Source organism: Rhopilema esculentum, chromosome 14 (assembly GCF_057945365.1).
Source record: "Rhopilema esculentum isolate cy_ngs chromosome 14, ASM5794536v1, whole genome shotgun sequence".
NCBI lineage: Eukaryota > Metazoa > Cnidaria > Scyphozoa > Rhizostomeae > Rhizostomatidae > Rhopilema > Rhopilema esculentum.
Genome location: NC_142828.1, coordinates 2,843,831 through 3,061,560, shown reverse-complemented (window position 1 = coordinate 3,061,560; position 217,730 = coordinate 2,843,831). Strand labels below are relative to the sequence as shown.

General features: G+C 36.3%; 14 protein-coding genes, 3 long non-coding RNA genes and 2 pseudogenes across 26 annotated transcripts; 10 read left to right on the top strand and 9 right to left on the bottom strand.

The window, feature by feature from the left end:
• The first annotated feature begins 15,794 nt into the window (after window positions 1-15,794).
• LOC135696105 (D(1) dopamine receptor) lies at window positions 15,795-22,218 on the top strand. Its single transcript, XM_089112400.1, has one exon. The coding sequence runs from the start codon at window positions 15,795-15,797 to the stop codon at window positions 17,238-17,240; it is 1,446 nt and encodes a 481-aa protein (XP_088968526.1). The 3' UTR covers window positions 17,241-22,218.
• LOC135696104 (uncharacterized) lies at window positions 20,827-27,274 on the bottom strand. The gene is made up of 5 exons (XM_065215383.2): window positions 26,539-27,274; window positions 24,752-24,821; window positions 24,359-24,519; window positions 23,074-23,152; window positions 20,827-22,217 (listed from the first exon to the last, which is right to left on the bottom strand). Exons 1-5 carry the CDS (start codon window positions 26,980-26,982, stop codon window positions 20,827-20,829), a joined length of 2,145 nt encoding a protein of 714 aa, XP_065071455.2. The 5' UTR covers window positions 26,983-27,274.
• Window positions 27,275-46,597: 19,323 nt separating this feature from the next.
• On the top strand, window positions 46,598-61,667 carry LOC135696530 (uncharacterized). Of its 2 annotated transcripts, none has more exons than XM_065215950.2 (8): window positions 46,598-46,754; window positions 51,308-51,402; window positions 54,064-54,212; window positions 55,434-55,737; window positions 56,584-56,715; window positions 57,640-57,953; window positions 58,570-58,672; window positions 59,843-61,667. In XM_065215950.2, exons 2-8 carry the CDS (start codon window positions 51,322-51,324, stop codon window positions 59,891-59,893), a joined length of 1,134 nt encoding a protein of 377 aa, XP_065072022.1. In that variant the 5' UTR covers window positions 46,598-46,754; window positions 51,308-51,321; the 3' UTR covers window positions 59,894-61,667. The 2 variants fall into 2 exon arrangements, with proteins under 2 accessions (XP_065072022.1, XP_065072023.1); XM_065215951.2 differs by having other exon boundaries at window positions 46,602-46,754; window positions 51,311-51,402.
• Window positions 61,668-64,077: 2,410 nt separating this feature from the next.
• LOC135696529 (uncharacterized) lies at window positions 64,078-110,755 on the top strand. Of its 2 annotated transcripts, XM_089112505.1 has the most exons (29): window positions 64,078-64,324; window positions 65,792-66,136; window positions 67,244-67,291; window positions 69,000-69,078; window positions 70,531-70,558; window positions 71,533-71,588; window positions 71,975-72,084; window positions 74,150-74,315; window positions 75,586-75,827; window positions 76,619-76,792; window positions 77,412-77,514; window positions 78,317-78,532; window positions 79,394-79,551; window positions 80,229-80,414; window positions 81,223-82,786; window positions 83,523-83,621; window positions 84,858-84,954; window positions 85,560-85,639; window positions 86,221-86,344; window positions 87,001-87,068; window positions 87,867-88,061; window positions 88,995-89,078; window positions 89,532-89,591; window positions 89,858-89,938; window positions 90,437-90,623; window positions 92,105-92,245; window positions 93,004-96,790; window positions 101,683-104,507; window positions 108,546-110,755. In XM_089112505.1, the coding sequence occupies exons 2-27, from the start codon at window positions 65,796-65,798 to the stop codon at window positions 93,297-93,299; spliced, it is 4,983 nt and encodes a 1,660-aa protein (XP_088968631.1). In that variant the 5' UTR covers window positions 64,078-64,324; window positions 65,792-65,795; the 3' UTR covers window positions 93,300-96,790; window positions 101,683-104,507; window positions 108,546-110,755. The 2 variants fall into 2 exon arrangements, with proteins under 2 accessions (XP_088968631.1, XP_065072021.2); XM_065215949.2 differs by lacking the exon at window positions 64,078-64,324 and having other exon boundaries at window positions 65,654-66,136.
• On the bottom strand, window positions 97,874-98,693 carry LOC135696348 (myosin-2 essential light chain). Its single transcript, XM_065215720.2, has one exon. It carries the CDS (start codon window positions 98,455-98,457, stop codon window positions 97,963-97,965), a length of 495 nt encoding a protein of 164 aa, XP_065071792.2. The 5' UTR covers window positions 98,458-98,693; the 3' UTR covers window positions 97,874-97,962.
• Window positions 99,861-103,861, bottom strand: LOC135696347 (myosin, essential light chain). Of its 2 annotated transcripts, none has more exons than XM_065215718.2 (2): window positions 103,721-103,861; window positions 99,861-100,380 (listed from the first exon to the last, which is right to left on the bottom strand). In XM_065215718.2, exon 2 carries the CDS (start codon window positions 100,376-100,378, stop codon window positions 99,932-99,934), a length of 447 nt encoding a protein of 148 aa, XP_065071790.1. In that variant the 5' UTR covers window positions 100,379-100,380; window positions 103,721-103,861; the 3' UTR covers window positions 99,861-99,931. The 2 variants fall into 2 exon arrangements, with proteins under 2 accessions (XP_065071790.1, XP_088968632.1); XM_089112506.1 differs by lacking the exon at window positions 103,721-103,861 and adding an exon at window positions 103,570-103,711.
• On the bottom strand, window positions 105,584-107,981 carry LOC135696533 (myosin, essential light chain pseudogene; annotated as a pseudogene). Of its 2 annotated transcripts, none has more exons than XR_010517364.2 (2): window positions 107,824-107,981; window positions 105,584-106,165 (listed from the first exon to the last, which is right to left on the bottom strand). The product of XR_010517364.2 is annotated as a myosin, essential light chain pseudogene, transcript variant X1 (transcript). The 2 variants fall into 2 exon arrangements; XR_016144602.1 differs by having other exon boundaries at window positions 107,734-107,857.
• Window positions 110,241-110,687, bottom strand: LOC148958515 (myosin, essential light chain pseudogene; annotated as a pseudogene).
• Window positions 110,756-118,948: 8,193 nt separating the features above from the next.
• On the top strand, window positions 118,949-120,928 carry LOC135696531 (zinc finger matrin-type protein 2). Its single transcript, XM_065215952.2, has 2 exons — window positions 118,949-119,990; window positions 120,594-120,928. Exons 1-2 carry the CDS (start codon window positions 119,508-119,510, stop codon window positions 120,729-120,731), a joined length of 621 nt encoding a protein of 206 aa, XP_065072024.2. The 5' UTR covers window positions 118,949-119,507; the 3' UTR covers window positions 120,732-120,928.
• A 1,869-nt stretch (window positions 120,929-122,797) lies between these two features.
• On the bottom strand, window positions 122,798-125,221 carry LOC135696346 (uncharacterized). The gene is made up of 3 exons (XM_065215717.2): window positions 124,782-125,221; window positions 123,793-123,916; window positions 122,798-123,218 (listed from the first exon to the last, which is right to left on the bottom strand). The coding sequence occupies exons 1-3, from the start codon at window positions 125,213-125,215 to the stop codon at window positions 122,877-122,879; spliced, it is 900 nt and encodes a 299-aa protein (XP_065071789.2). The 5' UTR covers window positions 125,216-125,221; the 3' UTR covers window positions 122,798-122,876.
• LOC148958514 (uncharacterized) lies at window positions 125,207-130,483 on the top strand. Its single transcript, XR_016144603.1, has 5 exons — window positions 125,207-126,539; window positions 127,435-127,578; window positions 128,494-128,577; window positions 129,022-129,212; window positions 130,001-130,483. It is a non-coding gene; the product is annotated as an uncharacterized LOC148958514 (long non-coding RNA).
• A 901-nt stretch (window positions 130,484-131,384) lies between these two features.
• On the top strand, window positions 131,385-170,835 carry LOC148958513 (uncharacterized). Of its 2 annotated transcripts, XR_016144598.1 has the most exons (6): window positions 131,385-131,501; window positions 147,529-147,810; window positions 148,261-148,379; window positions 161,417-165,756; window positions 166,207-166,283; window positions 170,773-170,835. It is a non-coding gene; the product is annotated as an uncharacterized LOC148958513 (long non-coding RNA). The 2 variants fall into 2 exon arrangements; XR_016144597.1 differs by lacking the exon at window positions 170,773-170,835 and having other exon boundaries at window positions 166,207-167,323.
• LOC135696253 (E3 ubiquitin-protein ligase TRIM71) lies at window positions 135,342-139,458 on the top strand. Its single transcript, XM_065215584.2, has 4 exons — window positions 135,342-135,484; window positions 135,903-136,174; window positions 136,623-136,939; window positions 137,670-139,458. Exons 2-4 carry the CDS (start codon window positions 135,937-135,939, stop codon window positions 138,138-138,140), a joined length of 1,026 nt encoding a protein of 341 aa, XP_065071656.2. The 5' UTR covers window positions 135,342-135,484; window positions 135,903-135,936; the 3' UTR covers window positions 138,141-139,458.
• Window positions 139,971-142,799, top strand: LOC135696252 (gamma-glutamyl hydrolase). Its single transcript, XM_065215583.2, has 2 exons — window positions 139,971-140,787; window positions 142,374-142,799. Exons 1-2 carry the CDS (start codon window positions 139,986-139,988, stop codon window positions 142,655-142,657), a joined length of 1,086 nt encoding a protein of 361 aa, XP_065071655.1. The 5' UTR covers window positions 139,971-139,985; the 3' UTR covers window positions 142,658-142,799.
• LOC135696258 (uncharacterized) lies at window positions 144,431-146,805 on the bottom strand. Its single transcript, XR_010517355.2, has 3 exons — window positions 145,734-146,805; window positions 145,514-145,567; window positions 144,431-145,079 (listed from the first exon to the last, which is right to left on the bottom strand). It is a non-coding gene; the product is annotated as an uncharacterized LOC135696258 (long non-coding RNA).
• On the bottom strand, window positions 147,249-153,844 carry LOC135696254 (gamma-glutamyl hydrolase-like). Of its 3 annotated transcripts, none has more exons than XM_065215586.2 (3): window positions 153,772-153,844; window positions 150,260-150,673; window positions 147,249-147,693 (listed from the first exon to the last, which is right to left on the bottom strand). In XM_065215586.2, exons 1-3 carry the CDS (start codon window positions 153,827-153,829, stop codon window positions 147,410-147,412), a joined length of 756 nt encoding a protein of 251 aa, XP_065071658.2. In that variant the 5' UTR covers window positions 153,830-153,844; the 3' UTR covers window positions 147,249-147,409. The 3 variants fall into 3 exon arrangements, with proteins under 3 accessions (XP_065071658.2, XP_065071659.2, XP_065071657.2); XM_065215587.2 differs by lacking the exon at window positions 153,772-153,844 and adding an exon at window positions 153,592-153,764; XM_065215585.2 differs by lacking the exon at window positions 153,772-153,844 and having other exon boundaries at window positions 150,260-151,297.
• LOC135696248 (uncharacterized) lies at window positions 161,492-170,743 on the bottom strand. Of its 2 annotated transcripts, none has more exons than XM_065215577.2 (10): window positions 170,440-170,743; window positions 169,360-169,562; window positions 168,769-168,835; window positions 168,248-168,376; window positions 167,687-167,757; window positions 167,317-167,414; window positions 166,497-166,566; window positions 165,631-165,731; window positions 164,825-164,902; window positions 161,492-164,546 (listed from the first exon to the last, which is right to left on the bottom strand). In XM_065215577.2, the coding sequence occupies exons 1-10, from the start codon at window positions 170,741-170,743 to the stop codon at window positions 163,202-163,204; spliced, it is 2,466 nt and encodes an 821-aa protein (XP_065071649.2). In that variant the 3' UTR covers window positions 161,492-163,201. The 2 variants fall into 2 exon arrangements, with proteins under 2 accessions (XP_065071649.2, XP_065071650.2); XM_065215578.2 differs by having other exon boundaries at window positions 169,360-169,559.
• Window positions 170,836-170,855: 20 nt separating the features above from the next.
• LOC135696247 (mediator of RNA polymerase II transcription subunit 24) lies at window positions 170,856-216,494 on the top strand. Its single transcript, XM_089112484.1, has 29 exons — window positions 170,856-171,042; window positions 171,513-171,592; window positions 172,758-172,796; window positions 173,516-173,589; window positions 174,424-174,529; window positions 175,014-175,152; window positions 175,593-175,722; window positions 177,073-177,166; window positions 177,704-177,772; window positions 178,495-178,608; window positions 179,099-179,226; window positions 179,937-180,097; window positions 180,859-180,884; window positions 181,378-181,520; window positions 181,956-182,002; window positions 182,967-183,049; window positions 183,204-183,355; window positions 184,640-184,739; window positions 186,587-186,699; window positions 188,316-188,360; window positions 188,842-188,924; window positions 203,890-203,945; window positions 207,931-208,050; window positions 208,765-208,807; window positions 209,043-209,164; window positions 210,199-210,284; window positions 210,915-210,988; window positions 213,030-213,169; window positions 216,252-216,494. The coding sequence occupies exons 1-29, from the start codon at window positions 170,901-170,903 to the stop codon at window positions 216,378-216,380; spliced, it is 2,838 nt and encodes a 945-aa protein (XP_088968610.1). The 5' UTR covers window positions 170,856-170,900; the 3' UTR covers window positions 216,381-216,494.
• Window positions 188,959-196,489, top strand: LOC135696250 (degenerin del-1). The gene has a single exon (XM_065215581.2). The coding sequence runs from the start codon at window positions 193,533-193,535 to the stop codon at window positions 194,973-194,975; it is 1,443 nt and encodes a 480-aa protein (XP_065071653.2). The 5' UTR covers window positions 188,959-193,532; the 3' UTR covers window positions 194,976-196,489.
• Window positions 216,495-217,730: the final 1,236 nt, after the last annotated feature.

The window sequence follows — 217,730 nt, the reverse complement described above, 5'->3', positions numbered from 1 at the left end:
AACAATGTTGCTGGGGGGCCTCTAAAGATTGGGGACCTTTTGTTCTCAACTCAAGGCAACTTTGGGCCATTTCTCCGCTGAGTTTTATCTGTTTAACTATGATACTTGAACATCAGAATATTAACAAAAGAACTGTACTCAAAAAAATAAAAGGCTAAAAAGCTTTATAAAGTTGCTTGGTAAAATTTCCCATAATAGTTATGTCTTATATCCAACCTCGATGAGATCAAGCAAATAATTCTGTTACATACAATTTTAAGTCGTAGAATTTCAATATGCAATTGTAGATTGTGAAGGTATACTGGGATGGTATTGGTATTTCCCTACGCTGTGTCCCAGAGCGAAATGGTTTTCAATGGGACGCGGAGAAGTTTGCTTTGGACTCACCCTGCGCAACCTACCGGCAGGGTCCCTAGCTTGTTAATTAACAAAGGCAATTAAGAATCACACTGAGCGAAATAGAAAAGAGCAACCCTTAGAAGGTCAAAAAACGATTGAACAGCTATGGAAGAAAACATCAAATTTTTGATAGTAACTTTTGTAAAAACGAGGGGACCAGGCAAGGGACCAAGAAAATGCTTCTCCGGGCTCCCTGCCCCTCTCCCCCCGTAGAAACGCCACTGAATTTAATTTGCTGAAAGTAAAGCCCTTGATTTGAAGCTTGTGACAATAAAAAAATGTCCACCGCACTCTCTTGCTAATTTTCTGTTTCTGAAAACTATGGGTGCTAGAGCCTTAAGATACCCAATAGAACCAAGCAAAGAAAGATTTAGGCTCTGGTACCCAGGGTATTTTCTGTATAGGTGATGTGTGCATTTGAGCATAAAGGGTAGTTTATAAGCAATCGCGAATGCTGTCCAAATATAGGAAAGTCTGACTGCACAGCTTAAGCAGAGAATGTTTATTTGAATGCAGAGAAGTTCCACAAAGCCAAAAAGTAACCACCAACTACACAATTTAACAGTCCTCGCAAGACAATAGGTATTAATATGATTGATAGCCCATAGACATAGCTTTGATGGCAGACAGGCCCTTAAAAGAGACAGACCCAGAAAAATAGTTCGAGGGATATTTTCCGCCTCGTGGAGAACAGGCTTAAATTAAAAAACTTACAATAAAACAGGCTTGCAAAATTCAAATTATTCATGAAATTTTCAGGCTGAAAATTTGCACCTTTCTAGGAAAATGCTGAGCATAGATGAATCGATTAGGTGACACTGTGGCACAGCATAGGAATTCTCATTATGACTGTGAGGCCCACAAACGAACTCGAGGCTTCTCATACAGAAGCGAGGTCATGCAAATACACTGTGACATCAAACACTCCGATGAGCCATCAGAATCAAACAATTATTTCCCTGTTACTCAACTCAGTGGTCTAAATGCACTTGTGGCTCAAAAATTACGAAAAACCTTTTTAAAAAACTTAAAAAACTCGCGATTAAGAGGTAAACTCCATTAGATTAGCTGAAAAAGACTGCAAATTTTGCTTGGAAAAGCCCTACACAGTTCAAGAGTTACAAATGAATTTTAACTTGCAGAGGACGTTAGTTTATAGGCTCAAACTGTGAAATAGTGCTATCTGTCTTTGTCCCAAATTTGTGTCTTTTCCCCCTCCCTTTAACTAGGTATTCCCAATGTCCCTCTGCAGTGCAGATGTAAATTGAACTGGACTGAGGTTGTCTTTGTCGTGTTTTCAACAGCAAATATTGCCTAATTTGATTTTCTTAAGTTAAAACTGGCAAGCCCACGCACTGGCTTAAACGCCTACAAGAATAATTTGCAGATTTGCAGTAGCAATATTTATTCAAATTGGCAAAAAAAAAACCAACACAAAACTTCAAAGTGTTGCATTTAAAGTTTACAGTATTGGTAGGGTCAACGAGAGCGAATTCAGAATCCCGGATGAAAATTTGAGATGATACTAAAAACGATACAGTAGACTGTTTAGGAATCAGTAAGAAACTTCGTAACTGCGGGTGTTCGTTTTATAAAAAGAAATTTTGTTGACGAATTCTCAGAAATTTTAGTACAGAACTCTCAGAATTTTCAGAACATTTTAGGACTCTCCCTTTGAACCCCCCTAAATTATTTAGGGATGTTGGTGAAATGTATTTTTTACAAAACTGATATTTGACAATCCTTGCTGCTCTGATAGTTAGCGAGCAGAAAGTAAACCCTATAAAAATTTCCTTGCATCAGTTTTTGATGATAAAACTAAACAAAGAATTATTGATATCATATCAATGATTGGACAGCAGTCAGATATTTCTGAAAATCAGTTTTATGTTTAACTCTTCTTGCTCGTGGATTTTTACCACACAGTCCCGAGAAAGGATTTTTTGTCGCACTGCAGCCCCTCCTTCTCCGTAACCAGAAAAGAGAAGAGACTTCCTAATTTGTAATACATCCAACATTGCTCTCTATGAGCGATTTTTTTATATTTTGTTTTACTCTCTCCTCCTTTTTTCTGCTGCATTTGTAATAATTTTAATGTTATTGTTACCTTTTTGTTGTAAGAAGATTAGAGGCCCTCTTTCCCTTGATATCTTTTTATAAAAAAGATATTTAATACCTTGGGCAGGATATCTTTGCCTTCAAATTAAATTGCTTTAATTTACTAACTCGGGAATACCAATCCAACATAAAGGGCATAAAGCTCTCTCAGAAAAACTGCCATAGACATCAGAAAAGTCAGTCATGAGGCTACGTTCCCACATCATCGAGAGCGAGTTGGGCCGTTGGTGCATCGGCGCCAATCGCTCAACCTACCATATAGGGGTTACTAAGGGAAGTTACACAATAACCCCCAAATATGGTTGATAATTGGGAGGGAATGGACAGGAAAAGCTTCTTTTCCCCACTAATAGCCGATGCACCAGTCCTACCTAATGGCATCAGAAAACTCTAAGAAGCATAAAAGATGCCTAAAGGTATGAGAGGTTTTAACGATGCCATAAAAGAAACTCAACACGCAAAGTTATACTGAAAAGGAATTTAACATAAAGAAACAAAATGAGGGAGGGAGGGCTGGGAAAATACGATGAAACAGCCTAGTTGTATTGTGGCTTCACCAAGCAAGATGAGACCCACGCTATGCCAAAATCTTAAATACCCCTAGATTAACCAAGGGAATGAAAACGCCACGAAACACACATCTTACCCTAGTTATACAAATCAAATTCACAAGAGGCAGAAAGACTTTCTGCATTGCCTATAAACTAGTAGAGCAGATACAAGCAAAACGCGAGGAAGCGTGGCACAAGAAAACATAACGAAATAGTAATAACAACAATCTCATGCAATTTAGTTAACGCTCAAAAGCCCCTCCTGAAATTAACTCTGATTAAATTTCATTTAATCATCATTCAAAAATGAGCAATGTATCATCATTGTCTTGAATCATTCTAGTGGCAGTATCTAGAAAACATTACGGTTCCAACTCCATGGCTGTGGGTCGGAGTTACCCTGGGTACCAGAGCCTCAAAAGACGACGATATGGTACTTATTTTTGAGAGTCTGGAACCTAGAATAAGCTGGAGGAACGTCATCCAACGATGCAGTAGTTTGGGGAAGGTCATTACACAACTTGACACAACATGATACATAAGTGAAAGATGCTTATCGTTGTGCTTGAACTTTCTTTTCTCCTAACAAATCAAAAGACCAAACCACATAGATAACTTTCAGGTTATCTTCGAGAGCATTTGTGGCAAAGGAACCAAAAATATGGTTCTTGACTGTAAGAGTTCGTTATTTTCAGGACATGTTTGTTATACAGAGAGTATTTACAATAGAATTTACTGTAAATGTCAGAACCCATGAGTCTCAACTAGACTTACACAATGAGGCTTTGTTTCCCTATGTAATAGCAGGAAGATCGTAATAAAAAACTAGAAACTAGTGACCGTAATACAGGCACCGTGGAGCGGAGGGGGGCTGCCAGGCTCACTTTATTGAGTCTGGTACCCAGGGTGGGGAACTGGGAGGGCTTAAGCCCCCACTTTTTGCAAAAAATGCGACATATTAAGCAATGAACCACCAGTAAAGCATCTTTTTATTCGGTTTTGGTTTCCCCCACTTGTTCTAGGCCCCCCAATTTTCTCAACTTTCCGCGGTGCCTGTAATATCATGTATAATTTCAAAATGAAATGAAAGAACAGCTTTGTCGGACAAGGTCACACCCTCTATTGTTTGTTCATTTATTATTTGTATTGTCTAAAAAAAATTATCCTTTTAGGAGCCAAGCTTCTATCGTGCAGTTTGTTAGAGTATAATTAAAAGCTGAATTTCAATAGATTCTAATAATATGGAAAGAAAGTAGCTATGTGTAATGACTATGTCATTAAATCGGCGTCTGTATTCTTTACATGGAGTAATAAAAACAAGAAAATGGGGCAAGTAGGAATAATAATGCATAGAAATCACATTGCTGTACGCTTTTTTGTAAAGAAACATATCTTACCAAAAGTGCAATAAAAACCATTTACAAAACAATTAATTTTCATTAATGGAAAAAGACTTGCAATTTTTCGCAAGCTAATATAAAGGACTAATAAGAGAACGGAAATAGCAGTAGTCAATATCACGATGCTTCGTCATATGCCAAGCAACGTAAGTTTGAACCGCAGCACAAATAGTGGCATCAGAAGCAAGTGGCCTATGTTTTTACATACAGAGAAAAGTGAGTATGCTATTGATTTTGCCTTTGACAACGCTACGAATCGGCCTAAATTTCTGACGTCGCCCTTATTGGTTATGGCGTCTGTATGGAAAAATTAGCACTCGCAAACACAAAATTTGAAATAAAACAAGAAATATCACTTGCATAGCAAGATCCTAAAAAATGGTATATTGTACATTCTGGAGTTTGTATCAATCTCTAGCAAGGGTCATATGATTTTTCATCGCTTGCCCAAAGTACAGGACTTTTGCCAAAAAATTGCAGTTGTTTTGGTTTTGTTTGAAAGGAATGCGAAAGACATCCTTAACAGAGACAGGCATTATAGGGGTACTCGAAGACAAACTTAGGAAAAACTTTAATACATCTCCCTCTGCAGCTAAAAGAGCAGGACTGTGCCATTTACGCAAAGTACAATACTAAATTCGCCACTACGAGAAAAGATCAGGCAGAATCTTTTATTCACAATAAACAGTATAAGACACATACTTTGATTTTTTCAGGTCATTCAATCTCCAATCCAAAACTTTTTTCTTCAGTCGAGTAATCATTTTATAAAGGTTTGTTTATTTCATGAAAATAGCGTAAGCAGGTGCTTTCCCGCTCTTTTTGTCGCAGCCTAGCCCCAGCCTCCTAGATGTTTAGATATCTATTCCAATTTCCTAATAGTTTGAAATGGTGTTATAAACCCTTTTTCCCGCTGGCCAACCAAGGTAAGGCTTCTCTGCAAAAAATACACTCCTTTTTTTATAAAAAAACAAAGGTCGATGTTGAGTACTCCGCGTCTCTATGCTTAATTATGATGTCATGAATGATGTTATGAAATGTTCGTGATATTTTTTATCAAGCGATTCGCTTCCGTTCTGATGCTGTATTTAGATGTGGGAAGAATATTTTTATATTTCCCTTGTGTCTTAAGTTCTAGGCCAATCATGTTCTTGGATCGTACAAAATTTCGTTGTTCTCAGTTCTATCACGATTTAATAGTTTTTTAATTTGTTTGCTTCGAGTACTGAAGTTTCTAATTTTTTTCTGACTGTCCAGTATTCGTTTCTTACAACCAGTTTCTTATAAAAAAATGAGTGTACCTCAAAAACGAAAGCTTTTTCTGTGCTCATTAGCGGCCTAACAAATGTCAGTTTCCAGGAACGTCTTTGGCCTACAAAGCTCAACAATTTAACAACGTCAGGCATTCAATCAGTTTTCTTTGCTGGCTTTTTCTTTCACGCTTTCGTTCGTTCGTTCGTTCGTTCGTTCGTTTGTTCGTTCGTTTGTTCGTTCGTTCGTTCGTTCGTTCGTTCGTTCGTTCGTTCGTTCGTTCGTTCGTTCGTTCGTTCGTTTGTTCGTTCGTTCGTTCGTTCGTTCGTTCGTTCGTTCGTTTGTTCGTTCGTTCGTTCGTTCGTTCGTTCGTTCGTTCGTTCGTTCGTTCGTTCGTTCGTTCGTTCGTTCGTTCGTTCGTTCGTTCGTTCGTTCGTTCGTTCGTTCGTTCGTTCGTTCGTTCGTTCGTTCGTTCGTTCGTTCGTTCGTTCGTTCGTTCGTTCGTTCGTTCGTTCGTTCGTTCATTCGTTGGTTCGTTGGTTCGTTAGTTCGTTCACTGGTTCTTTCGCTAAATTTTTTTCCCATCGATGTTTCAACATTTGGCGCTGTTTTTATACCGAAAGGTCGCCGGTTCACACATGTTCTTTTGTTAAATCGTTCGTTCCTTCGTCCGTTTGTTCTCATGCGCATGTTTCTTCCTGCGTTCGCTCGCTTGTCCTTTCGTTCGTATATTTGTCCTACAACTGATTATCGGAATAAGCAGCATAATGTGCATAATTTTGCAGCGTATACTAATGATAAAACCGCATCATTATGAACACTAATACATAAAATACATTAATCTAATATTGGTTTGTTTGATAATCAAGTTTGTTTGTGTGAGGCAATACCCAAAAAAGTCTTTTTACAACAACTTCTTCTCGGACTGAATTTACGTTTGGGTTGCAGAACCTAAAAGCTGCTAGAAAATGGAACCTGGCTAAATAAATCCAAAAAAATCTAAAAAATTTATTTATGTAAAGGAAACAAAATTTATCTGAATGCCAGATGATGTGAAAATAAAATAGAGTAGAACTTACCGATAAAGAAGGTAACCATTATCTAACGCCGGGAACTGGTGACTGCTGAGTGTAATATTGTACACTGTTCAGAGGCTTGGGTAGGGGTGAATTTCCAAACTTATAAAAATGGCTTTTCCTCGTATATTTTATATGTTAAAATCGTCAGAATTTCGCGGTAAATATTCCCATTCATATCAAATAAGGGTGCATTTTCCACCCCTACTATTTATAATATCTACCATTGTTCCTAACTATACTTCCTCCGGGGGCCAGTGCCACGACATATTCCAAAGGAATAAATGAAGAATAGATCATTGGTTTGAAGGGAATGAAAGTAGGAGGCTTCTCTATACCCCCCCCCCTCTCTCCTCCGCTTTCTGCTCCTTTCCTCACTCAACTGCACATCTTTTTTTTCGTCGTATGAGGCTGTTGTATCCAGGGTGGATAATCCATTTATTTGTGTGGTACTTCCGTTTACACTGAAACATTTACTTTGGGCCAGGGCCGTAAATCTGTCATGTCAATTGGATGAGGGGGGTGGGGGTGTCAGCAGAGTGGATGAATTGAAAGTGTGCAGTGGGTCATGGCACCACCAAGAAATTTATTATATGTGTTATGGAAACAGTTTGAGGGGAAAACGACTTAGAAAGCAAAAATCAAGATTATGGATTTACTAAGAATTTTTCCGCTCTATTGAAGGTACTTACAGTTATTCATTAGGCGTAACTTTCATATAATTTGATGGATAGCATTTTCAGAGACGGCGACACGAAATTGAACCCGGGGTGTTTAGGGTGAAGTTTAATGACGTAGGAGAACCCACCATGGTTGGGTCTGACGCGAATGAAAAGTTATGAAATAATACCTTCTAGAATGGCTAAAAAAGCATCTCCTAGACCAAGTTTAACAAAATTCTATACCGCTCAGGATAGACAATTCCAGATTTCTCAGAAGAATGAATATTCTTGTTTCTTGGGAGAGTTTGGGTAGGGGAAAAGTTATGCTAAACCTCTAGTGACGGACGTTGGGGGAGGAAAGAAAGGGGGATCTTTGGCTCAGAAAACAAATTTTCAGTAGTTGCTTTTTCCGCAATGTTGACTACATGTATAAGATATTTGAGGCGGTTTGCCTTTTGGGCACAGTCATCAAAACTAGACAACTCGCACTTGACACTGTGACGTAGTGGCTGAGGTTTGTTGCAATAACACAAGAAAACTAAGCTTAGTTCTAGCCCAGCTACCATGGATTCCTTTCTTTAAAAAAAATAACGATAATTTCTGAAAAAAATCATTTGCTCCAGATTTTTTTTTGGGGGGGGGGGGGTCCAGTCCCCCGCTCCTCCCGGGATTTACGGCCCTGCTTTGCACTAATAAAATGAATGCAATTTTTAAGACTTTGGGGGGTTTTAAGACAATTTTTAAGACATCTTTTTATATAAACGCCTGAAAAAAGAAAAGTATTTTTAACTGACGTTTTTCAATCATGTCAAAGATGTGAATTCAGCTGAACTTTAGAGCTGGCACGGGAGCCTGTGTGGAGAAGTGAGATAAGATGCATTTTCTATAAGCCCTTTATAGATTTTCTGAAATTCTGGGAGAGGACCGAGCAATCAAACCAATGTAACTTGACAATGAAACTGTTGGTATTTTGGGCAAAACCAGTACCGTCGGAACGAAATTAATTTTGGGAGGGCTGCCCATTGTTTCCATTCTCGTTCAGTACACTGTTATAAAAGAAACATACTACAGTTTGATAATTATTGAGGAGCTCCAGCCCCCCAGCCCCCTCTCCCCCTCCCGGTTCTGACAGGCCTGAAAACGACAGATGCATTCCACAGAGCGCATTTAGTAGGGGCAAGGTGGAATTCTGCAGAACAGGAAGTTGCCAAGAACAACCAAGCAATGAGACACAGTGATTGTGTGTTTTTTGGAGCCATTTACCTTGGGAATTCGGCAGGATGGTGGGAATTCGGCAAAATGGTGGGATTTTGATTTGTTTGGATAATGTCAAACTGGAGGTATTGATATAGGATCTGGCGTTCCAGCTAATGCATTGCATCAATTGCTAAGTGGGTTAGGAAATAGAGAACTTCCGTTTGCTTTATTACAGCAACTTAACATTTGAGGAGTGCCTGATGCCACGATATTTCTCTTGAATTCGCTAAAATGTTGTCAAGCAACGTCTGAGTTTGGTTGTTCTTGCATAGTGAGTAAAGAGGTACGTTTTATTATATCTACTTGAAGTGTTTGGAGTGAATGCATTCAATGCCAAAATTAAATGCTTTTAAATCATGCAGTCATTTGCAAGTATATTCATACCATGAAGAAGATGCAGATAGCACACGACATCCTGGTACTTCATAAAAGTATGAACTCAGTCTACAACATTTTGTCTTAATTTTTGTTCAAAGGAGTGTTGTGAAAGCAGAGATCGAGAGATGAGGACTCCACAAATCTAAACTTGTCCACGAAGATTTGATGGAAGCAGATGGCGTTTTTTGTCAGTTAACAATAACAGATTGTTTCCCTAAAGGGTGTGTTCACTGCCTTACGGTTATTGGTCAAGAGAACTCTTCAGTGTTTGGCTAATGCTATACTTAGCCTGGCAGGAGCCCAGGGCATTTTTTAAGAATTTTCCACTGGTGGGGCATTTGAGAAAAGGGCATATAGATAAAGGAAGAATTTACAGATAAACAGGCTTTTAAAAATAGACTTTGTGAATTAGAAGGAGAATCACATATAGAAGCAGTAGTTCCAGGGAAAAATGAATTGAGATTTGAAACCTGTTCAATAAAGATTTCATCCACAAATTTCTCAAATGAAGTAAAAAGTGAAAAAGTCACCGAATCATAAGGGCACTTAAGTGGTGGGGCAAACATATTCCACTGGTGGGGCAATGAAAGGGGCTGGTGGGGGTATTTCCCCACTACTTTATATGTTAAAAATGTCCTGCAGGAGCCACGCCTTAAGGGCCAGAAGAAGATAGACTATCGACGCCCTTTCACCCCATTCTATGCAGGTCTTTTCTCGCAGTCATGACAAGTTGTTTATGCAAAATTGAGCCAGCAACTTTTATGAAGACATGTATGAATCCAAACTCACGCTTTTGGTTCTAGAGCAGGATGGTTCTGGGTTGCGAAGTACTTCGAGTTTCACTGGCAACTGGGAATTCACTCTTATTCGATTCTCGAGAGATCACTGGGGGCAAAAAGATTTGGGGGTGACCTATAACCAGAAACTATGACATTGGTTTTAAAAATAGACTTTGTGAATTAGAAGGAGAATCACATATAGAAGCAGTAGTTCCAGGGAAAAATGAATTGAGATTTGAAACCTGTTCAATAAAGATTTCATCCACAAATTTCTCAAATGAAGTAAAAAGTGAAAAAGTCACCGAATCATAAGGGCACTTAAGTGGTGGGGCAAACATATTCCACTGGTGGGGCAATGAAAGGGGCTGGTGGGGGTATTTCCCCACTACTTTATATGTTAAAAATGTCCTGCAGGAGCCACGCCTTAAGGGCCAGAAGAAGATAGACTATCGACGCCCTTTCACCCCATTCTATGCAGGTCTTTTCTCGCAGTCATGACAAGTTGTTTATGCAAAATTGAGCCAGCAACTTTTATGAAGACATGTATGAATCCAAACTCACGCTTTTGGTTCTAGAGCAGGATGGTTCTGGGTTGCGAAGTACTTCGAGTTTCACTGGCAACTGGGAATTCACTCTTATTCGATTCTCGAGAGATCACTGGGGGCAAAAAGATTTGGGGGTGACCTATAACCAGAAACTATGACATTGGTTTCACCAAAAATGTAAGCTAATAAAAAGAGAAGGAATTCTTTTCAACAAGTTGAAGTTGCCGACGGTGACGGTACGAAATTGTACCTGCACAGTGTAAATGGGGTCTCAAGGAAGCTGTATTTTTGGCCTGCATGGAATGACTAAGAAGGATAATGTTTTTCTATAAAATTGGTAATATAAACTGGAAGATTGCCGTGAAATACTTCAAAACGTGCATAACCAGTTAGATATGTCACAACACACTCTTTTTTTATAAGAACCAGTAGATTTAAGTTCAGGCTGGATTGTTCTTAATTTGTTCTTAAATTAAGAGGGTGTGACCAGTGCGATTGCCAGCTTTTTCGCTCTAAGGAGGTGTTCAGGCCTCATTTGCCAACAAAGTGAGTGAGACAGCTTTAATTTGCTGACAAATTTGAATATTCACCGAAAAAGCAGCGTAATATTCACCGAAATAGTTTTATCAACAATCTGTTGCAGCTGAACTTCTTTTATTCACACATCATCGCTAAAATCCTCGATTTTGAGAAAAAACGTTGTTCAAAATTTCATTTTGCAGAAGCTCAGCCTCAGCTTGTTCTTACTTTGTTTTTAACTTTTGACCAATTTTGAGGCTCGTGTTCTTATAAAATTGTTCTAATAAAATAAGTGTAATTTGGCTTAGATATGGCATACCGTTCGAAGCCCTTTCCAGATCTTGTTTGGCCTTATTTACCGAACAATCTTAATATTTAACTTATTTTACACTTTAAAAGATATTTTTTCAGGCCTTGAGGTCAAAAGTTAAAAAATTGTAAAAATGTGCTTTGATGACGTCACACAAGACCTCTATTGTCTTTTAAGTTGTATCTATTGTTGAATCATGGTCGATTGTTGTTATCTGTTGACAATCGGTAAAACTCATGTGCGAAGGAAGAGTGTAAGATCTGCATGGCAAGAATTCTGACGGCATTCTGCCTGGTCAAGTTGACCTCCTATCTACACCTTTCCTTTAATTCTTCACAGTTTCACTAGCATAATCCACTAAATATCACAAGCAGAAGCTAATACAACGGACACTATCTCTCCAATTGAATGGGAACGCACCACTAAACTGCCTTACGTAAATCTGGTTATGAAGCCAAAAGCAAATATTTTATCTTGATTAAGGTTCAATTAAGATATTTGCTTTGAAAGTTTATCTAAGAAAAGTCAAAACACTGTTTTGAATTGAGTGAATATCATTCGATTGTAGATCGATGGTGTGAACACGCTCAGACAAGCCGCCCCTTCGAGTAAAGGTGAGTTTTTATGTTTGTTTTTCTAACAAACATCGCAATGTCAAGACGATCAACTCAAGGTCTTCAACACACCAACTTACAATATAAGGCTTGCGTTAGTCACTATTAAACACATGTTAAAATCTTATTTGCTGAACAAAAGTGGTACAGGCTACAGATAAAATACTAAAACTTAGTGCAAAGATAAAAATCTAAGAACTGGAAAAGAAATATGAATTCAAGTTTTGCCTTACTAAACGCTTGTATTCAACACAGAAGACAACGCTAAAACGAAATTTTCTTACTTTTATTCAAAACCGATTTGGAAACAGCAACCTAACCATTTGCTTAGTCAGTTGAACCTTGGTTTAACACAACATTGTCAAACTGCAACAAAACGAAAAAGCATACCGAATCAATAAAATTTTACAGGGTTATGTGAATCCTACGCCCCCCCCCCCCGACACACAGACTTCTTGGGGTGAAGGGGCAAGGGGCGAATGGTCTCGTGCTCTAGGTTGAGCGGGGTTCTCAAGTTAGGCATAGATTTTATGCTTTGCTCTTTCCTTCTGTTGCAAGTTTGATAGTCGTTAAGGGCAGAGAGAGGTAAAAGAGAAAATTAAAAACTCAGAACAGAACACTTGATATTTGGCTCTGCAAAATGAGATTTAGCTTTGAAAAAGAAACAGTGACAAAAAATTGAACTTTCTTCTTAAGAATGATTTAAGAATAACTTTAGGCTCAGAATCACATTTTTAAGAACATTGAGGCTCAACAAAAATTAAGGTTTTTTTTAAAAATATGCCTAAACAACAAAGCTGTTGACCTATTTTCAGGCCCGCTCGCGTTGTTATAAAATTGTTCCTAATAAAAAAGTGTATTCGGTAGGATAATGAAAGAATGCACTTTCTGGAAAATGGACGATCAGCCAAATGCTTTAAAGGGAATTTGAAAAAGGTCATAGTTCCATCCATACTCACTTTGGTTTAAAATGTGAAAAGAAAATTTTCATAAAGTGAAATGTTCTGAAAAGGAACCCCACCCCCGTTTACACTTAATTTTGATCGATAATGGCACATCTAGAAAAAATACGAATTACTTTCAGTCCAAGCTGTGTTTTACGATTGTCATAATCCCATGCGATTATCATGCGTTTTTATTATCATTTTCCAATTATCATAATCTCAGAGATTCCAATTTTCAGAAATGGGCAGGTCAAATCAAGATAACGTTGATGCCGTTATAAATCTGATGTGTGCATACCATGGTGCATACATAGTCATGATGTGTAAAGATCGTTTGCACGTGTATAAATGGTATTCGTGAACAAAACCATCTTTTAGAAAGAATTTCCGCCAACTTTGAACAAAAATTAACAGCAAACAAAATCACAATACACAATAAGTGCTTGTCTGATTATCTTTGAATTTGATTATGATGTTTTGTTTTTCTTTTATCTTAGTGTTTAATGTAGTAAGGCACCATACTTCAAAGGTTATATCACTTTTCTGTGAGTTGAACTCGATGTGACCAACATGCAGAGGCGTAGCTAATGGAGGCGTAACTACTGGGGTGTGTGTGTGGGGGGGAGGGGTGTCACACATTCGGGCATTGGAAAAGTTTTTTTCATTCCTTAAAATTCAACTTAAGAGCACACATGAATAACTAAATAGAGAAAATGATTTATACATGATTAATTGAGATAAAATATGTTACAGTAAGTATTTCATGTTTTTCATTGAAATCCTCATTTATTGAATTTTCGGGAAATTTATGATAAAAGGGAAAATTCCCTTGTTCCCCAAAATCGTTCCCCTGTTATGAGCCATTATCCTCAAATAGGCTCTCACCTTAAACTATGCCTTCACATGCAAATTTATAAAATACATTTTCTATTTTCAACATCAATTTGTAGAATGTTTTGTTCCCAAAATTGAACTTGTAAAAAAACGAAAAAGCTTTGAAAATGATAAAGAATTTTTAGTGTAACTTTGAGATAATTTTTGTAAAGCTCCCGCCTTTCGTCCTTGCCCATACCCTCGAATCCACCCACATCTAAAACATCTCAGCGGGCTAATTCGAGGATTTATTTGAGTATCGTAATCAGCCATTAACTCAATGCTACCCTGGGTACCAGAGTCCTCACAATTACGTCACAGAAATACTACCTAAATCTAGCCTCATGTGCCCTCCTCCCTCCCGCATCAGTTTATAATACAGAGAATCATCGTCGGTTTCTTAGGGCTCTTGTGCCGCAAAATGTGCTTGTACCTAAAGTAGAGCGATTCCATTTCGATTTCATGCCACATCAATCAGTATCTGTGAGTAAACGGAAGGCCAATACATCAATTTGTTACATTAAAATTAAGATGAGTTACATTAAGGATGAATTTTTGATTTCCGAGCCATATCGATAAGGGGAAACTGGTTCCCAAGCCCCGCGTAAATTCCCATTATTGGTTCTGCAACTTCCAAATGCCACCCACTCAAATGTATTTTACAAGCTTTTTACAAGCCACGTGGATCTTGGTCGTACTTCTAAACCGACTCCTTTTTAACGATATTAACAGTTTTTGGTGGACAGAAGACTGGCGGCCGTTATCAAGCATTAAGCAGAATGACTCCGCTTTAGAGCAAATCAGGCATAAACACTGATAAGGAGATAAACCTAACCACGCGCTGATGTCTGCTCCAAAATCATGGTGATAACATTTAAGACTGCGTTGCCAGTAGATCTACCTTGCATTCCTGAACACAACAATTTCCATAGCAGAATTCATTTTGGCTCTTTTTGTAGAAAATATGTCCTTATCATCAAAAACATAACAGCATTCCATATGACAACGATAACTAAAATGGTGTTTCATTTAATTTCGCTTTGGTTTCTTGTATCGTTAGGCCACAAAGAACTTTAAAAAATGTCGATAAAGTCATTGTTTGTGTGCAACCTCTTCTTCCAGGTGGTCCAAATTTCTAGCAGCAAAATTTGTCAAATGAATAAAAATTGATCGTGGCGACTGCATTTTTAAACCTGTTTCGAAACATGATGCTTGAGATATTATGTTCTTGAATCCACAGCTGATGACGTCATATAGGGCGACTCGCATTCTACTGTAACGAACAAAGCCAAATTTAAAACGTAAAATAAAAGCGACCGCTACTGGAAAGCAGTCACGTATTATTTCAACGTCCACGGCAGTAAGCTTAGTCAAGATCCTTTGACTTTCTCATCCATCAATCTCATTAACTAACATTAGCAAATGGGAAATCTTCATTAATGTAACTTCCACGAAAAACAGCTAATCACAGTAAATAGCAGTGGACCAAAAAAGAGCCTTGAAGGAACTCTAATATAATAATAATAATAATATATCTCGCCCAATCTCCGTTTCGGAGCAGTTACTATAGCACAAACACAGAATTGCCAGGAAAGACGTCATGTGCGGTATAGTACCACAGGCTAATTTTCACTTTGGTTTGAAAAAGTTCAACCAATCTCGCGATTTCTATCAGGCCTTTTGCGTTGCTTTTTAGAATTTGCTCCATTCCTGGAAGGTGTCTTTTGAATTTTTCGCATTGCCATAATATTCTAAATTTTCTTCATGTAATCCACACCTTCTGCAACTGATATTATCATATTTTCCTTTGAAATATGATACTCTGCTATCGAAGGCCTAAGCAAAAATTGAGACTATATCTTGGCATTTAGGAGGTCATTCATTGATGTGAATCATGAAATACGACATTATCACACAGTAAATCATGAAATATGACATATGAATATGATGTCATTGAAGCTTTGTAAGGCTGAGTCTGCCATGCTACGTAATGTCACACGATGGCACTGTCATGGACTTTCTGTACGTCATTTCGAACATTTTCTTGCAATCCATTTTTTTCCTTTTAGAGACACTTTGCAAAACTCTATCTGGTGTTGTACAGTGCACTCAAAAGCCATGGCTTTCAACCTCTTTGTGAATAAGACAAATTCCACACTTTTCTACTGTGAACTGAATCCTGAAGATCCTGACTGCTGGGCTGATTACGAGCATATTCCTTTCAATCTAACAACTGGCAAAATTATCTCCGCCATCGCAATGTCTCTGCTGATAATTGTGGCTTTGGGAGGAAACATTCTAGTATGCACAGCCTTTTTTGTTTATCGACGATTACGTAAGACAACGAACTTCTTCATAATCTCCCTGGCAATTAGTGATATCCTTGTTGCTACCGTAGCCATGCCGATGTGGTTATCATACGAAGTGACCGCCTGGCAGAACTTACCTGCTTGGATAGACTTTACGACGTTGCTGCAATTCTGGAATTGGTTCGACATCCTCGCTGGGGTCTCGTCCATTACAAACCTGACAGCCATAAGCATTGACCGTTGCTTCAGTATTATGCAACCACTTTTACATCGCACTCGCATGACCAGCTCCATTGCAATAGTGATGGTTATAGCTGCATGGCTATACAGCATCATTGTTGCCTCCCTGAGCCTTGCAAGCCTCCAGAATTACACTGCGATTGTTTCTGCGGTTGGATTTTTCATTCCATTGCTGGTGATCCTCATTGCCTACTTTCTAATATACATCCGCGTTAAGACTGGTGGCTATGGTGCGCATCAAGAGAAAGACTGGAATCTAGAGAGAACACTGATAATCGTCATCAGTTTCTTCGTCGTCTGCTGGTTGCCGTTCTTTGCCTTCAGTCTGTTCTATCACTATTGCTTTTCCTGCCAGTTCAAACAAGAAACACTTGCCTACCTGATCAGCTTCACAAAATGGATGCATTACTTGAATTCGTGCTGCAACCCATTCATTTATGGCCTATTCAACATGAACTTCAAGAATGCATTTCGCGCCCTGTTCCGCACTTGCTTTTCTTCCTCCCCAGCAGAGAGCGATTACACGAGCCCAGCTACAGATGGCAACGAAACATCACTGAAGCGCCAGATCAAAAACTTGAGAAGGAAACTGCGACCGAAGAAACATGATAAAGACAGTTTTCTGCTGAATGATCCAGAAACTGCATCTGTATGTGTTACAACAGTGCCGGCAAGTTCAAATCGCAACAGCAGCGCCTCTCAAGCAGCATCCTCTGATAACAACATCGCACCATATGACGTAGAGTCACTACTACCTGACGGAGGTGATTCTGTTCATTCGCAGAAGGGCCATCTAAAGGACAGCAAGTATCCACGAGCAAGCACAAACAACAATGCTCAACAAAAGGAATTCTCTTTTGCTATTCAAGATCCCCGGTTTTCTCTTGCGGGGTCCTCCGCATCTGAAAATGACAACGCCGATATTGCCGCGTTTCTGGAACAGCACAGTTCCACAAGCTCCGTTGCTGATGCACAAAAAATGAGCTTGCTTGACTCACAAGAATCTTGTGTATAGGTGTTCCTGATAAATAAGATCTCGTTGATTTGGTTGAGCAAGGAAAGTATTAAAACAGACCTGCGTAACATTATGAATTTAGTCGAGTCGTTCGATATGGTAAAATTTTGATTGAACCATTGGTTTGATTGCGGACAAACTTTTAGTGGTTCTACAAGACTGGTGGTTGCTCTCTAAAGTCATTGGTTTAAAATGGTTCAATGGAGAGAAAGAACTCTTATTTGTACAAAATGCACGCGATGAATTCTTTCGTACGTTTTTTATTTAGACTGCAGAAACATATATGCACGACACATTGCTGCCGCTTTTGGATAATTGTATACATATTTTTGCGAATTTTTATTTTTCTTTCAAAGAAGGAACAATTATCAGCTATCCAAGGTAGATTCCTAGATCTATATACTTCAACTTTATCGCAGAACAAAGTTTCATTCCCGAAGTCTGGCAGTTTACACTTTGCTCATACAGTTCATATTGAAGCTAATGTTAATTCAGAGAAGTGGAATGTAAATCCATGCCAAGTAAAGGTCTGTTGTATTAATGTAGTTTTGTATCTAAGCATCGATGCTTAATGTTCAAAGGCTGTATGGGGCCAGCCAAAACAATTCTAACTGTTCTCTAAAAGACTTAAATAAGTTCATTGCTTAAGTACACTGCCATTAGATGCAATCCAATCCAGACGGACTTTGGAAAAATTTGAACCGTTCTGGGGAAATCGACTTCGGTCTAGAATTTTGCAGTTTATGGCGAACTTGTATTTAAAGTAATATTCTACCTACAGAATGTCATTTTAAACATTTGCAACAGTAATTTTTTGTAATTTCTATGCTTGTTATAATGCAGTCTTCCTATTACATAAATCAGTGTTTTCAACATTTTCATCCATGGCACACTTTCACATAGAAGAAATCACATGGAACACCACCAACAGAAAATGTTAAAAAGTGAATTTTATTATCCCTGGTGTTTTATTATATTCAAGCTAATTTTATCTATTTTATAGTTATTGATATCTTCTCTGAATCAGACTGTTTAGAGAAAACATTGCAAATAAACATGTATTTTCTAAAAGGCGCATTTCACGGCATCCTAAAGGCCATGGCCTCAAAACAATTTTAGTCATGCTCTTTACAGGCCACCCCCCTTTTAGACTGGTGCGCGGTGCCTGTCTGTTTCGATGAACACAGGGTTGATATCCTGGCAGGAATTGAAGAAAGATGCGATTTTTTCAATTTTTAGACCAATTAGGTGAAATTGGAGAATGTTCACGGTACCCAAGAGGGTATCTCATGGCCCCTTGACTCTAAAAAAGGACTCTAGGTTTTTTATTGATTTATGTTAACGATATGTCACTTTTATTCAATAAATTGCATCGTACTTGCTGCTGTCATTTTATCTTTGTAAATAAAATATAATTTTCAGATATAACTTTCTTTAATGAATGTATCGTGTTTTAGATGAAGCGTAGCATGCATGCAAAGAACAGGTCATGCAGTTTGTAAAAAACAGTATAGCAGTTTATGATATCCACAAACCGTACATTTTTGTTTTCCAGTCCTATTTGTTAAACAATCACACTGCTGGCTCTGGTCAAAGGCAGGGTACCGTGGAAGGAGGCTCGAGCCAAAAAAGGACGTAGAAAGCCAATAAAATAACCTGTATTATGCCAATGGATTTTCATGAACGAGTAATGTCGATTAGCCTATTAGGGTGAACAGTTTTAATGATTTTTAAGAGTTTGTAGGGCGTGGTTTTGGATGCGATCTTGGGTGTGGCTTTTATATGCTTCCCACAGAGCAGCCCCACTTCCTAACTGCACAGGTCGGCACCCCTGGTCAAAGGGACATCCAGAAATAGAACCATAGCAAAAATGGGACACACGTTCTTAGCTCTATTATAAAAACATTTGAATGAGATTTCAAATTTACAGCTTAAGCTTCTTTTAAAGAAGCTGTGCACAACGAACCACAATAAGAATAAATCAAAACTGAAACATAACGCTATATTTACAAAATAGAACAAGACGTTATTGGTTACTTGTGTAGTGTGTTCGATACAATATAAAACGGGGTAACCAAAATAAATGACGGGCGATACCAACGGCAAGTCAATCAAACGCTACAAGAGTTCTTATATAAGAAAGACATATATTTTTATAACGTGAAATCTTTCGATATTAATACGGAAATCTATGTTTATGTTGATTTATGAAAATATTATATCATATAAATACAACCAGAGTCGTCTTTCAAAATAACGTCACACATTATTCAGAACATAAAATCTTCGCAAGTACCTCCAGAATAAGAATATCGTTGGTAATACGATATTCCAGCCTTTGTCGCTATCTATTGTCAGATCCCCTACGAAACATCGCGTTTGTTGAATGGGCGAAAATAAAACTCAATGGAAACTTTACTTAAAAATTATGAACAGCAAGAATAGATTTGACGATTTCAATATTTACATCACAAAATATACGGCTCATATTTGTGGTTTTTACAGTAGTTGAGCTATATGGCACTATTTGTCACGGTGTGTAAATAACAGCGTGACGAAGAAAGCAATATATGAATTATTCGCCCTGTTACCTCTATAAAAATTATTGCCCAACTGATATCAAAACTTTTAACGGCAAACTATTAACTGTAACATCTAAACTAAATTATTTGTTTAAAAACAAACCCTTTGTGGTTGCAAAAAACAGTAAAACAGGGGACGCACCAAGGGAGTGGGGGAGGGGGGGGGTAATAGTTACCGCACTTTTCAGCAGGATGCATTGGGAGTAACGGATAGAGAAAATTTTTCTACTCTTTTGCCCCCCCCGCCACTGCAAAGTTCAAGGTGCAGCCCCTGTAACAACAAAGTACCACAAAAGATTCATATATATGTATTGAAAAATGCATAAATGTAAACTTTCTAGACAGTTTAAAACTGCGAATCATAGCTACTCTTTGGGATACCGCAAGGGATCGAATAATACACCTCTCTCTCTCTCTCTCTCTCTCTCTCTCTCTCTCTCTCTCTCTCTCTCTCTCTCTCTCTCTCTCTCTCTCTCTCTCTCTCTCTCTCTCTCTCTCTCTCGAATAAGCCCAAGTGGCTGAGATACAGCAATAGGTACATCCCAAAGTATCTGCATCTTAATAAACTGACCAGGATAAAATAGATCAACAACATTTGCCCTGGTAATATTTTTGGCTGATGCTAAATAAGCCCTCACCTTCAAATCAAGCCTCCCCGAAAAGACCGTCATCAAAATATTTCTGCGAAATAAGCCCTAGGAGGTTCATTATTGGACTCATGATATGCTAAATTGCGCTTGTTCATCTCTGTCTATTTATCTAATATTTTCTACATATGCATATTTGTCGAAGTCTAAAACTTCTCAACTCTGTCATCAGAATCTCAAATAGTTTTGAAACAAAAGTATCATAAATCTGGCCTTAGTCACAACATTTTCAAAGAAATGGTTTTTCTGGAAACGTATACACTATTCATAATTAGATCATATTGCATGGGTTTAAATCCTAAAAAATATTCGCATGCGTTCTAAAAGCTGGCAAGCACAGCAATAGTTAGAATCAAACTAAGTACCTTCCCGGATGGCCGACGCTTCATTATATTCACATGCATCGTTCAGTAATCGGGACAACAAGGCCAAATACATTTTTGTTGGACTTTCGAGCTTTGTATGACCAACATAGCCAATGAGTCGGTCTTCCAGTAAGGATAACTGTTCATTTATAGTTAGCAGAGTTTCTCGATCTGGCAGTGGTAGCTGGTGCCCTGCGTGGTCCATTTCATGCGGGTTTAGTATTGAAAGCTTTGACATTGAATCATGTGCACCACAATTAAGTGCAAGATAAGATCGTACTAGCAGATACAAGAGAAAAACAAACTCTTCGATTTCTTCTTGTGAGCAGTAACTTTCAGTTTGTTCACATTTACGCGGAGGAACTTTGTAGAAGAAACAGAAAACAATTGACTCAAGTGATAGGCGTTTGATTTCGTTTTCAGCTGACCTTTCACTATCTTCACAAATCGTAGAAAGTATCAATTCCACGGCCTTTCTTTGTACCATTGCGTTCTCTATAGATTGCAATAGCTCTTTCCGCAGCTTTATGAGTCGGATTTCGAAGAAGCAGTTTAAGTACATTTCTGCAATTGGCTGAGAAAAGTCTTCAGGATTCCTATTGGACAGAAATATAAGACTGACCAATCGCTGCAAGGCTTTTGTGACATACAGAGAAGAGAAGAGTCTTGTTCTATTTTCAACACTGACTCCGTCCATTTCTTCAATGATACTGAACATGGCAGTAAACCACTGGCTCACGGTTCGCAAGCGAGCACTTCCGTACACATTGGGAGACACGAGTTTCCAAACGATAGTATTTCTAATATTCTTAGCAAACCTTTTGAAGTCTTGCTCCAGCAAATTAAGGATATGGAGAAACATTTGAGAACAATTAGCATATAGAGGCTTGTTTGAAAGGTTGCCAGACCGAAGGCTGTCAGTGAAGATTTTAGCTTCGCTAACAAGCCTATCAAACAAATCACACATAAAATCCCAAGTTAAAGGGAAGTTTCGATTACTCAGTATTCTGATCGAAAAAAGGTGGTTCAGGATAGTGATGGCTTTCCGCGATATCCTCTCATTCTTACTGACGGCAATATTCGATAAAATATGCTGGATAACTTGCTGTGGCGGAGCAATAGTACTTGAGGAGAAGGACAGCACAGTGTCTAAGTAAGCTTTGTCGACTATCGAATCGTCAGCAAGGCTTTCAAGAAAATCCAGTTGATTATTGCTGAAGTATTTCGGCTGCAAGGAGCTGCTTCTCGGCATATTCAAGCTAACTTTCAAAGGGGCACTCACGCCAATCCTTACAGAGTAATCCTCTTCGAATGTTTTGCTTCTTTGGGCATAAAAAGCCCTGGCTATGGGGGAATCGCTGAGGTCCAGTTTCGGTGAAACAGCTGAAGGAAGGAAAGGGGGACTAAACTGGGTTGCTGACAGATATGATCAGTTACGTGAAGAAAGAAAAAAGCAGCTTGAATAAGAAATAGTTACAGAAAATAGCATTTTCATTTTGAAAAAATCACATTACAAGAAATACCTGACTAAAACCAGTTTGCAACGTACTGTTTGCAAATTTAGACAAAATGTCGTGGAACTTTGTAAATTTGTGGGGAAGAATGTGACAATTTCTGGTACTTTGGATGGTTAACAAATCGAATAATGTATAAAACCCTGAGCTAAAGAAAACGGACACAACGCCTGGTCAAAAGAATGAGAAGGATCAACAAAACTCACAGACTAAAAGCCAGAATCTTTCTTTGATCCGAGTTAAAACAAAAACAACTAGCGCAAACAACCAGACATTTCCCCTAGCGACTGTCCTCAATCATCACAGCTTCTACGCTGTTTGCTTGAAACAGTTATAAAAATATTGGTTTGATTATCATTTAAAGACTGGTTATCATTTTGCTTAGGATTAAGAAATTAAGTATTATATGTTTGAGCTCATCTGTTTTCTTCAAAAACTGGTTTTTCATTATCAATTTCCTCCACAATTGTGATAAAACTTTCGTAACTGCTACTTGAAAGCAAGGCATAATAGGTTCAGCTATGATCCCGGCGTTACTTAGCTATGCACAGAAGTCAAGCTAGCCTAGGCAAGGTAGGTTCTTTAAAGGGACCATCCTTTCCGAAAGGTAATAAGCAATTGGTGCCTGCTAGCTATACCCTATGCAGCATCTAATACCGTTTTGCAGTATCTTGCATGCATTTTTACATGAGAATATTTTCTAAAATTACTAAAAGTGCACTCACCACAAAACCTTTTTGCGCTTACATCAGAATGATTCTCTGTTGCTGGTCTTTTTGGGAATGGCGAAGGACACGACTGGATCTAGAAAAAGCAAATGTGAAACTTAGTCTAAAAGAGGTGAGCAAATATAGATACCTAGGAGATATAAAAAAAGCAGAGGAACAGTAGAGGAATGCATTAATAGCAGGAAAAATTCAGCAAAGGCAATCATTAATGAAATAACATTCTTAATCAGCCAACCAGCATTAAAAAAACAAAGCATGGATATAAGCATAAAACTGATTGAAAGTGCACTTATCCCTAAAATCTTATATGGGTGTGAAACATGGACTAATATGAACAAAAAAATCTTAAAAATCCTTGGAAATGTACAAAAACCCTAACCACCTCAATACCTAAATCAACACCCTATCAAGGCTTTCTATATGAATGTGGACTTATGCCAATGGTTTATTGAATAAAACTTAGAAGACTTTTGTACCTACATAAACTAATAAACATGAAAGAAACACATTTAACAAAACAAGTATACCAAGAACAAAAGCCCATTAACTTAAGAAATTGTTGGTATGATGAAAAAATGAATGACTTGATTGAAGTAAATATACAATACTCAGAAAAACAAATTTAAGATCTATCAAGGAAAAAATTGGAAAAAAATAATAAAAAGCAAAATCATAAAGAGGATAAAGCAGCAAGTTAAGAATAGCATTAAAACAAAGATGAGGTTCATTAAAAAAGGAAATTTTGGAGTAAAATAATATATAAAACATAAAAAGGGACCCAAGTTACTAAAATTGAAACTAAACATAACCGATTTAAAAGCTAATTACAAAGGAAAATATGATAATATAAGTTGCAGAAGGTGTGGATTACATGAAGAAAAACTTAGAACATTTATGGCAATGTGAAAAATTTAAAGGCACCTTCCAAGAATGGAGCAAATTCTAAAAAGCAACACAAAAGGCCTGATAGAAATCGAGAGATTGGTTGAACTTTTTCAAACCTAAGTGAAAATTAGCCTGTGGTACTACACTGCACATGATGTCTTTCCTGGCAATTCTGTGTTTGTGCTATAGTAACTGCTCCGAAACGGAGATTTGGTGAGATATATTACTATCATTATTATCATTATTATTAAGAAAATAGAAATGCAGGCGTTTTTGCTGCCATAAATTGAAAGTGGATTTAGCATTCTGAATGTTTAACTTTATCAAATCAAAATCAGGGTCTTCAACATTCACTCTGTCCATAATATCTTAAGATTGATTATTTCATAGAACCTACTTTTCCCTGGTTGCTTGGTGGTGGAATGGATACTTTCAATGTCTCTTTATCTGCATTCTTTATCTCTAATTTAATGGGGGAGTCGAAGACCTCAACAAAATTGGCTTGGCTTTTTCCATCATAAGGCTCTTTAGCAAAGCCAGGTTCATAAGGTTCTGTACCTGCAAAACATATAAAATATTTTAATTATTTGAAATCATGTTAAAAACACCAGCACTAAAGATCTACATTCATCTGTTTCAGCCTAAGAATAGAAGTTCATTCACAGGAATACAAAATAACTCAATAAATTGATAACTAGCAACCAAACTTATCAAAGGTATAACAGAAATATAATAAAATTGACTGAAATAAGATGTTTTCTTTTGGGAAGACATTATTGAGACTACATACCATTTGAAACAATTCTGTTGAGCTTTTTTTTAAATTCATGAATCTCACTCTGATCACTGGATGTGCTCGACTAAAAATAAAACAAAGAAAATTTAAGATGAACTCAGAGATACCTACTTTTGTGCTTGGGTGGCTAAAACTGATAAACTTTCTCACTGATATTAATATCAGTGATATTAATACCAAAAATTGTTGATCAAAGCATTTAGTCCATTCTCTAATTAGAGAATAGAGAATACAAACCAGTATTTCAAAAGACAGGAAATATAAGTAAACTGAATTAGCCACATCTCAAAGGAAAAATGCATTTGAAAATCAATTCCACTGCAAATGTTTAGGGATACTATAGACACTTAGTATTTGAAATACAAAAGCCAACATCTAGGCAGTTAAAGTATTTTTTAAAAAAGGTTTGGGACAACATTTTGCGATCATCTGGCAACAAGGTTTATATGGCCTGTGTGGTGTACAAAAAGTTTGTAAACAAAGCATTTTTATATTGGGTATTTAATTTTTCTTTGATATTTCCTAAACAAAAGGGTACCTTAAAACAGGATTTTTTCATAAATATTATGGACGCTTTTAGCATTGGTCATTATTATTATTATTTTAAGAGCAATTGCTCGCACAAGAGAAATCACTCAAGTGCATGGGCTATTTCTTATGAAAAGGCCTGCCTAGATCAAGGACTAAAGTAGTAAAAAATTTATTTACTTTGCACAGGCTATAGAATATGCCCGGGCAGGCCATATCTGGACACCCCTGTTGTAAATGGTGACCACAAGGTGACTTTAGATACTAAGACAATGTAAATGACTGGGATAAAATGAAGAACATGATGTGGGTTGATTATGGTCACTACAAATGATCCCTGTTATATGATGTGGTCTTTTTGGTTTTTAATTTAAAGCTTGAAAATCTTTTGAATTCATTGAAAACATTTTGAATTTATAACTTATTGAGCACATACAATGCTTTAGCAAAATGAAGTAAGAATTTTTGTTAATTTTTGTAAATGTTTTTTGCAATATTTTATGTGCTTGCAGTAAAGGTTCATGAATAATGTGAGTTATTTTTGCTTTTATCATTCATATCAGCTTTATCTTATTAATTCCCTATTACAATTTGCTTGTCTTATATTTGTTTTCCTTGTAGCAAAAACCTCACACATATTATACATATTGTGTGTATTTGAATCTTACTCTTCACCAAACATATAAAGGTTTGACGGAACAAGCCTCTTCTCCTGATAGGTTGCCTGCCCCCTGGTTGGAAAATATATATATGACTCTTTGGCTACACCTAGCTGCAAGCAGCAGCACATTATCAGCTGTTAGCTGATGAATGACCAAAGTAAAATATCAATGATTTGATGGATATTTTGGGCCAGGTGTGAGCACCAGAAATCCAGCATATCCAGGTTGGAAAACATACATGTATGATTTTGCTGATGCGTCAATGCAACCAACGGCACATTATCAGCTGTGACGCGTGAGTGGAATCATTTGAGTTGCAAGCAACAATGCCCATTATATACATAACTATAGTATAATATATGAATACATTCATATTTTGGATCACTAGAAGCTTGAAGTGTGAGCACAAGAAGTCCAGCTTCACTGCGAGCGTATGCAAGCTTTCCAGCTTGAGAGCATATGCAAGTTTTCCAACATGGGAGCATATACCAGTTTTGCAGCATGGCCCACAGCTAAACAAACAGTGATGAGGCCCCATTTTATAAGTTAGATAAAGGAATGTAAATGCATGAACACATACAACAGCTTTACCTCATCATCGCTTGAAATTATTATCACATCCGGTATTTCTGTCTTCATCTTATATAATGACTGGTTCACTTTTCGAGTTGACAAGGAATGGTCCAAGGTCAGCCCATTACAATCAACATCTGTTGCACAAAACTTTCCGTGCGATACAAGATCTTCATCTTCGTCAAAAATATCTTCTCCATCACTTTGCGTCTCACTATCTTCGTCATTGTTGTTTTCAAAATCTTCATCATCATCGTTGTTGATAGCATCCTCAACATCACCATCATTTTCATGATCAGAATCAGACAGTTTGCTAGTAGCCATATAATCCCTTAAAATAACATTGGCTGCCAGTTTCTCAAACAGATTGCCCATCATATCAAGGGATGCCTCTTCTTTCTTCGTCAACTGGTGGATGGGAAATTCTTCATTCGGCAAAGTGTTATTTTCTTCGCACTCCATCCCTCATCATATCGCTTGCTGTAACTTTAGCCTGTCCATAAGTGTGCATAAAAGAAAACATAAGCACCACTATGACGAGTTAAATTGTTCTCAATACCAAAACGGTTTTCAACTGAACTGTTCGACGGTTGGAGTGCGGAGACCTTTGCTAATCATTTCAATTTGCATCTATGGTAGTACTCCAGTAGGCCGTTGTAGGAGGCACCGTCGCGCGGGATTTTGGTGTTACAGTTTAGTTGGATTGGATTTCCCCGCCAGCCTCGTTTTTTCACTGAGTTATACCCACTGATCTCAAAAAAGACCGTTTTACCCACTGATTTAAATTAAGAACAAACTGAGACTGAGCTACTGTAAAATGCAACTTTAAACAACGTTTCATCTACAAAACAAAGATTTTTAGCCATGTGTGGGTGCTTTTTTGGTGAATATTCAAACTTGTCGTTTAATGAAGGTTGTCTCACGGTCAGCCTGAACTTAAATGTACTGGTTCTCGTATAAAAAAGAGTGTGAACGTTCTGGAAAATACCAAATTAAGCCAAATTCTAGCCCTAAGCCACAACATCTTTTCAAGGCCAAACGAGTCCTGAAAAAGCCAAATTTCTGAATTTTGGCTTGGAAAAGCCAAGTTGCCTACCTGTAATAGTGCTAGTTTGGATTTCGTTTGTCTTGCAACTTGTAACCTTAGTTATTTAACACCTTTTGCACATTCGATTGTTTATAATTCCTTTCGTTATCTAATTGTACTTTATCTAAATTGGGATACAAAATTCAAGTCCATTACCTAAGAGAAATGTTCCAGTATCAGAGAGAGAATAATCCGAGAAATTGAAAATAGGTTTTTGGTATCGCTCAACAACGTTGGTATCGCTCAACAAACTTGGTATCGCTCAACAAGTTTTGGACCCTGTTCTTCAAAAATATTCAAAACATTGCATCAAGGATTCTTTTACGTTCGCTTAGTTCATGCAAAACTTGAACATCGAAAACGAAACATTATTCATGTGTTCTTTCGACATTAGTAGAGTCACCCCTTATGGAACGATTCGATTTTTTCATGAATTCTGACTGTGCAATGATAAAAATAAATATGAAGGAGTTTAGGTTTGTTTATCTTCAAAAAACGCGCGAAATTATTTTGCTGACGACATTACTTGAACTCTTTGCTAATTATCGTTGTTTCATTTGTTCTTAAAAGCTAGAAGAATATACCAAAAGTAAGCGGAATGTAAACGAAAAAGTTGTTATAAGACCTTCGACCCTTCTTTTTTTCCTGCACCTCAACTTTCTTGGTCATTCCCTCGGTCGGTTTTTTAGCTAAAACAAAACCAGCCCCCACAACGTGTTTCTTCATCTCCCTAAAACGAATATTCGTTGAAACCCAAACAATAGCTTGCACAATTTTCATTCACCGGGATTTTTTATCAGGAGCACTTTCATTGGCCTAGTGGCTTCTTCGATGGAACGGCGGGCTTCCTGTTGTGATTCTCAACAATTCATGAGTGGCTGAACGTGTGACACGTGATAGAGTCTCATTCAAGTAAGAAAACCAAACTGGGGGATACCTCTTTTTCTTTACTCTGAATTTGAAAACAAATGGCTCAACGAAAGTCTGATTTGATACTGACGAATGATAAAAGCCGAGAACCCACTCCGGAAAATGATCCGCGGATCGGATCAGATATTCTGTTGCGCAAGCGCTTTGGGTGCAAATATGGTCACATGACTGATCCGCCACGGATCGAAACGGATCGAAAAAAAAGTTGAAATCATTTTCTTTTGATCAAAATCAAATTGGAACTTTTTAAACAATAGGGCACTGGGCACTTGCGTCATGAAGCACGAATCGCACGAATCCCTTCAAGATAATGTCAACGTGCATTCGAATCCGAAACGATTCGCGGATCGAAAGAACAACGCGATCTGATCCGATCCGCGGATCATTTTCCGGAGTGAGTTCTCGGCTAAAGGTAGAAGGAAAAAAGGCAGATAATAATTCCCGGTTTATCTACATTGTGCGCTTCTCTGCATGCCTAAATTTGAGTCGTTCCAAAAGGGGCGATGGCCTAAGTTTTTCACCAAGAAAAGTAGCCTGTAGTAATGTTGCTCGTGCAGAAAGAGAGAAAAGCCGATAAGACTGTCTTTACACAAGCATGTAGATTATACAGCAAAGAATGTGCTTGTAGTACGTTTATTTTATTAGGAAGTACAGAAAAGCTGAGGAAACAATTTTTACTGAAATCGTTCCATAAGGGGCGACGTGACTCTAATTTGGGATACAAAATTCAAGTCCGATACCTAAGACAAATGTTTCAGTATCAGAGAGAGAATAATCCGAGAAATTGAAAATAGGTTTTTGGTATCGGGTTTTTGGACCCTGTTCTTAAAAAAAATCAAAACATTGCATCAAGGATTCTTTTACGTTCGCTGAGTTCATGCAAAACTTGAACATCGAAAACGAAACATTATTCATGTGTTCTTTCGACATTAACAGTCTTTTCACAAATGTCCCTTTGAGTGAGACCATCAAAATATGTGCCGACGCTTTGTACCGGAGCGAGCTTAATAGCCCACCATTCCCAGAGGAAGTATTCATTGAACTGATGGAAACTGCAACACGTTCAGTTGAATTAAGCTTTAAAGCCTTGTTCAAACGCTCTCGACTTTCACTCGACTACTCTCGATTTTTGTTGAGCGTTGTCGAGCAGTGTTGAGTGTAGTCGAGCGGGGGGTGTTCAAACGCTCTCGACTTTACTCTCGACAAAAATCTAGAGTAGTCGAGTGAAAAGTCCAGAGCGTTTGAACGGGGCTTAACAATGAAATGTACCAACAAAAGGTGTTGTCGCTATGGGTAGCCCTCTGGGACCTGCCTTGGCAAATATCTTTGTCGGCTTTCATGAAGAGCGTTTGTTTGACTGCGACCAAAAGCCAGGTGTTTATTTTCGGTATGTGGATGACACATATACCATTTTCAAAACAGAGGCTGAGTGTGATACTTTCCTAAAACGCCTTAATGGCCTTCACACAGCCCTACAGTTTACATTTGAAAAGGAAGAAAATGATTCCTTGCCATTTTTAGATGTTTTGGTCGAAAAGTCTAACATTGGATTTCTTACCAGTGTATATCGCAAGCCCACTTTTACCGGTCAGTACATACGCTGGAATTTTTATAGGGGCGCCAAAGCTTGTATAGGGCACCGAAAACTCGAAAAAAGTTTGATACGACCGACTTGTCTTATTAGTAGGTCTCTAGGAGGTCAGTAGAGACAAAGAAGACGCCATTAAATTCAAAATCTCTATTGGGCCGCACGTCTCACTTCAAGGGCACGCCTTTCTGCCCCTTCAGTACTGTATTATCCAGACAAAACATTTGTACTGTTCCCAGGGGCGAAACAATTAATCAATTTTTTAAAGGACTGCCAGGAAACTAACAGTTAAATTCTTTTGTGTGGAACACAGCACCTAAAGTGCACACAGACTGTGTTTAGGGTGTCAGGGGACAGTCTATGTTTAGGTTGTCCGGACTCATGCCCCCCTTCCAGGGAAAATTTTGATTTTCGATGAGTCTCTTTGGCTCTTCTGGCCTTTATTAACAGACAATTTGGTTGTCTAACTGTTTCATTCTAGATTAGTCCACATGTACATGTTATATCTCAAGTCACTTCCACGAACGTACAGTTTTAAGTGCACAAAGATAACAAGAAATAACGCTAAAAAGTGCATTCAAAGCCAAAACATAATGAAACCAGCTCTTATTAGCTTTTATCATAAAGGATAAATTAAACAGACTTTTAACTCAAAACATTGACTTCATGTTTCTAACGCATAGATATTTCAGGCTTCTTTTTCAAGAGGCATACATTGATTTTGACAGGAAAGTTGGGTCGGACCTAATTTTCTTAACGGTTGCGTTTTGTTTGGCCTTTAATAATTTTTCTTTAAAGTTCGATGGAATATTTACTTCATTTTGTATCAAATGACATGATGCATTCAAAGATATGTTAGAAACGCATTTTCTAGCCTTATGAGTAACTGGGATCCTCCACTTATTGGCTAGGACCGACTCTTTCCATTATTTGTTACCCCTACACTCCCTAGTTTGCCCCTTGACTGTTAGTTGAGTGGTATGCATGTTTTGAGCCTATTTAGCTGCCCCAAAGTACAAATTTGGCAAAACAAAGGTAAATATTTTATCTGGCGCTTTGGATTCCCCTCCAAGGTGCCAAATGAACACAACAGTTACAAAACCCTCATTCTACCACATCGTAGCGTCTCTTGAAAGTTCCCCAAACATGTTCTTGACACATTTTTATTTAGTTTATCTGCTTGGATTGACTTCTAAGAGACAGTCAATTTTGTACGTGAGTCTATCCAACTTGTCCTGACACCCCCATGAAAAAATATTTTATTTGTGTCCCTGTGCTCATGTGGGGGTCAGTAGATTTTGTCTCTTTGCTTCATTTCTCATGGAAGGACCAATTTGTCTCGTCGATACAACGATAGGGTGGATTCTTTTCCCTATTACAAAGTAATGGAATCCATTTTAAGACTGGAATTAATAAAACATACTAAAAGCATGCCTTTAAAATAGCAGAATTTTTAAATGATTTCAAGAAAATGACTGCAAGAAATATTTTGAAATTTATTTTAAGCTTATCTAAAGGGCATTGTCGCAAAAATTGTCAGCTCGCTACGCTCGCAAGAAAGCCTCTATTCCAAGTTATGCCAAGGGCCTCTGACACCCTCTCGCCGACCCTTCCCAATGTTGGTTTTTTGGTCAAATAGATCGATTAACTCGAGCCCCATCCCCCACTTTGAATTTCTTGGCACCGCCCCTGGACTGCCAATATTGTCAGGAAAAAGACAATAGTGTTAGTTATGGAGGGCGCCATTTCGATGCTGGCCCCCCTAGGCGCTGGAATTAATTTTGCCCAAAACAACGCAAAGTCAACCTTGTCAAAACATTAGTACATAGGGCACTTATGATCTGCTCGAAATCTAAACTGCACGCTGAACTGGAAAAACTTAAAACGATCTTCCTGGACAACGGCTATCCTGAAGACGTCATTTTATCTTATACTAAGGAGAAGATCGCAAGTTTTTCGGCTGCTCAAAAGTTTGGTCCGCAAAAGTGCCCAGTTTATTTGAAACTACCATGGATTGGTAACACTTCCTTGCGATTCGAGAGTCAGATTAGGCAAGCCATAACCAAATGTTTCTTTGCTGTCAATCCTCGGATTGTTTACAGCACTAGGAGAGCCCTTCCATCCATTCAAAAGGATTGCGTTCCTACCAACCAAAAAGTTCCGTCATTTATGAATTTACGTGCCAGTGTGATTCTGGCTACCTAGGAGGCACAACCGAAAGATTGGGGGATAGGATAAAACAGCATGTTCCTTCCAACATAAGAAACAAAGAGAACTCAAAGAGAACAGCCTCCTCGATCTTGTAGGTCTATAAATACTGTTAAAACAAGTGATTCTGCCATCGGTCAACATCTCCCAGATTGTGCCTGTTACGGGGCAACCGTAGAGAAACATTGTGAAGTTTATAACCTTTCGCGGAAAGATCACATGATCGGAAGATGGACATTTGAAACATTATTTATTTGTCTCTTTGTCTCAAATCTCATCGAAGGACTAGTTTATATCGACGGTAACGATAGGGTGGATTCGTTTGGCAAAAATTCCTATTACATACCCTGTAATTTGCACGCATTTTTATTATTCCTTTTGTTGTCCAACTGCACTTTTAGATTCATTAGTTATTATCATTTTGTATTCACTATTACTATGACTCACTATTACTATTAGTTCTTAATTTGTTCTTAACATTTGACCAACTTTAAGGCTCACTTGCTAAAAAAATTATTCTTATATAAAAAAGGTGTGTGCATTTAGAAATTCAATTCTACCAAACGAATAAGACCGCTGACAACGTGAACGTGAGCATTTAGGGTTACATCATATCTCAATCAAAAAATGGATGGTTACTTTTAAAACTCTAGTTCATAATATGCCATGGGCTCCGACAAAGGTTGAAAAGTGGGGGGGGGGGGGGGCACGGGAAAATTTAACACCTATAACAAAAGATTTTGAAAAAAACTCTGTAACACTGCTTTGTGCTTTGCCTTGCAACACATATCATGCTTCGCAGCGACCGCACCGCCACGCCTTGTTTGTGTTGCTCAGCATTTTAATTTAATGGAAGTTTATTTCGAATCTCATTTTGCGTCTACGTTCACGTTTTTTAATTAACTCAGTAACACATTTGTATTTTCTCCGCATTATATCTTTTAATCCTATACCTTGCAGATTTTAAATAGACCTTCACGTATCATTTATTTCTCCCTTGAGCTATGCTATTATATTGCACAATTATGTATTTCGATTTTTACACAATTAGTTCAGTTCGTTTTATGAGAGCGCTTGTGAAAGGTTCTCCGGTTAGTCTAAAATTACGATTTACTTGTAAAAGCATTTTGTCGATATACATCTTGTTGTTCTGGGAAATTTGTCGTTGTTCTTTTGTTTGAATCTGAAAATAAGTCCTTAGACCGCTGAACATACTACAACTCTATTGTTTGGCAAAAAGTCGAATTTGTATGCAGTTTTAAGCAAGTTAATAAATTTTGTGCTAAAAAGCATGAGTTCTGAGATGCATATATTTAATTTGCCACTGATTAGACCCAAGAATAGAATGAAACGAAACTCTATTTAAATGACCCGTTAGCCTACATTCCAGTCCATAACAAACTTGGAAACATCTTGTCATCGTTGCAAAGCATTATCTTATCTAAACTCTCGTTGAAAGAATTCAAATGCTCTTCTTTCAGAATTTTGACAACGCTGCTTTAACCAGCTTCTCCGATTTCAATAACTGTGCTTGTACATCGTTGATGCATTCTTATGACTTTGATGCATTTGTCAAATCGGCCAACCCAACCTTGGCTTGGCAAACAATCAATCTGTGTTTTTGGCCTGTTCTGCTCGATTCAAAGAGCCTTTTGATATTGTAGACCTATCTGCTGCAAAATCCTATGGGTCTTTTTTGAGTCTATATAACAATTGTATTTTTTGTAAAGTGTTTTTTATTTCCCATTGCCATTCACCCCCATTTTACACGATCTTTAACTTAGGTTGTTCTATGGCATTTAAATTAGCATCAGTCTACCATTTCATGTGGCTTTTCAAACTCTCTATAAAATATCATATTCCCACTGCTCATTAATTTCGGGTGGCATTACTTACAATATGGCTTTATACTCCACGTGGTGTTTCATTTTGTATAGCGTTGTGATGCATTGCGAGTAAGAGGGAGAATCAAAGAACATGTGTCCCCGGTGGGTCAACTCACACTATCAAGTGTAAGCATCCTGCCTCCTCTAATGTAATTGGACAATTTAGTATCTGTAGTCTCGTTTCCGTGTGTAACTTAATGAATGGCCCCTTAACATTTTCTTATACCTTGATCATCTTTTGTTTGTGGATTTATATTTTAAGTGAGTTATTTTACAAGAAAAGCTCACCCACACTCTCCATCGCAGAGGGGCCTCTTGGCAACCTCTAGCCCTGACAAAAGGTCGGTTGCTGCCACAGCCTTGCTGCCACAGCCTCTGCGACGGAGAGTGTCTCACCAGTTCATTTCTTCACGCATGCATGCATGCATGCATGCATAACTTTTGCGTCACAAAGCAAATTGGATATTGATATTGGATTTTGTTTGCGACGCAGCTTTGTTTGGGCCTGTTTGAGTTTGTTTTGTTCAGAGCATAGAAATAGTAGCTATTGTCTCTATGAATCAGAGCTTGGCCCATGATGTCTGTTTGATCAAGAATAGCACCTAGGGTTGCCTAGGATGTGAATCCATTCCAAGTTGTTTACATTTTTTTCGAAAGAACAATTTTATAAGAACACGAACCTGAGGCTTACGTATAGTAAAATGTAATTTTGAACAAAGTTCTTATATTTCAGAAATAACGAGTTTTTGCTATTTATAATCTTTTTTATAAGAACACTTGGCTCCAGTTTCAGCCTGGTGCTTCTTATTTTTTCACATATTTCAGCCTCCCGTGTTTCTTATTTCGTTTCCTTTCTTGTAATTGAATATTGTCGCAAATCTTCGCTGGTTCAAATCGAATACTGTGCAGCTACACAACAATCAAGAGAGGCCATTTTGTAATTCTTTTCACTTATTTTAAATTCTCATACGTCTTAACATTATACTATCTCAAATCCAGCTAACTCAACAAAACTGTTTACTTGCAACAGCATACAAAGCAGTATAATTAGAAGTTGTTAATAGTCATTACAATCAATATGCGTGAGTGCATCGTGCTTAATTAATCTCTAAAGTAAAATGATGTTCAGTGGCAGCTCCAGCCTGGGATAAGTGGGGGGAGACAAAAGATGTGTCAAGCACCACGCCCTTTTGTACCTCTTGTCTCCCAAGAAATGTCTTTTAAATGTGACGATCTAGATAAGGTACATACCCCCCCCCCCCCCGAAGTTTTCTCATCAGGTTTGCAAGAATCTCAAGGACGAATTTTCTGAAAAATTGGGGGGGGGGACTAGTCTCCCCTTTTGTCCCCCGTGGCTCCGCCACTGATGAACGTGCAAAAGGTTTATCAACCACTAAGCAACAAAACTGAAAGACTCAAAAAACAAACAATATTTACAGTTTCTACGACGCGCTTTTTCGCACAGATATCCTGTGTGCAAAGTAGTAGCCAGACATAACGTGCTTGTACATGCAGTTTTATCCAGCAAAAGAAAAAAATTTGATATAACGACGTCGATTTTGGTAATGTTGTTTTTGTATCAGTTGTTTCAATTCTTTTTGGCTTATCGCTTTATGTTGCTTTTCTTTTTCTCACTTTCACTTTCTCACGTTAAATTTCAGCCTGCCTTGTTTCTCTAGTTGTTCTTATTTTTTTGTCAAATCTCAGCCTGGTGTTTCATAAAGTGTAGTTCGTTAAAAAAGCGTGTATTGTAATATGCGAGTGTATTTTAGAATTTTCAAACATGTCATCAAATAAAAGATGGCACACTCACTTTGTTGGCAACACCCTAAATTAAGATTGAGCTCCGATGTCTGACGACTGACGTAACACGGTGCAAAGTTTGTTATATTTTTAGAAGTATTGTCTTTTAAACGTCATAAGCCAATGTTTTTTTATCCATCCGGGGATTTCCCTTTATGTAGCCCGATGTTTTACCAGAGAATGGAGATCTCTTTTCTGTGGTTTTACCTTTGTTCCAGTGTTGCTCATCCGGGAATTTCCCTTTATGTGCGTAATCGTCTCGTGACTATCATGCTGTTGCGCTGATTGGTTGATTCAACCGGGTGTGACAAGCACATGCCACCATACTCGATATTGATTGGCTGCTTGCGCAAAGGATTTATGTGTTTATGTGTTCCATCAACTCGCAAATGTTCAGTTTTTTTATAGAGAAAAGGTGTTGAGGAGTTTGAATCGCAAGACTGGGAAGCGAGTCCCTTCGAAGTCATTTTCTTTGAAAGTTAGTGAAGTCGCATGTAGTTAAAATGGGTGGAGCTCGATATCAAGACAAAACTTCTCGAAGAAGTCCTTCGAGCCACTCACATCAAGCAAAGCATCGCAAGAGTCCGTCTAGAAATTCTGAGGACGTTTGGCCTGCTCGAAAACAAACCTCACCTATGCCTGTTCCAGATTCTAAACGGGAGAATAGGTATGCAGGACCAAAATTTAGCAGTCCACCATCGGCTGATCTCTTACCAAAGCCACCGAATACATGGATCTCATGTCACAAGGAGACCAGCGATGGACCAAACCTGGACGCCATGACTGTCCACCTTCGACGGATGTTGAAGATGTCGACCGCTTAGTTACGTGCTAAGAGCTGGATGTTGTTTTTGTTATTAATGTACGGAAAGAATCAGATTTTAGGTGATTGGTGGACATTTACTTTTCTTGGTCTGTAGAGGCCATTTACATACTCTTTTCTGTTCAAATTCTTTAACGCAACTTCGATTTTGGAAGACGATGACAGTTTAGGCGGGGAGGGTTCAGAACTCTTTGTAAAATCCATTTGTATATATGTAATTTAGATGTCTATGTGTTTATAATATAGGCAGTCTATAAGAATGTGATTTTAGATCTTTGGTTGAGGATTTCCAAGTGGCCTTCCCACGTTTCTTATTGAATTTTTTTAATTGCGTTTCGGCCATTTTGTGAAAAGTTTTCAGGTTTTCTCTTGTTTACCATTCATGTTACTCCCAGCATATGGAAGTTGGCTCAGTTGGAAATCCTCAATATATGCATTTATTATTGACAGATTTTGACTAGAATAGGGACAGACTTTTTCGGATATTGTAAGATATTAACGATCCGACAACGACGATCGACTTTGACGCAATGTTGAACTGGAAAGTTGCCGGTGGTCGGAAACACAAAGTTAATGAACGAGCCATGGAAGCAAAAGTGTGTTTTCAATACTTTCGGAACAATAAGACAAAATTATATTCACCGTCTCTTTCCAGTTGAACAGCCAAAACTGTGTTTGTTAAATAGGATTTTGACAATTGTTAATGTTGTTATTGTAGTTATACATATAGTTTTAGTTTACATGCCTTTAGGCTGTTTTTGCATTACCGACATTGACAGATAACAGTAAAACCTTACGGCTTTTGTCCATATTTGTTGAGAGTGAATTTCATTATTCCCGTTTAAACAGAAGAGTTAAAATTATCAAGCTTTAAACTGCAAACCCATTCATTTCAGCTACATTATTTCAATCGTCATTTACAACTATCAACATGTTTACTAAAATGATCTTCCTCTTTCCCCGAGATAAATGAAGTTCACTCTTTGTCGTTAATTAAACTGTAAGTAGTTGTGACGTGTAAATTTTGAAATGTACGTCCAAAGACTGTAAATAATACGTAGTGGATAATGCTAACACGTTACTGGTGCTTGGATCATAAAAAGACAGAAGATCTACAAGAAGAATAACTTACAAAGAAGACAAAGACACCTCACAAATATGGAAGCATGGCTTATACGACGTTTGACTGCAGACATGACTAGGCTCTCTTGAGAGCCTTCCAGTTTGCCAGATTAGCTTCTCTCTCTTGACACACACACTCTAGGGTCCAATGATTTCATTTCTTTATAGGCCTCGAGTTAAGTGCTCAAAATAAGGCTATTTTTCAGCTTCTTTTTCCAAAATGTTTACAATATAGTTTTATGAAGAGAAATTTGACTTCCAGTGAAAAATTATCTTTCAGGGAATAAGTAATTTTCAAGGAAACAAAAGCTGACTCAATTAATGTTTTTATCTGTATCCTTGAAGTATCAGTTATTTCACTGCCAGCTAGCAATAATCAGCAAACAAAAGCCAGATGACAAAATTTCTGGAGCCAACAGAAATTTGGGGGGATTTTTTCTCTGCTTTATTGTTGCCTCACTTTTATCTTGCCTTTTTCTTGAAAGCCAGAAACTATAGCTTGTATGTTTAATAAAATAGTCCTTGTAGGCAATTTTGTCTTGGTAATTATGGTGTTGTGATGCAAGAATTTTGATGTTGCTGCTTGAGACATTGAGATGGAGTAAGTATTAGTTGTGACCCTAAGGTTGGACTTTGTTTATGATAGCCCAACTTGAATGAAAAAAGTTTTGCTGTGAAATTTGCCTTGATAATTAGGGTGGTGTGATTTAAGAAAAGTGATGTTGCTGGTTTGGGCAGGAAGATGGGTAAAGGTACATGTTGGTTGTCACCCCTAGTTTTGAGACTCTTTGGTCTAAATGTGTTTATGATAGCCCGCCCACTATAGTTGTAAGGATTTGACTCAATGAAAAAATAATTGCTGAGAGAAGGGGAGAGGAAGAGCAAACTGTCAATGAAATTTGATCTGTTTCAATTTGAAGGGGAGGCAGTCATTTATCAAAATTTTTGTCAACCTTCACTATGAAGGTGAAATGAATAGCTAAAAAAATAAGAGGTGAATTCTACATTTCAAAATGTTTTGCTGAACACTGTGACTGTTTTGATACTCTGATGTGTTGTTTATAACTTGACAGGGATTTTTTTGTTGATACAGTGTATGAAATTTTGGGCTTAATTCCTAAAATAAGGCAATAAAGGATTGACATGAATTGTAAAAAGTTGACAAGGATTGGGAAAAGGAGGGGTTTGGTCAGAGAGGTCCAAAATGTTGTTGATGACAATTCTAAACCATTGTCAGAGGATACTTTTGGTAGTTGGCTGGAATATTGATAATGGTTACATAATATATCTAATTAGATTTTCAGCTACAAGTTCTATGCAAGTTGCAGCATTTTCTAGTTACTTTAAATTATTTTCTTTCTAATAACAACAGCTTTTCATGCTACTAATCTCGAAGGTGAAAAGAAAGAAATTTAATTGGGGCAGGAAAAAAGACAACAATATGCTCTTTTGTTATCATGAACAAATGCTTGAGCCCCCAGGTTGAAGTTCTTTAGAAAAATGTTAGATAAAAAATCTACATGGGAAATTGTTGGTTTTGGTGCCAGCCGGAAAAGTGATGTTTTTCTTATATAATACTGAACAGGGCCAGCAAAAGAGACATTTTAGGGGCCAGGCTAAAATATTTTCACCCCCTGTAAATTTCTTTCTAATAGACAATACTATGAAAGTCGTGCTTAGAGAAATTATTTATGAATTGGTATTTGGAAACTATGTAAAGGATGACCATTAAAGGTATAGGGATTAACCCCAATAGCATCACGAGCATGACAAAATTTGATTTTACCATAGTGAAGACCTGCACAAATTACCAAGTGGTAAAAAATTCATGAAAAGATTAACCACAATGAACAGCCGAACTGTATCCAACAGCAGCAATGCAAATGAGCCTAGTCCATTCATAGTTACCAACAACAGTAGACATGTATCGTATGAATGAACCTACTTTTTAAGAATTGAAAAGTTGTTTAAGCAACTTAATTAAGAGCTTGTTTGCCTTGGTTTCAATAGCATTTTCGGTTGAAGATATTTCATGAAAAAGGAACTATGTATCTGCCCCTTTTTTCGCAAATTCAACAAGACCTTGATTTTTTCTTTCAAAATAATAGCTTGCACACACTCCAAACCAAGAACAGCCCTGCTCAAAAGTCTGTTGATGATGAAAAGATACCCCCCCCCCCTGGGTACTAGAGCCTCAGCGCAGGAGTAGGGACCTTCCACTGTTCAACTCAGCGACAACTTTGAATAAAAAGGATTAAGCATCAATCACAAAAATGAGACAATCGTAGTATCTAGTCTGTTCTTCGCCAGAAGAACGCAGGCTAGAAGAACGTAGCTAGACACCAAAAGTAATTAAATAAGTGACAATTTCCAGAGCGGCCAAATGAGGCTGTAGCGAAACAGAGGCTCTTGGAGTAAGTCTAGGAACTAGGCAGGAGGGGACACAGGGCACAAGTCTGGGCGAGAAGACCCCAATTTGCGCCGAAAGCGCAAATATTTTTGGGGGCCACACCCTGTTTTAATTCCTGGAAACGACATTGCTCTGAAATTGCTTTGTAGCGTGGTTATAATGCTCATATTTTCTGAATCTTTCTCACGAACCTTACCCATACATTTTCAAAATCTTTGTAATACTACTTTTGGAACTTTTTTAAGATAAAAGCGTCGATTAATCACTAAGCCAATCTTTTTAGCAAAATCCCGTTCAATACAACAGTCCAGCCAAGTCATCCAGTAAGCCGTCATTCCTTATCGTTCTGACCGACCCATTTTGCGAGGCTGAGCTCAAGGAAAAACGTTTTGAACATACGAAATACAGAGTTAATTTCAACTACATTCAATTTCAGGCCTTCAGGCAAAAAAAAAATTATTAACCTCACTAACGGCGCTACTGCCCACATCAGTAGACCTGTAAAAAACGATTATTTTATTATGCACCCTTGAGCTACCGATTTTGAAAGAAGAAATTGAATTTGCTGTTAAGCAACTAAAAAAAACAAACATCCTGGTGTATACAACATTATTGGCGAAATGTTCAAAAACGGCAGCGAAAGTGTGATTAGTGTTTACCAACTACTATGTAACAAGATTTTGGAAACAAGGCAGTAGCCCAGCCAACGGACTGAATCTATTCTAATTGCCAGTGGCGTGCTGGGGATGAGATCGCATGGAGGGAGGCCAAGGGTCAAAATGACGCTCCTCATTTACCCACCGTCAAAGTTGTGCAGAAAAGTACAAGAGTTCGGAAGCACGCTGATCTATATCAATTTTTCCATCTGTGGCGTACCGAAAGACTTAAAAATGAGGGGAGAAGGGGTAGTCAATTAATGGCAGGACGTGATCGAGTACTGACCATCTAACACTATTTTTTAGTAGCGGCTGTATCATCAAACTGCACATCAGTGATAATCAGGAAGGTCACTATTGAGGGAGGTTGGTGGAAGAAGGGGCGGTAAGATCGTTCAGGAGTTGAGTGAATTGTTTCTGCCATCGTTGGTGGTTTCTGCCATGATTGGTGGCAGAAAAATTTCAAAGAAGACGTTCTAGGGATGGTCGGTAAATGCACCCTTTTAGTTACAACATCGCTCTAGACTCATGGAACATCCTGCACAAAACCCATAAGCTTTCTTCAAAATATGGCCCTAGGCCGTTCCGAGGCAGGCCTTGTTCGGGTTTACTACGAGTTAGGTTGTTTACGAATAACTCTATTTCCATACGTGCATGTAAATCAAGTACAAGCTTTATAATGTTTAATACATTAACACAACAACAATATCAAAGTCTGGATATCGGAACATGCCCAGGATATAACTATACTGCATGGGCACCAAAAAAATTGAAAAGTGGGTAACCAAGGGACAATTTAACACCCATAACAAAAGATTTTGAAAAAAAACTCTATTGTTTTGCTAAAAAGTGGGGGGGCAAGGCCCCCCAGCCTCCCCTTCGTCGGAGGGCCTGTACTGTCCAAGGCGGCACCATGGTTGCCGCCTTAGGAAAATAGAACTTTCTAATTTTGATGCTTCCAGTTTCCTGGAAAATGCACTTTTTGAAGCCATTTTCGGCAACCCAAGCTTTCTCATAATAGAGTATTCACAGGTTGAAAGTTATTTGATGGTTCTGATCGATTTTCTGGTGCCTTTCTTAAATATTTTAGCTTGTGCAACAATTTTCTTCATATTGGGACCCAGCCTTTTTTCCTAGCATTTCCTAAAATTTCAGTAAATCGAAGCTGCTTGCAGCCTCCCAATAACTTTTTGAAGTGGTGCCTAATCTGAACTTTTACCGCCAAGCCCAAAATTTTCAGCGTGTTCTTCGAAGGCACCCCGCACCCCGCTACCACGGTACGTCCCTGGTATCTATTTGGTGCAAAAATTGTTTAGATTTAGCGTGGGATATTGAGCTGATTTTTGACGATCGTTGTTAAGCGCATCGAGATTAGTAAGAAAAAAGAGGTGGTATGTTGCAAAGTGGTTCTTTTAAATCTTAGTCTCTTCTAAGCGACTAATCGTGGATTGGTATACAATGTCCGCCAGGTGGCTATTCATTTTGGCGACCCTGATATTTGATCAACAAGGGGGGGGGGTAATTGCTCCCTTTGCCCCCCCCCCCCTGCCAGCACGCCACTGCTATTACTCTACCTAAGAAAAAGTCATGCAGAAGGTTTTCTGGTTACAGAACCGTCAGTCTCATTAGTCACCCCTGCCAAATCCGTTGAACAATCATACTCAAGAGAATCGCACCGAAGATTGAAAAAAGCCGGTTTCCACAAAAACAGATGTACCACCGAACATTACGACTGGAGAAGACGACACACCCATAGACATAAGAATTGGGAAGAATTGTTATTTAGGTACGATAAACAAGAAAAATGTCACAAGCGTCCAGAAAATTAAAGAAAAGAAATGGGAAAGCAATGAGTGCATTGATAGAATTAGATAAGATCTGAAAAATCAAAGGATATTAAAATGAGAAACAAAAGCTACTCTATTAAGACGCTGGTTATGTCAATTTGTACATTATCGGACAAAAAATAGATGCATCTGAACAATAGACGAAAAATAGCTGCATCTAAAATGAAAAAAAGGTAGAAGATTGTTGAAGATTATGTGAAAGGACAGGAAAACTAATGAATTTGTCTGGAATTAGTTGAAGTGAAGAGCTAACGGAAATGGAAGGAAAATGAAGTTCCTTGGGCATCACATAAGAGCAGACGGTTTAATAAAAACGATCATATGAGGGATGGTGGAAGGTGAAAGGGGACGAGGCAGACTACGAAGAGTATGGATAGATGACGTGAAGGAATGAGGTGGATGTGACACCAAACACCTTTGTTGCATTACTTGCAACAGGAATGAGCAACAGGAATGAGTGGAAGAGAAACATCCGTTCATGGGTACACGGAAGGACACTAGGACTATGGAGTTGATGATGATGGACTGTACTCGGGCAGTTGGAAGCAGGGATGTGGTCTTAAAAAGGGGGGGGGGGCTCTACGAAAGTTCTAAGTTGTTCTTGTCATGTAATCATTGCAATTTGAACATGACAAGGTTTAAGGTGTTTTTCACATCGTTGGTTGAGCCGCCGATGGATCATTGTTATTAATTCAAAACTACCTGCCAGGGCGCTTTCAACGAAAAAAATTAATGCCAACTTTAGCGAATGGAAAGAAATAAAAAGATTGTTCCCCAAGGTTCTGTCATTGGTCCCTTTCTTTTCAACATTTTCATTAATGATATATTCAAAACCTAGATCAAAGCAAACTATGCAACTATGCTGATGATGGTATACCATATGGATTGGAGGTTCTGATAAGGAGAAAATATCAGATAAACTAGAACATAAAATGAATAACATAAACCAATGGTTTACAGACAATGCTTTGCAGCTGAATGGAGACAAATGCAAACTTATATGATTTCAACAAAGCGAAAAAATATTGAAAAATGTAGCATTTATGTAAACAAAAAATTCTGACGTTGTTTTGACATTCTTCAATTACTGTTTCTTGGTATACATGTATTGTCAGAGCCGCCTACCCTGGAGGGGCTGCAAGGGCAGCTCCCCCTTCTGCCCTCTTCCAGGAGGATCAGAGGGGGCAAGCAGTGCCCTTAAATATCCACTCTTTAAATATTCACTCCTAGGCCACTCTCTTTATTTCAATTTCCATTAGAAATTAAAAAAAAATAAAAAAAATTCTTTTTCAGTCGGTCTTTGATAAAGGAAGATTCTTTTCCAGAAGACAACAACAAATTTCAAAAACAAACGGCGTCTTTTAAAATATTTGCCAATCATCAGAACGAGGATGTTACGCTTACTTTTTGCCTTAATATAAAAAACACTTTTAAGTAAACAATTATTTGATTCTTGTGATTATTAATTTCCTTTTTACACTCTCAATGATTCTGCAACCATGGAGTATTGAGACTTAAGCTGTCAATCAAAGTCTTACGATGATTTATGATGATCAGCCAGCCCATGTATGATTTTCGTAAAACCAAAAATTTCAAATAATGACAAGGCCATTTGATACCCACCACCAGGGAGAATTTTGTCAACATTTTGTCTATTTTTAGAACCTTTGATTGCAAAAATCCCAGCTGTATACTTGGAACAGAAACATGCCAATTTTGCATCCCTTACCCCATCTCGATTATGGTAGTGGGAAAAAATCCTACTAGTTGCCCTCAGCACCAACACTGCCTCTCCTGCCTTAATCTTGTGCAGGCGTCCCTGTGCGTTGTTATAGTAGGAAAAATAATAAACTTATTAAGAACATCCATGAAAGAGCATTGCGAATAGCCTATAACGATTTTCATCTAGTTTTGAACAACTACTGCTCAAAGAAAACACGGTTACCATCCCATCGATACAAGAAATTTAAAGCAATTTGCAACAGAAATTTACAAAAATATTCACCACGAAAACCTAAATTTCATGGAAGATATTTTTAGCATAACTGAATCATCTTATAACCTCAGGGGGGCTGACTTTCACTAAAGCAAACACTATAGCATGCGAATTAGACACTGTATCCTACAGATGTCATGAAGTATGCAACCAAATTCCCACAGAAATAGCCTCAAGCTCAAGCATAAAAACCTTTAAAGCATATATCAAAACATATCTGTGATTTCTTGCTCATGACGCATTTGTAAACCATTATAGGACAAGTGGGCTATATAAAATGACAGGGAACCTACTGTACATTCGTGTATTTTATTAGTTATTCACCTATTACTGTTACGCTGTAAAATTCGGTTTTTGTTAATATGTTTAGTCTGTTTTAATGAGCTTTAATATAGCTAGTTGTGTACGTTTACCAATTTAAAAGAAAGTAAAGGGAAAAAAGCCAGGTGCATTGACTTTCTGAGCGACAGCTGTGATCAGAACATCGATATCAAGGGAAGGGAGGGGGACTTCATTGAAAGTGAGGGGGCAAAATGTTAATATTGTTCATGGGTTTAGCAAAAGCCGTCACCATGGTTGGGGGGGGGGGGGGGTGAGAAAAATCTTGAGAAAATGCATCTTAAATATTTACTACATCGATAAAGTAGGCAATATTTGTAAGTTTTCTTTTGAATAATTATGACCCATTGGCTAGATTTTGAATTGACACACTCTCTCTCGTGCTAGCAAAACAGAGAAGATTTTATTAGATGAACCGTGCTACTAAAAATGGACCTAGAAAGTAGTAATGGTTTGCAGATAAAGACAAATCATCATTTTTGATAAAGAATTATCATTTTGAAAAAAAGAAAAAATCTAACAACACCCGAACCTGAAATTACCCCATAAATAAAGACATCAAACGTTGGGAAAAATGACCTTCTTCTTATAAGAAAGAGTGTAGTACATCAAACATTAAAGTAGGCAAAACAGAGTCAAATAATAGCAACCAGTTGTTGATTCTCGCAATCAATTTTAAATGTAACAATGAAAAAACAACTGCTCCCCCCACATTTTTCGAAACTTTAAATTCAAACTGCCCATCCCTGAACCCCCCACCACTACATCTCTGGTTGGAAGCTACATGTTAGGTATATCTCTATCATTATGTGTTCTGTTTCTTTGTTTTGATACCTACAAATGGTTCACAAACTGCATCGATTGTTCATCCCTTCCCAACAATCCAATGTTGTTCGTGTGATTTTCATAAGATGTCTAGTGAGGGCTGGGTCGTTACAATTTATTTCATTTTATAGAGGGTTTTCAAAAGAAAACTTTTGAAAATTGCATTAATAATATATATTTTGCTATCAATATATTTTCCAAAGAATTGTAGAGTGCATAAAACACAAAGAAGAGGCCTCTCGCTGTGGAGATGGATTTTTGCATAAAAGTTCAAAATATAGTGAAATCATAACAAAGCATTTCAAATAAATTCAAATGAAAAGATCAGAGCGGAAAATTCTTTGTAAAATTCAAAAATTAATCATACGGTCTATCTTCCTTAAGTATGTGAAAAGACTTTACCTTATCTAAGAAAATGTACATACATGTTTTAATCATTTTTCAATTCCTAAAAAAAACTGTCCCATTTCATAAAAAAATTTTCTCATTCTGTTCAAGGAAAACGTCATATCCGCCCTTTGACTTCCGGTGATGCGTAGGAAGTTGCGCACAAATATCACTGTGAATGCATTAGAAGGGTTTCCATCGATGAAATACATGCACCAGCCAGGGAAGGAGTAAGTCAGGAGCCGCGAAATTTACTAAACTGGACTCTTTTTTGGGGGAAAAACCGAAGAAATTGATAGAAAGGGGACAAAAGTGTAAAAAGTTGAGGTTCGTATCCATTCTCTATCATGTTTTTGATGTTAAGTATGATGCCGCGCACTCCTATTCATTCCGTCTTCTCGCCTTGCGGCACAGAGAACTGTGTAATCAAAATAAGGTAGCTCGAATATATCTTCTGTTCTTCCATTTTAAACTTAGATTTGCTTTAGAGAAGGAGTAGCAATCTTTGGAATGAAGCTAACAGGCTATATTCGTTGGGACTCAGTATCTAAGTAGTCTTTGGCCTAATCGCATGTAAATCGTGAGTTGACTAGGCCTAGTAGCGGACAAAAGGCTGCCGGTATTCCTTGGAACCAAATAGGTCGTCTATTTTGATATCTAGAACAGTAAATCAAGGAAAATGTAAGCAGTTGTTAAGTCTAGTTTTCCAATGGTTTGTTGGTAAGTTTGACCATGGTATCAGTTGACTGTAGACCAACAGTTTTATGGGACTTGGTCGAAGCCTTTCTTTCTAGGCCTAAATATGTAAGGACCTCCAGTTGTGAGCTTCTCGGTCTTTGAAGAAAGTTCTGCTATAAAAGAACCATTTAACTCGAAATTCAAGGATGTTATTTAAGATTTATTTCAGGTGAACATTTTATTCTTTGTATTGTATTGTGATCTTATGTTTTATGTTCTTGGTTGTTTTCTTTTTTTCAAATTAATTTTGTACATTTCAATACTTGGCCTAGAAGTTTTTTTCAAAACTATTAAAGGGGTGCTAAAAATGAATTTACTAAAAATGACGTGTAGATGACTTGATAAAAAGTATATAGCAATTGTAAGTTTGTAGTCCTCAATTGGCTTGATATCATTGTAAGTGTTTATATAATTCTTCTTTCTATAAAGCTTTTGATGTTAAAAGTAAGTATATAAATTTAATGTTTAAATTAGGTATATTCCAAATCAGTACCTACACATGTAAAAGGTGAATAATTTAAAGACAAAATTCCTAAGGAAAATTTCACTTTTGAATAATTTGAGCACTGCAAACAATCAAAAATTAAAATCGATACACTTATTTGCATTCAAAACTCATATCAATTGAGCAAGGGGATAAGAAAAGCCCTATAGAAAGGTGCAAGTGAAGACTGCATTACATCACACAATATGAATGCTACTTCTTGATCAACATTGTGCTTTTACGCATATATATCTATATATAGTCCTATTTAACCTCTTTCTTGCCTTCTTTTTTGTTCCTGGCCTCGTATTTAGCTACAATTTCAAATAAAATCCAGAATTTCAATGTTTTTCTTGCATCTGTGCTATTTTCATGGTAGTTGAAATAAAGGAACTCTTGAGGAACTTTTTGTGATTCAATTTGATAAATAGAGGTCCAATAACTTACCAAACTAGGCCTTAAACTAGATTCTTTTTTAGGCAAGTGTATACCTTGAATGAGCCTATTTGCATGTGATGGTTTCTCCAGATATCAAAGTATTTTTTCTCTAGGCTAAAGGAAGTTAGGTAACACTTTCTGGGTAAATACACTGGAGTCACAAAAGTATGGAAATGTTGCTAAAAATGGTGGCTCACTCACAGGAGCAAAGGGCATAGACTGACAGGTTTTTAAAACAGGAAACAAAAAAGTTCAGCGCTAAGGGGTCTTGTAATAAATGCTTTTGTCACAAAATTTTTTGTGTTTTTCCAATGGCTTTTGAATGAAGTAAATTTGAAATATTACCTTAGTGTTTTGTGGGTGAAAAGTCAGGGAAAAATTGGACCAATGCTTCAGAAAATTTCTCGAAAATATTTTCGAAGGATTGATAAAAAAGTGCCTCAAAGTACAGACAATACTTGATAAGTATAAGGTAATTTAATTAAACTTGAAACTAAATACGTGTACCTTTGTTCTGACTTTAAATATTACCAAGAAGATAATTTTGGCTGGGATATCAGGCTTAAGGTTATTAAAAGTGATGTCAGGCGAACATTGATGATGTGATCAAAATAGTTTGTATGCTAAAAAACATAGAAAAATTGGGTGTAGATGATTTTTTTCATTAATTTCAAAAGCATAATAAAGGTTGACGGTTTTGGTTTCATTTTTTGATTGTCATGTGTAAAGATACTGTGAACATCAGAATTTAAGATAAACAAGTCATTAACATCAAATGTAGAGCCACTCACCTTGTGTCAATATTGAAACATTAAAGTTAAAGTGCACTGCTAACATAACTTTTTCAGTTATAATTTTTCATGCAAAAGAAGCTTTAAGCAGTTTGCTTCAAATTTTAACATTTTTTGTTCACGTTTCTTAAATAAAATGACACTTTGTGGTAATCTTTCATGAATACTCAGAGAAACTTTTACAGAATTGCTTTGAAGGGATGCTTCAAAGTTAAGCTGATTTTTTTCCTTAAAAACAGCGAACCAATCATCAAATTTTCTTCAAACCAAAGGTCGGAAGAATGGCGAATGCATTTTCCGGCCATAAACTATCGTTTCCAAGCCCCTTCACCTCAAAATTCTGATTTTGAAATTGGTCAGCTTAGACCTGTGGTCACTGTGAGCCGCCATCTTGACCTACTGTTTCCATACTTTTTGCAACCCCAGTGTACTTCAAGGGAACTTGAGAGGAAGCAAAACTGACAAAAGTAAAAATAATTGAAACAAAAGCTAAGAAAATGCTTGGTTTGAAGATGAAAGCCAAAGCATTTATGAGATAGTGTTTAAAAGCCTTTATAATTTTTTAGTACACATGTTGCTGAGGCCATTAATAGTTTATGATTTTCATTAGTTCTTAAGTTTTCATGCTATATTTTTCAGCATCTATTTATAATTTCTTTCAGCTTTTTCAAGTATATTTTGCAGGCTTTAGTGCAGTCCTGGTAATATTAGACATGCAGTCGCATGCACATGCCTCCACTACGCCTAGAACTAATGAGACCCACTTTCTACTGTACGCTCAGTTCTACCTTTTAACTTGCTGTTCTTTTTCTCTTTTGTTTCTTCAAGTTACTTTTGTGTGTGTTATCTTTGTGGCATTTCCAGGGGCATTATAACTCTTTAAGGCCTGGTTTCAATTTCTCTGTTTTTCTTATGCCTCCGTTTTGGTTTTCGTATTTCTTGAACTGTTCCCATCACTCCAGGCCACTCTGCATTGGTCAAAACAATAACATGTTTGTTTCCATTACTCAGTTCTTATCTTTTCTCATACTTTTTGTTTTAGCTCTTTTTCAAACTGAGATTGACCCTGTTTTTGAATACCACTGTTTTCAGTGTTCCCAATAAAACGGAACACATTCAAGTTATTCTGTTTTTGACTCTAAACTTTGAGCAATATTTTTGAATGACTCCAGTTTGGTATCAAATGATTCAGTTTTTGAGCGTGAATAGAATGGAGCTAAAAATTGTAAATGGTTTCCTACAAATTCGTTCTCTTACAGAAATGGAAATGGAGTAATATGCGGGATAATTTAGTAGTGGTTTACTTTCCATTTAAAAACTATTAAAACTCAAATAATTCTATTGTCCTGCTGTTCGGTACTGCTCACCCAGAGTCATGAAGCCAAAAAGTAATTAAGCATTGACTTTGTCAGAGCAGTCTCATCTGTGTGTTTTTATGTCCACATATTTACTGTTTGTGAAAAATGGATTTTTAAAACTGTTAGTGGAACCTAACCTTGTTGCCTTGTTGATCTTTCAAAAAATTCTTCCAAGATTAGAGTAGAAGAAAAATAGCAGATATAGCAGTGTATGAGTGCAAGTCTTTAAAGATTTGATTTATTATGTATGCAGCATGTCAATTTTTAAAAGCCTTGTGTGAATATCTAATTTATCCTTGGCAGATGGGAATCCTCTCCTTGCTTTTCCTTGAAAATTTAGTATATGTAGCCAAGTGAAGTAAACTATTCAGTTACATATTTTTTTTAGAAACTGTTTGTTATTAGTCATCAGAAAATGACGTTTTGGGAAAATGAACAAAATGTTACACAAAGACAGTGTGTAAGACAAAGAAAGACACGGTTTTCATTGCTTTTGTTAGTTGAATTTAAAGGGTCCTCAAAATTGGTAAAGCCTGACAAATTAGTTAGTAACAAATTAACTGATGAAAAACAGATGAGATACTACCTTTGTTATGTTTTGAAAACTCACTGACATATAATTTCTTCTTTTGTTTTGGTAAACTAATTAACAGTGTGATATGTTGCCTTTAAGTTTATCCCAAATATAGTTACAAATTAGCTATTATAAAGAAAGAAGGGTTGAACATGTGCAAACAGATTTTTTACCTTTTGCTATGTAGGGAGAAAAGACTACTTCCATGATAAAACTTTTCTACACTCACTTATTTTTTCCTAAGATTAATTTTGAAGTTTTTTTAATTTGACTATTAGCTGAACACCCAGTATTTTGAATAAATTTAATTTCTGTTGATTAATGATACACTTCTAACACATTCATTTTTCTAATAATAGAATTGATGTAATGTTTTCCCAAACATTATATTTTAAAAAATGCACAGAAATTGGTAGTTTATCAATTTATAACATATAGTTATATGTGAATGAACCTTTTCATTTGGTTACATTATATCTACTTGTTTTTTGCTGTAGCAGGTAAGCTGGAAATGACTTCACATAGCTTACAACAGTCATATCCAAGGGATACATTGCCAGCATTCACTCCACCTTTTGGGGTTGAAAGAAAGGTAAAATATGTTTTTTTGCATATGTATTTTCATAATTTTACAATAGTACATTAGCGCCAGTTGTGCAAAATGTGATACTAGCATGAATTTTGGTATAAATGGGCAGTTTGATATGCTAAAAAAGATTATTGTAAAACCATGCTGAAAAGTGTCCACTAGTACATGGTTGTTTGTTTGAGAGGAGCAATAGCTTGCGCTCCCTTCCATGCTCCCTTTCACAAGCTGATGAGTGCTGTTGTGAATCAATCTCCTTAACTGAACATGGAGGAAATAATCCTTCCCTTGATGTTCCATTCATTTGAAGGTTCCGTTTAGAAGTATCTTGAAAACAGGTCAAACAAAATTTTCAACATCAGAAATTGAAGGGAACTTCAACAACAACTAGTCTGAATAATACTTCATGAATTTTTTTATTTTGACCTATTTCTAGGCCATTTTCTGTATATACAATACATTTTTTCTGGATATATCTGGTCTTAAGAAATGAAGTTAGCAATTTACAACTCACCTGCAAAAATACAAGTGACTAGGTCTGTTTGTGCTATTTTACGACTGTGATACCAGGTTCAAGGCTCTCTTGCAAATTATTGTCATAGCTTTTTCTTATAATGTGATATTAGGACAGCAGGCTTTCGTGGGAAAAATATAGCAGCCGTGCTAACCACCGCACCCCTGAAAACATCCAGGCGTGTGATGGCGTGTGACATTTTTTCACAAAACATTTTGGTAATTATGGTAGATCTACGGAGAAATGGCCAACACAAAAATGATGACAGCAAAAATTTCAATGAAATTTACTTCGCTGAATTCTTACCATGACTACTTAAATTTTAGCAATTGAGCAATTTTCTAAACAAGTATAAACTGAGCTTATTTAATATATCCAAAAAAACGGCACTACAAAAATAGAAATATGTTTGCCATGTCGTAAGCAGTTTTCATTAGCTTCAATTATGAATCCTTAGCAGAATCATTGATGCTTTGGCGTTCATCTGGTTGTAATGGCAGTTTTTTCGTGTAAATCAGTGCATCGAGAGCCCTTTGTTATCAAACATGACAGCTATTTTGTGTACCTCACTGGCCAGATGCATAAAAGATAATTATGGCCCAATTTTCATTAAATCAAATGTTGCTAAAATCTAGATTTAAAGCATAGCGATGTCTAAAGAGGGGGCTGTAGGGGGTAGCGAAATCCAGCAAATCCTCTGTTATTTTTTTCCGCATCATTGGCAAATCGGCTCCTTTTTATCGCATAATCGGCTACTTTCGTACATTAGTCATAAAAAAAGAAAGTCTTGTTCAAAACACTTAATGTTCCTCTTAAAATTCGGGGACAAAAATGTCTGTTATAGTCTTCTGTGTTTGGATTTGTTCAATGAAATGCCTTAAAGCCTTGAAAAAGTGTAAACGTTTGCACAAATTCTTCTCCTTTTTTGCATCATTAAAAGTGCATGTTTTCCAATGTATGTTTTGTCGCTGACAATAATGACTCCACCGAGAAATAGTTATAAATATACACCGGGAATAAGTAGACCAAAATAACGGTAAAGGTTTTGGAAAAGTTCGTCATATTGAGGAAAATTATGATGAAGAGACTAAATTAGTTTCGTTATAACGAGAATAACGAGAAACGAGAGTTGTGCAGAGGTAGAGTTCAAGGGGCCAGACATTTTTTGTCATGCCGGAAAATTAGTTATACTTGTAACCAGGTCAGGTTTCATAATATCGGGATTCCACTGTAGATTAGTTCTATGATTATTTCAAAATTTAATATTTAATCGGCAATCCTGAAAAGGTGTTAAGCCATTTTGAAGTGGCATGAAGTAATAGTACCAAGGAGGGATCAATTTATTAACTCATCTCAAAAACCCACAAAACCAATAATCATGAATTTTGCTCCGATAATAAAAGAAGGCGTGCGATGTTTTGCACTCCTGGAAAGCAGCAGGCGTGCGCCAGGGCGTGCGCGTGCGATCGCACGCCTTTCCGACGAAAGCCTGGGACAGGGACAGGCAACCTTTTCAACCTGGGGCCAAATTTACAACATTTCATACTATGGAAAAGTGGGATGGGCCAGGAAGGACTAAGCAGATATTGAAAACTATCAAAGCATATCAATGCAGAACTGCACCTTTCATGGTTCAGCAGATAATCTTCAGATAACATTGCAAGTTGTGTTTATTCCTTTACCATAAATCCTCAAATTAGCCCCTTGGGGGCTTATTTACTTCGATATTTTTGGATGGGGTCATATTCGAGGAGAGGCTTATACGAGGGGGAGGCTTATACGAGGGGGCAGGCTTATAGAATTATTGTAGACTTTAAGAAGACATTATTAAAAGACCTTCTCTATTTTAGTAGGAATTTATTTATGAACATTTAATTAATTATTGCCAAAAAGTTTGAATTTGTTGTGGTAATTCAATAAAACGCCATAGGCAACCTCAGATGGCAAAAATCATCAAATGGAGGGGTCCAATTCGATATTTATGGTAGCAGTAGGGGCTTATTTGGGGGGGGGGCCAATTTGAGGATTTACGGTATGTATTAGGATGGAGGCTTATTCAAAAGGGGGCTTATTCGAAGGCGGGATTTTTGAATGGGGCAATTTGAGGATTTACGGTATGTATTTTGTCATTTAAAAATTTTCTGGTTTTGCAGAGTCCATGCCCTCAATGTTGTCAAAGTCGGGAAAATAGAGGACATCCACAACAAGCTGCCCACCCTAACTGCAACCTTTCTCAGCATTCAGGGTTTGATTGTAGCTACAATTCCTGTCCAAGACAACAAGCTTGCTGTCCCGCACTTAGGTAAGCACTTTCTTAAGAATTGATGTATGCTTACTACTGTTTGCCTACTGTTAGAAAAAATTGAGTGTTTGATAAAAGGTGCCCTTGAAATAAATAGACTGAAGGAATTAGGGGCAGTGTCAATATGAGTAGGAGTAATTATGAACTATTTAATCTCACTAGTGCATGTGCAAGGATATGTGCATAAATAAAAGTGTGCTATTTCAACAAGCAAAAACTCTAAATATTCACCAAGCCTATCATCAAATTATAGTGCAGAATAACAATCAATGTGTGACCCATCCAGTGAAAAACAAAGAAGATAATCCGATTAAGCGTCACTTTGCACTTTGTATAACTAACAAAAGATAAGATAACCCCTCAACAAATAATATATATAATCTTCAACAGCTAATTATCTTTAGATCTATAGGAACGATTGTTGATGTTGATTGGTTCCTATATTTTGGTTTTGTTGTTGCCAATGCTGTCGTTTTTAGGTCTAGTTTAACATGCAGAAAGCATGGAGCCAGCAAGAGACTATGTCACGTGATCGTCGCATCTTGATAAATTAATTGACTGACTTTTTAAATACAAAACTGGGCGTATACACATATAACAAGGGAAAGCTACAAAGTGTTTTTGATTACATTACTGTGAATACAAAGACAACAGATGGTGTTAATGATTATGATCCAATCGATGAATTGATTTTGTCGACATTGGTCACTACAGATCTCCCATCTTATTTTTGCACAAATTCTGTGAAAGTTACAGGCCTTTCTGCTTAATATTCTGGTGTAATAAATGCTTGGGAAGCAGACATCTTGTTTATTGTCAGTAAAAAGAGTCCCATGTGAAATATCTTGCTCATCTTGAATAACCCAGTAAGACCAGGGTATCAATTCTAAAAATGTAGCAGTACAGGAAATATCAGTCAGGTTGATTTGGGAAGACTATGCAACTCTACCTAAGACAATAGCTACTTCTTCCTACTGTTTTAGAATGTATTTTCATTTTGCAAAGCTTTTAGTATTTTCTTCTTCGTGATATGTTTTTATCATGGCACACATCAGCCAATCATGAACAAATTTCCAAACAAAATGCTGCATGTTTTTTCAAGCTTTACAATAGTAACATGACGAATTTTGGTGTTTTTTAATTAATTGAATGTACACTACCATCAATTTGATGCAATGTAGACTTTACAGCTTTAATTTTGAGCTATGTTTGTCATTTCAGTGAAATTTCAGCCCCAATTCTTCAACCATGTAGCTGCCAAGCTCCTCTTGATGGGTGCAGAAATGCAAACTGTTCCTGTCATCAACAGCATCAGCCCCAACAAAATGTGTTCACACCTACACCTGCTTACCCACAAAGTCCTTACCCTTTGCTACCAGTTCATCACATCCCATCTGGTGCTGTTTCCTTTAGTCCTATCCCAGTTGCAGGCTCACTTGCCATTCCACCATTGATCCCAACCCTTCATGGCCAGCCAGATATGATACCTAACAGATTGGAAGAAACTTATTTCCAAAGGCATCCGGTATGACCGCTTTGCTGTTAAAAATATATATTGTTCAATTTGTGGTATATTTTACTTTAAAAATATGATTTTTTAAGAAATCTGATTGTCAAAATCTATACTTAACATATTTAACCCAAGATGTATTTCGTTAAAATGTCATTTTGACAAAGCAAGGCTTTTCAACTTTCATATTGATACTCTGATTCTGAATTAGATAGAACCGAGGTGATTATGAAAATGAAAACTAATCGACATCTCTTCGCTTTTAATAAAAACTGATCCCAAAATCTTCTTACAAAAAGAAGCAGATTTTTCAATAGTCTAATCAATATAAAATTCACAAAGCTATTTATCGTTTTTAAAATGCAAAGCCTCAAGTTAGCTGGCACGCTAGAGTCAACTCGTCTACAGCCCCCTTCCTCTTCAATTTTCTTGGGCATCCCTGGACTTAGGACATTTGAGCGACTAAGTTTGCGACTCATAATTTGTAAGGTTTATTTTTTATAATTGATACTAATTTTTCTTGAGTGTGAACTTGCTCTCTACATTGAATAAATAATCTGTACTTCAATCGGCATTTTTACATAGTAATGATGCGTGTGCTGTTTTCATGCTAAATCCACGGGTTTTTTAATCAGAATCATCTGGATGCTGAAAAAATGACAAAAGCAGACTGAAATATCGTTCTGGGTCAGGAATGTGATTACTTGAAAATGGATGCATTTTAGAAAGCAAAGTTTTTTTACCATATCCTGTAGCACATAGCTTGGAAATATTCACAATTTCCCTTGAGCATCCATTTTTGCAAGGCCTCTCTTTGATGTTCAAAAATAGTTTTTCAATAGCCTCTTCTTCTTTCTATAGATGAATGCAGCTACAACAGCCGAGGATTCCTCACATTACCATACGCATATTCACCATCACATCCATAGATATCAGCACTACCCGTTTTCGTGTGTGTCCATTGGTCATCATCATATGCCTGCAATGACAGTGGTGGGTGAAGCGCTTATTTTGACTTCGTTACGAAAGATCATTTTTACTAGGCAGGTTGGGTTTTGGGGTTGCTGCGTAGAAATTGTGGAAAAATTGCAGATAATGAATTTTATGAGCGAAAATCTTAAAGAGCACAATAATAATAATAATTAATTTATTTATTTACGGTAGATGTTGTTTACAGTAGTAGCTAAAAGATAAGCTAATTAAAGCCTATTATTTATAGGAGTAAAATTGATAATCTTATACAGTGATATAAAAGCTTGTTAAAAAATTAAATTAAGATACCTAGGATTTAATTAGAGAGAGAGAGATAATAAAATAGCAAGTAGAGAGATGAGATTTTGTTCAGAGACAAAATTGGAGTCAAACAACGAATTCTGCTAACACCTTAGGAAGAACCCTCAAAGAAATGATGAAATAAAATTTTTGGAAATCTGAAACGAAAGATAATACAAACTGGTTTAAGTGAGTTTCTGGTTACCTATTATGGCTCAAGAAAATGTCAATCAAAGTCTCACACGTTTTGTCAATCTGACTATTATGAGGCTTAAAGCTGGGTAAGAGGCTGTTTGATTTTCTGCTGAAGGGCAACCTAGATGACAAGTACTCGTGGATATTTATTGTTTTTTTATATGTTTAAAGAAGCTTTGCATCGTAGGTTTTGTTTCTTTTCCTCTTTGGTATGTATTCTATAAGTAAATTTTTTTATTGGTTATTATCAAGTTTTCTTTCGTGGCATGACTCCATATTCAAAGGTGTGTTCTAAGCTTTTTAAATTGCGTTGAATGGAGATGCCAAAAATGATACTAATAGTTTTGTATGCTATCTGTTCCTTGTAACTGTTTGTTTTAACACCCAGAATCTCGATGCCAATAACGTACCTCAACATCTGAATTAGCGTCAATCTCTATTTTGTTTCAGCCATCCCATACTAGTCAGTCAAGGCATCATTGGCGACACATTTCATCACGCGCAACTAGTGCGCCCTACCCGTACCTGCACGTTCCATTCCACTATCATCCGTATCGTGTCTTACCTACGTCTTCGATCCAGAGAACTGCAGCTGGTTCTGTGTTTTATACAGGCAATATCGAAATCGATCATGACGAAACGAATTATGAATGGAACAATGTAGACAATTCGAATTCAGAACCACGAGGCCTAAGCAAGTTGGATATTGAACAGCTTCCATCTTATATTTATGAAGACGATTCAAAATTTTCTTCTGAGCATATGTAAGTTGTTTTTTATCTTGTTTTCTACCAGTAATGTTCTAGGAGGTTTGTCAAACAGTTTTTAAACAGGGCTGTTTGACACCAAGGTTTTAAATTTGGTGCCTTGACCCAGGTGCTGCAAACCTATGTTTTTCAAGGAAAGTTTTTAGAGACTACAAGGAGGGCCTTTGGTTACGTTGCCAAAAAATGTTCAGTTTTTAACCTAACTTATTATTGACAATTACTGTCTAATGCCATCCAGTGTTCGATGCTGCATGGTACTGTCTATTTGATGGTCGCGTTAGCATGATTCTCAGAGCAGCAACCTAGAACTATCCTGTTCTTTATACAAAAAGCATGACTGGTTATTGAAATAAAAATAAATTTAAATCTTTGGTCTAACCTACACATTGAAATAGGATAACCGTCATATGTTGTGATTTGTGACGACAGTAAATTGAAATGAAAGCATGATGCTGTGTACAAATGTAAAGGGAAATTCTCTCATGATTAAAAATAATAATCATAATTTTAACTGATTAAGTTTCATTTTGATTTAGCACATAACTTAGTTGATGTTACAAGTTTATTTTGTAAGCAGACCGTTTTGACGTGCTTTCTTCATTTCTTTTATCAGGAGATGCGTCGTTTGTCTTTGTGATTTTGAAAAAAGTGAAAATTTAAGGATACTTCCATGCGCCCATGAGTTTCATAGCAAATGTGTTGACAAATGGCTTAAGGTAAGTTCACTAATTTTTAACTTTATTTAAAAACAGTTATATATATAGATATTTTCCTTTATTATAAATATTAGAAATATTCGAAGTAGAATTGAAGTTTCTGCTCTATCCTGACGTATACAAAACATTTCTGATAACATTTATTGATCATGGAGTCCAAACAAAGCCCGCTACGCGGACACCTCATAACTTCTATAAACTTAGTGAGACTAGCCTTGACAATAAAGACAAGAATTCTTCTAGCCTGGATGTAAAAATAGCCAGCTGCGCCCCCGCTTTATGCTTGAAATACAATTGAAAACCACGAATATCATCATCATCATCGGGGTTGCAAGATTAAAAGGAAAGCGGATTTCAAAAAACTGGAAAATTTTACCAATGCTTTCACTGAATGCCTAAATTGCGGGATTTCAATATTTTTTAATCTTGTTAAACGTGAGCCGTGAGTCGCTTTTGTATTGCCAGAGCAAGAAAGTGAATCGTATTGGGTATTTGTCAATGCTATGTTGTCAGGAAACCTAGGGGATGCCAGCTTGGGTTCCCAGATTGAACGTAAGCTAGTTGCACAATAGGTATAAGTTTTTACCCCCAGCTACCCACTCCATCTTTACGCCCCTGGTAGCAAATGATCAATGATGATTTGAAATGCTGTTCACATGCTGAATACTTTTGTAGATTCACTTCATAAATCTGAGATCATTTTTCGAAATTCGCTGTGGCATTAATATCAGGGCTTTGATATTAAAATTGTATTATAACTATTTTTGTGAGATGTGCAATGTGATGTTGTTAACTAAAAGGACTAAAGAACAATTAAAAGCTTTTTTCGTTTTAAGGCTCTTAAAGTTTGCTTCGAGGATATTAGGAAGATTAGCAAGGTCTTGTGACGTTAAACAACGAAAGTAACGAAACCAAAATTTTATAACCCTACTCCTCATGTCGTTTTTTTGCATTGTTTACCTCTGACATGTAAATATTGCAGGTGTAGTCAACATCATTTTTAAAACGTTGCACTTTCGACCAGTGGTAGTGAGCCGTTATCCTTCAGCTCCAACAGCCGTTAAAATTACTTAGCCTGCTACTGTCAGTGAGAGTTGGGCCTAAGTCGTCAACCATTGACGTAATGTTCTCAATTCATTTGCTTTACGACAGTTTTTGTTTCATTTTTAGTCGAATCCAACTTGTCCCATTTGCCGTGCAGTTGTTCATGTTCCATCATAATATCAACAAACCTGTTGCCGTTGGCACGTTAGCTCATTGTTTTTTACGGTAAAGACTTTGTTTACTAACTTGACATTGTTTTTCTGATCTTGTAATACTGTGTATATTCCATACTCAATGCATCCATTTTGACACTAACAAACCATTGTGAATGAGGGGTTGTATTATAAGACGTCAAGTTTGACAGGAGCATTTAACCACTACATTGATAAATCGTCATCGACGGCGCTCTATGTTTACAGCAATCGTCAAAAGATAGCTCGTTGCGAAGTAACAGCTGTAGTTGCAAAAAGATAGTGAATTCGTAAAATATTAAATAGCTTCGTGGCATCTTGGTAATTTTCGTAGGGTGAAAAGTATAATGTGGTGATGTAATTATAGTGGTTCAAGTTTAATTTATTAGAAATGGATTTTCCTTAACGCAACTCATTTTACTCATACAAATGTAACAGAATTTAGATTCTTCACGACTTTTGTGGAGATTTCACATACTCCTTTTATAGGCTACCTATGTACAGTCGAAATCTGGTGGCTTTCATTTCTAGTTTAGCTTTTGTTCCCTTTAGCACAACATCATCTTTAAGGCAACAGCCTTCACTTTTTAAACTTTGCAGAATGTCGCATTGAATCAAGTACGTCGTAATTTAGTATAATCGAACCAAACCAAAATTTCTTTGTTAATGGAGTTACTTTAGCCTAAATCATTGCAGTTGAACATTGAAAGCAAAAAAATAAAATGGCAGACACTTTAAAGGCGCGGGAAGCAGTTCCTCTTATTAAAAACCATCTACGCCTTTGTTGAAGAAATATAAAAATGCGATCGTTCGAGAAGCTTTGCTATATCTCCCCTTTTGTAACTTTCCTAGAGTTACCTAATGTCGTTGTGAGTTATTGGCAAAAATGAATGTTTTATTACTCTTTTTCGCAGATAAAATACCATTAACAGAACCTTAAATTTCTCTTTCTAAAAACAAGTGAAATGTTTGCTATACCTTTCTACATGATAGCTTAGACCCCCTCCCCCCTTTATAAGTTCACCCGCCTGTTAGGGTTGTTTTAACTAAAAGGCGGGCAAGGCGCTGTTGGAACATTCCCATTCCCTAGCAAAAAAATAGAATTACTGTTTTTTGGTAAATTAAATTATGACATGCGTTCTCGATAGACATTCCCAGGCTTTAGAAATCCCCAAAAGCAATAACAACCCATTGATATTAATGCCATTTATATAGGAACAAATTGTTTCAATGTTACACTTTTTGTACATTATTCCACATTAAGCAAAATTTTAGCTAGTCTTGTAATCATCAGTTCTTTGATAGTAAACAGGCATTATTATTTGTAGATATAAAATGATAAAAGATTTTCCAAAGGTCTTTACATCGTAGAACAGATTAAGGTGTCGTCGTCAAATTAAGGTGTCAAATTAAATTTGGTGTCAGATATAGTGAAAATTTGTTATTGTAATCCCACCTTCGGTTCTAGTTTACAATTATTTCCGGTATTAAGAAAAAGGAGTGACCACCCCTTTAGTACAAAATTACTCTAAACATTTTTACAACCAGGCAGAACGTGATGTTTCTTCCAATTCATTGACATGATTGTTTAACTAGTCTTTTCATGGTAATATAGTCACGTAAAGACCGTTTGGTTAAATCTGGCATAATTATAAAAAAATTGTTTAATTTCAGTTTAATTCAAAAGTACTGATACGCATTATGTATACCTCAAAGTTATGTATATTGTTGCATCCAGTCTCATTTAATAATCAAAGCGATGTTGTTTATTTTTCTTTGCCCGTACTGAGGTCCGTTTAATAAGTGTCTGCCTTTAATAATTTTTGACGCAAATTCTCTACATAGATGTATCTTTGCAAAATTCAGTGGCGGAAATTGAGCATTTTTTCGGGGGGGGGGGAGGGGCAAAGACACTTTATAAACCGATAAAAACTTTGTCCACATTTTTAGCAGGGATGTAGTCGTAAAGTTTTAACGGGGGGAGTGGGACTCTTCGTAAAATTTTAACGAAGTTGCTCTTTTCATGTAATAATTGCAATTTGAACATAACGAGGGTCGATGTTTTTTCCGATCATGAGTTGAGCAGCTAGGTACATTGATTGTTTGAGCGGGCAGCTGAGATCAGAACATTGATATCATGCGGGCAGCTGAGATCAGAACATTGATATCATGGAAAGAGCCAGAGGAAACCTCATTGCAAGTGAGGGGGGGGGGGGATACTACATCCCTGATTTCTTCTTTTACATAATAACTTTTTTTAAACATTCACAAGGTCCCCCTCTCAGCCTATTTATTTTGTTGATAAATCTTTTATTCTGGATATGAGTTTATTCTGGGTATGAGTTATTCTGGATATGCTAGCTTTCGGGACATCCTAAATTCACAGTTGCGCGACTGGATTCGAGTTTTGTGATTGACATACTTGTCTCCTTGCCGATAAGGGAAACGTGATTGTGAAATCAAAAGCGTTAGCCTGCGTTCCAGACCCCTAACTTTGGGTTTGCCCGCGGGACTGCCAAGGTTTGCCGTCGAAAATTTTAGCCATGAGCAAACGAAGATTGTTTCAACCAAAACCAGATTTAAGTTTACCGACAAAGTCTCAGATTTGCCGAGCACGATCGTCCCCTCCCCACACCCCCACAAATTCCGCCACTGGCAAAGTTGATTTCATTCTAGGTAGATCGGCAGCCTATTCATACGAGACTGATTACCAAAAAAAGAGTATGATATAAGGCTATAAAATTCAAATTTATAGAGTAATGAACAGAGACCAAATCACAGAGACAATAATGTCGTCAACACTTTAACAGCTTGCAAAAGAAAATTTTCTTTACAATTTTGTGCATTCTTCAGTAAAGCAGAAAAAATAGCTGTCGTTTTTTAGTTGTCTCGATATATAAACCCGTTTTGGTTGTCTGAAGCCCTAGAGTCTTACGTATGACGACGTGCACTTACTGCTCTGCGAGATCTCTTTGCAACCTAGGTGCAGCCAAAATTACTTGCAACACCTAACACTTTGCGCTGTGCTTTTCTATTTTTCATTTGTTTTCTTGAATACTACCATTTCCCTCCCCCCTTTTCCCCCAAAAACAATGCTGAAAGTATAGAAAAATATCAAACAATCCACAAGAAAAAGCGTACTTCATAACCCCTTTCTCTTTTCTATAGTAAATCAACATTGTTCCTAGGGGGAGACGGGGTTGGCTGAATTTGCCTTTGAAAATTTACGTTAGTGTTCCAAGACTTCTGGCAGTGATTGTAGGTGCAGTTATGGGTGAGGGAATTAGGAGGACTACTACTACACCCACAATTGGGAAAGGTGGTCCTTCAGATTCATGGAAATTTGGATCCCTATAACCACAGAAAGTTGGCCCTTGAGAATCATGTAAATCTGGTCAATGGAAGATCGGCCATTGTTTTGGCTTTTTTTAATGATGCTCTTACGATTTAAATTTAAAAACTTTCTTAAATTAGAATTAGAAGTACATGTGTTACTTGGACCTAATATGAATTAAAAAGCTTTGACTGTTCACTGTCACATCTAGATCCTGATCGATATGACAGATACGAATAAACGGTTTCATGCTGATCTTCTTCTCGCACACCTATGTTAGACCGCGTGCGCCAGCCCTTTTAAAATATAATACAGAGAAGAAAGGAAAGGAAACATTTCCATGAACGCAAATTGACCTTTGATTCCTTCCATGTTCCAGTTAATTCTGTTTTCTTTTAAGGTATGTGTGGTTGCACAATGTTTAATACCTTTCGTTTTACATTTAAACAATAAAAGTCAACGTGGTTATTTTGTGCCAAATCACTTCCCCCCCCCCGCAAAGTTTATGTCTCCCTCCCATTCAAATAATGAATATGTCCAACATCAGTAAAAAGCTCCGGGTGGTTATTGCCTGTCCCCACTTGGAAGAGCCCCACTGCAAAGTCCAAATCAGTAAATCTGCTAAGGGGTGAAATTTCAATGGATTGCTAACGAAAATCTTTACCAACATCGTCGCCTAGGATGTGGAAAACCAAGGTAATTTACCCGTTAATACGGAACCGATCAATTTCTTAGAAATAAAGAAATAGAAGACAATCAACTTCCTGGTTGAGTTATAGATGACAGGATGCACGCTGTCTAATTAATGTCTATATGTCTAGATAACTTTGTAAATACATTCTCACTGTTCATCAGTTTCAACATAGGCCTCTTTGGTTGCACAAATTTTTGCAAGTGGATGTGACCGTGCCGTGACATTTCTTGCTTTTTGATGTGTTGTGATCTTACTGCACGTGACAGTAGGTAGAAGCAACGTTGCAGCTTCACCAGCTGCATGTATGTTACCTTGTCAGGGAAAGCTTCTGTTGACAATTCAAACATTCACAAGCACATCGCTAAAGGTGGACATCTCTTGTGTATAATGTAAGCACGAATATATTCTTAATTTTATCTATGTTAATAATTATTTTCTTTTTTATACTACATGTAATAATGCGCGCAGCCTAGCCTAAAAGAGTTGATGTTGTTTACATCTTTTTTTAAGAACAAATTTATAAGAACTAGAGCCTCGAAATTAGTCTAAAGGTAAGAACGATTTATGAACAGGCTTAGGCTGAACTACTACAGAATGCAATTTTGAACAAGGATTCATCTCATAATGAGGAGTTTTTTACCATCTAGTGGCAATTTTCGGTAAATTTTCAAAACACATACTGATTTAAATCCAAAAACGTTGATTAGATTGTATGAATGCAGCAAGTCAGCCTTGTTTTGTAATAGGTTTTGTATATAATTGTCAAAGAAACATTGATATTATCTCAGCCTATGTACTTATATTATATACAAAATTGCATTGCTCACACCCTAATAATTTAAGAAAAAATTAAGCCCCAGTCTCAGAATTTTTATATAATTAAGAACAGCAAGCCTGAACTTCAATTTACTGGTTCTTATAAAAAAGAGTGTATTATGAGCTTAGAAGACATTCTTTGCAACATACGAGCATTTGTAACAAGCCATTTCAAACAACGTTCGTTTAAGAGAGGGATAAGGACAAATCTAGATTTGATTTCCTTGCACAAGTGGCGAGTCATTAACAATCCCCTTCAAGCATTAAAGCCCCATTTAAGCCAGTTTCCATTTTCATGTGTGGCAGTGTGACAGTGTGACAGTACCTATCGTAAGTTTTTATTATTTCTATTTTTATTATGAAACATTTTTGTGATTTTCCATTGAAAAAGGTTATGAAATGGCTAACCTTTTTAGAAGACGGAATAGATTACGCGTTGAAAAGTCGAAAATAGCAATAAATTTGTCTATGGGGAAACTGAATACACTCACTGAATTTTTATTGTCCATAGATGTGATATCTATCTACAAAATTTGTTATTTTGGGTCACGAATGTTACGTCGTTTTACGAATAATATTAATAATCTAGTATGCTGTGTGTAAAAAGACCATAATAAAGGAGATCATATTTTAACATTGTTACTACGGTTGATTTTATCTCTAGCAGGCCCAACGCTAGAAAATACTCCCGTGCTGAGGGCTATTCTTCTGTGTCGTAGCCAGGCCAGGTAGCAGTGGCCTTGCCCTCTTCAAATTTTGAATAAAGAAAAATTTCCAGGCCTTGCCATCCCCCAGCCCCCTTGTGCAGGCTGTTGCCTCCACTGATTCTTCTCCCGGCTTGGTCATATCACATATCGACATACTGTACATGACTTACATGGCTTTTTGAACCCCCAATGCAGCAGACGAAAAACCGCACGAGCAACAATGGTTAAAGGTTATGGACCTCAGATAGGTGGCCCGGTTATGGCTATTGCCGGTGAAATGAGCGTAAGCGAAAAAATTGCTCACAGTCTGCAGTGTCCTGACTTTCCTCTTAGATAAATGCAGACTGGTTGCATGGATAAAGTCAGTAGTTACTTTAAAGACTGTTGGAAGCCACTTTTCAAAGGGAAATCACACAACCGGCCTAGCCATGGTGATTCGCCTGCACCAAATGAACAACCACAAACCGAGCGTGAAGAGCCCACAGAATGCGTAGAAGAAGAATCAGGCCTATTGGATTTAACTGATGTGTTTGATGCATTCAAGAACGAAGTGGAAGAGTCTTGGCAGAATTATTCCATCTCTCCGATTTGGAGTGGAAGGTCATTTGGTGATGATTTTTCAGATCTTGGTTCAGAAGAAGATTCAAGGACAGTTGTCATTGCAAAACATTTATTGAGGTAAAATGACAAAATATTACAATATCATTCATCTTCGTTATATTTGATTTGAGTTTCTCAAATTGTGGTTGCCCCAGGACTGCTTTTAAGGGTAAGGGGGCCATTTTGGTTTTTTCGTTTCCGTAATCAAAGCTTGTTCCAAAAAAGTTGCTGGTTTTATATAAACATAAACAAAACTTATATAAATATAATCAATTTGTTTATATGAATATTTATATTAAAAAAACTCTCCTGGATGCTTCACCTTCACCTATAATTTTACTCTCCCTGGATGTTTCGCCCAGTATCATTTTTGGAATAGACGTCCACGGGGTTGTTATGAAGATTCATCCCCCTCCCTGTGGTATCGTTATTTTACTGTAGTTAGCAATACTGTACTGTGATTATTTATGAGGATAATAAAAAGGGGGTGGCTGTGCATAGAAACCTCATGAAAAAACTACACTATAAGGGCAAGAAAAAAGTCTTCATACACATAGAGATAATATTTTAGACAGGAGATAGAGAAGTTATTGACAAATATTTTATGTTAAATTGAAGATTGCTACTCACTGATTTGTTGCCAAGTGTTTGGTGCCAGAAAACAGGTCTGCATAGCACATGCATAAGTTTACAGGGCAGAGGACTAGGAGATGAAGTTAGAAAAAAATTAATTCTCAAAGAAATTGAATTTTTCTGTTGCTGCAAATTCTTTCTTTTATGTGCCTTATTTCTTTTATCACTTTTCACAAAAAGGAACCACTCAAACAAGGGTTCTGATCAAAATGTTGAATTCAGAGTCTAATGTAATCTCATTATGTAGAGTCTTAAAACTTTTGAAGAATAAAGAAGGGAATGAGATTTAAGCAGTCTTTTGATATATCTTTACTTCTATCTTTTATTATCTATCTTCTTTCTTTACATATATGTATATATATTTATTTATTTATGCAGATTATATTTATATAAATTTTTCATGGATGTACTTTAAAAGCTTGCAAATACCTAATACCTAGACATAGTGTAGAAATGCTGATCGCATGTGACGTTAATGCCCCCTTTCTCTTTGCAGCATCTAGGAGAAATACTTTTGCTCTACTATTGAATATCTTTCATTTTGTGTTTCAGGCATGCATTGTCAGTTTCAGAAATCTACAACCACTTCCTGCTACTAGAGTAAATATGTTTTGCTTTCAGTTTTATGTTACTGATTGTGACTGAAGAAAGGAAGGAAATGTTTTGGTTTACTATAATTTGAAAAGTCCAGCTGGGGTGTTGTTTTAAATATAGCTTTGAAACACTTAATGTGGTTAGATGCCCAAAGCAACACATAGGCTTTACAGTTGCAAGGTACCCAAAGCAGAAGGGTATTATCAGATCAGAAAATTAAGTCCAAAAATGGTTGGGTGAATTTGTATAAAGAAATATTAGATAATAAAAATAAGCTTTCATTAGAAATAGGAAGCTCAGAAAACTTCAGACCTGTGTGCAGGGTATAGCTATTTTTGACAAGATCTTGGGTGCACCAACAGCCTGACAATGCTAGGTGCACTGACGCTATCAAATTTTTTTATATCTACATTTGATGTGTCTTGTTCTTAGAAGCGCCCTCTGGTCTACCATTTCTACATCTTTGATGTACATCATTGATGCACCATTGGCATGCTCTGCATGTTGGACTTCAGTACTAACAATTTATTGACAAACAATCAATTTTTAGAAATTAAAGAGCTTTGAACTTGTTTTATTTTCCACCAATGTGACTGGCTAGTTTGCATAAATTTGAGACAATAGTTCTTCAAAAGTATCACAAATTCTTCAAGACCAACCTCTTGTCTTATCTTTTGTAAAGGTCTCCCATTAAATGAAATCTTTATCTCAGCATGAACAATGACATACATGACCCTTAATTCTTTGGCAAAAATTAAAAGTAATATATTGCTGTTACCTAGAAACTGGAGTATTCAATGTTGAACCATGTTTCTTTTCAAAAATTGGAGTGTTCCAGTTTAATAAGCTATTCTGAAGCAGTTGTAGCACTCAAGCAAAAAAGCAAATTTGCCAGTGTCAAAACTTTACCAATAAGTTAACCTGTTAATAACTTGTCTTGCTCTTTTGAAAGGCTCATTGTTGTTTTTCTCATGATTGTTAACTTTCTGTTGTTGATAGAATGTGCCCTAACTGACAGATATTCAGGGGAGGCACTTATATCTCTTGATTTAGGAACAATTCCTCTGGAGAGCTTGAACTGTTCCAAATTTGATAGTTTCATCATCTGTTTTGATACAACCACTGTATTATCACTTATTGTTCAAGGGGATAACCAAGATAGGGGGGGGGGGGGGAGTACATCCCAAAAATTTGAAAGCTTCACTCAAATTTTAGAAGGAACTATCAATGGTTTAAATTATAGCACATTGTGTATAAGGATGTGTATGTAAAAATCTGATGGGAACTATTTTGCAAATAAATCATCCCTCCCCTTTCAGATTGTTCGACTTTTTTTGCCAATACACAAGCAAACATTGCTCTGTGGTAAAAAACCTAACCGATTAGAATGTGTACAGTACCACACAATTTGAAGCAAATTTATCAAATGATATTGATTTACAGCTTAGCATCACAATGATTAGTCAAATAACTGTCAAGCAAGGTACACAAGAGGGTAGAAACATGCAGAGGGTCAACTGTTTGAAAAATTTAGCTAAATAATGATTAAGGGTTACATAAACACATATAAATTCAAATAACATGAAAAGGAGTTTCTTTTCATTTTATTTGGTTTCCTATTAATTCGTACTATTAATTTTGTCACAAGTCTATATATGAAATTGCAAAAAAGCTCCCACTCTGAAATTCACTATTTTTCATCATTTAATTCCAGCCCTAAAAGATGTTGCCTTCCATCAAATACAGAAGTCATCTCTAGTATTCAAAGCACTGGAACACTGAGAACAGTCCAGGTACTTTGTGTTGATTTACATTGATAAGATAGTCACAATTTATCTATTAAGTCACCTATGCTTGCCTGTCCATGAAAATAGCACTAATTACATCTTGAGAGATGTGGATTTTCCAGAGTCAGGAAAAATTTGCAAACTTTATTGAGCCGGAATGTGTATAAATTTGTTGCAATATTTTTTGCAATTATTGTAACTTTGTGATGAGAGATGCATATTTTCCTTGGCAATCATAGTGAGTTGTATGTTCTAATTTAGTGCATCTAAGGTAGGTTGTAGAAACAAAGAGAAATGAGGAAGGTGCCCAGAAATTCGGAGACTTGTGGAAGTTGGAAAAATTGTATTGCCTTTGGTTTCCAAGTTACAACCATCAAAAATGAAAAAATATCAAAATGAAATTCAAATCTTCTATTTTCTAAAATGAATATGTTTGCAGAACTGCTATACAATGTAATATTTAAACATTAACTTTTGTATTTGTATAATCGACCTAAGCATTCTACTTTGCATCTGTCCTTAAAAATATCTATAATTGAAAACAAGTACAAGTTTCTAAAAAGTTTTGAATAACAGTCTTGCAAGGAGAAGAAATCAAGACTTCTGGCTATGCCATTTTAAACAGGATTTCTGACTATGCCATTTTAAACCCCTTTAAAATTAAGAAGGTTTTATAGTAAGATTTTTTTGGCCGGCGGAAGGTTGACAACTTCCCTAGACTCTGCTAATCAGGGGCGGACAATTGGTCAAATATTGGGTGGGGGTTGTATTAATAAGATGACGTCACATTTTCCGATTGTTCTAGAACAAAATACCATTGTCCTCCAAATTATTGGGGGCGACCCCGCCTAGCCCCAAGGTGTCCGCCACTGCTGCTAATAGGCCTGGATGATAGCTAGATTTTACCGAATATATATTCTTAATATGATGTTGGGACTTTTAATGACCCTCACGCCCACGATCGTGATCCTCAAGTCCCCTAAATACCCAGCCATATCCGCTGCTAATACCCGCTGGAAGCCTACCCAAACTACAATCGTCCCATGTTGGCCCATTTTATCTTTAATTGTTACATTTCAATAGAAACTAGCACAATTGTTTTGGCCAACAAACGTTCCGAGTGCAGAGCATGACATCCAGGAGATTTTTTACGTCAGCAGTATGTTTACTGAAGTATTACCTTTTGAAATTTTTGGTCTCGAGGGTTAACGTCACCAGAGCCGTTCTGTCTTGTCCTTGTAATCCCCTGTTTCGACACGTTCAAGAAAATGTCGAAGTTTTCCTCTAAAGCTCTAGCCTCGGAGTAATTCTGGCATTCCCCTTTATAAGTATACACATAACCCTAAACCGTTAAAAGAGAAAATATTTTGTTCTATTATACAGAGAAAAAAATCTATTCTGTTGCTGATAATTAATTCAAAGTTTACAAGCATCCTTGAGTATAACATTTTCTTTTAGAAAGATGGAGTGGAAACTCGAAGGCGTGGTATGTTGTTTCCAAATCTTTGTCGGTTTTTGATTATTAGATACCATAAATCGTCGAGTTGGCCCCCTCTCGAAAAAGCCCCCCCCCCCTTGAATAAGCCCCTATCCTAGAACTACAAATTGCCAATAAGCCCCCCCCTCGAATAAGCCTCCACTGCTACAGTAAATCCTCGAATTGGCCCCCCTCGATTTGTTGATTGTTGCCATCTGAGGTTGCCTTTGGTGTTTTATTGAATTACCACAACAAATTCATACTTTTGGTAGTAATTAATTAAATGTTAATAAAGAAATTCCTACTAAAATATACGAGGTCTTTTAAAAATGTCTTCTTAATGTTACAATAATTTAATAAGCCCCCCTCGTATAAGCCCCCCCCCTCGAATAACCTACCATCCTTATATATAAAAAATAAATAAGCCCCCAGGGGGCTAATTCGAGGATTTACGGTATATCTCAGTTTGCCTTGTTTTTCTCTTGTTTTGGCTCACGAACGGCTTGTTCAGGAGCGGACACTTGGTTTTACAATTAGGGGGGGGAGCCTATTGTTTTGATAAGATGACGTCAAATTTTCCCATTTTTTAGAACAGAAGACAGTTTTCCTCCAAAATATTGAAAGGTGACCGCCCCCTCGGCCCCTTGGGTCCACTACTGGACTTCTTAGCATAATATTTGCCTGCTGGTTGTGTAAACAGTCAGGAACATGGTAGCCATTATGAAGTGGAAAGTGAGCGTTATCCACGCCCATTTTATGAGACAGAAGGGTTAAGCGACGCCCGTTTGTGACAAAGACCCTGTGGATAAATCGAGTCCTTGCCTACGTTATTTCCAAAGCAAAATGAGTAGATATTTGCCTTTAAAGGTGGTTTTGTATAAAATCAAAGAGCCCGTGTCAACCGTCTCTATGGATTTCTTCGTCACTATGTCCAAGTAGCAGAAGCAGTTGAATGTTACCTTCTGATGAAAATTTCATTGCAGCTGTTCCTAGAGTCCAGGCTCCTGTTATACCAGTTGATGTCTTCCTCGATAGTCCAGTGAGTTTGATTCAATTTGCATATATCAAACATATAACCACAGCTTTACTGCAAAGGCGATTTATTTCAACCATAACATTAGAGATCAAATTTTTTGCTATGAGTGTGCTTTATAAACCTGTAAAACAAATGTACGTTAATATTTCGTCCTATCATTTTTAAGATATTTTAAAAAAGTTTCGGTGTATCTAGATGTTAGCCATGGAAAACTCAGCTTTATTTTCAATTTTTCTCTACAGTTGCCTTTTAAAAGTAGACATCTTTCCTCCATCTAATCAGCAAAGTTTCACTGACAATATACCTTGTGAGACTCACTGTGTTGTTAAAGGACGAAATAAGTTCAAGCAACGAATGTCTCTTTACCCCTTTTTACTCATTTTTTCTAGGAAAAGAATCTGTATAAAAGGGTTCTGCTTTGTGCAAAGTATCCAGTGCTTTCTTCGCCAATCTCCGAGCCCTCTGATACCCCCATGGCTACTAGTGCAACCTCAAAAGCGTAAGTTTGATTGTTGATTTCCATATCCAGTAATACCCACGTCATCATAGTTTAAAATGGATTTAGTGAATCCGTTTAAGTTCGATTCCATCAAACGGCTCACGTGTTCTTGTTAATCTCCATGTCTGATTCTGTTTATAGAAACACTGAACCAAGGCAAGGGAGATTGCCATAATTATCTTCTATCATTGGCTATGTGCAATTATCCCTTACTAAATTACAAACTTAAATCGTCATGAACAAAATCACTTAGAATAAGCTATTCAATTCCATGAAAATGCAAGTGAAAAAGAAAGGCTAAAAAGGTTAATCATTTTGTGGAAAGAAGAACGAAGGGAAAGAGGCATGAAAATGCAGATGCAAATTAATTTCATTTTAGGTTCTCATACATGAATCAAAGATACTTTCAAACTTTTAAGATTAAGCAAAAATATTTTTCCGATTTTTTTATTCCACCCCAGAAAGCCAAATTTCACGACACCCCAGCGTAGCATTCTCAAATTGGTTTCTCGCCCATTGGCTTCCCTTGACCCATACCTTTAAGAAACACGAGCCAATCAGACATAAAAAACACCACATGTAATTTTCTTACAACATTTTCAAATAGCCAGGCCAGTTATTGCCCTTTAATTTTAACATTAATCAAAGGAATTTTCAACAATAAACCTATATAAGCCAAAGAATCGGAAATATGAACTCTAGTTATGTATACTAGTTATGAACAATGTTTGAATATAGCTTTGAAAAGCAAACGCTTTGAAACATACTAAAGCTATAAAACGTCAGAACATAGATGGAAAGCTCTACGCTAGGAAATATGATTGTGGCTGCTTGACTTCAGGAATTCCTGTCTTTTCTTTATTTTGACATTTTTAGTTCTCTATTCAATTCCATTCAATATTTTTTATTTAATTACTTCATTATTAAAATAATTTATGTAATTTAATTAATAATCCGAAAAATTTCGGATTATTTTTGGATAATAACACTTTTTTCATTCTATCATAAACGACCGTGTTCCGCAAGCCCACGCTATCCACTTTTTGGGGACCGCTTTTCATTAGACCAATCATTTCTATAAACACCGAAAACCTCATCTTTTTCAAAAGCATCTTCCTGTCGTCTCTCTTTCCAGAAAACAATATTTTTTGTAGGAATTCCTGTCTTTTCCTTATTTTGACATTTTTAATTTTCTTTTCAATCCCATTCAATAATTTTTATTTAGTGTTCGATTATTAAAATACTTTATGTAATTTAATTAAAAATCGAACCTGCTCGACATCGTTCGATTTCTGGAATAAAAAATTCATGAAACCCCATTGTCTTCTGACTTTTTTTGCATTGTAGTGCTTACACATTTTCTCCCAACAAAAACTATGTAGAAGATATTTCAAAAAACATAGTATCCATACTGTGAATATGCCTGTCTAGGGGCAGTCATGAAGTATATAAAATTAGAGGGCTGGCAGGAATCTAACTGTTGGATGGTGGGTGGAAAATTGTCGGCTTGCAATTTCTTTTGAACAATGTCGGCTTGCAAACAGGTCAAGATACAAAATACTTTCAGTATCATGCTAAACAAGAAAAAATTGAACGAAGCAATGGAGGAAATATTTCTTGAAGAGGTTTCTTAAGGCTCATTTTTGAGCCTTGGGGTCATCAATTTTTCGGCGTTTTGTTTCTACGTAAACAGTTTTGTTTCTTGCTTTTGGCTCCCCTTCCCTTCCAGCCCCCTCTTTTTCACAACTTATGACAGCTCCCTTACAATAAAGACAAGGATGATGCCTTGAAGTTCAATGTAGAAGGACCACAAAAGCTGAACGTTTTTAAAGCTACTGGAAGTTTGGTAGCCACGGCCCACCATGGCCCACCATGGCCCACTCTGGCCCACCATGGCCCACCCTGGCCCACTTCGGCCCACCCTGGCCCACTCTGGCCCACCCTGGCCCACCCTGGCTCACTCTGGCCCACCCTGGCCCACCCTGGCCCACCCTGGCCCACCCTAGGCTGAATAAAATGAGAAAATCTTTCATAAAAAATAAATATTCTCGATTTTTCATTCTAGTTCACCCAATCTGGATGATAGTGTCTTGAGTCCTACTGATAAAATCTCTATTGAGCCGGAGATGCTGATGACTTATATACGAGAATCGTTTGGTATAACAGAGAGAATTCACGAACAGTACTTAAACGAAGTGAGACAGTCAATTCCAAATGGAAGCCAAAGTAGGGTTGGTATTGACTCATGATATTGATTCTTTGATGTAACTGGACTTGAAATTACTTTTACAGGGATCTTACTCTAAATTGTTACTGCATGTCAAAATTTTTAACCAGTGAAGGCCATATTAAAATCTCAATACACGTTCAATTTCCAAATTAGAGCCTAGATTCCAAAACTGTATAAAAATTATTGGATAGGCCTCCGAACTAAGATCGTGTATTGAATCTCTTTACCCATTTTTTGAATTACACTCTTCCGGCTTCCGGACATTGAATCACCCTGCAATACATTATCTGTTTCAAAGATTACAACACGTAACTTCATTTGAGGATTCTGGTTTTCAATTTCTTTACTGTTGTATCACACCTTGGTTTCATATGTAGTTATGATGCGTTATGTTATGTAATCTTAAAAACAGGAGTCTCGTCTCTCTTGGAGATGAAAGGTCATCGCTTCAAACGTGAACGGACTTGAATCTTATTATACAAGCATGAAATTAGGCACGACCATTTAGTCTGACGTGCAGGCAGAGTTTCAAACATATCTTGTATTACTATCAGAGGAAAAAGCCCCCCAGTTTAAAATCACTTATGGATAAATTTTGGGAAGTAACAAAAAATGCACATTTTAACTGCACCGCTACTTCAGTGTAAACAACAAATTCGAAGTAATGTAGCATTATCACCAAAAGCCATCATCTGGGTTTTAGAGAAAAATACAAAAAAGTTTTTGAGAAGAGAGTTTAGTTTTAGAGAGAAATTCTAATATCTAATATCTAATATAATATAATATTAACTTTGAGATAATTCTAATATTCAGAAGAGTATTACTTGTTACTGAAAATCTCTTATCTAATACTTTTCATTGCAGTCTATTTTTTTCTTGTTTCCAACAGCTTCAGTGTTATTTCTCAACATGCCCCCCCCCCCATTCAACACACACACATAACCATGCAGCCTCTATACGTCTGATTAGAAAAACGAATTTGACCCGAACTGAACTGCATTTAGTCCCCTAGGGGCGTAACACTCTTTTCAAGCACCGCAGGAGATCTTTATAGAACAATAGGATTTTTAGAGATTTTTTGGAAATTTTTGTCAAAAATCTCTGTCAAAGGCGATTTCCGTAGAGTTATATGCCCCTCGCTAATCATCAAGTTGAAGCTTGGCTGTGACCGTGATTTAACATACCCAAGCTTACATCTTAACGAATCAATTTGTCTTTTCTTTTTCTGATCTCGTGTTTTATTCTGATCACATCTCGTCTTCTTGTCGCAGCTTCTTCTTCGTGAGCTTCAAGAACGTCTTTATCAACTTGAGACGAACCAGCATTACTACTACAAAATCGGGTGCTTTCTAGACAGAGACGGATATCCAAGATGGCGCAGCAGGGAAATCGATTTTACAAAAAAGCTTATTCGTAAGTTTTGGAAAAGTGATATCCCGAGGAATATCGGTAGCCAAGTCCGTCACATAAACGGTCATGAGGAATACAAGCAGTTGCAGGACAAGTTGTTTAAGTAAGTTGTTTAATTGACTAAAATTCCATCCCATGTTTGTTCAGAAACGCGCGACTTTGTCACTAATCGAAAAATTGGATACATTGTGACACTTCCTCTAATTAATCAAAGCTGAAAGTGGTTTAAAGCCATCGAAAAAGCATGTATTGTTGTAAACAGTGGCGGCTCGTGACTTTCACAATTGGGAGGACAGACCATCAATATTGCGATAATCGATAGAAAGGTCGAGTTTGCAAATTTTTCACTGTATTCATGGTTCGATGTTGATCGTCATGGAGCGCAGAAGAAAAAGCATATATAGATGTGGTTGTTGTTTAGCGATGATGTCATTTTATGGGCAAAATTTTTCTTGCCCCGAATTCCTCCAAATAAGCCAATCACAGGCCGCGTTTCGCAATGCTCGAGGTCGAAAATTAGCTTGTGCGCATGCCGGCTAGGGGCAAAAAAAACTTTGCCCGTAAAATGACATCATCGCTCAAGGCACTAGCGGGCCAGAAGCGAGGCTAAGGACGAGACGGGATAGCAAGGAGCTTTTTCTAGAAGAGATACAAACTTATATAATTAACCACAGTGAGACAAACTTCAAAATTGAATATGAATATCATAGATTTCCTTTGAATCTTTTTGAGGGGGCATTGCCCCAGATGCCCATTAGCAAGAGCCGCCACTGGTTGTAAACCCTTCATTTTTGTTACAGGATCTCTTTCGCAACATTAGCTCAACTTTTTGTAGCAGTAACATGCCGTTCATTGTGTTGAATCTTGTAACGAAATTTGCTTGCACTTTTGCAGATATGAAATGAACAATCGACGCTCTACGAATGATGGAAGCCTTTATAAAGATGACGAAGTTGTATCCGTCTTTCCAGTGTCTTCAGCTGCAAGAAAGCTCTTAAAAGAGTTTGGCTTGCGTTACGGAGTTTGTAGCTTGTACCGGCAGATAACGTCTTTGGTTTGCCTTGCAGAGTATGTATTTGTTTTACCATTGTTAGTATTATCACAATGAATCGTCATCTTTAACATCATTATTATTATTATGAAGTCGGTACCAGGACACCTACCTCTATTGATCATTTAACCCTTTCCGCCTGTGCGTCACACCAGTGGTCCCACACAGCAAATTTTGACTGAAAATTCAAAGTTTACGGAATCCCTCCAAAATTCATGTCAAGTATTATTTTTATACGTAAAATTCAAAATGTTTGTTCTTTTTTCAAAATTTTCAATATTTGTGGGTTTAAATGGGGGTTGAATGTCGTCCTTCACACCAAATTTTTACTGAAAATTCAAAGTTTACGGAATCCCTCAAAGTCGGTTCCAGGACACCTACCTCTGTTAATCATTTAGGGTAAAGGCTTTCATCAGCATCTTTTTATTCTAGACTATAGACGTTTTATGCAAGAGGCATTATGATCATCAATCGATCAATCACTCAATCAGTCAATACCATCAATCAATCAGTCATCATATTGATCAGTTTTCATCATCAGTCATCATCATAATGATACATTATCATTACCGTTAACGCAAATCTCTGTTTTTACTTGATAAAATGGTTATTATGAATCAATTTAATTATTTCAAGGAATTTTGAATATTGTGGCTGGTACTTCAAGTGTGTTACTCAAGCGATTTTCGAAATGAAGAGATCGTTACAGAACTACTATGATATCTTGGTTCACGATGAGGTATGTATCTAGAAAATCCATAGAGATGACGTAATAACCATAAGATGTTAGACTGATTTCCACGGGGTGAATTTCGCACCAAATTCGCCACGAATTCGTTTCAAAATTCTCTTTTGATTTGCGCAAGACTGCGAATTCGCTGCGAAGTTATATTGTGATTTTCCCCAAAACTAAGTTTATAGAATGGTTTTATCATAAATCAAGCAATTTTACCATGCTTTGATTGGTTATTAGCTGCTGTGAAATATTTCGCCGCGAAAAAGTAGAACTCTTTTATACATTCTTGCGAATTCGCTGCGAAATCAAAAGTCAAAACTGCGCATGCCTCGATATTTTCACCAGCAATTTTTTTAAACTGAAGTATGCGTTTTCAAAAGGGTCATCTAATAAACCTTTCACTTGCAGCAAAATTGGAAAACTATACCGGTCTTGTGTTTGCGTTTTCCTGTTTGGCCTAATTCGATCCACAACTGGGTATATATTTTCCATCATGTTCTTTCGGACCTTTATTCTGACGTTTTATACTCTTAGGAATGTCAGACGAAAAAGCTTTTAGCCAATATGTTATAAAACGATTGCTTTTTTCAAAGCCATTTTCAAGACAGGAACTCTAAATTGATAAGAGTTTCCTGTATAAAAAAGTATTGAGTGGGGTCGTTTTTAGATCTTCCTAAACGTTAAAACGCTAATCGGGGTTTCAACGGACGCCGTTTTGTTGCTACCATTTTGACTTTCAAATATTTTAACGCCCCATTTGCTTTTGAAATAATGACTTTCTAAAGGTTTTTTTGTTCATTTCTAGTGCCGTATGTTGAAGAATGCACTGAACTTGATTCATGAGCATATCGGTCATACTTTGCGAAATGCACGTAAACTTTTTCCGTCAAAAATTCCCTTTGATGTTGTTTCTTGGATATTGGAAATGTTAAAGGCCATCATTAAAATGGAGAAAGACCTCGGCATGGAAAATTATGACGACTTGGAAACGGAAGAGCAACAAATTCGTAATTATTTTCAAGTAAGATTCAATCTATTAATCTTCTTTTAAGTAAGAATCTGCATTATCCTGGTAATTACTGAGAATTTTATCTTGAAGTATATCATTGCAATTATGTGTTTGCGGAAATACCATGTCTGAAAATGTAAATAAGACAGGAATCTCATTAAGATTGATGGAAGTATACTAATTATTTCCAGGAAGCTGTTTGAATGAAAGCTGTTATTAAAACAGATTTAGCTAGATCTAATCAACAACTTGAGAGGGCAAGTACTGGAATGATTTTTAGCTTCACAAAAATGAAGATAGTCTTTCTACATTTTAAAATACTCGCAGAATTACATAAAACAATGATTTTCGAATGACATCCCTAGTGTTATAAATATTTCTTTAAGTCCATGGAACACTTTTTACATCATTGGTTTTGAAAATCAAAGTAATTAAGTCCGCGCACATCATCTCCAGGAAAACCTCGTTTCAAATATTCCCCATTCCAAGTAAAGTTAAGACTTAGCAAAATATCTTCTTTGAACAGTTTCAGTAAGAAAACACAACCCATCGGCTACAATTTTCTTTACTATCGTTCCTTTCATGATCACACCTTTTTTCATGTAACTTGTCGGCAAGTTTACTCAGTTTATACTGGAGCACTTCAAGAAGTTTGCCAATTTGTTGTCTTACTTCAGAATATATTTTAAGTAACAGTTTTCTATGAAATTGTTATCTTTTGCTGCGTGTCTTAGATGGATGAATCCCTTGGAAACTGACTTTTGTATAAGGGTCTCTTTTTGACGATTCTTAGGTCTCACAAAAAGCCCCCCTTCTATGACTTGAGTTGGGTTTTCATATTAGCAAATAACCACCCATCTATTTCATTTGCAGGAAGCTGTGGAAATCGGATATAATAGGGTCAAAGAGCCAGAGATGGTTTTCACAAACAGTGTCATTACAACAAGAGTTCTACGAAAATTGTTATTAGATCTAAGACAGGAGCTTGAATTCTACAAAGAATTTGAAAGTCAATGCCCTGATGTTTCCAGGTAGGCCATTACTGCTTACAAGTATCTTTTAGTTATTTGATGTCGAAAAATTGGTTGTTGGTTGTCTTTAATTGGTTATAACAAAGTTTTCTTCCTTTGTATATTTTGATAATTGTTTATGTCACATAAAGGTATATATTTGATGGTTTGAAAAAGTGGGATACCAGTTCTTTCGTTCTTTAGAGGGTTTGTTCAGTATCGTAGCGAGGGGGGGCAAGAAGGGGCAAGGGGGGCGACCATTTTCACGTAATGTAAGACATAGCTTTTCTAGACACATTTACAAAATGTGGCGTTTCCCCAAATTCTAAAGGGTGTGGTCAGCAAAACTTTTTGCCGTCGGACTCCTCTTTGCCCCTCCAATCTTCCAGCCTAATTATAAGAGTGACTGTTTCTAGAAGATTTTCTAATCAAATATGCTGTTGCTGTTGATGATTGATTGACTTTCCAGTTGTTCTATCCGACTAAACGCATCCTTTGCTAGCATTCTGTCAAATGAGGTTGTGTATGAATGGAAAATATATTTTTTCGTCTTTGCACCAGCAATGCAACTTCTTTTTCGCATTCATATTTTCTATATTATCTTGATCTTCGAAGAATTTATCTTCCCTTCCCTGTAGTGCAAATAGTTGCTCGAATTATATCGTTTAGCCAAATATTTTTTGTTTTGTCACTCCTAGGTACATGGATGTCACTAATTCGGTTTCTAAAAAGCTGTACACTCTTCTGATGAAGGACACAAAGAACTACTTCATTAGTAAAATTGAGAATCCAGAGAACCAATTAGAAGTTGACTTTAAAGATCTCAGACTGGCCTACCTTTTTGCGAAATTGGACAAGGACTGGGAACTATATATAGCCCCAAGGTTTGTTTTAACCTTCCTTTTAATTCACCACTACCCTTCTGCATTGCGAAATAACGTACTGCATTAATCTTTCCATTTTGAATCGTTAAGTTCCATCTGGTTGTTTACTAAGAGCAATTCTTAGCGAGCAAATCATCTGCTTAGTTAATATTCAGGCTTCCAAAATTTTACCTATTTTTTAAATTCATTTTGCTGATGTTTTTTCAACAAATTCAGAAGAGGGATTCGTTCATTTAAAATTCACCAGTAGTTATGCTTGGTGAAATAGCTTCTGACAGGGTTAAAGACCTTTTGACTGGCATTATTCGTTTTGCTATAGAAAAGTACGAATATCAGGTCTGGAGGGCCTATCTGGCCAGGGGGTAGTTGTGGGGGATTTTTTTATCATAGCCCCGAATTTTTCATTTGGATGACAAAATTGTTATTTGCTCCGTAAAATCGCCTGGAAAATAGGATCGAAATTGTCATCATTCTCATGTCTTCGCCGTTAGGTTTTTATATTTTCTTTTTCTCTGCTTGCAACCTTCATAAAGAAGATTTCTATGTATCAGAATTTCTCTCATCGCTGGAAAAGCAAGACTTTCGGTATCATTTATTTTTGTGACGGTATCATTTCTCTAATGTTTGAAGAGAAGATCCCTGTTTTGAGGTGACTATCCATTGCTGGTGATCCTTACCAATGTAGGTTTCAGTTAGCAAGGCATAATTTAAGGCTGTAATTATCTATCATCTACACATGCTTGCTGCTGTGAATGAGTTTAATTTTGTAAGTAGGTGTTAATTAATGGGCGAAATATTTTTTCACCAGCATACAGAAATGGAGAATATACATCATGTTTGAAATCAAAAGAATTATGCGTGAAACTGTCGTTTCAGCCAGGAAGCTATTGCGTGTGTTTATTCGAAAAGACGAGCTAAAGACGATCGCTTTTAAGTTTCCAAACATAGATGAAGATACTATTACGTCACATTCGTCGAGAAGTACTATAACAAACGCTGCTCCTGCCACACCTTTAAGTGTAAGTTCGGTTTTGCAGTCTCAAACATCGGCTTTTGAAAGGATAATGCCAAGATGCGACACCACAGATTCTAAATCGACCGTACAAACTCATAAAACCCAAAGATCTGTTAGTGATGCCTCAAATCAAAATGGCGCATCATCCTCTTCCAATCGATTACCTTGCGACCGTGACAAAGGCAAAGTTTCTTCTACAAATGATGGCAAAACTAAAGATAAAGACAATGTCACGTTTTTGCCAATAAATCGCAAGTCCTCAGTACAAAGTGCCATTGACAGTGAACAAACAAGCCCTTCGTTTCATAGTTGTAAAGATGACTTGCCCTTTACACCAGCCTCTCATACAGAAGCTGATGATATTTCTTTCGGGTCTTCACAATATGAAACTCCATCAGAAGGTGATGAGGCCTCGTTGATTTTTCCTAACTCCCAAGGGATATCGTATGCTTCCAATGAAGGTGATTTCGAAAGTTTTTTAATCCAAGACTCATTAAAAGCGGACTGGAAAATTGAAAACCCTGAAGCTTTTGCTAGGGATTTTTTAGATGACCTCATTGCTAAAGTGGTGTTAATTAAAGAGGGGAAGACAGATATGCAAGATTCATTATCCGACAAGTTTGCCAATCTCAGCTCAAAGAGTTTCAAAAGACAAGGAAATCAGAAGACAGGGCATCTTTCTGTTGATACCGGTTATATTTCGCTGATTAGTAATTCAAGTAATCCAAGTCCATTATCAGGTCAGATTCCTCATCCGGATTTGCTAGCCCCTGTCGCAGTGCGGCCTACTTGTAAAGAAGACTCTAATTTTGATAAATTAAACCTTCAAAAATCGGAAAACTCGATCGAAGACTCTAAGTTGCTTAGAAATGGTTCAGTTCCAGCTATTGGTAGCCCGGCAGTAATTACTGAAGACAATTCATTGAATGAATGTTTCGATAACGTGCACGAGAATGGGCATGTTGAAACAAAATCAAAGAGAGGCGAATCTGATAGTACTGTGTATACAGATCATTCTACAGAAATAAGCGACCGTCAGACGTACGGCTCTCAATTGACACAAGACGTAACTTCTGAGTTCACACAAGACGGCACATCAGTGCTTCAGACATCAACGGAGTCATCAGAGCCGCGCTCAGAAGTAAGCTCTGATTGTGTACCAGAAGCAGGCCAAATTCTGATATCAAGTTCTTTAGCAGACACATTAATAGCAGTTTTTCGTTTATCTGGCTTTTACAGCAAACTCTGTGAACTTCTTGTCCCAGAAACCTGTCACGAACGTTTTATCAGTGATCTGCAAATGCTTAAGAGTGAACATGAAGCATTCAGAGACCACTTGTATAATGGCCTTATGCAGGTATGCTCAATTTTTTACCTACACTGTATTTATTTCTTTCCCAGCTGTCAATGATATTTGTGAAAGAAAATTTTTTTTGATGCATAAGAGCAGCCAATTAGCCATTTAGTTGTAAAATTTAACTGTAACAAATAAACTCAAAAATTTACCCAAAATAATCACATTGTTGTCACATGTCATTAGATTTAACTACAAAAAGTTCCAGGGGGGAGGGGTGGTGGGGCTGTCGCAACGTCTTTGCATGCTACGTAAAAAAGGGATCTGTGAACAAGTGACAGATAAGATGCATCTGAAGCACATCATAAAGTTTTGAATTGAATTAAGAAAGAGATTTATGAAGTATACGCTTATAAATGAGAAAATCAATCTGTCTTATGTTTTTCGTTGAGTTGGTCCGGGGTCGCGTGTTTCTTGTGATTATCTATCGAAATTTTCCGAAGTGTTTGTTTTTCCCAGAGGAGGATACATGGGAACGCTGTACTCCAAAAAATGGACTTCTCACAGGGTGGTCATCCTAAAATTTTGAGCGTGTTGGCAAGTATATATTTGAAGGAATGAACTTGCCTTTTGTATTAATCCATGGAGGTTTTTCATCGCTCTCGAAATCTTTTGCAGATGTTTTTCATGCAGATGCTGTTAAGATTGTATCATTAAATAAAACAATCTTAGTAAGATCTCCAGAGGCTCAGTTCTACAGAAATGACTATGTTTCATAGTAAAATGTTGATCATTCTAGACAATCAAAAAGACCTTGGTTACCTACGCGGATGGCATTTTGGCCTTGGATATTTGTGGCTGGAATGAAGATGATTTGGAGAACATACTTGGTCATCAGGTTAGGCTTCTCATTCAATTTTTTCTATTTTCATGTTGCAAAGACCATGAGAAGCATGCACAAATACATTCTTGTCATTTAGATTCATTCTTCTAAATATCAAATGCTTTTTTAGCTGCCATTTCCAAAAGCATTACCTCTTCGTGTTTTTTAGGCAGGCCCCATGTCCCAACCGTTTCCTGTTTGATAATCGGTATTAAAGTAAGAGCCATTAAGCCCTTTTCCTGCATTGCAAAGCGGGGTGATTCAATGTGTGATATAATTTTCTGTTACGAAAACGATTAAATTTTAAGGTTAGGGAAGGATCCACTGTATAATAGTATGAAGGGTCTTAGAATATTCAACAAATTCTACTACTTTATTCGATAAATGTTAGAACTGTGAACATTTTGTTTTTTATTCGTATTACCAGTTAGGTATACAGGGCCTAGTATCAGTGGCAATGTCAACAAGTGATAGGTCTTTTACCAAAATTTTGCTCTATCCAAATTTAGAGCGACTTGTAAGAGGTAGCAAAAATTTCAATTTAAGGAGAATTTCAATAGGTATACTGACTCTAGAAGGCTTGCAACTTATGCTTTTTTTGAGCTGCAGTAATCCAACTGTATTTAGTGGGTCAATTTTTCTGCAAAGGGTTGCTAATATTAAGGCAATCATTTCAATTGGCGTCTTAGACCAAGTCTGGTAAAAAGGCTACTGTACCAAAAAGGGTTTATCTGGCATGTAAAAGGTGTTTGAAAGGCCTTTGGCATGTAACGTAACTGGGGACTTCGACATCATGGCTGGAAGTAACTAAGTATTTTGATGGCCTCCTCTCAGCATCGAGGCTCACTAATGGTAGCACAGCTCGTTTTCTCGTGTAAACAAGATCTGAGCAAAAATCTACCATTTCCGTTTTGCAATCTAATTGTTCAAGTATCCTTTATTGTTTATTATGCCGTCCTCATAGATTCAAATTCACTCATTTGGTTTTCACCTTGATGTTTCAGAAGTTAGTTATTATTATCATGTTATGATAAAATAAAATCATATCGAAATATCACAACCATTCCAACCCTGTCACGTTGTGATGTGATGAAAATATGTTATTTGGATTCGCAAAAGAAGATTTACAATTATGATAGAAATTTGAGTAAAACTAGACTTAAGAAACATAAGATATTTTTAAGTGAAAATTTGCTTAGTTTAGAAGCTTATTAAGTGAATATTAGTTAATAAGCTCAATTTCTATTGAAGCTAATAAGGAGACTGAGAGAGGAGCAAAAGAGTGGACTCATCAGTGGCTGCCGTCATGATCTGAGCAGAAGATTGTCTGATGAAGCTCGTCTTGAAGGTACAGCCATATAGCTACCTCAAATGTTTAAGCAATTGTTTTAACATATATAACATATAACATATTTATAGTTTAACTTACTGAAGTGCGTTTTAACATATATAGAGCTTTAGCCAAACGGGAAAATATAGAAGCGGAAACAAGAGTATAATCTGAAGAGTGTCAGACGTGGGCCAAGTTCTCAAATTGGTTTGTATCGTATAAAGATTACTGTGAATGTAGCCCTCAAAGGAAGATTGGAGAATGTTACGGTAAAAGACCATGTTTAAGTGGTTAAACTGTCTATGATTTCTCCTCGAAAAAGTTTTTTTGTTTGAAAAAATATTTTGTGTTTAAGAAATAATTTTATAAGAACATCTGTTAGATAGAGTTAGGGGGGAACTTTCATGTTACCTTTTTTTCTAGATTACCTTATACCGGGTATTTTATGATTCATTTTACAACACAGCATAATGTTTTGTATTTAGTTGCAACATACAACGTAAAAGATTACAATTTCAGACTTCACTGCAACATGGGAGAAGGATTAGCAAATTATCACCAAAATAGTTTTAATGCTTCAGTCTTAATCATCGTTGGAGAAAAGAGTATCGATTTCCTCGTAGGTATCTGTGTCAATTATTGCCCTCAGGTTGCGAGGGTGATAAAGTATTGCATTGGAGAATGGGAGACTATTTCTGCGAAGGTGAGCTCCGGAAATTTCCGTACTGAACTTGCACCTAATGGGAAGAAAAATATGTTTAAAAATGAAAAGGGTCTGTGTTTGTGTACCTCCAGTCTAAAGATCAGCGTATCTGGATTTATCCTACTGAACACAAACTGATCACATTAAGAGAGGGAAAAGTGTGGACATTTTTTTATTTTGCCAGTAAAATCCATTGTCGAAAGGGACTAAAAACTTGCTTGGAAATGAAAAGATGTATGTTCTTCTACCCTACAGTCAAAATAGAGGATCATTTTCTCTTGATCTATCCTATTAAATACAAGCTGACAATCAAGCGAGGGAAAGGCGTGTGAAATGGTCAGGCATCCCAGCTTTCTTTGGCAGTCTGCAGGCAATGTTGTTCAAGCATGTGTCTTTAAACTACATATCGTTAAAATTGGATAACTTTAAAAATCATAGGCCTATAAACAGTCTTGGAGATACTTTGTTTGTGTCTTTAAGTTTAGAATGTAGTATGGTTTAAGAGTTTAAGCCTTCGGGTGTCTATTAATGGAGACGTAAAAATAGTCTTGAAAAAATGATGTACGTTGTTATGTTTGTAGATCTGCACACGGCTAAACAACATCAAGTCGTTGATAGATGTGATGCCAATGATTGAGTTACAAGCAAAGCGGGCGTTTGGAACCAAGGATTCAGATTTGAAGGGTAGTGATCTTACGGAACCTGGTGAGTTTGGCAAGGAAACCATTGTATGCAACTGGCATCCTTTTTTCTTATGCATGGAAGCATCAGTATAATTGATTCTTGGATGGGTGTATGATTCCTTTGATAAAGGCTTAGAGATGTCAGAAGAAAAGAGAATGGAGAGAAGGGGGTGAAGTTTTCTTGCTCAGTTATCTTTTTGGATAAAGTTTGATATTATACAAGCCCCCAGTCCCACCCTATAGCGCTTCTGACTGTCTTGTATTGACCCCTGTTTTCATTTACAGGCCGTTGCCTAATAGGCTAAGATCAAAACATTGCACCAATAGTGAGAAAATGTCTATAATGAGATCGCATTCATTTATTTGCTGTAGACGGGACGAAAACTTTAAGTTTGATAAATTAGTTGTTCGAACGTGAAGATTGTTTTTGTTGTAAACTTAAGATGTACTTTTAATTTTGACGCTTTGTTTTTTACCTCTTATTCGTCATATTACAATTTGATTTGTGTTGTAAGTTGGTTTTAGTTTTGATCATTTTGCTATGATGTAAAAAATCTTAAAGCTCCACTGGGTTAGTCTTTACTCATTTCCCCCCTTTTTCAAGTTTAACCATAATGTCCGATTGCGTATAATTTGCTATAAAATGCAATCTTTAAATTGAATCATTTATTTTCCAAGAGCTTGTTGATTGCCGGAAAGACCTGCAAGCTGTTTGGGAGTCACAGATCAGTATACTTGCTCAAAGGGTGAGTGGAAAGCGTTTTTTTGTATCATCTTTTTATTGTTCTAATTTATATCATCTTTTCGTGGCCCAGTGGTTATTTATAAATCAAAGTTACGATGGGAATGTCTGCAAAATATTTTTTCTGATACATTTTCATAAAAAGGCCGCCCGCACCCCACGGGACTATTGGTCCTAGAAAATGTTATGGGTCACAGGAAAAAAATCGAAAATCAGAGATTATGCAGAAAAATGCAAAAAACTCCAGAAAGAAAAAAACTTCGAAGTCAAAACGACAAATCGGTCAGCAATGATTGATCAATCATAATATCAAAAGTGTAGAAATACCTTTAATCGATGTGAGATATAAGTTATTAGGCTTAACAAACTTCTGCGATGGTATAAAAAGTTGTTGCAAAATTGTTGTATAATTTTATTGAACCATCGGGAAACGCAATCAAAATTAAAAATTGGCTACATTAAACCATATTAACAAACTTGATATTAGCAGCAGCTTACTGCAGAATACGACAGGGTTATTGTCTACAATAGTTAAACACTCAAGATGCCCATCTCATAAATGGAAGTTTCCTGCTCTTCTTGTTTTTGGCACAAAATCTATTTTTTAGCTTAACGGCGGTCCCAGCAGCAAAATTTCTTCTTCCATCCCTGGTGAAACAAGGGAAGAGGAAGATATTAATCTTTTTAAAAACTAAGAGGCTCTGGACTAACCTTTATCGCGCCTATTGTTCACAACAAGCAGCCATTTTGACTTTGGCTTTTAGAAAAATCTTCCAAGCATGACATGGTGTCTCTTTTGTAGATTGCCACAATGTTTGGTAAAATCGTTGATGTGCTGTGGACTTTGGATTTGGTACTGGCAAAAGATATACCTTATGGAGACCAACTGAAACCACTCTCCGTGTTCCTAGAATGTCAATTGGTGATTCTAAGACAGAACTTGTATCCTGTTTCATTGCGGCGAGTTGTGGAAGACCTGTGGCAGAGGATTTTGGTTGTACGTGTATCTACTACAAATCATGTATCAGGAATTTAGAAACATTCGATTCCTGTATTCTCAAACTAATAATGGCTTTATTTACTTTCCTTGGGAGAAGGCAGATGACAAAAATCTCTTTAATTGCAGTAGTAAGAAAGGATACACATAAAGGACGCTTAAGCAGACAGAAAATTATTTTGTATCATTTAAAATTTTTAAACTACACTGACATCTACTTAATTGTATAAGAACTGCCCTTTACATTGCTCAAAGGCGATTCTCAGTGGCTCTCGAAATTGCCTTTTTCAAAGGACTTAAGCAGGGCAGTCAATCCTATTCTTATTCGAAATGGCAATAGGTAGGCGATTGGCTTAAAATTATGAACTCCCACTAAGGCGAAAGAGGCAATCGCCCCTGATCAATATGATATATAAAAGTCCCTGGACCTGTAGGTGGAACACTCCCTTCTCTGGGTTACCGTTTAGCATACCTTAGAATTGGAGGCATCTGAATACTCCGCCTATCTGCCTCAACGAAAGTATTGTTGAGAATGACAAAAGACGTTCGTTTGCAATAGGCTTAAGATGAAAAGGCTATGAGCGGTTAAACACCCTCTTGTTACTGATAAAAATATTTGATATTCCTGGCGGCGCAAGAAATACCTTTGAGCCATGAATGTGTATTTGAGAATGGTAGCGTAAAGGATTATTGTATGTAAATTGGGTTATTAAGACTCCTTGTGGTTCTTACATCTCAGTTGAGCATCTCTAAATGTCAGGTTTTATTGTTGAATATTAAAAAATTGAATTGAATTGATGGTATGAATTGAATTGATGGTATGCTTGAATTGAAACAAAATGATGAGAGTGACGCAATTTCGCAAACCCATATGTTGGCCTGTAAGTAGACTAGCATAAAGGAAACTGTTAGCTAAACTGTTTCATATTTTAGCTGTTTCGTGGGTTTGCTGACAAGCTGAGAGAGACCAAAGTAGAACCTTTCAAAGAGGCCAAAAGACGCATTCAGCTTATGACTGTAAGTTCATTTTTGTTGAATTTTAAATTTAACTTATAATAAAACAATAGAACTTGTAGAATGTTAGCAAACTTTCTACATTTTGATGTCACCGAACTTTTTCAGCTGCACCCAGAAATGTTATAATGCAGAGCATATAAGCAGATTCAAAACAAGATCCTTAGTTCTAAGGACATTGGCTAATGTTTATTGCATTCATACATAACATTCATAACGATTTCTTACATCTTTGAAGTTCATTGTCCTTCAATTTTGCAGCCAGATATAAACAGTTGCATTCTAGTTTTTTCTGCCACCCATTCGGGCCTATTTTGACATTGTATCCAGGCGTGTGTCATTTACTTGCACCTTTACATTGAAAATATACTTCACAATTATTAATTATCAAGTTGTATATATTGCATTAATATTCCGCAGATTTATGCCTTTCTTAGCTCACAGATTTTCTTCTAGATATGTTTAAAGCATTTGGTGGTTGATGCACAAACGGATGCCAAGCTAATGACTAAATGTGTAAGTTGATGTTTGAGGGTTTTAACATTTGAAGAAGAAGTAACCTATCAACCATGTCCGCTAGATTTTACGCTTGCTTTGTTGTTGTGATTCCGGCACTCATACTGGCCAATCATTGAGGAGACAGACTGCCTTTAAGCCGTTGGTACTGCAAGATTTGAAAAAAAAGAATAATATTGACAAATGTTGACATTTAGTATGCTTTGTTTTGTTGTTTTTCTGTGCTTTAATCAAATTCTTGAAGAATTTTTTTCATCTTTTCTTAGTCCCCAATTCTTTCCCGCTTCCGGCTACACTTTTTCAGTACTGAGAAACTGCAACGGGTGCTCGATGTGTTCAGAAAATTGGTATGTCAGTATGTTTCAACTAATGTTGAACCTTTTGAAGTTAGTTGCTTTCATAAATGCCAGATAAACATAGTTTTTGGTCAGTTGCAGCGTCTTATTTAAAGCGAGGCCTGTTCAAGTATTTTTTCATAATATTTTCTAATATAATGTAAAACAAGTATTTGTAGCGTTAAAAATGAGATTTAATTCTTGAGTGATTTGAATTTAAAAGGTTCTGTCTGTTGATGTCTATAAAGTTATTGATCGATGTTCTGAGTTTTACTACGTTAAACAAGTGTTCGAATGGGGATAATTGTGTCACCAAGTGTTTGATAAATCACCAGTCAAAAACCCTTGAACTCACCAGATGTAAATGCATTGCCAACCTTGAAGTCAATAACTATATGTTGCCTAAAAGAGTAGCAAGAAGAGATCCTTGCGGGACATTGTGCAAACCACATCAGATAAATTATGAGTGATTGCTGTTTATATGTACTAAGAAACAATCTTCTCTTCCAGGAATCTGATGGCCAGGCTTTTATGTTTAGTTTAACTCCAAAAGAAATTTTGCTTGACCTGCTGTCAGCTGGAGGGCTTAAAAGGGTCTTCTCGGGTGCGGATTTTGTAAACTCACTTCTTGATAGCAAAATTTGGTTGCCACAGTTCGACAATCGTCCAACTGACGAAGAAGCGGCTATATCAATTGGTGAGCAAGTTATTAATTTGCGAACAATTTTTCGATTATATTAGTTTTAAGAATCGCTTTTAAAGAGGGAAACATTGCTAGACGTATGTTTTTAGCTTACCTGAAATAATGAAGAAGTTTTTTAATTCAATAGCATTTAATTAAGATCAGAGGAATTAAAAACATGATGGTCGTGGTGAAATTTGTAATCAATAGAACAAGCTAGATCTCGTAAAATATAGCCTATCTGTATCAGTACCTGTTGTTTCCTCCATAATCCAGAGGTGGCGCCAGAAATCTTCCGACCGAGGGGTTTGAGCTTCCGACAGGGGGGCTAAAATGACAAAAATATGCAGTTTTCATACGTTATTTTGTCAAATTTGCTCCGACAATAACCTAAAGTTTCCTCTGATAGGGGGGCTAGATGTTTCCGGCAGAGGGGCTGTAGCCCCCCCCCTAGCCCTCCCCTGGCGCCACCACTGCCATAATCTTCTTTAAAGTCGTGTTTAGCTTGTATCAACCTTTGCTTGATGGATTAATACATCTAATATACTAGCAATTTTGGCCCAAGGATCACGATAGAATTTTCTTGTTGGCTTCGCAAACCTCATTTTTTTGTAACGCTTTAAGGTAACTACCTTTAAAGTGGCAAGTTTTGCAAGGATATAAGTTTTCATCGCTAGCCATCATTTCCTCGTCAAAACAAATGATATTCAGCAGAAAAAGATGCTCATCTGTAATAACCCAACATAAGGGCATATTTGACATACACAAGGCTATAACATACCACATTCGAGTACACAACGTTTTCAACATTGTTTCAGTGTCATTTGAGACGAGTATTGTATCGTATTTATCTACAATGTTAGTGAATACAGTTTAATCCCGTTAAGACTGACCTTCAATGGATAGAAAGACATTGTTCGACTTTGCGAATGTCCAACTTATCCGGGGTATGATTTTACATTTGAATAAAGTTGAATATCATTGAATATCGGTCCATTAATATCATTGAATATCGGTAACTGAATATCATTGAATATCGGTCACTGAATATCATTGAATATCAGTCATCGAATATCATTGAGTATGGGCCATTGAATATCATTGAATATAGGTCATCGAATATCATTGAATATCGGTCACTGAATATCATTGAATATCGGCCATTGAATATTATTGAATATCATTGAATATCGGTAACTGAATATCATTGAATATCGGTCACTGAATATCATTGAATATCAGTCATCGAATATCATTGAATATCGGCCATTGAATATCATTGAATATAGGTCATCGAATATCATTGAATATCGGTCATCGAATATCATTGAATATCGGCCATTGAATATTATTGAATACCATTGAATATCGGTCCCAAATAGTGACAGTCCGAGTTAGACGACCCTAGTACGACCTAACGGGATTAAAATATAATGGCATTTTGTAGCCAGGTAATAAATACTTTGAGACTGATTACCCTATTCTTTCTTTCCAAGGCAACGAGTTGCTGAATGATGGAAAGATTACTTGTGTTACAATACCTTCGCATGAAGAATCAGGAATCCGTACTGCTAGAAGTCGGTCATGCATCGCTGGCATAATCGAAGCTGAAGGCGTACGATTCTGTCTTTTCGCAGGTAATCGGTTTTGATGCCTCACGTAAGGCTCATTTCCACTGAGAACCTCGTAAAACTGATTTTCTCGTAAGGCTGATTTTCTCGTAAAACTGATTTTCTCATAAAACTGATTTTCTCGTAAGGCTGATTTTCTCGTAAGGCTGATTTTCTCGTAAGGCTGATTTTCTCGTAAGGCTGATTTTCTCGTAAAACTGATTTTCTCGTAAAACTGATTTTCTCGTAAGGCTGATTTTCTCGTAAGGCTGATTTTCTCGTAAGGCTGATTTTCTTGTAAGGCTGATTTCCTCGTAAGACTGATTTTTACTATTCCGCGGAGAAATATTTCGCAGCAATTGATAATTCAGAGCTTGCTAAATTTGCTTGATTTCTGAGAAGTTAATCTATGAAAACTCGCTAAAACTTATCTGATACCAGCAGTGTTTTTCTCCGCTTGGCTCGAGAACATTATATGATGCTTGTTAACGCAAAAAAGTTTCTCCACCAACTATAATCGGCCTAGTTGTACCTATTACTTTGAGCAGTTGTACTTATCACTTTGAGTAGTAGAGGGAAGAGAAAGACAGAAATAGCGTGCGACTTGTAGCGAGAATATAAATTGACTAAAAGTTATTTACAAGTGAAAGCGAGGTTAGCATAATGTCACGTGATAATACAATCCTATTACTATATTGACGGCAGGCAATGACAAATGCGAACTCCTTTTGAGTCGCTTGTTTTAAATCGCAAGTTATTTTTTCTTTTTCTGTTTCCGGATTAAGGCTCTGAAGATGAGAATGACACGGATTCCCTAACTAGACAAGAAGGCTTCCAGAACTCACCAGATTTCATCTACAAAATCGAGGCTGCTGCTTGCAATGTCGGTGATCCAGAAATCATTATTTGCCGGGTTATAAGACAAGCAGGCCTATCATTTTCTCTCACGATCCAGCAGGATGTAATCAGTATATTGAAATACAGATGTCAACAGGAGAATGACCAGCGTGCTAAGAATATTTTAAACACCATCTCGTCATCTGCTATGCGCCCCAAGGCATCTTCGTGGCCTCGCTCTTGACTCGGGCCGCACATTTTATTGAATCATGCGTGCATTTCATGCAAATTGATGTGTGTGCCACATGTAGTTTTGATTTATCAAATATTCGACTGTGAGTTTTTTAAATAAGTTTAGGCATCTTTTATGTAAACATTTAGTGTTGAAAATTATCGGCTTTTTTCAGCCGTTCATTTGTGTAGATTGTTGGATAATTGCGCTTCTCAAGATTTAGATTACTTATAGTTTCTTTGTCAATTCAGAGCAGATTTTGGAACGTGAAATGTCTGTCGAGAAAAATAAAAAAGTACTTACCGTTAAAGCTCTATTAAGTCGCCCCTTTCTTATAAGCCCCTCCCTATTTAGCCCCCGTTATGAAGCAAAATTTTGAATAAAGCCCCCCTCTTTAGCCCCTAATGTCAAACATGAATTGGATGTGATGTGATGATATAACATCGTGTGCATTAAATACAGCTAATGTAAAGATTTACTTGTGTACCTTAGAAGTCAGTCGAAATTTGTTTAGAAGATGTTCCAAGATTGTCAATTGACCCTGGTGACTCTGATGAAGACTAGGGCATTTTAATTGATTAATTATAATAAGGTTTCGAAGCTACTAATAAAGTTTTTTGGAGCTTTTGTATGACATTTTTATAACGAAAAGTAAATAAGGGCATTCATGAAACATTTTTTACTTTGAACTATTAATAAGCCCCCTCTCTAATATGTCCCCTCTGTTTAAAGCCCCCCTAGGATTAAAAAAAATGAATACCCCCCCCCCGGGAGGGGGGGGCTTAATATAATTTTTACGGTAGTATAACTTTCAGCTTAGACATTTTATGAAAATAATTCATAGTAATAGATTGATCAGAGTTTTTTAGTGTTTAGAATGAATTTTATGGGCTACTCACAGGAATTGAGGCACATGACCTCCACATCCTATGTATATGCCTTCACAAGAAAATCATCGTATTTCATATTTGCCGCGTCAATACGAGGTTTTAATCCGACACTCATTGCAAAATGGCAAAAAGCTTTTATCAAATCTAGAAATTTCAGGCTTAGTAATCTAGAAATTGCAAGTTTAAATTATCAAGAGTTTGCCTACCCAGGCTAACATTCTGAGGTGATAAATTTGATTTTAGATGTATAATTTATATTCCTAAGACTGTATGATTTATAATATTGCGTGTCAATAGTAACAAGTACTTGCTTTGTAGAACAAGTCTAAAAGTTGCGTTTCCGGGTTTTCTTTGATTGATTGGTGCCCTGGCCACCCTGATATTCGTCAACCGCTTCGTGGACAGTGCCTGTACAATGGAATGATTACCCAGTTCTCTTTTCTTGGGATTGTGCTTGGGAATGCCCTTTTTCAAAAATTGCACTTTGGTTTTATTTGGTAGATAATTTTCTACATTAATAGGTTTACTGCACTTTCTAGAGTCAATATGTTTGTTATTATCAACTCTATTATCAGGCGAGTCTCCACCAAGGTACGAATATTCGATTGGCCTAGCATCTGACCTGCTCCGAATCCGTGTAGTCTGTAATGTATGATTTTGAAATAAAAACGAAATAAAAGTTTGTTAATATATGTTAATATGATTTCCTAAAGATATGCCGGCTGAGCCATCATTCTCTTTGATTTTATCGATGTCTTGCGAAAGTTTGAATTTTATGAGTTATAGGAAAGTCTAAAGGATAATCTGAACGAAGCTTATAAAGCCAAGAAAAGAAGAGGTTTTCGCAGACTAAGCTTCAGTGTAATTTGCTTAACTGTTACCAGCGCAAGAATAATCCAGTTATTGATTGAAATCAGCCAATAGCAGAAAAGGCGTCCTTGGCTTTGGTTGGACGAATCAATGTCCTTCAAGCATTCACGTGATTGAATAGCACTTATGAGAAAAGAGCTCTTATTTTGTGGACATTATTTTCCGTTATCCGGAGGCTAATTTTGCAAAGTTCCGCCTGCAAGAATTACTTTCACAACAAGCACGATACGGCCAAGGGGTTAATTACTCTAAGAAAATATCGTACATCTTTGGTGGAAATTCTATTGTTTTATCTGAAAATCCCTGGAAATCTCTTTGTTTTCGTGAAAATCTCGTACATTATTTGCAATATTCAACGGTGCCTCGTACTCAATCGTGGGCAGAGGTTGCAGAAACCATAGTAATTTTTCAATTCGGGACAGAAGTTGCAAATAAATTTGCAGGGTGAAAATGCTCACTCAGAAACACGCCATAGACATAAGGAAATTAATCTTGAGCAGAGGCGCCTACCCTGGAGGGGCAGCTACCCCTCCTGCCGTCTTCAAGGAGGGGCAGAGGGGGCAAGCAGTGCCATTTGATATTCACTCTTAAAGATTATAGAATCTTATAGATAATCCATGACCAGTTTAGCCACTCTCGCGATGTTAATCTTTATTGGAAATTCAAATAAATAAAAAAAATTCCTTTTTTTGCTGTCGTTCAGCGATCACAGAAAATTCTTCTTCAGAAGACGATAATAAACTTCTAAAACCAACAGTTTCCTATAAGATACTGACTATTTTGCCCACCATCAGAACAATAAGTTACGCTTAGTTTATGCCTTTATATAAATAACACACTCAAGTAAACAATTAAATGATTTACATTTGATCCTTGTGATTATTATTTTCCATTTTACACTCTCGATGATTCTGCAACCATGGCGACAAAGCGTGAAATCAAAGTCTTACTGCCAGGCCATTTATAAATGCCACGATTTTTGGAAAGCCAAAATTTTGAATAACGACAAAGCCATTTAATTACCACTTGCATGAAGAATTTTGTCAACATTATGTTAATGTTTAGTGTCTATGATTGCAGAAATCCTAGCTATATGCGTGGAACAGATCCATGCTAAAATTTTATTTTGCACCCATCCCTCCAACCCCTCCAAATAATTGATTATCGTAGTGGAAAAAATATTATTATTTGCCCTCAGCACCAACGCTGCCCCTCCTGCCTTAATATTGTATTGGCGCCCATGATCTTGAGGCTACGCCCCCCCCCCCCATCATCAAGAGTGGGTTTGGCCATTGATACATCGGCGTGAATGGGTCAACCTTCCATAAATCATACAGGAAAAGTTCATTAAGGAAAGTTACACAAAAGAATACAAATTATGTTAGGGAGGGAATGGACAAGAAAAGTAACTTTCTCCACTCTAGACCGATGGTTTTCTTTGGTCATTCAAGTATGATTTTCCCTGCCTAAATCCCAGATTGCCTAAATCCTAATTCACAGTACCGAAAAAAGCAATCTCATTTCCAAGTTACCCCCTTCAGGATCCTCCAAAAATTGTTGCGTCTATCCATGTCTCTAGAGATATAGTTTCATTGAAACTTACTTGAATCGAAACAATGAGAACAAACGTTATGCACTTCTCAAACAAGTCGAATATTCCTTTGCAGTCAACACTGTCACTTTTTGTTCTGCTTTCAAGTATGTCCCTGCAATGAAGCCGGTGTGGAGTAGGAGATAAATGAGGTAAGTAAAAAGCAACCTAGTTGTATGGTTGCTCCTCGCTTAATCTGAACAATATGGCAACATTTATAGCTTGGCATTCGACATAGACGGCAGTGGCTCTATAGTCCATAACAGACAGGGCTGGGATTTCATGTTTAAGTTGTATAGTTTCAGACTGGACACAGGTTCCTGAGATCAGCTAGGAAGAAAGTTAGGGAATGACTTCTTTAAAACATTTTACATTTTCATACCGTACGTTCTCATATATTCCATCCCGTTAGAAAGGTCAGGATATGTGATCTATTGCTGCTTGTACACTGAGGCTCGTACCAGGCAAAGGCGACTCGCAGCGACAGCAATAAACTGACTTGCTGTACAGTAGGCCCCGGTCATAGTCACCCAAAATGTTGCTTGAAAACTTGTTACTGTATACGGAATGAGACTGTAAACGGAGCTAAATTGAAAAGTTTTGCATACTCAGGTCTAAATTATGTGTGTCTGTAGCCAGTGGTGTGACTTTAAGCGGAGCAACTATAAGGGCTGTATCATAACCCTGTTTGGTCCGCCGCCTAGTACCCCCTAGGCTTTGTCCGGTTTTCAAAATACCAACTCGGTTTTGAAAGAATTGGAAGCGGGTTGTAAATTCAACCTCAGAATTTCGACTAAGCCGTATTGATGAGATGGTTCTGATAAGTGGTCGGCGGTTTTTGTTCGACCCATTCAGATGCACCAAGAAAGTGTCCATATTTTCACAACAAATCAGGAAACTTCCTCAGAGACTGCTTTATCTATTATAAGATATATTTCTATCGTTTTAGAAAATGTGCAAACTGTGATAATTAAAATAATGAGCTACAGTTCCTTTCTAAACATTGCAAGAATTCTGTTTGCTTTTGCACAAAAACAAGTTTCAATCCAAAGATAATCTTTGCAAATAAACGGAAGATGAATTCAAGCTTTGACCCAGACACCGATTTACGTCCAAAACGACATCTGATTCAGAACATTACTGACTGCTTTTGTTTAATGCCAAGCCAATGTGACAACTGTAGGAGACCTAAAAGACTAAACGACTTAAGACTTCTTAAAGAAAAGAATCATCAGTTTCTGAATATTCAAAAACTCGTATAAATTAATCAACTTATTCAAATAAATCAACCAAGAGTGATTTTGCCTGCCTATTCTAATCAGTTCTAATGCATGACAGTTTGTATCAATGCCTCATATGAAACTGAGCCACTTGCTCCTTCGTGCGGTGCAAGAATTGCGTATACCTGTTCCTCGGTCATCTTGTCACCAATGTGAAGCAGGATCTGGCGAAGTTCTGCCCTGGAAACCAATCCAGTTTGATCCCTGTCAAACGATCTCAGACCTTCCACCATGTCTTCATAGGTACCCAACGCTGGCCTCCGACAAATGTGTTGAAAAATACCGTAAAATGTTGGGAAATCAATTCGGTGACCAACTAGATTTGAATCTTTGAGACATTTGTTCACGTCTTCTGTGAGGGGGTTTAGGCCCAATGATCGAAGGACATCTATTACTCTATGAGATTCTACTTTCATGTCCCCACGTTTGTCGAATAAAGAGAAGCAGCTTTGTATCTCTTCGAGACTATCCTCGTCTTCGTCTTCCATTGCTGGAACAATCATCTCGGTAAGGTTAGTTGCGAACTTCACTTCTGTCATTGTCACTAGCAAGTTAAATCCAGCGGAATGGACGTCATTCGAGTTTGAACTTGCAAGTGATCAAAAATCGTTATGATTACCACCGTCTTGGGATTTTAAATAGAATCGAAGTTAACACCCGACTGGTCATGGGCATTTTGGGTTTATTTTATGATTGGATTTGCCTTCAAAATAATAAATGACGGATGTATTAACCCGAATATTTCAAGGGTCAATCGCCAGTGTATGTTATTTCCACCAATGTTGGTTTTCTACTGTCTGTTTGCATTGAGCTAAGATTATTTAAGATAGTGCAAATTCTTCGCGAATGCTTGATCCAATAATAGGCCTGAAACGGGGGTATCTTCATTAGCAAACTATAAAGAGACTAATAAATCACACACACCTGATGAGAATTAGCAAAAAGCTGACAATTTCTGCAGTTCACAGGTTTAGAAACTATTTTGACACAAACAGACATTAGGAAACTATGCAGAATGGGTATTTGATTGCTCAATTCACCAGGCACTTTGGGTAATGTGTTTTTGGTCAGGAACCTATATATTTCGAATCTGTTGCTCTCGAAAGCGCATGCGCATTTTTGTCGCAACGAGGACGCAATTTGTACTAATTTGAAGGCTCATCTGTGAAATATCAGGTTGAATTCCTTCAAATCTGAACCCAGAGCACTGAGAAAATTAATCTCTTCGATCCACACAAAGTTTCAGCATGCACTGTTCAAAATGTCTCTAAATGCTCTTTCGGAATTAGTCGTTTACACCAAACCATTTGCTTTTCATATTCATCAGAACCTTCGTGTCGTATTCATCTTCTTTTTATAATTAGGCCTAATTCAAAAACGTAACTTGGTTTCAAAAGCACGGCTTTTCAGTTTTTCGTGAAAATCATTGAAAATCACTGTTCTTTTCTAGTAATATCTTAACGCAGATAAACTAAAATAAATTTCAAGCAGAAAGATTTAAAACCTAAGAATTAAAAGAGTAATAATCAACAGGTTTTTGAATTGTAATAAAAATATCGTATCAGACCTTTCAAATTCTAGTTCCCAGGACCAATTCCCAAAAACAGGGAGTCAAGGATTAGCATTGTGTTTTATGTTTGCTCTGGCCTAAACTGGGTAAAAAAAAGTGGTTTTTAACTTTTGCGTTATCAGAGACCAGTTTGTTGGACATTACCACGATCACGCTGTTTTCTATGCATATAGGCGACCAATGGTCTTAAAAGCTTCCTCGCTTGTTTAATTATCGATTATTTTAAAGAAAATGCAACCAGTTAGGATCAGCATATTTTCGTATTCAAGAGACACATGCTCTCTCCTAATATGCATAAAAATCATCGATTCTTGTAAACCCACTCTCATTTCAAATTTAGTTTTGAAGGAAACACGAATCAAACAAGCTCAATTAATACATAAAGTTTCACATTGCTAAAACTTGTCAAGAAATAATACACAAATAAGCATTTCTAGTGTTCTTCATCCTGCCATGACACTTTTGATAAGTGTTTCGTATGGTATTTGGCCTTCAGCTGTTTCATGAGGAGACACAGAGCAATTAACTTCTTCTTCTGTCATTCTGTCAGCGACATGCCCCAAGATGTGACGTAGCTCTGCTGAATTGACCATTCCGCTCTGGTCTCTGTCCAGCGTCTTTAGCCCTTCAACCATATCTGCATAACTTCCAACAGTTGGCTTTGTAGAAATGTACTTGTAGATGCCGAAGAATGTTTCAAAGTCGACACGAGTTCCTTTCAGTTTTGAGTCATCTATGCACTTGTTGACGTCATCAGTAAGTGGATTTAGGCCCAGGGAACGAAGAACGTCGATCAATTTATCGCTCTCGACCTTCATATCCCCCTTCTTGTCAAAGATTGAATAGCAGTCTTTCATGTCTTCAAGCTGGTCTTCGTCAATTTCTGCCATCTCTGAAAACCATGTAAAATTCAAAGCATTCAAAATATAATGACTTTAAACACGTTGTTTGATTATGAATTTATATGTTATATATGAATATATAACAGCCTTAAAGGTAAATTTATTACTAGATCAGAGATATCCAGGTATTCGATAAGGAATCAGCTTGATATTGACATCCCAAGGCATAATTTGGAATTCTCAAAGGGAAGTTTCTTTCATTCTGGGGCCAAAACATGGAATGAGATTCCAAGAAACATCAGAATGAGCCCCACAATTTCCATGTTTAAAAGAAACTTGAAAGGATTCCTGCAAATTTAATAAATTCCCTAAGAAAAACACGATCCCTAGGTAGAACTGCAATCTTTATTCTATATATATTAAAGAAGTAATTGTAATAGAAGTAGTTTATTTTATTTGTATTATAGCTGATAGGGAATTCGTGTGTAAAGATTTTTGAAATGAAAAAAATGAAATGAAATGAATGTTGAAATGTTAATGCATTTTCCTTTCCTGCCAAATGTGCCTTGGAGTTGAAATGAACTTTTACTTCTGGCACTTTTAGCTGCAAAACAGTTGTTAAATGCTAGAAACTCTGTTAACCGTCAAGTTTTTCTAACGTTTGAGTAGAAATTCTATGTTGCAAAATATGAGTATTGGTTTTCTGTTTATATCACAATAAAAATGTGGTACCAGTCACCGCGGAGAAAGGAGGACTTTTTGTCAAAAATGCAAAACATTTACCAATGAATCACCAGTACCGCCACTTTTTATTCGGTTTAGCCCCCCCCCCCCACTTTTTTAGACCCACACTTCTCTCACTTAATGTAGGGATTCTCTTATATTTATATGAACTGCTATGATATCATCTGAATGTTAACGTTCGCCCGACAACATATTCAGAAGAAGAGTCTAGCTAGTTGTCCAAGTTTGTGCTTCGAAAAGGAAGCAAATTAGCAGACGACTATACGTTGCTTGAAATCCAACAGAAATCTGCTGAATTCGTTAGATTTCAACCAGAATACTTGATAACGTGTGATAAACTTGAATTTCGTGAGACATGGCTTGCAACTTGTATCTATGAGACCCTAAAACTGCACCTACCCGGTCTCTATTTAGAAAAACTTGAGAAATAGGTCATAAAATTATTGCCAGTTTTTCAAGATTTTTATCATAAAGCAAAGTAACATTGTAAAATCTTTGTCTACGGTTCTTTGAAAACCTGAATTCTTGAAAACGAGGTTATCGTCGCCGAGCATCAATTTCTACAAAATGACAGGTTATTTTGTTACATTCTTTTTTCATGTCTCTAGGTTATGCTAAAGCTCCTACTTTCTACGATAAACAGAAATTTCTACAAAGACAAGATTGCATTAACAGCAGTGGTTAACTGTAAGTTCAAAGATTTGTTTATTTGTCCTTATGAATCTAAGAGAGAGAATTACGCCTTCCTTCACGGTCTGTTACGTCATCTGCATGTAACGTTTAAGCAAGGATAAATTGGTAATTCCGTTGCCAGGTTATAATTCTATACTGCGGGTAAGATTAAAATGCTTTCGTAACAATGTACCGACTTTTGCTAACAAGTAACTTGCACATTACTCAGATCGTCTTAAACGTCTGCGAAGTTTATGTTTTTACAACTTTTTTGCTTTAAAGCGACAATTAAGAAATAGCTAGATTGTTACAATCTTTTCTTTTAAATGAGGTCATAACGAATGTCCCCTTAGCTTGTAAACCACTCCACAGAAATTGATTGTTGGTCTTCTTGTGGAATAAGGGATTTTTGAAAAAAGGATTGAAAATGCAGGGCCTTCGCTAGCTATTATATTTAAAGGCTGATTTCCACGAGGCGAATTTCGCATTGAATTCGCTGCGAATTCTCTTTGAAATTGTCTTTTGAATTCCGCGGGACTGCGAATTCGCTGCGAAAGAATTTATTGATTTCCCCCAAAACTCGACTTTAAGGCGCCCATTTTCAGAACTGCACGCATGGCGAATGTTCCAAGAATTTCTTCTTACAAATCAAGCAAATTTACCATGCTTCGACTCTTTATTAGGTGCTGCGAAATATTTCGCCGCGAAAAAGTAAAATTCTTTTCTACTTTGTTGCGAATTCGCTGCGAAATCAAAAATCAAAACTGCGCATGCCTTTATCCCTTCTTCAGCGACTTCGCCGCGAATTCGCTGCGAAATTCGCCTCGTGGAAATCAGCCTTAAGCGAGGTTTCCAGGTCCCATTTGCCGACAAAGTGGGTTAGATATTCTTTATTTGTTGACAGACAACCTCCCCCTTCAAACAACGGAATTTGTATTTGTATTTTAATTTGTTTCTACCTAGCATCCGAAAGTAGTTTTTAGGACAATAAGAAGCTTATGCTTATCGAGCAGTGTCCTGGTCCTTCCTCTCGATGTGACCACACCTCGTGATTCCTACGCCTGGAATTAAAGAGAGTTGGCGATACTCCACAATCTGGGTGGAAGTTTGGTCGTGTCGGGGACTCGAACCATGGATCCTTGGATCTGTGGTCAGCGCCCCTAACCACTGAACCATTCTCGCACTTTTTTCAATCCTTTTTTCAAGGGGGTTTCTTTAATAAAATTCATCTTTCTTCACGATATCCTAACAGAAATTCAAGTAAACACCCTTACACCCCCAGAATGACGGCGCTGAAAACATCTATAATGACTGTTTCCATTGCTATTCTTTGTAATAGCAAATCTGGCACAACCATACCCTGTGGTCAAAGTGTCGAAAAGTTGAGTTGAATTGACCCCACAATTTCACTAAGGCTCTGGTAACCAAAATTGCTCAACAGTTACTTAATGTTATGATGCATATACTTCCACGCTTCCTGTGGCATTGTCTTGTTTGTAAACTATTATGGAGACATAAAAATGACACAAGATTCAAAATACTGACATGACTGGCAGGGGTTTTGGCAAAGGGGGGGGGGATATTGCCCACGTTAAATTAAATTCTTCAAAATTAGCAACCAAACTCTTTCTTCTCTTGACCTTCCCTGTGCTGTGGCTACCCCCCAATCAGCATATAGAAGGGAAGAATTTGTTGTATTACAGCCACGAAACCTTGAAAACTGCTTTCTAAATCTAATTTTTTGTTTTGACTTTAATGGCTGATGATGCAGTTCCAACAATTAATGAATCGCAAATTTATTACTGTTAAAATCTAAAACTTACATGGTTTGGGGTGTATTGACAGTTTTCTTTCAGGAATAAATTGACTGGAATGTTTCTTAATCAGTATCCTTATGCACTTAAAAAGCCATTGTGCTCAAAATTCAAACTCTAATTTTTGCATGAAAACACTCAATACAGCTACTTCTCTTACCTGGTGTAAAATGACTGCCTCTTTGTGACTGGATATGTGTACAACTGACTCAGAAAACTTACGTTTCGAAATGCAAGTGAAATCGTATTACCACAACAAAACATTGCAGATTAATCTGCTTTTAATATGGATAATATCGTGTGGCTTTTAAATAGTTACTTTTGAATGCATCTTTTTACTGCATTTGTTAGCTAAAGATATACATTTGCATCCAGTCAGGCTTCGTTTTCTGAACGACTGACAAATATTGGGACAATTCATGTTGGACCTACATAAACACTGTTGAATCTTACAAAGCATCTTTTATCTTTAAAGAGCACAAATGTGTATCGAGGCTGGCAGTTACTAGGAATTAAAGCACTGTTGCCTGCTTAATCCTGTGCATATTATTTCACACAATGCAAAAGGATTTTCTCTGGATTTACCATGTAACGTCAAAGGCACTATAAAGTCGGTTTATTTAAGAGGATGTATTATCAATTGATGTCAGCCGAATAAAAATAATAGCTAATTGTATTCTAGGTAAAAAGGAGGATAAATCTTTGTAACACCTTTATGACTCAATGCGCTAAATTTTTTCTGCTAACACTTTGAGAAATTATATCTGGCTACTTGAAATTAACGTAGTTCAATCTAGCAGATGGATTTGTCAACGTGAAACAAAGAATTTGCTTCAAAACAAATTTTGGAGTGAAGATTTCTCTATTCCAAGAATTTGCATTTTAATGCTTCTTCAGCCAGCCAAGCATTAGAGATGTCTCTCGACTAAAAATTGGTCATTGGTCAGGTACTTCCAGTTGATATTATTTAATCATCAACACCACGATGTATCTGAAATAACATGAAGATAACGTCATTTAAAATAGCAAAGCTGTAGCTTGAATGATTGGTTCATAGAATCCAGATTCAGACAAATCTTATAGGTACACTTGTCTGTCATCTAAGTACATTATCAAAAAATGGACTTAATTGTCAGTTTGTAAACAGAACTGACCATTATTAGCATTTCTAGTTCAGCTAAGATGGAATGAATATAGTAGAAGCATCATGATTAAATTCAGCTGCCACGAGGTGAAATAGTGCAGAGAGAAATTATATATCATATTGCCCTTAATTAAGGTCTCTTAATACATACAGATACCGGTTGGGGAGACATTTGAGCGAAAAGTTTTCCAATGAATGTGCCAGCGCTTACTGTTGAGGTGCATGCGCAATAGTGATGAAGTTGCATGCGCATGCTCAAGTTGGATAATCAGGGCTGGATAATACTCACATTTGTTCGATTCTGCAGTTAATACAATATAGAATTCACCCACCCCCGGAAAGTAGGCATCCAAGAGTAAAGCTTGCTTTGTTAATAAACCCGCCTGTACAAAAAACTAAATATTCTTAAACTTACGCGATATAAGAATTAAACCTTCAATAATAGCTTCATGAAACCTGATTTTACTAAAAGTTTTTGTATTAGATAAAGGACATGCCATGTCTTGGTGTCAAAATTAGATGCAATTGAATACCTTTTGAAAAAGGGATAGCTTGTTTTTGCGGTACAATGTTTATGTTTTTTTGGCATATGCAACAGTTTGTCACATAAAGCAGTAACAGCTGTCGTGAATAATTGTTGTCAGATAAAAAAGATACTGATTTTTGTGCCAGTATACAGGGCCTCCAACGAAGGAGAGGTTTTTTCAAATTTACTTTTTTGCAAAACAACAGAGTTTTTTTCTAAATCTTTTGTTATGGGTGTTAAATTTTCCAATGGCCCCTCCACTTTTAAACCTTTGTCGGAGCCCATGATATAAAGCCAAATCTAGAACATTACTTTTTGAAGCAGTTAAGAATAGGCGAAGAAAATGAGATCTCTTTTCCAATGTATCACATTCATTTAATACAATCCTTCTTGAATTAAAATTCATATTGAAAATTCATTAGCAAATGCAACATGCAGTTGGATTCGAAATTGAATTCTCAGTCTTCGATCAAGCAGCCATAACTGATTTAATCAGAGTCTCATACGCTACCAAGCCCTCTGCATTCTCAAATGGGCCAACGGTATGATTCAATTGGTCCTCAGTCATCCTGTCTGCTACTTTTGACAAGATGTGTCGAATTTCCGCGGCATATATCAGGCCACTCGCGTCTCTGTCCAGGGTTTTCAGCCCCTCAACCATATCTTCGTAGCTACCAACAGTGGGCTTATTCAAAATGAATTTGTAGATGCCGAAGAATGTTTCGAAATCGACTCTTTGTCCTTTGAGTTTGGATTCTTCGAGGCATTTTTCCACGTCTTCTGTGAGAGGGTTCAGCCCAAGAGAACGAAGAACATCAACAAGGCGATCGCTTTCAACTTTCATATCACCTTTTTTGTCAAAAATTGAGTAGCAGTCTTTCATATCTTCCAACTGATCTTCATCAATTTCAGCTCCAGCCATAGTTGCGTTTGATCTGTAAAAATTAGAGTTTGATGATTCTCTAGCGTAGTCACTGCACACATGCTTTGGGAAGTGGATTTCTATCACGGCCGACAGATGGTTTTCTGAATTGGTTAGGGGGTGGGGGGGGGGGGGGTTCTTAGAAGCAGAATGAGCCAATAGGAGGGACAAGTTACTTTGAGAAGAATGCAACTGTTCAATTGAGAAAATGTAAATTACTTCCATCAGGAAAATATTGGGAAGGGGGTTGGAGGACGGGTAATGCTTTATCTTTCAAGTATTGTGATAAGAATGGACGGAGAATCCTGGATTATCTGTAGCTACATCTATATCAGTATCTTTAAGTAATATCTATTAATATAATTACGCATCTTACAGAGATAGCTTTCATCGATTTAATGTCAACTGTATATCTATTCTTGTATAAAGCAATAGGCTATTTGAGCAATTTTGTACTGAGAAATAAAGTTCGAGGCATCAAATGTATAGGGATTTCATTGATTTTTTGACTACAGTACCTATACACAAATTACATTCCACCGAATGAGCCTAGTAAGTGACTGGGAAAATGTGAAATTTTGTGCTCTGTGCGCGTAATGTGAAATTTTTCAAGCAATTCTTCATGTTTTATTCTTGAAGATAGAAAAGGCAGCTAGAACTAATAGATCTAACTACCTGTGGGCCTCAGACCCTGTTTACACTGTGCCGGATAAAATTTATCCGCATAAAACTTGTTCAGATTGATTTGCGTCTACACTGTGCCGCACAAATTTTGTCCATTTTGCCCTCCCGTTTACACCGTGCCGGATAACTGCAGTCACGACCTAAATCATGCACAGAACGCCCAAAATGAAGTCTTCTCTGGGGAGCAAAAGAATAACAAAATTCCCGCCAACATAGAAAGACTTCATACTCTCTTCAGATTCATCTGCTTCTCTTTTAGACCAAATCCAAAGATATTGTCAATACAAATAAGGCCTAGTTTGTTTTAATGGTTTATTGTTGAAACAAAATGACACTGAAATAGCAACAAAAGTAGGGAAAGCTGACACATAGCTATCCGAACTAATTTAGTCCACTTTCCTAGGTGAACTAGTTTTGTTCGGATAGCCGCTCTCAAAATCGTGCGGATAGCGTGGGTCTAGTGTAAACGCGACGCCTATCCGAACTAATTTTGATGCGGATAAAATTTATCCGGCACAGTGTAAATGGGGTCTCAGTGCATGATCACAAATGAACAATAACATTTTTTTAATAATATCTTTCTTGCAAAGAGGTAAGAGGGGTACATAAGAATATGGAATATGGAAAGTCTTCTGTTTTTTTTCTTCTAGAATCTTAAAACTAGATAATTTTGGTAATATAGGAAATAATAACTTAAGTAAAAAAGAACAATACAATTCAAGAAGTCATGTCTTAAAAGGAATTTTTATCGAAGGAGCTCTCAGATTGGAAACTAACGATGTAAAGAGAAACCACCCAACTTTGTTCAATTTGCCCAATTCAAAGATTCTAAACCATTTTATAACAATAATGTGAAATATATAAAGGATTGAAGTAATTAAAGAGGATTTCGTTTACCTTTAAATTCATTTCGGTTGATATCATAATTGCTGGTGATATTTTGTAGAGACAGAAATTGTTAAAGAGCATAATCTTTTTAATACCCACCACTTCGTTGTATTTCGTCCTTGTTACAGATGCTAATGTAGTGAATGCAGCTATTACTGTTGAAACGCTCTTATTTAATAAAGTCAGGGCACTTTGCATTAGGACTTACCTATTCTATCTTGGAATTAATTTTTGTGACAAAGAGCTAAATATTGGCACAATGCCTACCCAGTTTCATTGTCTAGGAGTATAGCACGCACTGATAAAGTCTGCCGAATCAATAAGAGGTATTTAAGCATTTTGTGTTCGAAATAGTAAGCCTACTTAATACAGGTACCAAGCATCCTGTAGCTCAATTGGCGTCTTCTGCATTAATGCTTTTGCTATGATGTAAAGTGTTATTAGGTAATTATTAATGCTCAAGAACTATGTAAAATTTGTTGCATCTTCTCGCAGTTAGGCCAGGAGGTAATGTGGCCAGGCCAGCCCTATAAACGCAGATTGAAAAGCTCTCCAGCATCATTTTGAGCTGCGTTATGGCATCTTTTAGGCATAAAAACGTTGTCGTTGTCACCCTCAAATGTTGGTGATATTGTGCCTCTGATTGAAGAATGCGTTTGAAAGGTGGCTTGGCACAATGCCTTCACTCATTTCCTACTAAGATTTTAAAATGGTGTGAAATGGCGTGAAATGGCGGAAATACAACACGTAGAACTGTAATTCCCTCAGAGTATAACGTCAAATAATGATCAAAAGAGTAAATAGAGTTCCTTTCAATTCAGGTGAAGGAAGTAGAATGAAAGTTACGCGAGAAGAAGGACGGTGCATCTGATTGGCTCCTTGTTTCGACCAATCAACAACCTTTATCCCTTCACATAGCTGAAGCGCCCAAGAAATCAAATGAACTTGACCTCTCTTCATTTATCGGGGTCTTTTGTTTTGATGCAGCAGAAACGGGACCAGGAAATTCAAATTAAGGGAGGGGGGGATCTCGAGTTGATAGCATTATTTTACTAACCAAACAGCTTTCGAAAAAACGCACTAAAATGCTTCATGATATGTTGTGATTTTATGGGGCCCATTTTATGCTAGCGATAAATTTGAAGGACCGGCGAGTCTGCCTGAGGTCCTAGGAATGTTTAAAAGAAGAGGTTCTCTGCAACCACGCCCTTTAGATTAGCAAGCAGAAAAATTTGCGACCACCCCTTTACATTAGCTAAAAATGCATTTTAGGATATTTCTTGCAGTCATTTTCTTGTAATCATTTAAATCATTTTACTATTTTCAAGGCATGCTTTTGTTACATTTGGTACTGTTTCAATTGAATTATTTTTAAGGCAGTCTTTCAATGGAATTCATTACTTTAAAAAGGCCAATAGATCTCGGCTTACTTCTTTGAAATAAAGCAATACAAGGATTTATTCTACTATTCTTTTCTTTTAATCCTTTTTCTTTATTATTTTCTAATGTTTTTAAAAACATTTTTTGCAAAAAGGTTGGGGAGGCTGAAGCCTCTCAGCCCCCCTTTGGCGCCGCCCTTCTCCAGACAGATTCCAAAACGCCTAAAGGGACAGAGAACTTTCCTTCCCCTGGTATTATGAAGTATTGGTCACAATATGTTTTGGCATACAAAGGGATTCGTAAGTATATATTGACCTAGTTCCAAGCAAGGAGTAGTTAAACGACACCAATTTTCATATCATCAGTGTTTTAAAATATATTTCTCTCCTAACTCTTAATGTTTGATAAAAAAATATCCCTATATGTAGGGCTAAAGAACGGAACTTGGAAAGAGTCATTAACACCCTTTATCAGAGCAAGACCGCACGTAGCGAATATCTTAAACCTTGTTGTAATCTCCAATTGATAGATATTAAGCAGTGCTTAAGAGTGATAACACTTCTCAACATAGAGAGTAACCATTAAAAACCGTTAATTTAACATAGTTACCACGTTATGTAGTTTAGTTGCAACAATCGACCGCGCTTTGGCATTTCCTTGAAAGTAACGGGTAAATTTCCCTGGTAGTTTGATACAAGGGTTTTTGAAACCACATTCAACAAGAAGAAAGTGCTTCATAAAATCTCGCAAAGATTACAAATTTTGAAAAGCTTTACTTGGAATAACAGTATCAGGCTTAAAACATTTCATCGATAATTTGAAAGGACCTACAAAAATACGCACTCACTGATTTTACAAGCGAAACTTTTGCCAACATTTGCCAACAGTTATCAGAAATTAGCAAAACTATTTGTGATTTTTATCCAGAAGGATACGACGAAAATCAGATAGAGATATTTTAACCTCAGATTGTCGTAGTAGTTCAGCTGAGTCTGGAATAGACAGTACTTCTTGGCAACAAAATTTTGATGGGCAAACAGTTTACAGAGAGTAGCTACAAACAAATTTTTACTTTAATAAATATGACCATGAAAAGAAATTATACAAAATTATACTGTCCGAGGTACAAGAAATGTTCAAGCATTCATGACATATTTAATCAAGTGTTCAAAGTTAACCAAACCATTTGAGTCTTCCTGGTGGTTGATTATATCGTCACATTGCTTCTCTGTCATTTTGTCACCAATGTTTGCAAGTATGTGTCTCAACTCAGCTGCTGATATGTGACCAGTTTGTTCCCTGTCGAATGTTTTCAAACCTTCCACCATATCTGCGTATGTACCAACACTGGGCTTGGTCGACAATTGCTTATAAATCCCATAAAAGGTCTCGAAATCTACTCGCTTTCCTTTAAGGTCAGAATCTGTAAGAATTTTGTTCACATCCAGACAGAGAGGATTTAGGCCAAGAGATCTTAAAACATCGATTATTGTTTCTGCCTCCACTTTCATGTCTCCCTTTTTGTCAAAAATTGAAAATGTGTCTTTCATGTCTTCAAGAAATTCTTCGTTTTCTTCAGCCATTTTGATTTTGTTGCTGTTTCGTTATAAGGTTAGACCTGAGCAATAGAGACGAAGAGAGCAGAGTGCCTTTGTTGCCTCAAAATCAGAACTATATCTACGCCCTAAAGAAAACCAACACCTAACTCTCTAAAAGCCTGTATGCTGCTGTGACTTCAAATGCAAAGATGGCAAGGACGGGGGTAGTCTTGAATACGTCTACATACGTCTACAGCATTGTTAAATTTTAATTAAAAGCATGGTAAAAGGCCGCACTTTTGCCAATTTGAATACAACAAACTAATCTTAAAATGTCAATACAGAGTAAAAAAAGAAGTTGCTTTCTAAATAAGTACAAAGCCAAGATAGAAAAGAAAAGCTTAGCTCTGTTCCTCAATACAAGATGAGATCGATTCTTAAGCCAATTAAACAAAAGATTCGCATTTTGATATAGATTTTTAAAATCTGAAGAGTGAAGACAATTTGCAGAAGACTAAAGTATATATTATGAATGGTAATTTGTATAAAAGCTTATTTCCTTGAAAACAGGTACACCGTTTCGCCTGCATTGAGTCCTCAGTCAAACAGATTGAAAAAATCAGAATAAACAAACAAAATTTGCTATGTGCCATCGCATGTACCCTCAAATCCTTCCAATGTTGGTTTAGGATGTGCTGAAGACAGCTTTGGCATGATCAATGTCAAGATTTACTGTAAATAGCCTTACGTCGCCTGAAAATCAAAGATAATGACGATTAAAATTATAAAACTCATTGCTTCTTGGAGCTTTACCTGTTTAATGAAATATCGGCCTAAAAGTGATGGAAAATACTCTTATCATCAACAACGTAAAACCCGTTAACAAATGAATGTTTCTCACTGTCGTCTAAAAAATAAAACAAAGTTCTACTTATATTGTTCAAAAAAACCTTTTGCAGTTTGAACAGGGTTGTAAAACGTTAAAAACCAAACATTTAGTTGCCTTCTTAGATAGTGAAGGAATCATCTTGATTTTACGTTTTAGGTGTCGTTGAAGCCTCTACCTGGTTGCGTGCCTCAGAATTTACGATAAAAACTAAACGCCCCTTTCTACGACATAGCTGTAATTGATCGTTATTTTGATAGCTGTAACATAGCTGTGACATAGCTATAACTATCTTACTTCAAAGACAATATCCATTTATCGAGGTTGCAAATCTTCTACTTTTACTTCCACCAAATCGTGTTCTACCACGTTTCCTAACGGTCGAGAAATCTATTTTGGAGTTAATTCCTTCATCACTAGACTAATACTTTTTGAGGACAGGAAATAAAGAAATTGTAGAGGTTTAAAAATAAAAAGTAATGTTAACTTGATCAAATGCTGTTTAGCAGACATTTTGCGCGGGAAGTTGGGTTTTTGCAGAGCTCTCTCGCTAGCTATTTCTGCCTACTGCAGAGAAAAATCCTGTTCTTCCTCTTCTTTTCATCATTAAGACGAGCGTAATGAAAATCTCTTACAAAGCAGAAGGAAAGTGGTTAAGAAAGCGACTAAGGGTCGAAATTCTGATTTAAGCTGCTGATAAGAAGGCGATCATCTGGCTTGTGAATCTATGCAGACAGACGAATCATCTTCTTCAATCTTAAAAGATCACTGCTAACTGTTTATCTCCCACAATGACGCCAATTCTGCCTGCATTATGCCAGGTTGGTGTTTTTTTCGACATCGTACATTGGTCTTCATTGCAACATTTGTCTATTTTAGATGCCTGTTCTATTCTTTTGTTCGCCCCTCTAGCTGCCTCTCTAGTATTTTACTTCTAGAATTCTTTTGTGTTACATTTAGAATTTTTTTCCATACAATGCAACGTTGTCAATATAACGTGTGATAATAGGGCTATAGGCCATTGCAGAGATTTGGCAAAAATTATTTCTCCGTTGTTGATATTACAAGCATCCCTTTTCTAGAGAAATTTTTTTTACTTTTTTGTGACAGCAAGCTTCCTCTCTGCTCTATCTGTTTAAGCATAACGAATAGAAAAAAGCAAAACTTCCCCTTTGGCATCATTGTATGGTTTCAGCCGTTTTATAGCAACCCTTTTTCGTGCTTATAGTTGTTAACAGATTTACTTTGAAGAAAGAATTCGTTATTGCTGCAAAGGGGCCTGGTTTTTTTGAACGAGTGACCAGTATTTGTGATGCCATAGTCAGGAAAACATTACGGTCGCACGGTCACTGACTGGAGGAAGGCCCACGAAAACAATAGAGGCTCCTAGTAAACGCCACTTTCTATTGGTGAGGAAGGTTTGCCTTCTGGACTGTTTTTGTCTGGAGGAAGGTTAACAGCTTTCCTGGACTCTATGTGTGCTTAGTATCGTCAAGAAATGGAAGTAGAATCGAAATGCTATGTTCTAAGCGGTTATGCAGATAGGCTTTTAGCATATGATGGTCATAAAGAAAACTTTAAAAAACAAAGTTGTGAATACCAGTACCAATTTAAATTGGAATCAGCTACAATCATAAGAATGTCATACTTTAATAGCTAAAGCTGAAAGTAAAAATAAATTTCAGAAGATCTCATTTAAAAACATTTGTCCAAATAAATCTCTGCTCAAGAACGGATATGCCTAGACGAGTAAAGATTAATTTCTTTGGCTTCTAAACAGTTTTCAGCAGTCAATGGCCACGATGTTCCCGAGATTGTTTCTTAATAAAAAAAAGAATTTTGCTTCCAATCAGCAATTTCGCCAAAATCAAACTTGACAGTCTTAATCATTTTTCGATTAATCTTCTTTTGTTGTCGGATTTATGTTGATTATTTTGTTAACGCCGTTAAAACAACCAATAGGAAACGTTTTCCAGCAGCTCTAGAGCTTGCGACGTCACCCCCGTCAGAATCCCATCAATCAAAGGGATAAAGATTCTCAGCTCGTAGATTTCTTATTATACTTAGTATATCCTCTTTCTTTGTGTTGTTGTGTGTCTTATTTTAAACAAAGGGCTCTTGGTCAAAAGCTTCGGTCTGTTTTTAATGGGATCAATCAGCCCTTTTTATACATATTGCCTTGCTATGTGATGAGTCGAACATTCCCCGATACATTTGTGCGATAGTTTGCGCAAATTATCAACTGCATCCTGCAAAAAAATCGTTAAAGCATTTTAGAATCTAAAGTTCAGTTGGTGGCATTTGTTATTTTCCTTCAAAGAAGCTCAAATTGCGTGGAATTGGATACAGAATTCGAGTTACATGGCCGCCATGTTGAGAACTGCCTTTGATCTAGTGCTTATCTTTAAAGAATTGCTTTACCATATATGGTCACTTCAGCCTTAAGATAATTCCAAGCGAAAACAACAATCTACGCTGTACAGCACCGCGGCTCTGTTTTAGGTTAGGCTTCTCAACTTGAAGAGTTTGACTTCATATTAGCTAATATCGACATTATGGCTTCAAGAATCTGGAACATAGCAACCAACGCCTGTACAAATTCCGAGTAGCTTAAAATAGGAATTGCACGACACCCTTTCCTCTCGTTAATAGTTGGGGCACATTTGTGTTTATAGGAGAAACATGCAAGTTAAGTAGGGGAGGAGGATGCAAATTTCCAACCCCATCTATAAAGCACGACAATCGGTCAAAGCGAAATGCATTTTATGTCAAAATTCATAACTGGTGAAATATAATCAAGATATGGCAAACGACTGAATGCATTTTTTTTCTCCGATGGAGATGTTCCGTGGATATTTCTGTCCACTTGCACCTAGCTGTTCCTAGTTGTTTCGATTGAATGCCAATACTATCTTTAGAGCTAATTCCAGTGGTATACATCGCAAAAGGTTTAAACTGACAAGATAGTTGCTTGAGTCAAATTCCCTTTGACTGTACTTTCAGTGGATGGCGCGGGCATTTAGAGAAACCAGTCGAAACTAATGGTGTTGTAGCTTCCAAGAGGAACCTCCCAGAAGGGGAACTTCCCAAAAGTACCAGGGGAACTGGCCACTGGTGCGAAAGAATGGAACGAGTTGGGGCAATATGAAAAATGGTTTATGCTTTTTCGTTCAAGTCTCCTGAAGGCCTAGATTTCACGTCCAGATTCGGCTCAGCAATTGTCTGTGAGCAAATAACTAGTTGCATGACATCTCGGGACTAGCGACGCATCTTTTTACAACCAAAAAACTTAGTCCAGTAAACATGAAGGTCATACAGTCGCTAACACCAAGAATCTGCCATCTTTACTGGACTCTCACATTATCCCTCACCTCTCTTTTTTATTTCTGTTCAGAAACTGTACGCAAGCAATGTTCCTCATGTTTGGTTGACACCTGGACCAAAGGTATTTTCAGTCTGTGCCACATATTTTTGCCATTATTAGCTGTATATATGAAATTGTATCAGAAACCAGCTTATCAAATGCCATGCCAATCAAGAAAATACTGAAGCATCTCTTGAGAAAAGCCCTGTATATAATGAAAAGTTTAAATTTTAGATCTACTGAAATATTTGAATGGAAGGACTGTGCTCCAGGGCCCATTAAAAATATTTTGTGCCTGCGAGCGGAAAGCTGAGTAAAAAATGTGCCTGCAAGTAAAATAGGGTGCAACATGTGGTCAGATATTGATAAATTGCGAATCTTCCATTCTACTGAGTACTGTTACACCAAATTAAATCAATGCCACCGAGTTTTTTCTTACCCAAATTTTCAAACGCTTGAAAATTCTCGTTTTTCACCAATGGAATTTCAAAAAAGCAAGAAGCATTTTCCTTGATACTATTTTAGTTTTTTACATCTAGTACATATCAATTTCCAGTTTATGGTTTTCCTTCGTCATCAACAAGTAAGATTTCCAGCTTATCCATACTATTTTCCCTTTCGCTCACTACTTTCAAAAAATTTTAGATCCAAATGGGCTGAAATAACGCTTCTACTGGCTCTTTATAATTCCCATCAATTATTTCTTTCTAACGATCCAGCGATTCCAGTTGGACACCGCAATTTTAAACTCACGCTCGATCAGAATTTCTAATCCCCTTATTGTGATTGCCGATCAAAAATATTGTGAACTGTAAACACTTTCAGTAAATATTCATCCATGGGTTTTAAAAAACGAAATAAAAAAGACGTGTAAATGACACACGACTCTCATTTGCACGTCTTTTTATTTTATTTTTTATAACCCATGGATGAATATTTACTGAAAGCGTCTTATTCACAAGCAAAATCCCCGAATAATACATCTAGATAAAAAATTTAGGTGCCATTTCACCTACCGACCAGCGATTTTACTAAGGATTTTGTGGACCAACTGACCAACAACCATCTCATGATGTATTTGGGGTCACATGCTCTACGCCCTCGCATGCTACGCCCCTAACTGCGTGTAAAACTTATCAAATAATAATTGCTGTGAGCGATATAAACTGATCAGAACATAAGAATGAATTGATCAAGTTTTTATCTACGGGCGATTAGGGTTATTCAAGCAGTCTTACCGTAACTCCTCGAATAAGCCCCCGGGGGCTTATTTGCAAAAATGATTTTTAGGTGAGGGCTTATTCGAGCGTGGAGGCTTATTCGAGCGTGGGGGCTTATTCGACTTTACGATGTTCGTATTATCGATTTCATCAAATAAAGTCATCTTCAGTCAAGAAAGCTTTCCAATACTTTAAACGCTTCACTTTAAATTAAGAAGGCTATGGGTTCTATTTACAACATATTCTTTCAAGGTGACTAGCTTTAGCTTTTTATTTTCATCTCGTTAACAAGAGTTGTAAAATCTCGACATTACACGGGCTTTTTCTCATTTCAAAGTTGAAAATGTTTGCTGTAAAAGATTTTATTCCAATCAGGTTCCTTTGAAAATTTGTGTTGATGAAAATCGTATGAATTTTCTTCAGGGTGAATTCTTTGGAGGTGTACCTTATAATTTTGCTCTACAAGCCAACTCTGCATTTTACTTTCTCCCCCTTACTCCCACAAACACGTTAGTTGCTAGACGCAAGAGGAAATTGAAAGAAAGGGACAGATAGACAATGTAATATGCAAACTCATGCAATTAGAGTAATGATTTTGGGTTATCCTTTGAAATCCTATTTGACCTTCCATTTGATACCAAAAAAGATATTCATGAAGAGCATGGTTGTAAACTAAAAAAGGTGAATAAATTCGATTCAGAAAAGTGCCTGCAGAAATTGAAATATGAACCACCCCTACCTAACGCTTTTGAATCCGTTTTTAGAAGAAATATGTAGACCATGTTTTAAAAAAACGGGGAGGGGTAATTACCCTCTATAACCCCCTTTGCACCGCCACTGATTTTATACAAATCTTGGATCAGTACTAAGTACTGAGGTTTTTTTTTAATTTGGTATCCAAATTTTGGCGCTTTTGTAGTAAAAACTTCTTAGTTGGCTTCTTATTTTTGCGATCTAAAATTGCATTATTGCTTTGAAGTTAAGCATTTTTGGAAGAAAATAAACACAGCCTAATACTAGAGTTTCTTAAATTCTTGGACATCTTAATACTAGTTTCTTATAAACCAGTTTCTTATCAACAAAATACGTTACCTTCATTTAGTACAGTAGTACAAAATATGTTCGGTTCTTATACATTTTTCTACAACACAAATGTAGAAAAGCAAAAGAAGCATGGCTAGAAAACATGTGTTCAGAAATAAAACGAAACATTTATACAGAACCAACAATTATTTACAAATAGGTTAAAGACATAGCTGAGGAAAAAGTTCACTTATCTGCCGGTTGCATAAAATTCAAGGAAGGATGCATCTTTATGGAAAAAGACGCAATTTTTGCACGCTGATCTGAATACATCAATGATCTGTTCAAAGAAGAAAGGGGGCCAAAACCATGGATGGTCCCAATATGTAAAAAACATTAATATGGTCCGAAAATATTAGAATCAGAAATAAGAGCCACAGTTATGAAGTGAAAAAGAACAAAGCCGCAGGCCCGGACGAGATGGTAGTAGAAATGGTAGAAGCGCTAGAAGATTGGCACCCAACGTTTAACAACCATCGCAAATATTGTATATGACATTAGCGAAATTCCGTAAACTCTCCTGAAATCTGTATTTATAGCATTATCCAAAAAAACCGGGAGCAACTGAATGTGAATTTCATCGCACAACCAGTTTGATGAGTCTAGACATGAAAATGATATTACGTGTTTTAATGGAAAGAGCAAGAAGATGTATAAACCCGGAATAAGAGCAGAACAATGCGGATTTGTGGAAGATGCTGGCACAATTAATCTTAAGAATGCTAAGTGAGTGTGCAATTATAATGCAGAGAAAGCTATACGTTTGCTTCATCGACTATACCAAAGCATTCGACAAAGTTAGACATGAAGACCTCATGGGGGCTTAAGAAGGTTGAGCCCCCCTTGTTAATGCCGAAAATTGGCAAATTTCTACTTTTGCTATTGTTTTGGCACCATTTTGTGCAAGAGCCCCCCTTGTTATTTTGATAGCAATACACCACTGGTTGAAACATCTAGATATTAATGGAAAAGATATAATTCAAAATCTTTACTGGGAATAGACGGTTGCTTTAAAAATAAATGGAAAGGGTTAGTAAGTTTACCAATAAACAAAGAGGAGTACGACAAGGATGTGCCTTTTCGCCAGTTTTATTTAACCTCTATAGTGAAAAATCCTAAGAGAGATCCATAGTACCAAAGGAATAGTAATAGGAGGTTACAACTTACATCATTTACGGTTTGCAAACGAGACAGCACTGATAGCAGATTTAGAGAAACTTTAGGAATTACTAGTTAGGAAACTGTTAGGAAAGAAAGTAAAAAGAGAGGACTAACAATAAATGTCAAGAAAACGGAATGCATGATAATTAGAAAAGAGAAGGAAAAAATGAAGTACCAACATGCGAAATTAAGATCGGTAAAAACAAAATAAAACAAATGGAAAAGTGCAGCTACTTAGGAAGTGTCATAACATCAAACGGCAAATTCGACACAAAAACAAAGAAAAGAATTGCCATGGAAAAAGACTCCTTTCAAGAACTAAGAAGCATCTTCAAAGACAAGATAATGAGTATGAATTCAAAGAACAAACTTGTTACATACATTCCATCCTCCTTTATGGAAGTGAGTGCTAGACTATTTCATCAACAATGGAAAACAGACTGAAGGCAGCAGAGATGTGGTTTTACAGAAGAATGCTAAGAATATCATGGACAGAACATGTGTCAAACGAAGAAGTTTTAAGAAGAGAAAATGCTGAAAAGAGGCCAATAAGAGACATCCGAAAAAGGCAACTGAGTTTTGTAGGGCATGTTATGCAAAAAGAGAAAATTGAGAATCTAGTAATAACAAGAAAGATAGAAGGTAAACGTAGCAGAGAAAATCCAAGGTTAACGTACATCAGGAGCATGAGCATAAGTGCTGGTTTTGGTGATGTCGAGCTATTGCTGGCCACAAAGAACAGAACTGTGTGGAAAACCGTGGTTGCCAACGTCCGTATCGGATAGGGTACCCACAGAGTGATTGAACGTTTCTCTTACAACGATCCTTTGCTCCAAGATGTGTTTCAATCTTAAGGTAAAGGAATTTCGCCTTTTCCAAGACCCATTTTGAGTGGGCTGATGACACTGCAAGGCGCAAGAGAGCAACACTTTCGTGTATACACGTATTTTTTAAACTTCCGAGTTACAATTTGAACCCCCCACCAGAAGGTTTACACCAGAGGTTGAGCGAAAACGAGATTTTTCATGAAGGAAGCCTGGACAGGAAGACAGGACACAAGAATATTCTATCTGGCCTAAGTGACAAAGCGGTGTTTTGCTCAAGAATTGGGCTGAAATCTTATTAAGATTGTCAAAATATACAATAATATCATGTCTAGTGGCAGTTCTAAAAATCCTGAAGGGAAGGTAGACAATTATAGACGAACATGGGATAAAGAAGAGTTTGAAAAGAAGGCGAAAGAACGTCTGCAAGAGGAGACAGGTGAAGATGGCCTGTCCGCCGACGAAAGTGATCATCCAGTCAAAAGGGAATTGTTACAAGCAAGAAGCTATGCAGTTGATTTAGATTCAAAGCTCGGAAAGAAAACAATCATAACAAAAACAACACCGCTTTCAGAAGTTGGTGGCTATTACTGCAATGTTTGTGACTGTGTTGTCAAAGACTCAATAAATTTCTTAGACCATATTAATGGCAGAAAGCATCAAAGAAACTTGGGAATGTCTATGAGGGTTGAGAGATCAAGCCTTGATCAAGTAAAGAAAAGATTTGAAAGTAATAAAAGAAAGAAAGAAGAAGAGAAGAAAAAACAAGATTATGATTTTGAATCCAGGGTTAAAGAACTCAGAGAAGAGGTTAAGTTCCTCCAAAATCCTTCATTTTGCAGTAAATTGTGTTTTTTTGACAGCTATAATTTTTTGGTAAACTTCTTTTGAAAGATATGAATTTATGTTGCCTAGAAGATTCAAGCTCACCTATCAGATTATGATGGACTTAGTAGCAGCATACTCATGAAAGAGAACCTTATTACACAATTTTTTGCTAGCTGGATAATAATTTGTAGTGAAAAATAACAGACATGTTATCCAAGAGGACAATATTTAAAAAATGCTAAAATAAAATGCTAAATTTTTTTTGTTTGATGAAGAAAATGCTTTTCCTAGATGAATAATTTGTCCCACCAAGATTTTTAATAGCATATCTGAAAGTGTGAAAAACAAAAACTAATATACCCAACTTTTTTGTGCAAATATTGGATTCAAAGAACATTTTCAGCAATAGAAGCTCAACACATCCCTATTACCTATTATTACCAATTTTGTTAGAAGAAGCCACTTAGATTTTTTACCACTTCAATTGACTGAGAATTGATTTACATTTAAGGATATTTAGTAAGTTTTTTGCCGACTATTGTAGTATTTCATCAACTAACTGCATTATAACTAAATTGATTACAGGAAGAGAGAGTAAAACAAAAAAGGAAAGATAACAGAAAAGAAAGGAAGAGGAAAGCAGAAGATACACAGGAGGAGTATTTGGACAATGATGTGGCAGCGTTGATGGGGTTTGGTGGTTTTGGGTCAAGTAAGAAATAGGACCTATTCAGAACATTTAGGAAGTTATTAAAGAACTCAAGGAACCAAAACTGATCCTGGTTTCCGTTTACTGGTAAAATGAAGCTTCATAATGTTACTAGGTTATGTTTTGAAGCTATAAAAAGTCACAGTTTTCTTTCCAGTTTCCAATAAAGTACTTAATATTTAGATTTTGATGATACTATCTTTTGATGAAAGCAATTAGTTTGTTGTTTGATTTTCTGTGCCCATTAGCTGTTTCAGTGGTCATGCTTTATTGGCTTGGCTGACTTTTTAGCACACACAGTAGCTTGAATATTTACAAGAATTATACTGTGCAACACATTAAAATTTTTTAGAATCAGAAAAACTTATTTGTAGGAATCTGAGTTTAAAAAAGATTAGTGTAAGAGTGAATTTATAGGAACGATTGTTGGTGATGAATGGTTCCTATATTAATTCCTTTGCAAGTTCTTTTATGGGCATGCTGTCATTTTATGATCTAGTTTAAGGTGCAGAAAACACAGAGCCTGCAAGAGACGATGTTGCGTGACCGTTGCATCTTGATGAATTAACTGACTAATCAAATAAATACAAAACTGGTCATAAACACATAAAACAAGGGGATGCTACAAATGTGTTGTTTATTACGTTACGTGGATACAAAGACAATGGAAAGTGTTAATGTCAGTGACACAATGGAGGACATGATTATGTTTAAACAATGTCCACTACAAATTGTATTGCCGTAGAAATCTAAAATTGATGCTGATGAGGATTCTTGCTGCAATTAGCAGTACACTACTGAATTCCATTCTTGAGACTAAACTAAAAAGGGCTTCACGATTCAGTGGCTTTCTTGTACAACATTATAATTGTATTTCTTTTATACAATCACCTAAAGAAGACAAATCAATAACACACAACTACTGTGCCTATCATGGCTGGAATAGACTCCAGGTCATTGAAGTTCCCACCATAAAAGGCACATAGAATTCAAAAGTTTACAATATTCTATATAAAAAGAAACAACAAAGGAATGTCAAGTTTCTGTCTCACATTAGATGTCAGGCAACAATATTTATAATTGTATTGTCACAGTGATTCCACAGAATTCTACTTCAGAGTCTTAAAAGAAACTTAATCCCAGATGTAATCACAATCTTGCTTTCAAGAAACGATTCTAAAGCTTTGGGGGAATGCATGTTTTTATGATAGAACACCTAGGAACATCTGTGATTCCAGAGGGCTCTAGAATATTGGTGTTATAATAGCATATTTTTATTTGACAAGCTATCACAGTTTATAATATTAGTCAAACAAAAAACATGCAAGGAAAGCGGTTGGAAATCTATTGTCGTTGTACCTTTATTCATAACTAAATTTTCAAAAATTTTGCCTTCCCAGAATAGTACTTTTATAAGCTGTGTCTTCATAACCTCATATTTATCACCTTTATATCTGTCACCTTTATATTGCAAACTTTTGCCATTTATTTCTCATGTTCTATTCAATATGTATCTAGATACGAATTTCAATGCATACCTTTTGATATTATGTGTTTATACTATGTGGATAAAAAGTATGTATAGCATGTTTATAATATGTTTTCATTCTTGAATGCTACTTTCAAATTTGGTTGTACCAAAATCTTATTTAATTAAAAACGTTATTATTTGCAAATGATAATGAAGTATTATTTGTTGGAAGTGGAGGCAAAATCACATACAAGTATCATAATTTTGATATGAAATCTATCATGCTTTATCCCAGTGTGAAAGTCAATTTATTAAGTACCTTCGAAAAATTTAGACTTGTGTGCTTAAATCATAATAATCTAAATACATTATTGACAAATCATCCATATTCAGCAACAGCTTCTTATCATTTAATACCTTCATTAATGTTCATTCTTAGAATGGAATGTCAATAAACTGAAATGCATTAATAAGATCACTAATGCCAAAGCTGGATAGTATAAAATTGTTTTAGTTGCCAAAGCAATCTTGCAAAGCTTCTTAGGTTTCAATATAGTAGGTTGTTTATTTTTCAATAACATGAAATAAACTTGAAAGAGGAAGCATAAGTAATACATGGTTTTGTAATGTATAAAATAAATGTTATTCTCATGACAATACTAAAATGCCTATGTACAACTTTTCAAGTTCAGGTTGTTTTATTTTCGGTAATGTTATTGCTTTCTACATCTCCTTCAGAACCATCTACAGTTTCATTTTTAAGTTCTTCATTAACAGTTTCTTTTTCAACAGTTGTAGCATATTTCTTTTCAAACAGAAAGTCCCATTCTCCAAAACGATGACCAGAGATTTGATATGCTGCTGGGCTCGCACCTTTCCATTGATGATGTTCAAAATTTCCAGGTGGTTTTGTTGAGTATAATTTCTTGCCATTAGGTGTTAAAGCAAAATTATAGTTGACTTCATTTTCTAAAGCATATGCAATCTTTTCATCAAGGTTTTCTTTGGTCACAAAGTCTTTACTTTCCTCCTGAACAACAAGAAGAATTGATGTAAGAGTATATGCTCAATTTTGAATCCAGTTTCCACTTAAATTCAGAAAGTAAGGACTAGAATTATATCTGTTAAATAGAGTTATTTCTGTTAAATATAGGTGGGATTATGTGAATTGGTAGAAATGCCTTATTCACATGATATAAAACATGTGTTTCCAGACAAATAATCCAAAAACTGGTTACATCATTGTAAAAATGTTAGTCCTAACTTTTTTGTCTGCAAGTTTGACTAACCGGACTAATGTAATTGTAAGATCAGTATCAACTTTAGGCCAAAGACATTGGTGTTCCTATCAAACCCTACTGAAACAAATTCTTAATGTAATTTTTCCTTTTAAATGAACAATTAATGTAAAAGCGTATAACCTAAATGATATGAATATCTTCATTTCACTAAAAGACATGTTTATTAACTATGCATTCAAATATTTGAATAAATAATACTAGCACTTGAAGCCATTTGAAAGAGAATGTATAATAAAACCTTTCCATCACCATGAAAAGCATTCTAAAATGAGCTATACCAAATAAAAATTATCATTATCTTACAATTGCTTGGAGAACAAGAGCCCTTCTCTTTTCAAACATCAATTGATCTTGCTCCATCTGTTCTAAGGCTTGCATTTCTTCTTCCTTCTGCTTCCTTTCAGCTTGAATAAGGTTTCTTAGCTCTCTGTTAAGAAATTAACATAATATTTGAGGATTGATTTTTCCTGCTTTATTTTCTGCAGTTAAAGGCCTTTTATCCAGGCCTGGTCATAAGACTTTAGGTAAACAGCTCTCCAAGTAATCTCCAGGTGAGCTATTTCTAGATACATAAGAATACAAACAAAGAAAATATTGATTCCAAGTAGAGCAATTTGCTTTTCAGAGCAAATTTAGGAGCACAATCCGTAGCTACCTTCCAGCATTCGAGGAGACCATAGAGGGGAGCAAGAGCTATTGTTCCCCTCAAATTGCCAGGCCTGTTTTATCCCAATGCAATTTTGCTGGCCATTTAAATTTCCCATTGGTTAGACTACATTGGATACATTGGATTGTTATGTATCCAATTTGCAACATAAGGCTAATTTGCAAAGTTTTCTCAATCATAAACACACTGCAAATTCTATTTTTAACTCTGAATAGTTGACTGACAGGACAAATAAATTTTTAACAAGCTATTCATTTTCAGTGCAGCAGCTCTAGTTCCATAGTCAAACCTAATGGTGGAAACTTTCCTCTTTTCAGGTAAACTGTGCATTAAAGAATCATCAGAATAACTTGTCCACCCTAGAATAAAGGTTTCATTATGAAAGTTCTAAGTACTTGCCCCTGGTTTGATGGCAATAAAAGAAGAAACTTGGAAAATCTGATCTGAATGTAAAGAATGCCAATGTAATCTCTCCAATCTACTCTACTTTAGAAATCTTCATTGATGTTGGATCACACATTGCTAGCACTTGCATAAATTGTAGAACATAAAATTTCGCAACAAATCAAGTAGAAATGCAAGTAGATATTAGTTTATTTGCTTAAAGAAGTATCGTTTATCAAACCTTTCCCGCTTGAGTTCTTCGTTATTTTTCAATATAAATGCAATGTTTTTGGCCTCCTCTTCTTTTTCTTCTGCTTCCCTTTTCATTTGCTCACCCTCTATGTCTTTCTTCCTCTCTTCCTCTACCCTATATTGTTGCCTGAAATATTCCGCAACGTCTTCTATTTTTGCTTTGTAGTCAGCCGTTGCTTTCCTTTTTGCAGCTCTCATATCGATGAAGGCTTGCAGTTCGCCTTCAGTAGCGCCATCTTCTTTCATCTTGATTAATTTTGGAGGTTTGATTACTTTTACCTTTCTTTTTCCTCTGGCAACTAAACTTGTTGTATGAAAGCACGATGATCTTAAATTTATCGCTACAAACCTGTCTGAAGCCCCTATAAAATTGATTTGTCTAATGGCACGACAAGACTTTAAACATACATTTAGGCCCGCCATCTTGAAACTTGCTATAGTAAATCAAAACGAGGTTGTTGATTGAAAATCGATTTCATGATGAAGGGACGGGGAAAAAGTTTAGATTTCAAGGGGGCCAACCCTTTAACCTGGGAGAGAGAGAGGTGGTCGACTAGAAACAAAATTGAAAAATTGGTTACTAATGACAAAATTTTATCTCACTGAAAGGAGCTTCGGATAACCTAAGGAGCCAATGGATAGCAAATATCTTGCAGCTTTTGGTGCTCAAAATTTTATGGTAGGATGCAACTGTTTCTCATAAGAAACAAAACTCATTGACTATTTCTTCATGTTGTCTTATTATTATCAGTGGCGGCAATTATGGGGGTATGGGGGAGCTGCCCCCCCCCCAATCAGCGATGTCGTACGAAAACTCGGGCTTTCCTCGGATAATTGACAACCGTTTAACGTGTCGAAATTACTCCAAGAAATTGTTCTGAAAAGGAATTTTTAGCTAATCTAAGGGGCGTAATTGCCAAATTTTCTGCTCGCTTCGCTCGCAGGTGATCTATATTTCCCCTTTTTACCCCAGGGGCCTCGATATTTTGCAAAATTTGAACATAGCATAGCTGATGAATATTAGCTAGCACTAAATAATCAAACAAACAATAAACAAAGAAATAGACTGCTTGTGAATTGTATATTTAATTTCAATTCCGTAAAGATTGGCCAAATCCTCTACCGGATTCTTCCCAATAAAATTTATTTTCAAACGTATCTCCCACTAAAGAAAATGCAATAAAATGCATAAAATGAACTTCACAGTTGCAATCATGTTGATATCATGGGCGACTTGTCAAGAGTGTAATCTGTCGACCTTTTGTAACATCAATTGTCTTAGGTGAGATATCGATCTTGATATCAAAAATCAGAAATGGATTGTTCTTCTTGCTATCTGTGGTCAACAAAGATTTCTTAAAGGCCCTGCCAAAAAATCACCTATTTTTATCAAAAAGTGCAGTTCCCTTAAAATTAGACATGACACAAGATGTTATCTTGTCAGAAAATCGTAGGCCCCCCCCCCAAGAAATGAAAGCCCGAATTTCCGCCACTGATTTTAATGATGGCAATTTCAAAACAAAGATATTTCCCTTAAACTTAAGAAGAAAACTGTCTTGTTTAGTTGAACTAAAATGATGAAATAACGGCAAATGACACCTCATAATTAATACAACATAATTCACTTTCAGATCTCACACAAAATAATGTCGCTTCATTGGCGAGTATTGGAATTCCTTTATTCTACATATTATTGCTACAGAATATTCGAATTTCATGACCACAGGAGTTTTTAATAAAAGTCAGTGTAAGTAAACTTTAATTAATTACGAACAAGCTTTTTTGCTACCTTTTTTGAAAACAGTCTACTTTATTTCAGGTTGCAATGAAAAGAGACAGTTCTCTAAATTTTAAAATGAAACTGTCTATAGTTTATGATTTCTATTACTTTTTAATTAAAATACCACATTTTTTTTAAAGAGGCTTGTATAATTCGAAAACTACTAACAGCATATTTCGATTTTTACAACAATAAAATAACCACCCAACAGGGCTTTCTCCCGTTGGACTGCTTAATATATGCATTTGTCTCCCTTGATCTCCTCTATCCCAAAAGAGTTTTCAAGGGCAAATTAACCAATGAAATGTTGCAAGGTGTGCATTATGTTTGCAAGCTTTGTTTCGGGGTTAAGACATGTGAATATTTTAACGTGCTTAACACACGATATTGGCAGGGACCAAGCATCTAACCCATAAGTGGAACGCTTCTATCCACTTTTCTCCAATGCCATTTTATGTACACGTTGCTATGGATACTTGGCCTTTTTTCATATCAATTATCACTTATCCCAACAACATAGTCGTGTTGCTAAGCAATTAAATTTGTATAGGAAGTGCCACAAAAATGCTTGGAAACTAAACATGAGTCATAGAGCTCAATGTTTTGCTTTCGTACTTATGTAGACTTATAAAAATGTTCAATGCTAATGTATAGAAGTTGTAATTATTTAGCTTTTGCAGCTCAATAATTTGATAGCTTGTCCCTCAGTACTTTAAATACCATCTTTTGAAAACTGATAATTCATTTGTTTAGGTGTTTTTCTCTCAGTGCTCAAAACAGCTTTTACGATTTCCTGTCTGATGTCTTAATTTGATACTAACGCAACAAGTAATAAATCTTGCCACCAACGTCTTGATTTCAGGAAATGATTGCTTATGCGAAGTTTATATTCATGGGACAACAGAAGAATTGAAGATCAGAAGAAGATCGTCGCGGCAGTTGAAGAATCTATTCTAGATCACTTTTCTCTTTAAGAAAGGAAACATATCTAGTTTAAAGAATGAAGGTATGCAAAAAAATCTGTTTAATGTGTTGTTTGAATCAGATTCTATAGTTTTTCTGAAGACATGTTGATTTATGAATCCGAAAAGAACATTAAATTACAATCAATTTAAACTATTTTTTCCTGCATTTTCCAAAATGATTATCATTCTTGGCTTGTTGAAACGCAGGTTGACCTTCAAGCTTATTCTAGAAGTAACACGCAATGATTTCGACTTTTAAATTCTGACAAAAAGCTGTAGACAAATTTTATTGTCATTTTTTATGACGAAGGCTTCTATTATCTTATAATATTATTGAAATCGAAAACAAAAGGAGCTGCACTTATATTTGATGCAAATATTATGCACTCATAACTGAATATTTGACACAAAAATTCAGTTTTCGTGATCAGAAGCTTTCTGATGTCAAATTTTAGCAGTTAATCAAACGTTTTGCAAGAAATTTTGCGAGTGTTTAGCTATCTTGTGAATGCACTTTGCTTTGTTTGCGTTTATCGAAAAGTGAATATTATTACTTGATGCCTTCAATGTTGCATCAAAAAACATCTAAAATTTTTTCTGATAATTTGAAGTTTTCAGGCTTAAAAGTAACTCATTTATTCAGATACAATGGCAAGCTTGCATTCAAATATGAAGAAAGACGGCGAGCTTTTGATTGTAGTGCATGGATGCTTGTACAAGCAAAATTAGAAAAGTCAAGTCAACTGACATTTCTTATCACTTCAGCAATATTGTCATCATTGTTCTTGCAACAAATACTATCTTGTGATAAGTACTTTAGCACATGCAAGCTTAAAGAAATTCAATCATAATTGGTAGAAAGGAGGATATTTAGTTTTTGAATTTGTAAAACTGGGTACCAAAGATAAGACTACAAATGATTTGCTTTCGTAATAAAGTTGCTGTTATTTTTTCAGCTGAAGATATACAGTGCATTGTCTGCGATGCTGATATGTTGTGCTATTCTTTTCGATGATACAGTTTCACCACTGCCAGTTAAGGTAACATCTGTTGCAAGCTTGGTTCGATATGTCATTATTCCTTAACTAAAATACTCTAAATTTACGTTTCTAAAATACTTTATCATGAAAAATATCGAGTGCATTATATTTGCTAGGACAAGAGCAGATTAAATATTCTATATCGATAAAGTATCCTCTTAGCAAACTGAATGTTCTATCAAGCCCTTCTTCGTCCTCTCACCACATACACTGTTGATTAAGATTTCTAAAGGTGAATCATTTTGCCCCGTTACTTTTTATATTCAACCATAGTATGCTGCTATATATTTCTTATTGCAAGACAATATATTCAGATTAAAAAGAGACACTCAGTAATTTTTAAAGTCTGATTCAAGTGGCAAGGAAAATGACAACTGTTGGCAATGCTAAATTTTCTCTCGTTGTTTCCTTACATTCCTTTAGTTTACAATTTTATTTTTTAAGGTCTTATCAAGGGTTAGAAGAAGCTGCTACCTGACATGTCCTTGTCTACAAGCAAGCGATTGTCAACCATGTGGTTTGGTGTGTTCACGTGTTTTCCTGTCGAATGACTCAATATGTGTGAGCCAACCTGGTGGTCTTCCAGGAGGGCAATGAGCTTATTCAGATGCTTTGGCTAAACACACTTTGATTAGGTATTACATGGAAATTTTTCTGGTAAAAACCTTTGGAATGATTTTCAAAATGGCTGGCCTCATTATGGCAAACGTTGAAAGAGGACCTTTGATAAAACAATATCTTTGTGGTAGAAATTATCAAAGTGGCAACTCTAATTTAAGATTGAATCTTCAAAATGTGATTATTTAAACATAAGTCAAACTAGATAGATATGAGGTAGGTAGTAAGACTTTTTGAAGTTCAGAAATCAACTAACATTTATAGTGTCCTAAAGTAAACAGATTTTTAGCAAATGGTACAACGAGCCTCTTCATTTAGAAGCCTGTGTCCCAGACCCCCAGGCTATCATTTAGGGGTACCATAGTCTTGAATCGGCTAAAAGAGAAAATGAGTTTTCAATGAGAGTAAGAGGCTGAAAGTTATCCGACAGTAAACTGCTACATTTGTATTTTATAGCTCGATTTTTGGCATTGAAAATAGGGTATGGTTGACTCCAGGGGCACAGTGGGAATAAAAATTTTTGGGAAAAGGGCAGTGTCTCTCTAAGGGGCTATAATCCCTTTCTTAAGCCACTGCCTTCATGGCTGGCTTGCCCTAGAAGCTTAGGAATACAGGTGTAGGAAAACCCTATAAAAGAAATAATGACACTTTGAAAATTTTCCGGGGTCCTTTTCAGATTGAATATGTTTGTTTATTTCAGATCCTTTTTTATCATTATTGTATCAAAATAATCATTGCATAAATTTGCTGATATATCAAATTTGATATATTCCTTTAGGTTTTTTACTTGATATCTTTATTTCAGATAGGCAAGCAAGGGCACATAATCAGGAGTATGACGTCAATCTATAAAGAATGGCAGTAGAGATCAGTGCATCACAACAGAGCGATGGCAGTGCAATCCTGAACATATATGTTTCATTATGTTGTCATCACGCATAATTGTTAGTTTGCTAAATTTATATATAATGTCTTTGTTTTATATTCGGAAGTATTTTTGGATAGCCTTTGCTCTTTTGGCAGCATTCTTCCTGTTCAGTCCATTTTGACCTCGACGAGGCCCCTCATCTCTATCTACGCATATAATCAGTAAAGCCCAAACTGGCATCGCACTGATAAGGGCGGTTTCCTCGTACGCAAGAGTCTGCAAAATATGTGTTATGGTCAAAGAAAGGACATGAGGCAGGTGGACAAATTTGGACTTGAAAGAGACGGTCACCAAAATCTAAAGAGCGAATAGCAAACAATAGAAAGGCCCTAAACAGCACAAGACAGGGGCATTTCAATAACACCTAGCACAACAACTTTAAGAACAGTACAACATGCTGCTACTAAACATAAAGTCTAAGTTATCTAAAGTAGAAAATCCTTAAAAAACTGCTGTTGTTTGCTAGCCTTAAATATCCTGGAAGTGAATTCCTGTTATGGTCCTGGGAAGAAACGAGAATTTGTAGAAATATTTTGATACTGGAAGAGGTACATGTTTGTTCTACTTCTCGTTTGACGGCTCTGTTCTTTCACATAAGATGATATTTCGACTTCAACCGTATTATTCACAATCTTGTTGAACATTGTTCCTGAGCATTGAACATTGCCCCATTACTCCTTTTCTATGCAGCGTGATTGTGCAAATCGGAAATTCAGAAAATGAATTTTCTTCTTGCATACGAGCTAGGCCAGTAAAATCGGGAAATATTTGTCTATTTTGTGAGAAATTACAAATTAGAAGTTTATAAAAATTTTTTTATTAGAAGTTTTTATAGCATTTTATTTCACTGCTTATCACATTGAAGCTTTGCAAGTCACAAGAGCTAGTTTGCAGTTTTATGCATGATATGTTTGTAGAATTCGTACATGTATAAAGATCATGCGGGATAGAGGGAATAGGAGGTTTAATTTCCGTATTTTGGTGCCCCATTGGAGGGGGGGGGAGGTTTACGTTAATTCTTACGAAGCCATTTTAAGGGTTTGTCGTTGAATTCTTAGGCAAAATAGTGTTGCAACTTATCAAAAGTCTTCAATGGTTAATTAAAATCTAGTAAATAAGGAACACCGCAATGCTATGAGAATAAACAACAACAAACACATGTAAATGGGTAATATTTTGCCCCGGCATACGGGGCTTCATCAGAGCAAAATAATTAAAATTTTATTTGATATTTTGGTGCTCCAGATTACCCCTTTGAAGGCGCATTTCCAATTGAAGGCGCACAACCTCAAATTTCTTGAGGACACGATGTTGATAGCGGCCCAAAAGTATAAACAGGTTGCAATTAAGCAACTACCAAAGAACAAAGTCAATAAAGGTATGTAGTGGTCGTCCCTTGAACGACTTTCGCTGAAAATACAAAGCTCAATGTTTTTGTGTACAATGAATGTGTTGCATATGAAATTCCTGCAGGATTTATTTTTATTTCTTGTGCTGAGGCCGAAGGGGAGTTTCTCAAATATTTTAAATACGAGGAGGTTCATCCGCAGTTATCAAACTCCACCTAGAAGTATCCAAAACAAGCTTAACAGACCCACAATTATCAGCTAAAAAGTATTGAAAAGATTATCGACACCTTTTGGCTAATAATTTTGGGTCTGTCAAGTTGACCCAAAAATATCAAATGCAAAATCGTTTCCTATAATAATCAGTTTAAACAAATCTGTTCTTTTGTTCCTATTTTTGATATTGTAATCATTTAGTTAAACCTATAAGTATCAAAATCGTATTTTGTTGAATCAGGTACCCAAAAATATCTGATCTCAAGGAAAATTCTTTCCCACAATATCAAAAATATATATATGACAAGTTCAAGTGACACCCCTGGGTGCTGAGGACTGACTACTAAACACATTCACATATAATTTTGTTAGCTGTTAAAGAATAAAGTGAATCTGTTTAGGAGACCTTATTAATTGATTTGATTCAGTATTCAGCAAAGAGGTTATTGTCAACTTTCAACATCAGTATCCGAGTCTTATCCAAATAACATCAAAATATCCCTTCTTCTCTGATCTTCAAAAAAGCCATAAGTCTGAATGATCTTTATATTTATAGACTTCCAACCTTTAAAGAGAGTTGCATCAGCCAAGCATTGATATTCAAAAGCATCAGGCAGCCTGTAGCTGAGAGGCTGTGGGGCTATAGCCCCCTCACATTTTTGCTAAACTATGATATTTTGGTAGTGGCATCAAATATTATGGGGGAAACCTACCATAAAAGTTTGCCAATTTGTCAAGAGCCAGAGCCCCACCACTCCAAAATGTGCTCTGGCATCCCTAGGCATTTCAGATTTTTTGAGTCAATTCTCTTTGACTGCATTTTTATTTTCAAAGTCTGTTGACAATCTTTTAATTGGGTGTAACATGCCTATTTTAAATTTATGTCATTTAACCAATAAAAAGTTTAGTTTTGACATAGTGAATTTATCATTACAACTCTTGAACAAGAAACTTTCAGAAAATAAAATCCAATTATTACTGAAGCTGACACTACACTGAGACATTTTCTTTTGACAATGGAATCAATTTTTGCAAATATCAGAGTTCTGACAAATATTGATAATGGCAAAAATTGATCTTGGTCCCTACAAATTATTTGTTAGTTCTTGAGTTAGATTGATGAGGGTTTTCATAAAAGTCAAAAGGAAAACTTTGCTCCAAGAAGGGAGTTTTATTCTAGTTTTCACTAGTTACTTTTTTTAAATGTGATTCTTTATGAAAGAGGCTTAAAGGCATTGAGTCATGGTAAATAGGTCTTTCTCTATAGAAGGTCGCTTGGTTTCTGCGTGATCGCTGCTGTTTCACGTGATATTTGCATCCATTGTTGACAACTTGCTATTGATGCAAATTGTTTTGTCAATCAATGCGAGGTAAGTTCATGTGACCAGTTCCAGGTTAACCAATATCATCACAGTCATAAAAATCATGACTCAGCCAATTTTGGCACTTATGGTACACCCAAGCCATTTTATCATGGCTCAATGCCTGGTTTCTATTGTGTTTCTATTAAGTTTAGATTATAATCCTACACTGATTTATGAAGATTAACTTTGTAATTTCAATGTAATATTCATTTTGGCACCCCTGATATTTGATTGGCAGGGAGGTATTTGACCCCCTTGCCCCTCTTGCCCCCCTGCCAGCATGCCACTGATCACGTGTGTTATATGTCAAATTATATTTAGGAAACATGGTACCTTTGATGTGTTTATAAACCATGACAAGTTCTGATTTACTTATATGGGGGATTATGTCCCAACCTGAAGGAAATTGTGTTGCAGAAGCTAAAATATTTAATAATGACATCAGAAATAGATTTCAGCCCATAGGCGTAAACTTAGGGGGGGGGCTCTGGGGCTTCAGCCCCTCCTGAGAAAAACCAAGGGGGGCTGAGCCCCCCCTGGAAAATAAGGAAGTGCTTCACCAATTTTTAGATTAGTTTGTTATTGGTTCCACGCATAAACATTTTGGGTGCCTAAATAGAACTGATGATCTTTAACCTAAAGAAACTGAATATGATTTAAAAATACACTTTCCATATGTGTGTTTCTTCTTCCTCGATAATGAAAAATGCACGTATTTAATACGTATTTAATATAAATACGTACCTTAAGAAATTTATCAAAGTCCTTGAAGGATTCTGTTTTCCTGTTTTCAATTATAAATTTCAATTAAGGCATTTCATTTTAAATTTTAGCACCCTAAATGTGAAAGGGATGGTGAGCATATTCAGTCTTTATCCTGGGGAGTTAAGGCCGATTCCACTAGGCGAATTCTTTCGCGCGAATCGAATAAATTTTGGTAGCGATAGAGTAGGACCGTGATCTTCTTTCTGCGAATCGAATTTTTTCGCTGCGAAATCTGAGAACATGACACCACGCATGCTCACATTGGCAAAAATTCGATTCGCGCGAAAGAATTCGCCTAGTAGAAATCAGCCTTTAGTAAACATTGACTATTTCTTGTCTTTTTTCATGGCCTTGTATTTCAAAACGCTCTTGAAAAATATCCACGTTTCTCTGTCTATACATTTGTGGACGAGTTTACATGCACGGATGTTATTTGCATTTGTAACGGATAGAATATCTAATACAGTGAACTAATTTCCTTGTATCATTTAAATAGAACGCTGATAAAACGATGCAAGTCTTTCAGACTTGGTGGTGATAAACTTAGACTGTAAAATTCCGCAGTAAGTGAATGTGGGTAAAATCCTTGAGCGATGTATGATCTATGCAGATAAAACGTCAAGATACTCCCTGAGTTTTGCCTATAGACTTGGTCTGCCTGATGCTGCACGTTTATAACATATCTTGAAGTGTGAATTAAAGCTTAATGAGCTATCTTTTCGGATGCCAATATATTTGTAGTGTGTGGTATTCGATATGTTGGAGCCCCAGTACGTAACGTTGCATGCCTCTCTTTGTTTAGCTATCCCCTGCGATGTTCTGAAAAGGAGTGATTCGGTTTTTCCTGTTTTCAGATTGATTATGAGAGCATTTTTGCTATGGCATTCATATCATTGGAAAGCTTAGACTTAATAATCTTGATATCTTTAGCGGCTACATAGATCATAGTGTCATCAGCATGCATAATTTTTTTATTGCTCATTACATCTGTGATATCGTTGAGAAATAAAATGAATAATAAGGGACCCAGTATCGAGCCTTGTGGTACTCCTGTTAAATCATGTGCGTTGGATTGAAAGGTAATCTGTAATCCAATTCAGCTTATTTTCGTGAAATCCGTGTTGAGGTAGTTTGAGTGACTTATTATATCTAATGCTTTACCCGGGTCTATTTGAATTTGCCAAAATTGTATTATGTAAATCTCTGACTTATTAGATATAATGAGTACTTGCTACCATAAAAGCTTCAAAGCGCATCAAAACCATGAATCAGATCTATTTGAATTTGCTAACATTGTATTATGTATATCTTATTAGATATAATGAGTACTTGCTACTATAGAAGATTCAAAGCGCATCAAAACCATGATTTGCAATGATTGAAATACAGAAAGTATAAGATGCAGACAGTCTTTATATGTTGCACATTACACTTTCTTCATATTTTCATTAATCACTCAATCATAGCCACAAATATGTAGAGAGTTGATTTACTAATGACGGGTCTTGCAATTCAGAATCAATTTCTAATGAAAAGACGCAATACGCAAATGTAATTTCGTTTCATTGTCATATGCAATATTCATGACCCGAACCGGCTGAATACACCCGTCTCCTCTTTGGCTGGATTAATGGAGACATCAAACTGGGGAGCGGCCGATCGCATTTAAGGTAAGAACCGTTTTTTCACCTGATTTTTATCCTCTTTCTCGTGCTAAATGTACAATGCATGGTTAAAAGTAAGAATATTGCTGCCTATCTATATAGTTGCACGTACTCCTTGTGTATATAATGCTTAAAATTTACATTTATAATTACTTTTAAAGATAATACAAGACGCCATGTTGTAATTTTTAGGTCTCGCGCTTATCGTCCCTATCAATCAACTATAACCAGCATCAATCCGTCTGTTTGACAACCTATGCAATGCAATAGATTACAAAGCAGCAAATTATGCTAGTATTGTAGGGCCTGTTTCTTTATAAACCTAAGTACTGTAAATTCTCAGCTATTTCCTTTTGCTAACCCATAGTGGAAACATAACGTTCCGTTAATTTTTGCAATACAGACTTTTTTCTCTTTTACACAGAGAAACTTTGTTCTTGTGAGAGACTGCTGAGAGAATGGAGGAGCAACAAAACAAAGTGCTTCTTCAATGCGTGTACTGCAAGGAAAAGTCAAGAAACCTCACGGTTTTGCCCTGTTTACACTCCTGTTGCAATTGCTGTACCACTGCACTATCTTCATACTGCTCTGCTTATAGATGCCCAGTTTGCGATGAAACCATCTCTCGATCTGAATTTTCCTCCATGCCAGAGAATTTTCTTACCAGTGAGAATTTTCTGCGGACAATTTATAGAGGTATTTAACAGATTTTGTATCCTTAAACTTTAAACCTTTTAGCAGTGGCGTAGCGGAGGCATCTTGGGTCCTAAGAGACAACTAAGATGGGAATGCTATTGACAGGCTACAAGAAAGTCCCATCCAATGCTGTTGATCATGACAAACGCAATATCAAAATGTAAAAGTTATAATTTCTTTCTGACTAGTTAGAGCCTCAGCTGAAGAAATCTAAAAGCTTTTAAAGATTAAGTAAGCTTGAGTCTTAAAAACATGGATTCAACAATAATATGTGGGTCTCTTTTGGTTGGGGACCATTAGTTATCAAACTAAAGTGCCCTAAACTGCGTTACGTCACTGCCTTTTAGCGAATCCCAATCAATGGATTTTTTTTCTTTAAAAAATCTGAAATAAATCGTTTAATGTTTAACTGGCTACCGTTTCCTGTCTACTTCTTTCTACATTTAAGGTAGCAATACATGCAAAGTTTGTGGTGACGAGCTCACTACACCCGTAAATCATATGCAATTAGCAGAATTCTGCGATCTGTGCATCAAGTTGCATTCAAAGATAATGACGCCGGGGAGTGAGAGAGAGCACGCAGCGAATGAATCGAAGTCGCATGGAGCAAAATCGGAAATGCTTTGTAAGAATCATTGCAAGGAAGCTCTTAGGTACTTGTGTATTACATGCGAGGAGCCCATTTGCAGCGAGTGTCTGATCTTAAAACACAGGCGACATCAACTGAGCAAGATTGAGGAACATGGGGACGTTTATCGTACACAGGTATTTCTATTCACTTTATTTGAACGCTATTTACCACTTTTTCGTTTGTGGATAGGACGGAGACGTGAATCAAGTTCTATTTGCCAATATCCTGTTGGTAAAAGCCTTAGCATAGGGTGCAGATCCTTCAAAAGAAAAATGAAGTAGCAACAGACTGAAGTAGCAACAGAAGTTTGTCCTCATTGTTATAAGAAAAAAGAAGTAGAAGTTTGTTCTTTTCCAGAGCGCAATGCTCCTCTCGCCATCTCTTTTCCCAGCCCCTGTGTCTTTATCAAGGTCTTGGAGCCTAGGCCACAAGATGACTTATCCGTCTAAAAAGTCAGAGACACCTTCCTTGGAGGTCTCAATCTTTCATTAATGGTTTATTCGTTAAGATCACTTTTTACGTTTCATTGTAATATGTGAATTTTGCAAACTACTTAACTGTTTCGAGAACATAAGCAATAAAATTCGGCTGCAAAGGTTTGATATTCATTCAATTTAATTGCGTAAAATGTACAGGCTGTGCAAAGAATTAAACAGATATTTCCAACATGTACAATATTAAAAAATGATTAATGAATTCAAAATAAACGTGACATATCAGTATGTATAACAAATTTTTATGGTTCTTATTATAAAAGAATATAACAATAAAGAGCTGAAAAATAATAAATGATTTGATAGTAACTTGGTATTGTAAAATTACCTTCTCTATTTGTGAACTATTTTATGGTCATGCCCTTTGCAGCTTGCCATGTTAGAGATGAAAATCAAAGAGAAAAAGCGCCCAGTCAACAAAAGCCTCGTGGAAATCAACGGTTTGAAAGAAAATTTAGTACTGAACAGTTTAAATGCAAAAGCGAGTGTCAGGAGATACGCCCAATCATGTAAAGAAAGACTTGACCTAATCGAGAAAGGAATGTTGCACGAAATTGAAACTGAAGCCAGTAGAAAGGGTTTGGTACTTGGAGAACAGAGCAAAACGCTACAGCAGACTGTCGACAAATTGGAAACTGCTCTTGCTTTTACGAACAGTGTGCTACAGCATGCGAGCGATACTGAAGTTGCTGTTGTCCGGAAACACGTCATGAAACGATTACACGACTTGCAAGAAATCAATGTTGCCACAACTCCACAAAGCAATGGTCTCATGCGTTCGGAAGCAGATTTACGGAGGAAGTTTGAGAATTTGGTAGTTGAAGATTTCAATCACATTTAATTTGATAGCTGTAAAGGTGTATCAAGAACTAAAGAATTTTAATGAAAAACTAGTTGGTAACGAAAATACACAACATGTTTTAAGATTAAACAGCCCTAAACGTACAGGTTTAGAGAGCATGCACAAGAAATCATGGCCACAGCGAATCACATGAATTTGATCTTGTGTAGACAAAAGTACTCGGATGAAGTACTCGGAGAGATATAGGGAAACTTAATATCGAAAACTCATTTTTTCTTGGTTTTTCAAATTGGATTCATTTGCATTGGGTTGCTACTCATCGTTTCGTGGGTTCCTACCTATCATTCGTTCGCTACTATGTGTTTCAAGTCACGTGGACAGTCAGGGAGCATCTATTGGACAGCTCATTTTGAGCGGCATCATTCGTTCCCTACTATGTGTTTCCGGTCACGTGGACAGTCAGAGAGCATCTATTGGACAGCTCGTTGTGAGCGGCATCATTCGTTCGCTACTATGTGTTTCCGGTCACGTGGACAGTCAGAGAACATCTATTGGACAGCTCACTTTGAGCGGCATCTGCATAAAGCTTGTCAATAATTTTCTCTGTCACTTTAAACTTAAATTAATTTTGGAAAAATTAGGGTCTAAATATAAAAACCATGCAAAAATTGTCTAACAAAATATAATTTCAACTATTTGTTGGCAATGAATTAAACTTGTAATTATATTTAACAAGTATTTATATACATTTTAATTTTCATTCACATGTGCTAATTTGTTGAATCATATTTTGTTGCCTTCTTGGGTACATTTTCTGCTCTTAACGTTGCCAAAACATCACATCGATGAATTGTTGTAGATTTAAGTCGCAAAAATAGGCATTAAAATAGAGATCAATTACACGAGCAAGTAAGATCCGTTTGTTTGATTTTAGTATGATTCAACTAGGTAGTCATTTTCGGCTGAGTAATTGAGGGCCGACCAAGGGCCGGGATCGCACACGGAGCGCTGGCATGGCAGTCGAGAACCTCAACCACTCGGCTACCGCGGCGAAAAATGCTTGAAATTAAACTTTTGAGAAACGAGGAAAGCTTCAACGTCTGGGTTTATTGATGATCCTGCCATACCAAGAAAGAGAAGCAACGCTAATGATAAAGCTCTAAAAAAGTTTTTTGTGGTAGACGAGGGATTTACATAGGAGCACTGCACACTATCTTTCCCTTCCAAAAGGACACTATCGAGATACCCACTTTAAAGTTCTAGCCGTAATTATTGATTCTATCAAAAATCGTTTTGACCAGCCCAGTTTGAAAATTTTTCAAGCTTAGAGTCGTTTTTATTTGTTTGAAAATTTTGAAAATTTTCTTTTATTTTTAGTTGATGTAGTTCTTCTGTTGATATTCTTATGTTTTATTGCCAAACTGTGTTTCAATTATTTATCTTCTTCTTCTTCTTTTTGTTTCTTATCAAACGTAAAAAAAAGTTGTTTTACTCGCTGCACCAAAAAGGTTATTTCAAAATAAAGCTGTAGGTATCTAGTGATTAAAGAAAGCTTGAAGATATTGCCTCTGATTTTCCTTCGGTCAAAGCCAATTTTCGATACGTGCTCTGCCCCTCCCTAGGACATCAAATTTCTAAAATAAGCACCATAGTGGCGGCCTTCCCACGGTAAAATTCACGCTTCTCCACTTTCGAATACGTTTCGCCGTCTTTGCATTCCTCAGCATTCTCTAAATTCTGTATTTGTAGTTTTGTTTTTCCATTTTTGGAGAAAGTGTTGCGCCTAAATAGAAAATCATTCGGTCGCGATTGATACACCTGTCAGCACCTGTTGCCTTTGCACTGACCAAATCATCAAACCTAATACTGTTTACTATTATCTGCATGCTTGCCTGCTTTTACAAGACTGCAAGAAGAGATCTAGCACAACCTCCAACAGCCGTCGCAATGCAAACTCTCAAGCTGGTCTTTGCTCACTTTCTTTTCCTTTTCTGTGCAGCCAAAGATGATTTCTCAACTTATCCAAAAAACTTTGAGGAAATCAAAAAGAGTTTTAAGACTGATCGGCCGACCATTGGCGTTTTGACCATGGCCAACGATGATAAGAGGCTCTTTACAAATGTCGAGGGTACTGACAACACAAGTTATGTTGCAGCCTCTTATATAAAGTTAATCGAGGCAGGAGGTGCAAGAGCGGTTCCCTTGATTGCAGATATGCCAAATGATGAGCTTAAGAAAGTAATACAGTCTATAAACGGAGTTGTCTTATCTGGTGGTGATGGACAATTATTTAACTCGCATTATGACAAAGTTGCCAAGATGGTCTACGAATATTCGATAAAGAAAATGGAAGAAGAAGGAGAGCATTGGCCTGTTCTTGGCATTTGCAGAGGATCGCAGATATTACCAATATTCACGGAAAAGAAAGATTTCCTTGTCCACACGGATTCAAAAAACTACTCCATACCTTTGGAGTTTTATGGAGAATATAAAAAGAGCAAATTATTTGGCCATGCATCTGACGGAGTTATTGAAACACTGAAGAACAAGCCTATCACTATCAATGCACATTTGTACAGTTTGCCTTCCAAATTCTTCTTAAAAAGCAAGGTACTCACAGATTTCTACCGCGTTATATCATTGAACAATGACAAAGAAGCAATTCGTTTTGTTTCAACGTATGAAGGTAAGTTGACGGAAACTATGATGCCATGAAATTTTGGTTTTGTTGCGAAGATATTGTGGCAGTGCCTCGCCTTTCTATTAAGACCTTTGCAATATTTGTTTGAGCTCTTCTAACCTGTTGGAGCGGTAAGGTCCTCTTTCCTGCTGTTATACGCCCAAGTTTCCATCCGCTTCTTGTTACTATGCATAGAAGAAAAGTTAAGACCCTTTTTACGGGAGAAAATAGAGCCGATCCAGTTTGGGATCGATCTCGTTTGGGCCTGGATCGATCTCGTGTAAAACAGGGTCTCAACCTCACCAAGGGTTTTGATTGTTCTACGATGTTTCTTTATTGATAAAACTTTCCAAGGACTAAAAAAGTAAACCACTGAAGTCCAAGCGCGGAAATTCTTATAAAAATGCATGCAGTCATCTTGGGATATTTTCGGAAGAACGGCATTATAATCACCTTCCTTTCTTCGAAAATCTGAGATTCGTACACAAGAAGTGGCTATCCCAACGATGTTTTCAGTACCGCTGGAAAGATGGGAGGTGCATCAATGTTTGAGAACAGTAATAACAGGAGGAGGGGGATTGTTAATTGATATTGTAGCTAGAGCCTCAGCCCTCTTCCCTCATAGTAATTGACTCACAAGCCAGCTTAAAAACTGTGTACAACAATTCACAACATTGTTTTCGAAAAGGTTTTAAAAAGTTGGATTCATCTTGCTGTTTTCATATCCAGGTTGCTCTCTTCTCCGATGTTCTCCTGGCTATGTACCCATTATATAGAAGCTCCTTCTGATCGTTAACGTATAGCCTCTTACTGAAAAATTGTGCACGAAAATTCTATAAAATGTTCTTGCGAATTTATTAAACTTTATCAAAAATGTTCATGCTCTTCAGAGATCCCATGAAAACCATGTAAATTATCCTTTCAATAATTTGACCGAAAGCGTTTCTTCATAAAGTATGTCTAACAAGCAAAGTATTCACTAGAATCGATGTTTTAGTGTAAAAGTTTTGTTAAGTGATTATTTTTATACAAAGACCACAACAAAAATGATACTGTTTATGTAAGAAAACGGGAAAAGGTTTCTCAAATTCTAGCTTGCAGAGTTTGAATTTTCAGGAAAGCTCTATTAAATTTTGGTTCAAGCGATTTCTTTTTAAAATAAGGGCAACTCAATGACTAAAACCTTCAATGAAAAGATTCCCTTTCCCGGATTCTACTACTCCGCTAAACTAAAAGAGTAGTGATGTCAGTGATGAAGTCATTAAAATATATTTAAGAATTCATAAATTTGAGAGACAAAGCGAAAAAGAACCCCAAAATATCTCAAAAATATGCAACTTCACTTGAGAAGGTTTTTAAATTCGATGAGATATGACCAAGTGTTATTTCCCCATCCAATCACTGAAATTTGGTATTGGTTTCAAATTTTGAACCAAACCAAAACAAAGGTAATCCGTTAGCAAAATTATGATTTTCAACTGGCCACGTCTCAGAACCTTTGCAAAAAATTTAATTGATTTTGCACTTCAAAGTATTTTATGTTTTCATTCAGGTTATTTCTTTCTTTCTAATTTTTATTCAATTTTGATCAGCCCGTAGATACCCGATATATGGCTTACAATGGCACCCCGAGAAGCTTCTCTTCGTTTGGAATCCCATGATGGCTGCGGACCATTCCATCGACTCAATCCGCGTTGCACAGTACATTGCTAACTTCTTTGTCATGGAAGCGAGACGCAATTCAAATCGGTTTTCATCTAGGGAAGAAGAAGAAAAATATTTGATCTACAAGTGGAAACCAACATATATTGGCGATATCCCCGAAACTCCATACGAGCAAGCATACCTATTCCCAAGAATTCAAGAGGAACTGTGATGACCGAAAATAATTGATTATTATTTATTTATTTATGTTTACCAAGAAAAACGTATAAAAAGAAATTTTTTTGTATGCTCAACTTTCTGTATTACATTAAACGAAGCATTGAATCTGTAATGATTAAAGAAATTCGTTTCAATATGTTCTTTTTTTGCCAACAATTGAAGACCTAGAACCCAAGCCAAGGTACAAATTATGGAGGACTAGAAGGTAGCTAAACCCCTTATCAGTTAGTTATAGGCAGTTGGACAAAAAGGGATTTATGATGAAGGATGTTGGTCCTAATTCATTTCTCTCCTCGCAGATTAAAAGTCTTATCGAGAGTTTTTGGTGATATCACATCTCTTAGACGTTTCTTATCTGCCCCCAGAACTCAAGGGCGTTAGGAGAACTAATCGTTTGTAATAGTCTCTCTCTTTCACTTTAAACTCAACACATTTTCAGCCCTGTAAAACTATCAATGATGCTGTGAATGTATCAGTTGTCTGAACTGTTTGCAGATTGTTTAAGCTTTCTCAAAAGCCCTGACAAAACGACTAAACATTTTAGTGTTTTTGTGATGTTTTAGTTTTTTTTGCTACCAATTAAACTTTGTTAGGTTATCACAGGAACAGCAGCTTTGGAAACCAAAATGGCTGTACGCTACTTTGTCTTCAACTCGTCGTTAATGTGTTAATGAATCCTTACCGATCGTCTCGCCCATTTTTTCATCCATTGCTTGCTTTGAGGTTCTTCTCAAAACTACTACACAGATAGAGGCAAACAATTTTACGATTTGTGTCATTCATCGTTTCTTAAAATCCACAACAAAGCGAGCAGACAGCAAATTTCTTACCAAGTTCCCCTCCACACGCAAAGTGTTTTTAATTCCTCGCAGTTTAGAAAAATTAAATTATATTTAGTGAAATGTTAAGTCACTGTTCGCAACCATCGCTAAACTTTGCTCAACTTGATAACACGAATGTGTATTGAAATGTTTAGTCGCCCTGGGGGAGTTTGAAAAAATTAGCCAACGCCATCATTTACAAAATTACAGTTGACTCAATTTGTCTTAAGATGCAAAGTTGGAATATCAAAGAATGCTCTAAAATTTTCTTAACAACTCGATTTGATTTGTGACAAACCAAGCACACCCATGAACGGCAGTTTTAGCCAAAGAAGAGAGAGCTTCTACTGCGCTTAGCTGGACAAAACAACCTTTCAAATGTCAACCTTACAAATGAACAGTTTATAAAATGGAAAAGCAATGTATCCATACTTTCATATCTGTGTAATGTTTATGTGCACACGATATGATCTTTAGCCCTCCTGCATGTTGAAATCGTCGCCTTTTCGATTGACAGACGTATTAGGTCACCAGCGTACATTCGCAGAGCACTTTTTGTATTCAAGCTGCGTCACTTGATCTTTCGGTTTCTTGTAAGTGTTTTTGAGATCGAGACTGCTGCTTCTGGTACATTAAATTTCACTTTCAACCTTACTGCATTATGTCTGACAAGGAGCATTATCTTCGCCGAACCGGCAGGGTTTAAACACAGTAGCTAGGTTTCATTAGCCTGCGCGCAGCCTCAACTGGTTTTCCAACCGACGAGTTTAGTTACATGAATCTAAGTTTAGTTGAATGGAAATGAATCTAAGTTTAGTTGAATGGAAAGTTTTAGGATTTGTCTCCCAGTAGAGTCTGCGAATCAGCGATAGAAACCATGTCCGAGGTCACGTGCAGTTCCCAGGTTGTGGATCTCCAGGTTGTGGATAGAAGTTAAATGCAAGTATTCTTAAGAGTATGGGTGTAATAATAAACTCACCACTTGCTTTACAGCTGGCGACCTGTGGCAACGTACTTCTGACGGTGGGGCCGGCGGTCGCAGATTTCTTGGTAGGGCTGCAAAGGCCCTACTCTGAATTGCATTTCTTTTAGCTCTCCTGTTTATTCTGAATCAAACGTTAAGTCATTGTTGCATACTTTATTTTTGTGGACCGGGCTGTGCAGGGTTTAGAGAGACAACACCATATTATATCAACAAAAGCTTTAATATTTATTTGCAACCAAATTCACTATTCCATCACTGTATGTTACAATCTCTTCACTATCTCTTCACTACACTGATTTTATTGCTGGCGTGCTGCGTTCTAATTCGCTGCGCACGCCGCTGCACAGTACCATTATGGCTCAACCTTACTGCACAACAGCCATTTTACAATAAAACTTGATCAACCATGATCAAAGTTTCATCGTCGTAGCAGTAACGGCAGCCCAGAAAAAGGGCATCTGATATTTCTTTAGAAATCATAATTCCCCAAAGCATAATTCATCAAAAATTAAGATTTAAAAGCGGAAAATCTAAATTGCCCTGCGGTTTTGTTCATCTGGAGGCTCAACTATCATATCTTCGTCAGAACACTTGAAACGTTGGATGATCTGGAAAGAAAAATGTACCACTAATATTATACAATGAAACTAAAAAAGAGTTCAAGAGGGGTAACAAAGTTTGTCGTGTTGGTCATGATGGATCAAAAAATTCAGGATAGAAATGCGCGACAGTACAGAAACATTTCCTAACATCAAATGCTAGTTACCATCTTCATATTATGTAAAACAACATGTATATCAACTATAAATTCAGTTTATGCAAATTTTGTCGTTGATTACAAAACAGCGAAAAGTAGGGAACAGTGAAATTGTTTAGGAGTAGAACCTGGATAATTCCATTCATAACGGAGGCAAGATTGCCTGGTTTCAACATAATTACACGCAAAACTTTCGACAAAATAATAAACACACGATTCTCGGAAGTAGTACCGAGGATACACCGAGGAAGTTTAAAGCTTAGTAAAGATAAAATCATTGCTTACATGCATGACTTTGTGGCATCAGTAAGGCAGGCAGGGGATAAATTTGTTGCAGTTCTGAAAAGAAGTAAACACGAAAGCGTTATCAAGAAGTTAAAAGATGCAGTTTAACTACAAACGATCAATGTGAAAAAAGTATGATTGTAGACTTTGAATATGCGATTGTTGCTATTTCATTTGTTAACAAATCAAATACACCAACATCAATTCAAACTTTGCTTACATGCTTTTCTGGCAGAAAAGAGGGAAGAAGATGAACCATCAGCAGCTTACCTCGCAAGCCGATTTGTTGTTGCAATTTCTAAAAAGGAGTTTGTTTTCAAAAGGAGTTTTATTAAGCGACTTTCTTATCAAAAGGTCGAACGAAAGACACAGCTTAAAAGAAGTAAAGGAAACGTTAAGCCTCAAACTCACCGGCCTTATACAGCAACCAGTGACGTAGCATCCATATTTGCTACGCTTGCGGGGCAAGCGTGAAAAATTCTACACAAATTCTAAAATTCTTGCAACATTTTTACCGGTAATAAATATGTTGTAGTGTTAAAATCATTGTATAATATATTCCGCAATAAATGGCCCCCAGCGTTAACATGTCTATTGGTTATTTTATCAGGTAAACAGATCGCTAAAAATTTGCAACTACTGAAGAATCTGAAATACTGAGGCCCATCCACGTCCACATCACTCTTTTTGCCTGTTATCTTTGGTCATCGACGATAGAAAGAAATATGCGATGCTCCAGTGCAGCTTTAGTGCGGCTCAGGTGCTGCTTTTGAGAGAAGTTAGAATTTTCCGGACTGGAGCTTGCGGACGGCCTGAGCGCAAGCCTTCCCAAATATCTGAAAACCTTAAAAATTTTTCCGCCTATAAGCTGCTTTTCGCAAATATTCTTTCCGTGATACATTATTTCAAAACTTATCATTTTGCTTTTTTGACTTATTTGACTCTGAAAAAGAGAAAGATTTGCGATAGTCAGAATTTACGGACCAGAGCGTGCGGTAGACCTGAGTGCAAGCCTTGCCATTTACTTGATGATTTGCAGGGACTAACTTTCTGAAGCTTTACACATTTGAATTGGGCATTCGGCAAGGGGAAGAGAAGTGGGTGAATTGCGAGCTTTTATGTTCCAAAGGAAGAGCAATAGAGTACCGAAGTGATGACGTCATAAAAATCTATTTTTAGAATTTCTGAATTTTGATCCCAGAACCTAAAAGAGCATCATTAAATACCTCTTAGCATGCACAATCAGTTAAAGGCATCACGAATTGGCTTAGATATGGCCACTTAAGGACAGGTTCTTGCATCATCAAACCTCTGTAATTGGTCTTGGTTCATAAGTTAATGAACCAGGCCAGAATAACAGTGATTCGTTAGCAAACTTGAAATCTTTCATTGGCCATATCTCGCCCAGTTTGGAACATATCCAACTAATTTTGCACAATGAGAGGTATTTTATGCCGTTCTTTCAGATTATGCGGCCAAATTTTAGAAATTCTAAAAATAGATTTTTGGTGACGTCACACTTCGGTACTCTATATTAACTCTTGTCACCGTGGTAGGAGTAACCCGCACTGCAGACCACGTTTATATTATCCTGCTGAATATGGTCCGTGACACAGGCTTTGGTTGGAGGGGATTTGACCCCCTTGCTAATCCGATGAAAAGACCGTGCGCCGCTTTTTCTTGACTCATGAAAAAAAGAAAGTAATTGCGACTGTGTGTCTCAAAGATATGCTTCGAATCCCACTTTTCTTATAACTGGAAATGTATTACAAATAAGTCAGTGAGTGGGCTTGTTGTCCATTTTTTGAATCCAACATTTGTTTACAAAACAATTTAGAATAATACAGCTTCTGTTAGAATGTTGTCCCTGACAATAGAGCTCCTTATCTTCAGCCGTTATAACTCCTCCCGGTTTCTTGGAAACAGGTAAACTTGTTCGTATGGTGTATCAGGGATATCGCCAATATAAGTTGGTTTCCACCTGTAAATCAAATATCTTTCTTCTTCCTCCCTAGATGAAAACCGATTTGAATTGCGTCTCGCTTCCATGACAAAGAAGTTAGCAATGTACTGTGCAACGCGGATTGAGTCGATGGAATGGTCCGCAGCCATCATGGGATTCCATACAAAGAGAAGCTTCTCGGGGTGCCATTGTAAGCCATATATCGGGTATCTACGGGCTGATGGAAGAAATATCATTTAGTTAGAAGTTTAACCGAGCAAGGGTGTTTATCTTTGATGCTTTACAGTGTTTGGGATCGAAAGCTTAAAGCAAGTGGATGACATGTTGAAAAGAGGTAGTTTTTTCTTGTTAGACCATATCAGGTTTATGTCAAGGCTAGAAGATATCTAAAGAAACATCATGGTTAAAGTCGTGATGCAAAAATATTTCAACCCTGATCGAAGTCATTCAGGTTATCGAGGTCATTGCTGGTCCGATACCAAAGGTTCTGTAAACATGCAATTAAACTAAACCTAGGTTGAAAAATCGCTACAGACGTAGAAGATTTTTGTACAGGAAAGAGTTTCTTAAGGCCACTGTATTTAAAACATATCATATAGTTTTGAAAGTTGTCAGCATACGATTTGAAACTGATACGCAGAAATATCTTAGAAAAGAAATAAATTATAGGTGATGTGTTGTGATTACACAAATTTCTATAAGAATATCTAATATTTTTGCTGAACTTTGATATTTTAAAAGTTTTTTATTTTGGACCTAAGATTATTCTTAAATTTTTCTTAAGCGACACAAGGTGTAAATTCGTTGGAAGATTAGAGACAAAATTCAAATCTTTGTTGATTTATTACATCATCACAAAAACAAAACAAGAACAGAACAGTACAGAAGAGAAAAGAACAGAAGGTAACAATAAATATATAACAAGTATATAAAACTCTATGTTATATCATCATCTCAACTTCGTGTATTTCATCAGCTCCTCCAGTCTGATTATCTGCAAAGGTTACTCTGTATTTAGCAAGAGATTTGTACTCTAAGGCCGGGTACGTTTATATTAAAACATATATCATGAAACTCGAATTTAATTTGCTTTCCAAAAGGCTCAAATAAACAAAAAAGTTAATTCTTGATGAAGCTTGAGCCTTGACGTATTATTAAATTAATCTAGATCTTCAGCGATTTTGAGCCTTAATATTCTTATACACTATATTCTTATAAAAAGTGTGTACGCGGCTTTGGCCTAAATTTCAGTGCCGTTCGCGGATATTTTCCATATTTAAGTGCGGTTAACGATGAACGGGGTTTCAGTGGCTACAGAAGTTATCGAAAAACTGCACGGTTTAGGGCCCAATGGAGCCAAGCGAATGGAGAAGGGCTGACGCAACGCGATTTCAGTTTACACGCACGGGAGCAAATCAGGCGCTGTTGGGTGAATTTTGGACCCCCTAATTCGGACTGATAGGATTAAAGGCTGTTTGTTAGTAGAGAGCAGAGCAGATTTAGTTTTCTGTTTATGGTAAATGCTCGCATTTAAAGGGATATAAAATGTTTACACTTGAAACTCAAAACTTGAACTCTTCGCGTCATCTTTTTGTTCACTCAGTGAAATAACGGCAAACAACGCGTGCACATGAATCATAGATCGCATGCATGATTCTGAAGAAAAGCACAACTGCCTGCCAGTAGCCATTTTTTGTAAAATGCACTTTGACGTAACTTTAAGTTAAGATTTTCATCAAAAGTAACACGAAAACCTTGATATGTTAGGTTTGCTGAATTTCTACCACTCCCTAACAATTTTTAGGTTTGTAGTGTTAATCGTAACATTTATTGCTAGTGTCTTTGCATCAAACTCTTTCTTGACTGAATGACCAATTTTTTGTAAACCATTTGATTCAAAGTAAATGTTGATGTCTTCTGCATCAGAAAAAATGTATTTCTAATCACTTTTGTCATTGCTGGATAAAACATTTAGCTTGATTACCAGTGAATATTATCAGCTTATCAATTCGAAATAATTGAAAGAAATGTGCATGCTACTGATAAGTTTGAACGATCATTTTTTATAAGCGAAAAAGAAAAGGACCAGGGACGGAACCTTGTGGCAAAATCACAGGTTACATCATAATAACCCTATGTGTAGCCATTGACAGGTATATTATTTTTTCTTTTATTAAGTTGGAAGTTTAACCGAGCTAGAGCTGTGCTATAAAGACAGTTATGTTTTGGTATAGATTTGGTGGTTAAATCAATCAAGTTAAGTTAAGTTTTTGGTATAGTCAAGAAAGAAACCATATTAAAAAAGTAATTAAACCAATTAAAGTACGATGCACAGAGTGAAAAGAACGAAATCAAGTTGGCAGTTACAAATAAATTGGCGACTTTGATAAAAGCGCCTAACAACCTCTTAGAAAGACGCAAAAATCAACAAGGATTTGAGATAAAGCAGGATCCATAAAGATTGCATGATTTCTCGCAACCATATGATCATTCATACAAAATCTTTCAACGATAACCCTGTTGAATACAAGTGGCCCCATCTTTAGATTTCTTCAAGTTAAAGAATTCCTTATTGTGGATCAAAATCTTTGATCTGAAAACACTCCTCGTCTGGAAGAATAACCATATTAACAATTTTCTTACTACATTAAATTTTTCTTTATTTCAGTATCATATGAGAATGTGTGTGGGTATGCGAATCTAAAGTTTAACTTTTCATGCAGAAATTTTTTTTCATATCATTCACATAATTATATCTAAAAAACTAATCTTAACTATCTTACCTTCGTAAGTTGAAACAAAACGAACTCCTTCTTTGTCGTCGTTCAATGATATAACGCGGTAGAAATCTGTCAGTATCTTGCTTTTCAAGAAGTATTCAGAAAGTAAACTGTACTTATGTGCATTTATGGTGATAGGCTTGTTCTTCAGTGTTTCAATAACTCCGTCAGATGCATGACCAAATAATTTGCTCTTCTTATATTCACCATAAAACTCCAAAGGTATGGAGTAGTTTTTTGAATCCGTGTGCTGAAGGAAATCTTTCTTTTCTGTGAATACTGGCAATATTTGTGATCCTCTGCAAATGCCAAGAATAGGCCAATGCTCTCCTTCTTCTTCCATTTTCTTCATCGAATAATCGTAGACCATCTTGGCAACTTTGTCGTAATGAGAGTTGTAAAGCTTGCCATCTCCACCTGACAGAATAACTCCATTAATTGACTTAATAATTTTCATAAGCTCATCATCAGGCAGATCTGCAATTAATGGGACAGCTCTTGCACCCCCAGCCTCAATGAGTTTTACGTATGAAGATGATACATATGTTGTATCTGTCGCATTGGGAATGTCCTTCAAAAGTTTCTTATCGTTATTCGCCATGGTCAAAACACCAATGGTTGGCCGATCAGTCTTAAAACTTTTTCTGATTTCCTCAAAGTTTTTTGGGTACGTTGAGAAATCATTGTTGCCTGCACACAAAAGGAAAAGGCAGTGAGCAAAAACTAGCTTGAGAGTTTGCATCGCGATGGCTGTTAGAGGCTGTTCTTTACTTTTTTATTTCGCCGTAAAGCCATGCGTGCCTGCACAAAGTGTTTTGTTTGACTCCTTCGCTATCGTAATGGCACAGGTGCTAGCAGGTGATGTTTACTGTAACATAGGACTATCGTAAACACAAGCATTGATCTCCTATGTTTTAGTAAACAGTTCATCAGTAACTGTCTGAGCAAAAGCTGCCTTTCGTAGTATAGTTTTCAAGGTAATATGACTAGATTTGTTTACTATACCAAATGCAAATGATGATGATTTTAAAAGGTATTCTGACATTGAATTGTTGCAAAAAGCAATCATGTGGAAAGCCTTGAAATTTTTATCACGACTGGTTCTGACGCGCATCGATAATGTCCCTATCACATTTTTGCCAGCAAACTAAGTTGTAACTAAGTTTTAATCAATAAGCAATGCAAATCACGACCGAATTGCTGTTTGATCGAAACATTATCAGAAGTTACAGTTTTTTAAACCAGCAAATTCTTCTTTACAGAACCATCTTCGGTCCGTCCACACGTATTCGGTGAATGTGCCATCAAAGTTTTTGAATTCCCTTTCCGAAATGGAAATTTTTGCTTCAAATCTTGAATCGTGAGTGTTTGTCAACCATTTTTTATCCATGGATCATTTTTGCATTGAAAAGTCATTAGGCACACCACCATTAGGTTCTTATTTTTTAGCAAATTTGAACCTCGTTGCTCTGATAAATTGTGTGCTTACCTCAGATGTAGCTCCACCTCAGATGAAAACATGTCTACACAATCATTGCTGATAGAGATCAGTATTGCCCTTAATGTGGTATTGCTATATGTTAGCAGGGTTGCCAGATGATTGGAATGGTTGGCGGCCAAATACTTTACGATTGACGGCCAAATTCGGCCAACCAAAAAAGATATACAAAAAAGCTACATTTTTGCTAATCCTGTGGAGTAATAGTATAATCAAAATTTGCTTTGTTTGTTACAAAAGCTTCCACTTGCTTTCAATTTCAATTTTCTGCTATCTTTACTTTGTTTCTTGCTTCATTATTTGCAATTTTGAGAGCATTTTAACAAAAAGTTGAATTTTGTCTGTACTAAATTTGCCGTTTTTTTGTGTTTTTGTGGCTTTCGCCATGCGGCCAAAATTCGGCCAACACTCGCTTTTTCGGCCAAATCAATTTTCGACGGCCAACAGTTTTTAAAAAACGGCCAGAATGGAGGAATTTGGCCGTCAAAAGGGCCAAATGGCAACCCTGTATGTTAGTGGTCATTCTCCAGTGCCCTTAATAGACGAGGATGAGAAGAGGGAAATGGTCGCCCGAGAATGAATTGCATTAAACCAAGTGCTTTTGGTTAATTAGAGCGTTTCACACTGGGTGAATAAAAATCTTCGATTTTATTTAAAAAATACTTTTCATTGTGTTTATTTCGATTTTTATTTGTGTTTCTTTGACCCCTTTGTTAATTTGATCCCTGGCACTTCGATGAGAATGAATTTATATTGTGAATATAGGCCACAGAGTTTCTTTTTAACATTTTTTGTTGGTGGTGTGCCTAATGATTTTTCAATGAAAAAATGATCCATGTATCAAAAATGGTTGACAAACACTCACGATACAAGATTTAAAGCAAAAATTTCCATTTCGGAAAGGGAATTCAAAAACTTTGATGGCACATTCACCGAATACGTGTGGACGGACCGAAGATGGTTCTGTAAAGAATAATTTGCTGGCTTAGAAAACTGTAACTTCTGCTAATGTTTCGATCAAACAGCAATTCGATCGTGATTTGCATTGCTTATAGATTAAAACTTAGTTACAACTTAGTTTGCTGGCAATAAGGTGATAGGGACATTATCGATGCGCGTCAGAACCAGTCGTGATAAAAATTTCAAGGCTTTCCACATGATTGCTTTTCGCAACAATTCAATGTCAGATCTCTTTCTAATATCATCATCATTTGCATTTGATATAGTAAACACAATAAACCTTGGAATCCACATTGAGGGCAATGAGAATAGCTCATTATGATTATCAATAAACCTTTGAACAACTTTTAATAAAGAATAAAAATACAACTTGTCATAAAAAAAGTTTACAATGTCTTGCGATAGAAATTTATAAAACATTACACGGTTTGAATCCACCTTTTATATATAAACTATTTTCCATTAATGAATGCCCATATTGCTAAAGAAAACTCCCAATTCAAAATAGCGGAGCCACATTAAAAAGAATATGAATTTCAAAAAACCGTATCATACAAATGTAGCCAAATTTGGAACTCAGTTCCAAACGAAATAAAACACTCCTCAACTTCACAAATATTCAAGAAAATAATCTCAAAATTTTCATCTTTCAATTGTACTTGCGATTTGTACAAGGAATACATATGCAACATGGGTTATTTTTGATTGACATTATATTTAGCATTGGTTATTAAAGTTAGCTGGTTTCAATTAGCTTGAGTATGGCTAAAGTTGTAGCAACTTTAAATAAAGAAATAAACTAAAGAGTGGCAGCTTTTCGCCTTTTACCATCTATCTATTGTTGATAAACTGTTTAGCTCATATAGAAGATCATTACCTGTGTTTACGATATGTTGTAACAAAGTTATCGTTTCAAAGTTCCCAATAATCATCGTCAGAGTCACGGCACTCTAAATGTAAAGCCCACTTTTTACTTCAGTTTGGTTTAGCGAAAGCTCTCAGATTCTTTCTCGGTACCAAGTATCAGTCTGGAGAGCTGATCCTCATTGATCATTACCATGGTCTACTGGGAAGCCCAACGGATGTATCAAACCACCAGTATGTCTGGAAAACATAACGATGTGGCATCACAGAAAATGAAGCATCAGTTTAAGTTTTTACTTGGCCGCAGGAGACTCAGATCTATGATCTCTTTTGTCTTTCGAACTTTTGCAAAAGTAACTTGAGTCAAAGAAGATTTAAGATTTAACTTTGTTTAAATCGATGGCATCTCCATTAATGCTTAATCAGTTATTAATGAATAGCGCTGCATAGTTCCTATTGACGACAATTCAAAAATCAGTACCAGGAAAATATGTACCTAACTTTTTAGATGTCTATTTAAGGATACAAAGTGTAAGATAACCTATTTCCTCAAGAAAACGAGATTTTTAGGCCCCTTTAACAGTCCAAAATTCAATTTTAAGCATTAACGCTCAGCAATTAAGTTTAATCAGCGTGAACAGTTTACCTACTTGTTACCTTTGTATACGCAAAAACAAGACTTTTAGCATGAAAAGTAGGGTGATGGCCCCCTAAAACTCCCGGTATAGGATCGATTTTCGAAAACAGTACCCTCAATAATGGACTAAAAGCACTTAGTCCAATACGTTTCATTCTCGGGCGACTATTCCCATATGGCGAATAACATTTAAAGCAATCTTTAAAGGAAGATCAGCATGTTTTAGGAAGATATTTCTTGCTTCATGGACCAAAACTGCTCGAAAAAATGATTTTTATGCATAGGAATCAAATGAAGGATTTTGTCAAGTTTTCTTTCAAATTTTATCGCAAGTCTTCGTGATGTTTAGCTGCCCAGATTGCCGTTTGAAGTCATAGCATTTAAAATATGATTTAACAAACAAGGATGAATGTGAAAAATGCACCAGTCTCACTTGACTTAATGGTACCAGAAATTATTTACTAAACATCAGACGGCAGGTGCAGTTGAAGAAAACAAGTGTATTGTCTAAGGCATGCGAAGCATTAGACAACGGCTCCCAGGTGCCATATTATTCAATACACGATGAATCTGCCTAAACTACAAACAAAAAAGAATTACAACAGAAAGTTTTTACAGTTAGCTCTAGCACTATTGATAAGAGTAATTAAGTCTAAAATCAAGCAAAACAAGGTTGTTACAATAATGGCTATTGCTAGAGAATTAGCAGACACATTTATTTGCAGGAAATGTCCTGATTGGATTTTTGAAGTTTTGGACTGTTGTTATTCCAGGGGAAAGGGAATTTGGACATAAACCAATTTTTTAACCTTGTGAAGCTTAGCGACTTGATCCGATAATTTGCAGTTCTGGCCATTGGAATCTATAGAGAGTTTCTTATTCTTATGTTATGCCTTTTTTCGAAAATCTTTTTTCATGGAATTGTGTTAAGGCTATAGTGTGACGTCATAATAAATCTATATTAAAAATTTTTGAATTTTAACTGTTGAATGAACAACATAACCTAAAAAGAGGCAAGATCTGTGATCCTCTACATATGCCGAGAAAAGGCCAGTTTTCTCCTTTTTCGTCTTCCTTCTTAATCGAATAATCATAGACCATCCTAGAACCTTATCATAATGCGAGTAAAATAACTGCCCATCGCCACGAGATAAGAAAACTATGTTTGTTGACTCAATGACTTTCATTAGCTCCTTATCAGACATATCTGCAAAAAGAGGGACAGCCCTTGCATATTGAATGTATTTGTTTTGAAATCAATTTAAGGGGGAATAAGTGGGCTCTTTTCAGTGTTTACCGACCACCGTCCCAATCACAAGATCACTTTTTCGAAAATCTTGGCAAAGCAGTTGATCATTACAGTGAAAAATATGACAAATTTTTATTACTTGGGGATTTTAATACAGGAGAGACAGGTCAACAGATTCGTACTTTTATGAATAGCTATGACCTCAGAAATCTGGTGAAGGAGCCAACCTGTTTCAAGGCTGACAATCCACGGTGTATTGACCTAATCTTAACCAACAGATATAGGAGCTTCCAACATACCACCACTACCGAGACAGGTCTCTCTGACTTTCACAAAATGATAGTCACAGTTTTGAAAACGACGTACCAAAAGGCTGGACCTACTGTTATTAACTATAGAGAATATAAGAAATTTTCGGAGCAGACTTTCAAACGAGAACTTAAGGAAGAGTTGGCTAGCATTAAAACAACTGATTTAGACTACAGTTCTTTTCAAAATTGCTTTGAGAAGGTACTTGATAAGCATGCACCGATAAAGAAAAAATACGCAAGGGCCAATGATGGTCCCTTCATGAATCGAGTTCTTCGTAAAGCTACTATGCTGCGCTCTAGGTTGAAAAATAGATATAATAAAAGCCGCACAGCTGAACATTGGGAAGCGTTTCGTCGACAGCGTAATTTGTGTGTCAAATTATTTAGAACGGAAAAAAGAAATTTCTATAAAAATTTGAATACTTCTGATATCACAGACAACAAGAAATTTTGGAAAACTGTAAAACCTGTCCTTTCCGATAAAAGTCGATCGAACTCAAATATTACCCTTATCGATAATAATAGGATGATTTCCAATGATAAGGAAGTTGCAGAAGCCATGAACGATTATTTTATATCGATTACTGACTCATTAGGTCTGACAAAGAACAGGAAGGTTACCATAAGTACAAATGGTTTATCAGATCCTACAGAAAAGGCTATAATGAAATATTCAAAACACCCTAGCATTAGGAAAATTCACAGTTTTGCTCGAATTAAAGGCTACTTTAAATTCCAAGAGGTTACTGTGGAACAGATGCACTCTGAAATTGAGGGGCTTAATCCTAAAAAGGCAACAACCTTTGGAAATATACCCGCGAGAGTGCTGAAAAATAGCTCTGACATTTGTACCGAATCGTTGCAGCTTTTTTTCAATAACTGCATTCAAAATGGTGTCTTTCCGGACCTATTAAAACTAGCAGATGTCACTTCCCTCCACAAATCGGAGGAGAAAACCAATAAGAAAAATTACAGACCGGTTAGTGTATTACCAACTGTTTCAAAGGTTTTTGAGAGACTTATGGATAAACAGATTATTGATTATATGCAATCTTATTTATCGTCACTTTTATGTGGTTTTCGTAAAGGGTACAATGTGCAGCACGCATTAGTTCGAATGCTTGAAAAATGGAGAGCAAGCTTAGACAGGGGAGAAAATGTTGGCGCAATCCTTATGGATCTCTCGAAAGCCTTTGATTGTATTAAACATGACCTCCTTATAGCAAAACTAGATGCTTACGGATTCAGCCATGAAGCACTGTGTCTTGTTAACAGCTACTTGGAAAATAGGCATCAGAGAGTTAAGATTAATGGATCATTCAGTACCTACAAACAACTGTTCCTTGGTGTTCCGCAAGGATCAGTTCTTGGTCCCCTCTTCTTTAACATCTACATAAATGACTTACTTCTCTCCTTAATGGATACGGATATCTGCAATTACGCGGATGATACAACTCTAAATGCGTGCGATAAAAATCTCAATAATGTAATTGCAAGGCTAGAGAATAACTCAAGTATAACTATCCAATGGTTCGCTGATAACTTTATGAAGTTGAATACAAACAAATGTCATTTACTTATTCTTGGCAAAAGTTCTAATCAACAGGTTAAAGTTAATGTAGGAGATTCTATCATAGAAAACTCGGAAGAGGAAAAGCTACTAGGTGTTGTGATAGACAAAAAACTCAGTTTTGAGACACATATCAGTAAAGTATGTAAGAAGGCTGGTAGCAAACTCACCGCCCTCGCTCGCATATCTGGATACATGGACGCTAATAAACTTAAAATCTTAATGAGAGCATTTGTAATTAGCCAATTCGAATATTGTCCACTAGTCTGGATGTTCCACAGTAGGCACTTGAATAGTAAGATTAATAGAATACACGAAAGAGCTCTGAGAATTGCATACAAAGACTATGATTCTAGCTTCAACACTCTGCTAGAAATTGATGGCTCGGTAAATATTCATGTAAAACACCTGCGAAATCTTATGATTGAAATGTTTAAAACAAAGGGAAATATCAACCCTCCTTTTATGAGGGAGATTTTCTGCGAGCGTCATGCTGTTTATAATTTGAGAAATAATAATGAATTTATGGTACCAAGAGTAAGAACAACCATTTATGGAACCGAAACTATCAAATATAGAGGGCAGCGTCTTTGGCTCTCTTTACCTCAGCACATAAGGAATGCTCAATCTATTAATGAGTTTAAGAAAGAAATTAAAAGCTGGAATGGCACAGACTGTACATGCAAACTATGTAGGACGTTCGTGCCACAGCTTGGTTTTTTGTAATTCTATCTTTTAAATAGCTCAGGTTTTTATAGTTTTTTAATGGATCATTTTGTATTTACAATTTTATGTATTTAATCTCGTATGTATTTAGCTGATGTAGTAGTTTTAACAGTTGGCTTGGATTAGCTCATTTCTTTGTAAATAGCTATGTAGCGCCAACTTTAAATAAATTGATTATTATTATTATTATTATTATTATTATTATTCTACATTTTAGAGCTAACTGTTGGCTTCGAATCCAATCTTGAGACAAATGCTACAAGAAAACAAAGCAAGTACGCTCCTCTCTTATCTGGTTTACAGCGGCAGTTCAAATGTGTCTCCTTTGTTAATCTTTCTATGAGCTCTCTTGGCATCTTCGGCAATTTCCTGCAATTCATTCTTCAAAATGTGACTCTCTCTCCATCGATCAGCAACAAAAACAGTATCTCATTTCTAAACTTTCCAACATTGCCATCCGTACTACGTACTACATATTTTGTTGCAAAAATAAGCCATGGACAATTCCGGAATTACATCCTTTTTAACTTTAGTTGTTTTATTTTATTTTTCTCAGTTTTTCCTTTTACCTTACGATTGTTATAATTTTTTCTTGTAAAACCAGGCTAGCCAATTGCAAATTACCTTGTAATAGTGAGATTTGTAATTGTAGTTTAAGTTGAATTGAAAATGAAATGTTTCCATTATTATTGCACCACTAGCTTTAATTAGTTTTATGTACGGTGCAAAAACGTAACATATGTTATCGGTGTCTGGAATGTCTTGGAGCAGATGCTTATCATAGTTCGCCGTTGTCAACATGCCAATTGTTGGGCGGTCAACTTTAAGTTCTTCTTAATTTCATCGAAGATTTTCGGGTATGTTGAAAAATAAGCTGGATCTGCATTTGTAGATGTAATGCAACGAGCAAAAATACTCAACAAGAAATTATACCAGAACATGTTTTTATTACGATTTTTAATTTGGCTGCTACCATTGCAGAGCTGTTGAACTGCAACGAGTTGTTGATTATCGACATGCCTGCCACCAAGAAATAACATGATCTTAATGTAAACAGGTGGGGAATCGGTATTAGGTAACCTTTACCCAAATGCCTTCACTCGTTGCGTGATCACTGTCTGTGTCACAAATGCTTCAAAGTTTTCATGTTAGGCTGCGTTCATGTTGTAGTCTTACACTGGCACCTTATCATTACTATACCAATCCTATCCAGGGACCACTTAGCCATTGGGCTAGCAGGGGCTATTGTCCCCCCAACTTTTTGCAATTATAGGTTTGAAACATTTTAGAAAGTTTACTCTAGTGGAACTTTGTAAATATCACTCTAACGGATCCTAAGTAGTAGCAGTTCTTCTTGACGGAAAGCCCATTTTTGTTCATTTTCTTGGCGTCTTAGCTTGTTAACCTATTTTCATAGTAATTGTTATCTTCTCTGAATCGAACTGCTTAAAAGGAATCAGTTGAAAGAAGCAAGTATTTTCTAAAAGAGGGTTTTCCGGCGTTCTAAAGGGCGTGGCCTTAAAAAGTGTTCGGTCACACCAACTCAGCCCACCCACTGTTTGACTGGTCCGTGGCGCTTGGTCCTATCCAGTGTTTGGATTGCAAAAATATCCAACAGGTTAATACTGTTGCATGGCTAGGTGTTTTGAGATATCAAATAATCGCCTGGGATGCTAATTGTTTAGCAAACAGAAAACAATATTAATGTAACAGCCATAACTCGACTCTCTTACTGCTACTTATGATGTACCGAAAGGCTCTGTCTTTGGTCCTCTCCTTTTTCTTCTTCATTTCGATGTTCTTCTGGTTTTTAACGTTCTTCTAGTCCATGATGTATGCAGTTTAGGAGATTCAGATAGCAGAGCAGGTGTAGTATGAGGAACACCGCAACGCGACGAGAATAAGCAACAACAAACACACAAATCAGTGATGGCTTTTCTGTACCCAGAAGAGTTCTTGTTATTTTTAAGTCTTTGTTATTCTCTTGGCATCATTATCATCCATAACAAAACCAATAGATCTTCTGCAATAAACATTATTGGAGCATCTACGTAAACAAATTCATGGCTACCTTTTCTGATTTGCTAATTGTTACCCTGCATAACATAATTGTTATAAGACTTGAAAACCCATGGTCACCAAAAAATGTTGTCTAATATATATACACCGTAGATTGTTTTCTGTTTGATAATCGGTAAACCGGATCGTTCTACAATCTGCGTCGAATTTCTGGTCTCATTTCACGAATTTTCTAAACATTCGCGCTAGGCGTTTCCCTTTCCACTTTCTTAATAATATGTCGTCTAATAGATTCCTTTCAAATATTTAGCTTAACAAAAATCATTGTTATGTGGGAAGGGGATACTGTGTCGTTATTTTCTACCGTAATTAGTAATTTCTAGGACTCTTGACAGGTTAAAGAAAGAATTGCTTTCTCGTCCCAGTTGTTTATTTAGTAACTTTCTGCTTAATCGACTTATTACAAGCACTAGTGCTACATTTTACAGTTAGCTCTAGCACTATTGATAAGAGTAATTAAGTCTAAAATCAAGCAAAGAATAAAGAATTAGCAGACACATTTATTTGCAGGAAATGTCCCGATCGAATATTTGAAATCTTTAAGTTTTAGACTGTAGTTATTCAAGGGGAAAAGGAATTTGGACAGCTTAGCGATTTGATCTGATAATTTGCAGTTCTGGCCATTGCAATCTATAAAGAGTTTCTTATTAGAGAGTTTCTTATGTTATGCCTTTTTTCGAAAAACTTTTTTCATGGAATTGTGTTAAGGCTATATTGTGACGTCATAATATATCTATATTAAGAATTTTTGAATGTTAACTGTTGAATGAACAACATAACCTAAAAAGATACCATGAAATATTTCTAAATATGCAAAGTCAGTTAAATATGACAAAAATAGGTTATGGCCTTTTTCATAAAATTATCAACCAAGAAGCTAGGGACCAGTATTTCCAGGCAGTTTGCAGGCAACTTTGGCTTAATAATAGTATCTTTTAAAAAAAAATTCTCAAAGGGGTTGAGCAATATCTCCCGTCCCTTATTAAATGGAAACAAGGCATTCGTGTTTTTGTTTTGATTTTCAGAAAAAATTTTGTTATGTTGCACTTATCCTTTTCAGCATTATTAAAAAACACAGGCAGTCTAAAACTCCATACATCACAATTTGCAGAGCCCTTGTTTTGATGCGCTGTAGAGTAGGTTATAAAGACCTTCATTTCCTTGCAAAGGAAAGCTAAATCAAGTTAGCGTTAGCTTTTCTATAAAAAAGAAAAAACTATTGACATTTGTTGTTTTTTTACCGATAATTCTTGGTATTATTTTTAGGCAAAAGAACCTAGCATAAAAGAAAGAGAACCTTGGAATGAAAGTTGGTAAGAAACCCTCAAAACATCACAATAATCTGATGATAAATTGACAGATTTATGCTTTTGAAACTTTTGCATGCAAAACGATTTAACAAGATACACTCTCGTTAACAAATTGCTTCAGTACAACCTTATATACTACGGTCTGTTAACTCAATGCAACAAAGAAAGAACATAAATTTTGTTTTAAGGTTTTTTCTTAAAGTAAAACTCAACATGGTGTATTTATAAAAATATTTCACTTCAACACGTGCAGTGGCGGCTCGTGGGGTAAATTTTTGGTGGGGCTGATGACGTAATATTCGAAATCTAAAGCCATAGACACGGAACCCCAAGAATAATAAAAAGCCTTTCCATTCTTTACTACCTCTAATCAACAAGGCTGTCATCATTTTGAAAGTTTCGATTGAAAAATAAACAAGTGCCACTATTAATCATGTATAATTTTTTAATAAGCAAAGTAATAAACTATGCGAAATGTTGGTGTGCTCAACTTTATTTATTCAAGTCCGTTGGATCGTTTCTCTCTTTACAAAAAAAGAAGTTCGTAGGGGATGTCCATAAAAACATGGACAACTCGAATGGCCAACTCTTAGACGATATCCTTTGCATTGCATATCATGGCAATTAAAAAATTTTTAAAGAATAAAAAGTTCAAACTGTTAATTGATTAATTTTCATATGCTGTGAAGCCAAAATTGTTTCAGTTGAAAGCCTGCATTGGAAATATGCTTTATGCCATTAGAAGGCCTACGACCTAGCCTTCCCATTATGAGCTTATTTCAAGATCGGCAAAATTAATTCTGATAAAGATCTAGCTTGTATGCTTTATTTCAAAGTTTTAAGGCTGATAATTCGAATCATTGAATACACGCCACTCTGCTGCGTTCCACTTCAAGATCAACATTGCCTATTACATCACAACAACAAAAATTCAGCTACCGTTGAATTGAATTATTTGGGGCTAGTTGCAACTAGCCCCAAAGGAATGCAGATTCGAGCAGAATTGGCCAATCAGAAGGCAGTCATCAATTGAATAGTAGAGTCATGAGAGGCACTTGATTGGTGCATTCTCTGCTAGTTTGGGGCTAGCCCCAAAAGCTCGGGAGATGGTTTCTGATACGCGTGTTTCTTCAGTTTTCGAAAGAACCGCGGGCAGTGGGACCTAAACAAACTAGAGAATGGACAAACAGTGAAACTCGAAGCAACGAAATTAGTGAACAGTGCTAAATTAATAATGGACGTTGATTTTATTTACGTTTATAAATCTAAAACTTATTTTTGGAAATCTTTGGTGGGGCTGAGCCCCACTTGCCCCAATACACGAGCCGCCACTGAACACGTGTTTTTTTACATTTTAAGATACATTGTTAAAAAAGCTAAAGAACACAAAAATTAAGATAAAAACAAACTGAACAATATATTGATCTCATTAAACGCTTTTTTATGCAGATCTTGTCGATTATATATAAGACGATGAATGTTGTTGTAAAGCTAAGTGTTAACAAACTACTTCATTTATTAGAAGGCACAACAATATCAAACTTCATAACAACGATTAGAAAACGAAGAAACATAGAACTGCAATCAAATATTTGAAAAAGAAAATTAATATCCCATTCCTAGTCCATCATCAAGTCTGTTTATGACAATTAGGCCAAGTCGTTCTAACAGGTACGATGCAACCACTCCATAATATCAACATATGCTGCAGAAACCGTTTTGAGGGCATCTCTGCGATGCATTAGCCAATAAAGAGAGCTGCCAAATTTTTGCATTCATCCGACCTGTGCCCATTTGATCCACATCTGTAACAACCCATAGCTCCGGTGGCAAAGCCAGAAAAACTAGGAGGTATCGATGCTTTGACTGGAGTGTCCTCTGCGCCATGCCTCGGCTGTGGCTCTACTTTCCCTATCCGGCGCCCCTCTTGTACATCATTGCTAAATTGCTGCTTCTGATACCGCTCTATAGTTTCTCCGTGACCATTCTTCAATGTAACATCACTAGAGTTTTCTCTTTCTCTGCTATCGTTTCTTCCTCGCCAATTCATCGGATCTTCACGGCCACGAACCCTCTCTCGTGCCGTGTTGTGATTTTGTCTCCAGCTCCCAGTTAAATGATCCCTATTGTCACGTCTCGCCTTGTGATTTTTTGGCACAAACTGATCACTAGATGTATTTCCGCCACGACCAATACCATAGAGTTTCCTATTAGAAGGGCTGTCAGTACCAAACCTTCCTTGAATTTGTGCTGGACCTCTTTCAAAATTAGCCCCACCCGATCTTAAACGGGTAGAGTTATAATGTTTATCATTCCCTTTTCCATATTGGAAAGTAGATTTCTTTTCTTCTTGGCTAGTCTTCCTAATAGAAATTTTTCTGTTATCTAAATACGTAACAATTTCATAAACAATACCGGCTGGAAATGATGCCTCCTTGAGAATACCTTTAAGCGTTTCTTTGTCAGCTTGAAGCACTGTATCCCTGATAACGTTCTGCTTAAACCTGTATACTTGGTCTTCTAATCTCAGTTCTTTCATCATTTGCTCTATTTCATCATATTGTCCCTTTTCTATGGTTTTCTCGTTTTCTCTAGTGCTTTCTCTCTCTTCAAAGTGCTCATATTTGACATCGACAGACTGACCTGCATGTTCCACGTTATCCTCACCCCTGGTGCCTTCCCGTTCGACAGCGTCAACAGTTACTTCCTCGACCTCATCATCTTCAATCAAAACAGCATCATCAAAATCATCAATGTCTTCTTCATACCGACTTGTCTCATTCGTCATCATATCCTCACTTTGCGAATCATCAACTTCAAAGGCGAGAGTCATGGAGTTCTTACCTTCGATGCAGCTAGATTGTATTTTTGAACTCAATTGCAAGTTTGCTTCTTCCGATAGTGAGACACTCGTTGATTGAGATGAGGTACAACTTGCTGTATCAGCACCGAAATCAGCATCAACAGTTGAGTCAGTAGGATAAATATCACAACACGTTGTGTCTTCGTCAACATCCTGCTTACCTGGAGACAGGCATCTTGGGATGTGAGCGAGCAAAAGATCCAAAAAGACTTCACGGATTTTTCTGAAATTTTCAATATAAAAATTCAAAGCTTAGTACTTTGTAACATAGAAACTTTCAATATCAAAATAATCTGGTAGCAGACGATTCGCCAACATGATAACAAGCTATGCAAGTTATAAATACAAACATACTTTAAAGCATAAGATCGGTACCACTTTTAAGGAGGTCCTAGGCAAACAATTTTATTCAGGGAAACTTGAAACGATTTTGGTGTTCATATTGGCCTTAAACTTGAAACTTATATAGATCAAAATTATCTCAAGCTATTATAAACATACCTTGGGAGGCATTCATTCAACACACTTTCTTTTAAAAGAACAATGATATTTCGTAAGTCACGAAATATAGCTGGCAATCTAGAAGCAAGAGGGAAACATTATAAGTTGGAGCAAAGAACATGGGCAAAGAAAAATGATTAATAAGCAAAAGTAAGCTCTGAACAGTTGGGTCGTCAGTCTGACAGTTGCTGATCGTGAAGCTCCGAGATGCAACCTAAAACTGTCTTGTTTTACACACCTAGATGCAGCTTTGTTTTTACAGCATCGAGCATTATATAGCAGGCCGTAAAACAGTAACTCTCAGTAGAAAGGAAAGCGTTAATTAGTTATATTATGCTATTAGGGCTGTTTATATCGTCCTCCTTCTTGAAAGGCAATAAGTAAAAAGATAACTTGATCACTTGCATACAAAAAAAGACGATATATTTGTGCAAAATGATACTTATATTTATAAGTCGGAGTCAGGAAAAAACGAAACAAAATATAACAAGTCATGATTTTTGATAATGTAGACAAAGTGCTGATCTACAGTTACTGTGTAATAAGCATTCCTTGCCTTGTCAACAGAAAAAAAGACAAATTTGATTTTCAGGACACAGTTTGTCATTAAAACCCTTTTATATCCCTTTCACAGGCATAAAAAGAATTACGATCCCCTATTATACTGAAAAGTTATGACTATGCAAAAATCGCCATCATCAAACCGTGCTTAAAGGGTTAAGGTGAAGAGCCACGCCATTTTGGCCTTGTCATCACTGGCACTACAAGCTGAAGAGCATAAATGATCGTTATTAGTCGAAAATCACCTTTCTTTGTCCAAATTTAGCAGATCCATTTCCTTAAACAATTCTGTTGCTGCGAGTGCATTTGCTTCAGCTTTAACTACGCTGAATCCTTCAACTTGACTCTGCATCAAAATCAAGTTATGTAAGGTATGTAATCAGAAAAACTTAAAACCATGTGTACCCAAATTTCAACACCCTGCACTGCGCCTGTGGCAATTGAATTTAATCAAGTTTTAAGCTTGTAGTATGAAAGAGATTAACTAATATTTGCTTTCTGTGTCAACTTTATCTGCACTTCTACATGTTCACACAAATTTATTTTCGTATTTTTGCCAGATTTTGTTTGTTTCAAGGATTAAAATCACTGAAAGTTTTGGATATTTATGCCTAAGTTAACAAGAAAATACAGGATCTGAAATTTCAGATCTGAAACAGCTCAAGAACTAATTTGACAAAAAGAAGCCATGTATGAACAGTAGAACATATGAATTCCAGACTCCTTTTACCAAAATTTGTATTAATGTGACTTTGATGAATTTTTATTACAACTGTTCTTTTTAATAACTTACTGAGCCAAATGCTCCTATGATACAATAGGATATGCTAAAGATGTTTAAAGACCACATTTCCAGAAGAGGCTTGGTTTCTTTGGGCAAATCTTGGATCAAAAAAATGTAGGCAAATGCATGGATCTACCAAATTTCAAAATGCCACATGCCTCTATGTGTAGTTATGTAATGAAAGATTGATTTTGTGCTCTTAAGGAATTCAAATGACCAATTAACCCGTGAGAATGACAAAAATTCAATGCAGCTATTTTTTACAAATATCAACAGCACATCTTCTTAAAAAAGATGTATGGGAAATTAAAATAGTCATGCACGTACCCCTATGCCATCCGGGTATGTCCATTTCTCAATACATTCTTCCAGACATGTTATTATGACTGTTCTTAGTCTAAATTGTAACGAAAAAAACTTTGGTGAAACATTTCTATGCATTACAATCTAAAAAGTCAAGTATATAGTGCAAACAATATACTTTAGCAAATCTCACAACAGAGTTTATCTGAAGAAATTTTTATCACTGCACATATTTAAAACTTTTGAAAACTTGGGTGTCACCTTTTGAAAGTTTTCATGACCACACCCATCAAATTAACTGGATTATGGAGAATCTTGACAGGTTTTAGATACTGATCAAAATTCAAAGAGATATTATAACTATTACTGTTATGTTCTCATTTGAAATATTTTAAGGGTTTTTATAAGCTTTATGTGTCTACTGGCAATTGCTTCAATTTTGCGTTTTAATGCCAAATCTCTTAATTCTAGCTTTATCACTGCACAAAATTGAGTTTATCACTGCACAATAAAGATTTATCAATTGCACAAATTGGTTATCACTGCATGTTAAAATAAACCCTGTCTCACAATAATAATTATAAATCAATGGAATCTTCCCCACAATCTTTAGTGGCAGTGCACAAAACTTGATATTTTAATGTTCATTCAATATTAAAATTAAAATTCAATATGAGTAATTGGTTGCTGTCATTATTACATTGCAGAGTAAATTTTCATAGAGAAAATCTTAACTTAGAGCTATGATGTTTCTCATAATCTGGCACATTGTGAGCCAGGTTTATGAAAAGTTCACCAGCAACTCCATCCAATGATATCAAAACATTTTGATACAGACACTTACCTATCATTATCTGATTCAAGTGACAATTTATAAAGTGCACCAAGAAGCTTGCAAAATCTCCTGGCTCCAGCTGTAATCAGTTTATCTGAAGCAGAAACCTGAAGCATGAAAAAGGTTGTTTGATTTCTAAACGATGATATGGGCCTTAAAAAGCTTTACCAATAACGTTCATAATAACATGCATTTGAGTTATTTTATTAAAACCCACATACTTTTATGGGGCCTTTTGGATTCCAAGTTTCAAAATATCTATGTAGGTCCCACTTCTAAGCAGTTTTTTTGCAAATTAACTCAAATCTTTGTTAATCATATATAAGTAAACTGGCAAAGGTTAAATAGTTGATGAAAAAAATAGAAGAATGGCACTTACTCTTACAAGTTCTGTTGTTTTAGTGGAGATGAGAGGGACAAAGTGAACTTCAAACTGAATTGCATCATAATCTGTAAAGGAGCATACAAGTTATATTTGTTAAAAATTGTGGTCGGGAGAAAAAATCTACAAAAAAAAGACATTTTATGTACAAAGTCTGCAATTCTGTAAACTTTCTTGAAAGTGATGGAATAGCCTTGCTCTCACATTTTTGTATATAATAATTTTATGCTGACAATCAATTAAAGTAAACTGTTTTGTATGAAGATTTAAATGAATCAACAGAATTTCTTTACGACAGGAACTAAAGTAAAGAAGCTGAAGAGCCTGAACAGTATTTGATAAACAAAAACCGATAACAATAATATTAAAGAGTGGAAAGCTCCATGAACATTTAAAGGTACAAAAGAAAGTACAAAGGCTAGACAACACCATAAATATGCTGGGGATTATGTCAATCTAGATGCTTCCCACAGAGAGAAAAAAGGAAACCTGTGTAAAGGCAATCAAAGATACCCTCGCCACCAGATTAATGAATGAATCTCAGTTATAAATACATACCTGTAATTTTTTTGATAAAACTTTTTGAAACCTCAGTAAAATTATCTGATGTTGTTGATTTGTCAACAAGACATTCAAGAATCAGCTGGAACTCATTGAACTGAGGGTACTTCATTGACAAGGAGCTATCTGCAAATAATACTTATATATTAGGATGAAATGAAATTGACAATTTCAAGGGTGATAAATCCCTAGCTATAATAACTCAAAATAGTTTTTATTTTAATCCAATTTTTTGACAATTTCTATCTGCCTACTTTGAAACATGCCCGAGAACATAGTTCCTGCATTTCAATAGTTGTTGCAGCCCTGGGTAGTAGGTGGCATATTCATGATAACAATAAAAAATTCCTTTAAACTTTCTATTATATACATCATTATGGTGATTAACAAAAGTAAAAGAGCTCAAAGCAAAATTTAATAAGTTTTCCATTTATTGGCTATTTCAACTCATGAAACAATGGATTCTATTTAAATACTTTAAACAAGCTACATTTTCATCAAAGTATAATGTTATTTACCATCCAGCTTGATCTTCAGGGCATCAAAAATCTCATCAACATCCTCAACAGTAGCACTTCCTACCATCTTGAAGGAAGAAATCTCTGTTTTAATGTCTTTCACTCACATTAAGAACATTAAGTATTATGGTTCCCATATATTTCACTTATTGGTCCAAAAAAGAATATAAAAATATTGTAGCATGATTTTTTCGGAAATCATCTGTCCATGTTTGCCATATTTCCCTATTCTTCATACAAAAACTTGACAAGGATAATGATTTTAATAGTTTTATGAAAGATCAACAAAAGTTAAATGGTTCTCTTTTAATTCTACAACAAACAAATTATGGAAGGTTGCACATAAATGTAATCTACCTAGATCCTCCTTACTTACCTGTTGGTCTTGACATGTCAATGCTAATACACTACAGTCTAAGAAACTACAGGCAGTTTAGGTATGTCAAGACACTTATTGTGTTTCAAAGCATTCCTAAAACTGAAAAATTTTTATCAACGGTTGAAAGATTTTGTTACATATAAAAAATTGATCAAATTTGGAATAAAATCTGATGTTTAAAAATCCACCTTTTCCTAAAAAGTAGAACTTACTGAAGCAATCTGTCGCTGAAATTTATATTTTTGCCATTCTCCCTCAGCTTCTTCTTTTTCTTGTTGTGTTGGTTGAGGAGTTATTTGCTTCAGTGGTCCCACATTTGGTGACCTAACCTGTGGAGAGTTCTGTTTTATGACATTTCGTATTGGCTTTCGCTCTTCCTTTTTCATCTCTATTGAGTCATGTTTGTCATCATCTTCTGGAAAAAACTTTTTCAAGTAAATATGAAAACCATTTTTCAAAGACAAAGAATTCATGGAATATTTCTAAGATCTAAATTTCTTGTTCTTGTTTTTCCGACTTAGGATATTTCTAGATTTTTATTGATAGATCTAAATTTAATTTGTTTTACCTATGAAATTACTGGTTGCAGATTGATAATATATGATGCCCAGGGTGCACACCCATACTTGACCTGATGGGATTTGCCGCGGAACAGGGTATACTTTTCTGATGAAAATTAAGGAACAGGCTACTTTGAACTGCATCAAAGCCTTGGGGCAGGTTATCAAAATTAAGGAAATTGTTTTGGACTGGGTATTTAAAAGCAGAAGGTAAAAATTCTTTCAATAATCTGTCTTCACAAGAAGTTCATGTGAATCATAATGCGAATCTTCTTTCCACCCTGGTATATTTTGGCATAATTTTACTAAATTGTTTGCATTTTTATGGTACAAGGTATGTCTTTGGCATATTCTTATAGGGCAGTGTCAGAGTGCAAGAAAGTTTTCAGCACATCCCTGTCACTTTCCTGGTCAAGTGCCCCCTAGATTATATCTAACAGAGTGCATTTTGAGTAAATTGCTCTTTGCATGCATTACTAATAGTAAGAAGTGTTACAATATCAGAACCCCCAAGGGAAATTGTTGCAAGCATTGTTTTATCAGTTTGTCTTTGTTTTTAGAGGTGGATGTCATAAGCTGAAACTGAATATCATAAAAATACTGATAATCACATTTACATTTTGTTAATCCTGATAGGCTTCACGATGGGCGAACTCTATTAATGATATATTTTGCGTTTTAGCAGTTTATGAGGCATGAAAATAGTATTAATTTTGGCTTTGGGTTGTTTACCTGGGTATGGAGAGAATTTACTAAGGTATTCTTCTGCTGCCAGGAACGCTGAAGTTTTGTCTGTGTTAACTTCCTTTGCTTGTGAGCCAGTTTTAACAAATTGGCTTGGGCTCATAAGACCTCTTCCTCCGGAACACATGCTGCTCTTAGGTGGTTTCATCGCGAGAGCACTCATCAAAGGAGATGATGAAGAGTATCTACCATCAGATTCTCTTGTTCCAGGATCTGCAGTTTGCCCTTCGTTTTCTTTAACTGCCCCTTTAAGGAATTCGTTCATTATAGACCCTCGTCCTCTACCTGCCATTTTCAGTCTTTTTACCTCCCACTTTGTAGACAAGACAGATCAAATTTGCTTGGATGAAAAACACGACAGGAAATCGTTGATCACAAGCAACGTGATGGCTACATTTACAACCATAACATAAACAACAGCAACAGCCACCAAACGCTTTGATTCCAAAATGGCGACGGCGCTTGTAAGTAACGTGCTGTCGAATGCATGGCAAGAGCGGTGGAGTGTGAAAAGCTGGACTTCTGAGATCAGCCAAAGAATTATCAGTCTAAAAGAAAATGAATGTCGGGAATTCATTTCGCAGCTCACCGGTGAGGCCCCAACAATCGCTCTTCATAAAAGTTGCTGGCCACGACACAAAGGCAAAAAAGAGAAGATTTATTAGGCCAGAACTTGTAGATATGATAAAATTATAGGGGAAATGTGACAGATTATGCCAGTGTTGTCGTATTGAACCAATCCTTTACGCAATAAATATTTGGCTGGAAGGGCATATAAACCAGAAACAACAAATACTTCTTACCCAAGGGTGGAATCCGTGTGAAGCTCACGCAATATATACACTGGGAAACCGTCACATAGATTCCACACTGTCTTCTTACCCAAGTTATAAATTTTGCTAACGCTTAAAAGCTTATTACAGTTGAGATGAATATATGTCAAACTCTGTAGATATTGATCTCAAAGGATATTTTCTTCCCTACCTAAGTTACAAATAACAGAACAGTAAGTATCCGGTCGTGCTTTATGATTTATTCATTTTTATCTTTTTCAATTCTAGCTGCAATTATTCAGTACTCACTTTCAAGTCCATCAGATGATGTGTACATTTCTTATTTGAAAGACAGTCTTTCAACACAGGTATGCTGTCAGAGTTCAAAGAGATCTCATATATAACAAATTTTGATGTTGACTTTGACGAAAATCTCTTCTCTTCTCTCTCTTCAATCCTTAACTCCTAAAGGCTATACAACCAATCTGGAGCATTTACTCAAGGAGCATTAAAAAAAGGAAAATTAACTCAGGAGTAGGATCAATACCATTTCCGCCCAGCGCTCCAGTTTGTTGATTTTTACAAAATGTTGCATTTGGTTTTGGTTCAACAAATCCAAGCAAAGGTTGGCTAATGCCAGAGTGGGAGCGGTGTTAATCATAAACAAGGGATAACAAAAGGCTAACAAAAGAGTAAAAATTGTCTCTAATAAGTCTATACTAGGGTCCAGGTGTTGGTGGAGGCCACCTCACCCACTGACATGAGTGCAACCATTCTGTCACTGATACTTTGCATTTGTCTTCTCTCATGCAATTCATGATTTCTGAGAGTAGGCTCCAAATCCAAACTATTCTTACGAAGGATTGATTTTTGAAAGCTTCAGAGTGGAGGAATTATATTGTTTGACAATTCTGGACAATTTCTGGAAACAAGATGTTGAGCATGTTGTTTCGAATTTTATTGAAGATTTGAAGGTCATGGATGCAGTGTTGGTGTTGTAGTGGTAGCCAGTTTAATGATTTCATTTTCTGTGTCAACTGAGTGTCTGTGCCAAAAGCATTATGATAGTATTAATGAAAGACTTTGGCTGCACTTTTATTTTTTTATAAGAAACAAAGGTCGATGTTGAGTACTCCAGTTTCTTAATGTTCTTGAAATTGCAATACTCACTGTTTCTTAAGAGTTTCTTAATTATGATGTCATGAATGATGTTGTGAAATGTTTGTGACCCTTTTTCACGTCAAGAGATTTGCTTCCGTTCTGACAATGAGGGTAAACCATCCTTTATTTACTGACAAAGCACCCTTGGATGGCTCAAAACATTTTAAAAATTAGATTTTTTTCAAGAAGGTATCCCACTCCTCATACCCCGTATGGTGATAACCCTGCCTATATTTTAGTTCAATTTAGGGCAAGCTTACATACTAGAATTACCATTTTGCAACATAAAACCAAAATTGGTTATTGATTAATTATTTCTAGTAAGAATTAGATATTCTCATTCTTGCTATATTCTCATTTTAACTCTTCTAGCAAATTACAGCATCTGATGTTCTTGATTATATTTCAAAGGTATATATCTTTTTAGTTTTGCTCATACTATGCATAGCAAAATTTTATAAGTTTTATTTGTCAATGATACATACCATTGAAATTTCCTGCTGTTTTAAGGAGGCCATCATAAGTTGGGGCTGCTGATTTGTTTTAAATTTCCTCTTCACAATTTCCTTCCATACAATAGAAATATAGATTGCTATCATTTTGATCTAAGTATTAAAGTAGTTCCAAATTTACATTTGAAAATATTTTCGCATCTAGAGTGCCAGATTTCTTGTGATTAAAGATTTTAGACTAGACAGTTTCTTCTCAAAAAAGACTTATTGGGAGGGTCATTTGGGGGGGGATCTCAACTCATTAGAGTGGGGAAGGTGCTTATTAGAATTTTGACTATGTATTAGGGGCTCTCATTGAAAGAGGATGCCACACTGTGGATTTTCAGTATTTTATATAATAAATGTTCATTTTCAGTCATTCTAAAAAGAGACATATTATTAGTTTTTCAATAAAACCAAATTTTAACAAAACCTTGTTTTATTTCCTCTTGAATTACTTCAACCTGAATCTGGGTGTGAATTTCCCAAAACCTTTTGCTCATTGTTAAGCATTATATTATCTGAAGAGGCTCACAAAAAGTGATAGAAATACACATTTTATGCTTCTCCCTTTTTTAACTACTTTGAAACATTTAGTTGTATTTTTAAGTTGCTGTAGACAAATAATTTTCTCCTTAGCTGGACAATAAACAACAATTGAAGCAGTTAAAGATACTTTTAAATATCTTTGAAGATTCTCTTGTCTATATCAGGTAATTCTTTGATATTTCACATTGTCAAAATGCAAATTATGCATATATTTATGTTTTATTCATTGAAATGTTTTTAGCTTTCAAATGAATCAGATAATGATGGTTTTGCAGCTGATTTTTTTTGTCATATTAAGAGATGTGGAATTTAATGTTAGTGTTAATTATCAAAAGCTTACACTGTAAATTTTTTTAAAGAAGACAATTAATATTTAAACATCTAGAATAAATTTCCCCAAAATGGTCTGATAACCTCTCAAAATTGAAAGTAAAGTAGAAATATATCTGTTTCTCATATACCAATCACCTAATCCAAAATTTTTATCACAAATTAATGTTAATTATTGATCCTTTTTACACAGTATTCATTATACTCACTGTGTGAATAGATTCCTTCCGAAAAACTCTTTTACACATGATTTTGTTAAAAAACTGCCTGTAATTGCGTGCATTTACAAAACTTTCAGCCTCAAAAAATATTTGTCATTTCCATCAAAAGTCCAAATTGAAACCTTGATTGTTTATTTTCCCTGTGCACTGCCTATGTGGAGAACTAGCTCAGCCAACATTTGGATATTGTTTTCTGTTTGTGATTTGTCTTAGGTCTGTCTTATTTTTGCTAGGTTAAGAATCTGCCTGACTAGTGATTTTTATTTCTTTTGGCTGCGATTGAATATTGACAAGTTATCACATGGTTTTGAAAATGCCACATTTAAGGACACCAAATCTTTTTTAGTTTTATTTTTTTTTCTGCCTACAAACATTTTCTCTTTCTTCTCTTTTCCTCTTTATTTTCATCAAATTGCCAACTTATTTTTATCACATCTCATGTCATAGACCATACAGAAATGCCAAAGACAGTTTCAATTTTTGTGTTAGTCTGGCAAGAGCAATTTTCTGGTTATTTGGAACAATAGCCAATTCACTTAAAAATGTTTACCAGGTAAGCAATTTCTTTGAGGATGTTGTTTTTGTTTCCTTTTGTTCATATCACTACGTTATTTGTAAATTTCCAGATATATCTAATATATCGGACATATACTGTTATATCTGGGATAATGTAATGGTCGTTTTTGACAAACCTTAATTCTTCTTATAAATGCCCCTAGTGTTTACTTCATTTTTTTCATAATTTTAAGCAGCATTTAGTAAAGAGGGGCGTTTAATAGCCGGAGGTATTCATTTTTGTTTGAGCTGAAAAATTAGGCATTTGTAAGCGGAATTCTACTATTTGTTATTTGGTTCTTATTAGGGAATTTCGATCTTCCAGGAAGTTGGTTGTTGCAGTTCTATTTATGAACTTGCAAATATAACTTCTCTGATTTATACTCTTTGCATTTGAATAGAAAAGAAAACGATTTCATTTAAGTTTTCTCGCAATTAGATTTACCCTTTTGCTACTTGAAATTTCTCCTCGATGTTTAAAGGTGACGAAAGAGGATGTTCACAGCCCTGATGTTCAGAGTCATTTTAGTATCTGCGAAAAATGTTTTGACCTTGTCGGACGGATGACAAACAACCCTTCATTGCATAACCTGGCGCTTATTGGAAAAATAGAGATACAAGGTACTCAGTTATTTTCGTTCTGTTTAAATTGTGCAGTGAATTGTGCACTTGTTGTTACTTTGTCATAGGCCATAAGCCCACAAATGTGTTTCTACGTAAGCAAGCAACAATTTCATTAATCGTGATAGCTTTTAAAAATTATAAGCCAAGACTACAATCGAAAGTGATAAAATTTCGCGGCAATCGTGAATTTACCACGAGAGGATAGCAAAGGGGAGACTTATAATGTATCATGACCTTAAATTCAGTTGTAAATATCCCCTTCCCTCGTGCTTTTCTGTAGTTTATGCTTGCTTCCATTTTTCAAACATGAATAATTTTTTCCTCAATGAAAAGTAACGTTAAATAAGAACATTTTTTATCATACACTCGCGAGAGAATTAAGAGAAAAATTATAAAGTCTTTTTGCCCCGTTTTTATGTATTTGATTAAATTTTCAGCCGAAAAAGAAGAAACTATACAATCACAACTTAATGAGATTATGTCTTTACCAACGAATTCGCTGACTGACCAAAATGTCTTGCAGCAGTATCAAAATAACCTGAAAGGACTGATGAACGACGCTGCGAGGTGACCATTGAGTTTTTGATACCATTGTGTACCCTATATTCTTAGATTTCTTATAGAGTGACGATAGATTGGCACATATGTGTTTCCAGTCAAAGGGTTATGAATATCTTTGAAGAAACGTTGGCCTCGTTAACCGGTTCACAGTTCTTACTAGTTTTAAATAAACATAGCAAAGAAAAAGCCTATGCAAATATTGAAGAATCATTGGCTGTGTTACTACTGAATCGAAGATATTGTCAGCAAGCTGATGGAAAAAAAATTGCGAGAATTGAGCATTTTGACAATTTGACTAAGCTAAAGATTTTAAAAAAAGTTTTCCTTGCTAGCGTTTCAGACCAAATTTGTTTCTATTGTCACACATTTGTCATTACACAGCCTTTCAGGGGCGCATCTGAAACATTTTGGTGCAGTCTTAGAGAAGAAGAGTAGGTTTTGATAGAGTTATGTTTGTTTTAATGGCTTAGAAGTTTTGTTCATCTATTCAAATTCACCGCTAAAGCCAGTATTTTGTCAGCGGTTGTGCTAAAGTACTTCTGAATGGGCTTTGAAAGAGTGAATTTGTGATTCTATTGTAAATGAAAACTATACTAGGATCTTTATTGCAAATTTCTGAGTGCACGATTAAATTAGCCTGTCTACGCTTCGGTCCAGTTTTATGAAGCTACCTTTCTTAGCAAACCGATTTGTAAGAAGTAAGATTGTTTTTCCTTGCAATTATGAAGCTGCAATGAAGAATAAAAATTACCGAAGAATACGATTTCAAAAAATATACTGTTTTGTCTATTTCATTTAACCTTTTAAGAGTTTCTGACTTAACTTTAATGCGCAATATACTTTTTCTTCGACGCAAACCAAAATCGGCTCACTTGTTATGACAGGTTCAATTTCTAAACACAAATTGCAATTCTTAAATACATCTTTCGGTGTAATTTCTAGTTCAAGACATCTTTCGGTGTTTTGATTGCTCTTCCAATAGTTATGATTTTCTTCAATTTCAATAATGTCATTTTGTATAAACAGCTTGTTAGAACATTTATCTGCTTTTATAAAGCACTGTCCACACTACACAGGTTCGCGCCAGGTTTCGGATAGCCCAGGTTAGGTGTTTTAACTATCAACATAGCTAACCCTGGATTCGCCGCAGGTTAGTTTAACCCTGCTTCGAAGGTGCTTTCAACTTAAGCTCGCTCCAAGTAGTTTGGACACGAACATGGGTTAGTTGCTGCATGCACAAAGATAACTTGATAATTTGAGCTTCAATAGTTTTTCATTTTCTTTCATGATCTTTTAATACCCTTGTAAGTTTTTCCTACGTGGTTTTCATCAATTCGTGTAAATGTTTTTTTCCAGATTCTTAAACTCGACATTCCACGGAATATTATCCCAAAACAGAAAGCCTGGCCATGTTCCCAGCTACACATTGCAAACTCTTGTTGAAATCCAGGTACATACACAGAATCAATTGTTAGGCCATTTGGTGCTCATCTTTTATGGCCTACAGTATTTTTTTAATCAAGTGATGTTAGTTGCGAGCTAGTTATGTTAGTATGACGGGCGCTCGTATTTAAGAATCACCTAGATCTATTTAACAGTTTGAATAATGGCTCAGCCACACTGGGCAGCTTTTTAACGATGGGCAGATATTATTGGGAAAATTGAAAAAACGTTTTTTTAGTCCATTTAATGTGCTTCAACCTGGGCTCCGACGCAGGTTTGAAAGTGGGGGGTGGGGCAAGGATTTTTTAAAATGCCCTATTGTTTTGCATAAAAGTGGGGCGCCATGGCTTACCCAACCCCCCCCCCTCTTCGGAGGCCCTGTTTAATCAGTCGAGATTCTCGATAAAAGGGACCAGGATGAGCTCCTGCATTTTGAATAATTTGTTTTTACTTCCTAAAAGCTTTTGACGATTCTTCCTGTGTTTTTCAATGTGTGGTACATTGAAGAATCGATTAATGGCAATAGGCTGGCTTGTTCTTTTAGGTTGTTGAGAATTTCTACATGGACAGTACAGTGATGGCCGACCTATTCGACTCAGTGCTAATGTCTGAGGTAAAAATTTAAACTTGTTGACCGCTTTGTGTCTGCCATTCTCCAAAATTGAATGTGCTTTGTTGGTTGTTAAAGACAACCCTCAGATACTTGAAGGCTTTTGCGCAACCGGCCTGCTTAGCGGCATCTATCTTGATAAAATTATTGTGTTTTGTATTTTCATGCAGTACGATATTAGGCCGGTTTGGAAAGTATTATCGCAAAGCATGCCGGTTGCGCAGAAGCCTTTAAGTGAATTAAGCCAAGTGTCAATCAATATTAGCCAATCAATAAGCGTGTTAATGGTATCACGCTCACTGATTGGCCAATTTTTGATTGACAGCTGGCTGAAGCCACTTTGTATCTGCCAATTGCCTTTAAGCACACTCATTTAGGTGACAGACCCTAACTTGTCTGATAAAGAATAAAGTCTATTGGCCAGTTGGAGATATTGTATTATGTTATAATACCTTGCAGATTTTGATAACTTGCAAAGATGCAGCTTTTTATTTTTCTACAATACCTTTGTGCAGACAACCTTAAAAACGCTAACTGAAGCATTTAAAGTGTTACTTTTCTGTGAGCTGTTAAATATTTCAATTTGCAAAAGGTCATTTTGACAGAATTCAAACCATCGTTTCTTGTTTGTGGCAGAAGAACGTTATTAGTTACATTTCCCTTTTCTCTTATTCTAAAAGCTGTAGCCTTCTCTCTGTCTGAATGATGGTTTTGATTTGTTTTAGAACATACCCATGGACCAGTTTTACGTGGATCTACTGAGATGTGGTTGCCATGGTATCCTAAGTGCACCTAATGTCCAGGAAGAGCTTTTCTGGTCATCTTTTGTCTTTTTTAAGGTTTGGATCCATTAAACCTAGGACAGTTTTTCTCTATTCTCTATTATCAGTTCATCATTGTCATCGTTGTCATCTTTGTCATCAATAGAGAGGTCTGGATCTAGTGCTTGTGCGAGCTTTAGTTTACGTCGTGGAAAGTGTCTTTTTATTCGTCTCATGACAGTCAATTCCAGTGGCACTTCAAAGAGAGCTTCGCTTTTCAAATATTTGCTGTGTTTAGCTTTCCAGATGAACAGCTAATAGCTTTGCATTTTTCAGCAATACTGATGTTTTCAAGCCTAACTTCCCGTCTTAGTTGTCAGAGTCTTAGCTGAATAGTTCGTTTTTAACGCTAGAACATATATTTGAACACAGCACGAAATATATGTTTCCACTTTTCCGTGCTTTCTTCATGAAATGCGGTACTAAAGGCTTTTTCGGAATTAGCTTTGTCTAGAGTAATATTTAACTTTCCATTGGACCCCATCTCAGCCTTAAACTTTTACCGTAGATTCCATCCATCGTAAGCTGTCTCCGGTTAAAGTACAACAAAGGCATTGACAGCACCGTCTTCTTCACGGCCTGTAAACAATTCGCAAGCATGAACATTCTTCTTGATGATCTGGACGTTTATTGCAGGTGACGTGCTCGACTTCTAATTTAACAACGGTTATTAGCGCTCTGTATAAGTAAATCGATATCTGTATATGCTCAGAATGCATTTCTGAAGTCTCTATGACTCAAATTTAAAGTTCAGCCTCCAGGAGAGGGCGAGAGGAGTAAGGGGGGGGGGGGGGGGGGTGGGAGTGGGAAGGCATCGAGAATGTTTTAGAGAGTATGTGGAACAGTTTTTGAGTAATACATGTGGATTATTTGATTGTCTTTGCGTTCATTTGCGCAGAAAAAACCTCAAGAGCAAAACAATACGAATCAGCAAAAATTTAAATTCAAATAGATATAAATAATGTAGAATTATTGCTTTGATGGAGAATTGCAACAAGTAAGTGTTTATTTCGTTTACACGGTGTTACGAAATCCAGTGTCTTCTCTTTCAACATTCATCTTGGAGATAATTAAGTTTTTTGCTTTGATAAATTTTTTCCTTCTGATATTACCTCAATACTCTCAAGTTCAGAGAAGTCTGCGAGAGTGAGCGACTTTAGATGTATTTGTAGTCTATTAGATAGGTGACCCAATCACAGATATCTTTATTCGGCATTGCCCTTCATCTTGAATCTCCACGATAGCTAATAATATTAAATTTTCTCTTTTCTTCCATTGCCGACATTTTTAGTACTTTGTTTATTTATCTGTGCAAATATCTAATCTGTGATGTCTACGCCATCTAGGTTTCAATGTCTTCCAAATTTTTTGGCTCAGTGTCAGCATAAAGGGTTATTGGATGCAGGCAAAGTCGAGCAGATAATGAGTCAGAGGCTGCATAAAGCTGATTTGTTTGATTCAGCAACGTCATCGGACAGAAATCCTGTTGCCAATATACTTGGAGCTGGTATGGCATTATTTTATGCACTGTCTCGTCTTTTTAGCATTTTTACATGTTTGTCCACTAGAGAGCAGAAATAGGGACAGGCAGATTTGGAAAAGAGGATTTCCTAATCAGGCTCACTAGTAGGTTATCCGAATATTCATAAATGCTAGAAATAATACACCATTTGTTAGAGCTTATCATTGGGAAAAAGTTTTGGTTGTCAGGCAACCTTTATGATAAACCCTCTTTATTTTTTGTCGCTCTTACGAGCATTTTAGAAGACATTGAAGATCAGTTTAACTTAAATTGCGAAATTGAATGACTAGAATTTTGAAAAAATGTGAACATCCTTATGATGGTACAAAAATTTACAAGGGTTTTAAAAAGAGAACATTTCGAAATATACTAAATCTTTTCATCTGACACTCCTCAGAGTATAAAGCATTAGATCGAAAGCTCTACGCTAGGTAATGCTTATACCAAGTTGTGGATTGATATAGGCCTAGCTGAAACGCGAGTGCAGAAATGTAAAGGTTGCCCAATCAGTGCAGCTTGGTCTGAAAAAATTGGTTCTTGAATATCATGATTGCTATATAGCATGAGAAAGCTAGATCCTATTGTTCTGCATGTTAGTATACTGCGCCTGCGCCAAACTTCGTGTAATTTTTACTCTACACTTAGATAAAAACTTAGATCTTAAAAATTTCATCTCCTTCGGATGCTTTTTGCTTACATTGATATTTTTTCGATGGTTAATCAGTTGACTTATATCTTTCTTTTAGCCCACTTAGTGACAGAAGTTTTAAAGGTTTGTCTTCGCTATGTATAAATTAACAGCCTTAAATGTATTTATTTTTGTGAATAAAGCTAGAATAGGATAACAAAGTTTGTCAATTCAAATGTGAGCAAATAATTGACTTGCTGTCGTTTTGCTCAACAAATTGATTTTGTCACCGGCACTACAACATTTTTCAAGCTACCTTAATACCTCAATTTTAAAACTTCTAAATCTTGATCAAGAATCCAGGTTACTTCGCACATTTGTTCTTTAAACATCGAAAGTTCACCAGCAATTTATATTAGAGTTATAATGAATTTGGCTTTCTCATCTAGCAATGCACCATAAAACTTTTAATCATAGACTTTCTTAGTTTGCAATGCTACAACTTCTCTGACAAGTGACACAATACTGTGCACTTCTCACAATTGTTGTTAACCATTTTAAAAACAGCTACTTGGGGTTTATAACTTTTTGATTTTCTTAAGTAATGGATTTCATTCAAGCATCATATATCCTACAGGTACTCTCATTACCTTGGGAAGATAACAAGGATGTGATAAAGCAAAACTTAACGCAACTTAGCAACACAAACGAACTTGGAAGAGTACTGGGGGCGGCAGCAGGCATGGACCAACTGGCATCTCTCATCGATTCGCTTATCAGGTAGATAGGAACATTCGTTTGGAGCCTATCTAGGCCTTATTGCTTTCAGAAATTTTCCTCTAGAGTGATTTGCGATTCACTAGTTAAATGAATACACAGGCCTGTGATATCATAAGAGGCTTAGAAATGAGGCCTCGAAATGAGATCATACGTAATCCATTCTGGCCTTAACGAATTTTCCTATAGTTTGCCATATTCCTCCCATAACCACGACAAGAATATCTCTGGCTGAAATTGTGAAAGCAACGAACAATTAGCAAACAAACAATTTCTTTTCACTGAGAGTTTTTGGTTTACAATTTTTCTAATTGCATCTCTCGCTTACGATTTCTGTATGAAACGTTTTGCTTTTTTATTTAAATCTTTGATAAATTTTCCTAGAAGGTTTATATTAATTTCAAAACTAATAAATTAAGTTCTGTCATAATTTTCTAGTCTCAATGAAAATGCAAAAGGACCTGTCAGTGAACCGAATGAAGATCGTAAGTAGAAACCTGCTTCAGTTGTTCTTTTGCTATTAGGTTTAATTCAAAATTTATCATAAACTCACATTCTCTTAAACATTTTATGAAAACAAGTTGTTTTGGATTTCGTGAGAACGAACCACAATCTGTTTTTGTCTGTTTTTCTTTCTTGGAATAATTAGTACTGGGAGAAAAATTATTTGGAATGATTAAATACCACATTATTTAAAGTATTTAAAGGATTTTTTGGAAACTTAGATTCGAATTATTTTCAATTATTTGCGGTTAAAAACACATCTGAACAGTGATAGAGCATTGTCGAGTCCTTGGTTTTGGGTCTTTTTTCTCAGGATGAACATTTTAGATATAATATCTTTGTTTCCACTTTGATTTCGCTTCATTTTCACTCCTAGAATTTCTGGCTAAGGTAATGTAACCCCGATTCCATTGCAGCGCCGTTTTACTCGATAAATTTATTGTTATCATTATAAAAATAAAAGAGAAACAAAAATGAAGATTTATAGAAATGTAGCAAAAGCTAGATTTCATTGCAATTTTTCTGGATTTTAATTGCCTCAAATCATGAAGGTTGTTTCAGCTCTATTCTTTACTATTGTAGCGAAGCTGTGGCTAGAAAATTCTTGTTCCCTGTTTGGTTTGTGCGACAGATATGTCAACAGCGAAAAGAAATGCTTCCATTATCATTATTAAATTCCAATAATTAAATCTTCTTGCCATTTCCGATAACTTTTTGCTAGCAGTCAGTTTATCAAATGTCGTCCACTGTCGCAGCTACGCTAGCCAAGGCCAGCAGCGTAAACCGTAAAGGCGGGAAGATCAATTGTCCATAAAAGCCAATTATTGAGGGAACAAACTGCCTTTAAGCACAATTTTCAGGGTTGTAGAGTACTGAGAAGAAAACATTGTTTCACTGTGCATAAAATTGGAGATATGCAACTATCAGTTTTTGCTGTTTTTTCAGCTGGTTTTGCTGACGTCAGAGCCGATATATTCAACCTCAGCTTCCTACTATTGTCATACATAACTGCCTTGTTTGGTGTCAAGGTAATTCACAGAATTTCCAAGTTCCCTCTATCGATTTTACTAAATACTTAAAATAGCCAACTTAAAAAGTAATTACGAATTCGTTTATTTATACGAAGCTTTACAAAAACCATTAGCCAATATGCCTGTTTTATAAATAATTGGTTTGCTTAAGGTATTGTCAATGGCGACGAAAAAAGACTCGTTTTTCGTCACTTGGAGAACAAACTGCTCTGAAGATGTTGGACAGAAGAGCTATTCCCCTATGGCGCTTGAAATGATCTTGGATCAAGTGATGACAAACAATGCGCCAAATATTAATGCTGTGTAAGTTTCTTTACAAATTTTGATTTAAAGATCTGTTGCTATTGTACAGTTTTTTCCAAGCGTTCATGTACCGCAGCTGTTTGCCAGTTTGATATCATATGCTACCGCGAAGCACATAAACACAGTAGAGTAAGGCCCCACAAATGAGGAACTGTTTTTTTCTACTAAGCCTAAAAAGTTTCTAGTATCTTTGGTTTTTGTTTGTTTTAAGGCTGAATATTTTTTAAATGTTCTAAAATTTCCCAAGGCTGGGCCGGGTACCATATTTTTTTAAAAAGTTACAATACTGTATAATTTACCATACTGTATGATTTACCATACAAATTTCAGTCGAACCCATTCATATTTTTATTTTATTTGAAAATGAGTGCTGTTATATACTTGAATATGTAAAATGAGTGTTATTTTTACGATAACAGCAACAAAGATGTCAATTGCAAAGGCTTGTACAGCGAGTAGTGTGCTTTCAGCTTTAAACATTCGTGTTTTCTGCTTTTACAAAGTCATTTAGGATTCATTTAAGCGTGAAAAATACAACTATAGAAGGAAGAGGCTTTGGTCTTAGTTCTATTACCCCCTCCCTACCCCTGCTGAAGTAATACATTTCAGACTTCGTAACTTTTTAATTGTGAGATTATTTTGACGAACCTTATTTACGCTTTCCGACATAAATGATCCGATAAATTTCAATTTTGTCATCTTTTTTACCCTTGTAAAAGTCCCTCACGCTCTCTTCTTCCGCTCTCTCTTTTTTGATTCTGGGCTTTCCCTACTTCGCTTCCCTGCAAACAAGGTATCCTTGTTTCTAGATACTAAATTTCATTTGGTTTTTATGTGTAATTTCATTTCTAAGAAAAATGTGTGCACCCGGAAATGATTTCCTATTAGTTTATCTATTTATAAATTATTTATGGAATCGCTATTTTTTATACAAAAAAGAGCTTGTAGCAGACATTTAGAATTTTTTTAAAGCATTTTAGATTGTAGATACTACTTGATAATAACTTGAATCTGTGGCGGAAATTGCAGTAACTAAATCCACCCTCCCCTCCCCGCCTCTGAATTCGACACGCGTCGTTAAATCTACCTCGAAAACCAGGAATTTTATATAAATAGACGAGAAAAGGGAACTTAATCAAGAAACTCAAAAAGTCCACTGTGCTTGCCCTGCCACACAGAAACCTAAAATTTAGTCATCTTCTTTTAAAGCCTTCTCGCTTTTTTCAATTAGGTACAGTTTCAATAGGTAAGGCCAAATAGCTTAATATTTTATTCATTTTGCAGCCTTGCAAAGTGGGATGACTACTGTCTATGTTCTGGAGCTGTAATTAAAGAGCTAACACAAGCGCTTGCTTGTAGCGTGATTGTCGTTGACAAAATCCAGGTGAGGCTCCTCGTATAGTTACTTTCCTCCGCAGAGGCCATGTGGGGGAGAGATAGGGAGTGTGAAAAGTGGAGAAGAGGTGGGGGAAGGCGCAGGTGAAAAGAGGAAAATATGCTACTTTTTTCTTCCTTATTTTCCCTTGCAACTTCTCCACTTTTCTGTTTCTTCTGCATTTTCCTTTTTGTCTCTTTCCCCTCCCCATCTCCCTCCCCAATGGCCTCTGTGGTGGAAAGTAGCCCCTAGTTTTCTATACCTCAAACTTTCGTAATGACGCACTCCTGTTGATGTGTGTTACATATGTTCATGATGATGACGCACCCTGTGTGCTACAAATAGTCACATTACGTGATATGGTATTTAGTTATATCTTTTTATTTACGATGATTAAAGCTGATACCTTCCGCCTTTTTTCATTATCAGCGTTTAAATAATTCATCGGCTGGTACTGTTTCGTAACCCTTTTGTAGATATTCTTATCTTTTCTATCGATTGAAAAGCTAAGAGGGTTAAAGTATGAATGTCATAAACAGACATTTAAGGGATTGTTTCTTTTCTTTCGATTTAGATCCAAGCCTGCTTGTTATGAATTTAGTTGCCAAGCATACCTATCCTAAGTCTAGAGCATCTTTGTGGGTTTGGGGGCCTTTGCCCTTTGCATGACGTATTTGCAGTTGGGGATTTTCATTTTCATTGGGTGCCCCCAAATTATCTTTGTATGAGAGGAAATCTCTTTAAAATAGAGCATTTCTTATTGATAGTTTTTCATAAGATCGATTTATGAAGCTAAACTATCGTACGTACGATATCGAGAGGAATTGTAATAGAAGATTCATATCTATGCTGTGATGTTTTAGTAACTTCAAGATAAAAATGAGACTTAGCCTATCTTAGTTTACAGCCAAACAAAGGGTTTCAATGCCGCTTCCAAGCAACTTGTGTCTAAAAAGCAGGAATGTCTGCAGAGAAATAATCGACCAGTTGATAAACTCCGTCCATTTATCAGAAAATTCAAAAATATATCTTTGAAATTATTTGTAAACCATTTCTTAACGACCAAAAAACTGACGCCCGCGTCAGCAGGAGAGTTGAGACGGAATGGAGAAAAGAATACGAGTTACAGCAGGTGTTTTTTCATTGGAATTTCACCAATAATATTTTTTGTTAACAGCAAACAATATAATATGGAATAATGAATTAACCAGTCCTTTTGTTTCCACTTAACTGCAGTACAGCCCTGTGTTGGTGAATCTTGAGCAACGCTAGACGAATAGGCATGACCGGGCATGACTTCACAAAAATTTATATTAATGTCGAGAGCTTTTAAACGCCTTTGTTTACAACTGGAATACACAACTACTTGACAAAAAATGTGCCGAAACCAATGCCTTTTATATGTAAGGATTTATATACGATATGGCGAAATTTTAGATCTATATAACTGAAAATTGGCAAAACTTGCTGTATATAACCCAAACTGACTTGTACAAACACAAACACGAATACAAATAAGTACAAATACAAAGTTGACTTGTACTTAGTCTTGAATTTTTTTTTGAAATACCAAATCAATCAAAACTTGCATTTTTAACATCTTGATTAGCGATTCAATTCCTGAGTTTCGAAACAGCAACATCATAGATTCCCCATAAGAAAATGGATTCTTGTCAAGCAATTTGCAAGCCCTCATTTGATTTCGTAGATGAAAACATTAGACAATAATGGTCCTAACTTAGTGCCTTTGGGTACATTGGTTTTCGAGAGCATTATTTTCTTTTCAAGAAAATTATTTCTTGAGAGTCTGCAAAGTTTTTCTGGAATCAAATGAGTTATTTTGCTTTTATTTTCAGAAAGTCTGCGAGACGTTCAAAAATAAAAGGCCTGCCCTGTCGATCTGTGCAAGCTCTTGGCTCTGTACACAGTACACCAGCATGATAGCCAGCAAACGAGATATGACCCTCAAGTATGTTTTCTTTTGATCTGAGATATGAGTACGGATAACATTACTAAATCTAACGATCTTCCAAAAGCTGATATTTGATTCGTTTCAAACATGAAAAATCCACTTCCACTTTATGAACACAGAGACATTTCATCAGCACAGAATGTTTGAGCAGGAAATTTCAGATAAATTGAACATGTGAAGAAACATCCAGAAATTTGAAATCAAGCTAGAAAAGATAGATTTGAATGAAATTTTCGAGAAATCTAGTCCTAGGCAGCGCTGCAGTGCAAGAATGAGTTTTTTGGCAAGCGTAGCCCCCCCTCTCTCCCTAGATGACGCCAAACAGAAACCTGACTCGTACGATAGCCTGGCTTTATTGCTCTGCTAAATGTATAAGCACATTAACATAAATTTTGTACAATCCCGCTAGTGCAATTTCAAAGTTCAAATACAACCATAGTGATGCGATAGGATTCGTTTAAGAGAAAAAGAAGTACTTTTTCGGTAGTTGGTGACTGGACACATTTTAGTTATTGAAAACAGTGTCTTGTATAATCAATTTTTTGACAGGGATTTTACCCTGAAATGTTTGGTTTACTTGTACTCACGCTTTTGCGCACGTTGTCGTAAAACCATATTACGCAAAACTCTTTGTTTAGTATCTCTCTCGCTGTTTCGAATCATTTTTATCTTTTACCATTTCAAATGGCCTTAATTTGTAATTCTGAGCTGTCAAATAAACATAAATTTTCAATAAATGGATTAAGACTTTTGAATTGCATGCAAAATATTTTTTGGTGGCCATATTAAATTTTTAATACGCTACCGGGTTTTGGTTTTGTGTTCCTCAAACTCTGTTTTATTTTGTGTGATTCTGCATAGAATACTGAAGATCAGACTCATAATGAGACATATCATTATTACATTGTTATAGTCAAAAACTGAGCAGTAGCAAGACTTTTCATAGCCAGAAACCTTAGAACAAAGATTCTAAACAGATTAAGTCTCACAGCAATTTATAAACTAGGTTGAGGGTGTTTGCAAATAATACGTTTGAACTGAGATCCGTAGTCCATATGAAATCATCTAAAACAAAACGACCCTTCGAACGACAAGAACTTAAAAGCCATTATACTAAACACCCACGACATGGTAGGAATGATCCTTTTTGCTTTAGTAGTAGCTGTTCTCATAACACAAAGTAGAATTTCTTCTGTCGTTTCAGTCCACGGAATATCTATAGGGCGTTAGGCTAGTTCACATATATGAAAAATAAGGAACTCTTTTGACCAAATATGCGTATGTTGAACAGTGGATGCGCCTCCTTAGCCAAAGTTTCGTCGAATCTCTAAAAATGGGACCAATCTACTCCCCACAAAGGGAATGGAAATATCGGTTTCAACTGTTAAATTGGAAACACTTTTGCCAGTCATTATTTTTTATAGATTGCTCTCATGTCAGGTGTATATGTTACCCTGTAACGGACCAACTATCTCATTAAAATTTCCCTTCCCTTCTTTTCTTACATACAATGTAGTTATTAGGAGTCCGATTATTGACCAGAATCTGTCTTTATCATTTATGATCGTACTTGACTAAAAATTGATTTTTCTTTTTAATTATTGCATTGCTAGGATACTAAGAGCCTTCAGGGGACATGGATCCCAAAAGACTGCACGGTAGGTCTATAGCATAATAACTGAAAACACGCTAATGCCCAAACTGAATCTGGTCTCGTACAGGTTATCTACGCTTCTACATGAAATTGTAGATCGACCTAGATTTCACACTTTTGCGCTGTGTTTTGTTACTACATAACTAGGGGGGGGGGGGGTCACTTTTTCCAAGACGACGCTATATTTTGACCCGGGTTTGACCACGTTCTAAGGTCATTCAGGACCAGATATAATATCGAGAAATGCCAGCATAAAGGGCAATCCATTAAACTGTTTGTTACTAATGAATCAAAATCTGGCTTTCTGTAAACAGGCCTAAACATGCGCAAAATCTAGGGGCCGAAATTATAGGCCAACTTTCTTGATTGACTATCCCTATCTGTGTTGTAAATCTTGAAATATTGTTTCGTGGAACTTCTTCTACACTGGATGAAGTATTGGGATGCTTTTAAACCTAAAATCTGTGTCCTACATTTAATTTCAGATCTGAATACATGGCTAAAATTATTGAGGATCTGGCGGGTTCCATTGGTCTCGAACAACAGACGTTGGGCAAAGGCAAAACAGGTAATTTGCTTTTGTCATGAATTTTGTTTGTAATAAATATACAAGTGACCAATAAAGAAGGCTCTAGGGTCATGCTCGAGGTGAATCGCAGACTAGGCCGTGCTAGGATTCTTATTTCATCTTGTTGGTAGCCCGTGCTGTTTAGACAAACACTCCTAATGCATGCCGGGTAACATGCATTTATGTTTCAATATGGTTCTCTCGAACCTTCAAGTTGGAACAATTGTATAGTAGTGGTCGAAATGTTGACATTCATTTGAGGAGGGAAGGCAAGAGTACAAAGTCTCAATTCTTTCTGTCTTCGGATTGAAGACTGCTATAATCACATTTAGTTGTGATGCAAGGGTGCAATTGGTTAAATGTTGACAAAGAAATTCCACTGTACCAACATGGTCTGTGTATAGGTTCATTGTTTTGAACACGAAATATCTTTTTATACACAAGTTGTTTGGAAGCAGCCTTGGTACCATTTGTTTGACTTTAGTCTAAAATGGGCGAAGACACTCTAAGCATTTCTCTGAGGTTAATGAATATTTGAGCTGGCTTGTTTGTGCTGTTTCAAATAGACTGTGTTGGAAGAATAAATTGACTTCTTAGATTTCTGAAGATTTTTGTGCTATTTTGAGTAAACCAAATAAGCCGTTGGCCAGGGTTTTGCGAGGCTATGGTCCTGTGAGGCCTTGGTGCTGCGAGGCCTTGGTCCTGCGAGGCCTTGGTCCTGCGAGGGTATGGTCCTGCGAGGCTCACTGATCTAAAAAAAAGTGTCCTTGGTCCTGCGAGGCTATGGTCCTGCGAGGCCTTGGTCCTGCGAGGCTATGGTCCTGCGAGGCTCACTGATCAGATCAGTGTGCGAGGCTATGGTCCTGTGAGGCCTTAGTCCTGCAAGGCCTTGGTCCTGCGAGGCCTTGAAAAGTATTAGCTATCATCCATCAAGACTGGGATATGAGGATATAATTCCTTAGCTTTTATTTTTACTCTTTTTATATTGTTGATATTCTTTGCTTCCCGTTCCTCTTTGTCTCGTAAGCTGCATCTTAATTTGAATTTTAGAAAATGGGGAAAACGATCGTTTAGCAGGGTATCAAAAGTTATAAAAATCCATCATTTCCTTTTGTGACCAAGTTATATAGTGTACCAACACCACAACTATCTGCTGGTTCAGAGATTTAATGTTAAAGTGCCAAGAGGAAACTAAAGGAAACAAAGCAGTTGTATCCAATCCTACTTAATTGTACACCGTACACCTCGGTACTGATTACCTATCTCTCTATCGCCGTTTCTGTCGCTTCTTACCTTACAATCGGACGTTTTATATACTTTCAATCTACGCAAACTATGTCTACCAATCAGCTTTTAGAAAAACAGGATACAAATTTTACATCAAAGATTTTTTATGAATAACTTTAAAATGCATATACGGATTAATAAATCTCGTTAAGCTGTTTGTTTAGACCGATGAATAGCTTGAGTCAGCCCATGATTAGCCTGAGTCAGCCCAACACTTCGTTAACCAAATCTATTATGGATACCTATACAAACATCAATTACGCAAGCAACTATATGAATTAACAAGAAGAAAAACAAATCTCTATACGAAAAGCATGTGCTGTAGTGCTATATTAAACACGCTGGCATCAATGGAAAATCCCAACACCTTTGTTTAGAATAATCTTCTCAAATACCCTTGCAAAATACACGCTTGTACAAATGTAGATGGAAAGTATAGCTCTGACACAATGTTCATGGCCAATTTATCCTTAAGGTATTCCAACTTAATGTATCAATCATGGTCAATGTTTTTGTTAACAGTTGAAAAGCAGAAATAAATTCTCCATGGCCATTCTTTCACCAATAACCAATAAAAGACAAATTTTTCCATCTAGATTTATCTTTATCGCTATTGAAACTTCTTTGTAATTTGAAACAGCGTATGGTAACATTTCCAGATCCGATTTTTACTTTTTCTAACAAGGGTACCATTTTCTGGCATCGATATATAATTAAATGCGGCAAAAATACGGTGTCTGTAACCGAATAAGAATTTATCAATTTAATGCGGTAGAAATGCGGCAGCTCTGCCGCATTTAAATAGTAATTTCAACAGAAATGCGGCTTGGTTTCAGATGCCGTTCTTCTACCGCAGCGAATTAAATGAAAATTTTGGTTGATATTGATTCTGATTGATCGAAGAGTGATTAAATGGCAATACGCATGCGTATAGTTATGCTGTGCCCGCCAAAATTTGCATTGTGTTTGTTTCCACCTCTGGGCTCAATTGGTAATATTTCTATAGGCATTGATACTCCGTTTTATAAGCCATTTTTGAACTTTGTATCATCAAAAATTTATTAAATAAAGTTTTGCTCAACAAACATTCCTTGATTTCTGCAACTTATCCTATTCACGCTTCAGTTAGAAGTATTTTCAACCCCTCTCGAAATTTCAATTGGAGAGGAGTACTTTTAAAAAAGGGATTTATTGCCTCAAGCATTTATTGCTACCGAATGTTAACATGATTTATCAAGAACTCTATCAGGCACTGTTAAACATATTTTAATATAATTAATAAAAATGATAACATTAATTAACAAATGAATTATTCAAACCTTAAGGCGATAGAGGTATGAATTGTGGGATACGCTCTTGAACAACATGTTTCAGGACTTACACAGCGACCCTCCTCCTTAAATCCATTTATCGCATGTTCGAGCCAGTTTGAGTAAGACGATAAACAAATGGCATACAAAAACAGCATTAATCTGTTACTTAATTATAAGAGAAATTGTTTTGATTGCTTAGTAGCAATTTTGTAAGGTTTTGCTTATAACAATTGTGGCGCGGTAGGCGATTTGCTATTTCAGCTGACAGTTTTTTGCACTTCCAGAGTCAGTAAGCTTATTTCGTGCAAAGGACCTCTTCAATAAGGGTGACATTGTATTTGCTGTGTCTAGAAGGAGGGGTGATCGTTTGCAAACAAGTCCCCACCGGACCTGCAACCTGGTTTTCCGACCCATTCTTTCAAATCCCTGGACTATTAAATCTCCACCCTGCTATTTTTGTTTCTGTATGGCAGGTAGTAAACGAAGGAACACACGTGTCGTAGGAACATAACATAGCTAAGCGTGTATATTTCACGCATGAGTCTCTCTGATTCACCAAATTAACTAAATATTCTAATTGATGCATATTTATCTTAATATATGCATAAATCATAACATTACAGTATTTTAACTAAAACCAGGGTAAAATATCCGTGAATGTGATAATTAAAATAGTTTTTGCGTTCAAAAGTTGCAGAAGCTCATAGAATTGCTTATTTATCTGTCTGTCATAGTGGGTGTGCTCTTTCTACTGCCAGCACTTTGTCCTTCAACATTGGGAAGATAGGTTCAAATTTGAAAATAATAGTTCTGAATTATTATAAGTTAAGATCTGAAAATGGAGACATTGTCCTGTAGGAATCTTTTGACATCTCTTGTTTGTGAGTTTGCTATGGTCAATAAATAGGGCACCTTTTGTACGAATGAAAAGAATCATTTCTTTTTATTTTGCTACTTTACCGTTTCAGTTTAACTTCGGTTATACTTTCATTTATATAAAGCAGTTTACAAATGACATCTCTAAATTTAAAGCTAATAATATTTCAAATCAATGCATTAATTTCACATTCTGTGTCATCTGCATCTTAGATTGCAGTTTCATTTGTTGCCTCTTGGAGATTCAAAGCAGTTTTTACCTTTCCCAAACACCAAACTCTTGAAATTAATTAAAGTTTTCATTGCTGCTTCAGGTTTATGAAAAATTAACCATTCGAATTTTGTCTTTTGATGCACTATCGAGTTCTTTGTTTCTAGGATGTCGTAGTTATTGTAAACTTCAAAGAACTCCCCATGCTACATGCTGTTTGATTGTTATGGGATCTTCTTTGTAGAACATTAGCTTCGTTTCAATGAAGTATTGCTTACTGGCGAGGCTGATTTCATACTGCAATGATCTTGTTTTTCAAGGCTTTACTTGCTAAGAAAGCTTCGTGTCTTGTGGTTTGCTAGATTTGTTATGAGTGTATCTTCATTTCGGTGTTATTGGACGCTAGACGTTGACTAAAAGTGTGGCTCTACGATTTCTCCTCCTCGAAGATATCGGCATTATCACTGGAGTTCTTTAAACGATGTTTGTTCTTCGATTTGCGATAACAGAATATTACTAAATGTCTTGAATCGCCAAGATTCTACATCATTCTTCTATATTTGCTGATTATTCGTGTTCCGAATTATCTTTCGCATTTTACGAATTAGAAAGTACTTTGTAGATGTTTGATCGGAGAAGAAAGCTTTCAATTGGATTAACTGATTTGCATTTCAAGTTCATTAATATTCAAGGCTGAAGTAATATTTAAAGTTTTATCTCAACGACAGCGTCATTAGAAGCGTTATATCATGGTTGTTGGCAGGCTACATCGGAGGATAGCTTCAAGCTTCAAATCATCGTTGCATTGACATAACCCGGTCTTTATTTTAATACCATTTCACCTGAGAAAGATTCTTGTGAAGAGATTTATTGGTAATCACGCGCGATCTGATTGACTTTGTTTTAACTGTTCTGGTTGAAATGGAAGCCAGCAAAGCCAATGCATTCGGCGAGTTTGCCGAGAGAACTTCATTGCATGGTGTGGGAAGGATTGTCGAGACTAAGACAAAATGGGGAAAGATATCATGGGCCGCATTGCTTGTTGGATTTATCTTATTCCTTTGTATCATGCTTTTTAACGTATTCACAAGCTACATGTCCAACAACATATACATTGTTAGGGAGAAGATCCCCGTTACGAAGATGCAATTCCCAGGAATTTCGTTTTGCCCAACAACCCTGCTTCGGCGCTCTGGTTTTTCCAGCCCTAACACTGCGCTTATAGATGCGGTATTTCACCGCTTTAAGGGCCGCGAAAAGGATATCGAAATCAACAATCTGCGGATTGCTAACCTTCATAGACACGAGGACCTCATGAAGGGATTCGAGAGCATCCGGCGATTAACATCCAATGCAGATTCTCTGTTTATCGCCGGCATGAACAGTGCTTGTCGGTTCGGACTCAACACCCCGTGTCACTATCCAATGCGGTTTAAAGAGACGCCCGTTTCCCTTTTTGAAGGGATATGCTTCAAGTTTAACCCGAATGGCACCTTCTTTCAAGTTGGTGAAGGGTCTTACTACGGTATGTCGATCATTCTGTTTGTTAATCAATCCGACACTGACCCATTCTCCGGTTTTGATGAAGGTGCCGGAATAAAACTGGTCATCCAGTCGCATGATACTTTCCCGTTCCCGCTGGAAAATGGCATCCTGGTCAAGCCAGGCGCCTACACGAGGATTATAGTGGAAAAGCAAGTCTACAGAAGGCTCCCGCACCCGTATCCGTCAAAGTGCAAGTCGCAAGGTGATGGAATCTTTCCTGGCAAGTACACCCCAAGGAACTGCAAACGGACTTGCTTTGTTCGCTACGCAAAGAAGGCATGCGGCGGAACGGACGCTTTTGTGCAGTACTTCACCGGCGAGAAGAGGGACCCTCCATTAAACATCACTGAACTTCAGTGTTTTTACAACAAGCAGATTGAGGCCGCTTGGCCGCATAACGCGAAGAAATGCAACTGCGCACTGCAGTGCCACGAGGAAACATTCCACCCGATGGTTTCGCAGTCCCTTTGGCCATCGCCAAGTGACCTTCCCTACTACAAGCAGATTTTCGCTGCTGCTCTTGGCCTAAATCACTCTACAATGACTGATGCTTATGTTTATAACAATTTTTTGAAGATCAACATATTTTTCAGTGAGCTTGCATACGAACAGGTATCTGAAATGCCTGAATGGACCAGCCAAAAGTTGGTGAGTGATATTGGCGGGCAGATGGGGATATGGATTGGCGCATCGCTGTTCTCGGTGCTAGAGCTGATTGTGTTCCTCTTCTACTTTGCCAAGTCCAAGGCACATGTTTGGATGCTGAAGAGAAACGTTGTTGTTGTTGAACCTGCTCCAACAAAATTCGCTGTGAAATAATCAGCTGTTATATATTTATTAACCAAAGGTTGCGTGGTTTAAGTAGGTATTAGTCAAACATTGCTAATTAACAAGTTGTTGGGAGTTTTTGCATGGGTTAATCATCAAATGAAGCGCAAAATATTCAAGACGTGTTTGCATATTGATCTTTTTATGTTCCTAAGTTTTGCCAATAGGCGAGGGGATACCAGTTTATGAGGTGCCTAATGTCAGTATGTGTTCCAGGCAAAGGCTGCTTCGATCTGCCACTATAATAATTTCAACATTGTTTTTTGTGCTATCATTGAAGAAGTTTCATGTTTTTTGTAAGGTGTTGTCAGACTTTGATCTTCAGTTTAAGAATCAGCATTAGGAATGTTGCATTTTATATGTTAAATCTAGTAAAGTCCAGACCACATCCATACACGTTTTTTGACACGATTGTGGGTCCAACTATTCGCTCTTCCCAACTTATCTTTTAACGTGTAGCAAAAAAATTTTGAATTCATAATTTAGAAGTTTCTCATCGATGCTACAATTCAAGGTTCTTAGAATTATGCTGGATATATGATAGCGAAACGGCAGCAAATGAATACAATTGATACTCAACACGGCATCCATCATTGGGTACTAATATAAGTTTCATAAATAAAGCAGATCTATTAGCATACAAAGCCTTCCAAAAATTTTTGTAACACCATCAGCATTTTTGTTATCCACATTAACGTTTTCCTCTCATCTCTTTCAAACAATGTTGGATTACTCTCCATTGATATACACCACTCGAGGTTAACCTGCATTTAAGAGACTAGGGTTTTGGGGGGTGTATTTCCAACATTTTTATTGTAAAGGGGACAGTGTAGCTATTGTAAATAAATTGAGAACAGAATGGAATTGGTCATGTGTTTCAAACGCTTCTAGAAAACGTGCCATTCTTAAATATGTAACGTTTTGCTTACTGTTGTTTCGTGATTATTGAAGATGGGTATTCAATTTTAGATACTGTACTCCCACTAGGAGTTATTCTTTCTCCAATGCTGTTGAAACTCGCATTTCCCTAGCTTCGCGCGGAATAAGAGCGCTTGTTGTACCATAGCCCACAGCAAGAAATTCGTGTTCAGCTTCCGAATAACAAATGAAACTATAGCAACCGCCAAATACACTTTTACTACGCAGAATGAAATTCTTCCCATAACTCTAGCTCCCAAATCAGCATTCAACGAATTGAAATGTTAACTTTGTTTATAAACATATCTGTTGCAGCAATGAAAAAGCTGCGATAAAGTGGAATCATAGAATAACTTAAAATAGATAATTAAATTCACGGATTATTCCTTGGGGTTTAAGGAAAACAGTTAAAAATTAGGCAGTAGAGTAAATTTCGTATGAAAAATAGCTTTAGTATTAAAGACATGGCCACGTTCTGTTTTTATTGGTAGATGTCATGATTTTTGTTAAGTTTTTATTTATGTTTACGTATTCTATTCTAAATTATAAAATCTGTGGTTTTATTAGTATCAAAACAGAATGCTCCATTCGATGTTTGTTACAGATATCCATTCACCTTGCAGCAATTAACTGTCGATTCTTGAAAATGTTTAAATTGGGAAATGCCAGCTTTATTTGCCTTTAAGCATTAATCGCATCATTTCGCTAAAGGTGATGTTTTCCTACCTTGAAGAGATTTTTCAAAGGGCATCGATAGGAGTGTAGCTGGGAAGAAACCCAGGACCCATAAAAATTTAGTAGTTTTACAAAATGATACGTATCAAATACTCATCTCAGGTTTTAGTCCTGGGTTCTTTCTGCGGCCCTTGATTTTTCTAATTTCTGTAATTCCTTTTTAAATGGAAACCCTAAAGTCTAGATTTGAACAGTTGAGAAAATGAGAAATGAAGAAAATTAATGAAAAGCTGGTTCGTTAGGCTGCTTTGGTGTCAGTGCTTCACCAGAATTTTGATGTGATATCGGGCAATTTAGAGACTTGAAGGAAGCCGACAAGTTAATAGCTTTGACTTGTTGCTTTTCTAATCCAAAGTATTGATTAAAAATATATTTAAGCTACTATCTTTACGCAAACCTACTCATTCTTCAAGACCAGTTTAATTTTGAACCGATCATTTCAACCCAGTTCTTCATGATAACATAACTGGTCAAGTATTTCCCAAATGGATGAATTATTCCTAAGTAGTAATCAACATGATTCAGTTATCAGCAAAACCTGAATTGTACCAAAATCATCTGCAAACACTTTATATTGTAAGCATTTACGCAAAGGACTTGCTAGCGTTTTGTAGTCAGTGTTTTGATGACTCAGCAACCGAACTTCAATTACATTGATCTCTTTCTTCGACAGCAGCCGTTACTATTACTACGTCACAACCGCCTTTTTTTTGTCCTTTATAGGGAGGATTTTTAAATAAGGTCGAACAGTTCTCTTGATTCTGTCTATATTTTTCAGTTTCTTAAATGCTCGCTCTTTAAAGTCAACCATGTACACTATTTACTGTAAATATTCACGAAACAAACCTAAGATTCACTGCAGACAAAAAATTACGGCTAATATTTTGCTTCGTAAGTAGTGAGTACTGACCCAGTCCGCCACTATGGTCCCTATCTACCATACCAAAATCTACTCAATGAGTGTTCACTCAAGACCTTTCTTATTACTAACAGAGATCACATGCTTCAACTGGATATGTATTTTCGCTAAGGCTCTCTTCATTCCGGCTAGTGGGAATCGTTAATCTGTCCTTTGCAATTCTCAAAATTTAGGCAACTTTCTTTTTTATTTGCTTTATATTCTCAAATTTTACACCTTGATTTTTTTCGCTCTAAGTAATTTTTTGTCCTCAGAATACTTTTCGGGTGATACATGTTTGTATTACAACTTTCTACGGAGTTTTGGAGGAGATATTCTTTGTGCATTGCAGACTGAATGTAGACTGTAAGTTCTTTGTTGAAAGGAAGACCAAAAAAACGTCTTCATTTCAGACTTATTCCTTGAACTTCAACATTAAATTAGTATCTTAATACTATGTAATATGGAATTTCTAATCCCCCAGTGAGCCTTTCCCTATCTTCACCAACTAAAGAAGATTATGCCTTATGATTATGCCTTATATTTTTTAAAATTATATACTTAAACTCTTCCACTTAGATTTATGAGCAATTGAGCATGGTCTTTTGAAACTTTTACATATTTTGATGAAAATTTTTATTTTCAAAAGGCAGCATTTTTGCTCGGTATTTACCTTATAATCTTCAGTTAATTTTAGCTTTTTTCAATCTCAGCTATAGTCTGGTTTTGCTTGTTTTTCTTTGGATATTTGTTGTTTCGTGAAGATAACAATCACATGTTTATCCTATTTTATCCTATGTCATCGTTCCTTTGTTTATCCCTATTCATTCTACTTATCAACAACACAAGATTCTTCTCTGCAACCTGCATCTGATGTTGAGTGTTGTATTGCAAAGTTGCTTGATCTGTTTAGAAGTTTGTATTTCTGATGTTCGAGTTGATGCGATTAAATTTTCCAATGAGTGTTTTGCAAATGTTTTTCTGACGTATTGCCAATACTAGACTTCTCGTGTACACATGGAAGGTCTCCGAACGTGGTCTTCATTCTTTTTTACACTGCCGCGCAGCAAAACACAATGAACCACCCATCGTCGATAAAAAGCGACAAAAGCTTGAAAGCACTGCGGCTGGTTCCGCCGAAAGTATTATTTAAAGCCCTTCTTTTGGTATTAAAAGGATGAATTTAGTAGGCAATAAAGCTAAACAAATACAAACATATAAATTGGTTTTGAAAGTATTTAAACAGCGAAAGGAAAGAAATTGTAAAGTGGGATTATGTGGCTATAGGAAACTTTAATTTGCAGCTAGCGTTCAACGACCAATCTAAGTTAGTGTAAACATAGATTTCTCTCAATGATGAATTCTCAACATCCATATTATTTTCGAAATTAATTCAAAAAGTTCGCGTTTAGGAAATGAATGAAATGAGATCCAAATGCGTGAGACTTTCTGGACGGATAAAGAAACGAAATAACCATACAATGAAATGATCATATAATACAATAATGAAATAAGAAGACTTTAGAAGTGAATTACAAGAAATCTTTTAATAAAGTCTCTTGTGTGCAGGAAACTTTAAGTGGTTTGAATAACGGGTTACTTTAAGGCATTGGTAATTATGCGAATTTTTTTTGTTATGTTTATTTTTATTTCAATTAACAAAACAGTAAATATAATAGGATCCCCATTTTCCCCACGCCTTGTCAAACTAGTTATTATACTTTGGTTAAGGTAGCATTTCTCTTGATCAAGGAGAAAAACCAAAACTATAAGACTACATGTGAATTGATAAATTTTGTGTTTGCAAGTTATCAGAAAAAAACATATTTTTGTAAAAGCCCAAACGATTCAATTTACGCTAGTTGGTGTATAGAACAGGATGATTCTAATTTGCTACTCTAAAGCCTGGTTCCCACTTGGTCGTTTGGGTCGTTTGAGTCGTCAGAGTCGTTCCTGAAAGACACGAACGACCCAAAAAACACATTGGTTTCCACTTGGTCGTCTGATGTTGCGAAGTCAACTATTTCTACCTCTGGTAACTTTGTACAGACGACGATGTTAGATCACTAAGTTTCAGTGCAATAGCTTGCCGTGATTTGATATTTTTGTATTTATTTTTAAACTATTTCCAGTAATTGTTATAATGGCACTCGTATTTTTGAACTTCTTCCATAAAGCTTTCTGTGAAATATTCAGCTATCTTGTTCTTGTTCTAGTCAAACACGCGGCTACAAGAAAATCTCCTATTCTTGAAGAAAAAGTTACTAAAGCGTGGGTCGTTTGAGTCGTTTGAGTCGTTTGTCGGTTTCCACTTGCAAAAATCATTCATGCATGGGTATTTTGGGTCGCGGAGATAGAATTTTTCTATCTCTGCGACAACTGTCGTTTGAGTCTTTCGGGTATTTTGGGTCGTTGGCAGGTACGTTTCCACTGTGTCTTTTCAGTCGTTTGGGTATTTTCCAACGACGCAAACGATCCAAACGACCAAGTGGGAACCAGGCTCAAATTTCACGCCTAATGCGATCACCAGGGAACTTTTGCAGAACAGCTCTGCTTTATGAATGACCGCTAAACAATAAATTTTTTTAGGGTTAAATTTAAATTGCGATTTATTTTAGGATCAAGAAAGAGGAACCACGAATACTTTCTGCTAGATTTTAGAAAATTATGCTAATGTATAACAGGCGCTAAAACTAAAGATATATGAAAATGGTTGAAATCTTTTTTTATTCTGGCTGTTGCAGATGCCAAAGATCATATAGAAATGATTGCACAAACGTGGATCAGTCAATTCTGAAATGTCAATCTCCGTCTGATATTTTATAAAAAAGTATATAAAACATATAGAGTAGGAAACGGAAAAGAAACATTTCTATAAAAAAGGAAGAAACATAAAAGGTAGAAAATGGTATTCTTTATTCATATAATTCCCCCGAACTAAGCTTCTACTTCTACCTTCTTCTCCCAGAACAATTTTGACAGTATATAATCGCTGCACGCAGAAAAGGATTTCTTGTTCCCTACATCATTATTAAGTAAGACAACATTGCTTCAAAGAGGGGAGAGGGCTCTGCTTAATTCGACCTTGAAAATTTACGTAATTGTTCTGAGGCAGTGATTGTAGCTAGATATAGGAGTGTATGCAGATTTACCAAACAGACACCATCATCATATTAGACAGGAAATTCGAACCTTTATTCTTGACTCTAAGACCCCGTTTACACTGTTCCGGGACAATTTTGTACCGTTCGCAAGTGTTTACACTGTCGCGGTTCCAAATTGTTCCGTTTGGCCGTTCCGTTTACACTGTACCGGTACGACCTTGATTTAATGGTAATTTACTTGGACGAACGACAAGGTGGCTTTAATTTTCAGTGTTATTTTAGACTACAAAACTGCAAAGTCCAATCAAGGCTTGGACTGGGAAACAATACAAGCCTTTTCTGTGGTCGTCTTTTCTTCAGAATTTGACAACGTAGTTCCGCCACAATCAAAGCCTCGATTACCTGAAACAGCCATACAAAACAGGGGCGAATCCAGCAAAAAACCTGACTGAGTTCCAGGTCAAGGCTAGGGTCTTTCAGATAATGCATTGATCATTGTGCATAAGACAACATTATTATTTATATTTATGCATTTTGGTACCATTGAGGGGGGGGGGGTAGGGTAGGGACTATTTAATCACTAAATCTAGATTCTAGATTTCTTTCCGACAAAAACAGTGCCTCTGTGAGAAAAATTTTCAACCCCCTCCCTTTCTCAATACCTTTTGCTTGTTTTGGATGCCATAGCAAAGTTTTTCCCTTTTGTTTTGCTCGCAATTTGTTGTTTTGCCTCAGTCTATTCATCAAAGTATGGTGTTCCGTCTGAGCATTGGTTTTCCGTGCCATCAAAGACTGCCATTTGAAGCAAAGGTAGTTAACACTCCTGGAAAATTAACGATGTCTCCTGGTTTTATCTCAAACGCTTAATAATCTGCTAGAATGATGCGATGGTCGTGAGTATAAGCCATCTGCAGTGGCCATTTCGAATTCAATGTTTTGCAGTTCCACAATAGAACAGAAACTATAGGTAGTCAATCAACTACGGGCCATTGTACAGCTCTCTTACAAATATGGTATCATTTTCGAGTTTCAGATGCTGTTTTGACTGAGTGCCATTTATGTTCCAAACAAAAATTTCATTGTTTCAATTCATTCACTTCCGAGACACAAAACGTTTATTTCCGAGTTCTAGACTGCTTGTTGTCCTCCACAGCGTCTGGAAAATCGTTTCCAAATCACGACAGAGAAGAAACTGGCAATTTTAAGATTTTGAAGAGACTGTGATAAAACTTAGAATTTTTAGGTTTCAATTTTTAATTTAAATATTGCTTGTTCCAGGCAACACTATTTTTAGCTGTATGTTGGAAAACCGACTGAGTTCTCTGCACCAAGGAGTTCTGGATCCGCCTCTGCAAAAGACCTCTTTGTGAATCCGTGACAAAATCGTCTCGGATAGGTGTTTACACTGTCCCGTTCAAAAACGGAACCGTGACGGTACAAAACTCGTTCGCTTTCAAAGCAGGGCCAAAACTGTTCCGGATAGCAGAGCAAAATCGTCACGGTTCCACAGTGCTAGTGTAAACGGAAAGGCGAACCGCGACAGTTTTGTCACGGTTCCAAACTTGCACGGGACAGTGTAAGACTTTTGAACGCGGAGCGAACGAATTTTGTACCGTCACGGTTCCGTTTTTGAACTCCATTTTAACTCTCAATAAAAATTTGATTGTTGACTTCGATGGCAAAATAAAAGCCTTGGTTGACAAAATACAGCTTCTTCTAAACAATGTTCTGCCATTAAATTATGAAGCCATTACACTGTACCGGTACAGTGTAAACGAAACAATTTGGAACCGCGACAGTGTAAAACACTTGCGAACCGTAACGGTACAAAATTGTCCCGGGACAGTGTAAACGGGGTCTAAATCTGCAGTTTCACCCAAGATCATATGCAGGTGCAAACACATCTTCCCTGTGCTATCAGGCAATCAATCTCTCAGTGATGATTTTTCATCAACTTAGTTCAAGATATCTCGTCTCTACTTGCTTTGGTTTCTGAGTGTGTCATCCCTTTGGTTGATTTTCTACTTTTTATAGATCCTGCTATAGGAAATTTTGGTATTGAATATCTTGTGTTTGTTATTCTGTATAGTGTTTCAACACTAAAGCTACTTTTGCAATATAAATGTATTACAGTCAAAACATTGAGTGACCTGTACTGTTAAAGTTAGAAGCAGTCTAGACATTCTAAGCACATGCTTGAAATGCTTGATTCTAGACTTAAAGTCTGTCGTGATATTTTAGAAGTTTAAGCCGAACATTTAGTCAGGTTAACCTTGGGCACATAATAAAGTAAGCCAAGCACGTTTTTGACATGTTTGTTGTCACACTGTTCTTTTGTCAACATTTTCACAATCTCTAACATGTTTTTAGGTATTTTGAAAAACTGAACCAACAGCTTTTTATGCATTGCACGTTTTTTAAAATGAATGTTGTATAGGCGAAAATTCTTTTTGCTCGATTCTGTTTAGGATTTTGACAGGGTATTCTAATTCAAGATATGATGACACATATTCTGCCCTATTTATTTTATTGTTTATGTCACAAATGTACAGATGATACACTTAAGTAGAAGCCGGTAGGTCAAAAAATTCAAGTAAAATATGGATCCTGAGTTCGTCTCCATAGTTTTATTTTGTGCCATAGGTTCCATTATGATATCTAGTTTTTTACTGTTCAGTCAAGCTTTTCCGCGTTCAAATTTATGCGTCAATGGTACCCCGGGTATCTTCAACAGTCACTTTATTTAAAATCTCAATTTGCATTTAATTCTCAATTCACAAAAATATTAGCGGAAACATTGCTAATCGCGATCACTGTGGGGAATGCGAAGTTCCTTGTATAGGCGATGCACAGTACACGGAAAAGTTGAAATGGGTTTAAGTTTTTCGATTTGCGCTTGCGAAGTCCTTCAGCAGCCAGTCATAATCTGTATTGCTTTGTCACGCTTCCAAACTTTACATTCCAATGTCGTGTAGCCAACAAAAATATCACTGGAATTTTTTCACGTGAAATATCTAGCAGCAACGTTTCGCTAGACTTTTTCTCACAGAAGATTTGGCTTTAGAGTGAGGAAGTCACCAATTCTCTTTAATCCCAGGCGTAGGAATCATGAGGTGTGGTCAAATCGAGATGAAAATCTAGAAGACTGCTCGATAAGCATATGGCATAGGTTCTCGTTGTCCTAATCAGATCTTTGAAAGCTAGAAAGTAACAAATTCAATTCTAAAATGTCTATTTTCTTCTATTTTAGCCGGAAAGCCAGACACAACTCAACGAAGTGGGTTGGAATCTGGGACCACGTCTGATGTGAGTGTTTGCCTGTTAGCTGTATTTTGCGCTAAAATCAAGTTTCAAAACTCAATTAAGAGAAAAATCTCTGCTCCTGCAAGGAGACAGAGATAGAAATATTTTAGCACTATCTTTGGAAAAGTTCTTTTTGTTTGAAAATTTTAATGGTTACTGTGTAAAAATTGGTCTGGGCGCACAGCAAGGAGCCAAGACAGAGATGCAGTGTGTTTTCAGACTTACTGGCAACTCATTTTTGGCCACAAGTTGAAATCATATGGTTCTATATTTGTGTTTGACCGTTCTTTTTCACGAGGATTTAATTTTTCTTCTGATTAAGGTAGCTGTGCTAACCATTTAACGACAATGTAGAGAATTATTCATAAGCGGGAGTGGTCCGGTAGTAAATCTGATGAAGAAAATGCAAGTTTTTTCGTCGTTTTGAGGATTTTTGAGCTTTTCATCTTATCGATAGCCTTTTTGCTAGTTTTTCTTGACGAAGTTTTTTTCTTTGACTACGCGCTTGCCAACAGTTTTTCATGGCGATAACAGAGACGTGAATGAATTTTTCCATTTATCAGACTGATTTTCTTACTGCACTTCAAAATCAGTTGAAAAGTCTTTGATTTTTTTCATAAGAAATACATTTTCAAATTATTTTGAAAATCACATTGATAGGTAGTTGCTATTCACAGACAGCGCAAGAATTTGAAAATCTTTAAAACCGACTATTTTCGATTGTCCAAACCCAAATTTTCCAATTTAAACAAGAGTCATCGTGTTTTGTACCCAAAACAAATGGTCGATTGACCTGACAAAAATCCCTGCTGCTTCATATTTGTTTCAAACAACGCGATCAATTCAGCCCTGAACATGATTTCTGCTCTTCACTGTAGACAAATACCTGCCGTTGAAAAACTCTGCAAATCACTGCAAAAAATTGAAGCAAAAGGGGTTGTTATCAAAGGTGCAATTTCTTACTATCCTCCCCCTTCCCCCAAAAAAATCTTCCGAAAATATCCTACACCCTCTTGTCTTTACATGTCATCACGTATATGGTCCTGTAAAACTGACTTTTTCTTTGCTTTATTGATAATTCTACTCTTCAGGGTCAAAATTGAGTTCTGGTAACTTTTTCGGAAAATCAATGACGCATTGTATGGCTAGAATATTTGAATTTGTAAAGGATATTTAGAGTTTCTAAAACTTGCCTTTATATTTGGAAAACTTATAATGATTGTCTTCAAAGTCGCATTTCTGGCTCATTTGAGGGTTTTTACACTATGAGTATACCCGACATTAAAACATAAGTATGACATCTCAAATCTGGATGGATTTGTAAAACATGAATAAAACCTCTTTTACTCTGAAAGGATTGGTAAACATAAATAAAACAACTTATATCCTAGAACGACTTGTAACAAATTTTTCAAGAAGACTATGCAGACACTAAAACAAAATAATCGTGGATGTGACTTTAAGATATTTTCTGCTAGAACCTAGAAATACCCTTAGAGATAAATCTTGTATTTTCTGTGTATCAGCTTGTTGAGTTGCAACTGAAAGAAAATAAGGGCTCAAAATAGGTTGGTTTCTTAACTTAAGTTGACCAGCTCTTGAGATGAAGCTGAAACTAATGTTGATTCGAAATCAATTGGTCCCTGTAGGCTCTAATCATCTGAAGTTTTGCGTCTCCACTTTCTCGGATTATTTTGATTTTCTTTCTGTACGAATAGCTTAGAAATAGTACGAATAGCTCAATATTTAGAAAAATGGGCAAGGACTGAATTAGCCACCTAACTAAACCCATTTTTTATCAAATGGCACCGTCTTTCTCTTTCCCCCACTCCCTAGAAGAATCCGTTTGAAATCTAGAAGAAACTTGTGGGATCGAGGTTTGCTAATGAGTCACAATATACTCTCTCTCAGAAGTTTCTAGACATCTTTTGTTAGTTTTGGTTCCGCTTCGTAAACATGAAGTCCATTTTTAATTTTTTATGTTTTTAATCAATAGCTACAGTTATCAAGCAGTGATAAAGGGTGTTCCAAAATTTAACTTATTGCACAGGAGATAATAAATTTAATCTTTTTTTCTTTACGCCAAAGGCCCTTATCTTTGCTTGAAGAAGGTTTCGTCTTTACTCATAGTGACGTCATCTGCGACTTTAGAAACCGATGTTATCTGAGAAACCGATCTTTTTGCATGTTCAAATTTGAAAAAAGTAAAAAATAAACCTTTTTCATTATGAGTAGTTTGACATCTTAAGATATTTCCTTACGCCATGAGATAAAAAATAAACAATGATCTCTTTCTGAGTTTTTTAATCTAATGAAAAGATTAGAAATAAAGTAATGAATCATTTGTACTTTCATAGGTAGATCTTGAAACATTTGAAATGACAAATGAAGTGATGTTTCAATCAACAACGGCTATAATCTTCTTTTTAATCATTTCAAGCATTTTTTATTGGCTTAGTTCATGCATACGGTTGTTTATACTTACGGTCACGTAACACTATAACCATCACAGATCAGGTGTGCTTTTCAGAGATGAAGCAAAATTAGTTAGGTTTTTCCTATCCCTAAGGCTAACGATATACGCTGGTGAAAAAAGCCAGTGTTAGACTTTTCGACAAGAACGTCCAGAAAGACCAGTGTTAGAATCATTTTCTTTCTTTTCAATGGCAAGGAATCATTTTCTTTCTTTTCAATGGCAAGGACTGATTTTCTTCCTTTTCAATGGCAAGTATTTCTCACTAGTGTATATCACAAGCCCACTTTTACCGGTCAGTTCATACGCTGAAATTATTTTTGTCCTAACAACGCAAAGTCAACCTTTCAAAACTTTAGTGCGCAGGACACTTATGATCTGCTCGAAAACTAAACTCCACCCAGAGTTGGACAAACTTAAAAAGATCTTTCTGGACAACGTCTATCCAGAAGATGTCATTTCTTCTTACACTAGGGCAAAGACGTTTCTCGGCTGTTCAAAAGTTCGGTCCACAAAAGTGCCCTGTTTATGTTTAGCTAACTTGGATTGGTAACAAGTCCTTGCGATTTGAAAGTCAAATTAAACAGGGCACTACACAATGTTTCTTTGCTGTGTTTCTTCGCGTATTGTTTACAATACTAGGAGACCCCTTCCACCCATTCAAATGGATTGCCTTCCTATCAGCCAAAAAAGTTCCGTTATTTATGAATTTCTAGTGCCAGTGTGATTCTGGCTACGTAGGACGCACATCCCAAAGATTGGAGGATAGGATAGAACAGCATGTTCATTCCAATATAAGAAAAAAACTGCCTCTCAAAGGGAACGGCCTCCTCGAGCTTGTAGGTCTAAAAACTCAATTTAACTAGTGACTCTGTCATCGGACAACACCTTTTAGACAACCCAGATTGTGCAAAACTCTATAAGACGACATGTTTAAGATAATTGGCAGATCCCGGTCGTCTTTCCAGTTAGCAGTTTTTGAATCGATCTACATATAAATGAACAAGCTGCTATTGTGTAGACAGAAGGAGTTCGTTTTCTCTCTTAGACTCCAGTGGTAATTTTTCTATAGGCAGGCAATACTGATTGAACAACTATACCGGTCATGTGCTTGAATTTTTCTGATTGGCCTATTTTGATCCACAATTTGGTATATGTATTTCCCATCGTGTTTTTCGTACCTTCATTCTGACGTTTTATACTCTGAGGAGTGTCAGATGAAAAAGCTTTTAGTATGTTGTGAAATATTTGCTTTTTCAAAGCGATTCTCGATTTCTTTTCCGCCAAAAAATTGTTAAAATAAGCTATTATTGCGCTAAATTAACTGCGGGGACATCGTTTTAAAGAAAGAATACAGTAATGTAAACAAAGGTGGCGCTTCTTACATAGAACCATTTTTTACTGTGAATCTTCCATTTTTGTGTCTGCACTTGATAGGCTATCATTTTGAAAGTAGTTATTTTTATATTCATAAATTGTTATTAAAGTTTCATCAGTTTCCAATATTCATTATAGATTTTGAAAAAGATGGCAAAATTTCCTGGCAGCCCTTCCATCGACAAGAAGTCTTTAACTGCTTTGAAAAAGAAACTGGATCTTCTTTCAACAAGTCGATTTTGCAATGTTCTAGCAATGGTTTGTTTATTATGATTTGTAGCCATCTTTACTCAAGCATAACCTTATTTGAAATTACTTGTTGGGTTACCAGTACTTCAGAATGTTATTTCTTTCAACCCTGCAGAAGGATATGTTACATTTGTGCTCGTCAATTTACATCTGTAACCCTGTGCGCCATTCGCTCTATCTTTTGGACTTGCAGAGTTTCATTAACCTTGCTGGAAAAACACAGCAATATAAAGAATATGCGTATCTTGGATAAAGTAAAAAATATCGAATTTAGCAAAGAAATTATGATTGTTTTACTGCAGTGAATCGTTTATAAGCAAAACACAGTGTTACTGTTATGCTAGGGTTGACAAACTGGAACTTTTCGCAAAATTCTCCAATAATTGAAAAAATCACAAATTAGTTCATATTGCTACTAAGTTTAAGTTTTTGCAAACAGGGTAGACATATACCCCTACTTTAAACCACTGCCCCCCCCCCCCGACAAAGTCAATTCTAACTTTTATTAACTTTTAAAGTACCATTATATGATTGATTCATCTTTATTTTTTCTTATTATTAGTCTTCCGGTGTCAACATGCCACTACAAAAGAAGCATAACATAGCCTTAAGCATGTTAAAAAGTTACAATATCAACTTTATTGTAGAAATATTTTGACTAGTTTTTCCAGTTCCTATCCTATTTTAAGTTATAATAAAGGTATTTATCATACTTCTTCTTAGGCCATTTTAAAGTCTGGAAAGATTGATGAAGCTAGAGCATTCGGTATGTACTTGTAATTAAAGACTTTGAATTTTTTTTAAACCTTTTATTAGATGATGTTGAGTATTTGAAATGTTTTGATCCTTCAAAAATATCATTTTTAAAAGGCCATTCACAACATTTATGCGGTAAGAACATCATACCACATCCAAATTAACCCTTTCCAACGCGATTTTAAAGTATTGTTTTTGAATAGCCATACATCGTACCGTTTTATATCTTCTTTTATCTCTTGCAGAAATCCTTGCATCAACATTAATGCTTATCGACCCTACAAACCTGGTTTTGTCGTTGCTTGATGAAACGATCCCTGCAATCATGAGGCGATGTGATGCTTACAAACTGATTTCAGATCCTCAGGTTTGCTTGAAATATCTCATCAAAGTACTACTTATTGGGTTCAATAGAGACATTTTTTCACAGCAAGAACATGTGTTGTTTAAACTTTTTTTTTTAGTAGGATTTATGTACTTCACGCCAATTTTCGAACGCCAAAGCAAAGCACGCCAATTTTTGAACACTTGTCTACTATATCCAAAATTATACACACCTATGATGCAAATAAAATAATATATTAGGAAAGGGTCTCTAATGCAATAGAGAACCAATTGATCTCTAACGTGGGCCCGTTTTGCAAGCAAAGCAAATGAAAAGATATTTTGTCTCCTGTATTTATGATCTTGTCACAGCATCCATTTATGGAGAAGCCGCACACAGTGATACTCAGGAAACAGTCTCTTGGTACTTGGTACTTTTCTGAATCAATAAATCAAGTTGATGACAGAAGATCTAGTTTTGTGACTTGTAATCTCTGGCATACTTTAAAGAATAGAGAGTACTGATTGGTTAAAGCTAGCCACTCAGAAATTTCTTCTTTTCTTTCGGCTTATTTTGACATATGCATGGGCCTAACACTTTTGTCTGTCATTAAACGATCCATACTGATGCCGAATTGAAGACAATTATGCCCACAGAAATTTTTTATTTGTCGAAATGTTCTGAAAACAGTTTCCGTTATTAAACTCGTATTTAAGTGTCGTATCTCGATAGAAAAGTAAACATTTTTGAGTGATATAATTTGAAGCTGAAAGTTGCTAGTCTAGATCGTGAATACATTGCTAAGGCCAACAAAATGCTATCATACCTCAAGAAAAACTCCTAAAAAGATTAGATATTGCCTTTTCCAAAGGTGTTTATTTTCAGGCGCGAAAATGTTTTCTCTCCAGTTATTATTTCCAGTTTCTTTCTCGCTTGATCTATCAAAAATCAGCTGTTTTCTTTAAGAAGGTCGTTTTAATAACTAAAGAATTTTTTTGAAAGTTAGGTGACTGTGTTTATAATCATTGCTTGCGAAATGAATTTTTTGTATTTTATCCCTTTTCGTTTTATCCAAGGGCTTCACTTTGGCTAGATTTGTAAGCAAGTCGATCAGCTATGCTTTGATTTTGTCAAGAGCCCAAAAACCATTTGAATTTGAAAGGTAAGTGAGTGATTTAGCTGTAGCTTTTTCTATTTTTAATTCTACTTTATTATAGCGTAGCAAATAAGAAACACCGCAATGTACCGAGAATAAACAACAATAAATATACGTATATCAGTGAAGGCTAATATTTCGCCCCGGCATACTGGGCTTCATCAGAGCAAAAGTTAACGGACACTACTTTATTATGTTTTTTCTTACCATTTGAAAACACCCTTTATTCTGACTAAGATCTTTATCTTTCTACCAAAAGTATTACTGTGGCTTTTACAATGACTTTGAAGCAAAATTTCAGATGGCCTAGTATTCGAAGTTATGCCTTTAGAAAAATGCGATTAGCCTATTCAGAGGTTTAATCTTAGAATATCTGGCATAGGTAATCATTCGGAGCTTTAATTGCTAAAGACATGTCAGAAACAATGTTATTTTGTTTTTCGCATTTTTAGCTTTGATAAAGGAATTTAAAAAGAGGTGTTCTTGAGATGAAAATCGATAACGTGTTATAAAAATTCTGAGCCTAATAGAAATGACCTAATTTTATCATGTCTCACCTGAATCATGCTACATAAATCTTTCCCAAGTACTCTTTTATGTTACTGTTTAGCAACTTTTGTTTCTTACTTACCATAGACCTGCAAAAATCTCTAAATTGGACATAGCCAATGACGAATGCAGTGCTACCGATCGGATTTTGAATAGCCTAAGTATGTATCCAATATCTGTTTTGTTTTAGTTGTGAATTCAGCGCTCAGTATAAGATTTATTAGTAATTCGATCAGTTATATAGTACTGTTTACATGTCTGTCGTGAAGTGCTCGATACCGTAAAGGCAGATCTGTATACGCTGTAGGTGTAAGAACAGGTCAGTTCTAAGTTGCTACTCCAAGTTTCATGCTTGATGTCATCATTGTTCAACTGTACTCTGCCAACCAACAGGTGGTAGAGCAAGGCTAACTGAAGGCTGTTCATTTAGGAAGAAGCCGCAATAAGTACATATAATCATAAAATGAAGAAAATTATCATGCTTGATGCCATCATTAAGAACCGTCAAAAGCATTGTATGAAATATGCATGGATCATGATTAAAATCCCCCTCTCTTAATTACTCTAAATTTCATTCTGCCAGCTTACTTTCACTTGTGTATAGAATTCGAAATTATTTGTTTCTAAATTGAATGTAAGTGAATCTATAATGGACCATGCTTCCAGTATCCTAATTACCTTAAAGATTTTTCATTCTACAAAAAGCATTCTCAATAGAAAGATCAGAAGACCTTCCATCCTTTCCTCTTTCTTGAAAGCCCTCTCGATACTTATGAAATTATAGTTCAGATTTAAGATTTTTGTTTCCTAATCATACTTCATGTCTTCAGTATTATTTGTCAAATCTAGTTCTTTTTATGAAGGCTCTGTAGTAATTCAATATATTCTGACATTATATTTTGAAGAGCGAGTTACTGCTTACAAAATTGCGAGATTTTTATGCAAGAAAGAAAATTTGATTGCAAAGTAGAGTCATTGAAAATTTAAAAGCAAAAGTATAGACCTAATCTACAAAAAATGATATAACCAACTATGAGATTATATTTTACATCGAAAAAATTTTTCATCATTAAATTTATTTGTAATTTCCAATGTTTAGTGACGCCTCTTGCTAAAAATTAATTGGCTCTAGATTGAGAGCCAAAATTTGAGTGCGCTAGTACTACGAATATCTTATTAACTCTGCCATATTTGAATTTTTAAGACAGTTTTTATAGACTGATATGTAAAAAAACAAAGTGCCATTTTTATAACTTACTTCAGTATCAGAGTTATTGTAGAAATAATTGAAGATCGTTTTACATCTTGATTTGATATATTCGTCATCAAGGAAAGCTAGTGCCAAAATAGCGAAGTGTTTCGGTCAAGTTTATTTTCGAAAATCTGCTCTTGCTTGTTCTAATCCTAATTGACTGGGAAATTCCAGTATTTCAGAAAGTATCGGCAGCGAGATATCTATTAAGTTGTTGGAAGAATTAATTCTCTTAATATATTAAAGCAGCAACGTAATACAAACCGTTAATTATCAGGCTATGTGTAAACTTCAAATTTCTCTCTCCAAAAACAGTACCATTTGAAGGAAAATATCATGGTATAAATCATGCTTGAAAATCTTGTCTCGTCTGTGAAAACAACAACCGCACAAGGAAAATTACGTTCTGGTTTTCCTTGATCCTAGATTGAAATGGCGTTTATCCTCAGTTGAGACCCATAACATCATTTTCATTGATACGGCCTACAAAGTCTTAGATGGTCTATTTCTACATTTGCTTCTTTGCAACGATGTGTCATAGCTACAGTCACTGCCAAAATTACTTGGAACACCTAACACTTTGCGCTGTGTTTTTTCTATTTTTCATTTGTTTTCTTGAATACTTCCACTTCCGCCCCCCCCTTTTCCCCCAAAACAATGTTGAAAGTATAGAAAAATACCAAACAATCCACAAGAAAAAGGGTACTCCATAACCCCTTCCTTTTTTCTATAGTAAATCAACATTGTTCCTAGGGGGAGAGGGGGATGGCTGAATTTGCCTTTGAAAACCTACGTTATTGTTCCAAGACTTTTGGCAGTGATTGTAGCTTAGCGGCAGTTAGTAAGAGCGTCCACAAATACACATGGTCAGCTTATACACTAATGCAGAAATATTTTGTATGCTTTAAGATGTACACAGCACCTTAGAATTTGTATTTTTCTTGTTTTAGATACATTAATAGAGGATATTCTCAACATCATCAGGAAAGAACAGAATGGGTCCAAAGCATTGTTTCTGAAATCTCTTCTCGGTCAACTTTGTATTGCCACAATGCATATATATCCGCCACTGCGACTACCACAAGGATTGGTGAGTTTCTTTCGTTACCATTTCTGTTGATAGACACAATATGTTACTATTCCTTCAATAAAAGCTGTTGTTTCTCTAATTTTGAAGCTCAGTATCGTGTTTGTAGTTTCTTTTAAGGTGTCTCTGAGCTAACTTTGTATTGAACAGAACAATAAATTGGTAGCTACCGTGGTCACGCCTTTGCAAGACATGGATATGGTGCATGTGATCCCATGTCTGACCTCATAGGTTGTTTTCATTGGCTGTTGCAATGGGCTTTTCTCATTGGCTGCTATAATGGACTATTTTCATTGGCCATTTTAATTTTCTAATCCCATTGCCTGGTCTCATGGGCTGTTCTCACAGGTTCTTGGTCCTATAGGCTGTTCTCATGGGGTAATCCAATCAGCTGTTCTAAAATGGGCTTTTCTGATTGGCTGATCCCATGGACTACTGAACACTACTCTTTTATAGTGAATGAAGTGCAGCAAAAAATTAAGGAAATTAAGGAATTTATATTTCTTTAGCAACACTTGTTAGTTTAGTTGGGTGGCCTTGGTTGGTTTACGTTTTCGTAAGAAACATATGCACAGAAATTGTTTGTGTCAAATCCCCTTTATGCTAATTCATATCAATAAATAAATTTTCCATTGGATTTACCATAGGGAAAATGAACTGTGTATTAACTTCAGCTTAATGTGTTCCCTATTTCATTTTTAAACTTTTCATTTTATGTGCTTTTGTTTTGTTGTTTTACTTTGATTGTCTTTGATTCAAGAAACGGATCTAGACAATTTGCGTCATTTCATAAGATAACGACTGCTTGCAAAATGGTCTCTCGTGCAAACCTTCATCGGCGATTATTCTCACGCCAATCAAACTTGCACCTTTAGTTACAAAATGTTTCTGTTTAAACAAGGTGTTTTAGTTCACATGGAAGTAGGAAGACTATTAAACGCCCTCTTTATGTACCCTTATGCTGGGTTGAGATGAAAACACATGGGTCTTTATATATGAGTAGATCATGGTTCTCAAAATTGCTAGCCTAAGGTTTTCTTATAACCTGATTTTAACAACCAACTATTATTTCTTCTTAAAACTCCAATTTACATCTAGATGATTTGTGTATTTTTGCTGTATGCTATAAGCGTACACTTTTTATCAAACAAAAGCTATTTCATCATTAAGCTTCCTTTGCTTGCTCCAGAACTGATGTTGAGAAAATTCAGCCAATAACAGTTTGGCTATTCTTGCCATATTCCTTTAAAAATCGTAATTCAACTTTCATACGGGAGTTTTTTTGGAATGTTCAAAATAATTTGAAGCTCTTCCCCTCATATGCAGGCAGTTCTCTCTTGACTTTTCATAATTTTTTCCCTCCATTTCTCTTATTGACTAGATATTACTTTGCATCACGTAGTGACTTCATTTTATGTGTGTAACCAATATTTTCCACTCTATGTGATACAATAGTGACATTTTCATCTTCCATATGTTTAAGTTCTCATGTAATCTTTCTTTACCTGCAAAGCTTATGAAGTATTTATTGATTCAACTTCATATATGTGTTTTTCCTTAAATCTGTTTCTTTAAATATGTACAATGTAACTTTCAGAATCGCAATAGAGCACGTAGCTCGAAATCTCTTCTGAGTTATTTCTACGTCCTTATGTCCTGAGTTATTATGTCCTTCAGTATTTCAATTTTTCTCCCTAGCAATTTAATGTAAAATATGCTTAATTTACAAAGTCAGGTTTAATCGTTTATGTTAGTATTTTCGTATCACTTGTAATTATTTGAAATATACTGATAATAAAATGTTGAAGTTGAAATTGAAGTTGAAGAAATATTTAAGCCCCAACTCAGCCTTAGTTCCCAGGAATGCATAAAATTAACATTTGTAATATTCATCTTGTCCCGCAACAAAAGTCTTGGACAAAACGCAAATTAACAAAAAAAATTGTTGTATATTGGAAGCAATAAAATCCATGTTGTATCTGTTTCATCATGCTGGCTATCGTCAATCATTTGCGATTGGCAAACGGTTAAGAAATTTTGCAACAAAGTATGTTGTGCACTCATGTTTGATGGACTCGTTTGGAAGATCTTTTGAGTCAAGTGTCACTTCTATTTGAGCCACCTTCTTTGATCATACATGATCGTCATATCCGCTTCTATGAGCACATGATATAAACACGAGTTACACTTCCTTGAACGGCTGTTCCTCTATGTTATTTTCGATTTTCTTGTTCAACATTACTGCAAAAATATGTTTCCACCCAACTCAAATTGATAAAATACTGTAAGACTGCCATGCCATGGAGCATTAGATGCTATGCTGTACCTGTTGTTTCGATGCTGTACGTTTTCTTTTGACACATCACATACAAGAGGGTCATTTGCAAGCCTGTTTCTTTTATTGCAAGTTATGAGCCCCATGCCATCATTTATTTCGTTTTCCTACTAATAAGTATCTGCAAATTATTTGCGATCTTTGTGAAAAGATTCGATTTAACTAGGAATAAGGATCTTTGTGAAAAGGATTGTTATGAACTAGTGTTCCTTTGTGCCTTAGTGTTTTTTTAAGAATCAGGGATTAATTTTGGTTTTTGAAAGCAACTGGATGTAAAAAGGTTTATTTTCTGTGACTGAAAGTCCCCAATTTTCCAGTACTTGCCCGATGAGAGGATAAAACGTAGTATGACCGCATCCTTGTGTCATTCATTTTGTTAGTGGTAGCATTACTTATTAGCTAGTTTTTGAAAGACTTGTAAAAGATAAGAACATAGAATTGCAGTTGAAAAGTAAAGATTTTGGCATGGAACTTTTCCAAATGCTCTCTGTTTTTTATATCAGCAATTTTTATGCTACAATTTTAAAAAGTCAATTTTTTGCAAAAAGCGCTCGTTAATGGTGAGTTGCCAGTGGTTTTACGAGTTTTTAAACAATATTCACAGTTCACTCAAAATCACACAACAAACGCTGATGATTTCAATTTAGATTACAACAAAAAATTTTCAATTATGGCATTTATTTTTATATTGGCGCACAGTTTATTCATGGTTTTGCAAACAGTAAATTACTAATGAAGTTCTTTTGTTAGGGCATGAAGATATTGCAGTCTCTTCATGGTGAAATTCCCAGCGAGATCTTGCTGCTGGTTTGTAACATCGAAGAAAAAAATGGCCGCGAACAATTAGCACATAGACTTGCAATGACGACAGCACAGTGACAGAACACACCCGTTTCTGGTAACGAACTCTGATTTTCCGAGATAAACAAAATGGTTGTTATGGTTTATTCGCCTGTAAATATTCTCTATAGCGAAATAGATTTTCAAATTCACCATCCTTATTTTTCTTTCCGCTTCTCTTTAAAACATATAACCTACGTGAATCTAAAGATTGGCAACTTTTGTATAGCAATTTATCGAGATAATGCAATTCAGGCTTGTTGAAACAGCGATAAGGTTCTATTTTAACAATGGTTTGAATTATGATATAAGGATATTTCATATTTATGTAGGTTAATTTGGTCTATAAAGAAAGGGTTAAAATTTAAAAGAAGAAAGTTGAAAAGGAACGAGATCAAAATTACAATTAAAAAATATCAAAGTTTGTGTTTTTCGGATGATTTGAATTTCAAAAGTGAATTTTCTATTTGTATTTTACCGATGATATTCTTGTGTGTTTTTAAAAGTCCATTTCCATTCATAGCACCAAGAAATTTGAATTGACAGCTGATAAAAACATATTGAGATTTGCAAACGAAATGCGAGCTTTTGTTATCTTTAGTGATCCATGACATCAAGAAATAAGGGCTGTCTATCTAGACGATCTAGATGACATTTCATGTTACAAGATAGCATAATTTGACTACCCGGCAGATCATGCATTTTTAATCAGAGTTTCTCGTTGGCTAGATCTTATCTCTAGCTGTTTTGCAAAATTTGTTAGAAATCTCGTGCTAACTTCACTTTTTCGTAAATCTGGATACTGATAAACCATTAATCTGGATACTTCAAATTCAGGTATTTCAATGTTTTTTCTTTAGCATTTTGATGTAATAGAGATTTTAGGGGTCTGGGTTCTAGGTCTGGTCCTTTACTTGAAACTAAACATCCGTGTTCGCCGTTTACTTCGGTATATTTTTTATGTAGCGCTTTTCTTAGGGGCCCTTAAAGGACAGAGGCCCTTAGTCTATGAACTAAAGATATCTAATTTCACGACGCTGCAGTTTTATGCTCGAACCCCCATCTCAGTGTTAAGAGCTTCAAAGTAATCTAGGCGCTTCAAAAACCCCTCCGCCCAAAGCAATGATATCCCATGAGCCTTCGAACCACGCTTTTTATAACTGCGTTGTTCCTATGTATGCGTGAGACATTGCAAATCTGATTAGGTCACAGTGAGTCGTTACGATTCGTCACTGTTAGGTCAATATAGATTCGGTTTGGGTAAATTTCATGATCGCAGGAAAATCTGAACCATTTTGTGCACATTATTTCTCCTGGTTAGCCTGCCTTCCTCTGCCCCATCCTGCTCTCTCGTGTCCCATCCTGCCTTCTTCTGCCCTATCATGCCCT

Excerpts from the sequence above, each read along its gene's own strand:
- LOC135696531 (XM_065215952.2), top strand. The coding sequence starts at position 119,508 with ATGTCTAGTGGCAGTTCTAAAAATCCTGAAGGGAAGGTAGACAATTAT. Across the intron at positions 119,991-120,593 it reads TTAAAGAACTCAGAGAAGAG|GAAGAGAGAGTAAAACAAAA; the intron begins GTTAAGTTCCTC and ends AATTGATTACAG.
- LOC135696248 (XM_065215577.2), bottom strand. The coding sequence starts at position 170,743 with ATGGCAGGTAGAGGACGAGGGTCTATAATGAACGAATTCCTTAAAGGG. Across the intron at positions 169,563-170,439 it reads TAAATTCTCTCCATACCCAG|AAGATGATGACAAACATGAC; the intron begins GTAAACAACCCA and ends AGTTTTTTCCAG. Across the intron at positions 164,903-165,630 it reads CTAAATTTGGACAAAGAAAG|ATTGCCAGCTATATTTCGTG; the intron begins GTGATTTTCGAC and ends TCTTGCTTCTAG.
- LOC135696250 (XM_065215581.2), top strand. The coding sequence starts at position 193,533 with ATGGAAGCCAGCAAAGCCAATGCATTCGGCGAGTTTGCCGAGAGAACT.
- LOC135696253 (XM_065215584.2), top strand. The coding sequence starts at position 135,937 with ATGGAGGAGCAACAAAACAAAGTGCTTCTTCAATGCGTGTACTGCAAG. Across the intron at positions 136,175-136,622 it reads TCTGCGGACAATTTATAGAG|GTAGCAATACATGCAAAGTT; the intron begins GTATTTAACAGA and ends TCTACATTTAAG. Across the intron at positions 136,940-137,669 it reads GGGACGTTTATCGTACACAG|CTTGCCATGTTAGAGATGAA; the intron begins GTATTTCTATTC and ends TGCCCTTTGCAG.
- LOC135696252 (XM_065215583.2), top strand. The coding sequence starts at position 139,986 with ATGCTTGCCTGCTTTTACAAGACTGCAAGAAGAGATCTAGCACAACCT. Across the intron at positions 140,788-142,373 it reads TTTTGTTTCAACGTATGAAG|CCCGTAGATACCCGATATAT; the intron begins GTAAGTTGACGG and ends AATTTTGATCAG.
- LOC135696104 (XM_065215383.2), bottom strand. The coding sequence starts at position 26,982 with ATGGAGTGCGAAGAAAATAACACTTTGCCGAATGAAGAATTTCCCATC. Across the intron at positions 24,822-26,538 it reads TAATTTCAAGCGATGATGAG|TCGAGCACATCCAGTGATCA; the intron begins GTAAAGCTGTTG and ends TTTTATTTTTAG. Across the intron at positions 24,520-24,751 it reads CAACAGAATTGTTTCAAATG|GTACAGAACCTTATGAACCT; the intron begins GTATGTAGTCTC and ends TATGTTTTGCAG.
- LOC135696348 (XM_065215720.2), bottom strand. The coding sequence starts at position 98,457 with ATGACAGAAGTGAAGTTCGCAACTAACCTTACCGAGATGATTGTTCCA.
- LOC135696254 (XM_065215585.2), bottom strand. The coding sequence starts at position 150,998 with ATGCAAACTCTCAAGCTAGTTTTTGCTCACTGCCTTTTCCTTTTGTGT. Across the intron at positions 147,694-150,259 it reads TTTTGTTTCAACTTACGAAG|CCCGTAGATACCCGATATAT; the intron begins GTAAGATAGTTA and ends TTCTTCCATCAG.
- LOC135696347 (XM_065215718.2), bottom strand. The coding sequence starts at position 100,378 with ATGGCAGAAATTGACGAAGACCAGCTTGAAGACATGAAAGACTGCTAT.
- LOC135696530 (XM_065215950.2), top strand. The coding sequence starts at position 51,322 with ATGACTTCACATAGCTTACAACAGTCATATCCAAGGGATACATTGCCA. Across the intron at positions 51,403-54,063 it reads CTTTTGGGGTTGAAAGAAAG|AGTCCATGCCCTCAATGTTG; the intron begins GTAAAATATGTT and ends CTGGTTTTGCAG. Across the intron at positions 58,673-59,842 it reads GTGTTGACAAATGGCTTAAG|TCGAATCCAACTTGTCCCAT; the intron begins GTAAGTTCACTA and ends TTTCATTTTTAG.
- LOC135696247 (XM_089112484.1), top strand. The coding sequence starts at position 170,901 with ATGGCGACGGCGCTTGTAAGTAACGTGCTGTCGAATGCATGGCAAGAG. Across the intron at positions 172,797-173,515 it reads TTCTTGATTATATTTCAAAG|CTGGACAATAAACAACAATT; the intron begins GTATATATCTTT and ends TTTTCTCCTTAG. Across the intron at positions 174,530-175,013 it reads CACTTAAAAATGTTTACCAG|GTGACGAAAGAGGATGTTCA; the intron begins GTAAGCAATTTC and ends CGATGTTTAAAG.
- LOC135696529 (XM_089112505.1), top strand. The coding sequence starts at position 65,796 with ATGCAGACTGGTTGCATGGATAAAGTCAGTAGTTACTTTAAAGACTGT. Across the intron at positions 67,292-68,999 it reads AACCACTTCCTGCTACTAGA|CCCTAAAAGATGTTGCCTTC; the intron begins GTAAATATGTTT and ends ATTTAATTCCAG. Across the intron at positions 69,079-70,530 it reads GAACACTGAGAACAGTCCAG|AAAGATGGAGTGGAAACTCG; the intron begins GTACTTTGTGTT and ends ATTTTCTTTTAG.
- LOC135696105 (XM_089112400.1), top strand. The coding sequence starts at position 15,795 with ATGGCTTTCAACCTCTTTGTGAATAAGACAAATTCCACACTTTTCTAC.
- LOC135696346 (XM_065215717.2), bottom strand. The coding sequence starts at position 125,215 with ATGGCGGGCCTAAATGTATGTTTAAAGTCTTGTCGTGCCATTAGACAA. Across the intron at positions 123,917-124,781 it reads GAAGAACTCAAGCGGGAAAG|AGAGCTAAGAAACCTTATTC; the intron begins GTTTGATAAACG and ends ATTTCTTAACAG. Across the intron at positions 123,219-123,792 it reads CTCTTGTTCTCCAAGCAATT|GAGGAAAGTAAAGACTTTGT; the intron begins GTAAGATAATGA and ends CTTGTTGTTCAG.